Source organism: Schistocerca cancellata, chromosome 2 (assembly GCF_023864275.1).
Source record: "Schistocerca cancellata isolate TAMUIC-IGC-003103 chromosome 2, iqSchCanc2.1, whole genome shotgun sequence".
Lineage (NCBI taxonomy): Eukaryota > Metazoa > Arthropoda > Insecta > Orthoptera > Acrididae > Schistocerca > Schistocerca cancellata.
In genome coordinates, this window is record NC_064627.1 from 1,001,283,794 (window position 1) to 1,001,572,151 (window position 288,358).

Consider the following 288,358-nt stretch of genomic DNA (forward strand, 5'->3'; position numbering starts at 1 on the left):
TGCTATGGTATGCCACGATGATATTGTTACTTTTTCGCGTAATATAGAAGAGCATGTGGAACGACTGAACCAAGTATTTAGTAGGCTAAGAGCGGCAAATCTTACGCTTAACGTCGAGAAATGTCAGTTTGCTCAGACGCAAGTGACTTATCTTGGGCATATTATCGGTCAGGATGGGGTAAGAACGGATCATCGTCTAACGTCGGCTGTGCGTGGTTTTCCAGTACCACAGACCACTAAACAAAATCAGCAATATGTCGGTTTATGTAATTACTACAGACGATATGTAAAGGGGTTCGCGGAAATTGCACATCCATTAACGAGATTGTTAAAAGGTGCTAAGTTTGAATGGACAGCACAGTGTTAGGAGGCATTCGAGAAGCTCATACAGATACTAACTTCAGACCCAGTATTGATACTTCCTGATTTCGAACAAGAGTTCATACTATCTTGTGATGCTAGTAATATTGCTGTAGGCTGTATTCTTTCTCAGAGGGTTAATGGGCAGGCACATCCAGTGGCTTATGCTTCCAGGCAACTGAATAAGGCAGAGAAGAATTATTCAACTACAGAGAAAGAAATGTTAGCAGTGATTTACGGTATCTCGTATTTTCGCTGTTATTTATATGGGCGTAAGTTCAAAGTAAATATAGATCACGCAGCATTGAAGAGGTTGTTGGAGTTGAAAGATCCTTCGAGTCGTTTAACGAGATGGGCACTGAAACCAAGTGAATTTGACTACGAAGTAATTCACAAACCAGGGGTAAAACATACGAATGCAGATGCGCTTAGTAGAAAAATAGCAGCTGTACAAGTTGTGGGCATAAGTGAGAAGGAGTGAATAAAGGCGCAAGCCACTGACAGAGTGTGTCAATTGTTCTGAACGCAACCGCAGTTTGAAATGCAGGATGGGTTGCTTTGCAGGAAGATGAAGTGCGGACTACGCATCGTAGTACCGGAGTCGCTGAGGGAAGAAGTGTTGAAACAAGCGCACGACCATGTATTGTCGGGTCATGGTGGTAAAAGAACGACTGATAGACGGGTAGCTGAAAGGTTTTGGTGGAAGACATGACGCAATGATGTAGAGCAGCACGTGCAAAATTGTGTACTGTGTGCACAGAGAGCAGATTTAAGTCATCAGAAAATTCAGTTTCAGAGACTACCTGATTCGGATCGTCCGTTCGCATTCATAGGATTAGACGTAATCTGGGCATTTAACAAGACCCAAGCGGGTAATCGATATGTATTAACAATATTAGATCATTTTTCCTGATACCTGGTAATGGTAGCTATTCCAGATCAGAAGGCAAGCACTGTTGCGCAAGCCTTAGTAAATAACTGGTTGCTGAAGTATGGTGTGCCAGATACTATAATTACAGATCAGAATAGTACCTTTATGTCGGAGCTGATGAAGCAGTTATGCCGTTTATTGAAAGTTAAGAAATTGCAGACAAGCCCATTTCATCCTCAGTTGAATGGACGAATAGAACGGGTATATAGGATGTTAGTTGAGACGATTAGTCATTACTTAAATTCAGAACACATGGAATGGAACATGTATTTAAATCTGTTGACAAGTCCATATAACGCAAAAGTTCATACAGGAATGGGGCTTTCTCCATATGAGGTAATTTATGGTCAGAAAATGCCATCATCATTTGATGTGCTCAAACCTCAGTCAACTGGTATTGCTTTTCAACAAGATTACAGGTCCACGTAAGTGGTATGAAGCAGCCTCTGCTGCTGCTTGCAGATTTGAAATAATGGTGCAAGTCAGTTTTGTTCTACACACTTTCACAAATATTTTCCTTCACATTGACAGCTTATTTGAGATAGGCCTACTGTAATTTAATTCACGATGAAAACTAATGAATTCCAAGAAATACTGAAAACAGAATGTGGTGGATTTGAAAGAATATGTAAAGAGTCATTCATGACGTGGGTGAACAAGTAATTAAGCATTCTATGCATTAAGCTGCAGTAAATTTGAAAATAAACCATGTAAGAATCTACTGCAAAATTTTGGACACAGTGATGGGCAGATGTAAAATAGATTCAGTAATCTAGACTCTTATTTTTTGAGCTTTTAAATATACCCAGTCAGTATAAATAGTGTTACCCACATCTTGCACACAATCACTAACACATGACAATGGATCATTTTTTACTTTTATTTTTTCTGTTTAAGATCACAGCTGGTGGTTGTGTATATTTTTGGAGAAATGCATCACAAAAGTGTTGACAATTTATTGAGTTTTGTTGTAAAATGGACACCAGACTGTATTCCCTGAAATTGTACATTTGAAATAAATTATAATTGTTTAAGAAGACCTTAAACATACCTTAATTTTTAAATATAACTTTTCTCGAGTGCACAGTTAAATAATAGGTGTACCAACTGAATTGTTATAATTCCATCCATATTTGTTTAATATTTTCTTAACACTTACCATGATAAGCCCTTAACTGCATGCCACTCCCCGTGTGTGCTGGCTGATTTTTTTTCTGTTTTCAACAGACTTTAAATAGCTGTAAAGGACGTTTAGTTAGAGATACATAAAAACTACAGGTATGGTTTAAAACTTTAAGGTTTCAACTTTACATGGGTTAACAGTCATGTGTATGGGGCATATACTGTTTCCAAAAAGTGATGTGGATATCTCCTCGATTTCGCGAAAATAAATTTTTGTCAAAAATTTATTTTTACTGCTTTATTCAATTTAAAGAAGAAATAAATTTTGGAAAGTGATCATTTGACACTGAAAAGACATTTGTTATACCATTTGCACATAAAGCATAGCTACATACACATAAGCTATTTTGCATGTGAACCACAGTGTGATAAAGCTTGAAGCACGGGTGACACACAAACCTACATTACACTCACTGTACTCATAAGAAGTATCTTTCCTCTCAGCTTTCCCAGTAATGTTCTTTTGTTTTCCACTACACACTACACAACGTCTTTGTGCTTTCTTCTTCCCTTCTGCCATTTGCACACGGTTCAGAAGATGTTTCTGCGACAATCGAGCAATTGTTGCAGATCCATGAGAATCCTCAATTCTCTCTCCTCTCTGTAACACTAACACAGTTCAGACCTCCTGTATAAACTTAGGAGTGCTGAGTTTCTTCTCATTGGTGCAATTGTGCAAAATACAACCATTGGAAACTGCCATAATTATACAATGGAAGGCAAGCTTTTTCCACCACTTCACTGTTTTGTGATCAAGTGCTCCATATGAAAGATGCTGATCAAAAAGGTCTACACCAGCTTTATGTTTGTTGTAATCCAGCACTGCCACTGGTTTCAACTTCTCATTGCCTTCTCTTGTAGCAACAGGCAACATTGAGGATGTGTGCCTGGTACTTATCATCCACAGATCCCTCTTGTCTTTCCATTGCAATGCTAGCACATCGTTCTTGTGGCGAAATATTTGTTCACCCTTTTTGAGTTTACCCTCTTTGAGAGCCTTGGGCAATCCTTTTCTGTTTGGCATTACAGCCCCTACAAGTCCAGTGTTGGCTCTAGCCAGTTCTTCGGCTAGCTGAACACTGGTGTAAAATCTGTCAACACATACAGTGTGGCCCTTACCTTGGAGTGAGCCAAACAATCGCTTTACCACCCTCAGAAGCACTGTTGTCCAGTTTATCGTCCCTTCCATGGTAAACTTCAAAGTTGTATATGTACCCAGTTTCGGATTCTGCAAGAATGTATAGCTTCATACCATATTTGTTTGGCTTATTAGCCATATAAACTTTGAAACCTACATGCCCTCTGAAAGGACACATACCTTCATCAATGGTTAGTGCTTCACCTGGCTGATAACTTTCTTTGAAATTCCTTACCAAATCATCCAGAAGAGGCCTGACCTTATGAAGGACATCAAAGCCTACTTCACCTTTCTTTTTTTGCTTTGAATTGTCATTTATGTGGAACATAGGCAAAATATTCAGAAATCTGTCCCTTGGCATAATATTGGGGCAAAAATTTCAGCTAACCACTGGATCACTACACCAGTGACTGGCCATACTTGGCCTCTCACTGATCGACATGTGGAGGATAATAGCCAGAAACGTCTTTGTTTCAGCAATTGTTAGCGTCCTCCACTGCTTGAATCTAGAATTGGGCCCTAATTTGTTTTGTGTTCTCAGTGTGGCCAGCTTCTGTCTAGCATATAGGTTTGTTTGTTCCTTCATAATTGAAATAACCCTATCATTTATAAAATGAGAAAAAAAAATCTAAATATTCAGTAGACTGACCGAGTCCTACATTATTTAGCACAGCATGAGACCCTGTAAATAACAAAATGTTTGGTGTTTGATCCACTATAGTCCAGTCATCCTGTGAAATGTCACTCAGTCTTGGCCTCTTTCGATGATGAGTGGGGGGGAACACAGGCGGTGGCTCACCTTCATCTGACGACAAATCTGTGTCTGAAATAATACAGAATGTAACAGAACAAATCGCAACATGAACTGTCTTGTTCTGCATCGATTTAGTAAGTTGTTAGACTTACCTGGACTATCATTATTTTCCGGCATTTCGTAATCACTGTCACTATCGAAATCTGAAAAATCATCATCAGTAGGTTCAGCAAGTACTTCAATGATTTTTCAAAGTTTTGCATCCTCATCACTCGCCATTGTGAGTAAAAAGAAGATAAACAAGCTAAAACCAAAATACTAGCGCCAAAATCAGTGGTAAACAAATGACAGGACACCACAGAACACGTAACATATGCGTGAAAAACACACGTGAATTCGTTCGGAAATCTATATGGATATATCGCATTACCTCACTAGGTGCTGCGATCTAGCGCTGATATGATGAACTACAAGCATTACAGGACATACAGGTTGTAGCGGGAAAGCTAATAATGCATTTGAAACACTAAAACAATGTGGAATGGGGCGGGACGTAATACTACGGCAGCCACATTTTCTTCGTTTCTGCCTGCGACGTAATATTACTGCAGCCGCATGGTAAGTGTTAAAGTTCCAGCTTTACCTTTGGAAGGAAGATACTGATACATGATATTAACGAATAAAAGACTAAGTTTTACACTTGACTTTTGTTGAGTGGTACTTAAGATAGGTAAATAAATTAGTGAAATCAATGTGAAGTGAAAAAATTAGTTTAGTTTAGAAGAGTTACACACTGGCAAACAGTGGGCAGAGTAGAAGAGGCAATGACTGGAGAAGCCATCACTCTCCCCACATAAGCGGACACTGTCGATTCAGCCGTCAAGGCATCGCCCAACGGCTCATGCGTCTCTCAATTGTCACATGTGATCAAAGGCCCTCACCTACACCCCAAGAGGCAATGACCGACGTTAAGAAGATTCTTCGAGAAGCTTTTCAACATGACAGAAGAGGCAATGACAGTGAAGTCTTTCACCTCCAGTGAACTGAAGTAAATAAATACGCGAGACACAGTGGGCCCAACAGAGTAGTTTTCAGTTCAGTTTCGGTGCTGAAGACCATCATGCAGGAAGAGACTACATCGTACACAGAATCAGCATGTCTGCCGCTGTAATGTAATAGCAAGCAGCAGCCTTGCCACCAGAAGACAGAAGTTAGAAGGTAGAAGGTATTTGAAGACTAATTTTTATGTACCCGGATGACTCATGAGGACAGGTAGGAGACGGCCTCACATCAGCAGTCACCCGTGAGCTGGTGATGAAGATCTGACAGCCGAAGACTGGCAAGCTGGAGTCTGTTGTTTGAGTCCAGGACACTGGCCTTCCCCCGCTGCACCGCTCCACTGGCCGACGCACAACAATGACACAAGCGGCCGCTTAGAGAAGAGAAACACTGGGATGCCACATTCAAGGTATCACCATCTGATTCACGACTTCGTTCTCAATAATTAAACAGGCCACCTCGCGATACGCATCTCCATTCAACTGGGCGAAACAGCGACACGAGATACACACCGCCAGGCTTAATCAGACGCTGCCGCTGCTGCAGCAGAAGGCTTCGCAAACGACACAGCTGCCTCTCTCCCAGCCAGAACAATCCAGTAAGGAAACCATTGTACAAATCTTCAATAAAAGTTATCTTAAGTAAAAATGCTGTTTCATTCTACCTCATACCCGAGCCAAGGAAGAACCCACCCTGCCCACATGTTGTTAAGAGAGAAAAAGTATTTATTTAGTGTTTTTAACCCTGACATAATCCGTTAGAATCAAATGCCCTTTGCAGTAATGCTCATCCTGACAACTGACTAGCATCAAAAAAGGTTAACCAGTTACGCCTTATTAATAACATGTCCACAAATCTACAAAATGCACTACAAACTAATAGGTCACTTTGAAGGAGATTGTAATCCCCATCTTCAAAATTTTATTTCTCATCTAAGAAATGTGATCACAGAAATCTTTTTAGTTATGTGTAAAATCACAATGTCAGTCACTTCTGGGCTGAACAGATCAAATATTGTATCCATGGCTGGGTTCTGTAGCTTCTAAAGCCAGCCAGTCCTGCCATTTAATTAAAATATTGCTGAACAAATGTCATATTAAAAGAATAATCCCAATTCTCTCTGCTAGAACAAGACATAGAATTTATTTAAAGAAATTGCTGGACACAGGTGCTAAATCTATTGTATTAAAACTGTCCATTTGGAAAAATCAATAGTGAAAAATAATGCTCATCCTAAGTTTTTTGCTGCAATAGTAAATGTTGCTCATTGTCCTGAAAATAAATGGGGTATGATTTCATTGAGAGGATGCCTGTTTCTTGAAGTTCTTCAAGAGCAATGTATTAATTTACTTCTTGGTCTCAGAATTCTGGTGTAGTTCATTTGTCCAATAAAATGGTCAATAATGCAGTCCTTTCATGTTCTCAAAATAGTGTAATCAGTTAGAAAATGAAATTTCTTCAAATGAAACAACGGAAATCACCAGCATATATATTCCCTCACTCCTGAGTAATCACAGATAAATTTCTCACATCTCTTCATTCTAATGGGTGCAATGGAAACAAGGTACTGTGTTGCCTCCCCACATCTGGTCATCAACACAGTTACAAAATTACTTCTCTGTTCCACAGCTCAGTACAAACACTCTTCAGCAACAGTAACATAAACCCAAGTTACAAGTCTTATGTCAACAGATCATAGAATGTCATTCATATCGAAGTCTGTTCACAGGTGATATATGTGTACAATAGTTTCACACACACACACACACACACACACACACACACACACACACACACAGGCTTTCAGAAACAAAGGAAGACAAGTAAACATGACAAGAAATATGGGCCCTCAAATAAAACAATAAACACTAAAAACAGACAAGATGGCTAATGTATTAGACATGCCATAATGTGGCTCCTAATTAAGCTTTGATTTGTAGTGAATAAGACAGTGTTCAATAAAAACTGTAGTGCATACAGCTATCTAATCTAAGCGCCAGTGGCTCATAGTTAGTGATAACAACATTGTCTTTAAGTTTAAATAATAGCTTAAATATCATGTCACGTAGAGGTGCACACTGTACAGGCTCCCATCCTAAGAACAAAAACATAGGTGTGTCTTGCCATGTATGTGGTGAACTGTGATAAAAGGTTTCTGAATTTGTGCTGAAACCCATCTATGGATTCGTTCTTTCTGCATCCAGTGGTTCAATACAAAAAATTCATGTTACTATGAAAGTGAACAGTGCATGCACATAGCGAAGTTGTTAAAACCATATGGTTTAAATACTGAACAATTCATCATGGAAATGCTAGAAAACCATACCTTGTGACTAAAAGATGAGCTAAAACTATTAACAATAAATACACTTAGTAACAACAGAAGTGTGTGTGTTGAACAAGAAAAAGAAAATGTAAACACAATTGAAGAAAAGCATAAAGCTTAATAGGCCCGCAAAAAAAATTAGTGGTAAGCAAACTAATTTAACACAGACAATATATCATCAACAGTTGTGGGAGGAAAAATTTACAGTGTATTATATGAAGAAGAAACTGGCAGCCAAAGAATAAACTTTCCAAAAAAACAACCAAACCTCACCTGCACAATTCGCAAACACAGCTACCTCAGTGCACATAGCCGAGATAATGTCGGCAAGTAGTAAACAAGTGAAGTAAAAACAGTGTTGTGATGCTTGGTGACAACCACACCAGGAGAATTGAAAAAAAAAAAAAAAAACTTATGGCTACAGGAATAACAAAACCGAATGCACCTTTGACTGAGATAATAAAATCTGGTAACTCACTAAACGAGTTATCTAAGAATGATACCACCACAATCATGGGAGTAGCAATTATGTTTGCCAGAATGAGGGTAAACATGCTACACAGTACTTAAAACCTACACTACATGCTCATGCTCTCGAAATGCCCAACATTGTAGTTACTAGCATGCCACACAGATACAACCTGCAGGATAACTCTGCCATAAATTTGGTGCTTGAAAAAATAAACAGACAGTTCAAAAAAAATATGATAGGCCTACCATAGTGTGACATTCTTTGAACTTCCCATATAAAGAGAACTGTTTATGAAACATGGACACCATTATAACAATGTTGGGAGATCACTCATTGGTAAAATGCTAGAAAAATAATTACATAATGTTGACCTCACTGTAAGAAAACCAGTCGTTATAGAACCAGTCTCTACAAAAACCATATTAAGCAACTGTTTGAGCAAACCTGAAAAATGTAATTTAGGAATTGTTTTTGATGAAACTTGTGCAGCTATGAAGAAACACAGAAAAGAGACACCTACAGGTAACAAAACAAAAATGTCAAAAAATACAACCACAGCTACAGGAAAAAAGACATCCAGTGTCAGAAAACAAAACAGCCCTAAAAGATTGCCACCAACAAGGATCGAGGATTTTTTATGGCCTCCGCCCCAAAAAGAAGACCAAGCAGACACCAGTGGTGAAAGCGCACGAGTGAAAAAGAAGGTAAGTGGTCAATTACATATGCCTGAACTTAACAGAAGTACAAAATGCATGCTCTTTTATCAGAATGTTCAATATTTTCTGAATAAAATCAACAAATTCGAAATATTCTTGTCAGATGATCTCAAGGAAGCTTCTGTTATTTGTTTAAGTGAACATTGGTTGAGTAGTAATATGTTAGCAGTCACAAAATTACCAGGATTAACATTATTCTTGTCATTCTGTAGGACACACTCTGCAGATGGTGGGATATGCATTTTTGTTAGAAGTAACACTGAACATCACCGCTTAAAATCCTTAGAGATATTGGGAAAAGAGAAAGACTTTGAAATTTCAGCTGTAGAAATAACATCACTAAAAATAACAATTTGCTTGTACAGAAGCCCAGATGAGGACTCACATTTTCCTATAGAAACTAGACAGTGCACCCAGCAAACTAAAAGCTAACAAGAAAAATCTAATATTACATGGTGACTTCAACATAAATTTCCAGAAAAACTCAAATGTAAAACAAAATCTCATAACCATTCTTTCAATGTATAATTTATAGGCCACTATAAACTCTCCCATTAGAATTACGAATACTTGTATATCACTATTGACCAAATGTTCATAAACGCAGAAAAAGAAGAACGAATCCTAAGCGAACAGAATAGACACCTTCAGACAACTGTTAGCTTAGGAAACATGGAATGCAATATATGAGCATGGAAGCACTTGCGGAAAGTCCAACAGATTTATGGAAATATTTAGCAAGTACTATGAAACTGCATTCCCAATAAAGAAACTTAGACTGAGCTCTAATAATAGAAACAGATGTCGGGTAACAACTGGAATAAGGATCTCAAGAAAGACAAAGAGAAAATTATATGATGATATAAAGATACAGCAGGTAGGCGATGAATTTCATGCTTACTACAGAAAATACAAGACAATACTTAAAGTTGTCAAGGAAGCAAAAATGAAGGCAAATGACCTATACATTCAGTCGGGTGGAAACAAGATCAAAGCCACATGGAAAGTTCTAAAACAACAGACAGGTAGTCACTACCAGAAATGCCAATATCATACTATGTCAAGAGGGTGAGAAAATAACAGACAAGGAAAGTAGCAAATACCTTCAAGAGCCATTTTACAAACATAGGTGGGCAACTAATCAGTAAGATTGCTCCAAGTAACCAAACCACAACAGCATCACCACTTAAGATCAACAGCTCTGCTGCCTCATTCTATCTATACCCAATGAATGAAGAAGAAATGCTGACCATCATAAAAACCTTAAAAACGAAACAGTCCTCAGGAGTAGATGGTATACCTGATAAAAAATAATAAAAAGATGTACTGAACGCTTTGTAACACCACTACCATGTTTATGCAATAGTATACTGGTATCAGGGACTTTCCCTTATTGTCCAAAAATAGCAAAATTGAAACCAATCTACAAAAAAAAAAAAGGAAACACAGAAGAAGTTAGCAATTACAGGCCAATTGCCCCATTGTCTGGCTTCTCATAAATTCCACAAAAGACAGACAGACAGACAGGTATGGAAGAATATCAAATCCTATGCACAGCACAATGTGGGTTTAGGAAGAACTGCTCAACCAACAGAGCTGTCTACTAATTACCTAACTAAATTTACCAGAAAGTGGACAATGGCAATTATATCACTGGTGTAAGCCTTGACTTCTCAAAAGCATTCAATATTATAGATCATGAAACACTCCTATAGAAATTAAATCAACTAGGCATCAGAAGCACACCTAATGACTGGGTCAGGACAAGAAAAGGAAATACAACATATTGACTGCAACAAAATCACAGACCATTACTCAGATTACCAAGACATGAAATTGTGTTCCCCAAGAATCAGTACTAGGACCAGTGCTGTTCCTCCTATATGTAAATGACCTACATACAAAATACAGTGTCAAAATGCTTATCAGTTTGCTGACAACATAAGCTTTCTTGTCTCTGAAAAATCAGAAAACCTACCAAATGAAAACATAACAAAGACAATGGATAGCAGAATGGTTCACATACAATAGTTAATAATAAATGAAGGAAATCTGTGCAATCAACTTCCATAATGTTAAAGAAAAGGTTCCAGAAACTAAAAATATCCAGTTGTCAAACAAAGCTGTAAATAGAGTTGACCTGACAAAGTTTCTTGGGCTGTGGATCCAGAATAATGTCAGGTGGGGAACTCATATTGACAATATCAGCAAAAAATTGAACACATCCTGCTATGTGATGTGGAACCTTGAAAGCTACTGTAGTAAAGACTGCCTAAAAAGTGTGTACTATGCAAGTGTCCAATCAATGCTGAAGTATGGAGTCATTTTCTGGGGAGCTTCTCTAAACACCACAAGCTATTTAGAATCCAAAAAAGAATCAGAAGAATCATAGAAAGTGCCAAACACAGAAAATCTCGCATGTCATGCTTCAGAAAACTGCAAATCCTCCCACTTCCATGCCTTACATTTAAATGAAACCATAGTATTCACACAGCAGTATGCGACTGAATATTCGTACTCTTCCTCAAAAATGAGGTTTCAAAGCTGCAGTGAAGACATACCTAGTTGATAACTGCTTCTGCAGTCTGAAAGAGTTTTTTGATAAATAACAATGTGCCAGTATGAATAATAGTGTACCCACTGAAACTATATTAACACTGTAACCACTGAACAAATACAAATAATGTGCAAGTAATAAGTAGTGTAACCATAAGAGATTAACGATATTAAAATGATAGAAACAATACTGTATTAAATGATGTCCAACATCTTATGTACATTATGTGGACCAACAAGGTCTCATGGATAAATAAATAAATAAACAAATAAATAAATATACATACACTGAGAAAGTACACTTAGCCAATGTTACAAAATATTATAGGAACAAAAAGTGTCTTGTGTTGTACATTAGCTACAGCGATATCGTCATCCCCTGAAGAGGATTCACCATCCAAATCCAATGAAATAAGAAGGAAGAGGATGAAAGAAGCCACCTAACACCAGCAATGATAAAAATTCCACCACTGTAGCCCTGAGAAATCAACAGTGCTGAAGGGAGGTCAGAAATTCAAGAACAACAGTATGGAATACCTTTTGTAATTAATGCCCTTATATCAAAAGCCACGTCATCAAAAATAGTGTCACTTGAAGTTCCATAAGTTTCTCTGAACCTTCAATACCTCTCTCTCAACTAATCATCAATTTGAACATTACATTTTACATTTTCAAAATTATAGCTGTGTCATGTTTATTCTAAGTACACTTTTTACACATATTCACAAAAGAAATTTAGGAAAAAGGAATATGCCTAATTTGTGCAACATCAAATATGGTAGCAAAATAATTATAGCAGTTTTAACTAAAACCTTGGAAAAATTGCTAGAGTCCCTTCCATAGTGGAATAAGAGGGTATTGTAACACTTTTCACATGGTATTGAGCCCTGTATTTTATAATCAAATCAGTAACTGAGCTGCAAAACCTATCAAATTTGGTACTGGTAACCACAGTTGACAAGTTTTCACTAAGAGTTAAAGATTAACATTCGTAACTGGAATAACAACATTCTCAATACTATCTGAGATGATGACAAGTACTTACTGGTGTAACAGATGAACTGATCTTTTCCAATTAGTGATGTATAATGACAAGCCAAAATTCTTACCATGATTGAAACTATGTGATAAAACAACATGAACAGCAAGCACAATGATACTCATTCTAGTCTATTACAAACCACAACTCATAATTAACCTTCAAAACCACCAATATATAAGAGCAACAACCGCTTTCAAGCAACCTATAAAAATAAAAGTTGGGGGGGGGGGGGGGGGGGGGGGGTTTGTGGGCGCTCAACATCGAGGTCATCAGCAAAAAAAAAAAAAAAAAAAAAAAAAAAAAAAAAAAAAAAAAAAAAAAAGTATTTACTATAACACAAATTATTTACCATCTCTAAAATTTGTATCTCTCTAGAAGGCTAGGGTGTTGAGAATCCAGTAAAACTTTCACTTTTCATCAAATTTATTAGACTGAGGAGTATTTGACATAAGTAAGACTTATGATGCATCATAAATAAGATATTCAAAGCAACTGTTGCCTCAATGTCAATTCAAAACTCCACTTTTAATTAGATATGGTCAAATTAAATTAATTAAATAAAATGAGAAACACCACAGGTTTGAGAAATGTATAATAAAAATGTAATGTTGATGAGCTCACAAAAAACCTCATATGTTAGTCTAAATACATGTACTACTGACAAAAGAGCTCATAAAATCGTATTTCCATATTTAAGCACGCATACTACAACATTTGATTTATCTAGAAGAAACATCAATATTTATACTAATTTTCACACCTACACTGAATTTTTCTACACACCTATATCTGAAATTAATATTGTAATTGATCATTTGATACTGGATGTGTTCCAAAGATCTCAAGCACTTCTGAGGCAAAAGACACTTAAAATGTTTATGACTAGTGACTACACACAAGTGGAACTCGCTCTGTAAAATCTACTGTTCGCCAACTCTACTGAAAGTAACACAATGTATAAGTGTAGTTTCACCTCTCTGAGACTGCGGATGTGTGTGCAAGTTGCACTTGTGTGTGTGTGTGTGTGTGTGTGTGTGTGTGTGTGTGTCTGTCTGTCTACTGCTAACAAAGGCCTTAATGGCCGAAAGCTATGATTGTATGAATCTTTTTATTGTGCCTATCACTTCTCAGCATCTCCGCTGTATGGTGAGTAGCAACTTTCCTTCTCTCGTATTGTTACATTCCATCCTGGATTTTCCATTGTTTCATTAATGTATAAGCTTGTTAGCTATCTGCCAGTCAGCTAATAAATATTTATGTCTACCAGCACAAAATCATTTTTACTTAAGAGACAACAGAGAAAATTAACATATGAAATCTATGTGAAAAACTTAACTTGGGAAACAGTGCAAACTTGACCAAAACGATACAACAAAAGGTGAGTTTCAACTTTATATATACATGGTTGTGCCATTTTCTTCAAGTGTGATTTTGTTTTTGTGTGTGTGTGTGGGGAGGGAGGGGGGCGCATGTGTGCATGAACGTGCACATCCACACACAACTCATGACCTATGAGAGCATTTTTGATTTCTGACCAAGAACACTCAGTGCACAGTACACATGGAAATTTGTTCTGAATTATATGTTAATCATCAATATGCACAGTTCATTAAAAATAAAGTATACCAGCTCAAAGTTGAACTATAGTCTTTGAACAGCATGAGATTATGCTTTACAGTGTACTGTTTGTAACAAAGCAGGTGCATTATTTGCCCTGTTATGTTTTCCTACCCCCCCCCCCCCCCCCCCCCCCAATTTTTATTTCTTTTTCAAATATCATCAAGGTCTTCACTTACGTGACATGTGCACCAGACATTTTTAATATTAATTCAGGGCTTAGCTAACTTTATTATCCATTGCATTCTTTTGGATGACTGGATTTAAAAGTATGATTAGTTTACTCAAAAACTGTGCTATTTACAAAAACCAGTAACAGCATACTTCATTATCATTGTTCATATGTGAAAATATACCCAATTACTAACTTTCAGCTGAAGTAGATCAAAAGTATATATAAATAACTGAAGTATCTAGATAGTGACTGCTGGAAATCTGTTACCAACTTTTCCACTCCTTTACTTTCAGAGTAATAGGCATTATTATCCAACGTTGTTACTGAAATAGTTAACTATTTTTTGGCAAACTAGACAGCATAATTCAATAGCAGATGCTACTGAATGTTGCATGTTGTGCCACAGGGTGGCCTATTACTGCCCAACTATGGCAAAGACCCGGGTGGTCTACTGATACCAAGAGCAAAATAGACCACCATGCAGCTGAGTGTAGTATGCTTGATTTCAATGGCTGCCTCACTACTGAGCCACCTGTATCCTCCCCTACACAACCAGCTTTTCTGAACTGTTCAGATCGGAGCTATCCCCATAACACATTTTCCATTCCCATAATTAACCTACCCTCAGCTCTCTCTCTCTCTCTCTCTCTCTCTCTCTCTCTCTCTCTCTCTCTCTCTCTCACACACACACACACACACACACACACACACACACACACACACACACACACACACACACACACACACACACACACACACAGGTAAGAGGTATATTCATGCAAGTACAACTCACACACATGAGCACTGTGTCTAGTCACTGAGGCCACACCAGTCAATGCCTTGTGGTGATGTATTACACCTATACCTGGGCCGCTGAAACATTGCACTTGACGTTTGCGTATGAAGTTGGCAGCGTAACAGAGTAACAAGTGAAGAACCATAGGTGCTAGGCGTTCAGCGTGGGGCGCCAGCCAATCACAGCGCAGTGAGCACTGCTGTTACTCACGTGCTGTGATGTCAAAGTTCCCATGTTGCCAGCTTTGTTTAGTGAATGTGTATACAACATGAATTGTATGTTGTTTACCGCGTATTTTCGTTGTACTGTGTGTTATATCGTTGTGACTTTTGTTATGTTGTGAGTGTACATACTTGGAAAATGCCACCGAAAAGACTTCGTTCACCTAGTGACAATCCTTTGCATCAAGGGGTGCCGCTAAACAGCCAGGCACTGGAGTTACTACGCAGAACTCATGAGTTTTACGAGCAGGAGAAAAACTACGTAAGCATTCATGGACAGCCATCAATTCCTGCCGACAAAGTGGTGGAACGTACGTCGAAAACGCTTGGTATTAGTGCAAGAACTGTAGTAACTAAGGGAGTATTACTACAAAACTTGGAAGATACTGAAGTGAGCCATAATGATTCCGAGCTGTCTGGATCAAATAATACATTTTTATCAATCCCGGGAAAGAAGAAAAAGCGGCCTAGTCCTATCACAGATTCAGATTCTTTCCAGACTGATGCAATTCGTAGGCATGTTTATGCTTACTACAGCAGAAAAGAGTATCCGACTGTATCTAAGTTATTAATCTCTTTAAAAGAAAGTGAACTCTTCAGGGGTGGTGAAACATCACTAAAAATTGTGCTAAAAAATATGGGTTTCCATTACAAAACGCTAGATGGACACAAAGTACTGTTAGAGAGGGCACATATTGTTACCGCTCATAGCATTTTCTTGCACAAAATTGTGGGCAGAGACATTCATTCCATAATTTGGCTAGATGAAATGTGGGTTAATACCGGGGAAGCTGTCAGTAAATGTTGGACGGATAACACACCCAGCAGTAGCGGCCATCAGCCGACTGGAAGAGGAGCTAGATTAATTGTGGTCCATGCAGGCTCCTCCAGTGGTTTTGTCCCTGACGCACTTTTAATTTTTAGATCAAAAAAGACTGGTGATTACCATGAAGATATGGATCACACACGATTTGTTGAGTGGTTCAGGAACCTTTTAAAACAATTTCCTGTCCCTACAACAATTGTAATGGACAATGCTCCATATCATTCAGTGATACAGAACAAAGCCCCAACCACAAATGATCAGAAGGAAGTTATGGTGCAGTGGTTACAGGCTGGAAATATTGCAGCAGATATGAGTATGACAAAGGTTCTGTTATATTCTCTTGTTAAAGAAAATAAGCCTACGACACCTACATATGTAGTAGACGAAATTGCTAAGGAGCAGGGTCATACTGTAATAAGGCTGCCACCATATCACTGCCATTTCAACCCTATTGAGTTAATACAGAGTGATGTAAAAATGTATGTAAGGAACAACAACAACAAGTCCTTTACAATAACAAAGGTGGAAAAGCTGTTGCGTGAAGCTCTTGTGACTGTGGATGCAGCCTCATGGAGAAAAAAAGTAGAGCACGTCGAGAAGCTTATACGAGCAGCACAGACAATAGAAGGCATTATCAGTGGCCATGAACAATTAATGATTTGTCTTGCTGATGACGACGAAGACGGTTTTGGCAATGAATCGGACAACAGTGACGATGGCGAGCTGGATGGAATTGCGCCATTATCGCTGTAAATTGGTGAGTGAAAAATTACCAATATTGGTTATTTATTGCAATCTTGGTTATTATTTATTTTGTAAACTACGTACATTATTGATTTTAAAGTACCAGTTGTCAGATGCTTGTTTTTTGTATTTCTTTGCTCCGTTATCAAAAGGGTGCGCATTGTTATGCTTTTACATGCATTATTATATGGTTGTTTACTTCCTGTCATTGTAGTACAACTAAAAACGAGTTTTTATATACACTGTAATTGCTCAATCGCTTGCATTTACGCTGGCGGGGGTATATGCACACTCAATTACTACCTTATGAGATTCTTTTATGGGGATCGAAGGCTTGAAAAAGGACACAGTTCTTAAACTGCAGAAAAGGGTCATAAGAAAAAGAACTTGAAGTAATAGTAAGAAGGCTCATTGTTAAAGGAAAGGGGGGGGGGGGGCGCCGGGGGATGGCATCATTACTATGCCAAGTGAGTACTGAGTATGTCTATCAATCTATGGAAACATTAATAAATACTTCACTAACAGTTCTACACACAATCATGAAACAAGTGCCAGTTTGGAATTATGTTTTCCCAAATTAAAAACTCATAACAACATTTTATGTCAGGGGACAAGACTGTATGATAAACTGCCTACAGAAATGAAAAAGATTACTAAAATACATAGACAGCCAATACATTCTTCATAAGAAATGCATACTACACAGTTAAAGGTTACTTAGTGAACAGAGCAGTGGGTACTAATGGAATGAGATAACTACAACACCTTGTCACATTTCACTATGTGATCATGGTTTCTTGCTGTCACAGGGAAATCGTGTATCAAGATGTAAACTGCATGACAGCAATATCTGCTGACTCCACTTTTCAGATGAACTAAGGAGCATAGTTGAATATGGCAGGAATGGAGTCTGAAGTTTGTGCAACGTGGACAGCAGTGTCTTCCCAACCCAGGAACCATCAGTACGTGTTCTCAATTTGTGAGACAATGAAGAATGGAGCTATGTCTTATTTTGCAAGTTACCAGAAATAAATTCTTTGTAAATCAAGGAACATTATACAATAGGGTCTAACTTCAAGTGGCAGTGCTGCTGTTAGGACACTGAGCTCATGCTCCCAAGGATGGAGATGCTGTGTCTGGCCATCCTGATTTGGGTTTTCCTAGATCACTAAGGCAAATGATGGAAGACTACCTGTCCTATCTTCGTAAAGTGGGTTATATATTATGTGAGTTGTATGTTTTGACCTATTGATTTATACTGTATTACCTTGACAAACCCTATTTCATTTTGAGGTGATCCTTGGATGAATAAGAAGATAAATAAAAGTAAATGCTTTAGAGTCACTTTCAGCTTTCATAAATGTGTATTGTGTTTATGCTTCCAAATACATAATAATAGAGTGTTTATTAATTTTGTAGCATTTTTCTTTCACCTTGTGATAAAATATGTCAATTGATGTTCAATGATGATACAATAGTCCTACGACAGCTTCAGTATCTTTGTTTTAACAGACATCTTTACACTTTCCCTGCCTTATACTGATAAATCTCTCAACTGACATTTTACACACAACTCTTTCTTTACAAAATGTCATGTAGTATGTTTATTATTATGTAAGCACAAATGTCTGTTGGAAGTATTACAGCAATGTATTATGTAAGCTTGCAGTACATTTAATTGGACATTTGGATATTTAGTAATAGGAAGGAAGAAAAATCTTGGTAAGGAATATAAAAATTTATTTGTAAAACATTGACTCAGATCACCAGACCTTTGTAAATGAACAGCATGTGTTTGTAAAACCAATATTTTACAGGCTAAATCTATGTTCCAGCTATCAATATTCAACAGATAATATTTGAAACAATGGCATCCTATAATTCAGTGTGCAATAACCAGATACACAGTTCATGGAAATTTCTGTTTTAGAAATCTGATTATCATTTCTACAACAAAATAGGTAACTGTATCTTAATAAACAGCAATAAAATTACATAATAAAATAAATATATTGCATATGTAATGCCCATTACAACTTTTTACAATTGGTTTTTAACACACTGACAATATACAAACATTCTTGGTCATATAAACATCCAATGTGTGAATGTCATCTCTGTGGGAAAGAGTTTACTGACCTCAATATCAAACTACTTCATGTATAAATATAAATATTATTTTATGCATGAAGTATTCATGTACTGTACAAAAATCTAGAAAAAGGATTGTCAATAACAATCCTCATATTAGGAACTTGCCACACTTGACTCTGTGGATGAAACTTGAAGCTCATCAGGACAGCACACACCAGCATACCTGTTGAAGATATTTCATTACTAAGAAATACAGTGAGCAAAATTATTCCTGCTTCAACTTCCTACATCAACAACCAATAACAAAGTATGAAAAATGTTCAGTGCCACAGACATAATGTTAGGTATCTTTACAAGTGACTAAACAAGAGTAAATTGCAACCAAGCACATGGCACTCAAGTTACATATTCATTAGAAGGGTTATTAAAGCAGAGGAACTAAATGAAGTGAAAGCAGCACTGTCTGGAGTAAACTGGCAGCAGAAACTTGCAGGAATGACAGCCAGTGACCCATATGAAAAACTGTTTCAAACCTTAAGAATGAAATTTGATAGCTTGTTCCCATAAATTCCCAAGAAGAGTCCATGAGGCAAATCACAAGGGAGAGAAAAACCTAGCAAAGGGAAGATGTGTTATACACCAGAGCTAGATACGTTAAAATACTTCATCATAATCTTCAGGGACTGCATGAGGATAGCTTCAGACCTTCCAGCTAAAGACCTGCTTCATGGTAACTACTTAAGAGCCAAAACTGAAGCTTGACATACCCCAGGGATCCATCACAGGACCTCTCCTGTTTCTTAATTATGGCTGTAACAACATTTTACAGTTTGCTGATGACACCACCCTTTTTGTTAGAGAAAATACTGCTGCACAAGTTCTACTAGCAAAAGAAGTATTCTTTGAAAACATCAAGAAGTGGTTTAGCAAAAACAGTATGAAAAAGAGTAAAGAATAAATACATCATCTGATATGTAGCCTCAGCAGTGTTGGATGCCAGGATGACAGCAAACTATCAATGAAAGAGCACACCATATGTGTGTGTGCTCCAACCTCTCCCATGTGATACACCTTCTGATGAGACCAATGGGTGTATTAACATGACCAGTTCCTTATAGCAGTGAGCTATGCACTATTTCATAGCAGCATTAATTGTGGGCTCCTATTATAGGGACACACTGCAGATTGTAAGGATATATTAAACTCAGTGTGAGGCAAGAAATACTTAACTATGATGCCAGCAACATGAGAAGCAAAGAAATACCAGACTGTCGAGTGTCTGGAACAGGAGATAGTTTTGCAATGGTCGCTGTAAAATGTCCAACGCACTGCTTGAAGAAGTGCAATGTGCACAGGACTTTACACAGCACCCATAACACTCAATTGGAGAATTTTTAAATAATGACTGCAGCGACTAGACAAAATAATTTATTTTCATCTATATATGCACACATCCTTGTTGTGAACGATTTTCTTTATATGTTATATGAAAAACTGTAAACAGCTTGTAGGTAATACATGATACATAACTCTGGTGCAGTCTGTCCAGCCATGACTAGTAAACAATGCAGATCTAGTAATAAAATTATATGTGAGGCACATTCCATTTTAGTAAGTAATGTTCTCAAATATGGTCGCTGTAGTGCTGTAGTCATGATCCAGGACAGCAAGCTGAGCACCTGTATCTACTTACTACACACAGACACCATAATGGAAGCAAGGGTGCCCATATATAGTTCTTTACCATGGGGCCTAGACCTGGGGGTATAGAGGATTTTTAATATCCTGGAAGACTGGCGACTTTTAAGTAGCCATAAGAGAGTTCGAGTTCTGATCCTGTTAAAAACCTACATAATACAAACTTTTAAATCATTTTCTTGAAAGAAAAGCACCTGACAACACTATAATTATCTTTTTCTTTCCTTGGGAGCTGGGGGAGGGAGGAGAAGCAGCCCCCCCCCCTCACCTCCAGGCATGGGTGCCCTTGAATGGAAGCATTCATCTGTGTCTGTGTTTGCAAGTGCTTGTGTAAAATGCATGTTAATTGAAAATTTCAGTTGGTGTGAAATATTCACGTTTATTTATTTATATAAAGGTATTTAAAATTCTGTGGCAGATTAGTGAATTTTATGGAAAAACCATGGACCTCACTATTGGTGGGGAGGTTTGCGTGCCTCAGCAATACAGATAGCCGTACCATAGCTGCAACCACAATGGAGGGGTATCTGTTGAGAGGCCAGACAAACATATGGTTTCTGAAGACGGACAGCAGCCTTTCCAGTAGTTGCAGGGGCAACAGTCTGGATGACTGACTGATCTGGCCTTGTAACATCAATTAAAACTGCCTTGCTGTGCTGGTATTGCAAACAGCTGAAAGCAAGGTGAAACTACAACTGTAGTTTTTCCCAAGGGCATTCAGCTTTACCATATGGTTAAATGATGATGGCATGCTCTTTGGTAAAATATTCTGGAGTTAGAATAGTCCCCCTTTCAGATCTCTGGGCTGGGACTAGTCAGGAGAGCATCATTATCAGGAGAAACAAAACTGGCATTCTAAGGATCGGAGCATGGAATGTCCGATCCTTTAATTGGGTATAATAATAAATAAAAAAGAAAAACAGAAGCACAGATAAGCTACTATGAACACCATAGTGAATGCATTATTGTAGACAAAATAGACAAAAAGTCAACACCTAACACAGTAGTACAAGTTTATATGCCAACTAGCTCCACAGATAACAAAGAGATTGAAGAAATGTATGATGTGATAAAAGAAATTATTCAGATAGTTAAGGGAGATGAAAATTTAATAGCCATGGGCAACTGGAATTCGATAGTAGGAGAAGGAAGAGAGGGAGAAGTAGTAGGTGAATAGGGACTGGAAGTAAGGAATGAAGGAGGAAGCTGTCTGGTAGAATTTTGCACAGAGCATAACTTAATCATAGCTAACACTTGGTTCAAGAATCATGAAAGGAGGTTGTATACATTGAAGAGGGTTGGAGACACTGGAAGGATTCAGATAGATAATATAGTGATAATATAGAGATTTAGGAACCAGGTTTTAAATTGTAAGACATTTTCAGGAGCAGGTGCGGACTCTGACCACAATTTATTGGTTATGAACTGTAGATTAAAACTGAAGAAATTGCAAAAAGGTAGGAATTTAAGGAGAAGGGACCTGGATAAACTGAATGAACCAGAGGTTGTAGAGAGTTTCAGAGAGAGCATTAGGGAATGGTTGACAAGAACACAGGAAAGAAATACAGTAGAAGAAGAATGGATAGCTTTGGGAGACGAAACAGCGAAGGCAGCAGAGGATGAAGTAGATAAAAAGACGAGGGTTAGTTGAAATCCTTGGGTAACAGAAGAGATATTTAATTTAATTGACAAAAGGAGAAAATATAAAAACATAGTAAATGAAGCAGGGGAAAAGGAACACAAATGCCTCAAAAATGCGATCAACAGGAAGTGCAAAATGGCTAAACAGAGATGGCTAGAGAACAGATGTAAGGACGTAGAAGCATATATCACTAGGGGGTAAGATAGATACTGCCCACAGGAAAATTACAGAGACCTTTGGAGAAAATAGAACCACCTGTATGAATATCAAGAGCTCAGATGGAAAACCAGTCTTAAGCAAAGAAGAGGAAGTGAAAGGTGGAAGGAGTATATAGAGGGTCCATACAAGGGCCATGTACTTGAGGACAGTAGTATGGAAATGGAAGAGGACGTAGATGAAGATGAAATGGGAGATATGATACTGCGTGAAGAATTTGACAGAGCACTGAAAGACTTAAGTCAAAACAAGGTCCCGGGAGTAGATAACAATCCATTAGATCTACTGATAGCCTTGAGAGAGCCAGCCATAACAAAACTCTTCCATCTGGTGAGCAAGATGTATGAGACAGGTGAAATACCTTCAGACTTCCAGAAGAATATAGTAATTTGGTTCCCAAAGAAAGCAGGTGTTGATGGGTGTGAAAATTACTAATCAGTTTAATAAGTCACTGCTGTAAAATACTAAGATGAGTTCTTCACACGCAAACGGAAAAACTGATAGAAGCTAACCTTGGGGAAGATCAGTTTGGATTCTGTAGAGATGATGGAATACACAAGGCAATACTAAGTCTATGACTTACCTTAGAGGGTGGGTTAAGGAAAGGCCAACCTATGTTTCTGTCATTTGTAGACTTAGAGAAAGGTTTTGACAATGTTGACTGGAATACTCTCTTTCAAATTCTGAAGGTGGCAGGTGTAAAATACAGGGAGCAAAATGCTATTTACAATTTGTACAGAAACCAGATGGCAGTTATAAGAGTCGAGGGGCATGAAAGGGAAGTAGGGTTGTAGCTTATCCCCGATGTTATTCAATCTATATATTGAGCAAGCAGTAAAGGAAACAAAAGAAAATATTGGAATAGGAATTAAAATCCATGGAGAAGAAATAAAAACTCTGATATTTGCCAATTACATTGTAATTCTGTCAGAGACAGCAAAGGATTTGGAAGGGCAACTGAACGGAATGAACAGTGTCTTGAAAGGAGGATATAAGATGAATATCGAAAAAAGCAAAATGAGGATAATGGACTGCTGTCGAATTAAATCATGTGATGCTGAGGGAATTAGACTATAAAATGAGACACTTAAAGTAGTAAATGAGTTTTTCTATTTGGAGAGCAAAATAACTGATGATGGTCAAAGTAGAGGGGACATAAAATGTAGACTGGCTATGACAATGGAAGTGTTTCTGAAGAAGAGAAACTTGTTAACATCATATACAGATTTAAATGTTATGAAGTCTTTACTGGAAGCGTTTGTATGGGATGTGGCCATGTATGGAAGTGAAACATGGATGATAAACAGTGAGGGCAGGAAGAGAATAGAAGTTTTCAAAATGCGGTGCTATAGAAGAATGCTGAAGATTAGATGGGTAGATCACATAACTAGTGAGGAGGTACTGAATAGAATTGGGGAGAAGAGGAATTTGTGGCACAACTTGACTAGAAGAAGGGACCAGTTGGTAGGACACATTCTGAGGCATTAAGGGATCACCAATTTAGTATTGGAGGGATGCAAGGAGGATAAAAATAATACAGGTAGACCAAGAGATGGATACACTAAGCACATTCAGAAGGATGTAGGTTGTAGTAGTTATTCAGTGATGAAGAGGCTTGCACCACAACAACAACATGGAAAACACAGTATGGGCCATAAGAAAGTAAGTTAGATGGTTATATTAACATCCATTAACATATGTGAAGACTAGTTCAGAAAGTTAATGTATAAATTAAAAATAAAGTTTTGCAATTTGATGCTAATTAAGGAGTCTTCAAATTTCAAGAATGATTATTTATGAAACTGTTACAGAATGCGTAAACTATTTTGAGCTCTGCTCACATTGTGTGCTGAAAATGATCACTGGCATCAAGAAAAAAAAAGCATCCTTGAATGATGAAGTTTCATGCTAAATTATCACTGGAGACAAAGCTCAGTTAAGGCATGGTACTTCAGAAAAGGTTTTTTTTTTTTTGGGGGGGGGGGGGGGGGGGGCTTTCTAATAATGCCCATTCACACATGGCTCAAAGACAGATGTCTTATATGGCTGGGAACAACTTCATGACCATCCATATAGCCCCAATCTAGCACCCAGTGATTGTCAACTGTTCTTGCATTTTAACAGAAGAAAAACCATTTAGGTAGTCAGCATCATGTCAATGATGTTAAAATGGCCATGCAGCCATGGGTGAAACATCAAACAGCACATTTTTTTGTGAACAGAGTTCAGAAGTTGGTTGAGTTGGTTGATTGTTATGTTAAGTGCCTCCACATTGCTGGAATCTTTAATGTAGATTAAGGCGTAGTAATATTATTGTTTTGATATGACATTTTGTTTAATGTGAAACTGGTCACACTTAACAAAAACATTCCTCTTATGAACCATTCTACATTGAAATAAAATATTTACACTGGTGATTTTTACTATGCATATTATATCCAAGGGTATCTTAGCAGCTCATTTACATTTTACAGAGTAAAAGCAACTACTTTAATCTATTTTATTTGGCATTTTCATGTTACTTTTCTAGATGATATACTGTATTCTATTATACTTATGTAAATCTGTGGGAGTTAATGCTTTTGAAAACGAAAAGAGGTAGAAAATGAGTGGAAAGGAAATGGTTGCATCAGCTCTGACCCAGCCCAGTCAGAAAGAGTCATGTTTCAGACATATTAATGTCGAAAGAAAAAAAAATAAATGAAGATAAATGTGTAGAAAACAAGAGAACTATAAAGCGAACATACACTGAGGTAGCAGAAGTCATGGGAACCTCCTAATACTGTATCAGACCTTCTTTTTGCCCAGTGTAGTGCAGTGTCAACGACTCAACAAGTTGTTGGAAGTCCCCTGCAGAAATACTGAGCCATGCTGCCTCTATAGCCATCCATAATCCAGTTTGTGCACAAACTGACCTCTCAATTATGTCCCATAAATGTATGATGAGATTCATGCCAGGCAGTCTGGGTGGCCAAATCATTTTCTTGAATTGTCCAGAATGTTCTTCAAATCAGTCACGAAAAATTTTGGACCAGTGACATGGTGCACTGTCATATCTAAAAGTTCCATCATTGTTTGGGAATATGAAGTCCGTGAATGGCTGCAAATGGTCTCCAAGTAACTGAACATCCATTTCCAGTCAATCTTTGGTTCAGCTTGACCAGAGGACCCAGTCCATTCCATGTAACACTCCACACCATTATGAAGCCACCACCAGCTTGCACACTGCCTTCTTGTTGATGACTTGGGTTCATGGTTTCGTGGAGTCCGTGCCACACTTGAACCCTACCACCAGCTCTTACTAACTGAACTGGTGTTCCAGTAATCTAGGGCCCAACTGATATGGTCACAAGCCAAGGAGAGGTGCTGCAGGTGATATTGTGCTGTTGACAAAGGCATTATCTGTGGCTTTACCCTATTAACACCAAATTTTGCCACACTGTCCTAATGGATGTGTTTGTCGTACATCCCACATTGATTTCTGTAGCTATTTCATGCAGTGTTGCTTGTCCATTAGCACTGTGAAAATGCTGCTACTCTCCGTTGTCCATGGTGAGAGGTAACGCCTGAAATTTGGTATTCTTGGCACACTCCTGAGACTGCGGATCTCAGAGTACTGAATTCTCTAGTGGTTTCCAAAATGATCTGTCTGATACATCTAACTCCTACAATTATTCCATGTTCCAAGTCTGTTGATTCCCATTGTGTGGCCATAATCATGTAAGCAGATTTTTCATATGAATCACAGTTAATATGAATGACAGTTCCACCAATGCACTGCTCTTATATACCTTGTGCATATGTACTACCACATCTGTAGATGTGCATATCATTACAATGTAGGAAATTTATAAAAACAGCTGTCATGTTCCCTAGCCAAAAAGGATAAAATTATGTACATATCACTATACCATGACTTGTCACCCCAGTGCATACTAAGAGAAAACTGACATTTCCACTTAAACAGGAACAGGAATAAAAAGAGCAACAGAGACATCTTCCAGTTATTTAGGATTGAAATGAAGCAGTGTAACTTCTGCAGAAGATGTGCAAATGAAAGAAATAGCAAAATTATAACAAGCAGATGATGGGAGAAAGAATGAGCACAGGGGTATATCGGAGAAAGTGAGTGGACTTGGACTTTAAGTAACCCGCAGAAATGGGAAGAAGAACACATATGTAAGTAGGTGAGATTTGAGGAATGGATTACAATGAGAGAAAAAAGAAATTGACATATGAAAAAGCGAAGTCACCACATATTAAGATTATTTAGTAGTGAAACAGTTACAAAAGTAAGTAAATTACTGTTTCAATGTTGCACATCATATACTTGTGCTTCCCCCAGTTGCTCCAGATAAGCTTATTCCATCACACTTTTGAATTAGTAAAGATGTTTTCAATAATGCAATAATGATGTTTTTACTAATACTTACCCATTAATAGAGCAGAAGTATGGAGTGTTATAATATAATGTCAAATTGGATGCAAATACATCAAGTGCACAGTATTTCAAATAACGGCAGTGGCTAGATATCTCAGGATCATGTCCAACACATACTTCATGTTCCAAGTTTGCCTGTAAAAAAGTTGATAGAAACTTGATATAGATGTTTAACAAGATAGCTTTTAAAGAATGTATAATTACGTTTAGAAATTGCAATAATGACACATTGTTTCTGAGGTTATTTATGCTCACCTCTGTGGCTGCAAGCTTGTATGTCTCCATGCTGCCTGAAATGTTTGGTAGATTGATAGTGTCATTGCCAACTTTGACACTTTTGAGCCACATCAAGTCTTCCTGTGGGATGATGTGTGGTGCAACTGCAACATTTGTGGAATTCAGAAATGAACCAAACTAAACTTTTGGAAGAGAGATTTAAATTTAGATATTAAATGATGTTAGCCCTCAGCAAAGCATTTCAAGGAGTATTTCATAATGGTACCACAAATGATCTCTAACAAAGGCTTAAATGCTGCTTTCATCTTCATTTTCACAACATATTTTATTTACTGGATTTTATATAAACCCCATGTTGCTTCCAGTTTTCTTAGCAGTAGTTTCAGTGATTTGGTTGCCACTACCACTACTACCACAACCACCATCACCGCTCTTTTGAGTGTGTTCATGACAAACTTCCTCATCTTTGATTTGCTCACTGTCTGCAAATTCTAAGTGATCATGTTTTCAAATATTGTCCAGTTCTAACAGTCCATTTCCCCCCTTAGCATCGTGCGTGACTTTTCCTATATCCTTAGGTACTTGTATTCTTTTTCCAATCCTTTCTGTTCTTTTGCTAGAAGAATCTCCTGACATGGAAGTTAACAAATTTACTACTTTCTGGATATCATTTATTCCTACTTGGCATAAACATTTTCAGTATCACTCAATATTGTCTGTCAATCCAGCAGCCATGGTCAAAACTTCATAGATAAACATCCAACATACTGGCAAGTAATTAATTTATTTTTAAGAGCTGTCCAGTAATTCAGTAATGCACATTTTCACTGCAAAAAAGATATTTCAGTAAATACATCTACAACTACATAAATACTCCACAAGCCACCACACACTGCATGACAGAAGGTACACTGTACTTCTGCTATTCGTTTTCTTTCCCATTCCACGAGCAAATATAGTGAGGGAAAACTGACTGTCTATATGCCTCATACAAGCCCTAATTTTTCTTATCTTATGTTCATGGTGCACTAAACATATGTTGGCAGTAGTCAGCCTCAAATCTGGTCCCGTAAATTTTCTCAATAGTGTTCCCTGAAAAGAACGCAACCTTTTCTTTCCACATTACTCTATCCTATGAAAACCTCTTCACCTATATATAATTGTAGAAGCTTACACCCATTTGAATCTGTTTCCTGTATTCGAGCCTTGGTCTCCCTCTACAATTTTCAACCCCTTCCTCCTCCTTGCTGTTAGCAAACTGATGATCCTCAAATGCATCAGGATGTATCCTGTCAACTGATTCCATCAAGTTATATCTCTTTCCTTTTCTTTTTAATTCAGTTAAGTAGCTCCTTACCAGTTATTTGATCTAACCATTTAATTTTCAAGATTCTTCTGTAGCACAACATTTCAAAATCTTCTATTCTCTTCCTGCCTGAACTGTTTATCATCCATGTTTCACTCTGTACAAGGCTACACTCTAAACACCTTCAGAAAAAGCTTCCTAACATGTAGATTTACTTAAGTATTAAAAACTTTCTCTTTTCCAAAAAATGCTTTTCTTGCTAATGCTGGTCTGCATTTTACATCCTTTCTACTTAAACTGTCAGTTGTTTTAATACTCAAATAGCAAACTTATCAAGTAGGTTTAGTGTGCCTTTTTCTAACCTACACTACTATACAAACACAAGATATTCTGTGTTACCAAAAATCTAGGAAAGTTCTTGACCTATTTACTTTAGATTTTAACATGTTACTCTAGTAAACATAAGCTACATTTTTTGTGCAGCAGTGTACAAGTTTTCTGTTAAATATGACTGAGAAAGAAAATGCTGTGCAGTGAAAATGTACAGTTTTCTTTTCTTTCTCACAGTCAGTTTTAACTTCAATAGCAGGGCATTTAAACCATTAGAGAAGTTTTATATTTCATATATATTCTTTTTCCATATATAAAATTTAAACAAAAATTGTATACACAGCAATATGCTGTTTTGTTATGTTCTTAGCAGTCTGTTCTAACAGACTACAGGAATTTGTGTTCACAGATTAAACTTTTGTAAATACTGTCACTGAAGTTACTACTCACACAGATCCAGCAGCTGGAGGTGTCTCTCTTGCACTCCACATACCCATGATCCCAACGGATTTACCCACTCATTTTAAGTGAACTCAATTCTCAATCAAGGTTTTGTTTGGAATAACAATAAACAAGACTGATGGTCAGGGGGGGGGGGGGGTGGAAGGGGAGGAGAGGAAGATTGACAGAGAGTGGATTGGGGGGGGGGGGGAAGGAGATGGACAGAGAAGGGGGAGGAGGAGGAGGAGGAGGAGGAGGAGGAGGAGGAGGAGGAGGAGGTGATGTACAGAAAGAGTGGACAGGAGGAGGTGATGTACAAAGAGAAGAGAGGGAGCACAAAGATATGGGCTGGGAGAAGGAGGGGGGGGGGGGGGGAAGGAGATTAGGACATATATCCAATTCCCATACACATTTAGCATACATATTAAGCAATGGTGAAGCATTGTTGGGTTAATCAACCTAATTATATCAACATCACCCGATTTAATTAAGTTATAGTCTATTACGCTCATTTTACTTTCGTTGAAGTTCATCTTATAACCTCTTTTCATAACATCAACCAATGCATTCAACTGTTCTTCCAAGCCCTTTGCAATCTCTGCAAATTACATGTCATTGGCAAACAGCATAGTTTTTATTACTTCTCTCAGAGTTTTAATTTTTTTCCATGTTTTGCCTAGCTTTCCTTTATTGCTTGCTCAATACATTCTTGTAGCTATAAATTGAATATAATAAATTAAACTACATGGAAAATCAGAAAGCAGCAACATAAGTAAAGGTAATGCATTATTTTTCTGTTCTTAGTTTAGAAAAGGTAACAATTAATTTCATTCATGGTGTGCTTGCAACCAGTGGTTTTTGAATGAGCTGTTACACAAAAAGTGTGAAGATAATCAATAATAACATGAACACAAAATTGAATGCCTATATATTGCACAGATTAGTAGGAAAATCTGTTACCTGTACTTTTATGAGTAGTAGTCGACATTGCTGCCTTTGTTGTTGATGGTTGTGGTGGAGGTGGGGGTCCATAAACTGCTGTAGAATAGTGTGGTCTGTAAACTTGCGTTGGCCGGATACCTAATGTGGGAGCCCCAGCAAATGCATATGATGGAGGCCCTGCAAGTCCTGCACCACCAGGAGCCCCTGCTTGACCAAAACGATCGGGTGCTGTTGGAAAATTAAGACAGAACCTTACAGTTCTTAGAATCATCTACATGCTTCTTCCTAAGTAAGGAACTTGCTATTATACAATTATATTTGAGCTTTAGTAATATGCATCACCTCTTTAAGTGTACAAGCTTCCATAATAAGTATTAATCTACAAAATTTATTTATATATCTGTCTCAAAGAAGATCTCCATTTTATAGAGAAAACTAGTGTGTGTCTGTTGCTGATTAAAAACACTGCTGAAACCATATTTCAGCACAACTGGTAATAAATAAGTGTTATTCATAAGAAACATTGATCAACACTTTTTTTGTAAGGATCGAATTTTCTGTAATGCAGCTGACTGTTACTGAAGCTTTGCTGTATAGTAGTTCAGTTTCAAGATGAAGACTCTAAACACAAGACAACAATCTTACTAATTAATAGACATTTTTTGAAGAACATAAAAACTACTGCTCATTGCAAGGTAGCTTACTAGAAAAGTTGAAATATGCATTACAGTAAGCATTTATTTCTTTCTTTTACTGCCCCAGTTCATCTTCCAAAGTTTTTAGCAAATTTCCTGTGCAACAGTTTTAATGGCCTCATTTTCTCAAACAATTTCTCCTCTTTCGCTGAATGACTATTCTGAAAGCTAATAGCATAGTAATCTTTCATTTGTGCTTTATTCTATGTTTCATCAATTAAAATTCATATTGCTTGCAACAGAAGTTTGTTTATAATTGCTTCAATCATCATCATCCCATTTACATGGGCAATCAAAGAAATTTATCCCAGAGGGTGCAACATTCTAAAATTGCCATTTTTTATATAAGTGAACTGGTGAGTTTGAAAATGTGTCCCTCACCAAGAAATAATACCGATGGCATGTATACAAAATTTATGTTATCTCTAACAATTTACAGTTGTTTCCCTGGAACTTTTAAGGTAGATTACTTTGATAATGCAAGTGGCAAGAATATTTCAGTAGCATATGGAAATTCCATTTTAAAAACCAACAAGTTAAGAAATATAGCTAGAAAATATTGCACAAAAATTAATTCACAATCCAATAATGTTTGGCTGGCAATGAAATTTAAAAATCTGAAATTTAAAAAAGAATGACTGAGAAAATTCTCTTGAATGCCAACAAAAATAAAGAACAAATAATCTCTCTTTAATGTTCCTCAAAGTGGAGGAACAGGGATAAACTTTTAAAAAACACTCATCTGACTCTGATGACATTGTTTGCACACAGAATTTCACAGCTGATCATGTTCATGGATTTACTGCATTACTTTCATATTTACATACTTTAATTTATACTAGAATAACTATGAATGGAAAAAACATGCTTTTCTTAGCTAAATTTTTTGAGCTGATTGGGTAAAGTGTAACTCAGGGCCATTATACTAGATGAATCTTTTCAACCTCGAAATTTCTCATTTCTTCTTTTACCCTAGCCCATGAAATGTTTTTTTTGACTGATGTATTTGGCTCCATAGATTACAGCATGACTGTGTTCTACAGTAATTTTATTGCCTAATACCAAATGTATAATCAGAAAGCTGATGTAGATCTATGTCCACAGACAAAGGGTAAACTACTACTGTGTATCCACTGCACTTGATGGGGAGGTAGCATCCATATGGAAGTTGGGGATGAATGATAAATATCTACTGCAACCATGTTTATGTTACACTAGGAACTGAAATCTGAATACACATGCCAATGCAGGTTGTAGGGGCTGGTCCCTTTCTGCACTTCAATAGTTTTTTTTGACACTATTACAACACAGTTCTGTAATGGTTTCCACCCATCTTGACCACAGAACAGTACCAAAACTGTCGCTGCAATAAGCAATGGACATAATTTCTGATCAACAGAGTGAAAAAATGTTATAGTCCTTAAAGTCACAATATTTCACTTCACATTCAGGAATGTTAGATACACAGTTGACTCGAGTCACACACAATCATTGCTGAAATTTGACAGAACACTATTATGAGTAAAAAAACTTTGCTCCAGATTCTGGGGTGGGATTTGGGAGGGGGAGGGGGAGGGGGAGGGGGGCAGCAACCCTTGCAGATGCCTATATCTCACTCACTACATATTGTATGTACTACTTATGTGGAGCATATGCATGGCAGTTTTTTCACACTGTGTTAGGTGTCACATCTCCCCACATACAATATGGGATCAAAAAGTAACGGGAATTTTTGTTTTTCTTCTGATTTATTCAACAACATCAACTTCGTCCCTTTCACAGTAATCCCCCTTCGATATAACACACTTGTGCCAGGCCTTTTTCCAGCCTTGGAAGCACTTCTGGAACTCATTTTTGTTATGGCGTTCAGCTCCTCCAGCGAATCTGTTTTTATCTCATCAATGCTGGCAAAATTATATCACGGGGGTGTGGTGCATGTTCAGCAAATACAGTGGGCTGACGCAACATAATGGTTTTGTTTTTTGCCAAAAAATCATGAACAAGCATTGAGGTGTGAGCAGGAGCATCATTGTGACGCAATTTCCATGAGTGCCTTGCCACAATTCTGGTTGGTTTCTTTGGATTACTTCACGCAAATGGTGCACAACTTCCATGTCATATTCCTTATTGACCATATGACTAACAAACTCCTGATGCACAACCCAATTGTAATCTAGGAGAACAGTGAGAAGAACCTTCACATGTGATTGAACTTGTCCAATTTGTGTTGGCCTTGGCTCTTCAGGAAATCCCCACCCATGTTTTGTCACCTTCTTTAGGACATATGGATTGTTGTTGACTTCATTCAGCAATTCCTGAGTGATATCTGTATGACATTGTATTTGGTCAAAATTCAACAATTTTGGAAAGAACATTGCTGCTACACATTTCATGCCCAAAACATCCAAAGTAGCAGCTTGACATGAGCCAAAAGACATCATCTGCAACCCCTCTGAAGGTGATTCGATGATTTTTCAGAACCCCTTTCTTTACTTCTTCCACACTGTCATCAGTGAAAATAGTCAGTTTTTGAAAATATATCCAATTACATTACACTGTCATCAGTAATTGATATGTTATCCAGAATGGTCATTGCCTTAAGCATCATCTCAATCCTCTTTGACTCAAACAAAAAGCCTCAATCAACATTTAAAATTTTGTGCTTCACTTTATTCCATTTTTCCACGAGAAATTTAACCAAATTCTTTGATCCAGCTTTTCCACAGTTAAAAATTCACTGAACACATGAAAACAGATATAACCTGTCAACAATAAATTAAATATTAAAAACAGATGAAAATGCAAACATACATCAGGAACATGTGTACCGGTACCAACATGATTAAAAAAACTGTAGAAATCAGATTAATAAAGGCCACAAAATTTAAAAAATTCCCATTACCTTTTGATCACACCTCATACATCATAGTACAATACGGTCACGGACTGCAATATGCAGCAGTGATTAACAAAAATACATGGTGGAATAGATTGCTATAGCTACACTCAATATGTTTTGCTAGACACGGTTAAACATAATACTCTCGGTGCTAATTTTTTGTAGAATACTTTTATTATTACCAAATGCTGCAACATCCCTGAAGCTTATTTGATATGATAAGTGGCACCTTGTCTTAAATATGGATTAAATGTAAAAGGGTGTACTCAAAATGAAGGAAAAATACCATAGGTCCCAATTCTAGCCATTAGTGACAATGCTCTGGACTGCAACATATCTATTGAACACCTAGAAGTATCATATTAACAGAATCTTCCATCGGTTCTTGGTAGAACAACATTATAATAATAAATGAAAAGCACAAGTTTGCTTTTGTTCTACAATATTGTTTTTATTGCTAACCAGTTTTCGGCTTACAAGGCCATCTTCAGACATTTACTGAGTATTATCACCAAAGAAGTTAAATGTTAGCAGACAACATTGGAAGAGAAGTAACACATCTAGAGTGAAGTAGAAAAATACAGTGAGTAACATCTTTGCAATGAAATAGTAAAAATTGAACAGTACATAAATAACAATGGAGTTGACAGGAAAACCTTCAGCACAAAATAGGAATAGCATGCCTACATAACAGTTTCTATTAATAAACAAAACTAATGAAATAAGATAAAATTAGTACTATACAAGGCTGCATCAAGAGGTATGAAACATGGAGAGTGATACACAACCAATTAAAAAAGAACAGACAGTTGTCAATGTAAATACAGAATACACGAGTAACTTAAGTAATATCAAAGAGATAAACAGAAATTAGTAAATGCAGGAAAATTGAGGTGTTTGAGGGAACCTACAGTTTGAGAGTGTGGTGGTACTGCATTTTAACATTAACATTATAATCAAAGCAGTGGCTGTATACCAGTTTACATTAAATAAATGAGCAAAGTAAAATATGAACAGTATTTGATTAGACAACTACAAGGGGAGTTACACATGGACAGTAATACAAGTACAAGTTAAAAGCAAACCCTTAACTATTGAAACTACAGCATATGTGGAATACAAAGACAACTGCAACAAATAAAACAACTTAATGACTACAGGAAAATGGGAATATGTAGGAAGAGAGAGTGTGGGAAGTAATGAACAACAAAGATGATTATATGAAGTTTAGGAGAGGGGAAGTGTTGAGTTGTGTCTGGTCATTTAGGATGAGATCTGGACTGTGAGCAAGATGTTTGTTAATTTCCAGGGCTTCCAGCAGGTTGAGTTTATGGCCTTTGTTTGCTAAGTGAAGTACAGGGGACACCGGCTGGTAGTTGTGACCCTCACTCAGTACATGCTCAGCAAATGCAGAGTCTGAATTCTGCAACCTCCAGCTGCGTTCATGTTCAGCCAGCCTAGTTGATATGTTTCTGCCTGACTGACCAATGTAAAATTTGTCACAATCAGAACAGGTGATTTTGTATACCCCACTGTTGGCTAATAACTGGATCTTATCTTTGCTATTAAAAACACACTGGGCTGTAGTGTTCCTGGCATAGTAGGAAACCCTATACTTGCAGGATTTTAGTGCTTTGGCTACAGTCTGTGATACCTGACCTAGAAATGGTAGAGTACACCATTTCTTGCAGACAGTGGATGGGGAAGCAGGTGGGGCAGAGAGGAGGGGTATAATTTTCCATTTTTGATTCCTGTGCAAGATGTGGTCAATAAGAACTGGATTGTAGCCATTGGCTGAGGCAATAAATTTTATTGTATCTAACTCTGCTTTAATATCATCTCTGAACATGCAGATAGATATGAGACGGTGTACCATTGAGTGGAAAGCTGCATGTTTGTGAGCTATGGGGTGTTGTGAGCAAGAAAGTATTACTGTGTCTGTAGTTGTTGTTTTTCTGTAAATTTTGAAACAATGTCTGTGTGTGTGTACTGATGTCAATGGTGAGATCTAAGAAGTTTATGGATTTGTTGCCAATTTCCATAGCGAACTGGATATTTTTATGTTGACTGTTTAGGTTTTTTAAGAATGTGTTGAGTTGTCTTGTAGTACCAGTCCACATACAAAGGACATCATCTACATATCTAAACCAGTATTTGATGTTTGCACTCAAAGGTTCTGTTTTTAGAAAATTTTGTTCAAAATGGTCCATAAATATTTCAGCCAACAGTGGACTAAGAGGGGAACCCATAGCTAAGCCATCTAATTGTTTATAAAGAGTGCCTTGGAACTGGAAATAGTTCTGTGCAAGACAGGTCTGTGTGGCCAGTCTCAGTTCATTCAATTCCACAGGATTGACATTAGACTTGTGCATCAGCTCTGTCAGAATGTCAATACATTCTACTACTGGTATGTTAGAAAACAAACTGCTGACATCAAAGGATACTAATTTATCACTGTGTGAGACAGATATACCTTTTAACTTGTTTACTAGGTCCACAGAGTTTGAAATACCATGCTTTGGTTTGAATTTAGTCTTGCTCTTAATTAGGACATCAAGTTTACTGGCTAGTTTGTAAGACGGAGCAGTGAATGATGATACAACTGGATGAATAGGAACATCTTGTTTATGCAGTTTAGGAAGCCCGTACATTCTAGGAGGCACTGGTTTCATATTAGTTAACAGTTTTACTTCCACATAATCACATTTGTTCAAAAGCACAATACTGTTGCCTTTATCAGATTTTGTGGCAATGATACCTTGGTGTTGTAATTTCTGTTTTAAGGACTTGAGGGTGTGAAAGTCAATAGACCGTGGGATGTTACACATGAATTTGGTTTCGTTCTTTAGTGCATTGGCAACTATATATTTTGCAGTGGTGTCTTTCGTTAAGGCATATTCAATATCAACTTTCATAACATCCAGTTGTTTTTCTGATGGAGGGTGGGGAGGAGCATATTTAAAACCTTTTTCAAGCACTTTTTGTTCCTTTGGGGACAGAACCAAGTTCGATAAGTTAATTACACGTTGCGAAAAATTTTGTTTACAGTTTGAGGTTAGAGGTTCACTCACCTTCCTAATCATAGATAATTTCTTGTTCTGACGCAAAAATACGTTGTGAATAAGATCACTTACACTTTGACGAACTTCTCGATCGAAAACATTGAACTCACATGGGTGTAACTTAGATGTAATTGCCATATGTACCACTTTTAGATGTGTACACACGTTGTCATGAACGCGATACCATTTCTTCATTTCTTCCTTTATCCACGTGTATCTTGCAATGTCAACGGCTTTGTTTGCTGCGGCGGATGTGGCTCTTGACTTTATGGAGACGTATTTTCGCGTAATTTTGCGTTGCAAACACTGTTTGTTAAACCAAATGTGTTGTGTTGATTTAGCTTTTTGTCTCAGTAATCTACTATATAAAGGGATTAGGGATAAGATCCATGTACCACTGCAAAAAATATGATAAATATTCTTGTTAAATACTGTCAGGATATTCTAGGGAATAAGTCCACAAGAATTAAGGGCCACTGCCAAACTGTGGACAAGAGCAGAGATGACCATCCAGTGATGGAATGCACAGCTGGGCACAATGTGCTCAAGTCAACAGCTGCTTTACAGCCCACACCCTCTGGATCCTTACAACAACCAGCACCAGTTTTTGTGAACTATGGAGGTGGGAGTTTCCCTTACAACACATCTTTTGCTCCTGTAATCCTCTTGGCCTCAGTTTCCACCAACTCACTGCACCCAGACCCTCTACCTAACAGTCTTCCCTTCCTTTGTCCTGTCACCCCCTCACAATCCATGCCTCCATGTCACCACCTTGCACTGTCCGAAATTACCGGCTCCAGATCTTTTATGTTTCATTCCTATCCCACATATCTGCTGCCTCCCTCCCCAGTACTAAGTACCGCCTTTCCAACCCTTCCTCCCACTTCCCACCCTTTTCTCTCTCTACCAATCCTCAGTGATTCTATTGTTAATCAGTAAGTGATCTGCTTTGCTCAAACTATTTACATCCTGCTGCAATTTTCCTTACCACCAAATAAGTATATTTAGGAATGGAAAACTGAGGATGTGTTAGATGGTGATAAGTTTGGCTTTAGGAAAGATACAGGAACCAGAGACAAATTTCTGACATTGCAGCTGATAACAGAAGCAAGACTAGAGAAGAATAAAGACACATTTGTGGTGTCTGTTGACCTGAAAAAAAGCATTTGAAAATGTGCAAGATATTCAAAATTCTGAGAAAAATACTGATCTGCTATAGGGAAAGATGGGAAATATACAAGAGCCAAGATGGTACAATAAGAGTGGAAAACCAAGAATGAAGTGCTTGGATTAAAAGGGGTGTAAAACAGGGATGTAGTCTTTCACCACTATTGCTAACTATATACATCAAAGAGGCAATGACAGAAATAAAAGAAAGGTTTAAGAGTGAATTAAAATTCAAGGTAAGAGGATATCAATGATGAGATTTGCTGATGACTTTGCTACCCTCAGTGAAAGTAAAGAAGAATTACAAAATTTGTTGAAGAGAAAGAACAGTCTAATGAGTACAGAATATGGATTGATAGTAAATCAATGAAAGACAAAAGTGATGAGAAGTAGCAGAAATGAGAACAGTGGGAAACTTAACATCAGGATTGCTGAGCACAATGTAGATGTTGTTGTTGTTGTTGTGGTCTTCAGTCCTGAGACTGGTTTGATGCAGCTCTCTATGCTACTCTATCCTGTGCAAGCTTCTTCATCTCCCAGTACCTACTGAAACCTACATCCTTCTGAATCTGCTTAGTGTATTCATCTCTTGGTCTCCTCCTACGATTTTTACCCTCCACGCTGCCCTCCAATACTAAATTGGTGATCCCTTGATGCCTCAGAACATGTCCTACCAACCGATCCCTTCTTCTGGTCAAGTTGTGCCACAAACTTCTCTTCTCCCCAATCCTATTCAATACTTCCTCATTAGTTATGTGATCTACCCATCTAATCTTCAGCATTCTTCTGTAGCACCATATTTCAAAAGCTTCTATTCTCTTCTTGTCCAAACTATTTACCGTCCATGTTTCACTTCCATTCATGGCTACACTCCATACAAGTACTATCAGAAATGACTTCCTGACACTTAAATCTATACTCGATGTTAACAAATTTCTCTTCTTCAGAAACGCTTTCCTTGCCATTGCCAGTCTCGGCGAACCTCAAAGTTTTTATTTCTTCTCCATGGATTTTAATACCTACTCCGAATTTTTCTTTTGTTTCCTTTACTGCTTGCTCAATATACAGATTGAATAACATCGGGGAGAGGCTACAACCCTGTCTTACTCCCTTCGCAACCACTGCTTCCCTTTCATGTCCCTCGACTCTTATAACTGCCATCTGGTTTCTGTACAAATTGTAAATAGCCTTTCGCTCCCTGTATTTTACCCCTGCCACCTTTAGAATTTGAAAGAGAGTATTCCAATCAACATTGTCATTAAGTCTACAAATGCTAGAAACGTAGGTTTGCCTTTCCTTAATTTTTCTTCTAAGATAAGTCGTAAGGTCAGTATTGCCTCACGTGTTCCAGTATTTCTATGGAAACCAAACTGATCTTCCCCGAGGTCGGCTTCTACTAGTTTTTCCATTCGTCTGTAAAGAATTCGTGTTAGTATTTTGCAGCTGTGGCTTATTAAACTGATTGCTCGGTAATTTTCGCATCTGTCAACACCTGCTTTCTTTGGGATTGGAATTATTATATTCTTCTTGAAGTCTGAGGGTATTTCGCCTGTTTCATACATCTTGCTCACCAGATGGTAGAGTTTTGTCAGGACTGGCTCTCCCAAGGCCGTCAGTAGTTCCAATGGAATGTTGTCTACTCCGGGGGCCTTGTTTCGACTCGGGACTTTCAGTGGTCTGTCAAACTCTTCACGCAGTATCGTATCTCCCATTTCATCTTCATCTACATCCTCTTCCATTTCCATAATATTGTCCTCGAGTACATCGCCCTTGTATAGACCCTCTATATACTCCTTCCACCTTCCTGCTTTCCCTTCTTTGCTTAGAACTGGGTTTCCATCTGAACTCTTGATGTTCTCTTATCTCCAAAGGTCTCTTTAATTTTCCTGTAGGCAGTATCTATCTTTACCCCTAGTGAGATAAGCCTCTACATCCTTACATTTGTCCTCTAGCCATCCCTGCTTAGCCATTTTACACTTCCTGTCGATCTCATTTTTGAGACGTTTGTATTCCTTTTTGCCTGCTTCATTTACTGCATTTTTATATTTTCTCCTTTCATCAATTAAATTCAATATTTTTTCTGTTACCCAAGGATTTCTACTAGCCCTCGTCTTTTTACCTACTTGATCCTCTGCTGCCTTCACTACTTCATCCCTCAAAGCTACCCATTCTTCTTCTACTGTATTTCTTTCCCCCGTTCCTGTCAATTATTCACTTATGCTCTCCCTGAAACTCTGTACAACCTCTGGTTCTTTCAGTTTATCCTTGAATTCCCAACTTTTTGCAGTTTCTTCAGTTTTAATCTACAGTCCATAACCAATAGATTGTGGTCAGAGTCCACATCTGCCCCTGGAAATGTCTTACAATTTAAAACCTGGTTCCTAAATCTCTGTCTTACCATTATATCATCTATCTGATACCTTTTAGTATCTCCAGGGTTCTTCCATGTATACAACCTTCTATCATGATTCTTAAACCAAGTGTTAGCTATAATTAAGTTGTGCTCTGTGCAAAATTCTACCAGGCGGCTTCCTCTTTCATTTCTTAGCCCCAATCCATATTCACCTACTATGTTTCCTTCGCTCCCTTTTCCTACACTCGAATTCCAGTCACCCATGACTATTAAATTTTCATCTCCCTCCACTATCTGAATAATTTCTTTTATTTCATCATACATTTCTTCAATTTCGTCATCTGCAGAGCCAGTTGGCATATAAACTTGTACTACTGTAGTAGGTGTGGGCTTCGTATCTACCTTGGCCACAATAATGCGTTCACTATGCTGTTTGTAGTAGCTTACCCGCATTCCTATTTTCCTATTCATTATTAAACCTACTCCTGCATTACCACTATTTGACTTTGTGTTTATAACCCTGTAGTCACCTGACCAGAAGTCTTGTTCCTCCTGCCACCGAACTTCACTAATTCCCACTATATCTAACTTTAACCTATCCATTTCCCTTTTTAAATTTTCTAACCTACCTGCCTGATTAAGGGATCTGACATTCCACGCTCCGATCCGTAGAACGCCAGTTTTATTTCTCCTGATAACGACATCCTCTTGAGTAGTCCCCGCCCGGAGATCCAAATGGGGGACTATTTTACCTCCGGAATATTTTACCCAAGAGGACGCCATCATCATTTAATCATACAGTAAAGCTGCATGCCCTCAGGAAAAATTACGGCCATAGTTTCCCCTTGGTTTCAGCCGTTCGCAGTACCAGCACAGCAAGGCCGTTTTGGTTATTGTTACAAGGCCAGATCAGCCAATCATCCAGACTGTTGCCCTTGCAACTACTGAAAAGGCTGCTGCCCCTCTTCAGGAACCACATGTTTGTCTGGCCTCTCAATAGATACCCCTCCGTTGTGATTGTACCTATGGTACGGCTATCTGTATCGCTGAGGCATGCAAGCCTCCCCACCAACGGCAAGGTCCATGGTTCATGGGGGGAGGGGGGGAGGGGGTAGATGAAGATAAGGAATTCTGCTACCTAGGCAGAAAAATAACAAATGATGTATGAAGCAAAGACGACGTAAAATGCAGACTAGCACTGGCAAAAACAGAATTCCTAACCAAGAGAAGTCTACTAGTATCAATTATAGGCCTTAATTTGAGGAAGAAAATTCTGAGACCTTAGGTTTGGAGCACAACATTACATAGAGTGAAACATGGACTGTGAGAAAACTGGAACAGGAGAGAATCAAAGGAATTGAGATGTGGTGCTAAAGAAGAACGTTGAAAATTAGGTTGACTGATACGGTAAGGAATGAGAAAGTTCTCTGAAGTATCAGTGAGGAAAGGAAAACATTGACAAGAAGAAGAGACAGGATAGTAGGACATCTGTTAAGACATCATGGAAGAGGGATGGAAGAATAATAGACCATAGCACATTAAGAACCATATTGTATACTGACTTCCTTCCCTTGACCAAGTCCCTCCAAATTAAATATGTGGATGTAATAAAAAATCACTCTGTCTTCAGGCCACGAGTGGCCTACCGGGACCATCCAACCGCCGTGTCATCCTCCATGGAGGATGTGGATAGGAGGGAATAGCAATACTATTATTAATAATTGTATAACATACCTTCTGATGTGCACTATGAAGTATAGTGGGATCTAATTAGTACATTTTTGAATGGATAAGTGGGAAAACATACCCCAGAAAAATACTGAATTTGTTAATGTCACACACACACACACACACACACACACACACACACACACACACACCTATTTATGACGAAGGCCTTGGTGGCCAAAAGCTCACTTTCTGACAGTGTTTTTGTTGCGCCTACCTGTAACTCAGCATCTTCACCATACAGTGAGTAGCAATATCATTGTCATAATATTGCTACATTCCATACTGGATTTTCCATTGTTTGAATCTGGTAATGATTTTTTTTTTTGTGAAAATGCAGAATTAAGGGTACCAAATTTAAGGATTTGGGGTAATAAGTGATCACACTTCCTGACATGCTATCACAATAAATTATAATTCAAAATGTGCCTTTTCAGGAACGTATTTGGAATATCACACCCAGAAGTTCTAAAAATTATGCTTCAGTATATAAGAAGCAAAAATGTGTCAAAATTGGCTAAATCCAATACGAAATCTGTGAATCCAACTTTCTGTGCCAAATATTTTGCTTTATCAAGAATAATAAAACCATCAATCAAAATATTCAAAGCTTGAGCGTCTTTGATCCACTTTAGTGCCACGTTTTCCAGTTCTGGAAACTGACTGTCATACACTTGTGTTCATTTGCTGTGTCCTCCTTCCAAACATGCCACTTCAGTTGTTTTTATTTGATAACTATTGCATTCAACATTGATGGAGGAATGTTCAGTTTTTGTGCAATATCCACATGCCTCATCGGTGAATTTTTGCCCACCATTCAACCAAAAACGATCACAGACAGAGTCAATCAATTTCTAAACATGGACTAAGAATGCCATCAACTGAGTTACATGCTAATAAATGTTTAGTTTATTGTTTATCCACAACTTCACACCTGCCTTTCCTTAGTACTCGCCTTCAGAATTCTGAAGTTTTGACAGCTACTGCCAACCTATATAAACTATTCCCATGCATCATTTCTACAACAGAAAATGATCTGTTTGATGCACAAAGCTGCCAGCCCTAAACAGAACTGCCTCCCCACATGTTCCCTCACCCCATGGCTGCAAACGTCCTACTCCCACCTTTCCCAGAACTCTCGGTGGCAAAGTTGCAGCAACCAACTGCCAAATTCGAAATGGTAAGCTGGGAGGGAGAATATATAAGCAAGTCATTTTAAACAAGTAATTAATGCAATTGGGACTGGGACTTCCATAATGGATGTACTACAAGTGAAAATGTTGCAATAATGGACATACTAATGAGATGCCACTATATACAAATACGTAACTGTAGGTAAGTAATCCAAATATGAAAAAAAAAAAAAATCACAGAAATAAAATGTCTTTATATTTCTATAGATGTATTTTTTGTTCTAAGAATGGCTAAGTGTCATTGTTGAAATGGGCCATTTGGTTGATGCCACCTGGCTGAATATCCAACAACTTTTCAGACTAATCATATACTTAAAATCACATTCCCCAGATATACTTTCTGTGTAAAACAGGGTGAATGTAGCTACAATGATCAATAATACCACACAAAGCTATGACAAAAGGTGTGAAAGATCATTCATGTCAAATACCTACTTCTTAATCTAACAAAAAGTGAGGTTTGTAGTTTCCAAGAACTACCAATAACATGCAAGTATCAGAAACAGATGTCATACTCACACATTAAATGAAACCAATGGTTTTTGTAAATCAGTTCTTTCATACTCACCAAAAGCACTTAACATAAGAGCTGGGGTAGCAAAGTTTGAGCTTCCACTGGATGATGAAACTGGAAACAAAATGAGACATTGATGACATAACAGACAAGAAAGAAAATGCTTTTTTTCCCCCTAACCGAGCACAAAATGATTCCCTTATATCTTATGATTCACAGTTTTATTTTAATATAATTTAATGTAAAATTAATAGGAGGCAGAATGAATGGCCAATGCTTAGTGTCAGGGAAGAAAGTGTGGTAGGTTGGGGAAGGTAGGAAAGGAGCAGCCAGTTACTCAAGACGAGTTCCCACCTGTTGGGAGGGTGAGGATAAGAGTGAGGGGAGGCAAAAGATGTGAATGCATGAAAACCTTGGGTCTGAATGACCTCCCCATGCTCTCCAGCCCTCCCCAGTCTATCCTCCTTTTGTCACCAAGGAAAGAACATAACTATTTTTCATACTGAAGGTGAGCAATGGTTTGGCCTCATTGTAATTTTACATTTTTTGGAAATGAATGTCCCTAATCTACAGTTGATGAGAACAGAGTTATCACATGCAACAGGGTAAGAGATATTCATTATTCACATTTACTGATAGTTTCATGATAAAGTGAGAAATGAAAGCTTCAGCTCTAACTTTAGATTCTCACTAATGGGCACTGCCAGGATGTGTGCATATAAATACTGGAAACACAGCTGTCAATAGTAGTAACTAGTAGTAACGTGTGGAATCTTCGTGCAGGAAATGCATTTCAGGGATGATTTTTTATGACTATGGGGATGGTATGGATGAATAATAAAGAACCTGAATATGTTCCTGAATACAATGCACTTGAAAAGTTGTTTCTAATCAGGTAAATGTGAATATATATTTAGTTGAGTAAGTGAACAAATTTATTGTGTGTTCCTTACCATAGTTTGCGTGAATTTACATAACAGGGTGATGGCAGAAATGTTAAGGGCCATCCTTAATATTGTTTACATGCTTTAGTAAGGTGCTTGTTAAAATTATTTTTATGCTGTGCTGAATCACAGATTAATTAATCACTGAGGTTGTTATACTTTATTATTGCAAATATTGATAACACAAGGCTTAATATCAAAAAGTAAAACAAGTCAGAACTTTTAAATTTTTATCTGTGAGAGGTTTCACAGAAATGATTCATTCATTTGCCCAGCAAGTAAATAGTAAATAATAAATGCTAAAACCCATGTTCAGTGCACTCAATTTGCAAACATACATCTTGACAGGTCAGGTAACACAGGGAAAACCTATTTTAAAGGATTTGTTTTACGAGTGTAGCAGATTTTAAACATTAGAGGGCAATACCATCCCTTTTGAATAATTGCTGCCTGAATGGAAGAATGGCTACAAAACTTGACACTTATGTTAGGGGATTAGTGTTTAAATGCTTGACTGTGAACTCATTTTAGATCTTCGAAAAATCCCTAAATTACTTAAGGCAAATGGTACAATAGTTCCTCTGAAACAGCCATGGCCAATTTCTTATCCCAACCATTCTTGCATTTGTGCTCTGTCTTTAATGTCTTTGTTGTCAATGGGATGATGATGATCTCAGTTTTAAAAATTTAAGAAAATTCCTGGATGCTGCACACTTACATTGATGTTTAGCATTCTATTTGGGAGCTAAAATGACTAAAGTAAATTATGTTCAGTTAAACAATATGTAACATATTTTATTGGAAGGTAGAGCTAGATTTCCATGTACGAGAAACTGGCAGGTGGAAATACTTTGAAAGAGTAGCTTAGTACCATTTCAATGTAAATCCTTTACAGAATAAATAAATGAAAACTAAATACTATAATTCAAAAAGTTAACAATAGTTTGAAAAAGAACTGAGAAAATTAGAAGGGATTTTGTGGTTTAGCGAAAAAGAATCATCAAAATGGCTCAAAAAAGTAAATAAAAGTTGAGAAACAACCTGCCGAGAGATGTAACTGACCTACATTGCAATTGTAAAGATCAAGAAAACTCTTTAAATGAGTAGTAGTACAGCAAACTGATGAGATCTAAAAGTCTTTCTGTAAATTAAAACAAGGTGGAGGTTATGATTACAGTTCTTTATAATGAAAAGGTAGCCTAATAAATTAATAAATGGTAAATGAACAATGAGAGAGAGAGAGAGAGAGAGAGAGAGAGAGAGAGAGAGAGAGAGAGAGAGAGAGAGAGAGAGAAAGAGAGAGAGGTACCATTACTTGTCAGCTCTAAAAGAAACTATATTTATTATGTCCTCAACTTGTTCAAACATTACTTACCAGGCTGCACACTTTCCGACACATTGGATGTTTGATTTGGTTTCACTACTACCAGAGACGTCAGTTTAGTGACGAATGAATACTGCAAGAAACAAAACAAACAAATTTTTAACTTGGTGCTAAAATTTTAAGGAACACAATTGCACATCCTCTTTCAGTTTACCTATTTACTCAGTCAGGTTTATGAATGAAAATTGTGATAGGGGCTGACAGAAACTTCACTGGTAGTTATGAGATGAATGAAAGTAGCAGTAACGAAATATTTATTTGTCATTGAAATTTGAATTTTCAGTAAAATATAATTTATCTTTGGAAAAACTAAGTTTTGCCATATATTTTGTGTATGTGAAAACAGGCTGTCAGAGTTTCAAATTAGTGTATGTAACTCAAATTTCTATAACCATGAAAATGTTGTCAGATTTTCTACATTTCATCCATTTTTAAACTGATGAAGAAGCTAAAACTTAGCTTATAAAAATGAAAATTGGACAGTGTCTTCCTTCAAAGAATGCTTGGAATGTATGGTATTAATTAGTTTATGATTTTAATACATCAGAACAAAGATGTAGTTATGAAGAAGCATGACAGCAGATTGAATAGTCAGGTAGGTCACAGGTTCATTGTTACTTACTCCAAAAGAATGGCGCAAATGGCTCTGAGCACTATGGGACTTAACATCTATGGTCATCAGTCCCCTAGAACTTAGAACTACTTAAACCTAACTAACCTAAGGACGTCACACAACACCCAGTCATCACGAGGCAGAGAAAATCCCTGACCCTGCCGGGAATCGAACCCGAGAACCCGGGTGTGGGAAGCAAGAATGCTACCGCACGACCACGAGCTGCGGACACTCCAAAAGAAAAGTGAAGGGAAAGTAGGTATGAGTTACTGGAGTGAGTCATTCAGATGTTCCCAAGAGAATATACATTTGTATCACCTATTGCTTTATCTGATTTCTTATTTTCCTAAGGTTCTACATCTACATCTACATCTACGTGACCACTCTGCAATTCACATTTAAGTGCTTGGCAGAGGATTCATCGAACCACAATCATACTATCTCTCTACCATTCCACTCCCGAACGGCGCGCAGGAAAAATGAACACCTAAACCTTTCTGTTCGAGCTCTGATTTCTCTTATTTTATTTTGATGATCATCCCTTCCTACGTAGGTTGGGCTCAACAAAATATTTTCGCATTCGGAAGAGAAAGTTGGTGACTGAAATTTCGTAAATAGATCTCGCCGCGACGCAAAACGTCTTTGCTTTAATGACTTCAATCCGAACTCACGTATCATATCTGCCACACTCTCTCCCCTATTACGTGATAATACAAAATGAGCTCCCCTTTTTTGCACCCTTTCGATGTCCTCCGTCAATCCCACCTGGTAAGGATCCCACACCGCGCAGCAATATTCTAACAGAGGACGAACGAGTGTCTCTTTAGTGGGCTTGTTGCATCTTCTAAGTGTCCTGCCAATGAAACACAACCTTTGGCTCGCCTTCCCCACAATATTATCTATGTGGTCTCTCCAACTGAAGTTGTTTGTAATTATAACACCCAGGTACTTAGTTGAATTGACAGCCTTGAGAATTGTACTATTTATCGAGTGATCGAATTCCAATGGATTTTTTTTTGGAACTCATGTGGATCACCTCACACTTTTCGTTATTTAGCGTCAAGTGCCACCTGCCACACCATAGAGCAATCTATTCTAAATCGCTTTGCAACTGATACTGGTCTTCGAATGACCTTACTAGACGGTAAATTACAGCATCATCTGCGAACAACCTAAGAGAACTGTTCAGATTGTCACCCAGGTCATTTATACTGGGTGTTACAAAAAGGTACGGCCAAACTTTCAGGAAACATTCCTCACACACAAATAAAGAAAAGATGTTATGTGAACATGTGTCCAGAAATGCTTAATTTCCATGTTAGAGCTCAGTTTCATCAGTATGTACTTTACTTCCTCAATTCACTGCCAGTTGGCCCAATTGAAGGAAGGTAATGTTGACTTCGGTGCTTGTGTTGACATGCGACTCATTGCTCTACAGTACTAGCATCAAGCACATCAGTACGTAGCATCAACATTCATCATGAATGTGGTTTAGCAGTCAGTGCAATGTTTATACAAATGTGGAGTTGGCAGATGCCCATTTATTTGATGTATGGATTATCATGGGGCAATAGCCGTGGCACGGTACGTTTGTGTTGAGACAGATTTCAAGAACGAAGGTGTCCCGACAGGAAGACGTTCGAAGCAATTGATCAGCGGCTTAGGGAGCACGGAACATTCCAGCCTTGACTCGCGACTGGGGAAGACCTAGAACGACGACGACACCTGCAATGGACGAGGCAATTCTTCGTGCAGTTGACGATAACCCTAATTTCAGCGTCAGAGAAGTTGCTGCTGTACAAGGTAACGTTGACCACGTCACTATATGAAGAGTGCTATGGGAGAACCAGTTGTTTCTGTACCATGTACAGCGTGTGCAGGTACTATCAGCAGCTGATTGGCCTCCACGGGTACGCTTCTGCGAATGGTTCATCCAACAATGTGTCAATCCTCATTTCAGTGCAAATGTTCTCTTTACGAATGAGGCTTCATTTCAACATGATCAGATTGTAAATTTTCACAATCAACATGTGTGGGCTGACGAGAATCCGCACGCAATTGTGCAATCACATCATCAACACAGATTTTCTGTGAACGTTTGGGCAGGAATTGTTGGTGATGTCTTGATTGGGCCCCATGTTCTTCCACCTACACTCAATGGAGCACGTTATCAGGATTTCATACGGGATACTCTACCTGTGCTGCTACAACATGTGCCTTTACAAGTACGACACAACATGTGGTTCATGCACGATGGAGCTCCTGCACATTTCAGTCGAAGTGTTCATACGCTTCTCAACAACAGATTTGGTGACCGATGGGTTGGTAGAGGCAGCCCAATTCCATGGCCTCCACGCTCTCCTGACCTCAACCCTCTTGACTTTCATTTATGGGGGCATTTGAAAGCTCTTGTCTACGCAACCCCAGTACCAAATGTAGAGACTCTTCGTGCTCGTATTGTGGATGGCTGTGATGCAATACGCCATTATCCAGGGCTGCATCAGCACATCAGGGATTCCATGCGACAGAGGGTGGATGCATGTATTCTCGCTAACGGAGGACATTTTGAACATTTCCTGTAACAAAGTGTTTGAAGTCACACTGGTACGTTCTGTTGCTGTGTGTTTCCATTCCATGATTAATGTGATTTGAAGAGAAGTAATAAAATGAGCTCTAACATGGAAAGTAAGTGTTTCCGGACACATGTCCACATAACATATTTTCTTTCTTTGTGTGTGAGGAATATTTCCTGAAAGTTTGGCCATACCTTTTTGTAACACCCTGTATAGATCAGGAACAGCAGAGGTCCCAGGACACTTCCCTGGGGAACACCTGATATCACTTCAGTTTTATTCGATGATTTTCCGTCTATTACTACAATCTGCGACCTTCCTGACAGGAAATCACGAATCCAGTCGCACAACTGAGAGGATACCCCATAGGCCCACAGCTTGATTAGAAGTTGCTTGTGAGGAACGGTGTCAAAAGCTTTCTGGAAGTCTAGAAATACGGAATCAACTTGAGATCCCCTGTCGATAGCGGCTGTGTTGCACAAGAACGATGTTTTCTGAAACCATGCTGATTACGTATCAATAGATCATTCCCTTCGAGGTGATTCATAATGTTTGAGTACAGTATATGCTCCAAAACCCTACTGCAAACCGACGTCAATGATATAGGTCTGTAGTTCGATGGATTACTCCTACTACCCTTCTTAAACACTGGTGCGACCTGGGCAATTTTCCAGTCTGTAGGTACAGATCTGTCGATGAGCGAGCAGTTGTATACGATTGCTAAGTAGGGAACTATTGTATCAGCGTAATCTGAAAGGAACCTAATCGGTATACAATCTGGACCTGAAGACTTGCCCGTATCAAGCGAATTGAGTTGCTTCGCAACCCCTAAGGTATCTACTTCTAAGAAACTCATGCTAGCAGCTGTTCGTGTTTCAAATTCTGGAATATTCCATTCATCTTCCCTGGTGAAGGAATTTCGGATAACTGCATTCAATAACTCCGCTTTAGCGGCACAGTCGTCGGTAACAGTACCATCGGCACTGCGCAGCGAAGGTATTGACTGCATCTTGCCGCTTGTGTACTTTACATACGACCAGAATTTCTTCTGATTTTCTACCAAATTTCGAGACAATGTTTCGTTGTGGAACCTATTAAAGGCATCTCGCATTGAAGTCCATGCCAAATTTCGTGTGTCTGTAAATGTTAGCCAATCTTCGGAATATCGTGTTCTGGCAGAAGATTTCCTGCATTTTGTCACCTCAGCTACACCTTTCCCCTCTCTTCCATATAATTACATGCTGTTTCCTCAGAAACTTCCTTCTGTGTCATAAGCCTTCAACTTCCATTTACAACTAAAATATTTTCCTTTTGCACCAGATATTAGTTCCATAAAGCCCCCTGCAAGGACCTACAAAATCTGGCCATGAATAATAATGATTTTTAGTCTTTAACAACAATCAGCAGCATTGAGAAATGAGGGAAATAACAAAGAACCTTTCCTTACTCTGGCAGTGATGAAAAGGTCAAAAAGAGTGAGAAGGGCTGGGAAGGGGGGGGGGGGGGGGGGGGGGGTGACAAGATGCAAACAAGCAAGGTTCGTCATAGTTACAGTCTGTTGTTCAGGTCTTCAGTCAAAAGACTGGTTTTGGTGCAACTCTCTGTGCTACTCTATTCTGTGCAAGCCTCTCCATCTCCTAGTAACTACTGCAACCTACGTCCTTATGAATCTGCTTACCTTATTTATCTCTTGGTCTCCCTCTACGATTTTTACACTCCATGCTTCCCTCCAGTACTAGTGATCCCTTGATGTCTCAGAATGCATTCTACCAACAGGTCCCTTCTTCTAGTTAGGTTGTACCACAAATTTCTTTTTTCTCCAATTCTGTTCAGTACGTCCTCATTAGTTATTTGATCTAACTGTCTAATCTTCAGCGGCACCACATATCGAAAGCTTCTATTCTCTTTTTGTCTAAAACTGTTTGTCATGTATGTTTCACTTCAATACATGGCTACAGTCACAAATACTTTCAGAAAGGGCTTCCTCACACTTAAATTATACTCAATGTTAACAAATTTCTCTTCTTCAGAAACGCTTTTCTTGCCATTGCCAGTCTACACTTCATATCCTCCCTACTTTGGCCATCATCAGTTATTTTGCTTCCCTAATAGCAAAACTCGTCTACTATTCTGTCTCATTTCTTAATCTAATTTTCTCAGCATCACCGATTTAATGTGACTACATTCCATTATCCTTGTTTTGCTCTGCTGATGCTCATCTTACATTTTCCTTTCCACACTCCGTCCATTCCATTCAACTGCTCTTCCAAGCTCTTTGCTGCCTCTAATAGAATTAAAATGTCATCGGCAAACCTCAAAGTTTTTATTTCTTCCCCCTGGACTCCTACTCACCAACCATAAAACAAAACTGCTGTACTATCCATAACACACACCTGTAGAGACAGTTTGAGTGCCTCGGCCTTGGCTGCTGCTGTGGCATTGTCCAACTTCTTGTCATCATGGTCTGGTGCCTGCCATGGGTATACAGGTGTCTCATCCAGGGCCCCAGCCACAGCAACCTTCTCAAGCAGCTGTTGCACTGTTAGGAAAGCCCATAGACGTTCCAGAGAAGGGGCATGCCTGTAAAGGAGCATTTATTGCCGTATGTCACATTTCACCATAGTTGAACACAATTGAGAAAATATTTAAAATATCTAATGCAACAAAGTTCCTAGGAATTTAATCTTTAGTCAGAATATGGGAAAAAAGCCAGTTAGCAGCACCTGACTGTACCTAAAATCTATTAGTTTAACCCATGAGACTCATACCGTTTCCTGCTCTCTGTAACAGCTACATATTCCTAAAGCAAAATATGAATATGAAGAATCTAGTGAAATAATAGGCTATATGTTGAAATCCCATCTGTTTCATTAACAGCAAACTACAAAGTTTGGCATGAGTCTGCTGAAAGCACTGACATCAAACTGACAATGAAATCATATAGTATACACTCAAATAACATGTGTTGGGTTTAGAGCAAACAATAAGGTGGAGCAACAGTCTTCTAGGGATGCTACAATCAAATGGGTTTCATATTAAAACATAAATTTTACAGATGTGACACTCCGCTGCAGTCAAAGGAGCATCAATTCGGTCATTTGAAAATCCCATTCCTCATATTTCTGATAACTCACTATGTCATGGAACTTATCTATAGCCTTCACTGTACAATCATTTAAAAAGGGCTATGACTGCCTGTGTCCTAATGCTTGCCTCACAAAGTGCAAAGCATAATCGTATTTTCCTGTGCCAAGATGCCATCAGTAGTTGCACTTCCATCCAATCTGGCTGAAAAGTGACTGTCTAAAGGAGGCTGTTTCACATGATATGGTCCACACAAAGTTTACAATTAAAACCCTTCAATAGCACTTCGATGTTGAATCACCTACAGTTTATGGCCAGATTTATTATGATTATTAGAGTGAGAAAACATAACAGCTGTTTGAAATCCACCTACTTTGTCCAAGTCCTTTGACAGCAGTCAGTATCAGTAGCATCTCTAATGTTAAAAATTGCAGGAATTAAAAGACCTATAGGCAGTTTATCAAAATTGTGTCAAATGATGCAGGCAAAAAGCAGAATTTGTAGCTATAATTATAAATAAAAATGTTCCAAAGGCGAATACTCAAGGGGAAGATGAAATTTTAAGCTTCAGTGGGCTTAAGTAACAATAGAATGCTTTTAATTCTTCATGCTTTCCTGGCGATCTGTTGACATCTTGGATATTCAAGAATCCAGCCTGATGTTCCCGTCGTTCTCGCACAATATTTCAACAGCATGCCTCGCTATCTTCTTCAGGTGCTACCTGGGACTGACAGCGAGGCACGCTGTTTTAATATCGTGCGAGAACAACGCGAATATCCGGCTGGATCCCTGAATATCCAAGATGTCAATAGAATGCTTGCCTAATAAATATTTTGACTGATAATGACTGGAGGTATTCTTGCTGTCCAGAAAGCTAGTGAGATGAAAATTAAATCTGGCATTGTCTTGATCTGGAATCACTTCTCTCACAGTAACAACAGACTGTGGGAATGTGCAACATGAAAATTTGATTCATTGTAAAACTATGTTAACATCTTATTTGTATGTGATATTGTCATCTGTTACTTGTGCTGCCTTAACAGCATTCACAAATGAGTGAATAAACCAGGGAAAAAAATCTTTGTAGTGAGACTTACAAGTAGACTGGAACTGCCTGATTCAGTCCCAGCCATGAGCATTTTCAACTTTTCACAGTGTAATGAATAGTCTATTAAACTGATATACATGTAGCCATTTTCACTTCAGAATCAGAAGTTGCTATGATCATTAACAGTTAGAGTAGTGGATTACCTCATTACATAAATAATCAGTGGTAAAGCATATAAATAAAGCTCAAAGCAATATGATTAAAACCAGTTAAACAGCCATACAGACTATCAGTTATGACAGCATCTGTACAGTATCGTGACTGAATAGAAGGATAAACTGAATGATGAAACGTTTGGGAATTTAATTACTATCTTACAGAGCTGTTCAGATACTTAGTTTTAGGTTACATGGATCATTTGCATGATAAATTGTAGTGATATCGACAACACAGCCACTCTATTAGCAATCAATATCTGGAGTGTTCTGCTCCGAAACTGGTTGTGCTTATAAATAAAGCACTTACAGTGAAGCGGACTTATCTTCATAATGACATATCCAGGTTGTGGCTGCCCTGACTACCAAGTCTGTTACATACTCTGATGAAGTTTCCAAACAGCACTAAATTTTATATGGACTTGAAATGTGTGACAATTTGGTATGTTGCAGCATTTTACATGTTAGTTTCATTACTCTCTTTTCTTTTTGGTGTTTCATCCACATTTTGCAATATTACTCTCTTAATTAGCAAATTATTTTGTCTGCGCTTTTCTTCGTGACAGAACCTTACTTCTGAAACTACTCTAATACTGAAATTAATCTGTTACATGTGAAACCAAACCCATTTTAATTAAATAATGAATCATGGAACTTCATGTCGTATAATGGTAGTGAAAAACTATTTTTTTTTCCTAAATGATGGTCATAATATTGAAACAAAAGGTTTCTAAACATCATTCTGCTTGTTTACTTATAATATGGTTGTCAGGAACTTACAAATTATGTAGTCAGTACCTCTTTGATCCTGGTGAATCATCAGGGTGAGGCTCAGGAACTAGCCACAGAGGACGCAGCTTGTGAAAGTGTGCCTCTCCTGCAGCTCCATCTCCTGAGACAGATACTTCAGTCAACTGTTTTTCATCATTTGCGGAAGCCAGGCGCCCTGCTACCACCAATTCTGACCCTCTAAATAATGCAGGGAAGTGATCACGAGTTGTTGAGTTCTCCTCTATCTGTAAGGAAGTACAAAATAAAGTAATTACAAGCAAATAAAAACCAAGATAGGTAATAAAAATAGTTTCACAGCATTAATCCATACTAAAAGTATGCTGGATAGTTTTAGCATGCATAATTTTAATGGCTGGCAATTTATCCTGAGAGTTACTGGACCCTAAATAAGAGACATCTTTCCATTTCATCTCATGCTGTAACTCTCCCTTGACCCAGGGTCCTGGATGCCTTTTCCAAACTTTACCCCTTTTCATAAACCTTCCCTGTCCTTTTCCTTCATCTCTCTTCCTTTCCCTTCACCCCTTCTGACAGAAGGAGCCACTGACTGAAAGCTTGCACATTTTAATACCTTTTATATATGTGTTCTCCTGTCACTGCCTGGTGAGTAGATCCAATTGCATTATGTTTTCAAAAATTTGATTATTTTCATAAATATTAATGATGATAGCTAAAATACAAGATAAATCAGAGTTCAATGTATTTATTACATGTTCTGCATCCTAATTTTAACAGTGATTCCAGCACGATTCATTTGTTCATTAATTGTAGAATCCTGATTGTTAGAAACACATACAAATACTGCACTTTCATTCTTCTTTTACTGCTATAGCACATTTATGTCCCATTAACTGAAAAAGAAATTGAGGTACGCAGGACAGGTAAGAAAGTGAGCTGATTCTAGGTTGTCAAGGGATGTTCTTTGTTAGTGCCCATAAAATTATAATGGAAGAAGGGTAGATGACATTAGAAAACTTGCAGCAGCAACGTGGTTGCAAGTAGTTGAAGAGTGTAATCCCTGGAAAGATCTAAAGAAGTCTTCATAGAGTATTGCATCTAAAATGGCTTACAATTTTAGTTTAATGTTATCACTGATAATGTTTAACCTCCACTGTTACACATATTTGTCTGTTGGTATACAATGGAATTTTCTTAAACGCTATGAAAATGAAACAACATACATGTTGGAAGCTCCAACCAGCTATACCACACACAATGCTAAACATTTATTTTTACAAATACTGATATTCTTGTAACCCCATAAAATGTATTAATGGACTATGTGGAACAGTTGACAAATTTCATTACATCTGTGTCTGGCGAGGGCTGGCTGATCATGTGAGATCATATAGTTGGCCGATTTATGCCTAAGTGGCCATGAGCAATTGTGGCCACGAGCACACTTATTCTCTGTGAGTCAGCTCATGTTGTATTCTGATCTAATTGATGCTTCCCTGGATGCAACCACTTTATTTATGAACTCTGCCTGATAATGAAGCAGACTATTCTTACTGCTGTGCAAGCTGTTGATGCCTGTGTATAAGCTTGCTACAGTGAAGTAAAGCTTTGGTGCCAGCAGCCTGATACACTTATTCAGCCAACTAACTACAGTGGTTCCCACCATCTTCTTTCCATATTATCATACTTGTCTTATCCTAGACTGACCTGCATCTTGTTTAACCTGCATGCACAGTGATTAATTGTGCAAATTCTTTAATTTTCCTATATCCCAGAGCAATTATTGTATTTCATTATGAACTTATTGATTTTTGTTTCATACTGCAGCGTGCTTTCACAAGTGTTGTAAATAACTGATGGGACAAAAGAGTGAATCACAAAAAATACTGTTTTATAGTCCAAAATGTTGCATTATGCATTACCGTACTTAAAATCGTTGTGTGAAATTACCAGTCATGGAGACTCACTCAGTTGGGACTGGTATGATTAAATATGCAGATAGCTAAACAGAACTGGCAGACTTTGAGAAAAAATATGATTTATGTTAGGGAGGGTTATAAACATGTACGAAGAGAATGACCCAAACACAAATATATTATAAAACATGAAGGTTTGACAAAGCATCACTAAGACTGGAATGGAGAAAGAAATTGATAGTGTCCTTTCAAAATGAATCATCCCAATATTTACCTTACGTGATTTGTGAAAATCACAGGAAATCTATGTTTGCATGTCCTGAAAGCTTATCATGAACAGCCATCACCCAAATAGACGTATAGTTTCTTCACCCTTGCAACGTCACTTGGTATCAATACTAGAGTATGGATGGTACAGTGCATGAATTTTTGGGGACACAAGCAGACTAGAAAAAGAAATAAAACACAGTGGTTGTTAATGGTAGATGGTCACCCCACGTACTACACTGGAACAGGGCAGAAGCAGAGCCAAGAGGCCAAATTAAAGTACTGTATAGAAACAAATACATATGACAGGAGACACTTATGGAATTTGGGTATCACTCTTGGCACTTACACACACAATTTGCCTGGATTATTCCTAGTGCAGCATTTTAGTCACAGCTGTCCTCAGATCAAAATAAAAACAGAAGCATAGATATAATGTGTTGCATCAACAACAGAACTGAACTTTAAAGCTATTTAAATGTATATACAATCTATATTTTGGTCTGATGATAGCTATGGCCAAAACGCACCATATGGAATAAGCATACTGTGATCTAGACAAAACCTGTTAGTAAGTGCTCAGGATTTACTTCTTGCAGTATCAGACACTGAAAGGAAGTTAGGTATTTCACATTTGTCTAGCATCAACACACACAGCTTTTTCTTATTTGTTTTTGTACATTGCCAAATCATTAGTTGCTAATAATGTCTTTATATTAGCCGGAAACCATTCTCCGCACTTTCCTAGACTCTGCAGCAAACAAACTATGGACGAGACGATTAATATCATCTGTCCCACAATTGCATGTGTATGATTTAGTCAGTTCTAAATAAGGATGTGTTGTTTAAGCCACTGAATCAGTAAAGACCACCAAAAGAATAAATAAAAAGTAATTGTTCATAGGCTAAGTAATGTACAGCTGGTACTCTCTAAGAAAGCTCTTAGTGAGATGGCCCATTAGAGTGCCTGAATTGACAGAAATATTAATATCTTGACCAGTATTTAATACTTTTAACTGCAAGGATAAGTGTTTATGTTAAAGCACTACTCCTGGATGGGAGGTGTGCTGGTCGAAGATCTAATCTGCCTGATGGATTAACAATGAGGGTCACTGTGCTGGCCAGCCTGAGTGTCACTTTTAGGTGGTTTCCCCACATCTCACTAATTGAATGCCAATCTAGTACCAAATTGCTATCTCAGTCACACAATTTCCAAACACTTAGAAAACTTTTGTCCACCTTCACATTAATAACATTGCATGCAGGCATCTGGGGTACACATATTCTCCCCCACGTGAAAGGGGGGGGGGGGGGGGGGTAATAGAGCGGTGACAGGGAGGGTATTTGGCCACCCCTGAAACTAACATAATCATGCTGACTGTGCCAATGCAGAACAAAGGCATAATAAAAAGAAGAAGGAATATTAAACGTTTCTCAGGTGCTAAGAGACGACACAGTGTTTTAAGTATCTAACATGTCCATAAATAAAATGATTTGTGTTGCGAAAGAACCAGAGCTCCAATCCGTTATAGAAAGCACTTAAGCTCAAATAGTTATAGGTACAGAAAGCTGGCTAAAGTCGGAAATAAGTTCAGCCGAAATTTTTTCAAACGATCTAATAGTTTTCAGAAAGGATAGATTAAATACAGTTGGTGATGGAGTATTTATTGCTAGCAGAAGTAGTTTACCTTGTAGTGAAATTGAAGTAGATAGTTCCTGCGAAATAGTATGGGTGGAGGTTATACTTGACAATCGGACTAAACTATTAATTGGATCGTTTTACCGGCCTCCAGACACAGAAGATATAGTTGCTGAACAGTTCAAAGAAAACCTGAGTCTCATTTCAAATACAACTACAGTTGGTGGTGACTTCAATCTGCCCTCGATATGCTGGAAAAAATATACGTTTAAAGCCGGCGGCAGACATGAAAACTCATTCGAAATTTTACTGAATGCTTTCTCAGAAAAGCATTTTGAACAATTAGTTCATGAGCCCAGTCGAAGCGTAAATGGTTGCGACAGCATACTTGACCTCTTAGCAACAAATAATCCTGGATAAACAGGGAGTATCGTGACGAATACAGGTATTAGCGACCACAAGGCAGTTGCTGCTAGGCTGAACACCATAACACAACCATCAAAATGAAACGCAAAGTATATCTATTTAAAAAGCTGATAAAATGCTCTTAATGCCTTTTTAAGAGATAGTCTTCACTCCCTCCGATCTGATCACGTAAGCGTAGAAAAGGTGTGGCATGATTGACGGCAATTAAGAAGCAATGGTACTGATCCCCGAAGGTACACAAAACGAGTCAGATCGCTGTTGCAGAAGCAACGAAAAAATTCACACCACATTCAAAAGAACACAAAATCGACAAGATTGGCGAAGTTTAGTGGATGTTCGAAATAGCGTGTACTTCATTGCGAGATGCTTTTGATAATTTCCACAACGAGACTGCCTCGGAATCCGGTAGAAAACCCAAAGAGATTCTGGTCATACATAAAGCACACCAGTGGCAAGATGCAATCAATACTTTCATTGCGCGATAACAACAGTGAAGTAATTGATGACAGTGCCACTAACGCAGACTTATTAAACACGGTTTTCCGAAACTCATTCGGCAAAGAATATTAAGTAAATATTCCTGAATTCCAATCAAGAACAACTGCCAAAATGAGAAACATAGAAGTAGATATCCTCGGGGTGGCGATGCAGCTTAAATCACTTAATAAAGGCAAGGCCTCTGGTCCAGATTGTATATCAGTCAAGTTCTTTCAGAATATGCTGATACAATAGCTCCACATTTAGCACTTATATACAACCACTCGCTCACAGAAAGATCCATACGTAAAGACTGGAAAACTTCTCAAGTCACACCAATACCCGAAAAGGGAAGTAGGAGTAATCCTCTGAATTATAGGCCCGTAACACTAATGTCTATTTGCAGCAGGGTTTGGGGACATTTACTGCGTTCGAACATTATGAAGTACCGTGAAGAAAACGGTCTATTGACAGTCAGTATGCAATCAGAAAATATCATTCTTGTGAAACACAATTAGCTCTTTATACTCATGAAGTAATGATTGCTGTCGACAGGGGATGTCAAATTGATTCCATATTTTTAGATTTCCAGAAGGCTTTCGACACCGTTCCTCCCAAGCGTCTTCTAACCAAACTGTGTGCCTATGGAATATTGCCTCAGTTGTGAGACTGGATTCGTAATTTCCAGTCAGAAACGTCACAGTTCGTAGTTGTTGTTGTGGTCTCCAGTCCTGAGACTGGTTTGATGCAGCTCTCCATGCTACTCTATCCTGTGCAAGCTGCTTCATCTCCCAGTACTCACTGCAACCTATGTCCTTCTGAATCTGCTTAGTGTATTCACCTCTTTGTCTCCCTCTATGATTTTTACCCTCCACACTGCCCTCCAATGCTAAATTTGTGATCCCTTGATACCTCAGAACATGTCCTACCAACAGATCCCTTCTTCTTGTCAAGTTGTGCCACAAACTCCTCCCCAATTCTATTCAATACCTCCTCATTAGTTATGTGATCTACCCATCTAATCTTCAGCATTCTTCTGTAGCACCACATTTCGAAAGCTTCTATTCTCTTCTTGTCCAAACTATTTATCGTCCATGTTTCACTTCCATACATGGCTACACTCCATACAAATACTTTCAGGAACAACTTCCTGACACTTAAATCTAACCTCGATGTTAACAAATTTCTCTTCTTCAGAAACGCTTTTCTTGCCATTGCCAGTCTACATTTTATATCCTCTCTACTTCGACCATCATCAGTTATTTTGCTCCCCAAATAGCAAAACTCATTTACTACTTTAAGCCTCTCATTTCCTATTCTAATTCCCTCAGCATCACTAGACTTAATTCGACTACATTCCATTATCCTCGTTTTGCTTTTTTTGATGTTCATCTCATATCCTCATTTCAAGACACTGTCCATTCCGTTCAACTGCTCTTCCAAGTCCTTCGCTGTCTCTGACAGAATTACAATGTCATCGGCGAACCTCAAAGTTTTTATTTCTTCTCCATGGATTTTAATACCTACTCCGAATTTTTCTTTTGTTTCCTTCAGTGCTTGCTCAATATACAGATTGAATAACATCGGGGAGAGGCTACAATCCTGTTTCACTCTCTTCCCAACCACTGCTTCCCTTTCATGTCTCTTATAACTGTCATCTGGTTTCTGTACAAATTGTAAATAGCCTTTCGCTCCCTGTATTTTACCCCTGCCACCTTGAGAATTTGAAAGAGAGTATTCCAGTCAACATTGTCAAACGCTTTCTCTAAGTCTACAAATGCTAGAAACGTAGGTTTGCCTTTCCTTAATCTAGCTTCTACTATAAGTCGTAAGGTCAGTTTTGCCTTACGTGTTCCAATATTTCTACGGAATCCAAACTGATCTTCCCCAAGGTTGGCTTCTACTAGTTTTTCCATTCGTCTGTAAAGAATTCGCGTTAGTAGTCACAGAAAGTCATCGAGTAAAACGGAACTAATATCCGGCGTTTTCCAAGGAAGTGTTATAGGCCCTCTGTTGTTCCTGATCTATATTAAAGACATAGGTGACAATCTGAGTAGCCGTCCGAGATTGTCTGCAGAAACTGCTGTCATTTACCATCTTCAAAAGTCATCAGGTGACCAAGACGAATTGCAAAATAATTTAGATATCGGTATGGTGAGAAAAGTGGCAATTGACCTTGAATAAAGTAAAGTGTGAAGTTATTCACATGAGTACTAAAAGAAATTCGCTAAATTTTGATAATGTGATAATTCACACAAATCTGAAGGCTGTAAATTCAACTAAATACTTAGGGTTTACAATTGCAAATAACATAAACTGGAACGATCACATAGATTATATTCTGGGTAGAGCAAACAAACCAAAGACTACGATTCGCCGGCAGGACACTTAGAAGGCGCAACAGGTCTATTACAGAGACTGCTTACACCACGTTTGTCCGCCCTGTTCTGGAGCATTGCTGTGCGGTGTGGAATCCGCATCAGGTGGGACTGACGGATGACATCGAAAAGCATCAAAGAAGGGCAGGTCGTTTTGTATTATCGTGAAATAGAGGAGATAGTGCCACAGACACGATGCGTGAATTTGAGTGGTAATAATTAAGACAAAAGCGTTTTTCGTTGCGACGGGATCTTCTCATGAAATTTCAATCCCACTTAATTCGTGCGTATAGTAGTTTGTACGTATAATATTATATACTTTACCTTCTCATGGTTAATTTCAAACGTACGCAAAGCAAGCAGGATCACTTGAGAACACGTTCCGTAGTTTGCGGCAGCTACAAACGCACATTTTAACAAAAATATTTCCTGTTAAGATACTAGATATTGAGTTCTGATCAAGCCTGCGAACACACAGCGGCCTGAAGTGTCAGTAGTTTCGTTGCAGACTCCTATTTCCCTTCTGAAGACTGTTTTATACTTTCTACTCTTTCGTTTGCACAATGTGGGACATATCGTTTCCTTAGTTGGTTGGTTGTGGGAAGGTCTCTTGATCCTAACCAACAGCAAAAAGAGAAATAAACATCAGAAAGCGTTCTTAGAAACCCTCATTTTACTATCAGTGAGGTTTTATTGACAGACAGTTTATACCTGGTGCATCTGAAGCCATTTCTGGACTACACGGTCGCCTAACTTGTCCAGTGGGATGTTGGCTTTGAGTAACATCGCAGTTGTTCCATGAAGATATTCTGTCTTTTCTTTTTGCTATCCGTCCCCGGTAGCTGAGTGAATGCATGTTCGGTCAGAGAGCCGGTTGGCCTCTATAATAAAATACTGAGTGGAAGGATCAACAAACGAACTTGAATGGAAGTCATGTGACGTGACACAACGATAAAAAAAAAAAGTCAGCGCGACAGACTGTCAATCCTAAGCGCCCGGGTTCGATTCCCGGTTGGGTCGGAGATTTTCTCCGCTCAGGGACTGGGTGTTGTGTTGTCGTAATCATCATCATTTCATCCCCATCGACGCGCAAGTCGCCGAAGTGGCGTCAAATCGAAAGACTTGCACCAGGCGAGCGGTCTATCCGACGGGAGGCCCTCGTCACACGCCATTTCATTTCATTTTCTTTTGCTTATCTGACAAGAGTTCTGTTGTTGCCTATCATTTCACTGTTGAAGTGCTTGCTTTATGTTCTAAATGTCTCTTATTTTTAAGGCAATGTTTTGAAACAGTATCGGTTTTGTCCAGTTCAAAATTTGCACTTTAAAATATTGCTTTCCGAAGCGTATAAATCTTCGTTCTCAAAATGTTTAGCACTGCAGTGCCCTTTAGTTCTCCTGCGCACCGCAGTTGAATGATTTAGCTTCGCTATTACTGAGGAACTATAATCTGTTCATCATTAGAATAAACCTGCTGTAAACAAACACAAACGCGATGATTGGTCAGAAGCCGTAGCACACGTACTCTCTTGGAAGTAGGTCCTATTTATGTATTAGATATCTTATTACCAAGTTGCGTTAAACCAAACTTTAAGATATTCGAATATATTAACAACCATCAACGTATCTCTTAATCACGCTTTAGCTGTGTAGTTTGTATTTCAAAAATCGTGTACAGTTACAGCCTCTGCAGCGTTGTGCTCTGATTGTCGCGCTGTTAAGGCGCAGTATGTAAATGGCTGAGGTTGCTTTCTGTTCCGTAGTCAAACATGTGCGTGGAAGCGGTTAAGTAGTGCCGAGAAATAGCTGTTCTTAATGTTTTCCATAAATTTGCGGAGATAATCAGCTGTGAAGTTTTCCCAGCACTGTATATACTGCAGTTATTCAATGGAACTACTTAGGTCGTGTAGCGTATCCGGTAGTCGGTAGCGTAATAAAACGTGAGTCAAATGTGCATATTAGTGCATTGGTTCAAATGTCTCCAGTACCATTCTTTCCCTCGTTCAATTTGAAATACCTACATCTCGTAATTATAATATTCATCATAATTTTTTATGAATAATGCACGTCTTCTTGTTTCTAATTACATATTGGACGCAAAATTCCTGTTTCAATTTCAAATACAATTTCTTGATTATCGATGTTTTATGAAAAACTGTTCATAAAACTTGTTTAAATTAAGAAAACATAACAATTTAATTTTTAAAGCAAAAATGAAAACTAATCCTCTTTATTTGGACTACGTCCGTCGTTTTATAGCACAGAGGTAGCTAAGGATCGTAGAAAAATGAAAAAAAAAACAATCATTTTCACAGCATCGAGCACATCATACAAATGCTGCATTTTTACATTTGCTGGTGTACCATTACAATATGAAGCCAACAGAAATGATCTGGAGTCAAGCTGAGATATTTGGCCCTATAAGTAACAACACTGTTAAAACTGCCAGACGTACTGGAACTAACGCATGCAGCTTTTTCAAACGTCTCTGCCGAAAGCTGGCGGGATATAGAACGGCTCGTCATAAAAGAAGAGAAAATGCTGCGCCTGGGTGGCTTCGTGGATTTTGTTGTTGATAGGCTCGTTATCAACATAGCCGGTGACACTTCCAGAACTAATATGTATTTCTAGGATTCAGATAAGGAAGGAGCTAAGAGATTGCCAGACGACTAACTGTAAGTAATACCTTCAGTGGCTTCAATATTTAACTATACAGTAAAATCCTTCAATACTCTTACGGTACAAACAGCTTATGCAGAAAAATTACCCTGTGGTTAAGTCGGGAATTTTCGTCATTCTTGTTTTTAATTACAACAGTACATTAGCTAGAAACGATAACGCGTTGCGGTTTTCGTCTAGTCGTCAGAGGAGATTTGCAGTGGTAGATATGCAGTGTGTTATTTCATGCTGCCAAAAAATTAAATGACATTCGAAGCTGTATTGCTCCTCTGCTCGCTGCTTTTACGGTACTACTTAACAGCGGCAGCTCACATCACAGCAGGGTAGCTGTACCAGCTGACCGGCCAGTGCAGTCCAGTTAAATGCGCCGGTAAAGCTGTTGTCCTGTATTGTTTCTAAGTCGATATGCGCGTAACGCACAGTGCAAAACTTACCCTTATTATCATACTTGACGTTACTAGAGACAGCTTGGCTGCAGTCCCACGTGAAACGGAAATCCAATGAGGTTCCAGCAAACGCGGAAGAATACATAGTGCAATGTTTACTTCAGGTTTATTCTTACAATGAACGGATTATATAACTTGGTATTCGGCGAGCGATAGTTGCGTTTACGTTACGGGGAGACTGCATAGGGTACACTGCGGGGGACGTAAGATGCGGTGGAAAACGAACTCCACCATCATGTATTGTAAGTATGCTGTTCAGGCAACAGAAACTTTTATTTTGAGCTTCCACGAGCTCCTGATAATCTGCTTCCTTTCCTGAACTGGAGTAGAAGTTAACACTGCAATGTGCCAGCAACCACATGAGCACTCTTTTAAGAAAAAACATCTCAATTAAAAAAGCGCAACGTAACACAAACAGTAACATAACAGCTCAGTAACAAAGCAGATGACAATGCAGTTAAAAATGGCTTATGGTATGTTGCACAGTTGGCAACAAACATCTACGGATCACTACAGTACGAAGTCTTCCGACTGTTGCCGACTGCTACCGATCAGAACTAAACAGTCGACGTGCCAAGTTTTAGTTCCCACACAGTACCAAGACGCAGAAATACACCAACGCTTTGTACAGTCAGCTGTGCAGCCACTAGATGTCATTAGCGATTTCCAAGAACAATAACACTGAAAAATAAGGAGACAGCCTGAGGTGGGATTCCCAGCCATTCTTAAGAACAATATTACAAACATTTCGTTTTGCAAGAATTACTGATTACTCAGAAAACACCTCGTCCTGGCTAAACCATTTCACTCATTGGCATCAAGTTTTAAAGAGATTTTGCGGAATATTAAAGATAAGAAGTATTTCTGTCCTGTTGAGGAATCTGTTCTCTCTCTTCCCTTTCTCTTCATACATGTAATCTTGGAACAAAATTTTAAGCTCATTATTCTTTAAAAATTTCGTTTTACATCTTTCTCATCATGAAATGAGCAAATTTCGCTTTAAAACGACGTTATCACTTTAATTCGAGGAAATAGGATCATTATTTTCTTAACCATAAACATAAGCTTCGTAAAGACATCACAAAATCACTTCAGAATGTCTTCTGTCATTATTTACGCAAAAAATCATGAGAAAACATCATTAAAAAATCATGCATCTAGCTAAAGCCAACACGGAACAGGGGACAATTATCGAACTATACGAAATAGAATTGTCATAATTTCTGAGCGATTTGCGTTAAGACGTTCAAACTGCACGATTCGCCAGGGCACCATGAGAATTAGTTTGCGCTGCGCACGTGCTTTGGCGACAAAGCCCACTTTCATTTGGATGGCTTCATTAATAAGCAAAATTGGCGCATTTGGGGGACTGAGAACCCGCATTTCACGATCAAGAAGTCACTTCACCCTCAACAGGAGACTGTGATATTTCTTGATGGCACGGTGACTTCCGAACGGTACGTGAAGGTGTCGGAAGATGATTTCATCCCCATTATCCAGAGTGGCCCTGATATCGACAAGATGCGGTTTATGTAAGACGGAGCTTGACCCCATCGAAGCAGGAGAGTGTTCGATGTCCTGGAGGAGCACTCTGGGGACAGCATTCTGGCTTTGGGGTACCTAGAGGCCACTGGCATGGGCCTCGATTGGCCGCCATATTCTCCGGATCTCAACACATGCGACTCCTTTTTGTGGGGCTATGTTAAAGACAAGACATACAGCAATAACCTCAAAACCATTGCTTAGCTGAAAACAGCCATTCAAGAGGTCACCGACAGCATCGATGTTTTGACACTTCAGCGGGTCAGGCAGAATTTTGTTATTCGAGTGCGCCACATCATCGCCAATGACGGCAGACATATCGAATATGTCATAACCTAAATCCGAATATCTGAAGTGACGTTTACACGTTGAATAAACTGTGTGCACTCCTTAGTTTGTAACTAATTCACTTTTTTTGTATGCTTCAATACTTGCACCCTGTAAAAACTTCCTTTGACAGTTTGCCAAAACATCAACATCTAGCAGAACGTGAGTGAACACTGTTGTTGTTGTGGTCTTCAGTCCTGAGACTGGTTTGATGCAGCTCTCCATGCTACTCTATCCTGTGCAAGCTTCTTCATTTCTCAGTACTTACCTTCTGAATCTGCTTAGAGTATTCTTGTGCCACAAACTCCTCTTCCCCCCAATTCTATTCAATACCTCCTCATTAGTTATGTGATCTACCCATCTAATCTTCAGCATTCTTCTGTAGCACCACATTTCGAAAGCTTCTATTCTCTTCTTGTCCAAACTATTTATCGCCCATGTTTCACCTCCATACATGGCTACACTTCATACAAATACTTTCAGGAACGACTTCCTGACACTTAAATCTATACTCGATGTTAACAAATTTCTCTTCTTGAGAAACGCTTTTCTTGCCATTGCCAGTCTACATTTTATATCCTCTCTATTTCGACCATCATCAGTTATTTTGCTCCCCAAATAGCAAAACTCATTTAGTACTTTAAGCCTCTCATTTCCTAATCTAATTCCCTCAGCATCACTAGACTTAATTCGACTACATTCCATTATCCTCGTTTTGCTTTTGTTGATGTTCGTCTTATATCCTCCTTTCAAGACACTGTCCATTCTGTTCAACTGCTCTTCCAAGTCCTTTGCTGTCTCTGACAGAATTACAATGTCATCGGCGAACCTCAAAGTTTTTATTTCTTCTCCATGAATTTTAATACTGAATGCAAATTAAAGATGAACGATGCTGTATGCTCGTGCTTGCCCAGTGTTTACACTAGAGAGAATTCTTATTCCCTTGTGTTCCCTCTTGTGTACACAAGGCTTCACATGCCACGAAATTGTTTGAGCAGCACTCGATGTTATATTGTAATCTGTGGTGTAACAGGTTATCTCTGACCATTCAAACTCCAGTAGTACCATTTGTGCAGCCCTAATATTTCTTACCTGTCCCTTGGGGTAGGTGAAGGTGACGTTGGCTAGCAGCGGCGAGGCGATCTGCTTGTAGAAGTGCTTGAGCTGCAGTGCAGCATCGGCTGCCTCGTAGATCTTCCTGGCAAAGCCAGCGTTGCGCAGCGAGAGCCTCCTGAGGAAGGGCAGGTCGGCGTCGTCGCCGAAAGCTAGAGAAAAGATGGCGGCAGACGGGTGTTCGTTGCGCTCACTGACCGCCGCGAAGATCTTGCTGGGCCGCGACTCTCCCACTGTGGGCTCTCCGTCTGTCAGGAAGACTACCAGTGGCTCGGGCCGCACGCCTTCCAGCGTCACATTCTCCAGACCGTCGTGCGTCACTTCTAGAGCTGTCTTCAGCGCGCCATCGATGTTGGTACCTGTACAAGAAGATGGTGTTCAAAACTTGACACAACCTTATGAAATAACCATTCTTTTTTGTTGCTGATATATTCTCAGGGCCATTGCTAGGTGTTTTGCCATGCTAGGTGAGAACTTAAAAATGATGTCCCATCTTTTTTACTACAGTCGGTCTTCCCAATATCCTCCCTCTCCACCACCACCAACATACAGCAGCACAACAATCTGCAGCTCCTATTATACTCTTAATCATCAAACTAAGAGACTAGATGTCCTCATTTTCTGGGGACAGTCCTCAATTCAACTGACTCAGAACAAACGATCTGTAGGGGCAAAAACGAAGAGAGGGACAGAGGGATGTATGGTATCAACTTAAAACACGACTGCAAGCCAGTGCCTGAGCCCCAATCTAGTGCTCAACATAGATGACTCAGGGTCTGTTTTTTGCGTTTTGTACTCAGCAGTAGCTGCTTTAGTTTTGAGGCGCGTAGAGGCAACGTGTTTACTTTCATCAAATTAGGTAAAGACTTACTAAAAAACTGTTCCATACAGTTTTGAAAACAATTTGGTGTTTTAATTTTTCCTCATTTTCATTTTTATCCTCATATACTCAGTTTTTTTCACTGTTTTATTTGAAATTAATTTTTCCACCCTTTGCCGTGCCTAAAATTTTGCCATCCTAGGCCCGGCAGAAATAGCCCTGTATGTTTCTTGTTTACTTGAGGAAGATGTGAGTTACACACTATTATAAAGGGTAGTCACAAAGTTGTAATTATTACCGAAGGTACACCCGACTCTTACAGGCCAATAAATTCAAATGGTTCAAATGGCTCTGAGCACTATAGGACTTAACTACTGTGGTCATCAGTCCCCTAGAACTTAGAACTACTTGAACGTAACTAACCTAAGGACATCACACACATCCATGCCCGAGGCAGGATTCGAACCTGCGACCGTAGCGGTCACGCGGTTCCAGACTGTAGCGCCTATAACCGCACGGTCACTCCGGCCGGCGCCAATAAATTGACTGAGGGAGAGCACTCCATTGACAATGGTCACTCTATGCTGTATGAAAATGTCGAAATTCTAGCGCTGAGTTTGTCATTCTGGGACTTTGTGAGGAAGGAAGAAGTGGGAATTGCTTTGGCGAAGGATTTAAGTAGTAGAGACGGTGGTTTCAGTCGATACAAAGTATGGACGACTGTGATTTCTTTAAGAAGCTTTCAAAAATGTCGCTACAGGTGCAGACCCTATTGACACATTGATACCCCAACATGGACTGAATGTATGACCACAGATTCAGTTCATAGAGAATTCTTTGCCACTGAACAACATCCCTGACCTTTGTATATCCCGTGCCAGAAGCGCATGGATATGGTCTCGTGTTTAAAACGAAGAATGGGAGAGCTGTAGCTGCAGTCTCTCAGCTCGTTCAAGAGATAGCCAAAAGGTGTTCGGCCAAAATATTAGTTGAAGAAAGAGTTTTTGCAGCTGGGCAACCTAAATTAAATCGAGCAATTCTTTGTTCGGAGGTATACATCTGGAATCCTGTTGAGCGTTGAACTCCCAATGCCACAGTTCCACCGCATGCTGCTGGAGGAACTAAAACAAACAAACTGGAGTACTGTGTGGTAATCATTCCCGCATTTGAAGGGGAGCAACGCTGCAACAATCCATGCCTTATTGACGGACATGTACGACAACAATGCACCATTATCTGATGCACTGGTTAGGTTGTGCAGACGCTTTAATATGCTCAAAGAAGTCTAAATGATAAACAACAGAAGCAGACCATCTCTCTGAAGAACAGATAATTGCAAGAGAACTGGAAGCTCTGATGCTCAAAGACCAACGTATCGTAATTGAGGCGGAAATGGAAAAAGTGATGTCAGTTATGGATTAGTTTTCAACATTCTGCACATAATTTTGAATGTGACAAAGTGGTACACCAATATCGATTTCTCCTCAGGTCAATCTCACCACTATAAGGGGTCGTAGGTCCTCGTGGAGAGAGGGTGTGCGCCTCGATTTGGGGAGAGATTTTAAACAGCATGCAAGTGCCAAATGGGGCCTTGCCATTGGAGAGCGGGACCAACGACGTATATGGGTCCTGCAACGGACATGTGACATCACACTAGCTGGCTTGTCCACCATACTTTACTGAAGCTCTGATCCGTGCAGGGCCAATGGGAAATAAATTTTTAACTAAAAAGGTACCCACTAAAGGTCTTAATTTGGTCGTATGCTATCGAGAACTTGCATGCATTTAAACACGAGGTCAAGAATTATTAATCTCGTCTGAAATAGTTACTTGCTCCCCACTGGATACCGCTGTTGGCACGCGTAAGACCTCCAGCGTCACAGGCTGTGATGTTCGCTCCATGGCCTGTCTTTCCCAAGGGCCTCGGTGGACAGCGAGCAGAGCATATGCTGGACAAGAAAGCGCTGGTGCTGTGGGTCACATGATGATGTCCATTCGCGAGAACTACAGACGGCCAGACCGGCAGTCTTAGGTCGGTCGCTCTCCAGAGAAAGAATACACGAAGGAGAGAGAGAAGCTGAAGTTTCACTCTCTTTTTCAATGTATGATCAATGGAAGGAGTTTGCTGAACATTACAATCAACTTAAGTTTCTTCATGTTACTGATCTCTCAAACTCCCTACTTGGTTACTCCGGTGGATATCAGCGACGAACGAGAGGCCAAGATTTTGAAACTTTGAGTGAAGCTCTGTCTTGCTTGTTGCATTCGGCAGATATTTAGGTTCCATCGTGTGCTGTGTCAGCATTAAACTGTAATTACTAATTCTATTTTCTTTGTTGAGCTGTTGACCAATGCGATCGTGATTTGTTTAATTCTCAGTCTTTCATACTGTAATTGCAGTCACTTGTTCGGCTGGGTGGGGCGACAGTGCTAATACTTGTAGAATTAACTTGCTCTATTATATTTAGATTAATTGTACCCCTCTCCCCCTCCTCTTTAGAAGGCCTCTAGTGACAATTAATTGTTTTAAACGTTGTGTAACTTCTTAACTGCTTTTAGACCTAAGGGCGTTACTCTGCTGCAGATTTTGTTTGAATTTATTAGCATCCAATGGGACGATTGTTCTGGCACCAATGTACGCAAAGAAAAGTTTTCCATTGTGTATTTGCCAAAATAAATGTTTAATAAAAGGCCCAGTGCCTTACAGCTCAAGAACCACTGTATCCAAGCCAACATGTTCCATCGTTAACCAAAGCCTATCCCTAACCTATGGTATCCATTTTTACTAAAGTCGGCATCCGCCGGGTTCCGCGATTACTCGTGTACTTTTTAAAAGCCCACGATACCGAGCCAGCAACGGAAATGTTGCAACAGTTTCACTACGAATGAGTGCTGCAAGATTATGAGCCCGAGATAAAAGCAAAAGCAAGAAGCAAACGTGGAAACATGCGGATTCATCACCACAAAAAAAGGTGACGATCTGACCACAACTCAGTGAGATAATACCAAGTTTTTTGTGTTGCGTTAACAGATCTCATAAGGAGCAACTCATCACAGGAGCATACTACTGAAATCACCCAACGATGTTACGGAGGCTGTGGGCTGTGAAGACAAAGCGTCGCTGTACATGGGGACGTTTTGCTCCATGTTAATGCCCCAACTCATTCTGACAGGGACATAGGCTGCTTCTTTGGGCTGTAAAATTTTGCCTCGTCCCAAATTTTCCGGACACAGAAATCTGTGACTTTTGTCTGTCTGATTTTAAAATTTTTCCTCTGTTCTAACCATCCAGTTTGTGATACTTCCCTTGTGGGTGCTAAAAAAATTACCCAGCAGAGTTTACGAACCTATTGTAAACTCTGGAAGGTACCTTAAGGTGCGCGCACTTGAGGCTACACCACATGCACTGTCATTTCCCTTTTTCCTTTTCCCACTCATGAATGGTGTGTGGAACTTTCATATAAATGGGCATTTGTTTTATTTTTTCTTCATTGACCATTTCTGTAGATGTATGTGGGAAGAAGTAACACATTGCTCGGCTCCTCTTGGACAGTACATTCACGGAATTTCAATAGTAAACCTCTTTGTTCTGTACAACACCTCTCTTGCTGCGTTTACCACTGGAGTTTGAAGGAAGGAAGGAGAAGGAAGATCCTGATGATACCAGCGTCGGACTGGGGGAAAAAAATGGAAGGATGTCAGCTGTGTGCGTTGAAAGGAATCATCCCTGTGTTTACCTTATGTGATACAGAGAAACAACTGAAAATTTAAACTTAGATGACGGGACTGGAACTCTGAAGAGCGTCTCCTGAATTTTCTCATGCTTCTATATGTTTCTCATGGTGTCCTCTACAACCCCTCAAAATCCGCTGGTACATTCGTCTCACTCTGTATAGGGAACAGGAATAGCCCTATAACGTATGTCATTTCAGGCTTTCTTAGCGAATTCCAATGATAAAATCTTCTCTGGTGATCAGCCGAGTAGGGGAGTCGTCTTGTCACAGTGTTTCCACGAGTTTCGTACCCATCATCTTTAGGCAAACGTTGCAACAAGAAGATCTCAACTTTCGGCTAATCACCTCAGAAGAATTTTAACATCAGCCCTATCACAGTCCCTTGTTGTAGTAGAGGTGAATCGTTCTTCAAGGAATGGGCCCAAAGAAAAAGCGACTTCTAAGGAATGATTGTTCATCATTCCTTTCAGCTCGTCTTGTTCCCGTCCTTATCTCATTCGATTGGGAATGTTCTTTTTCATGTGGTTGCTCTTTCCTCGTTCACGCTACGATCTCTTTTGGTGTGTTTCTTTCATTTTTGGGTGGTTACTCATTCCAGTTCCGCCATTCCTCATTCACTACCGATTTGTAGTTTCATTCGTTGAGCTTGCCCATTATTGTTCAGTTTCAAATAATTATTAAAATATCGACTTCTAGCTCCTTGTCCTCCTTTCATCGTCAATGACCGTTAATTTCTAGTAACTTCATTATAATTAGATATTAAAACTTAAATAAGAAGTCCCAATTGCCTGGAACTTGCGATTCGGCATCCTAGTCCGTGTTTTTGAAAACAATTTCCACTTCAGATTTCACAAACAATATTTATCAACGAAAATGAATGTCTGTACGTGTAGAGCTTTCATAATTCCTATTACAGGCTACTCGAATTGTAAAGAGGATATAGTAAATAAAGCTTTGATAAGAAACCCATGTCCAGAGTATACCGTTTGGATATAAAATTAACTTGAAGATCTGAACTTTTCAAATCTCCCACTTCACAGTACAGTACGGAATGGTTGAGCTGCGCAACACATGTATCAAAAACATTTTCTGGATTGCATCAGTCTATCACATATCATGTATGTCTGGCTACAAAAACAGCTACAAGAAACTGGTATATTCGTAAATTGGAGTGTTGACTATGGTGCTCCATGGATGCACATCAGGGATTGCGGGCCATGCGCAAGAAAGCAAACGAACAATAGCGTCGCCAGGTGAAGCAGCTCCTGTAAAGCACACAGGGTGGATCTCCTTGTCTCCCTCGTGTGTATACTGTAGATTGGGAAGGTATTTTACATGATCTGACCTTCAAACTTAATTATCATCCAAATGGTACATTTCCAGACATGTTCCTTATCAAAACTTTGCCGTGTCTGCTCTAAACCACTAGAAATCTAGTAGGATTTGTGAAGCCCCCGATGTACTTTCAAAGAAGGAATGTTGGCAGGAGAAGCGCTTACCTCCTCCAGCGATCATCTTTGAGACAATGTCTTTGGCCTTGGCGATGTACTCCTTGGTCGCTGGGAAGGCAGGCGTAGGTCCAGCATTGGGCTGCTTGCCGCTGTCGTCGTACATGATGTACGGCGAGTAGACTGCACTGTCGTTGGTCGAGTCCAGGTTCCACACCTGAAATGAAACACATCCGTACCTGGTTACTGCAGTGAGTCGCTGCAGCTCGGAATATTTCATACGATATTAATGTCTCAGAGATACCTGCAGAGAGCAGAACTGTACAACTGGTTGGTTACACCCCTCCATATCTAAAGTCGCTAGTGTATGTGTGATGACACTCGATTCAGAGGCAGATGGCTCGAACCCTGGTGGTGGAAATATTTTCATCGCCAGTAAAAGGCAACAGGGCATGGGACAATGGTGTCACATAGCTCCTGTTCGTCAGGCCGTACATGAAAATTGTTGATTAAAATCCCAAACTCTCTGCAGTCACTGTTTTTAAATTTGGACAAATGCCCAAACAAATTTTCTCAAAGACACAAGTCAGCGTATTCCACCTTCACGCAAAACAACGAAAACAAGATACGTCAAAACAATTCGTGGGTGAACTGCCAGAGTCAGTGTTCAATGGGCATAGTATTTTGGGAAACAACCACGTTGCCATCATTAGATGCACTGATGGGGGGCCAGCATGAAGTATGCCAGATGAAGCTTAAGAATCAAAAGATGTATGTAATGTGGAATGGCATCACTTTGGTACTCACAAATGATCCAGCGTACGTGGGTGTCATAATGGACTGCTAATGTACGTATAAACATCACTGTGAGAAGACCCATCATAAAGTCGCAGCTAGAAAAAACTTACTGAGAAAACAGGCTAACAGCAAATGAGGAGCTACAACAAAGGTACAGGGAACTACAGACCAGGCATTGTACTTCTCCGCAGTAGAATATGTTTGTCCAATGTAGACCAGATTTGTGTATTTCTAAAAGGCCACGTAAGCTTAAATGACACTTGCCAATTAATAACTGCTTGCATGAAACCAATGCCACTCTATAAACTATATAAAGCAGCCGGACTTTACGGATCACAGTTCCTGAAGAGGTTGTCACAAAAACACTGAAAGTTTAAGGATAACTTCAATGGATGCTGCACCTTATTTGCAGATTCCTGTGGACTTTGAAGACTTCAATCTGGTGAGATAAGTCTGAACAAAAGCTTCCAAACGATTACGCCCCACAGCGGGAGATACCCAGCGGCGCGAACTAGAGATGGAAGACTGGGAGGAGCCTGAACTGAACTGTATCAGAATGGATATAGCATCAGTAAAGGTAAACTTGACCATTTGGGGTCCTGATGGGAGATATCACTACAAGGAATCTCATAATGTGCAATATCTTTTACCTATTCTGAGTTCCAGGGTGTGCATCTTTGATGAATTACAGCAGGGAAGCAAGGTAGCATTGGATTTAGCACAATTTGGGGTGAAAAACCTAGACCTCTAGGCCTCATAAATGGAAGTAAAGTATGGCCGATAGTAGCCAATGGACATAACAAAGAGGAAGACCTCTATAGTTTTTAATGCAAAGCTTTTTTTCATAAATCGTTTAATGGCTTCACCAGTTTCGACTGACTTGACATTATCAATAGTACTTGGTTGAATTTTCTCATGTTGAGAAATCATGTTGTGCCATACCTTCTAGGCTGTCTAAGGTGGATCTACAACGATTAGAACATGTCCAATTAACGTGAACACATGAGCTACTGTGTATTTATTGTGTTCTGTGATTTTTATGACGTAATAGTCATCTGTGAGCACTACATAATGGACATTTTCATGTGCATAAAATGCTCACTACATAATGGACATTATCATGTGCATAAGATGCTTTTTGGATTTAAATGTTTTATTTATGACATATCTTTGTATAATGTGCTACATTTTATACACCAACATGACAACTTGGCATGAGGTTCCAACTCAAAATGAAGACGTTTTATAACAAAAATATTTGAAGACCTGAAGACTACACCAAAGACTGTCGAAACCAGTTGGTGTAAATAAGGAAATACTTAAGCGAACTTGACTTTAGAAAGCTTTTGTCAATAGTGTTGTTTTGTGGTCTTCAGTCTTGAGACTGGTTTGATGCAGCTCTCCATGCTACTCTATCCTGAGCAAGCTTCCTCATCTCCCAGTACCTACTGCATCCTACATCCTTCTGAATCTGCTTAGTGTATTCATCTCTTGGTCTCCCCCTACGATTTTTACCCTCCACGCTGCCCTCCAATATTAAATTGGTGATCCCTTGATGCCTCAGAACATGTCCTATCAACCGATCCCTTCTTCTGGTCAAGTTGTGCCACAAACTTCTCTTCTACCCAATCCTATTCAATACTTCCTCATTAGTTATGTGATCTACCCATCTAATCTTCAGCATTCTTCTGTAGCACCACATTTCGAAAGCTTCTATTCTCTTCTTGTCCAAACTATTTACCGTCCAGGTTTCACTTCCATACATGGCTACACTCCATACAAATACTTTCAGAAATGACTTCCTGACACTTAAATCTGTACTCGATGTTAGCAAATTTCTCTTCTTCAGAAACGCTTTCCTTGCCATTGTCAGTCTACATTTTATATCCTCTCTACTTCGACCATCATCAGTTATTTTGCTCCCCAAATAGCGAAACTCCTTTACTACTTTAAGTCTCTCATTTCCTAATCTAATATCCTCAACATCGACCGACTTAATTCGACTACATTCCATTATCCTCGTTTTGCTTTTGTTGATGTTCATCTTATATCCTCCCTTCAAGACACCATCCATTCCGTTCAACTGCTCTTCCAAGTCCTTTGCTGTCTCTGACAGAATTACAATGTCATTGTCAATAGTATTTCTGTAGCTGCTTCAATACAACGTCAAATTTAAATCACAATAAATTAGCATTCCTATTTGTACATCCCATTAATCAACATTAGCTTAGACAAAGGCATCGTATGAAAAATGTTTATGAAAAATGTTTGTCAATAGTATATAAACATTTTTCATACGATGCCTTTGTCTAAGCACCCTAGGAATCTCCTACTAAGTCCTTTAGCAGGAGCCTTATGGAAACATCGACTCCTAGTATGTTTCGACGAAGACATCGCCTAACAACTGGAGATATAGTCACATTAAGAGCACTTCATTTAATATCGAACCCAGTCAAGACTAATTATGTGATGCATTGATGTGACAGGACAAAGCCCAGTGGGCGGACGTACCGTGACGGAGTAGGAGAACTCTATGATGTTGAAGTAGTCTCCCGGCTGCAGCTCGTCCAGGATGGTGGTCATGGCTTCCTTCAGCTGCTCGATCTTGCGGCCCTCCATGGAGCCGGACACATCCAGCACGAAAATGGCGTGCTTCCGCAGTGGAGGCAGGTCTTCTGGGGCGAAGAAATGCACGAAGTATCCCTCGTACACCTGCAAGCACTCTTAAGCTTACTACAGGTTAAGTGAAGTATATCTACACAAAAATTTTCTCGTCAATTACGACAACAGTACAAAATTTATGATGACTTCAATATTCAATATAGTTGCAATTGGTCCATTGCTGAATAAACATCCCTATATCCTCATTAAAAAAAACGCAAAAACAAAGCGGCAGCAAGCCAACTCTACATCAGAAGTGAATCAACGATCTCTTAAATCACCTTTAAGTGGACCAAACGAAGGGAAAGCCGACAGGGCGAGATCAGAACTGCATGAAGGATGCTCCAATACTTCGAAATACATATTCTGAAGCGTTTTGATTGTTTGTGTGGAAGAGAGTTTTCATACAAAAAAGAACCCCATTTGACAGTACACGTCAGCGTTTATTTCGAATTCCTTGCTTCAACTTGTCGCAAAGCATATCACTGTTATGTTGCCGTCTACCCCACGTAATGTTGGAGAATTCACCACTGTGCTTCCTAAAAAACTAATGAGCATCATTTTTCCTGTAGAGGATTGACGCTTTAAGCTCTGTCGCTTGCTCTCCGGTTCAAAGTGATGCACCCTTATGCCAACTCCAGAGATAATTGGTTTCAAAAATATTAACTCTTCATTATTGTGTTAGACCAGTAACTACTGACAGGTTCTCATACAACTGTGATTGAGCTCTTTGGGGCACATGATTCTCACCACCTTATTTAACTCTGACTCCAACTTCATTCTCAGTATTGTGTTTGACAAAAAGTGCAGGGGTTGTCTGTCTGAACTCATGTAGTTTCGTCTAATCGAATTCGTGGGAACGTTGCAGGTCGTTTCCCCAAGAGTTGGGGAACGGCCGAGGTGCACAACATCAAGAGTTACATAACAGAACAGCCCGCTCGCCACTCAGTGGCTGAAGTCCCTGGCTTACGCGAGTGGTAGAGACACTCCAATGAGGCTTGACGTACCCGCCTTGCATTCAAAGAAGGACGGGATTTTCGGTGTTCTGGCGTACGGCACTGTCCAGTGCCCGGCTAGTGGGTTTGCGTCTTAAGGACTGGTTGGCAACATCTGGAGAGAACAGACGATTCTTGAAGATGTCAGAACTGCTGCTGTGTAACGGGACCTTGTGGAGTTACCTCGGGTTTGCTTGGGCTGTTGTAAATTCTGAGCTCTATAAACAACACTGGCGGAAGTAAAGCTGTGAGGACGGGGCGTGAGTCGTGCTTGGGTAGCTCAGATGATAGAGCACTTGCCCGCGAAAGGCAAAGGTCCCGATTTCGAGTCTCGGTCAGCCACACAGTTTTAATCTGCCAGGAAGTTTCATTCATTCAACACTCCGATTCGCCTATCATGACATCAGCCAGGAGTTCCCGCAACAAACTTTGATAGGAGAGTGTGCCCTGATTGGCCCTCTACTTGAAATATTCCGTAATGGGAAATTATTTAGCATTGCAGTTTCGCACCATAGGACATAAGCAAATAAGATTTGGCTGACTGGCGTTTGCTGCTGTGCCAGCGCAAATGGTGAGTCGAGTGCAGGGACGCATGATCACAGAGACTCCGGGACTGGTACTCGGAGAGGCGACTTCGCATGGGGGGGGGGGGGGGGGGGGCGATCATTCTGGTGTTCTGCACTTGGGCATCGTGCCGACGACTTAGCGTGGTCCAGAGATTCCTGGTTGTTGCATAACTCATACTGGACCACGTCGAGAAGACAAGAGATGGGTGAGCGTATAGTGCACCTCCAGCTCGTTAGGTGGGAGTTTATAATTTTATAAGGGTGCTCTGAAGCCACAGCGCCGTTAGATCCCAGATACAAAGAGAGGTTCTTCTCTTTTGAGTTAGGACACCAACCGCTGTATAGTATAAACCAGATTCGTCGAGTCTGTTTACGTTATCGAGAGAACGCGCAGCTTAAAATCGATTAATAGTCTATCATGGCAGATTAGTATTTTCGATCTGTTGGTTTTCTTGTTCTCGAAGTCAAACTTTTGTAATAAACCACCAATTTATTTTGATTCGAATTTCACTTAAAGCAGGTAGTGTTCCCTTCATCTCATTTTCACAACCGATAGTTTTTAAAATATAGTTATTAATTGATTTTGTGCAATTCACCTCCTTAAGGTCTCACGTTAGGGGAAATTTCAGATAGCGTATTTCCATTGTGTTAAGTGTATCAACATTGAGTCTTCAGCGGTGTGTCAGTGTCTACATATAAACTGTTACTAAAGTCAGACACTAAGTTCACACACGCACGGTACTTCAGTATTGCTCGGGCATTACAAAGTTGACCCTGTTATGGATGATGCCAAATGCAGAATTATGACTGATGTAGGTACATTTGGTGTGTCACTTCATCAACAATCATTCGGCAGTTATTCATATTCAGACCACAGACTTGCACCATATTGGTATCAGCAGTGGATGTGACTAGACGTCCTGCTTTTCTCGTCCTTAAAACCTATTCGCCCGATTTTGAATTGTTCAGTCCACTATCAAAAACTCCACCATGCTGAAACATCATCCCCGAACTGTTCAGAACATCTTTTATGAATTTCAGCTCTTTGTAAACCTTCAGATAAAAAAACCTCTTAACGCACAGCGTGTGGTTCTTCTTTAGTGCACAAATGGTAGTACAGCCACTTTTATTTAATAAGATCGCGAAGCTAATTGATGTGATAAGTGATGAAACCTGTTACAAGTGATCAGTGCTGTCTAGTGGCTGGTGACCGCACTAAGCCGCACTGCCATTCTAATGACGATTAGAAAATTGCAGAAACTTATTGACGTATTAAGACAGAAGCAGCCTTGGAATTGTCATGTGTGTGGAAGCTGACGCCATTCATTGATGATTGGAACCCATAAAGCTACCAAACTGCATGGACGTTGATTACTGCTTCCATCCGCAGTTCAAACTAGTCCCAGACATTTTCCATGGGATTAAGATCTGATGTTTTAGCAGGCTAGTCGAGGTACTGCAGAGTGCCGAAGTGTTCATCAAAGTAGGAGTGTCCGCAACATAGTCATCACGAAGATGTAGAAGAAATGACAACACTTGACCACCCATAATTATGAGATAAACGTCCTGGTTCATGTTTAGAACAATTTGAGTGAGTAGCCCCAAAGTCTTGGTGCGAAAATCAACCCCAAAACATCACAAAACCACTTCCCGCCTCAACTACACATTACACGCACTGCAAGTTAAATAAGAGTAATTCATTGGACGAGTAATTCATTGGACCATGTTCATTTAGTAACTGGTTCAGGCGTTCAATGAAAGCAACAAAACCACTTGTGTATTAAACCGGTACTTACTGCCAAGGCATGACACTCTCCTACTGTCCCTGCCAGTTACATCTATTTTTACGATTACTTTTCTTACATGGCAGCGAATGGTACCTGTTCTTCATAGACATGTTGGACAGTCCACTATAATACACCAATTATCAGGCAGCTTCGTTCACAATATGGGCACGGGCGTGTCCAAACACGATGGATCATGCCATTCTGTCACATTTCCGCATCGACTCATGTTACTGCACTAGTTCCGTACAAACGACGGCCACACACACGCCATTTCACTAACACGGCTGACGCCAGTGATGGAGGATCCCGTGAGCGCCTGATACTTCTAATCCAGGGGTGGCCAAGAATCCGGCTCACGTGCCATGCCTGGCACGAGCGCCATAGCACTCATCTTCACTGCACATTTCCCTCACCGCCACGCCACACTCTCTGTGAACGAGGGTGCGAAGTAGGGGCAATTGCAAACGTACTGCATTTAAATGGCAGTACAGTCGCACTGTATACGACCTGGTTTTGGATTTCACTTTCCTCGACAACAGATCACAAACAAACAAAATATTTCTGTATTATTTGTTTTTAGTGAGCTGAAGAGATAATATTTATCTGATATAAAGTGTCAGCATATGGGCAGATGCAGAGAATTACACGGATTTTCGCTCTCAGATTGCCGCGTAATCGTAATTTATTTATTTTCATAATTTATAATAAAGTCTTTCAAACAAATAAATCGATCGAAATACTGTAGCACTTTTGCCACCTCATTATGGAGACATGGAACTACCTGAGGAAAACACTGTATCAATGTTACATCGGCACATGCAAAGGGGCGCTTTCAATTTTAAAGGCAAACAGTCTCGAAAACGGATATAAGATTGACAGTGCTCAATAATTGTTTAGGAAACTGTCTTTGTAATTCTTTCTCAAGGCTACAGAGAATTCTTCAACCCTCTCGTTTTCTTTAACAACAGTGATCTTAGGGAACCAAACTGTGTTTGTCAAAATGTGTTCCTTCTACAACTCGATTTTATTTTTATATGCACCCCCATCAAACCAGAAAGAAGTTGTTCCTCGCCTTGCAGTATCTTACTGTGGGCACGGAACAGTCAGGTCCACTCACAATGCGAGGTCTGCAATTCATTCCGGATTCAACTTTTGTTCCTGAACATTTTTTCCCTTCATAAATTCAACAATAGCGAGTTTTAAAGCTAAAAATCATTCCAGGCTTACTACTTGATTTATCCAACATACTTCGCAGTAATGTATGAAGTCTCCATACTCTTCGTTCAATTCCATCAAAAACAGTTGCAACTGACAGTAGCATATGTGCGACTTCAGAAATTTTACTATTCGTCCCAACAATATCTTCAGGTGCAGCCTGAGTCGTGCGCGGCTCGTGTTCATTCCGTTTATTGTTTGTCATCTTCTCTTACGGTACTGCCGCCTCCTTTTCTTATTCCATTTACTGGCGTCACTAACTACCTGCCTTATCTTTCCGTGAGTGGCAGCAGCAGCAGTGTTTATCAATAAGTGCACTGTCGTACCATCTCTGGAGCGACCAATAGTATTTCCGGGTCGTCGTGTGTCTGGCAGTCAGTTGGAGACGGGCCAGCAGCAGTCGAGGACGGAGTCCCGATGAGGTGCGGAAAAAAAAAAAAAAAAAGTTTCTTGTTTGGTATGTGGCCTTCAGCCGAGTTTCAGCCTTTCAAAACTAAAACTGAAAATTCCTTAAGCCGTAAATTTGTACCAAGTTGGTATGCGGCCTTTAGCCGAGTTTTCAACCGATTTAGATTAAACATTGAAAAATCTTTGTCTCGGCCTTAAGCAGTAATACTGTTCTTGATCAATATGTGGCGTTCACACGAGTTCTATGGGAAAAATTTAAACTAAGGCTTTCATACTATTTATATTGAAGATAATTCTTTTTTTTACTCCAGAAGAACTCCTGCACCTCAATTCATTGCCTAGGCCTTGTGCCTTGGATTTTTGATGTGGCCTTCAGCCGATTTAAATTAAATCAAAGGAGGTCTTTCGTTAAAAACTCGAGAGCTTTTGATTCTTGGTTGTGTGATTGTGTGTTTTAACATATAAACTTTATATGTTGAGTGCAACTGACATTAGCTTATTTTGGCCCCTTTCCACAAATATAACCTCATTCGCTCTGTCCTGCTAGCCCAGGGATTTCACAGCCTGCCTGCAATTTTAGCACAAAGTGCTTCTCAGTTTTCTGAACAATGAATTCCATCTGTGGATCGTTGTAATTCTTTGCTCTATCATTGTCAACTAACTCTTCAAATTCTTTCTGCATGGTATTGCAATATCGTTTGCTAGTTTGTAGTACCCATCGCTTATGCGACTGAATAATATGCACCTGCCTCGAGATGACTGGGTGTTTGTGTTGTCCTCATCATTTCATCATCATCCAGGAAAGTGGCGAAATTGGACTGCGCAAAGGTTGGGAAATTGTACGGGCGCTGATAACCGCGCTGTTGAGCGCCCCACAAACCAAACATCATCATCATCACTGAATAATATGTATTTAGAGTCCTCATCCCTCTCTTCTGTCTTTCCCATTCATGTTTAACGGCTTGTAACGATAGATCTCTAGACTGTTTCCTTTTGTGCAAACATCCACTGGACCTGTGAACGTGCTTCATACCACGATCAAGCAGCGAAGGGTAAACGGCGCTGACACTACAGTTCTGCCGACCTGAAGATGTGCCGACCGAAAAATGCTACATCGATACTAAATGAAATGTAGCTCTGTGCCGAATACTTCCGGGAAGGAACGAGCATTGCCGATACAGGCGGAACCTTGGCTCACCCGCAGCCCGCCCGTGGCCTGCACACTCGGCCTGCGTTAAGTTTGGCACGCCGTCGCTGGCTCTGTTCTAAACCACGTGTACAGGGCTACAAAGCGATCAGTGCGCTCATTTAAGAGGGTTACCTCATTTAAGAGGTGAGGGGGAGCTTACTAACGGTCTCCTTATCTCAAGTCATCATTTCAACAGTCCTGGTGGTACTGCTGTGGTATGAACCAGCACCTTTGGTATCAGGTACCAGATGGTGATGCGGTACTCTCCAGCACATGGCGATACTACACTCCTGGAAATTGAAATAAGAACACCGTGAATTCATTGTCCCAGGAAGGGGAAACTTTATTGACACATTCCTGGGGTCAGATACATCACATGATCACACTGACAGAACCACAGGCACATAGACACAGGCAACAGAGCATGCACAATGTCGGCACTAGTACAGTGTATATCCACCTTTCGCAGCAATGCAGGCTGCTATTCTCCCATGGAGACGATCATAGAGATGCTGGATGTAGTCCTGTGGAACAGCTTGCCATGCCATTTCCACCTGGCGCCTCAGTTGGACCAGCGTTCGTGCTGGACGTGCAGACCACGTGAGACGACGCTTCATCCAGTCCCAAACACGCTCAATGGGGGACAGATCCGGAGGTCTTGCTGGCCAGGGTAGTTGACTTACACCTTCTAGAGCACGTTGGGTGGCACGGGATACATGCGGACGTGCATTGTCCTGTTGGAACAGCAAGTTCCCTTGCCGGTCTAGGAATGGTAGAACGATGGGTTCGATGACGGTTTGGATGTACCGTGCACTATTCAGTGTCCCCTCGACGATCACCAGTGGTGTACGGCCAGTGTAGGAGATCGCTCCCCACACCATGATGCCAGGTGTTGGCCCTGTGTGCCTCGGTCGTATGCAGTCCTGATTGTGGTGCTCACCTGCACGGCGCCAAACACGCATACGACCATCATTGGCACCAAGGCAGAAGCGACTCACATCGCTGAAGACAACACGTCTTCATTCGTCCCTCCATTCACGCCTGTCGCGACACCACTGGAGGCGGGCTGCACGATGTTGGGGCGTGAGCGGAAGACGGCCTAACGGTGTGCGGGACCGTAGCCCAGCTTGGTGGAGACGGTTGCGAATGGTCCTCGCCGATACCCCAGGAGCAACAGTGTCCCTAATTTGCTGGGAAGTGGCGGTGCGGTCCCCTACGGCACTGCGTAGGATCCTACGGTCTTGGCGTGCATCCGTGCATCGCTGCGGTCCGGTCCCAGGTCGACGGGCACGTGCACCTTCCGCCGACCACTGGCGACAACATCGATGTACTGTGGAGACCTCACGCCCCACGTGTTGAGCAATTCGGCGGTACGTCCACCCGGCCTCCCGCATGCCCACTATACGCCCTCGCTCAAAGTCCGTCAACTGCACATACGGTTCACGTCCACGCTGTCGCGGCATGCTACCAGTGTTAAAGACTGCGATGGAGCTCCGTATGCCACGGCAAACTGGCTGACACTGACGGCGGCGGTGCACAAATGCTGCGCAGCTAGCGCCATTCGACGGCCAACACCGCGGTTCCTGGTGTGTCTGCTGTGCCGTGCGTGTGATCATTGCTTGTACAGCCCTCTCGCAGTGTCTGGAGCAAGTATGGTGGGTCTGACACACCGGTGTCAATGTGTTCTTTTTTCCATTTCCAGGAGTGTATGTATGAAGCGGTGATGTGCCTCCAGCGCCAGGTATGTCAGTTATTAGGCGGTGGTGTGGTGCTCGTCAGCATCTGTTCGGCATCAGCTGCCACCTGGCGAGGATGTACTGAGGAGGACCTGAGCTTATGAGGTACGAGACCGTGGTGTGATACTCACCAGCACCTCGCCGGCCTGTGGGTCGCGGTCTACGTCGTACTGGACGACCAGCTGCCCGCTGAGCCCATCTTTCCCCGACTGCAGCTGCTGCTCCGGTGTCGGTGCGTAGTGGATGTGAGCGGACTTTGCTGTTGGTCTCTCTACCGTCACCAACGCGTTAGCTGGAACGGAAGAAGCAAACTGTTATCACCATGCTGCAAGGTAAGATGCTTCGCAGCAGCAGTGAGATCATGATTATGTCGTGGTCTTACGTCTTCTTTTATATGAGCCACGAACTCTCCACTGCCCTTGAGCTTCACTAGTTCTGAACTGGCGGCTAGAAGCTTTGAACAAAGTGGTACGCATCTGAAAATCTCTCTCTCTCTCTCTCTCTCTCTCTCTCATACACACACACACACACACACACACACACACACACACACACAGACGCGCGCGCGCGCCGCGCAAACACAAACGCACACGCACCCACCCACACATGCACAAAAGCACAAAACAAACGCACACAAACACAAAAGCACACAAACACAAACGCACACAAACACAAACGCACACAAACACAAACGCACACAAACACAAACGCACACAAACACAAAAGCAAACGTACACCGCATATGCACACAAACACGAAAACACATGATTCTATTTGAGACACTAACGTAAAGTAGCAGAAACATTAAGTCGAGATCTTAGGTATAATTAGGCTAATCAGAACACTAATCCACCGTCGAAAATTCGAGACTTTTTTTCCTGGCATGAGCCAACAAACGACCACGTGCCACTTTTAATTTCTTGCTCGTCCTTCTTTTATCTCAGTATTCATCTGTTCAGTGTGTTTTTCCTTCCTGTATTCTGATCATTTCAGTCGCGTATTCTCACTTTCGTACCTTGCAATTCTTCCATATTCAATTATTTTCCCCTAAACACTTCTCTCAGTTCACTTTTGAGCCAGCAAATATTTGAAGTTATTTTCAGTTAACTAGTGACTTGCATTCGATACCAATGTCTACAATATATCATTCTTTTTCTCATTACTTCTGATGTGTTTTAGCTACATTTTGTTAAATTAATTGTTATTTCGTAATTTCCATCCTCCAGTAGCTTTCCGTGAGCCTAATAATTTCCCAATGATTCGTCTTTCTCGAATTTCTAATTTATCTAAATTGTAGCTTAGTGGTAGACATTCGCTTTCTTGTAGACATTGTGGCTTCAAAAATGGTTCAAATGGCTCTGAGCACTATGGGACTTAACATCTATGGTCATCAATCCCCTAGAACTTAGAACTACTTAAACCTAGCTAACCTAAGTACAGCACACAACACCCAGTCATCACGAGGCAGAGAAAATCCCTGACCCCGCCGGGAATCGAACCCGGGAACCCGGGCGTGGGAAGCGAGAACGCTACCGCACGACCACGAGCTGCGGACATGGCTTCACTAGTGCATTGTAATGGCTTATTTCTGGATGTTTAGAAGGTCTTTCAGTTGTACCCTAAGCTATTCCCATTTTATATATCATTTCTGCGATACTACCTTTTTCGAAACCGTTTTCTTGGACTACCTCGTCAAGACGTGTAAATTTTTTAACCTTTATCTGCCCAATGCGTGCTTTCAGAAATTTCGACACATTTCTAATGTTTGTTAAAAAATATATTTTTTTCTACAGTGAATGTTAAGCCGGTCCTATTGGCTATTTCTCCTAAAAGATTAATTTGTATTACAACAAAAGTGACGCTTTTTAGTAAGGATAGCAAAATCCCCTGCAAATGCAAGACAGTTTACTCCAATATTAAACTGTCTCGCGTTTGTAGAGGACTTGCTGTACTTTATGGAAGTGTGAAATCTGCTGTATTTTTTAAATTTTTTTATCAGCGATAAAAAATCAATAAGTCATACACCACACTTCGCAGTGGTTGCTTAAAAGAAATCGTATGACGCACCTTACATCGAGGAAAGGTATGTTGCTAATTACACTCCTGGAAATTGAAATAAGAACACCGTGAATTCATTGTCCCAGGAAGGGGAAACTTTATTGACACATTCCTGGGGTCACATACATCACATGATCACACTGACAGAACCACAGGCACATAGACACAGGCAACAGAGCATGCACAATGTCGGCACTAGTACAGTGTATATCCACCTTTCGCAGCAATGCAGGCTGCTATTCTCCCATGGAGACGATCGTAGAGATGCTGGATGTAGTCCTGTGGAACGGCTTGCCATGCCATTTCCACCTGGCGCCTCAGTTGGACCAGCGTTCGTGCTGGACGTGCAGACCGCGTGAGACGACGCTTCATCCAGTCCCAAACATGCTCAATGGGGGACAGATCCGGAGATCTTGCTGGCCAGGGTAGTTGACTTACACCTTCTAGAGCACGTTGGGTGGCACGGGATACATGCGGACGTGCATTGTCCTGTTGGAACAGCAAGTTCCCTTGCCGGTCTAGGAATGGTAGAACGATGGGTTCGATGACGGTTTGGATGTACCGTGCACTATTCAGTGTCCCCTCGACGATCACCAGTGGTGTACGGCCAGTGTAGGAGATCGCTCCCCACACCATGATGCCGGGTGTTGGCCCTGTGTGCCTCGGTCGTATGCAGTCCTGATTGTGGCGCTCACCTGCACGGCGCCAAACACGCATACGACCATCATTGGCACCAAGGCAGAAGCGACTCTCATCGCTGAAGACGACACGTCTCCATTCGTCCCTCCATTCACGCCTGTCGCGACACCACTGGAGGCGGGCTGCACGATGTTGGGGCGTGAGCGGAAGATGGCCTAACGGTGTGCGGGACTGTAGCCCAGCTTCATGGAGACGGTTGCGAATGGTCCTCGCCGATACCCCAGGAGCAACAGTGCCCCTAATTTGCTGGGAAGTGGCGGTGCGGTCCCCTACGGCACTGCGTAGGATCCTACGGTCTTGGCGTGCATCCGTGCGTCGCTGCGGTCCGGTCCCAGGTCGACGGCCACGTGCACCTTCCGCCGACCACTGGCGACAACATCGATGTACTGTGGAGACCTCACGCCCCACGTGTTGAGCAATTCGGCGGTACGTCCACCCGGCCTCCCGCATGCCCACTATACGCCCTCGCTCAAAGTCCGTCAACTGCACATACGGTTCACGTCCACGCTGTCGCGGCATGCTACCAGTGTTAAAGACTGCGATGGAGCTCCGTATGCCACGGCAAACTGGCTGACACTGACGGCGGCGGTGCACAAATGCTGCGCAGCTAGCGCCATTCGACGGCCAACACCGCGGTTCCTGGTGTGTCCGCTGTGCCGTGCGTGTGATCATTGCTTGTACAGCCCTCTCGCAGTGTCCGGAGCAAGTATGGTGGGTCTGACACACCGGTCTCAATGTGTTCTTTTTTCCATTTCCAGGAGTGTACTTAGTGGAATACAATACCTATGCTAACAGATCAGAGAACATGCGACCCAAATGCTAACATCTCTAATTTCTTTAGAAAAGTAAACTATTGGAGAAACTTAAGTTCAAACAAGCTCCCCTATTTTCTGATACGTAACGTGTGATCGCAATAGGGTGTCCTAGAGCCGCTCGGGAACCTCAGTAGTCTCAGCATTTGCATCGCCTAAGAAGCTGTTGCTTGCCCTTACCACGATACTGCGTTTGTAAGAGGAGTTAGAATACATGCAGAACGTTAGACGTGGATGCTGAGAAGTTCGAAAACTTAACTCCTGCATATATGCACACGCAGCAATCGTTGAAACATTGTTGGGAATGGTACCTAAACAGAAACGTGTCGACATTACTCTACACTTGAAAACTGCTGTCTCTGTTAGCTACTGAACTGAACTATAGAATGTCATTTTAATTTCACAGTACAACTGAGGATCCGTTTGCGCTAACGAGATACGTACCTGTACGTACGTATTTACACTCTAAATTTTTCAAAAATGGCTCTAGGCACTATGGGACTTAACATCGGAGGTCATCAGTCCCCTAGACTTCGAACTACTTAAACCTAACTAACCTAAGGACATCACACACATCCATGTCCGAGGCAGGATTCGAACCTGCGACTGTAGCAGCCGCGTGGTTCCGGACTGAAGCGCCTAGAACCGCTCGGTCACAGCGGCCGTCTCTAAATTTTTCAAGAGATACTGTAGCACAACGAATATTAATGGATGCTTAGCAAAGCCTAGAAAAATGTTCCTGTACTCACGTTTAGCGTCCTCGTCGGGTTCAACTTCGTTGCCGGAGCGCAGTTCTGGTACCCGGAGCGTCGTCACGTTGCTGCTCTCCTGTATGTACACGTCCACCTGCAGGTCCCGCACCACCTGCACAGAACATACCACTTGGCTCCTCACCGTCTCCACAATCGTTTCTCTACATCACACAGTACTTGTGTTCATTGCAGGGATGATGGTGTGTATAAAGTAAATCCACAATAATGCGCAAATTGACTTGATGAAAGGGAGACGGTTTTTCACTTTGTACACTCTTGACAGCTGATGCGGATGAGGGGGCATCGTTTCAAAACGTATCAAATGTAGCCGAGGCCAAAATACAGTTTAATGCGTTTTCACCCCGACTTTGGTATGCTCTTTAACACTTGAGTGAGATCGGGTCAGCTCGTTATTCTTTTCTGCAGTAATTTAGTACTGAAAAACATGAATCGGGTCAGATCGTACTGTGTACACCACAGCCGACGTTTCAAAAGGTATCATGCTTATGACATATTTCCCAGCGTACGTTATCAGCCCGCTCGTTTGTTGGCTGTTCGCACTATTTTCATCTTGCTGCTCACAGTGTGGTGTTGATTGCACGACTCTGCACTTTCGACCACAGTGGAGTGCAATTTCCACGTGAGAAAGGGATCAAATGAGAATAAGAGCTGGGAAAACTGAAAGACAGCGTGAAAAGGAAAATTTGGAAATTTGTAGTAAGTTGTTATAGGACCAAACTGCAGAGGTCATCAGTCCCTAAGCCTACACACTACTTAATCTAACGTAAACTAACTTACACTATGGACAACACAAACGCCAATGCCTGAGGGAGGACTCGAACCTCCGATGGCGTGAAATGGTAGCTCAGTAAGTAATAACACCTGACATACTTTACGAAAGTTCATTTTCAGTGAAATTCGTAATGTCGGTGCACTGATGTGTTATTCGCGGGGGAAAGGTTTCATAAACGCATGATTTATACTTTGATTGAGCTTTACTCACTGTAACTGTTCCATGAGGAGACGCATTTCGCTTTAGGTACTTCAACCGAGATCCACATTTAAGTAATTTTGAGCCAGTTGTAATCACAAACAAAGCAAATTCAAGTGTGAAAGCATCCCAGTATTTTACATGACGAAATCGAAAAAATTGACGTTTGCAGCATACGGTACAAGATCGCACTCTGCTGTCTTCAGTGATGAGATTAGGTTCTGTGTATGTATGTGTGTGTGTGTGTGTGTGTGTGTGTGTGTGTGTGTGTGTGTGTGCGGGTGCGCGTGCGCAAGTAATGGACATTCACGTGTACGTGTACGGCGTAGACCAGATCTGCCTATTCCAGAGAGTATTCGCCAATGACACAGGTCCAATCACAGGCTTCAGGGTGTGGGAAGCGATCAATTACAACGATTCATTGGCTATTATTCCCGTGGAACTGCCATTTATTCGACAAGAAGGTGATGCGCTTTTGCAGCGTATGGTTCTCATGCTGTAGAACAATGCCCTGGCCAACAAGATCGCCAGACCACTGGCCAACTGAACACGTACGAACATGATGAATTGGGAACTTACTTTTTCCCCAGGGCCTGCAAAGGCCATCGCCAAATTGCAACGAAAGTACAAATTCTTGGGACAATCTATTGCAAAATGCCGTTCGGCACCTTTATGATCATTTGCATGCGAGAATACGCGCTTGTGTTGTTGTCCGAGGAGAGTACGCTGTTTTGATGAGACTGTTTGAGCATCCTTTACTGTGACGTGTGTGTTTCATTTGGTCTGAATTTGTTATCATACACTCCTAAAATGATGAACTGCTACCTGTCACCTCACTTGTCAATAAAATAACCTTATCATGCAGGGTGCTGCATTTTTTTTTTCACGGCAGTTTATATCTGGAACTGCGATAAAGGTGGAGGGAAATCAGTGTGTGTGTGTGTGTGTGTGTGTGTGTGTGTGTGTGTGTGTATTTATTTGTTTATTGTTCCGTGGGACCAAATTAAGGAGAAGTCTCCACGGTCATGGAACGAGTCAATAGATGAAATTATAACACGATAGTAGAAACAGATAAAATGAAATATAAGAAACATATTCAGGCGACAAGTCGTAAGTTTAAATAAAGAAAATCAACAATGTAACACTGGAATTTGCTTAATTTTTCAGCTCTTCCAGGAGCTCCTCGACAGAATAGAAGGAGTGAGCCGTGAGGAAACTCTTCAGTTTAGATTTAAAAGTGTTTGGGCTACTGCTAAGATTTTTGAGTTCTTGTGGTACCTTATTGAAAATGGATGCAGCAGAATACTGCACTCCTTGCTGCACAAGAGTCAAGAAAGTGCATTCCACATGCAGATTTGATTTCTGCCTAGTATTAACTGAGTGAAAGTTGCTAATTCTTGGGAATAAGCTAATATTGCCAACAACAAACATTAAAGAAAATATGTACTGTGAGGACAATGTCAGAATTCCCAGACTATTGTATAGGAGTCGACAAGAGGTTCTCGAACTTACACCACATATAGCTCGAACAGCCCGTTTTTGAGCCAAAAACACCCTTTTTTTAATGAGAAGAATTACCCCAAAACATAATACCATATGACACAAACGTATGAAAATATACGAAGTAGACTACTTTTCGTGTTGAACTGTCACTTATTTCAGATACTGTTCTAATGGTAAATAAAGCAGCATTTAGTTTCTGAACAAGATCCTGAACATGGGCTTTCCACAAGCCACATGTGGGTGTCAGCTATAGCAAATTCTAAAGTCAGGAATTGAGCTTTCATTCCGATGGTGACACCTTATCACTGATCACATGTGAAGTCGTTCAGAGGTGTTACGCAGCGATAAGGCCTGACACAGTGGCTTCTGAAGCGTAATGCCACCATCAGTGCTGGCGATACCTCGGCCATCAACTCTGCACATGCCTCCGCCTTGGTCTCATGCGATGGAAGCATATTAGTAGAAACTGTATCCAAGTGCTTGTGGGAGTCACATACATATTCATACATACATGCTTTTTCCCTCCCACTAGAGGCTGCAGATTGTCCTCAGATCATTTAAAACAATGTTGTTTTTCCGATATGTTTTTGTTTTTCGATTATCTCCCACTTCAGGTTGTTCAATATGTAGCTTAAACCTTTTCCCCGTTCTATATACTTGCTTGGTGCAACTCCTTATTCGTGCAGTTGGGTATATTTTCTCCACATGGATCAATTGCCTGGAACAAACAGTGTAAGCATTTTAAAACCCATCCAGTAGGTGAGCGAAGGGCTACAACTTTCCTGATGTTCGATCCTTTCATTTCAAGCTTACACGCATTGTTACTGCTAGGTACTTGTATGAATCAATTTAAGGTTAAAACTATGGATCCACCGCGGCCGTAAACCTATAGCAACATTAAACATCATTAATATCCACGCAGGAGTGTTTTGGATTTTAAGCCATTATCAAGTCTTACTTGCAAAAAGACGAGTGATAACAACATTTCTGCGCTGACCACGTTTTCATTTTGGTATGCGTACATCTTGAACACATGCTTCTGCATTCATTTGTCGATCTGCTTATAATACCTGCTATATATTGTCAATGTAGACATTACTTCGTGACGTACAAGTCTACCAGCGCACGTCTGCTCAAGTTTCTATTGATGCCTCTGTACGCCAAATGGACTTGCTGTCAGCAGAAATGATGTTGACATGAATCTGTGCTAGCCCCCACATGACAGTTACATAAAGGACAGACAATTAAAGTTGTGTATGTTAATAAACTTTTAATTTTGCTACAAGTTTAAAGCCCCAGTGACGCCATGGTTTTTAATCTTCACTGAAATCTTAACAATGGATCAAGAAACCTACAGATGATTCTTCAACCTAGAAAAAATAGATGTTTTAAATCGTTTTTAAAATAGGTATACAGTGTAAGGAAAGACAGGTAATATACAAAATGTGCCAGAACCAAGATGGACAGTAGGAATAAAATAGTAAGACATAAGTTTTCGAATTGAAAAAGAGTGTAATGCAAAGATGTAATCTGCATCTCCTACTCCTCAACCTGTACAACGAAGAAACAATAATGGAAATTTAAAAAAGCGATATAAGAGCTGGATTAAAACTCAGGCTGAAATCATATCATTGGAAAGAGTCGCTGACGACACTGGTATTATCAGGAAAAATGGTTCCCAAGTGTCTTGATGAAACTTGGATGGTGGGTAGAAAGGGAAAATTCATTTGTTTTTGCCCAGTTTCACTTTTAATGGGGTAAAACAAACACCGAAATGTAATCTGAATTTTAGGTTTAGAGGGAATATCTTCGAAATGCTGATACATAAAAAATGTTTTACATAAAAAGGTGACAAGTAATTATTGTTCTTGAAAAATGCATAACAAACTTTTGTAATAAATTGAAATTTTCAGAACACTACACGACCATTAATTAATTTTGAAAAATGAAAACTTTTGTCACAACATAAATTAAAGATGTTTGCAAGCCACAAACATCCCTACGTAATAAAGTTGATTTCTGAAACACCATTTTTGGAAAATAAGCTGTACACAGTGTGCTGTCTGAGTATTTTCAACATACCTAATTAAAATATCTAATCATTCATTACTAGTCTCCTTACTCATTTTACTTATATGTGATTCATGTTTAAAATGGTTATTATAGGTTTTACATTCATTTCTGTTGTTTTTTTTAGTTTACCGTTTCACATGCGTGTATTTTTTTTAACTGAAAGTAATAAGTATCTGTTATCAGATTTTCACTCTGCAGCGGAGTGTGCGCTGATATGAAACTTCCTGGCAGATTAAAACTGTGTGCCTGACCGATACTCGAACTCAGGACTTTTGCCTTTCGCGGGGCAAGTGCTCTACCATCTTAGCTACCCAAGCACGACTCACGACCCGTCCTCACAGCTTCATTTGTGCCAGTACCTCGTCTCGTACCTTCCAAACTTCACAGAAGCTTTTCTGCGAACCTGCATAACTAGCACTCCTGAAAGAAACGATATTGCGGAGACATGGCTTAGCCACAGCCGGGAGGATGTTTCCAGAATGAGATTTTTACTCTGCAGCGGAGTGGGCGCTGATGTTCGCAGAAGAGCTTCTGTGAAGTTTGAAAGGTTGGAGAAGAGGTACTGGCACTATTGAAGCTGTGAGGGCGGGTCATGAGTCGTGCTTGGGTAGCTCAGATGGTAGAGGACTTGCCCGTAAAAGGCAAAGATCCCGAGTTCGAGTCTCGGTCCGGTCGGTGCCGTCGAGCCCTCCGGGATCACCAGACGGACAGGTTTCTTGTCCTCATGTACGATGCCTCATACGTATCTTTCACACTGACCTCAGCAAGAATCTAACAATAATAGAGATATTTTTCCCTCACTGGGAAAGAAAACATCTTTCAAATATCTTTTGACCTCATCAGATGCTTGTTTACCAGATTTCGAAATTGTCAAGGACATTTGGGGCTTCAAAAAGAGACTCTCGAATTCTCGGCTCAAACTCAACGATAGTTTCTTTTAAAAAGCGCAGGAAAAAAATTAGAAAGAAGAAAACGTTTTGAGTGTCATACCGAAAGACAAGAAACATTTGGTGATCCCAAAGGGCTCGACAGCACAAATACAGCCGTGGAACGTTTACAGCTTTCGATGTTGGAAGAACTTCGTGAGAAGATTTTCAGCTGTTGAATGTTTATGACGTCAATCTCCACCCGAGAAACAGTACAACCAAGCTGCAGTCTCTAGCACATAACCAACTCTCTTGGCTTGTCAGTGTTTTTGAAATATGCCTGACACCAATCAGGGTATTTAGAGGATCACCCGTGAAAATTTGGAAGCTTGCTGAATTTTGTTTCGTATTGTCTTCTCCGTCGTGTATATAATATATGAAGCAATTTCGTTTATTTGAAGTGCGTGGTGTAAAAAACCGTTATGTTTTAGGCATTTCCTCACAGATTATCAATATCGTAATGTTTTCCTGTCATAATAATGAGTTACTTATTATTTTCATTTAATGAAATACAGATCGTGAGACGGTAAACTAAAAAACAAAAACAAAAAAACGTAAAACAGCAGTTTAAAACAAAACAAATTATGTAAAATAAACAATATGAATAATAATGAATGTTTAGATATTTTAATAAAGTATGTTGAAAATAGTCAGACAGCACATTGTGTATAGCTTATTCTTCAAAAATGGTAGTTCAGGAATCAGCTTTATTACACAGCGATGTATGTGGTTTGAAAACTTCCTTAATTTACGATGGAACAAAAGTTTTCTTTTTTCAAAATTAATAGTGGTGGGGTATTTTGTAAACTTTCAAATTACTACAGAAGTTGATTACGGAGTTTTCAAGAACATTAATTACGTATCAAATTTATATGAAAAACATCTCTTATGTATCATCGTTTCGAAGACAGTCCTTCTATAACTAAAATGTTAAATTACTTTTCGGGTTGTGTTTTATCCCTTAAAAGTGAAATTGGGCACAAAAAAATACGTATTGCGCTATTCCTCCCCCTCTAAACAACCGCCAAATTTCATCAACATCGTTTATTGACACTTGGGAATGTTCCCTTAGCAGTGAACTTGACGAATAATTACAAAACCTGTTGAATGTAATGAACAGTCTGATGATCACAGAACAAAGACAGAGTAAATCAAAGAAAGGAGGATACAGCTGTGTGTACAGCGATGAGATCAGGGACAAACGTAAGGGTACTGGGCCCATGTAGCAGAGAAGCTGAGGGATAGTCGTTACTGTGAGAGGCGAAATAACGCATAACGGACGTAACAAGGAGGATATAAGCAGCAGATTATCACAGCCAAAGAGGGGCCTTTCCTGGCCAAAAGAAGTCTACTGGCATTAAACACCGCCCTTAACTTGAGAAAGAAACTGTTGAGCAAGTACGTTTGGAGACCAGTATTGTATGGAAGTGAACCGCGGATGTGGAAAAACCGGAAAAGAATTGAATTAAAGAGTCTGAAGTATAGCGTTACAGAAGGATACTGAAAATTAAGTGGACTCATAACGAAAAAAGTAGGTGGTACTTTTCAGAATCGGCAAGAAAACGAATTTTTTTTTTAAAAAGACTGGTTAGAAGGAGGGACAGGGAAAAGGACGTGTTAAGTAATCAGGGCATAGCTTCCATTGTACTAGCGAAAGCTGTAGAGAATAAACACTGTAGGACAAGACAGAGATTAGAAGATATCTTACAAATAACCGAGGACTTTAGGGGTAAGTCCTACTTTGAGATGAAGATACAGGCACAGGCCACATCAATCGAATCAGAAGTCCAGTGAGAAGATCTTACTGGCTGAGGTACCTAACCTAAAGAAAATGATGTGTGTGAACTAGTTGCGACTCAGCCAAGCATTAATTTTACTATTCCTGGAGTACAGAAATTTACACTTTCCTGTTCTGTAGTCAGGTATGAAGCTTTGTTGCGGTTGGACATGCTGTGAAGATGTGTTTATTAAAGACTCTGTCACAGCTAACATCGTAGTAAAGTGAGAGACTGCAAGTGTCATTACCCGCCAAGTTGTTTACGTGTCGTAAGACGCTGCGGCGTTGTCCCACGTATGCATTATCTTCCCAGATTTATCGTTCGTTCTCCGTCGTTCTCGGAACTATGACCCAACTCCGTTTGCATAATGGTATTCCGGAAAGTTGGTGCAAGCACCTTTTTATGCGCAGATTTGCAAATACACAACCTGTAGGATCCTGTTGAGCGTGCAATAACAAGCAATTTATGATAATGATCGCTTGCTCCGCAAAGAAAACACTACGTTTTTATCTAGTCGGCAGGTCTGTTAAGGAAAGTGTCTTCCATTATTTTGAAACATAAAGCTTCACTTCGGCAAACGAAAGAAATAGACTCAAGGATATTTGTCATAGTTTATGTTACAGAGTAAAAAGTACAGAATGTTTTAAAACAAAGTGTCACTTACTCCCACAGAACGTAGTAATGAGCAAAACTAGAAGCTCATATAACTACATATGTCCTAAAACCAATACCTATAGAGATATGGACCCTTTTACATGTGACATGTAATGTGTAGAGTCATAAGAGATGACATAGCAAATTTCGACTGTACTCACGTATGGGCAGGTGCAAACATTCTAACAGTCATGTAGGCGAGGAATGTGGATCGTTTCAGTATCACTGTATCAGCAAAAATTGTTAGTGAGACTAATAGGACAAATTTTACCAAACGAAGTAATAGGTACTGTGCATCAGCGAGTTTTGATTGATGAGTTACCAGCGTTATTGGTCAACATTATGTCGGTATTGTTGTTGTTGTGGTCTTCAGTCCGAAGACTGGGTTGATGCAGTTCTCTTTCTCAATCTATCCTGTGCAAGCATCTTCATCGAATAACTGCTGCAACTGACATCTTGCTGAATCTACTTACTTATTCATCTCTTGTCTCCCTCTGCGATTTTTACCTCCCACACTTCCCTCCAACACTAAACTGGTGATCCCTTGATGTCTCCGAATGTGTCTTGTGAATGTGTCTTGTATCCTCAGTTCTATTCAGGACTTCCTCATTAGTTACGTGATCGATCCATCTGATCTTCAGCATTCTTCTGTAGCACAGTATTCCGAAAGCTTCTATTCTCTTTTAATATGAACTTTTTATATGAACTTTTTATCGTCCATGTTTCACTTCCATAAATGGCCACACTCCAGACAAATACCTTCGGGAAAGACTTCCTAACATTTAAAGCTATATTCGATGTTAGCAATTTTTTTCTCTTGTTCAGAAATGCTTTCCTCGCCATTTCTGTACAAGTTGTAAATAGCCCTTCGCTCTCTGTATTTTACCCCCACTACCTTCAGAATTTTAAAGAGAGTGTTCCAGTCAATATTGTCGAAAGCTTTCTCTAGGTCTATCAAAAACTTTCTCTAAGTCTACAAATGCTGTAAATGTAGGCTTGCCTTTCCTTAATCTATCTTCTAAGACAAGTCCCTTCTAAGATAAGTTCCTTCATTTCTCCGGAATCCAAAGTGGTGGCAATTACCCTTGCAGGAAGTTAGCTACTGTGGTTTATGTACTACGCGGCACCACCCCATTTTCTACGGATCGTTAGACAGTAGTAAACTGCAATGGTTCGTGGGCGATGGATTGGTCGAGGAGGTCCAGTAGCATGGCCACCTGTCTGTTCACCAGATATGAATCCGTTAGAGTTGTGGCTACCGGGACATTTGAAGTCAATAGTTTATGCCCAACACGTCAACAATGTGCAGGCGATACAGGAGCGTTTGACCAATGCATATGACGCAATCCGAATGGAGTCAGGTGTATTTGAAAGATTGCATAGTTGACTAGAGAAAGCGCTGAAAAATGTTTCTGGCTGCGTGATGAACACATGCAGCACTGCCCGTAGTATTTACTTCTAAGTAACAGACAGGTTGGAGTGAGAGGACAGATTGAGCGATATCTCAACAGGTAACGGTTTCCGTACATATTATAGCAACTTTTTTTCTAGTTTTGACCATTTTTATTTAAAACGCTGTGTAGCTAGCATTGCAGGTTTCGTCTGACAGGCTTGTCTTTGAGTATTTCGTAGATATTAACTTTTACTTTGCATAATGTAAAAATAAAACGGAAACTTCGTCTGGCGACACCTTAGAATTTTTCTGATACAATGGTCTTCATATTTAAATTACGTTGTCTCCAGGGAGGTTGAACCTTGACACCTGGACCAAAATACAGGAAGAACGCGTTTGTTTTTTGTTTCATTATGGTCTGAATGAGGTGTCACTCGAGGTAGGGACTAATTGGCAAACTTGCTCTAGAAACTTATGGCTTTCAAACACAGTTACGTACCTTCAAATAGTTATCTTCTGGAAGCTTACATACGATGGTCATGACAAGGCTAAACAATGAATACAACGAATAGTCGAAATAATCATTATATTAAGAGGCGACGAAATTATAACATGCCGCGATGTTCGAGAGGACCAGTAAATCCCCCCGAATTACTAAGAGAATCTAATCGATCGGTTATAAGAAAAGGTAGTATTTCACGCGCCTCAATTTTTGTGATGTCTTATGTCCTGAACTATGTGTCTTACAATGGTACATTTTGTAGTTACTTTCAGTGGCATACAAGTTGATCCCGTTACGATGTTAAAAACTTTCTGGGATGATGGAGAAATGTAAAAGTATCAATTTGAGGTAGGGGACCCTGGTCCGAAAACGACAGAGTACGTAAATTTCGAGAAGAAAATTGTGTATAAAGATATATAACTGTGTTTGGAAAGTCAACGGTACAAGGAAACATGGCATGTGGATACTTCTGCAAGATGTGTTGCAAATAGGGTAAGGAGTAAAGAAGTCATAATTTGAAACCACATGCCTGATGCTGAAGATTTACTGCACGGACAACGAAAATGCAGTAATGACCAACTTTTCTCCTTTCATATTTTTGTGGGGGATGTAAGTGAGGAAAAGTTTCAAAAAGGTTTGAAATCACCTGTAAGGCCTGTTGAAAATCGCCGAGTGTTCTCATTCTCATATATCGGACGAATATAGTCTGCATAATTTGGGCGCTCTGAGTTAGTTTGCCTCAAGATATATTTACACTTTGTGACTTGTGTTAACCTTTGCGAACCTTTGTTTTATCTTAACGTAAGGTTACGCCTCTTAATGAGTATATTAAGACAACTTTTTAAATTTTTGAATTCAGTCAATAATTAAACGACATATTGAAAATAAAATTTAGCGCCTTCTGTCCAAATAACTGGCTACGAGTACTACCAGAGGTTGGTCTTGTTGTATAGCCATCACGACAGTGCTGTAACTCATCAGGATGACACACAGAATCTGGTATGTTTCTTCTCCTCTGTGCTTCCATACGCAGATATGTCTGTTATGATATGACGCTGTATGCTGATCAGGGAGTCGTTTGATACACTACGTGGTGCCCCTCCTGTGTCAGTATCTTCGTTGTACCCCATAGTCGGAGCGCCTTTTTTTTTTGCAACAAGTCAAGGGAAGCCACAACAGCTGGCAGTCCGTGGTGCTCCAGACGTCTCACTGTCCGTGCGAATACTTATCTTGCTGCAAACAATTACATTTTCCGATTCAACGTATTTGACAGCTGAGCAAACAATATGTCTATCCTTTCGAGCGCTGAGGTACGGCATGGTCTACCTGAACACATCAATACCATATTCGCAGAACAGTCGTAGGATTCTGATCAAATTTTGCAACAAATCACGGAACGACAGCATGTATAGTTCAGTACATTGTTTGACTCTTCTAGGAACGTAAGCTCTCGGAATTTTAATAGTGGACCATACCATAATGCAGAACGCCTCTCTTGCAGCTTTTGCCACTGTAGTTGACCGAGCATTTCCCTGACGCTCTCACGCTTACTAAATGAACCTGTAACGAAATATGCTGCTCTTCTTTCGACTTTCTCTATCTCCTGAGATAGGCTGAGGAGCAACGTTCAAGCATTGGTCGAACGAGTGATTTGTAAGCTACTCCCTTTGTTAATGGACTACATTTCCTTTCAAAAGGGGCACAGCACGATATTCTCAAACAACCAACATTCAAATGTGATTTCTAGATGACAAATCCATGGAGAGATCTACCATGGTTTAATAGCCGTGTTAGAAAAGCGCTATGTAATTAAAGAGGACTTCATCTCAGATTAAAGAGAAGTAAAAACCTAGGTGACAAACAAAAACCGAACGAAGCTAAAATGAGTAAGGAGAGCAATGAGAGAAGCGTTCAATGATTTTGAAAGTAAGACGTTGTCAACCGACCTGAGTAAAAACTCTAAGAGATTTTGAAATAGTTAAATCAACACCCTAAGCTGTCTACAGGCGTTGATATACATCAACGGGACAGTTGAAAAATCTGTGCCCCGACCGGGACTCGAACCCAGGATCTCCTTCTTACATGGCAGACGCTCTATCCACAAAGGATAGTGCGACTGCATGGATTTATCCCTTGCACGCTCCTCGTGAGACCCACATTCCCAACTTAATGTCCACACACAACATTCGCAGTGCCCCTGCCCATTAGACTCATTACTCACGCCAGACAATCTTACCGAGTCCCGTAAGAGTTCGGACAATGCGTTTGCATCCAGCACAGAAGGAGGTCAATGGCCGGTTAGCCTTAACTATACGAAGTTGGTATCTGTTCTCTCACATATACTAAGAGAGTTTCATCGTATGAAAATCGGTAAGTGGGTTACCATCATCTATTCATTCTCGCAGCGACCACACCGGCACCGAAACAGGAGATAACAGTAAGAAGGCCGAAATACTGAATTCGGTCTTACGAAATTGTTTCACCGTGGAAGATCGTAACACTGTCTCTCCTTTCAACCGTCGTACGAATGTCGAAATGGCAGATATTGAGATAACCGATCGCGGAACTGAAAAGCAGCTACAATCCCTTAGTAGTGGAAAGGCGTCAGGACCACATCCAGATGGGATACCTATAAGATTCTATAAAGATTATGCGAAAGAACTTGCTCCCCTTCTAGCTGCAATTTATAGTAGATCACTTGAGCAACGAAAGGTACCTAACCACTGGAAAAAAGCGTAGGTCATTCCCGCTTTTAAACAAGGGCCGTAAGACAGATCCACACAGTTATAGACCTATATCGTTGACTTCAATCTGTTGTTGAATTATGGAACATGTTTTATGCTCAAGAATTATGATCGTTTTGGTAAATAAACATCTCCTCCATAAAAATCAACATGGATTCCGCAAACAGAGATCCTGCGAAACTCGGCTCGCGTCTGTTCCTCCATGAGATCCACAGCGCAGTGGACAACGGCGCTCAGGCTGATGCCGTGTTCCTTGATTTCAGTAAGGCATTTGACTCCGTCCCGAATTGCCGTTAAATGAAAAAAATACGAGCAGACTTGCGATTGGATTCAAGACTTTCTTGCAGATAGAACTCAACACGTCGCTCTTAACGGAATAAAATCGACAGATTAAAGTTAATACCCGGAGTACCACAGGGAAGTGTGATAGGACCGATGCTGTTTACAATATTTAAAAATGATCTAGCAGAAAGCCTCGGATGCTCTTTAAGGAAATTCGCAGATGATGCAGTTGTGTACCAAAGTAGCAACGCCAGAAGACAGTAAGAATTTGCAGAACGACCTGCAGAGTGTTGATGATTGGTGAAATGAAATGAAATGTCGTGTGGCTAGCTAGGGCCTCCCGTCTGGCAGACCGTTCGCCTGGTGCAGGTCTTTCGATTTGACGCCACTTCGGCGACCTGCGCGTCGATGGTGATGAAATGATGATGATTAGGACAACACAACACCCAGTCCCTGAGCCGAGAAAATCTCCGACCCAGCCGGGAATCGAACCCGGGCCCTGAGGATTGACATTCCGTCACGCTGACCACTCAGCTACCGGGGGCCGACTGATGATTGATGCAGGCTCTGGCAGTTGACCATGAACGTAAATAAATGTAATATATTGCGCATACATAGGAAAAGGAATCCACTACTATACAGCTACACTATTGATGACTAACAGCTGGAGACAGCATCCGCCGTAAAATATGTAGCAGTAACTATCCAGACCGACCTTAAGTGGAATGACCACATAAAACAGATAATGGGAAAAGCCGATACCAGGCTCAGATTCATCGGAAGAATCTTAAGGAAATTTAACTGATCCACGAAAGAAGTGGCTTATAAGGCGCTTGTTGGCCCGATTCTTGAGTATTGTCTATCTGTCTGGGATCCCTATCAGATAGGACTGATAGAGGAGATAAAGAAGATCCAACGAAGAGCGGCGCGTTGCTTCACGGGATCGTTTAGCTGGTGAGAGAGGGTTTTGGAGATGCTAAACAAACTCCACTGGCAGACGTTATAAGAGAGGCGTTGTCCATCACGGAGATATTTACTACTGAAATTTCGGGACAGCACTTTTGAGGAGGAGTTGGACAACACATTACTTTGTAAATAATAGATTTCAGCTATCAGTCGTCCTTTGGAAGTTTTATTGGTAGATCTAGATTTCAGTTAGAAACTAGCCATTCTGAATGCACTATCCTTTTTTGGTCAATGCATGTAATGCCTGTTGGTCTGGCTTTGTACACAGTTCATTGAATACTCAAAGAGGATAGTGCATTGAGAATGGCTGGTTTCTAGCTGAAATCTAGATCTGCCAATAAAAATTCCAAAGGACTATTATTTACAAATCAAAAAAACGGCCGCTGCGTGCAAAAGCCTCTGAATGGATGGTAGCCTGATCAACACATTACTTCCCTCCACATACACCTCGCGTATTGACCACGAGGAGAAAATTCGAGAAATTAGAGCCAATACAGAGGCTTGCCGATAATCATTCTTCCTACGCACTATTCGCGAGTGTAACAGCGTTGGAGGTATCAGATAGTGGTACCGAAAGTACGCTCTGCCACACATCAGGTGACTTCCGGATTATGATGTAGATGTAGATCCAATGTGTAATCTTCCCTTGCGCCCAAGAATGTAAATGGCGTTACTCGTATCTGGTTTGTGCGATTGCGCTGACATGCCATCCAAGCATCTATTGCACTTCACCTCAATTTGACATTTACTGCGCGCCGCATTTGTGGTGTTCTAACGGCCAGCAATGAGGATAAGGTGAGGGGTCAGCCTTCAGCGGAGCGCCTTCACACGAGGAGAGCTGCAGAAGTGCGGCGCGCGGCCGTCAGTTGGGTTGCCTACCTGCCCAGGCTGTAGGTTCATGACGTGGTTGTAGGTGCCGAGGCGGCGCGTCAGCAGCTCCTCGTACGTCAGGTTGTACGTGACCTTGCTGCCCGCCTCCACGTTTACGGATACGGTGAATGTGTTGGAGTCTCGCGCGCTAAAAAGTATGAAGGTGCGACATGATTCGTCAAGTACTACGAATTACGAGGCTTCTGTGCTCGCTCTAGCTAGTTACTCACCTGACAGCAACGTGAGCCGCTGTCTGTCCGCTGGCCACTGCCTGCTGGTATTCCTTCTTCGCTTCCTCCTTCTCCTTCACGTAAGCTTCGTACACCTTGCCGTCAGACTCACTGAAACATTCGAAACGAGAAGGTATTACAAAAATATCGCGTGCTCTGCTACTACTACTGCTACCATCTTCACAATCATGGTAAGAGAGTGAGTGAGAGAGAGAGAGAGAGAGAGAGAGAGAGAGAGAGAGCGAGAGCGATTGGGAGACGCGCTCGCTTCACTATCATAATTTTCTCTACTGATCAGCAAAAATAATAAAATTGAGGGAAAGAACAGAGTTGCATAGCATCAGAAGAGCTTTCGTGTTACGTTTGTCTGAAGAAGCAATATTTGGAATGAAGCGCATAAATTTCGAATGGAGCAGTTGCCAAGCACCAGTGCTAAATTAGAAAGATGAAGTCTCCCCAATCAACATAAACTTCAGACGGGAATATCTCTCTGTTCTAGGATAAAGTATCTAAAGAATCTAGAAATCTATGAAACTACTACTACTGCGCAAAATCGTGTAGAATAGAGAAACTTACATCACACCGTGAGCTGTACTTCAGGTGTTCCCATTTGCCAGACCAGTATTCGGACATACAGTCCATCATCTGTTACAGATGATAAACAGCAAATATTTATGTGCAGTATATTATGTTAAGACAGTGTAATCTCTGCACTATAGAAAGTTTTGGAAATTTGTGGTAAGGTTTTATGGGACCAAGGTCTTATGAGATCATCGGTCCCTAAGCTTACACACTACATAATCTAACTCAAACTAACTTACGCTAAGGGCGACACACACACCCATTCCCGAGGGAGGACTCTGACCTCCGACGGGGGGAGCCGCGCGGACCGTGACAAGACGCCCTAGAGAGAGCGGCTACCCCGCGCGGGTCTGCACTATAGAATTAGTGGTTTCAGCAAATGACATTTTGTAAGCATTTTCATGGTGCATACAACTAGAGTTTATATATCATGATGAAAATGACTGGATTAATTATCACATCTGAAGATGGCAGTTATTTGTTGAATCCGATAATGTGAATACTGCAGTGATTAGGCGATCTTGGCATGACAATTATACGAACATTTATAGGGCCGCATGCTTCCAGTCGACAATAAATCAATTTTTAACAAATGTTTGCATACGCATATCAATAACACAAAAAAACATTTTATACACCAAAGTGGAAGAAATATTATTTACATATTATGAATGTCTACACTAAATGATGTGCCTCTTAGGTGTAAAACATCTACGATGTTTACAAATGATATCGCTCTAGAAACAAAAGAACCTCTTCAATAGAATTTGTAAATAATCATGCATACATAACTATGGTAGGTTCATTATCTCATGGTAAAAAAAAAAAAAATGTCTTATCGATACGACCCGGAAGTGTGGTTCAGATAAATGATATTGCAGTTCACACGCAACTGATAGAAGAAATAGTCTGATGGTCTTGTTTACATGTATTGTAACAAAATGCTCGTTCTCATTCCATTTAGCGTTTTATAGTTTTATAAGATGTACGTGCAATGATCTGTGTACCCGCAGAGATGAGACATTTTGTTTTTACCACGAGATAATTGAAGCCACCGTAGTGATGTATGCCTGTTTATGTACTGGGTTACGATTATACTTTTAAACGTTCACGGGCTTTCTACGTTTCTAAACTGACGTAATTTGTAATCCAAGATTTTACAATAAACAGGCACGTGGTTTTCATGTATATGCAAGTAATCTTATTTTTTTATTTTAATACCTACGAAGCTTTTTGTACTATCGACATAGGCATGTATACAAATGTCAGATGCTACTGATGATGAGCTGCGTGCCCAAGTGCGTATCTGGCAATTCGTGTGGAAGTGCTGCACATGGTGTACAACAAGATGACATTTATCAAGAACACACAAAATGCAGAGCACCTAGCACCTAGGTTTTCACATAAACATTAAAGCGTTACGAAGGTATTTCTCAGCTGAAAGGACAGAACTGCGTTGTACTAGAAGTTCTACTGTGTAAATATGGAAATTTTTAAGCAACTGGTCAATTTGTGAGCTATGAAACTCAGGTCTATTATAACCACTGGACCCAGATACGACAGATACGACAGAAACCAGTTTTTGTTTTTAGTCCAACGTTGCTTTGCATTTGAAGGATTGACAACAATGTTTTCCTGAAGTATCAACAATACAGGCATTAAAGCGTATTCCTTGCAGATTCATTGCATAAACTGACAGTATATGATCAAGACGTATTGTGTGGCTAAGTGTATAGTTGTCACATCACGCACCAAAGACTCATAAATCAATCCTCAGCCATTCTTGCTATTTGTCGCCCCTTCATATAGATCACAGCTTTTCTTTTTACCCTAACATACTGTGCTAGAAATTTGTCTAGTTACCCGTGACCTAATTGCTACTAAATGTTGTGTATGACAGACTAAGGGAAAATCTGTGTCAATGAAAGTTCACCAGTCGTTTAAAAAACGTATTTCAGTATGAAAAACTAAAATTACTGTCAATTTCAATTTTCGAGGCTCGCCCAGACTGTGGTGTCTCCACAGTTTTTTCTCAGCAGGCGAATATGAAACTACATCGACATGACATACCTACCTTGCAAGCCACTGTATGGTGCACGACAGAGGGTACCGTGAATTACTACTAGTCATTCTCTTTCCTGTTCCACTCGCAAAGGGAGCGAGGGAAAATCGACTGTCTATACATCTCGGTACGAGCTCTAATTTCTCTCGTCTTCACAGTCCTTAAGCCAACTGTATGTTGGCAGCGGCAGAATCGCTCTACAGTCGGCTCCAACTACCAGTTCGCTGAATTTTCTCGTTAGTATTTCCGCAAAGAACGTTGCCTTCCCTTTGAGGATTCCGATTTCAGTTTACGAACAATCTTCATAATACTCGCGTGTTGATCACGTCTACCGGTAAGATACCTAGTAATACTTTTGCGAATTTCTTCGACGTCTTCCTTTAATCCGACCTGTGGGGATCCCAAACACTCGAGCAGGATGTGTTGCACAAGTATTGTATACGCGGTCTCCTTTGTAGATGACCTACATTTCCTAAAATTTCTCCCAGTAAACCGAAGTCGTCCATACAGCTTCCCTACTATGGTACTCGTACTTACACGCTGGTTCAATTTCACATCGCTTTACAACGTTACGTCTAGGTATTTAATTGACGTGGGTGTCAAGCAGCACACCTTCAGTATTGTATTCCATGATTACATGATTGTTTTTCATACTCATGTGCATTAAGTTTGTTTCCAACATTTTAGCAAGCTGCCACTAGCACTGAGAAAGAGAGGTCTGCTAGTATCCAGCGTAGCTCTTAATTTGAGGAAGAAATTTATGAGACTGTACGTTTGGAGCACAGCATTGTATGGTACTGAAAAATGAACGGTGGGAAAACCAGAAAAGAACAGAATAAAAGCATTTGGTATGCGGTATTACAAAAGAATCTTGAAAATTCCGTGCACTGATAAGATAAGGGATGAGGTTCTCCGAAGAATCGGTGAGGAAAGGAATATACGGAAAACACTGACAAGGAGAATGGACAGGGTGGTCTGTTAAGACATCACGGAATAACTTCTACGGTACTAGAGGAACTGTAGAGGATACGTGGAGGGCCGCATCAAACCAGTCAGAAGCCTGACGAGTCCCCCTCTCCCCCTCCGGCCCCCTCCCTAAAAAATACAATCTACCATTCATCACATCAAATAGAAATTCTGTCTAATTCATTCTATATCGTTCTAGAACCGCTCAATGACCATAAGTTCTCTAACACTACAGTCATCAATAAACAGCCGCAGATTGGTGTTCACCTTATATATCAGATCATTTATGTATTAGAGAACGCTTCCCTGGGGCACTCTTGACGATACGATACTCACAGTCCAGGACAACGTTCTGGGTCCTAATACACAAGAAGTCTTCAAGCAACTGACCTATCTGAGAAACTATTCTGCAAGCTTGATCCTTCGTTAACATTATGCAGAAGGACACTGTGTCAAAACACTGCTCGTAAATCTAGGAATAAGGAATCTGCTTCTTGCCCTTCATCCATGGCTCCCAGGAGATCGTACGAGAAAAGTGCACCTCGAGTTTCGCACGAGTGATGCTTTCTAAATCCGCGTTTATTTGTGGCCGAAGCTTTTATGCCTGAAGGGAAGCTATTATACTCAAACTTAGAATATGTTCAAGAATTCTGTAGGATACCGTTATTAAATACACGGGTCTTCTTATATAGAGGTTTCATCTGTGCTGGTATCCACTCGTTTGGGACTATGCGCTGGGCGAGAGATTCGCGGTAAATGCAAGCTAAGTAAGGGGCCAATGCTATTGAGTACCCTCTGTTAACCAAATCTGATTTCCATCCACACCTGGCGAATTGTTGGTTTTCAACTCTGAGTTGCTTCTCAACACCAGAGATGACTATTTCTAAATCTCCTTACGGAATATGTGCGGCAATTTCATGAGAGCGAACGCAAAATTTCCGTTTCCTCCGATAGATAATGTAGATATAGCAATGTCTAAAAATGACGTCTGTAAGTGACGTACGTTGCAAGCAGCGCCTCATTGAATTCCTCTCTGAGGGGAAAGCAACTGTGGGGAATATTCAGAAGTGTGTGTGTCAAGTCTATGGATCATCTGCAGTCGACAGCAGTACAATTGGTCGCTGGACGAAGAAGATGAGGCCGTCAGAAGGCGGTTCGGCGGAAATCGATAATTTGCAGTGAGCGTTGAGACCTTCTGCGACCATCACACTTGACATTCTGTAGCTAGGTGATGTTATCATGCCCTAGAGTACACTCATTACTACTCGGCAGTTGTCATAGCTGCTGTCAATTAGTAAGGCAAGTGTGGATGCAATAGTTCGCGCTCTTGGATACTCGAAAGAGTGTGCAAGATGGGTTACGAGCTATCGTTTCGTGGAACACAAATCTCTCACAAAAAAAAAAAAGAAAAAGTTCTGAGTTTTTGCAACATTTTTAAGCTAAGGGGACGGTCTTGTCCCAAAATGTGACAGGTGATGAAATCTGGATTGAGCTCGAAGCAGAGACAATCGATGGAATGACGTCATCATTCTCCCCACTACGTCCTTGTGTCTCGCTACAGGAATGCCATTGGAGTGGAAGGAGATTATGTGGGAAAAAAAATAGGGTGCGTAAGTAAAAGACCATCTTTCATGTGTGTAATTTTCATTATATGGAATAATTAATTGTTGCAGAAAAAAATGTGGTGCACTGCTTCTTTTGAGCTCGAAGCAGAGACAATCGATGGAATGACGTCATCATTCTCCCCACTACGTCCTTGTGTCTCGCTACAGGAATGCCATTGGAGTGGAAGGAGATTATGTGGGAAAAAAATAGGGTGCGTAAGTAAAAGACCATCTTTCATGTGTGTAATTTTCATTATATGGAATAATTAATTGTTGCAGAAAAAAATGTGGTGCACTGCTTCTTTTGAGCTCGAAGCAGAGACAATCGATGGAATGACGTCATCATTCTCCCCACTACGTCCTTGTGTCTCGCTACAGGAATGCCATTGGAGTGGAAGGAGATTATGTGGGAAAAAAAATAGGGTGCGTAAGTAAAAGACCATCTTTCATGTGTGTAATTTTCATTATATGGAATAATTAATTGTTGCAGAAAAAAATGTGGTGCACTGCTTCTTTTGAGCTCGAAGCAGAGACAATCGATGGAATGACGTCATCATTCTCCCCACTACGTCCTTGTGTCTCGCTACAGGAATGCCATTGGAGTGGAAGGATATTATGTGGGGAAAAAAATAGGGTGTGTAAGTAAAAGACCATCTTTCATGTGTGTAATTTTCATTATATGGAATAATTAATTGTTGCAGAAAAAAATGTGTTGCACTGCTTCTTTTGAGCTCGAAGCAGAGACAATCGATGGAATGACGTCATCATTCTCCCCACTACGTCCTTGTGTCTCGCTACAGGAATGCCATTGGAGTGGAAGGAGATTATGTGGGAAAAAAATGGGGTGTGTAAGTAAAAGACCATCTTTCATGTGTGTAATTTTCATTATATGGAATAATTAATTGTTGCAGAAAAAAATGTGGTGCACTGCTTCTTGAAGGGAGAAGGAAGATTTGAGTTGTACGTCCGGTCGACAGTGACAGGACATCAGTCATCAGAGACAGAGCACAAGCTCGGTTACGAAACAAACCATTCTGGCATTTGCTTGGGAGCTATTTAGGGAAACCACTGGAAATTCAAATCTCGATGGCCAGACGGAGTTTTGAACCGTCGTCCTCCGGAATGCGAATCCATTGTGTTAACTACTGCACCTCCTGGCTTGGTCATTATTTTCTGGGCGACCGTCGTAATACGGCTCAGTCTAAATTCCCGATTGTTTCGTGTGATTTTAGATTCCTTCATCGGCATCCTGTTCTGAACGACAGATTAACCGATTTCACATGCATGTAATATAATAGGACACGCAAAGACACGCAAAGGCGATAGGGTCTTATAGCCTAATAGAGCTCTATCTTGCATAAGATGGCTCATCGAAGAAATATACGCAGATGTTTCATAAAATGTATAACAAGTTCGCCGCCATGACTTTGAACAACACTGAATTATTGGTTCTCCTGAAAATATGTTCTAAAGTTACAAATACATTCACTGCTATTAAAATTCAGGAATTTGTTCCATAGTATGGTGCAGTCTTACAACTGATCAAGATCGCATACGGTATCATCAGCTGTGTATCTATCAATTGATTCTGGTAGCCAATATTTTTACACAGTGGTGTGCAAAACTGAAGGACGAAAGTAGCTTCTGCGTTACGTGGCACTCCGTAGTCACACAACTCGATGAATCTTGAGCTAAAAAAAGAAAGAACTGCTACAGTATTGCATAGCACAGCATAACGCAGAAGGTAACTGAAACAAATACGCAATTGGAAAGACATAAATGACACTTACTTAAAGCAACCAATACAATGAAGTCACCGCGATTTCTGATGGTCTCCTGTGCATTACAAGCGGCGAGACAAGATTCTTAATAGGCTCTTTGATCACCGCTGACAGCAATGCATGCCTCCAAAGTGCTCCCATGCTGTGCACAAGGTTGGTAAGGTGTTCTTGGTGTAGGGCGTTCCGGTTTCCCAGCAGTGAACTTGTGACAACTGGTGAATAGTCGTTGGTGTTTGTGGCGTGCTGCTATAGGACTCCCCAAAGCACCCCATACCTGCTCGATAGGATTTGTATTAGCGGAATCGGTAGGCAAGTTCATTCGCCTAATATCCTCCCGTTCCAAGAGCTTCTCCACCTACGCTATTCCATGTGGTCGCGCGCTGTCATCCATAAATCCAATGAAAATGCACACCTTAGAAGACGCACGTGGAGGAAGAGTACAATGTCACAATAACGCTGCCAGATATGTGTACTGTGTTCAAAGATTTGTGGATCAGTACACCCGTAAAAGATTATACCTCCTGAGGCCATGAAACTTGGACCACCAAAACGATCAAGTTCGACGATATTCCTGGATGCATTACGTGTTCACACCTCTCGCCATATGAGGATACATCCAGCATTGTCCATCTGATGCGTTTGGTGTTCCAGGTGTCACGACATGGGAGCATGATGTTGCATGGACGTACTGACCTCGAAATCTTTGAACATGGCGCACTCGCTGGTCAACGTTACACCATACTCCTTCCCCATGTGCCTCTTTTCCGTGGCGATTTCGGTCATCGCTTCACTTTTGTGGATGATAGCGCGTGACCGCATCGAACTGAGTAGGTTGTGGACCTCTTGGAAAGAGGGGATATTCGGCGAATGGGTTGGTCTGCCCTTTTATCCGGCTCAATCCCCATGGAGCAGATGTATGACTCGCTGCGGAGACGTGTTGCAACCCATCCACACGCACCAATGAATCCATTAGTTGTCAACAGCGGTCGAGGAGAAATGGAGCGTCCTTCCATAAGAACTTATAAGTCTCATGACCAGCACAGGAGAACGTTGGAGGCACGCACTGCCGTCAGTAACGGTCACACACACTATTAAGAACCATGTCCAGCAGCTTGTAATGTCCAGGGAAATATCATGAATCGCGGTGACTTAAGAGTAATTATTGTCTTTAAATAAGAAGGCTCTAAGTGTCCGTCTCAATCCGTATTTCTTTTAGTTACCTTCTCTACTATACCGTAGCAGTTGTTTTTATGCATGATCCAAGTTTCATCAAGCTACAAGGGGTGTTTGAAAAGTCTGTACAAAGTCCGAGAGATGGCACCTCCGGCGCGTATCGAGGTAATGTTTAGTTAGTAACATCTTTGGAAAGAACGCACACCAAGTTTCAGCCGTATTGGTCTCTTTATTTGTGTCTGGCATTCGTGTGAATAAAGGAAGTCGAGTGATTGTCAAAAAAATGGACGAAAAATAATTTTGTGTATTGATTAAACATTACTTTATGAAAGGTAAAACGCCTCAGGAGACTAAACAGAAGCTTGATAAACATTACGTGACTCTGCACCTTCGATTAGAAGAGTTTATAAGTGGTTTCAAAATTTTCGGAGTGGCCATATGGGCACAAGCGATTCTGAACTTTCTGGACGCCCTGTGGAGGTTACGACTCCAGAAATCATTGATAAAATCCATGATATGGTGATGGATAACAGAAGAATTAAGGTGCATGAGATTGCTAGTGCTGTGGGCATCTCTAATGAATGGGTACATAATATTTTGCATAAACATTTGGACATGAGAGAGCTATCCGCAAGATGGGTTCCGCGACTGCTCACGCTTGACCAAAAACGGAATCCTGTGAAGTGTTTCAAGGATTGTTTGCAGCTGTTCAGGAAGAATCCGCAGGACTTTAAGCGTCGTTTCGTCACTGTGGATGAAACATGGATACGTTACTGTACTCCTGAGACCAAACAACAATCTAAACAATGGGTTACCAAGGGAGAATCTGCACTAAAAAGGCGAAGACCATTCCTTCGTCCGGAAAGGTTATGGCGACTGTCTTTTGGGATTCTCGAGGGATAAGCCTTATCGACTATCTGGACACGGGTCAAACGTTTACAGGTGTATATTATTCATCGTTATTGAACCGTCTGAAAACCGAACTGCAAGAAAAACGCCGGGGATTGGACCGCAAAAAAGCCCTTTTCGATCACGACAATGCACCAGCACACATATCAGCAGTTGTGGTCGCAAAATTAATGGAAATAGGGTTCCAACTCGTTTCACATCCCCCGTATTCTCCAGAATTGGCTCCCTGGGACTACTATTTGTTCCCCAATTTGAAGAAATGGCTGGCGGGACAAAGATCTTATTCAAACGTGGAGGTGATTGCAGCAACTAATAGCTATTTTGCAGACTCTACTGCTCGAGCGTTTGGGATCCCTATCAGGTCGGATTGAGGGAGGCAATTCAGAGGCGGGCTGCTAGATTTGTTACTGGTAGGTTTGATCATCACGCGAGTGTTACGGAAATGCTTCAGGAAATCGGGTGGGAGTCTCTGGAGGCGTTCTTTTCGTGAATCGCCACTGAGGAAATTTAGACAACCAGCATTTGAGGCTGACTGCAGTGCAATTTTACTGCCACCAACTTATATTTCGCGGAAAGACCACAGAGATAAGATAAAAGAGATTAGGGCTCGTACAGAGGTATATAGGCAGTCATTTTTCCCTCGTTCTGTTTGGGAGTGAAACAGGGAGAGAAGATGCTAGTTGTGGTACGAGGTGCCCTCCGCCACGCTCCGTATGGTGGATTGCGGAGTATGTATGTAGATGTAGATGTAGACTTGGACAATTCCTATTATTTGGAAGGGATCAACAAATTAGAACAGCTTTGGACGAAGTGTATAAGTCTAAAAGGAGACTATGTCGAAAAATAAAAAAAAGGTTTACCCCAAACATGTAAGTAGTTTTTATTTTTGCACGGACTTTTCAAACGTGCCTCGTATATTACTGGGCAGTGACACATAATGCGGAAGTTACTTTCCTCCTTAAATTTTCCACACCAGTGTATAGCAAAAAATACCATAAATGGTGATATTTATGTCTTACTTATAAACAGATCCCTGTGCAATGGTACCAGTCATTTACGAGAGCAACCCTGTGCAAACTGTAGAGCAAAAAGAATTAGCTGTCGTGTTCGTTAGTGCTCAATGTGGAATCGTTAATATTAAACGCTCTAACGGTGTCAGAATGGTATGGCACTGCCTATTCTAAACTCTGGGGTTCAAGTCTGGATACAACAGAAAGATTCAGCTTTGGTATCTACTGCGGATGGAGATGTTATTCCGAAAGTAACTCTAAGCTATTCCTTTTAGTACTTTATCCATCATCAGTAACTGTATTTCTGTTTGTTAAAACAGCAACCAGCTGCACAAAAGGAATTTTATCTCTTTCCTGGTTTCAAGCATCTAGTGCCTCTTCTTCAGAAGGCTGTACAGAAAAATATGACACAAATAAGTAGAAGTTAGGTAAAAATATTAAAACTTGAGAACTAAAAGTTTGAAAGTTTGAAGATAAAAAAGTACATACTGCTAAGTATCGTATTACTTGCGATCGTCGAAAATAAGATGATTGCAGCATATTGCTGTTGTCTTAGAAAATACACGAGCGATATGTAATACAACAATGAATCCATTAATGCAAAGGGAGCTCGTAAATGCTTCCGTGTGGTTCATAATGCCTATACAGAAAAAAGTGCAATATCGTCCTAGAATAGAGCCAATTAGTTAATGACATGCATGACTTGAAGTTGGTCTCACGGTGAGGATAAAAGTACGATAACACAACAAACAAAAACTTACGCAACTTCAGTTGCCATAAGGCATCATTGAAAATGTAAGTGCGCAGAAGCAGTGTAATAAGTAATGCATAAAAATACTTAATAATGCATAACTTAAGTTTACAGAAAGGGCAAGCGGTACTATGGGTGGAAAATTTGGGAACTAATCTGCGAAACAGCTGTAGTGAGGTCAGTCGCAAGTCAGCAGGGAACCAGTCGGTAAAAACAAAGTGCAAAGTGTGAAGCGAATCATTGGGCTGGAACCGGCAACTGGGTAAGTGGAGGGGCAATTCTCAATCGATGGCTAACATTAAGTGTAAGAAAGTAACTATAGTGCACAGGAACAGTGGGCACAATTGTATACTTGTATTATACGGAAACAACTAGTAAAGGAATACATGCAAGTTGCAAGTATAATTCGTGAAAGAACTGTAACTAGCGGCATTCATACCAACTGTAAGGTACCGTAAATTTTAGAATGCACCGCTGGACTGGTGTAGTGAGGTCAACACCTTGCTAGCAGAAATTAAACGGTAGGAGAGAAAGGCTGCTCCCTTTCAGGCCGTTTATGACGCTTTTGCGTGTAAAAAGCTAATCACATTTGACGTAATGTTTTATATATCATACTCAATTTCCCATTGCTCGAGTGAATAGAACAACAACACAACAACGGCATCTTCTAGTCATGTGCTTCTAACATTCACTGCAGTGCATGTCTATTAGGGTTGTGACACTACTGACAACTAATTTAACGGGAAGGTGTACCAAACGGAAATCCGAGAAAAACGTTTAAGGTACAATATAATTCCGAAATTCCAGACACACTCCTGCTTAAACTAACGTTACAGCGATCCGTGTGACTGCTTCAAGCGTATTTCATTAGCATCTTGCTGCAGCTGATATTCGAAGACATTCTGATGGAACCGAAGTCAGTGAACTTATTTTGGAACGTCAGTTAAAGTAGAAAGGTCACTAGCTCAAAAAAAAAAAAAAAAGAACAGATTACAGTCTAAAACAAAGACCAAACGACGGACCACGAAGGAATAATGCAAATGAGATGGGTATCGGTAGATATGATTTACACGTACAGACAAATAATTAAAATTTCAGAAAAAAAAGTATTAAAGGGAAAAAACTTCACAAACTAATCAAGTCAATAAAGTTTTGGTATAAAAATGTTCAAATGTGTGTGAAATCTTATGGGACTTAACTGCTAAGATCATCAGTCCCTAAACTTAACGTAAATTATCGTAAGGACAAACACACACACCCATGCCGGGACCAGCCGCACAGTCCATAACTGCAGAGCCTCAGACTGCTCGGCTAATCCCGCGCGGCAGAGTGTTAGTATATCTCTGGCCCTTATACAAGCAGATATCTGTTTGATAAGAGTCGTTGGATGTCCTCCAGAGGGCTATCGTGCCAAATTCTGTCCAATTGGCACGTTAGATCGTCAAAACTCAGATGATTGGAGGGCTCTGTCCATAAAGCTCGAAACTTTCTCGATTGGGGAGGGATTCTGTGACCTCGCTGGGTAAGGTAGGAACTGGCAAACACAACCAAAGTGGTCCAGCCATGTCACCCTAGACTATCACTTCTCGTTGTTGGGCCGTATGCCGTCGACAGTCAGGCTGGTACCCCTCCGCTGTCCGAGGCGTCTCCAGACATGTCTTCGGCCCGGAATCTCATTGACCAGAAAAGAATCGTCTTGAATGAAGAGTCTCGCTTTGATCTGAGTCTCGATGACCAGCGAAGACGTGTCTGGAAACGCCCTGGGCAGCGGTGGGATATCAATCCATCCCGTCATACGGCCCGACAACCATGAGATGTCGACGATATTCTACGCCCCGTTTTGTTGCCCTCCATAGCAAGCCATATTGGACTTATATTTCAGCAAGATAATACCCGTCCGCACACAGCGAGAGTTTTTACTGCTTGTTGGGCAGCAAGTTCGCCGGATCTCTCCACAACTGAGAACGCCTGCAGCATTATGGACTCTGGATTTTGAAGATCGAACGCGCCAATTGGACAGAATTTCGCACGATATCCTTCAGGAGGACATCCAACAATCAGTCAATTCCAACTCGAGTAACTGCCTGCAAAAGGGCCAGAAGTGGACAAACTCATTATTTACTTGCTCAGTTTGTGAAGCCCTTTCTCTTGAATAAATCGTCCAGTTTTTTTGAAATTGTAATAATTTGTAAACGTAGGCTTCCGCGGCCGTTGTCACAATGAATAAAATTCTTCTGGGTTTGAGGCCGTACTGTCATCTGCAAAATTCCGACGTTTTGGCTACTGTTGCAAGGCGCCTTCCTCAGGGTGTATTGTAACAGTCGCCGAAACGTCGGAATTTTACAGATGACAATGTGGCCTCAAACCCAGGAAAATTTTATTCATTGTAATAATTTGTCTGTACATGTGTATCACATCTACCGATTTCCGTCCGATTCGGATAATTTCTTCGCGGTGCATTGTTTTTCTTGTCTAAAAGTGCATTTTGACTGGATTTACAATTGTGATTCCGTAGATTTTCCCCGGCGTCTTATATGTTTATGCTCTTCACGGGTATGCTGCCGGATATGATCGTCTTCACTACCTATATTTCGGCGATCCATCGGGCTGCCATCTTCAGGTGCGATCGCCCCCCTTCACAGAGGGCAGCTCTTCAACTTCTTGCGCAGACGCATTGGCCTTGACCGTGGGTATAAACGAGCTGCTGTTTCTAATGTACATTCAGTTCCGGCGTGATTGTGTAAACAGCGATCGCACATGAAGATGGCGGCCAAATGGATCGCCGAAATGTCGTGTAGTGAAGTCGATCATATCCGGCGGCATACCCGAGAAAAGCATAAAAATGAATTTACAGTTATTAGGCAGGTTTGATACAATACATGTCTATGTTGGTATGAGGTCTCAGCGAATGTAGAAGCACGCAGGTTACTGTACACAACGCTCAAATAAGCTGTTTTCACTACAGAGAGTTCTAACATATGACGTGTCAAACAAGCGCAACTAGCTTTTCTGACGTGAAAGTTGGACGCGGGAAGACGAAAACAGAATGTATAACGGCGCACATATTTCTGGTGTCAGCGCCTACGGCATGACGTCCAGGAAGGAGAAACCGAGACATCCGAAGCTTAACAGGACCAGACGCTTACGAAACTTTTGTCAGAAAACTACCCGAGTGTTCTCCATCCACGCGTTACCCATCATGTTGCTGCATAGTGGGACTACGGGCGTAAATGATTTTGTTTTGGACCAAAAGCGTTGTTTTTATGGTAATTTTCATTTCATCTGTGTTTACCGTGTTTATCTGCAGTCAATTATTTCATCTTCAGACAATTAGACACAATCACCGAAATGAAATAAACCCACAAGTATAGCGCCTTGTTTGTAGGGAAACACTGCTTTGCGAAGCTAAGTTTCGAAACTGAACCACCAGTCACTGCACGTATGCAGTGAGCAGTGGCTAAAGTCGTTAGGCATTCCATCTTTTAAGATAAGAAGTTGTCACTTCAGTGCGCTTTCATGTTAAACGGCATGTCGATAAATATGATATGAGGTGGAGAAATCGTTGGCTTACGGGCAATTACACTATGCATAGGTTCTTGAGAGCTGAGAGGCCGGTACCGCAGATGAGACAGTTCTTCGTAATATGCACATCGAAGCATTGACCATGTAGGCGATACTGATCAAAATACAGCCTGGAAGAAATACTGAGATTAATAAAGATCCCTTTCTGTAATAGGAATACGTTGTAGATGCTGTGAAGTCAATATAAAGCCATCCTGAAGATGCCGAAGAAACAGCCAGCTTCGATAAAAGCACAGCTGCGTAAAAACGAAAATTACACGAAGAATGAAATGTGGAGTTAACTACGAAAATACAAAAAACAGAGTACAAAATTTAACCCGTATGGAAGTTTTTTTGACTTCGTATCGCCTCCATGACGTAATCCGGCCAATTAGCCAAATGAGTAAAGTATCCAGTGGCCTACTGAAATCTCCTGATGATGATATTGATGAGAGAAGTCGTCGGAATCTCGAGGCTGAATATAAATCTGACGCAGCAAGAACTCCGTCAAGCATTTGTTCTGGAATGTCGCCGCAAAAAAACTGCGTTGTCGAACTCCACAGTTTGGCGGTATTGTTTTCTTGTGCTCTGTATAGTATTCTCTAGAAAAACATATGGAACTCGAGGACCCAGATGCAATTGGCATGACAACATCCAAGGTCAAATAGCAATCACAGATTACTTTACTCAAACCTGAAAACAACATATGAACGTGAAGATGTAAATCTCGTCTTTCTAGATTTCAGTTTCATTTTCTGTTGGGCTACCTGTCCTATGCTGGTGTCAGAACTCCAAACATTGGAACAATATTCTAGAACTGGTAGCACTAGCGTTTTGTATGTTATTTTGTTTACAGATGCCGTACATTTTCCTAGAACTCTTACGACAAATAAAACTCTTCCATCCGCCTTTTATAATACGGATTAAATGTGAGCCTTCCATTTCCTTCCATTTGCGTTACTTATTAGTGTTATTCTAACAGAGTTGATAGTGTACCGCTTTTTAGTCCATTAATCAAGATGCGAGGTATTGCAGAGGGATTTGGAATTTAACCCAGGACATGGGGCCAAGACAGGTGATGAGGAACTCCCCCCCCCCCTCCTTCTTGCCGGTCAAATACTAAGCAGAGAAAATTACGTCCAGCACCAGGATTCGAACCTGATCACCTATGAGTCGAGCGCCACCACACAGAGATGTACTAGCAACCACGGCTACGGACGCGGGTATTTTTCCCGCGTTTAGAGCCTTCATCGAGCAAGATGACGACGAACATTGAAAGGGGCTAGGATAACAAGAGCTGGTTATATCGCATGTAAAAATGAAACAAATAGACGTTCTTTTCTCGTTCGATACAAGAAAGGAATAGGACAGAAGATCTCTAATAACGGTACGATCTGTCCTCTGCCACGCACTGTACAGTGGTTTGCCAAATATACAAGGGGTGTAGAAAGTAATGCCTCCAAATTTTTTTGCGTGAAAACTCTCAAAGCTTTTTAAATAAAACAAACGCTTTTTTCGTTCTACACCTTTATTCTTCACGTCTGAACGTTGATTTCTCATCATAATCTCACTGGCAAGGATCACATTTTTCCCAATAACAAACGACTTTGTTGATGCCGTCACTGTAAATGTTTGACTTTGTTGACGGAACAACAACCTCACCTCTTCCTTGCACCGCTTCATCGCTATCGAAGTAAAGTCCTCGAAGCGGTTCTTTAAATTTTGAAAACAGATGGAAATCGGAAGGGGCCAATCGGAACTAAATGGATGATGACTGATGACAGTGATCCCAAGGCGTCTGATCGTTGTAGTTGTCGCAGAGACCGTGTGCATTGTCTGACATTGTGATCCTGAAGGAGAGGTTGTTCCACTTGAGGATGAACTCTTTGAATTCGTAACTCGATTACACCACGCTGTTTCTCATGCACCGACGTAGTTACGTTAGACACCACCAGGTTACACGATACAATTCGGAGCCCTCTAGCGGTAGCCCTCGTGTATGTGTGTATGTATGTACACTCCTGGAAATGGAAAAAAGGACACATTGACACCGGTGTGTCAGACCCACCATACTTGCTCCGGACACTGCGAGAGGGCTGTACAAGCAATGATCACACGCACGGCACAGCGGACACACCAGGAACCGCGGTGTTGGCCGTCGAATGGCGCTAGCTGCGCAGCATTTGTGCACCGCCGCCGTCAGTGTCAGCCAGTTTGCCGTGGCATACGGAGCTCCATCGCAGTCTTTAACACTGGTAGCATGCCGCGACAGCGTGGACGTGAACCGTATGTGCAGTTGACGGACTTTGAGCGAGGGCGTATAGTGGGCATGCGGGAGGCCGGGTGGACGTACCGCCGAATTGCTCAACACGTGGGGCGTGAGGTCTCCACAGTACATCGATGTTGTCGCCAGTGGTCGGCGGAAGGTGCACGTGCCCGTCGACCTGGGACCGGACCGCAGCGACGCACGGATGCACGCCAAGACCGTAGGATCCTACGCAGTGCCGTAGGGGACCGCAACGCCACTTCCCAGCAAATTAGGGACACTGTTGCTCCTGGGGTATCGGCGAGGACCATTCGCAACCGTCTCCATGAAGCTGGGCTACGGTCCCGCACACCGTTAGGCCGTCTTCCGCTCACGCCCCAACATCGTGCAGCCCGCCTCCAGTGGTGTCGCGACAGGCGTGAATGGAGGGACGAATGGAGACGTGTCGTCTTCAGCGATGAGAGTCGCTTCTGCCTTGGTGCCAATGATGGTCGTATGCGTGTTTGGCGCCGTGCAGGTGAGCGCCACAATCAGGACTGCATACGACCGAGGCACACAGGGCCAACACCCGGCATCATGGTGTGGGGAGCGATCTCCTACACTGGCCGTACACCACTGGTGATCGTCGAGGGGACACTGAATAGTGCACGGTACATCCAAACCGTCATCGAACCCATCGTTCTACCATTCCTAGACCGGCAAGGGAACTTGCTGTTCCAACAGGACAATGCACGTCCGCATGTATCCCGTGCCACCCAACGTGCTCTAGAAGGTGTAAGTCAACTACCCTGGCCAGCAAGATCTCCGGATCTGTCCCCCATTGAGCATGTTTGGGACTGGATGAAGCGTCGTCTCACGCGGTCTGCACGTCCAGCACGAACGCTGGTCCAACTGAGGCGCCACGTGGAAATGGCATGGCAAGCCGTTCCACAGGACTACATCCAGCATCTCTACGATCGTCTCCATGGGAGAATAGCAGCCTGCATTGCTGCGAAAGGTGGATATACACTGTACTATTGCCGATATTGTGCATGCTCTGTTGCCTGTGTCTATGTGCCTGTGGTTCTGTCAGTGTGATCATGTGATTTATCTGACCCCAGGAATGTGTCAATAAAGTTTCCCCTTCCTGGGACAATGAATTCACGGTGTTCTTATTTCAATTTCCAGGAGTGTAGATTTAGATGTAGATGTAGTTGTAGAATGGATATGAACACCGAATGGAAACTGAATGCATTACACAGAAAGAAATGGAAGAGGCTTGTGGAGCAAACGTGTGGTCATCAAGGTAGTTGCCAAGAAAGGAAATTGCCTTTGATACTCACATGAGGAATCCAGAAATGAAAGCTGTCTCTGGGAGCACGACGCTGAAGAAGACCTCCTGAGCTTTGCTGGCGGGGTTGGCCAGCCTGCTGCTGAATACCGTCCGGGCGTACCGGTAGTCGATGCGCGACTCCACATGCAGGCTGTACATCTCCGGTTTGGGCAGCGGATCCTCCTGGAAACAAGACAGAAACCAATAACTCACCTCTTCACTTCCTACAGTGACATTACAAAAGTATACTTTATCTGACGTTCATTTTATGTTGGGAACGGAGCATACAAAAGTTGGGAGAAGGGATAACGTTCCACAAAGGAGAACGCTCCGATTTTCGAACATGAATCCTTAATCATCGCGGAATCTGTTTTGTTTAATATATTGCTACTTCAAGGGACACACGCACTAGACAGCAACGTTAATTGTCAGCTGTAGTCTCGAATCGGGTTATTCTTTAGTGTTAGTAGTTGATACTGGTCTACTTCAGAGTTTCTGCAACAGTCCGGTGCAGCACCAGCGCAGCTAACGGCCGATAGGGCGTTCACAGGCACTGAGTGTGCAACGCCTTCCATGTTTGTTATTGACGTTACTAGTAACTGTTGCTACTGAATGTTGTATGTCCCATTAACAAAGACCAGCATTGATAATGAGATTTTAGGAGGAGAATAGTATATTCAAATCGTGAATTCCTAAGGGATCAAACTGCTCAGGTCACCGGTCCCTAGACTTACACACTACTTAAACTAAAACTATCTTATACTAAGAACACCACACACACCCATTCCCGAGGGAGGACTCGAACCCCCGGCATGAGGGGGCGCTGATCATCGCGTCTTAATTCTACTTCGGTCAATGATATTCTAGGCCGAAGACATTTCTGGAGAACCCTTCTTTCTTTTTTTTTTTTTTTTTTTTTTTTGCATCCACGGTACGTTTGCACCACAGCGGTACGTCGACGATATTCTACGTCCCGTTTTGTTGTCCTTTATGGCAAGCCATCCTGGGCTTACATTTCAGCAATATAATATCTGCCCGCACACGGTAAGAGTTTCTACTGCTTGTTTTCGTGGTTTCCGAACCCCATATTTGGCAGCAAAGTCGCCGTATCTCTCCCCAATTGAGAACGCTTGAAGCGTTAAGTTCAAAGCCCTCCAAACATCTTCGGATTTTGATGATCTAAAGTGCCAATTGGACAGAATCTGGCTTGATATCCGTCAGGAAGACATTCAACAACACTAAAAATCAATACCAAGCCGAATAACAGCTTGCATAAGGGCCAGAGTTGCACCAACGTATTATTGACTTGCTCAGTTTGTGCAAATCTTTCTCTTGAATAGATCGTTCAATTTTTCTGAAATTGTTATCATTTGTTTGTCTGTCCAAGTACATCACATCTTCTGATTTCCGTCCCATTCTGATTACTTCTTCGGGGTGCGTCTTTATTTCCTTTTTTGTTTTAAAGTGTACATTACGTAACACAATCAAGAATGAAACGTAAGAACCGGTTATAAAGGTTGTAAGACACGGATGTAGTCTTTTACTGATAACATTGCTAACCTGAGTGATAGTGAGGGAGAACTGTAGGACGTGTTGAGCTGAATAACAGTCTCCTGAGCGTAACAACAAAGAAAACCGAAGGAAGAAGAAAAAAATAAGGAGTGGCGGAAATGTGATTACCGAGGAACGACAACGGAATTTCGGACCTTGTAGTAGATAAAAGTGAAGCAATTGCGCTACCTTGGAAGAAAAATAGATTACTGAAAACTAAAAAGCAGCGCATGATGGATGGAACAAAACAGCACAGGCAAGAGGCTATTCCTGGCCAAAAGCATTAGTATCAAATGTTGGCCTTCATTTGGCGAAGACATTTCTGAGAAAGTACGTAAGGAGCTCAGCATCGTATGAAAGTGACGCATGGACTATGGGGAAACCGAGAAAGAAAAATATCTAAGCATTTCAGAGTTAGTACAATAGAAGGATGTTGAGAATTTGGTGAACCGCTAAGATAAGAAATGAAGTTCACACAGACTGTATGACGATAGAAATATTTGAAAAAGGTTTATAAAAAGAAGGAACAGGATGATAGGGCAGGTGTTAAGACGTTATCGAAAAAAAAAGAAGTATGTGGTGATATCTACTTTTAACGGTTGCTGCTCAATGCTTTCTGTTGTCACTGGCGTCTGCTGGTATGTAATGACCAAGAGCGTCGACAGATTTTCAATAACCCTAGAGGAAGCACGTTTTCAGCTTTATTTGGCTATATTATTTCTCCCCTATGAAGCCTTCTTGTAGTGTGGTATTGTTCGCAGCTGGAAACACTTATGTTTCAGTGTAAGGCGGTCTGGCACTCTGCAACCTTTCTTATCAACCCATTTGTGATGTCTGAAAACAGGAGTCTCTTATCGGCTGTTACAAAACCTCATTTGTACTGCTAACGGGGCCGTCAAGTCCGCGTAGAGCGCGTCAGTCCGTAGGAACATTTGTCGTTTGTGAGAGCCAGCTAACAGATCGGGTCTTCCCAGCAGCATTTTCCTCTGTAGATTACGGCTGCTGCTCTTGCATCATTCCCTTCTCAGATCAAAGAAACTGGTTAGTTTTGCAGTTACCGTTGCAGCAAGATGGAATACCGCCTACTTGTTACAATTTCGCTCCTAAAATAATAATTTTCTACTCTTCTTTACACACGTACCACATACAGTGTACCATGCATGTATGACCTTTCCGAATTCTTGTCGAAGCTGTGTTTTACTAAATCTCGTTACTTCGTGGAAAGGCTGTTGGTAATAAGAGTATAAATTGTTCATTCAGTAACATTTAATTTTAACAAATACTCGAAATTTACGATTTACTAATACCAGTAGCACTTCATAATTCGACCCAGCTTATAATAGTTTGATGAGTCGTGCTTGCAAAATGCTGAGAGGAAGTATTTACAATAGAATAGAAAAAAATGGTACAATCCCACCTCGTGCAGGAACACCTCGGATTCCGAAGGAAGGTAGGAACACGCGAGTCAATAGTTACCCTGGGACTTATAAGATAGACTGAGGAAATTAAAACTTATGTTTGTAGCTCTTGTCGGTTTAGAGATAGCTTTGAAGATTTTGGCTGCAATACGGTCTTTGAAATTCTGAAGGTAACAGGGATAAAGAACAGGGAAGCAGAGGTTGTACACAATTTGAACAGAAACCAAATGGTAGTAAGTCTGGAAGGACATGAAAGCGAAGCAGTGGTTGAGAAGGAAGTGAGACAGGGTTGTAACCTATCGCTGACTTTATTCAATCTGTACATTGAGCAAGCGATAAAAGAAAATAGGACAAATTTGAAGAGGGGATTAAAGTTCAGGAGGAAAAAAACAAAAACTTTGAGATATATGAAGTGTATTCGCAGTTGCGAATACGGACAACCACCAGCTGTGGAAGGGAACGTCGACAATGAAAAGTGTGCCAAACCGAGACTCGAACCCCGGATTTCCCTCTTTGCGCTAGCGTTCGGCTTAATCGTTTTGGCTATCCACGCACGACTCACAGCCAGAACAAACGTCCATATGTTGTCAGCTGTGCGTCTATAACCTGTACTAGTAAAGCATTATGTAATTCCCATACAGGAGAGGACATTTTAATTGAAAGTTGCGTCCTCGGCGGATAGTTACGATGTTGCTGTGCCTGTGCTGTTAAGAGGAACGGTGGAAACTTCCTTCGGACATGCCTTCTTAACAACAAAGGCACTGCAATATAGTAAAACGTTTGAGGTTTGCGTAACATACAATTCTGTCAGTCGTGGCCCAGGACCTGGAAGAACAGTTGAATGGTATGTATAATGTTTTGACGAGAAGTTGTAACATGAACATAAAAAGTAAAATAGTGGTAATGGAATGTAGTAGTCTTAAGTTAGGCGACGCTAAAGGAATTACGTTACAATATGAGACACTAACCACAGATAAGTTTTTTTTGGGCTGCAGTGTAACTGACTGCAGCTGTAGTAGGGAGGAAACAAAAAGCGAACTCGCTATAACACGAAAATTCTTTGAATAATAGTAATTATTTAACATCTAATAGAAGTTTAAATTGTAAGAAGTCTTTTATGCAGATATTTGTCTAGAGTCTAGCCTTGTACGTATGAGAAGCGCAAACTACAAGCAGATCATACAAGAAGTGAATGGAGGCTTTTGAAATGCGTTTCTACAAAAGAACGTTAACGATTACCTACTTAGATCGAGGAACTAATGAGGACATATTGACTCGAATTGTAGAATAAAGAAATTTATGGCTCAACTTGATTAAAAGAAAGGATCGACTGATAGAACATACACGTTCTGAGTCATCAAAGAGTAATCAATTTTGTTATAGAGGGAACTGTGTGGAGGAAAAAAATTGTATAACGAGACCAAGGAGTGATTATAGTTAGCAGCTTCCAGAGGATGTAGGTTGCAGTTGTTAGGATATGAAGAGGCTTGCGTAGGATGAAGTAGCGTGGAAAGCTGCTTAAAACCAATTTTCGGACTGAAGAACACAACAGCAACCATCAAAATTGTTTTAGATTGACGTACATTATTTGAAAGACCTTAGTCTCATCTTTCTGAAGGACCTCTTCTTTTTTCTGAAATCAGAAAGTTACTTTTATTCAAAATTGAAGGTTGCCATAATTTTCGAATCTTAAAATACAGTCCTTTCAAAATTTCAGCGTTATTTTGTTGTAGTCCTAGTTTTCCTGTTTCTGAAAATGTATAATTTTCTTAGAATACCATGCTAGTTCACGAAACATTTCCATTGGAAAACTTGAGCTTCTAGAAAAATCTTGACGGATTTCGGAAATCCCATTGTACTCTGAAACTCACCCCCCCCCCCCCCCTCCTCTATCTCTTCTGGCATAAAAGATTTTGTATCTCCAGAAATAAAGGCTCACTCTGAAACCATGTTCATGAACACAAACTTGGTGGTCGGGAGGCAAAAAGCGACTGAACATCGCGTGACGAACTACTCGTGCAGCCACTCACACTCCAGCAGTGTGTGACCACCATCACCTAGACCAGGGCTTCCCAACATGTGGTCCGCGGACCCCTTAGGGGTCCGCCGGCTCTTTCTAGGGGGTCCGCACCCACCTTTGACTAAATCGTGTAAAATAATGAGTAAAATTATTGAATAAAAATGTGCAAATCAAATTCATCATACACTCCTGGAAATGGAAAAAAGAACACATTGACACCGGTGTGTCAGACCCACCATACTTGCTCCGGACACTGCAAAAGGGCTGTACAAGCAACGATCACACGCACGGCACAGCGGACACACCAGGAACCGCGGTGTTGGCCGTCGAATGGCGCTAGCTGCGCAGCATTTGTGCACCGCCGCCGTCAGTGTCAGCCAGTTTGCCGTGGCATACGGAGCTCCATCGCAGTCTTTAACACTGGTAGCATGCCGCGACAGCGTGGACGTGAACCGTATGTGCAGTTGACGGACTTTGAGCGAGGGCGTATAGTGGGCATGCGGGAGGCCGGGTGGACGTACCGCCGAATTGCTCAACACGTGGGGCGTGAGGTCTCCACAGTACATCGATGTTGTCGCCAGTGGTCGGCGGAAGGTGCACGTGCCAGTCGACCTGGGACCGGACCGCAGCGACGCACGGATGCACGCCAAGACCGTAGGATCCTACGCAGTGCCGTAGGGGACCGCACCGCCACTTCCCAGCAAATTAGGGACACTGTTGCTCCTGGGGTATCGGCGAGGACCATTCGCAACCGTCTCCATGAAGCTGGGCTACGGTCCCGCACACTGTTAGGCCGTCTTCCGCTCACGCCCCAACATCGTGCAGCCCGCCTCCAGTGGTGTCGCGACAGGCGTGAATGGAGGGACGAATGGAGACGTGTCGTCTTCAGCGATGAGAGTCGCTTCTGCCTTGGTGCCAATGATGGTCGTATGCGTGTTTGGCGCCGTGCAGGTGCACGCCACAATCAGGACTGCATACGACCGAGGCACACAGGGCCAACACCCGGCATCATGGTGTGGGGAGCGATCTCCTACACTGGCCGTACACCACTGGTGATCGTCGAGGGGACACTGAATAGTGCACGGTACATCCAAACCGTCATTGAAACCCATCGTTCTACCATTCCTGGACCGGCAAGGGAACTTGCTGTTCCAACAGGACAATACACGTCCGCATGTATCCCGTGCCACCCAACGTGCTCTAGAAGGTGTAAGTCAACTACCCTGGCCAGCAAGATCTCCGGATCTGTCCCCCATTGAGCATGTTTGGGACTGGATGAAGCGTCGTCTCACGCGGTCTGCACGTCCAGCACGAACGTTGGTCCAACTGAGGCGCCAGGTGGAAATGGCATGGCAAGCCGTTCCACAGGACTACATCCAGCATCTCTACGATCGTCTCCATGGGAGAATAGCAGCCTGCATTGCTGCGAAAGGTGGATATACAGTGTACTAGTGCCGACATTGTGCATGCTCTGTTGCCTGTGTCTATGTGCCTGTGGTTCTGTCAGTGTGATCATGTGATGTATCTGACCCCAGGAATGTGTCAATAAAGTTTCACCTTCCTGGGACAATGAATTCACGGTGTTCTTATTTCAATTTCCAGGAGTGTATTTTTTTTTTTTTTTTTTTCGTGTGTGAAACATGTGTACTTTTACTTTAGGCCGTATTCCCAAGCAACGTTTGCGGTTCCTAAGTGAGAACGCATACACAGTTTAGTGTTGGAGAATGCGGCTTCTCTGATCGACTGTTTCGCAACAGTACGGGGGTCGTTTGTGCGCCGGCTCACGGCACTAGATGCGCTGAAACCTTCTACGCATGCGCGGAGCGAGCTTTGTCGACCAATCACAGCGCTCGGTGGCACGTATGCGGCTCCAGGCATCGTTAAAAAACTTGCTTTGTCAGTGCGCTACCTATTTCAAAAGTCGATTTTTGACCAGTTTATTACTTCTAACATGGATCCGTGGCTGAAGTCAGGATCATTGAAGAAGGGTGCGGTTTCTCCATCGCCTTCACAACAAGGGAAGTTTCCAGTTGAAATGAATGAGGAGGAAGGACGACCAAAGGAAGAACAATCACAAGAAGCTCCAAAGACTATTGATACTTCGGGGTGGGGGGGATGGGGGGTCATTGGGAATATGGCACTTGCATTAAGGGGCTCCGGAAAGGCTCAAAATCATGAAAAGTTCAATTTTTACTTTTTTGCGTTTTCTGAATCTGCAGACTATTACCTTTTAATAGATATATAATTTATTCAATTCCGAAGACTACAACTATTTTTAATTTTTTTTTGAAATGTGTTCTACATGGGCGTGACCCACTGTGGCGCTGTTAAACTGCTGTCAAATGGTGTTATTATTAACGTCCGTGTTCATCAGGTACATTTTAGTGATGTGAGATAAAGTATGTGTTCTGGCTAAACCTATTTTCAGAGACTTAGCAGCACCTGAACTGTTGAAAAAGTGTATTCACGGAAAAACTCAAAACCCCAATGAAAGTGTAAATAGTGTTATATGGTCGAGAATCCCCAAGACTGTATTTGTTGGAATAGAAACACTTCACTTTGGTGTGTACGATGCTGTTGCGACTTTCAATGATGGCAACATTGTAAGGTGCAAGGTATTTAGAAATATGGGAATGAAGATAGGTTCTAACATGGTACGAGCGATGCTTGCTTTAGACAAGGAACGCCTTTGGGCTGCAGACAGGGCTGTAAAGAGTCTAGAAATACAAGCAAGAGTAAACAGGAGGAGGAACAAGAGGAAGCTGGAGGAGGAGTTTGCAGAGGATGAAGATAATCCATCCTATGGACCTGGAATGGACTAAAAAGTTAATCCAATCTTTGTCGCTCGATTCCCAAAACTTTTATTTTCTCATACTAATTACATGTTTTCTAAGGATCTTCGAAACATATTTGTTTCAAACTTTCAGTAAATGTTACACAGTACCTTCTGCATAATTTAACACAGCCTTTTTCCAAAAAACTGTATATTTTTGAATATATAAATAAAAAATTGCAAAAAAATGTTGTGAATTTTCATTACAATTGAAAAAAATCATCTTTAATAACTGAACTAAAATTTTGTAAAATCTCTGTGTTAAGTTGTAGCCCATGTTCCAATAAATAATCTGTAAAAAGTTCAACTTCCTACCTCAAATACTTTGTGAGGAAAGATGTAATTTATAAGCGTTATTTTAACATTGCAAGTATAGGGCGTTCCGGAGCCCCTTAAGAAGCTGTCAGTTCCCATGGGTTTCGCTCTGAAATTTAAAGTTATTGTGCTCCTGATTGACTTGGGGTCCGCCAAGGATTTTCGTCTGTAGAAAGGGTCCGCCAAGGATTTTCGACTGTAGAAGGGGTCCGCCAGCTGAAAAGGTTGGGAAGCGCTGACCTAGACATTTAAGTAACATTTCTGCTACTTTTTTTTTTCAGCTCTAAACCCGCTGGAAAAATCACGCACGTTGACTCTGGTCGGGCCTACGACTGAAGCTACGAGAGCTCCGAGTCGACTGACGAGAAGGAGTGTTTGAAGCATACAGTGGCTCCAGGCGTGTAGCAGGCTGTGACGTGTGGATCGAACAGCGGCAGTGGCGCGCAGAGGCTGGAGGGCGCATCGCGAATCGCAGCTCTCGCGTCACCCCGCGGCCCTGACCCTGGGGACCCAGGCCGGCTGGCGCCGTCGGCCGCCAGGCCCGCGGCAATTAAATTAATTGCGAGAGACGTTCGGTTCCCACGCAGCCGGGAAGTTTCACTTGCGAGCAGCGCCGTCGCTGACACCAGCACCAGCAGGGGCCACCAGCTGACCGGCTGACGCAGTCGGAGGAGTGGCGACTTCTTCTGAGTTTAAACGCTTTGGCTCGCCACCAAACTTCCTGCACAAGAACATTATTGGTGATGTCTGAGATGACTTGCAGCGTGCTGCTCAGAAGAGATCTCCAGCCTCTCGTACTCTTACGGATTTATGGACAATCCTGCAGGACTCATGGTGTCAAATTCCCTCCAGCACTACTTCAGACATGAGACGTGTCCAGGCACGTCCTGTTTCGGCACGTCTCCGTGCCCTACACGATATTAGGCAGGTGTACCAGTTTCTTTGGCTCTTCGGTGCAGAAACAAGGAATTAAAGGAAGCATTTTGCTTAGTTCCTGAAGTGGAGGAAAAGAAGAAGAAGAAGAAAAGAAGAAGACGAAAAGCGCACATCAAATGTCGACCAACGTGCTATTAAGCAAGAGGTAATAAGCGTATGAATGCGTAACAGTGCCTTCCCCACTGATCATCTGTCTTGCTTTCTCGAAAACTGAAAGTGGATGGCAAGCGCCGAGGGGCTCACGAGCGAGCGTCGAGCTTGCGGGGGGGCACACGAGCGAGCGTAAACGCGCCCGCTGGAAGGTTCACGGACGGCCTTCAACACTCTAACGGGGGGCTTACATACGAGGGCAGTTCAATAAGTAATGCAACACATTTTTTTTCTCGGCCAATTTTGGTTGAAAAAACCGGAAATTTCTTGTGGAATATTTTCAAACATTGCCGCTTCGTCTCGTATAGTTTCATTGACTTCCGACGGGTGGCAGCGCTGTACGGAGCTGTTAAAATGGCGTCTGTAACGGATGTGCGTTGCAAACAACGGGCAGTGATCGAGTTTCTTTTGGCGGAAAACCAGGGCATCTCATATTCATAGGCGCTTGCAGAATGTCTACGGTGATCTGGCAGTGGACAAAAGCACGGTGAGTCGTTGGGCAAAGCGTGTGTCATCATCGCCGCAAGGTCAAGCAAGACTGTCTGATCTCCCGCGTGCGGGCCGGCCGTGCACAGCTGTGACTCCTGCAATGGCGGAGCGTGCGAACACACTCGTTCGAGATGATCGACGGATCACCATCAAACAACTCAGTGCTCAACTTGACATCTCTGTTGGTAGTGCTGTCACAATTGTTCACCAGTTGGGATATTCAAAGGTTTGTTCCCGCTGGGTCCCTCGTTGTCTAACCGAACACCATAAAGAGCAAAGGAGAACCATCTGTGTGGAATTGCTTGCTCGTCATGTGGCTGAGGGTGACAATTTCTTGTCAAAGATTGTTACAGGCGATGAAACATGGGTTCATCACTTCGAACCTGAAACAAAACGGCAATCAATGGAGTGGCGCCACACCCACTCCCCTACCAAGAAAAAGTTTAAAGCCATACCCTCAGCCGGTAAAGTCATGGATACAGTCTTCTGGGACGCTGAAGGGGTTATTCTGTTCGATGTCCTTCCCCATGGTCAAACGATCAACTCTGAAGTGTATTGTGCTACTCTTCAGAAATTGAAGAAACGACTTCAGCGTGTTCGTAGGCACAAAAATCTGAACGAACTTCTCCTTCTTCATGACAACGCAAGACCTCACACAAATCTTCGCACCCGAGAGGAGCTCACAAAACTTCAGTGGACTGTTCTTCCTCATGCACCCTACAGCCCCGATCTCGCACAGTCGGATTTCCATATGTTTGGCGCAATGAAGGACGCAATCCGTGGGAGGCACTACGCGGATGATGAAGAAGTTATTGATGCAGCACGACGTTGGCTCCGACATCGACCAGTGGAATGGTACCGTGCAGGCATACAGGCCCTCATTTCAAGGTGGCGTAAGGCCGTAGCATTGAATGGAGATTACGTTCAAAAATAGTGTTGTGTAGCTAAAAGATTGGGGAATAACCTGGCGTATTTCAATGCTGAATAAAATAACCCCTGTTTCAGAAAAAAATGTGTTGCATTACTTATTGAACTGCCCTCGTACATAAACACTGCCGAGCTCATGAGCCGCTCGAGAGCAGAACGATCGCACTGACCCACTCGCAAGCACAACGCTAGAGCGTGTGTCACTGCCTCCCCACACGTGCACATTGACGAGAGTTTTTAGCAAACAGAACACAGCATGTTGTTCTCAATGGAGAGACGTCTACAAACGTTAAAGTAACCTCTTGCGTGCCACAAGGGAGTGTTATGGGACCATTGCTTTTCACAATATATATAAATGACCTAGTAAATAGCGTCGGAAGTTCCATGCGGCTTTTCGCGGATGGTGCTGTAGTATACAGAGAAGTTGCAGCATTAGAAAATTGCAGCGAAATGCAGGAACATCTGCAGTGGATAGGCACTTGGTGCAGGGAGTGGCAACTGCCCCTTAACATAGATAAAAGTAATGTATTGCGAATAAATAGAAAAAAAATGGTTCAAATGTTTCTGAGCACTATGGGACTTAACTTCTGAGGTCATCAGCCCCCTAGAACTTAGAACTACTTAACCTTAACTAGCCTAAGCACATCACACACATTCATGCCCGAGGCAGGATTCGAACCTGCGACTGTAGCAGTCGCGCGGTTCCAGACTGTAGCGCCTAGAAACGCTCGGCCACTTCGGCCAGCGATTACATAGAAAGAAGGATCCTTTATTTTATGATTATATGATAGCAGAACAAACACTGGTAGCAGTTACTTCTGTATATCTGGGAGTATGCCCCATGAACCATGGACCTTGCCGTTGGTGGGGAGGCTTGCGTGCCTCAGTCATACAGATAGCCGTACCGTAGGTGCAACCACAACGGAGGGGTATCTGTTGAGAGGCGAGACAAACGTGTGGTTCCTGAAGAGGGGCAGCAGCCTTTTCAGTAGTTGCAGGGGCAACAGTCTGGATGATTGACTGATCTGGCCTTGTAACACTACCCATACAGCCCTGCTGTGCTGGTACTGCGAACGGCTGAAAGCAAGGGGAAACTACGGCCGTAATTTTTCCCGAGGGCATGCAGCTTTACTGTATGGTTAAATGATGATGGCGTCCTCTTGGCTAAAATATTCCGGAGGTAAAATAGTCCCCCATTCGGATCTCCGGGCGGGGACTACTCAAGAGGATGTCGTTATCAGAAGAAAGAAAACTGGCGTTCTACGGATCGGAGCGTGGAATGTCAGATCCCTTAATCTGGCAGGTAGGTTAGAAAATTTAAAAATGGAAATGGATAGGTTAAAGTTAGATATAGTGGGAATTAGTGAAGTTCGGTGGCAGGAGGAACAAGACTTCTGGTCAGGTGACTACAGGGTTATAAACACAAAATCAAATAGGGGTAATGCAGGAGTGGGTTTAATAATGAATAGGAAAATAGGAATGCGGGTAAGCTACCACAAACAGCATAGTGAACGCATTATTGTGGCAAAGATAGATACGAAGCCCACGCCTACTACAATACTACAAGTTTATATGCCAACTAGCTCTCCAGATGACGAAGAAATTGAAGAAATGTATGATGAAATAAAAGAAATTATTCAGATAGTGAAGGGAGACGAAAATTTAATAGTCATGGGTGACGAATTCGGTAGTGGGAAAAAGGAGAGAAGGAAACGTAGTAGGTGAATATGGATTGGGGCTAAGAAATTAAAGAGGAAGCAGCCTGGTAGAATTTTGCACAGAGCATAACTTAATCATAGCTAACACTTGGTTCAAGAATCATGAAAGAAGGTTGTATACATGGAAGAACCCTGGAGATACTAAAAGGTTTCAGATAGATTATATAATGGTAAGACAGAGATTTAGGAACCAGGTTTTAAATTGTAAGACATTTCCAGGGGCAGATGTGGACTCTGACCACAATCTATTGGTTATGATCTGTAGATTAAAACTGAAGAAACTGCAAAAAGGTGGGAATTTAAGGAGATAGGACCTGGATAAACTGAAAGAACCAGAGGTTGTACAGAGTTTCAGGGAGAGCGCAAGGGAACAATTGACAGGAATGGGGGAAAGAAATACAGTAGAAGAAGAAAGGGTAGCTCTGAGGGATGAAGTAGTGAAGGCAGCAGAGCATCAAGTAGGTAAAAAGGCGAGGGCTAGTAGAAATCATGGGTAACAGAAGAAATATTGAATTTAATTGATGAAAGGAGAAAATATAAAAATGCAGTAAATGAAGCAAGCAAAAAGGAATACAAACGTCTCAAAAATGAGATCGACAGGAAGTGCAAAATGGCTAAGCAGGGATGGCTAGAGGACAAATGTAAGGATGTAGAGGCTTATCTCACTAGGGATAGGATAGATACTGCCTACAGGAAAATTAAAGAGACATTTGGAGAAAGGAGGACCACTTGCATGAATATGAAGAGCTCAGATGGAAACCCAGTTCTAAGCAAAGAAGGGAAAGCAGAAAGGTGGAAGGAGTATATAGAGGGTCTATACAAGGGCGATGTACTTGAAGACAATATTATGGAAATGGAAGAGGATGTAGATGAAGATGAAATGGGAGATACGATACTGCGTGAAGAGTTTGACAGAGCACTGAAAGACCTGAGTCGAAACAAGGCCCCCAGAGTAGACAACATTCCATTAGAACTACTGACGGCCTTGGGAGAGCCAGTCCTGACAAAACTCTACCATCTGGTGAGCAAGATGTATGAGACAGGCGAAATACCCTCAGACTTCAAGAAGAATATAATAATTCCAATCCCAAAGAAAGAAGGTGTTGACAGATGTGAAAATTACCGAAATATCAGTTTAATGAGTCACAGCTGCAAAATACTAACGCGAATTCTTTACAGACGAATGGAAAAACTAGTAGAAGCCGACCTCGGGGAAGATCAGTTTGGATTCCGTAGAAATGTTGGAACACGTGAGGCAATACTGACCCTACGACTTATCTTAGAAGCTAGATTAAGGAACGGCAAACCTACTTTTCTAGCATTTGTAGACTTAGAGAAAGCTTTTGACAATGTTGACTGGAATACTCTCTTTCAAATTCTGAAGGTGGCAGGGGTAAAATACCGGGAGCGAAAGGCTATTTACAATTTGTACAGAAACCAGATGGCAGTTATAAGAGTAGAGGGACATGAAAGGGAAGCAGTGGTTGGGAAGGGAGTGAGACAGGGTTGTAGCCTATCCCCGATGTTATTCTATCTGTATATTGAGCAAGCAGTAAAGGGAACGAAAGAAAAGTTTGGAGTAGGCATTAAAATCCATGGAGAAGAAATAAAAACTTTGAGGTTCGCCGATGACATTGTAATTCTGTCAGAGACAGCAAAGGACTTGGAAGAGCAGTTGAATGGAATGGATAGTGTCTTGAAAGGAGGATATAAGATGAACATCAACAAAAGCAAAACAAGGATAATGGAATGTAGTCGAATTAAGTCGGGCTATGCTGAGGGAATTAGATTAGGAAATGGGACACTTAAAGTAGTAAAGGAGTTTTGCAATTTGGGGAGCAAAAAAACTGATGATTGTCGAAGTAGAGAGGACATAAAATGTAGACTGGCAATGGCAAGGAAAGCGTTTCTGAAGAAGAGAAATTTGTTAACATCGAGTATAGATTTAAGTGTCAGGAAATCATTTCTGAAAGTATTTGTATGGAGTGTAGCCATGTATGGAAGTGAAACATGGACGATAAATAGTGGACAAGAAGAGAATAGAAGCTTTCGTAATGTGGTGCTACAGAAGAATGCTGAAGATTAGATGGGTAGATCACATAACTAATGAGGAGGTATTGGCTCTGAGCTCTATGGGACTTAACATCTATGGTCATCAGTCCCCTAGAACTTAGAACTACTTAAACCTAACTAACCTAAGGACAGCACACAACACCCAGCCATCACGAGGCAGAGAAAATCCCTGACCCCGCCGGGAATCGAACCCGGGATCCCGGGCGTGGGGAGCGAGAACGCTACCGCACGACCACGAGATGCGGGCTGAGGAGGTATTGAATAGGATTGGGGAGAAGAGACGTTTGTGGCACAACTTGACTAGAAGAAGGGATCGGTTGGTAGGACATGTTCTGAGGCATCAAGTGATCATCAATTTAGTACTGGAGGGCAGCGTGGAGGGTAAAAATCGTAGAGGGAGACCAAGAGATGAATACACTAAGCAGATTCAGAAGGATGTAGGTTGCGGTAGGCACTGGGAGATGAAGAAGCTTGCCCAAGATAGAGTGGCGTGGAGGGCTGCATCAAACCAGTGTCTGGACTGAAGACCACAACAACAACAACAACAACAACATGCGTAAGGAACGATTTGAAGTGCAATGATCATATAAAATTAATTGTTGGTAAGGCGGGTGCCAGGTTGAGATTCATTGGGAGAGTCCTTAGAAAATGTAGTCCATCAACAAAGGAGGTGGCTTGCAAATCACTCGTTCGTCCTATACTTGAATATTGCTCATCAGTGTGGGATCTGTACCAGGTTGGGTTGACAGAGGAGATAGACAAGATCCAAAGAAGAGCGGCGCGTTTCGTCACAGGGGTATTTGGTAAGCGTGATAGCGTTACGGAGATGTTTAGCAAAATCAAGTGGCAGACTCTGCAAGAGAGGCGCTCTGCATCGCGGTGTAGCTTGCTGTCCAGGTTTCGAGAGCGTGCTTTTCTGGATGAGGTATCGAATATATTGCTTCCCCCTACTTATACCTCCCGAGGAGATCACGAGTGTAAAATTAGAGAGATTCGAGCGCGCACGGAGGCTTTCCGGCACTCGTTCTTCTCGCGAACCATACGCGACTGGAACAGGAAAGGGAGGTAATGACAGTGGCACGTAAAGTGCCCTCCACCACACACCGTTGGGTGGCTTGCGGAGTATAAATGTAGATGTAGATATAGATTCGTAAGCCTCCCACGAGAGCGCTGACACTCGCTCGTAAGCCCCCCGTAGGAGCGTTGAAGCCCGCTCATGAAACTTGCTGCGGCGTTGATGCTCGTTCGTGATCCCCCCCCCCCCCCCCGTGAGAGCGTTGACTCTTGCTCGTGAGCCCCCCGCAAATAAGACGCTAGCACGTGAGTGCCTCGGCGCTTGCCACCCACTTTCAGATTTTGAGAAAGCCAGACAGATGATCAGTGGGGAAGGCACTGTTGCACATTCATAAGCTGATTACCTCTTGCTTAATAGTGCGTTGGTCGGCATTTGCTGTGCACTTTTCTTCTTCTTCTTTTCCTCCACTTCAGGAACTAAGCAAAATGCTTCCTTTAATTCCTTGTTTCTGCACTGAAGAGCCAAAGAAACTGGTACACCTGCCTAATATCGTGTAGAGCACGGAGACGTGCCGAAACACGACGTGCCTGGACTCTACTTATGTCTGAAGTAGTGCTGGAAGGAATTGACACCACGAGTCCTACAGGACTGTCCATAAATCGTAAGAGTACAAGGGGATAGAGATCTCTTCTGAGCAGCACGCTGCAAGTCATCTCAGATATGCCCAATAATATTCATGTGAAGGGAGTTTGGTGGCCAGCGAAAGTGTTTAAACTCAGAAAAGTGTTCCTGGAGCCACTCTGTAGCAATTCTCGACATGTGGGGTGTCGAATTGTCCTGCTGGATTTACCCAAGTCCATCGGAACGCACAATGGACATGAATGGATGCAGTTGATTAGACAAGGAAGCTTACGTACGTGTCACGTTTCAGGGGTGCCATATCACTCCATCTGCACACGGCCCACACCATTACAGAGCCTCCAACAACTTGAACAGTCCTCAGCTGACATGCAGGGTCCATGGATTCATCAGGCTGTTTCCATCCGCTCGATAAAATTTGAAACGAGACTCGACCGACCAGGCAACATATATCCAGTCATTAACAGTCCAATGTTGGTGTTGACGGGACCAGAAGAGGCGTAAAGCTTTCTGTCATGCAGTCATCAAGGGTACGGCAGTGGACCTTTGATAGCCAATTACGATGATGTTTCGTTAATGCTTGTTGATGGCCCAGCATTGAAATCTGCAGCAATTTGCGAAAGGGTTGCACTTCTGTCACTTTGAACGATTCTCTTCAGTCATTGTTGGCCACGTTCTTGCAGGATCTTTTTCCGGCCGCAGCGATGTGGGAGATTTTCTCTTTTACCGGATTCCTGATATTCACGGTACCCTCACGAAATAGTCGTACAGGAAAATTCCCACTTCATTGCTACCTCGGAGCTGCTGTGTCCTGTCGCTCGCGCGCCGACTATAACACCATGTTCAGATTCACTTAAATCTTGATAAACTCCCTTATTAGCAGCAGTAACCGATCTAACACCTGAGCCAGATACTTTTTGCCTTATATAGGCGTTGCCGACCGCAGCGCCGAATTCTGCCTATTTACACATACCTGTAATTGAATACACATGCCTATATCAGTTTCTTTGGCGCTTCAGTGTATATCTCTAGCTTTATTGCAATTTAGATCTGCTCCTAGTCTGTGGATGTTATACATCTGTTCTGTGAGTTTTCTGTTGATAATTGTCTTTGAAAGGACTGAGTATTTTTCCGAAAAGCCCTCAATCTAGGTACAACTACCAAAATTTCCAAGGTATATTGCTTGAAAGTTTTTCCAAGTTTATGATCGTTATCTCTTATTTTGTATGACTTGAAACATCCACAAAGAGTAAAACATATGTTGGTATTGATTTATCTTTATTCCAGGGCTTTCCGCGTTTTGCGTTATTTAACGGTATGGTCAATGCGTAAGTTAAACGATATGGTTGAAATGCTACATCCTTGTCTTACGCTTTGACCAGTATTTAATATCATTTAACTTTTTGGTATTAATACATCCTCTTTAGTATTTGAATTGAAGACTGGGGATATTCTCTAAGGTTCAACATTTCCTATAGTTTAGATCTGTTTTCTTTATTGAAGGCTTCTTTGAAATCGATAAATCCAATATGAGTTTCCATTCTTAGACTGAGGATTTTATCTGTCCGTGACTGACCTTTTCTAAATCCTGCTTGTTCTCCCTTTATTGTTTCATCAACTATTATCTTAAGTCGATTATTTATTGTCCTGGAGTACACTTTAGAGGTGGAATTGAGTAGGCTTCTCATTCTTTAATTTCCACGGTTGTCTCTTTCATCTTTCTTGAATGTAGATACTACTTCAGCTGTATGCCATGCAAATGATATCTCACACTTAATTCAATAGTCGTTTATCAAGTGTAAGAAACGCAGTCACATTTCACCAATTTTTGACAAATGCGATATTTTTAAATTTGGACACCAGCTGAAAGAATTAATTCCTCTCGAAAGTGAAGCGTAAATGTTTTAGTGTCAACGAGTAATTCGTTATTCTTCTTTCCGAACGCTACATCATACAGTGTCCATGTAAGTAAGTACATGTAAGTGGTGAAAAACATATCTCATTAACTTATCCCTGGAGTGACCTGCAGGGACGAACTTTCATGTAACACTATCAGTAAGTTACAATAAGACAAACCTGTCACTTGGTGGTCAACTCCTGAATCGATGGCGGTCAGTTCAAAAACTCTGAGCGAGTTTTCATCCCACTCGGGGCTTTATCCCCAACTACCCTACTGGATAATGTATCTTCCTTAGGTATTCAAACTGCAAGCTGAACTAGGCCTCCAACATGTATTATTTCTACCTTTTTAGGCTAATCGTGTGACCCTTGACACGATTTTGCAGCTCGTTGCTTAATTCTGCAGTTATCTCGCTCACACTCCTGGGAATAAGAGATGAACTGAATGCTTCTCCCCCCCCCCCCCCTTGTTGCTTGTTGATACTATTAATGGTCCAATTTTCTTGTGTGCAGTCACCTCCCACCCCTCAACCCCTCCCACTTTTTTATAGCATATCTCTGTAGATCTAATGTTCAATGGAGGAAACAAAATATTTGTATCACCTGCAGTGCTGAAACTTAGATCACACAGATGCTTTAGAAAAGCTGAATCTTTCATAGAACCCTGAGGGGTTACCTCACCTTTTAGCATGCCAAATCAGCTCTTAACAGTATAGCTACACAACTGGCCATTAAAATTGCTACACCACGAAGATGAAGTGCTACAGACGCGAAATTTAACCGACAGGAAGAAGATTCTGTGATATGCAAATAATTAGCTTTTCAGAGCATTCACACAAGGTTGGCGCCGGTGGCGACACCTACAACGTGCTGACATGAGGAAAGTTTCCAACCGATATCTCATACACAAACAGCAGTTGACCGGCGTTGCCTGGTGAAACGTTGTTGTGATGCCTCGTGTAAGAAGGAGAAATGCGTACCATCACGTTTCCGACTTTGATAAAGGTCGGATTGTAACCTATCGCGATTACGGTTAATCGTATCGCGACATTGCTGCTCGCGCTGGTCGAGATCCAATGACTGTTAGCAGAATATGGAATCGGTGGTTTGAGGAGGGTAATACGGAACGCCGTGATGGATCCCAACAGCCTCGTATCACTTGCAGTCTAGATGACAGGCATCTTCTTCGCATGGCTGTAACGGATCTTGCAGCCACGTCTCGATCACTGAGTCAACAGATGGGGACATTTTCAAGACGACAACCATCTGCACGAACAGTTCGATGACGCTGGCAGCAGCATGGACTATCAGCTCGGAGACCATGGCTTTGGTAACCCTTGATGCTGCATCACAGACAGGAAGCGCCTGCGATGGTGTACTCAATGACGAAACTGGGTGCACGAATGGCAAAACGTCATTTTTCCGAATGAATCCAGGTTCTGTTTACAGCATCATGATGGTTGCATCCGTGTTTGGTGACATGGCGGTGACCGCACATTGGAAGGGTGTATTCGTCATCGGCATACTGGCGTATCATCCGGCGTGATGGTATGGGGTGCCACTGGTTACACGTCTCGGTCACCTCTTGTTCGCATTGACGGCACTTTGAACAGTGGACGTTACATTTTAGATGTATTACGACCCGTGGCTCTACCCTTCAATCGATCCCTGCGAAACCCTACATTTCAGCAAGATAATGCACGGGTCTTGCTGGATACAGAAAATGTGCGACTGCTGCCCTGGCCAGCACATTCTCCAGATCTCTCCTCAATTGGAAACGTCTGGTCAATGGTGGCCGAGCAACTGGCTCGCCACAATACGCCAGTCACTACTCTTGATGAACTGTGGTATCGTGTTGAAGCTGCTTGGACACCTGTACCTGTACACGCCATCCAAGCTCAGTTCGACTCAATGCCGAGGCGTATCAAGGCCGTTACTACGGCCAGAGGTGGTTGTTCTGGGTACTGATTTCTCCGGAACCGTGCACCCAAATTGCGTGAAAATGTAATCACGTATCAGTTCTAGTATAATATATTTGTCCAATGAATACCCGTTTATTATCTGCATTTCTTCTTGGTATAGCAATTTTAATGGCCAGCAGTGTATTTTGTTGTGCAGAAAGACTGTTTTCTTGTTGCTGTTAACAAGCAGTGTGCGGTTTCTCCACTGTTCTCTGTTACGGCAGAACTACATCACTACATGACGTATTCTCCTGTTGCAACACCGTTTGCTATCTGCGCTTGCAACAAGGTTTTTGAAAGTACGCTTTGCTGCTCAGTATGCTTCGGTGCAAACTTGGAAACAAAAGTGCGCGTGACTGATTAAGGCTAATGAGATCTGCATACCCGAGCCCGGAGAGCACCTCTTAGCAGGTCGGTCACGCGCCTCCTGCAACGAAACCACCGCACTCCTGCGCATGCGGCCGCAAATTCTTTCCCCACACGTAGTCCGCACCGGAGCACTTCTTCGAAGGTAACACGACAACTGTTGATTTGTAAGCCAAAATACAGAACCGCCTGAATAAACATGATACGCGAGGGCAAATGTCTGGCATTCCTGACACCTCGTCATCCACCAGGGCAACTGCCTAGTCGTACACGACTGGTGTTACGGTCACCGAATTGGAACGTAAGGTCCAAAATTCTTAACAAATCGTTTCTATGTATTTTTGCAAGAGTGTACTTTTTTCCGGAGATTTATACCGGGTGACCACATAAAAAAAATTCAGAAATTTGTAGTAAGGTATTACGGGACTAAACTGCTGAGGTCATCGGTCCCTAACCTTACGCACTACTTAATCTAACTTAAAATAACCTCAGGGAGGACTCGAACCTTCGACGGGGGGCGGGGGGGGGGGGGGGGGGGGGAGCCGCGCGGTCCGTGACAAGGCGCCCCAGACCGCGCGCGGCTGACCACAGTAAAATTTGTCTGAAAATTGCGCACGAAACACCAGACTTAACTGTTTAATCATCTGTAGCAGGACAGCCTAAACCAGGCAACTGAAGAAATGGGAAAACTGGAAATCGAAATGTTTCAGTTACAAGTCATTCCACACTACAGACGGAGCTGAACACGCAACGCTATGCTGTCAGTTTGACCTCAGGCACAACAGAGAATTTGCAACTATAAAGAAGTCGCTCGTTTTCCACAACGTTTTGACGAAATAAATTTGTTGTTTGCCGTTTAGTCGAACTTTTGTGCACGCACGTTCGGCCTTATTTCAGCTAGTTTTAAAATGAAGGGCTTATTTAAATAGTGTTGCAAGTCCATTTTTGTTCATTCTGAGATACAGAGTCCTAAAGTTAAAAGAGCGCTGAAAAAATCTGTATTTGAGATACCAGAAATATTCAAGTATATATAACTGAATATTTCTGGTATCTCAACTGCAGATTTTTCAGCGCTCTTTTAACATTAGGACTCTGTATCTCAGAATGAACAAAAATGGACTTGTACCACTATTGAATAAGCCCTTCAAATGTTCTCTCTACTTCTTAGAAGACCAAAAAATGCAGGAAACACAAGAACAATCAGAAAATTTAATCTTTCACGGCCTCAAATGTCGCATTATTAAAATATTCCGGACTATAATGTCTTGGTCGGATGCGTTTCCTATTGAAATCCATTGTTTCGTCTTCAACTGCGGAAAATTTTTTTAAAGAAAGTTTTACCATGGTGACTGAAGTGAAATTCTGTGCTCCTGCTCAGAGGCTTTCCGTCACATGTTTTGAACACTCAAGTGCGACTGGCTGTTGTCGTGGTTGTTCGCTGTTGCTATCATCACGTGGGGATGAGAGCTAAATCCATATATAATTCAGTTTCACATTCTCCTCCTTCCGTTTAAAAGTACTGTATTAGAGTGTTTAGTAATCTCTATGACGTCTCTGTATAGCCTTTTAATATGCAATTGTGTCTGCCAGTACCCAAGTCTTGCCAAATCGAATCCAGTGGTTTCATAGTGGCTAATCTATTTCTCAACTTCTACTGTTACCTTTGTCTTCGTCTAACCGTTTTTCTACCTTTCTTTTAGTAGTGCCCAAGTGCAAGTCTCTACAGTTACATGGGATCGTATAAATTCTGGCTTTTCCCAGAAGTACCTGTGTCTTATGTTTGGAGATTGCAGCGTTATACCGTTCGCCAAGACCTTTCCTACGCGGCCAGTAACGTCCTAAATGGCTGTACAGATGCCTGTACATCGCTATGATCTTTTCGTCGCTGTCTTAATGCTGTTTTTATCCCAGTGGACGAATATCCATTCTTGAGCAATGCACTACTGACGTATTTGAATTGCGCGTCGAGCAGCTTCCATTCACAGACTTCCTTGTTCTTTCCGCTAACGTTTCTACAGCACTTCGCTTTCGTCGTGAATGGTAGGTACACTGAAAAGCCACACGCACGTGTTGTTATGTACACGAGGATTCAAACATATTCTGGAAACAATAGTTCAGTTACCATCGTAATTGACATTATAAGAGAGGTAAACACTCCACCCTGATGTTCTCTCGCAACAGAGATCAGAACGTTGGGTTATACCAGGGTTTTTAACCTCCGATAGCTAACGAAAAGAAACCACAGTGAAAATTAAAATTTTATTTACAACATTTAGCTACACTTTCCAACTATTTCTGTACATAGTCGCCGCGCTGACTTTGACATTAGTCGTAGTGTGCTACCAGCGTTCCAGTACCCTCGTCACAGTGATTTCCATCCATTCCCTATGTCGGTCCGCAGCTCGTCGTCTATGTCAAAATGCTGTTTTCGTAGCCAGCGGTTCATGTGAGGGAAGAGATGAAAATAAGAGAGAGCTAAGTTCGGGCTGTATGGTGGATAATCAAACGCTACATATCGAAAATGCTACAGGAGTGTCTTCATTTCCCCTGCAGTATGTGGACCTGAATATTGTCATGAAGAAGGGAACGCATGACAATTACGTTATGTGGGCTGCAAGCAGTCAGGCGAAAGACCTTAACCGGACCTCACATTTGTAGGAAGACACTATTTTTCTAGGCATCTTTACGTGCTCTCTGTGGGTTCAGAAATATAATTAAAACAATAAAAAGAGCCCTCGTTTAACATGAAGCGGTTGCAGACCCGGTTCTTTCTTTGTTTTTTATCTTACACTCCGCCTTAAGGCATGAGATAATGTAGTTTCAGCACAGCCTCATACAAAGAGACACACGGAGATATTTTAGTCAGTAGGAGGATCGAATGCAAGCCTATACAGATTCAAATTGGTCCTGCTTAGATTACAACCACCATTAAACGAATTGAACATGTTTGTTACGTACATTAATTTGCAGTGCCATGTTCTGGTGGAGCGCAAGAAGGCGCGTGTAGTAAAATATTTGTTCACTGCATATGAGGTGACCAGTTGTGGATACAGTTCGTGGTCGAAATAAAATCTTTCAGTATAATTTACCACGACAAACGCTTTTTCAGTAATTTTAGAAGTCTCATACTTCTGCGTCAACGTAGCACGTTTCAGGAGTAAGATTACGTTGTGCTGACGATGTATTTTTGACAAACACTTTATGTGCTATTGCGTCGAAACGGCATATTTTGTCAGTATGAAAGTTTACATCAAAGATGGCGTTTTATTCACAAAGCTGTAGTGCAATATGGCGTCCATTCTATATGTTTTTATCAGCCAATAATAGAACACGGAACGTAGGTCTCGCAGATGTAACTCTCATCTAATCTAGTAGTATATCGGGACGTCGTAACAATGGAAAATTGTACCGAAATGCAGGACGATCTGCAACGAATTGACGCATGGTGCAGGGAATGGCAGTTAAATCTCAATGTAGACAAGAGTAATGTGCTGTGAATACATAGAAAGAAAGATCCTTTATCATTTAGCTACAATATAGCAAATCAGGAACTAGAAGCAGTTAATTCCATAAATTATCTGGGAGTAGGCATTAGGAGTGATTTAAAATGGAATGCCCATATAAAATTAATCGTCGGTAAAGTAGATGCCAGACAGATTCATTGGAAGAATGCTAAGGAAATGTAGTCCGAAAACAAAGGAAGTAGGTTACAGTACACTTGTTCGCCCACTGCTTGGATACTGCTCACCAGTGTGGGTTCCGTACCAGATAGGGTTGATAGAAGAGATAGAGAAGATCCAACGGAAAGCAGCACGCTTCGTTACAGGATCATCTAGTAATCTCGAAAGCGTTACGTAGATGATAAACTCCAGTGGAAGACTCTGCAAGAGAGACGCTCAGTAGCTCGGTATGGGCTTTTGTTGAAGTTTCGAGACCATACCTTCACCGAGGAGTCGAGCAGTATATTGCCCCCTCCTACGTATATCTCGCGAAGAGACCATGAGGATAAAATCAGAGAGATTAGAGCCCACACAGAGGCATACCGACAATCTTTCTTTCCACGAACGATTGGAGACTGGAATAGAAGGGAGAACCGATGGAGGTACCCTCCGCCACACACCATCAGGTGGCTTGCGGAGTATGGATGGAGATGTAGATATAAAACGAAGTCTATTACTAGCCTTCCCTACAACCGACCTTGCGTGCTCGTTCCATTTCATGTCGCTTTGCAACGTTACGCTTACACGACAGTGGTAGAGGTTCAGATGGCCGATCCGCACCATTTGTTTATCGTCTATTGCACTCCAAAGAGTCATGTGCGCTGTTCTAACGAGATGACTAACACACTGCCGGAAAAACGTGGTACACCCTATTAGAGGTTTACAATTCGCTCAAGCTTTATTGTTGCAACAATACAGTGCTGAAACACCCGAATTATTACGTGGTGTAGCCGCCTAAGGCGGCATTGCAGGCGCTGACTTCGGCATTCAGTCCATCGTAAAGGTGGCGAATACTGTCGTGGGATACGTTGTGCTTGACCTGTTCACGTAGCTCTGTAAGAGTCGCACGAGTCACTTCCCGTCCCACCATATAGCATAAGCGCTCGATTGGAGACAAGTTCGAGATAGTGCTGACCAGACAAGCTGCTGCTTATCTTACAGAGCACGTAGAGTTTCACGGGAAGTGCTGGGCGAGCTTTACCCTTCGTGTTACAAGAACGGCCAAAGAACAGCTCTAACAACATTCGGCATGTACGGAGCACTGGTTAGCGTCGCCTACAGAAACACCGAAGGTGAACGAGAGTTGTTGGTTACCACACCCCAGATCATAACGCCTAAGATGGGGCCCGTGTTTCTTGTACGAATGCACTCTTCGCGACAGCAGTCGCGAAGTCTACATTGTATGCGCGGACAACCATCTCTTGCTTTCGGACAGAATCTGCCTTCATTATGAAGATCATGTCGCACCACTCCATCCTCAAAGTGATCATCTCACGGCACCAGTCGAGCAGTCCACGTCGATGTGAGTGGAAGATGGGCTAGAGGCGTGCGTGCCCATAGTCCCACTGCTAATAACCGGGTCACAGCAGGTCGTGTTGACACATCTGGGCTGACAAGCCCTCATATCTGTGCTGTGGTAGCTGTACGATCTGCCTCTGCTGCCCTTACAATACGATGAATCCGGTGGGCATCTGTACTGCATAGACGTCCAGAACCTCAGAATGAGATTTTCACTCTGCAGCGGAGTTTGCGCTGATATGAAACTTCCTGGTAGATTAAAACTGTGTGCCGGACCGAGACTCGGAACTCGAGACCTTTACCTTTCGCGGGCAAGTGCTCTACCATCTGAGCCACCCAAGCACGACCCGTCGATACAGCTATACTTCTTCCAGTACCTCGTCCCCTACCTTCCAAACTTTACAGAAGCTCTCCTGCGAACCTTGCAGAACTAGCACTTGCCCGCGAAAGGCAAAGGTACCGAGTTCGAGTCTCGGTCCGGCACACAGTTTTAATCTGCCAGGAACTTTCGTCCAGAACCTCATCTTCGGGTGTGAGAATGTTCATGTTACCGCTGATATCAGTATCGTCGCACAGCTGACGCAGCGCGTCCAACTTGTGTGGCAGTTTTCCGAAAGTATCATCCCACCACTCGGAAGGCCACAGTTTGACCCCTCTGAAACTCGCTCAGTTGGCTGTAGGAAGCACAGGTGGCATGGTTGTCTTCTTGCTTCACACGTTTTCATCGCACTGAGCGTTCATGAGTCCGCCGCCGGTAGCTGAGTGGTCAGCGCGACAGACTGTCAATCCAAAGGGCCGGGGTTCGATTCCCGGCTCGCACGGAGATTTTCTCCGCTCAGGGACTAGGTGTTGTGTTATCCTAATCATCATAATTTCATCCCCATCGACGCGTAAGTCGCCGAAGTGGCGTCAAATCGAAAGACTTGCACCAGACGAACGGTCTACCCGACGGGAGGCCCTCGTCACACGACATTTCTTCATTTCTTCTTCTGGCTACGAGCATTCGCTATTGAAGGGTAGACAGTGGCACTCTGGTAGCTATGCCATTACGCCACCTGTTGGCGGTCGACGACGGAACCATTATCAGTACATCTACTGTCCCCAATGTGGTATATGCAGTTACTGGGACGTCGTCTTTTCAGGTGTACTAATTTTTTTCCGGCATTGTATCTTATCCCCTCAGCTTTGTTGCATACTAACGTGAGTAGCCTCATTGCTGTTCCGTCAAAGTGGTCCAATTCCAGATGTTCGGCGAACGGTCGACCACAGAGAGGAAATTTGGTTCTCGTACGTGTCACTCGAGTGGCGTCCCGAATGGACGCATATAAGGAAAGCGCGCCGAGTGCTTCGCGGCTGCAGTTCCGCCGCGTGGCCGCCTGGGAAAAGCGCGGCCTTTGGCGAGCCACTCGCGATTGGCGCGTAACGGCGCTTACGCAAGCGGCGGCGGTGCGTGAGGCAGCGAGGCAATGCGAGCCGAGCCGAGGCGAGGTGAATCTGCCGGTGAAACCCCGCGCTGCGCTGTGAGTGGCAGAGTCGTGCAGCAGATGCGCCCGCCAGCTTTCTAGGCGCCTCGACCCGGATGCGGCCGCAGGGTCGCTCCGAGGTGCGCACCGCCTTCCGCCGCCCGCACATCACTGAGGCGCCACGGTACTTAGGCCGTCCTCACACGGGACGCGTTTCGCACCGTGGTCGGTGCACGGCTCACAAACGAAATGGTTCATCACACGAAAGGTGCTGCCCTACGTGGCTCAAAATGGTTCAAATGGCTCTGAGCACTATGGGACTTAACTTATGTGGTCATCAGTCCCCTAGAACTTAGAACTACTTAAACCTAACTAACCTAAGGACATCACACACTTCCATGCCCGAGGCAGGATTCGAACTTGCGACCGTAGCGGTCACGCGGTTCCAAACTGAAGCGCTTAGAACCGCACGGCCACACCGGCCGGCTGCCCTACGTGGTTTGCGATCACAACGGACTACACTGAGGCGACAAAAGTCATGGGGTAACTCTCGATATCGTGTCTGACCTCCTTTTGCCCAGCCTAGCGCCTTCACAAAAGAAGACGAAGTAAATATTCCAGAATTCGAATCGAGAACAGCTGCCAACATGAGTAACGTAAAGTAAATATCCTCGGAGTAGTGGAGCAACTCAAATCACTTAATCAAAGCAAGTCTTCTGGTCCAGACTGTATACCAATTAGGTTCCTTTCGGCGTATGCTGATGCATTAGCTCCATACTTAACAATCATATACAACCGTTCACTCGACGAAAGATCCGTACCCGAAGACTGGAAAGTTGCACAGGTCACAACAATATTCAAGAAAGGTAGCAGGAGTAATCCACTAAATTACAGGCCCATATCGTTAAGGTTGATGTGCAGCAGGATTTTAGAACATATATTGTGTTCGAACATAATGAATTCCCTCGAAGAAAACGGTCTATTGACACACAGTCAACATGGGTTTAGAAAACATCGTTCCTGTGAAACACAACTAGCTCTTTATTCACATGAAGTGCTGAGTGCTATTGATAAGGGATTTCAGATCATTCCGTATTTCTGGATTTCCAGAAGGCTTTTGACACTGTACCACACAACTATGTGACTGGATCTGTGATTTCCTGTCAGAGAGGTCACAGTTCGTTGTAATTGACGGAAAGTTATCGAGTAAAACAGAAGTGATTTCTGGCGTTCCCCAATGTAATTTTATAGGCCCTTTGCTGTTCCTTATCTATATTAACGATTTGGGAGACAATCTGAGCAGCCGTCTTCGGTTGTTTGCAGATGACGCTGTCAGTTATCGACTAATAAAGTAATCAGAAGATCAAAACAAACTGTAAAACGATTTAGAAGAAATATCGGAATGGTGCGAAAAGTGGCAGCTGGCCTTAAAGAACGAAAAGTGTGAGGACATCCACATGAGTACTAAAAGGAACGCGTTAAACTTCGGTTACTCGATAAATCAGTCTAATCTAAAAGCCGTAAATTCAACTAAATACCTAGGTATTACAATTACGAACAATTTAAATTGGAAAGGAACACACAGAAAATGTTGTGGGGAAGGCTAACCAAACACTGCGTTTTATTGGCAGGACACTGAGAAAATGTAACAAACCTTCTAAGGAGACTGCCTACACTACGCTCGTCCGTCCACTTTTAGAATACTGTTGCGCGGTGTGGGATCCTTACCAGATATCGCGAAATATGGTAGAGAGTGTCACAGAAATGATACAGCATTTGAGATGGACATCATAAAAAGAAAGGTTTTTTCGTTGAGACGGAATCTTCTCACGAAATTCCAATCACCAACTTTGTCCTCCGAATGCGAAAATATTTTGTTGACACCGACTTACATAGGTAGGAACGATCACCAAGATAAAATAAGGGAAATCAGAGCTCGTACGGAAAGATATAGGTGTTCATTCTTCGCACGCGCTATACGAGATTGGAATAATAGAGAATTGTGAAGGTGGTTCGATGAACCCTCTGCCAGGCACTTAAATGTGATTTGCTGAGTATCCATGGAGATGTAGATGTAGATGCAGCGCAGCAACTCGACGTGGCGTGCACTCAACAAATCGTTGGTAGTACCCTGCAGAAATATGGGGCCGTGATGCCTCCACATCAGTCCATAAGTGCAGAAATGTTGTTGGTGCAGAATTTTTGTGCACGAACTGACCTCTCGATTATGTCTTACAAATATACCATCAGGTTCATGAAGGGAGATCTAGCTGCTCGAATTGTCCAGAATGTTCTTTAAACCAGTCGCCAACAACTGAGGCCCATTGAGATGAAGTACCGTCATCCACAAAAATTGCATCGCTCTTCGGCAACGAAGTCCGTGAATGGCTACAAGTGGTCACCAAGTAGCCGAACATAACCATTCTCAGTCAATGATCTGTTCAGTTGGACCGGAAGATCCAGCCCATTCACGAAAACACAGCTCACACCTTTATGGAGCCACCACCAGCTTGCGCAGTGCCTTGTTGACAACTTGGGGGCCATGCTTTCGTGGGGTCTGCGCCACAAATGGTTCACATGGCTCTGAGCACTATGGGACTTAATTTCTGAGGTCATCAGTCCCCTAGAACTTAGAACTATTTAAACCTAACTAACCTAAGGACATCACACACACCCATGCCCGAGGCAGGATTCGAACCTGCGACCGTAGCGGTCGCGCCTAGAACCGCTCGGCCACTCCGGCCGGCTGTGTCAATCAGCGAGCAGTTACGTTGCGCTTTTGTGGTTATCTTCCTTACAACATGGCCCAGAGACGACATCTGGATGACTCCACTAGGGGAGGAATCATCTGGAAGGTGGAAGAAGGACAAAGTGTGACTGTTGCAGCCCAGGAATTTGGAATTGCTCACAGTATTGTTTCACGCGTATGGGGAGCGTTCCGAATCACAGGCACTTTTATCCGAACGAGAAGAGCTGATCTACGAAGGGACCCATGTCAAACAGTGGGTGCAATTGCAATCACATTTAACAGGACTGAAAGTCACCCAATCTAACGCTCCATAGCGTCACGGCGACTGCGTGGGGGTAGTCTCTTTGCCCGATAACCAGTACGTTGTGTTCCGTTAACCTCGGCGACACAGTGTGCGACAGTGCCAAGAGCATAGGGACTGGATCAACGAGGTGTGGTGTTGAGTGCTCTTCTCGGATGAGAGCTGATTCAGTCTGGGTATTGATTCCGAACGTACTTCATATGACGAGAAGTAGGAAAATGTAATAATCCAACGGCCTTGCCGTTGTGGTAACACCGGTTCCCGTCAGATCACCGAAGTTAAGCGCTGTCGGGCTGGGCTAGCACTTGGTTGGGTGACCATCCGGTCTACCGAGCGCTATTGGCAAGCTGGATGCACTCAGCTCTTGTGACGCAAACTGAGGAGAAACTTGATGAAGAAGTAGCGGCTCCGGTCTCGTAAACTGAGATACGGACGCGAGAGCGGTGTGCTGATCACATACCCCTCCGTAACCGCATCTAGTGACGTCTATGGGCTCACGATGACACGGCGGTCGGTCGGAACCATTGGGCCTTTATGGCCTCCTAGAGTGGAGTTAGCTTTCTTTTGCTCTTTTATGTTAAGGAAAACGTAATGCACCAGGAACATGATCGTTTTGGTGGTTCAGGTGTTAACGGTATGAGAAGGCACAATGTTGTATGAGCGTACCGACCTTCAGATTTTCGAAAACGGTACACTCACCGGTCAGTGTTTTCGTGGCACTTACTCCTTCACCCGGTGTGTCTCTTCAGGGCTGTATTAGGACCTGACTTCAGTTTTGCGGATGACAATGTGCGACTGCATGGAACAGCACAGATGGAGCAGCTGTGGGAAGAATAGCATATTGAGCGAATGTATCGGCCTTCGTGATCCCCCGGGCTTAAATCCCATCTAGCACTTGCGGGGTACGTTGGGGAGACGTATCGCAGCATGTCCACATGCACCAACGACCAACTACCAGAAGTCAACTGCATTACTGGAAGAATGGCGTGCCCTACCACAAGAAAGTCTTACTAAAGTCGCGGCCATCACGACAGCAAGTTGCAGACCGTACACTGCCTTCCGTGATCACACACCCTGTTGTCAATCATGTCCCGCCGTCTGCAGTGAAAATGGGGCCATCACGAATCGCGATCACATCAGTGCAATTATTGCCTTTCAATGAACGCGTCATTTCTATTCGGGACTTCACAAATCGAGTCACATAACTAAGACGATATGTAATTTCCTGTCAGGGGGGTCACAATTCGTAGTAATTTACGGAAAGTCATAGAGGAAAACGTTATTTCTGGCGTTCCCCAACGTAGTGTTATAGGCCCTTTGCTGTTCCTTATCTGTATAAACGAGTTGGGAGGCAATATGAGCAGCCGTCTCAGGTTGTTTGCAGATGACGCTGTCGTTTATCGGCTAATAAAGTCATCAGAAGATCAAAACAAATTGCAAAACGATTTAGAAAAGATATCTGAATGGTGCGAGACTTGGCAGTTGACCCTAAATAACGAAAACTGTGAGGTCATCCACATGAGTGCTAAAAGGAATTCGTTAAACTTCGGTCACACGGTAAATCAGTCTAATCTAAAAGCCATAAATTCAACTAAATAACCAGGTATTACAATTACGAACAACTAAAAGCCATAAATTCAACTAAATACCCAGGTATTACAATTACAAACAACTTAAATTGGAAGGAAGACATAGAAAATGTTGTGCGGAAGGCTACCAAAAAACTGCGTTTTAATGGCAGGACACTTAGAAAATGAAACAGATCAACTAAGGAGACTGCCTACACTACGATTGTCCGTCCTCTTTTAGAATACTGCTGCGCGGTGTGGGTTCCTTGCAAGATAGGAGTGACGGAGTACATCGAAAAAGTTCAAAGAAGGGCAGCACGTTTTGTATTACCGCGAAATATGGGAGAGAGTGTCACAGAAATGATACGGGACTTGGGGTGGACATCATTACACGACTGGCCGTTAAAATTGCCACACCACGAATATGACGTGCTACAGACGCGAAATTTAACTGACAGGAAGAAGATGCTATGATGCGCAAATGATTAGCTTTTCAGAGCATTCACACAAGGTTGGCGCAAGTGGCGACACCTACAACGTGCTGACATGAGGAAAGATTCCAACCGATTTCTCATACACAAACAGCAGTTGACCGGCGTTGCCTGGTGACACGTTGTTGTGATTCCTCGTGTAAGGAGGAGAAATGCGTACCATCACGTGTCTGGCTTTGATAAAGGTCGGATTGTAGCCTATCGCGATTGCAGTTTATCGTATCGCGACATTGCTGCTCGCGTTGGTCCAGATCCAATGACTGTTAGCAGAATATGGAATTGGTGGTTTGAGGAGGGTAGTACGGAACGCCGTGATGGATCCCAACGGCCTCGTATCACTATCAGTCGAGATGATAGGCATCTTATCCGCATGGCTATAACGGATCGTGCAGCCGCGTCTCGATCCATGAGTCAACAGATGAGGGCATTTGCAAGACACCAACCATCGGCACGAACATTCCGACGACGTTTGCAGCAGCATGGACTATCAGTTCGGAGACCATGGCTGCGGTTACCCTTGACGCTGCATCACAGACAGGAGCGCCTGCGATGGTGTACTCAACGGCGAACCTGGGTGCACGAATGGCAAACCGTCATTTTTTTCGGATGAATCCAGGTTCTGTTTAAAGCATCATGATGGTCGCATCCGTGCTCATTCCTGCGAAACCGTACATTTCAGCAGGACAATGCACGACCGCAGGTTGCAGGTCCTGTACGGGCCTTTCTGGGTACAGGAAGCGTTCGACTGCTGCCCTGGACAGCACATTATACGGATCTCTCACCAATTGAAAACGTCTGGTCAATGGCGGCCGAGCAACTGGCTCATCACAATACGCCAGTCACTAGTCTTGATAAGTTGTGGTATCGTGTTGAAGCTGCATGGGCAGCTGTACCTGTACACGCCATCCAAGCTCTGTTTGACTCAATGCCCAGGCGTATCAAGGCCGTTATTACGGCCAGAGGTGGTTGTTCTGGGTACTGATTTCTCAGGTTCTGTGGACCCAAACTGCATGAATATGTAATCACATTTCAGTTATAGTATAATATATTTGTCCAATGAATACCCGTTTATCATCTGAATTTCTTCTTGGTGTAGCAATTTTAATGGCCAGTAGTGTAAAAGAAAGGCGTTTTCCATTGCGTCGGAATCCTCTCACGAAATTCCAATCACCAACTTTCTCCTTCGAATGCGAAAATATTTTGTTGACACCGACCTACATAGGGAGAAAGGATCACCACGATAAAATAAGGGAAATCAGAGCTCGTACGGAAAGATATTACCCGATATCCGCGTGCTATACAAGATTGGAATAATAGAGAACTGTGAAGGTGGTTCGATGAACCCTCTGCCAGGCACTTAAATGTTATTTGCGGAGTACCCGGGTGGATGTAGATGTATTTCTTTCAGTTACCTTCTGTATTATACTGTCAACTCAGATTTATAAATCAGAACTGAAACCTAGACATCTGGATGAAGAAAGTGGCGCCAAATCTACTGAAAGAGTAGCAGTTCATGGGAGGCGACTTCTTTAAGAGAGTGTTTTCTGGCATATTTTAATGCTTTAAAGTGGTTTCCAAACGATAGAAACGAAACGGGGATCGTAAAATTTTCGAGAAAGTGGACCACGCAGGTGATTGTGGTTATAATAGCTCCGATTAGCAGGTTGTAGCTGGATGAATCTGCGCTGTAACTGTGAAGAGCGTTTATTTAGCGAGGATGGGCCTTGCATGAATTAGGAGGGAAATCGGTGCACGTAAAAAGATAACGAGAGCAGCAGCTGGCCTATAAAGAGAACCTCTCTTTCTTAACGAGGAAATTGAGCAACGCTTTCTTTTTTCGTGTGGACGAGCAGCTAATATTCGTAAGAGATGGGGATTAAGCTGGTTGTATGCGAAGTGCCTTGGCGCTCGACTGAAAGTAAACTGCTTTGCATTCACTGTGTGAAGGCTAGCCAATACGTCTGGAGCAATGGCGAGGGGAAGAGCGAACATCTTACGAAACTGGGTCAGCGTAATATTCACACCATCTTTGCCAGACGAGCAGTGTGAAATCTGGTTCTACTTTTCCTCTTCGGCGCTTTCGCATTTATTAGTTCAGATGTTTACTACCACCAACAGAGTAAGTACTACACGCATTCCAGTCAAATTATTGGGATTTGAGGTCCGCCAGTTACGCAAAACACCGTTTTGCTCAGTACCAAAACATGTTTCGGCACCACTGTACCATCATCAGCGGGTTTTCGTTTTTATTTATTCTGCAATGCGAACATTTTTGTTACATGATTATAAAATTATCTGCATTTTTAGTTCAAACAGCAGATCGTTTCCTTTTGTAAATACCTTTAGATTTGGTGAACATCAATTTTCTGGACCTCTTTTGTGTTAATTATTACAGGGAGCTTGTCATCTGCAACCAAACGATGTTGATGAGAAAGTTTTTTTTTTTTTTTTTTTTTTGCTGGGAGTTAACCTTTCTTATAGACTGTAATTCAGTTTTTCCACGATGTTTCCACGTCTATTTTCGTACTTACTTACGTTTTCGTGTGGCAAGCACTCCATTCTCCGCATCATGCTGAGATGTTGTGATGCATACTTAGCTATGACAAGTATTTTCCACAAATAAAGTAGTAAAACGCTTTTCACTACACCAGAACAAACACACACACACACACACACACACACACACACACACACACATATATATATATATATATATATATATATATATATATATATATATATATATATATATATATATATATATATATATATATATATATATATATATATTATACAAAGATTAAATGCAAATAAAATTCAAATTTGGCGCCGAACTCTCTGGTGAACGAATGAACAATGACTGGGCTGGGACACACAACAGACCACAATCACACTGTGTTCTGGTGTAGTGAAAAGTGTTTTACTACGCTCTGTACCCGTGGCCTAGGGGTAGCGTCTTTGATTCGTAATCAAAACGTCTTCGGTCCCGGGTTGGATCCCCGCCACTGCCTAAAGTTTGATAAATGATCAGCATTGGCGGCCGAAGACTTCCGGTATAAGAAGTCAGCCTCATTCTGCCAACGGCCTTGTCAAAGAGAGCGGAGGAGCGGATAGAGGTTCAGGGAATTCTCTTGTCCTAGGGGTGGGAAATTGCCCCTAAAGGCGGAAGAATCAGCAATGATCAACGACATGAGGATGCAGAAGACAATGGAAACCACTATATTAAAGACACGTAACGTGTATCCACAGGACATGTGGCCTGTAATTGAAGAAGTGTCATGATGATCTTTCCATTGGCAAAAGATTCCGGAATAGTCCCCCATTCGGATCTCCGGGAGGGGACTGCCAAGGGGGAGGTTACCATGAGAAAAAGATTGAATAATCTACGAAAGGATAACGTTCTACGAGTCGGGGCATGGAATGTCAGAAGCTTGAACGTGGTAAGGAAACTAGAAAATCTGAAAAGGGAAATGCAAAGGCTCAATCTAGATATAGTAGGGGTCAGTGAAGTGAAGTGGAAGGAAGACAAGGCTTTCTGGTCAGATGAGTATCGGGTAATATCAACAGCAGCAGAAAATGGTATAACAGATGTAGGATTCGTTATGAATAGGAAGGTAGGGCAGAGGATGTGTTACTGTGAACAGTTCAGTGACTGGGTTGTTCTAATCAGAATCGACAGCAGACCAACACCGACAACGATAGTTCAGGTATACATGCCGACGTCACAAGCTGAAGATGAACAGATAGAGAAAGTGTATGAGGATATTGAAAGGGTAATGCAGTATGTAAAGGGGGACGAAAATCTAATAGTCATGGGCGACTGGAATGCAGTTATAGGGGAAGGAGTAGAAGAAAAGGTTACAGGAGAATATGGGCTTGGGACAAAGAATGAAAGAGGAGAAAGACTAATTGAGTTCTGTAACAAGTTTCAGCTAGTAATAGCGAATAACCTGTTCAAGAATCACAAGAGGAACAGGTATACTTGGAAAAGGCCGGGAGATACGGGAAGATTTCAATTAGATTACATCATGGTCAGACAGAGATTCCGAAATCAGATACTGGATTGTAAGGCGAACCCAGGAGCAGATATAGACTCAGATCACAATATAGTAGTGATGAAGACTAGGCTGAAGTTCAAGACATTAGTCAGGAAGAATCAATACGCAAAGAAGTGGGATACGGAAGTACTAAAGAGTGACGAGATACGTTTGAAGTTCTCTAACGCTACAGATACAGCAATAAGGAATAGCGCAGTAGGCAGTACAGTTGAAGAGGAATGGACCTCTCTAAAAAGGGCCATCACAGAAGTTGGGAAGGAAAACATAGGTACAAAGAAGGTAGCTGCGAAGAAACCATGGGTAACAGAAGAAATACTTCAGTTGATTGATGAAAGGAGGAAGTACAAACATGTTCCGGGAAAATCAGGAATACAGAAATACAAGTCGCTGAGGAATGAAATAAATAGGAAGTGCAGGGAAGCTAAGACGAAATGGCTGCAGGGAAAATGTGAAGACATCGAAAAAGATATGATTGTCGGAAGGACAGACTCAGCATACAGGAAAGTCAAAACAACCTTTGGTGACATTAAAAGCAACGGTGGTAACATTAAGAGTGCAACGGGAATTCCACTGTTAAATGCAGAGGAGAGAGCAGATGGGTGGAAAGAATACATTTAAAGCCTCTATGATGGTGAAGATTTGTCTGATGAGATAGAAGAAGAAACAGGAGTCGATTTAGAAGAGATAGGGGATCCAGTATTAGAATCGGAATTTAAAAGAGCTTTGGAGGACTTACGGTCAAATAAGGCAGAAGTGATAGATAACATTCCTTCAGAATTTCTAAAATCATTGGGAGAAGTGGCAACAAAACGATTATTCACGTTGGTGTGTAGAATATATGAGTCTGGCGATGTACCATCTGACTTTCGGAAAAGCATCATCCACACAATTCCGAAGACGGCAAGAGCTGACAAGTGTGAGAATTATCGCACAATCAGCTTAACAGCTCATGCATCGAAGCTGCTTACAAGAATAATATACAGAAGAATGGAAAAGAAAATTGAGAATGCGCTAGGTGACGATCAGTTTGGCTTTAGGAAAAGTAAAGGGACGAGAGAGGCAATTCTGACGTTACGGCTAATAATGGAAACAAGGCTAAAGAAAAATCAAGACACTTTCGTAGGATTTGTCGACCTGGAAAAAGCGATCGACAATATAAAATGGTGCATGCTGTTCGAGATTCTGAAAAAAGTAGGGGTAAGCTATAGGGAGAGACGGGTCATATACAATATGTACGACAACCAAGAGGGAATAATAAGAGTCGACGATCAAGAACGAAGTGCTCGTATTAAGATGGGTGTAAGACAAGGCTGTAGCATTTCGTCCCTACTCTTCAATCTGTACGTCGAGGAAGCAATGATGGAAATAAAAGCAAGGTTCAGGAGTGGAACTAAAATACAAGTTGAAAGGATATCAATGATACGATTCGCTGATGACATTGCTATCCTGAGTGAAAGTGAAGAAGAATTAAATGATCTGCTGAACGGAATGAACAGTCTACTGAGTACACAGTATGGTTTGAGAGTAAATCGGAGAAAGACGAAGGTAACGAGAAGTAGTAGAAATGAGAACAGCGAGAAACTTAACATCAGGATTGATGGTCACGAAGTCAATGAAGTTAAGGAATTCTGCTACCTAGGCAGTAAAATAACCAATGACGGACGGAGCAAGGAGGACATCAAAAGCAGACTCGCTATGGCAAAAAAGGCATTTCTGACCAAGAGAAGTCTACTCATATCAAATATCGGCCTTAATTTGAGGAAGAAATTTCTGAGGATGTACGTCTGGAGTACAGCATTGTATGGTAGTGAAACATGGACTGTGGGAAAACCGGAATAGAAGAGAATCGAAGCATTTGAGATGTGGTGCTATAGACGAATGTTGAAAATTAGGTGGACTGATAAGGTAAGGAATGAGGAGGTTCTACGCAGAATCGGAGAGGAAAGGAATATGTGGAAAACACTGATAAGGAGAAGGGACAGCATGATAGGACATCTGCTAAGACATGAGGGAATGACTTCCATGGTACTAGAGGGAGCTGTAGAGGGCAAAAACTGTGAGGAAGACAGAGATTGGAATACGTCAAGCAAATAATTGAGGACGTAGGTTGCAAGTGCTACTCTGAGATGAAGAGGTTAGCACAGGAAAGGAATTCGTGGCGGGCCGCATCAAACCAGTCAGTAGACTGATGACAAAAAAAAAAAAAAAAAAAAAAGTGGAAAATACTTGTTATAGCTACGTATGCATCACAACATCTCAGCATGATGCGGAGAATGGAGATGCTTGCCAGACGAAAACGTAAGTAAATACGAAAATAGGCGCGAAAACATGGTGAAAAACTAAATTACACTCTAGAAGATAGGTTAACTCTCAGAAAAAAAAAAAACTCATCAACATCGTTTGGTTGCAGATGACAAGTTACGTGTAATAATTAACACAAAAGTGGTCCAGAAAATTTGTGTTCATCAAATGTAAAGGTATTTACAAAAAGAAACGATCTGTTGGTTGAACTAAAAATGCAGATAATTTTATAATCATGTAACAAAAATGTTCACATAGCAGAATAAATAAAAACGAAAACCCACTGATGATGGCTCAGTGGTGCCGATACATGTTTTGGTACTGAGAAAAACGCAGTTTAGCATAACTGGCGGACCTCAAATCCCAAAAATTTTCACTGCAAACACGGCCAATACAAGGAGCTGCAAATCAAAAGATGGATATTCTAGTCAAAATCTATCTCTGACATTGTTTGTCGCTTCAGGAATCACGCCTCAGATAGACACTTAGTGGCTTAAGAACACGACAAGGCACCAGATGCGATGTCGGTCCTCAGTTTATGAAGCCAGAGCGAATGTTTATTTCTGTACTGTGCTGGCTGAATTGCAGAAGTTGTGTATTGTGTCTCTCTTCTTCAAAAATACTCATAAAACCTAGTTCCACTTTTAATAAACAAAAATCAGTGGCTATCTGGATACGTAAAGTGAAATGTTAAAATAATCTCCCTTACTCGTTTGGTAAGTGATTATTATTGGTTAACTGTGAACAGTTGTGATAAGAAATTATTATAATTAATTGTCAAGGAATTATTTCGGCTTCATGGGGTCAAAGCCGGCCGCTATGGCCGAGCGGTTCTAGGCGCTTCAGTCCGGAACCGCGCTGCTGCTACGGTCGCAGGTTCCGATCCTACCTCGGGCATGGATGTGTGTGATGTCCTTAGGTTAGTTAGATTTAAGTAGTTCTAAGTCTAGGGGACTGATGACCTCAGAAGTTAAGTCCCATAGTGCTTAGAGCCACGGAGTCAAACAGGGAAGACAGTTACCTTAGAGAGACAATGTTGTGAGGAACTCCCGCAATCGTACCAACATATAACTGTAGTGTTTACTTCAACTCTCTTCCTACATTTCTCTTAATTTGTAAAATAGTAGTTGCATGTTCCCATTCATTCAGTGCATTTTGTGTGTTCCCCAGCTTCTGATTTGTCGCGAAATAAGTAATTTGAATTGTGAAGTGGAAGTGTAAACCGCCATTATGCGGCGTACTCGCGAGCCCATCATAAATATGCTTTGTTCTAATTGGGGCTTCAAATGGCTCTGAGCTCTATGCGACTTAACTTCTGAGGTCATCAGTCGCCTAGAACTTAGAACTGATTAAACCTAACTAACCTAAGGACATCACATACAGCTATGCCCGAGGCAGGATTCGAACCTGCGACCGTAGCGGTCGCTCGGCTCCAGAGTGTAGCGCCCAGAACCGCATGGCCACTCCGGCCGACTTGTTCTAATTGGTCGAGAACCGCAGCAAGCGTTGCATTCATATCTGACAGCTGCTGTTCACATTTTTGGGGCCGCTTCGTTTAAGGTATTAAGCGAGCTGCTTACGCTAGGTCCGACATCGAATTTTGAATGTTGGGTCCATTTCCAGGGGTATGCACGTTTATTGTTCAACGACGTTGATACTGTACTGTACATTAATGTGACCATCCCGTCAAAAGCCTGACTAACCACCTTTTGCAGCGCTAACTACTGCGAGTCTTGTAAAAATAGTCAGTGAGAATCTGCAACTTACCGACAGTTGTGCTAGATTTCACGGTTGAAGTTCCATGGCGCGAGCATCCTGGTCGAGGTGGTCCCACAGATTCTCGGTTGACTTCAAATCCGGGAAGTTCGGTGGTCAGGAGGGTACGATAAACGCTTCCTGGTGGTCGTCGAACCACACTCGTAGACTGCGAGGTGTGTGACACATTGCATTGTCCTCCTGGCAGATGCCATCGTGCCGAACTGCATGTAGAGAGTGGACATGGTCCCCAAGGATAGATGCACACTTGCGTTGATCCAGTGTGCCTTTCAGGATGATGTGATCACTCAAGGAATAACAAGAAAACAATCGATCACTTCTCCGACCTGGACCCTTCTGACAATTGTTTCAGGGTTTTTGCCATCTCTCCGATGCAGTATAAAAACTCGATTCATCTGAAATGGACACTTGTCGTCACCCAGTGGACATCCAGTTGGGTATTAACGTGCAAACTCCAGCCCTCTTCAGCATGGATGCGTGAACCAAACGCCTGCTGCTGAGGCCCATATACAGCAACGTACGCTGAACTTTCGTTGAGGTCCGCAGCTCGTGGTAGTGCGGTAGCGTTGTCGCTTCCCACGCCCGGGTTCCCGGGTTCGGTTCCCGGCGGGGTCAGGGATTTTCTCTGCCTCGTGATGACTGGGTGTTGTGTGATGTCCTTAGGTTAGTTAGGTTTAATTAGTTCTAAGTCCCATAGTGCTCAGAGCCATTTGAACCATTTTGAACCTTTGGTTGAGGAGATGCTGTTGATAGCCTCTTGGTTCATCTGGACGGTTAGCTGCTCAACAGTTGCATCTCTGCAACCGTCGCTGATCCCGTGGTGCACCGCAGTTGTCTCTGCGCCGGGCTTCGATAGCGCCATTTGGCCGTGCACGGTATATTTTAACCACGGCTGCACGCTAAAAGTTTACAAACTCAGCAGTTTCTGAAACGCTTCTTCTCTTGGCCCAAATGCAAATAATCATTCCCATCTGGACGTCAGATAATTCTCCCGCATAACGACAACGACTTCATTGTATTCCACGTCACCCCGACACCCACTGTATACCCATCAAGGCTAGTATTGCCATCTGCTGGTAGTGAGTGATTACTGAACGTTGAAGTCGAACATAGGCGATTGTCAGATTAACGTGACTGGACTGTCTGTGTATATACTTGTTGAACCTTTATTTAGTATGAAGGAATGACGTTTGTTTGGCGGCCGCTGTGGACGATTGGTTCTAGGCGCTTCTGTCCGAAACCGCGCTGCTGCTACGGTCGCAAGTTCGAATCTTGCCTCGGACATGGATGTGTGTGACGTCCTTAGATAAGTTAGGTTTAAGCAGTTCTAAGTCTAGGTGACTGATGACCTCAGAATGATGTTAAGTCCCATAGTGCCTAGGGCCATTGAAAGTAGGCTGTTTACGTTTTTATATTGGTAATGCCACGTAGCGCTCTGTATGAAAATGACTCGCTGTGCTGTGTGCAGTCTGTGGCTGGTTGGCGTTGTTGAAATATTCTCTATTGTAGTGGGCAGTTGGATGTGAACAGTGCATAGCTTTGCTCAGTTGGAGGTGAGCCGCCAGCATAGGTGGATGTGGGGAGAGAGATGGCACAGGTTTGAGAGCGGACGATCTGGACTTCTGTCAGTCAGAAAAAGGAAATTTGTAAGACTGGATGTCACGAACTGATTATATATATATATACAGGGTGAGTCACCTAACGTTACCGCTGGATATATTTCGTAAACCACATCAAATACTAACGAACCGATTCCACAGACCGAACGTGAGGAGAGGGGCTAGTGTAATTGTTTAATACAAACCATACGAAAATGCACGGAAGAATATTTTTTAACACAAACCTACGTTTTTTTTAATGGAACCACGTTAGTTTTGTTAGCACATCTGAACATATAAACAAATACGTCATCAGTGCCGTTTGTTGCATTGTAAAATGTTAATTACATCCGGAGATATTATAACCTAAAGTTGACGCTTGAGTACCACTCCTCCGCTGTTCGATCGTGTGTATCGGAGAGCAATGCAACATACATCGCGTTTCTACGGAATGATCTGCCAACGTTGCTCGAAAATGTCCCACTGGAAACGCGTCGACGTATGTGGTAGCAGAATGATGGTGCACCTGCACATTCCGCAATTAACACTAGGCTGACCCTTGACAGGATGTTCGACGGGCGTTTCATAGGACGTGGAGGACGCATAAATTGGCCAGCCCGTTCTCCTGATCTTACACCTCTGGACTTCTTTCTGTGGGGTACGTTAAAGGAGAATGTGTACCGTGATGTGCCTACAACCCCAGAGGATATGAAACAACGTATTGTGGCAGCCTGCGGCGACATTACACCAGATGTACTGCGGCGTGTACGACATTCCTTACGCCAGAGATTGCAATTGTGTGCAGCAAATGATGGCCACCACATTGAACATATATTGGCCTGACATGTCGGGACACACTCTATTCCACTCCGTAATTGAAAACGGAAACCACGTGTGTACGTGTACCACACCCCTCATGGTAATGTACATGTGCGTCAGTGAAGAAGACCAATAAAAAGGTGTTAGCATGTGGACGTAATGTGCTGTTCCAGTCTCTTCTGTACCTAAGGTCCATCACCGTTCAATTTGGATTCCAACGTAATTCGGTGCTCTCCGATACACACGATCGAACAGCGGAGGAGTGGTACTCACGCGTCAACTTTAGGTTACAATATCTCCGGATGTAATTAACATATTACAATGCAACAAACGGCACTGACTACGTACTTGTTTATATGTTCAGATGTGCTAACAAAACTAACGTGGTTCCATTTAAAAAAACCTAGGTTTGTGTTAAACATACTTCCGTGCATTTTCGTATGGTTTGTGATAAACAATTACACTAGCCCCTCTCCTCACGTTCGGTCTGTGGAATCGGTTCGTCAGTACTTGATGTTGTTTACGAAATATATCCAGCGGTAACGTTGGGTGACTCACCCTGTATATATATATATATATATATATATATATATATATATATATATATATATACACTCCTGGAAATTGAAATAAGAACACCGTGAATTCATTGTCCCAGGAAGGGGAAACTTTATTGACACATTCCTGGGGTCAGATACATCACATGATCACACTGACAGAACCACAGGCACATAGACACAGGCAACAGAGCATGCACAATGTCGGCACTAGTACAGTGTATATCCACCTTTCGCAGCAATGCAGGCTGCTATTCTCCCATGGAGACGATCGTAGAGATGCTGGATGTAGTCCTGTGGAACGGCTTGCCATGCCATTTCCACCTGGCGCCTCAGTTGGACCAGCGTTCGTGCTGGACGTGCAGACCACGTGAGACGACGCTTCATCCAGTCCCAAACATGCTCAATGGGGGACAGATCCGGAGATCTTGCTGGCCAGGGTAGTTGACTTACACCTTCTAGAGCACGTTGGGTGGCACGGGGTACATGCGGACGTGCATTGTCCTGTTGGAACAGCAAGTTCCCTTGCCGGTCTAGGAATGGTAGAACGATGGGTTCGATGACGGTTTGGATGTACCGTACACTATTCAGTGTCCCCTCGACGATCACCAGTGGTGTACGGCCAGTGTAGGAGATCGCTCCCCACACCATGATGCCGGGTGTTGGCCCTGTGAGCCTCGGTCGTATGCAGTCCTGATTGTGGCGCTCACCTGCACGGCGCCAAACATGCATACGACCATCATTGGCACCAAGGCAGAAGCGACTCTCATCGCTGAAGAAGACACGTCTCCATTCGTCCCTCCATTCACGCCTGTGGCGACACCACTGGAGGCGGGCTGCACGATGTTGGGGCGTGAGCGGAAGACGGCCTAACGGTGTGCGGGACCGTAGCCCAGCTTCATGGAGACGGTTGCGAATGGTCCTCGCCGATACCCCAGGAGCAACAGTGTCCCTAATTTGCTGGGAAGTGGCGGTGCGGTCCCCTACGGCACTGCGTAGGATCCTACGGTCTTGGCGTGCATCCGTGCGTCGCTGCGGGCACGTGCACCTTCCGCCGACCATTGGCGACAACATCGATGTACTGTGGAGACCTCACGCCCCACGTGTTGAGCAATTCGGCGGTACGTCCACCCGGCCTCCCGCATGCCCACTATACGCCTTCGCTCAAAGTCCGTCAACTGCACATACGGTTCACGTCCACGCTGTCGCGGCATGCTACCAGTGTTAAAGACTACGATGGAGCTTCGTATGCCACGGCAAACTGGCTGACATTGACGGCGGCGGTGCACAAATGCTGCGCAGCTAGCGCCATTCGTCGGCCAACACCGCGGTTCCTGGTGTGTCCGCTGTGCCGTGCGTGTGATCATTGCTTGTACAGCCCTCTCGCAGTGTCCGGAGCAAGTATGGTGGGTCTGACACAGCGGTGTCAATGTGTTCTTTTTTCCATTTCCAGGAGTAATATATATATATATATATATATATATATATATATATAGACTTTTGAACTCTAGTAAGGTAAATACATTGTTTATTCTCTATCAAAATCTTTCATTTGCTAAGTATGCCTACCAGTAGTTAGTGCCCTCAGTAGTTAGAATCTTTTATTTAACTGGCAGTATTGGCGCTCGCTGTATTGCAGTAGTTTGAGTAACGAAGATTTTTGTGAGGTAAGTGATTCATGGAAGGAATAGGTTATTGTTAGTCAGGACCATTCTTTTTTAGAGATTATTGAAAGTCAGATTGCGTTGCGCTAAAAATATTGTGTGTCAGTTTAGTGATGATAAGAATAAGTAAAGAGAGAAATGTCTGAGTAGGTTCACTTTTGCTCAGCTGTTTGAAAATCAAATAACGTAAGTGGGTTATCAGCACAGTAATTCACTAAGTTGTCTAAGGGGAAGTTTCACCATTTGAACCAATTTTTTTTACGTTTGTTTAATTTTGCTTTTGTGTGCACGGATAACAGTACAGGTCGAGTAAATGAATACCGCTTTACTGAATGAGCTGCACAGTAATTTCTTTCCTATTACGTCAGAATCCCACACGTGGAATTGATCACTCTTGATTATTACACTCAAGTTCACTCACTACTTCCATATTACTAGTAACCCCCGCCCCCTCCAATTTTTTAAAGAATTTGAGTCCCATATAAGGAAGATTACGCCAGCACTGTATTACATGGTCATTTACACCATTTTAATTAAAAGGCTGACCTTCTCTTTGTGTAAGATATGTTTAGTACAGTCTGACAGAAGATTATGTAGACAGTTCAAGCCAGCTATACCAACAGAGTTATTTAATTACGTAAATTGAAACTGGAGGGTTGAGATAGGAAAGGAAAGGGGAGGGACAGGAGTATTGATGCCAGTTGCATCGGGATTTTATGCGGAATGGGAGAGGACGAGTGAAAGTGTGTGGCAGGCTGGGATTCGAACCCAGGGTCTCCTGCTGAGTAGGAAGTTGCGTTAACCACTGCGCCACTGGGACTCAATGTTTATCGCACTTTTGCGGATCATCTCCGCACACCTCTCGGCCGACCCGCACTGCCACCTAGCGACACCTATCTTAAAAACCAGTAGTATAAAACTTATTTAAGTTGCTTCTATACTAAATTACACTAGGCCAGTCTGAACTCTTTTCTTTTTGGCTAACAAATTTACCCTGACGTTAATAGGCCATCCAATCTCATTCTCGAAAAATTTATAACGCGAAGTTATATTCTCACGAAAAAGTGCGATCTCGCATATAAATATGTATTTAGCGCTACTATGCAACCCGATAAGGTATTTTAAGCAGGTGACAGTTACAACAGCGTCTATAATAGGCGTAGAAAACAGTTAACATATCAGGAGTCATTTCGTTACAGGCTGGATCCCTACTTTTCTGCCGGCCGGAGTAGCCGTGCGGTTCTAGGCGCTACAGTCTGGAGCCGCGTGACCGCTACGGTCGCAGGTTCGAATCCTACCTCGGGCATGGATGTGTGTGATGTCCTTAGGTTAGTTAGGTTTAAGTAGTTCTAAGTTCTAGGTGACTGATCATCACTGATGACCACAGCAGTTAAGTCCCATAGTGCTCAGAGCCATTTGAACGCACTTTTCTTCTGTTTTTCGTTTAAGATGTGGTACTCCTCTTTGCTATCTTGTCTTGAAGATGGGAATCCGTGATCGTCATATAGTACAAAATTAGATCGTGCAAGTCTTTTCACGCCACGAGTAAACGGTCGGACGTCGAAGCGCTAGCGAGACCAGCCGATCTGATTACGGACAGTGCCGGCGGTGATTTTGCCACTTTTCGGAGCAGTAGCGCCGAGGACCGGACTGCAAGGTCACATTTCGCGGAGCCCAGCTGAGCTCTTCCTGGAATTCCCGAGATGCGATCTGGCGCGGCACGCTCCTTTGTTTTTGCCGGTGGGGGCAGCGCGGGCGCGACAGGGGGTCAGAATTCCGGGCGCCCCCTCCCCCCCCCCCCCCCCCGATCCCACCAGCGACCGGCAGCCGTGCCACAGGAATGCGCGCCGGGTTCCCACGTCCTTGAGCCCTCTCTCTCTCTCTCTCTCTCTCTCTCTCTCTCCGCGCCTGCAAAGCCAGCCGGCTACCGCGATGCGCGCTTCTCGCTACCTGCCCGCCCGACCTCTCGAGCGCCGAGTTAGCGCATCGTTTTATTTAGCCTGTGATGATCTGCGCGCCGTCGCGGACTCGGCACTTCGTCTCTTCCGCAGTCTTGCTGGCGCTCGGCTGTTGCGTGCGGGACGAAACACGCGAAACGCCGGCTCTTAGCCGAGCCGGACCTTTCCTGTCAGGTTGAAAACATCGAGGAATATTTACCTTTTACAGTATCGTCATCTTTATTTTTCCTGTCGTTCCAAAGACAGTAACCCTTGCCCTCTCCAATTTTATAAAGAATGTTATACGGAAGAGTTTTCTGCATATAGGATAGTGAACCCAGGAACACACGATATTTTTTGCCGGTTCTTCAGTCTATTGACTTATTTTAGAATCAGATAAAGGAATGCGCACTAGAAACAGCCATAAGCGCTTTCCATCGTTTCCTGCAATTTGTATTATTGCTGGAGATTAGGTTCCGTCTTGCTCAGCGTGTGCAAGTAGTTCGCATACTACACATTTATGTGGTGTATAATACCTTCAAGCTAATTGTATTGTATTGTTAAACAGCGAATCTGGCAATGCTTCGCAATTGCTAAACATGTATGGGAATTAGATATACGTTCTAATCTCCTTTTTCCCCCTCTCTTTAACCATCTCCTACTCCCCCCTCCCTTTGCTTTAACCTATCCTCTTCCTCCATCTCTGATGGTTCATATGGCTCTGAGCACTATGGTCCCAACAACTTAGAACTACTTAAACCTAACTAATCTAAGGACATCACACACTTCCATGCCCCAGGCAGGATTCGAACCTGCGACGTAGCGGTCGCGCGGTTCCAAACTGAAGCGCCTAGAACTGCTCGGCTCCCCCATCTCTCTGACCTCATTTAATGTCATTGCAAACGGAATAGAAGTAAAAATTAATGGGTAAATCGGTTGGGTTCATCAGTACACAGGTATGAGAGAGACCTTTCCACTTGCTGGATAGGTAAGGACTGTGACTTTAATGGCAGTATTTCATATGGTTGTAACCTACGAACAGGTAGGATTATAAAGTTAGCCACAAAATTTCCTGTTTCTATTAAAAATGACTACGAAAAAGAACAAAACTGAACATTTTCATAACACAGCTAAACATATTCTTTCCCTCAGCCAGTTTAATAGAAAGTGTTTATTGTATAAAATGTCTGTATTACCAGATATTCTGGGCTTCGTCTGTCTGCCTTTCAGTTGTTCGTGAAACGATTCATCCAGTCGAATCTTTCTTTGAATTTGTGTGAATTGGGTCAAAACAATTTAGACACTTAAATGTGTAGTGTAACAGCTGGTTTTGGTAATGCTCCTGGTTAATTTGATTTCATTTACTGGTTACTGCTGCGTAGGTGAGCAATAATGTAATGAAGACTATTAAATATAGTCAATAAAATGTTTCTGAGTTTGTGACCGCATTGTCCATATGTAAAACTAACGACGTTCCGGTCACTATTGCAAATGACCTTCTTCAGGGTGTTTTTGTTTTACTGTGACAATGACCATGGAACCCTATGTTTATAATAATATATTAGATATAGTATTGGCAAGATTTAACTACAATGTTTTTAAATTTCCATTGAATATTTGTTCCTGGGTACATTTTATTTGATTTCAAAACGGAGGTAAAGACAACAAGGTCCACAATGAAACAGAGCATAATGTGCGGTTTCACTTCCTGTGGTTCTAGCAAAGCCAGGCCATACTCTTAAAGAATAATAGGAAATCCTTTACTAGTTCTTTATTATATACTGCTAACTGGTGCCAGGTGTTACCCAGATATGTATTTATTCCAGTATTCTATTAGTCTGTCTCCTCCCCCCTCTCTCTGTCCGTCTACTCCTCACCCCTCTCTTAATCTCCTCCTCCACTGTCTACTACTATCATTCTACTCCTCCCTGTCTAATTCCATCTCCTCCTTCATCTCTCTTTGCTTATCTTCTGCTCTTTCCTTTCTCTGTCCACTCCTCCTCTCCTCTCTCTCTTCTCTCTCTCACTCACTCACTCACTCACTCTCTCATTCCACCTCTTCCTCTTCACTTTCTCTGTCTGTTCGTCTCCTCCCCTCTCTGCCTATATCTTCCGATCCCTGTCTCTGTCCATCTCCTATTTCCTTTCTCCGTCAATCTTCTCCTCTCTGCTCTCTCTATCCATCCCTCCCTCTCCTCTTGTGCCAAATTTGGCTGAAATCGTTCCAGGGGTTCAGGATGAGCTTTTTGGTTACGGATTTGTCCAAGTACACACATGTCAATATATTACACATCCATTTAATGTATTTCACATGTATTTGTACACATGATTCAATTGTATCTGTAAATTTCGCCCTGGTGTTTCATTTTCACGCACCTCAACGTTTATGACATTGTATCTCCTGAACAATGTGCTGTGCAGTGACATAATTTTGCAGGCACATTTAGTGGTACACTTAGATACTGCCTGCGAAATGTTCTGCGAATAGAATTATTAGTAAAGAAATAATTTAAAACGTCTCACCTGTAGATACTTCGCTGCGTGAACATTGAAAATACAGTAAGTGATAAACTTTTCCTTTCATTAATTCGTAAGAGGTGTCAGCGAGAAAAAGTTTCTAAAAGGTTCGAAATTGTGTGTAAATTATGTTGGAAGTCGGTAACTACTCTCGTTCTGAAATAGTGGATCAATATGATCCGGATAATTAGCGCACAGTGGCTTACACCTGCCTCAAGACACATAAACCATCCGTCCAAAATCTTCGGAAACTTGTTTTATGCCTGGCGTATAGGCGACATCAGCGCTGTAGCTACGATAGCAGCATGAACTAACAACTGTAAACAGATGTACATGGTTCAAATGGCTCTGAGCACTATGCGACTTAACTTCTGAGGTCATCAGTCGCCTAGAACTTAGAACTAATTAAACCTAACTAACCTAAGGACATCACACACATCCATGCCCGACGCAGGATTCGAACCTGCGACCGTAGCGGCCGCTCGGCTCCAGACTGTAGCGCCTAGAACCTCACGGCCACACAGATGTACATTCTGCCACTCAGTTGTGAGAAGGCAGTGTTAAGTAGTGGGCGTACTGCTGCAGCATGTCAACGTTCTTGTGCCACAAGTCGCAATGGAGCAGTATCTCCACATCAAGATCACAAGACGTTTGCCAGAACATTTGGAAGAAGAGAAAAGCGTGTTCAAAGTTTGCCCCGCTCACTTTGAGTCCCGAACAAAAACGGCGACACGTGGACGTCTGCTGCGATTTAAGTTAAATGCAAAATGTGGGAAATTCTTTTCTGGACTCGGAATTATCAAGACATACCTACAACGAAACGACAAAGTGCAGAAACTCCCGTAAATGGTTTACACTTCGACATAACTGACATTCAAACCAGTGTGACAAGATCCCAAAGAAAAGCTGTTATGAGAGTTTCACGTGGCTGAATGGACATTCTGTGCGTTGTAGTCAAATGAGGCGGGAGTATTCTAACCTCAATACTTGACTTACTCTAATGAATGTACAAATACCGTCTGGATTACTATTGTGATCCAGGCAGTGCATTGTTCATTCATTATAACAACTGAAATTACCTTTGCTTATGTAATTGACTTAATGCGGTAAAAGTTTATACCTTCTGAGTAATTATGAGAGCGTTTTAAATTCGTTCAGTAATTATATGAAATATTGAAAATCAAATTTTTGTGCCCCTTGAAGTCGTTAGATAGGCAACCAGTAACTGGGACTGGGTGACTATTATTATTATTAGTAGTAGTAGTATTAATAACTTCATGGAGATGTAGCTCGTTTTACAACTAAATAGAAGGCTGTGCTTAAACTCAGAAGAGTGTTCCTGGAGCCAAGCTGTAGCAATTCTGGACGTGTGGGGTGTCGTATTGTCCTGCTGGAATTGCCCAAGTCCGTGTGAATGCACAATGGACATGAAAGGATGCAAGTGATCAGACAGGATGATTACATATGTGTCACCTGTCAGAGTCGTATGCAGACGTATCAATCGCACACGCCTCCACCAGCCTGAGCAGATCCTTTTTGACATGCAGGGTCCAGGGATTCACGAGATTGTCTCAATACCTGTACACATCCATCCGCTCGATATAATTTGAAACGAGACTCGTCGGACCAGGCAACATGTTTCCAGTCATTAACAGTCCCTGGTCCCGGCGGAGGTTCGAGTCCTCCCTCGGCCATGGGTGTGTGTGTTTGTCCTTAGGATAATTTAGGTTAAGTAGTGTGTAAGCTTAGGGACTAATGACCTTATCAGTTAAGACCCATAAGGTTTCACACACATTTGAACATTAACAGTCCAAGGTCGGTGTTGACGGGCCCAGACGAGACGTAAAGCTTTGTGTTGTGCTGTCACCAAGGGTACACGAGTGGGCCTTCGGCTCCGAAAGCCCATGTCGATGATGTTTCATTGAATGGTTCCCAGCCTGACACTTCTTGATGGCCCAGCATTGAAATCTGCATCAATTTGCCGATGTGTTGAACTTCTGACACGTTGATCGATTCTCTTCAGTCGTCGTTGGTCCCGTTCTTGCAGGATCTTCTTCCGGCCACAACATGTCGGAGTTTTGATATTTTACCGGATTCTTGATATTCACGATACACGCGTGAAATGGTCGTACCCGAAAATCCCCATTTCGTCGATGCTTCGGAGATGCTGTGTGCCATCGCTCGTGCGCCGACTATAACATCACGTTCAAACTCACATAAATGTTGATAACATGCCACTGTAGCAGTAGAAACCGATCTAACAACTACGCCAGACACTTGTCTTATATAGGCGTTGCGTACCGCAGCATTGTATTCTGCCTGATTACATGTCTGTATTTGGAAACGCATTCGTAATCCAGTTTCTTTGGCTCTTCAGAGTATTACCCAACTGTAATTCATTCTAGCAGCTAGGAATTAGTGGTTTGAAGTATTAAAACTGAAGTGAAGTAAAAGCATAACTCGATACTTAGTTTAATGGAAATCCGTAGGTATATGTTGTCTATGGCGAGGTCAGTTTAATCATTTTATAGGCATGAGAATTCCCATGTGGAGACAACATTAGGGAGCTACACGTACACATGCATGTTGTACACACCGGGGGTTTACCCAAGGAGCGGATTTCTGTCATTGAGGAATTGGACGATTGCCAGCCGGGGTGGACGAGCGGTTCTAAACCTTACAGTCTGGAACCGCGCGACCGCTACGGTCGCAGGTACGAATCCTTCCTCAGGCATGGATGGGTGTGATGTCCTAAGGTTAGTTAGGTTTAAGTACACTACTGGCCATTAAAACTGCTACACCAAGAAGAAATGTAGATGATAAACGGGTATTCATTGGACAAATATAACTAGAACTGACATGTGATTACATTTACATGCAATTTGGGTGCAAAGATCCTGAGAAATCAGTACCCAGAACAACCACCTCTGGCCGTAATAACTGCTTCGATGCGCCTAGTCATTGAGTCAAACAGAGCTTGGATGGCGTGTACTGGTACAGCTGCCCATGCACCTTCAACACGATACCACAGTTCATCAAGAGTAGTGACTGGCGTATTGTGACGAGCCAGCTGCTCGGCCACCATTGACCAGACGTTTTCAATTGGTGAGAGATCTGCAGAATGTGCTAGCCAGGGCAGCAGTCGAACATTTTCTGTATCCAGAAAGGCTCGTACAGGACCTGCAACATGCGGTCGTGCCTTATCCTGCTGAAATGTAGGGTTTCGCAGGGATCGAATGAAGGGTAGAGCCACGGGTTGTAACACATCTTAAATGTAACGTCCACTGTTCAAAGTGCCGTCAGTGCGAACAAGAGGTGACCGAGACGTGTAATCAATGGCACCCCATACCATCACGCCGGGTGATACGCCAGTATGGCGATGGCGAATACACGTTTCCATTGTGCGTTCACCGCGATGACGCCAAACACGGATGCAACCATCATGATGCTGTAAACAGAACCTGGATTCATCCGGAAAAATGACGTTTTGCCATTCGTGCACCCAGGTTCGTCGTTGAGTATACCATCACATGCGCTCCTGTCTGTGATGCAGCGTCAAGGGTAACCGCAGCCATGGTCACCGAGCTGATAGTCCATGCTGGTGCAAACGTCGAACTGTTCGTGCAGATGGTTGTCGTCTTGCAAACGTCCCCATCTGTTGACTCAGGGATCGAGACGTGGCTGCAAGATCCGTTACAGCCATGCGAATAAGATGCCTGTCATCTAGACTGCTAGTGATACGAGGCTGTTGGGATCCAGCACGGCGTTCCGTATTACCCTCCTGAGCCACCGATTCCATATTCTGCTAACAGTCATTGGATCTCGACCAACGCGAGGAGCAATGTCGCGGTACGATTAACCGTAATCGCGATAGGCTACAATCCGACCTTTATCAAAGTCGGAAACGTGACGGTACGCATTTCTCCTCCTTACACGAGGCATCACAACAACGCTTTACCAGGTAGCGCCGGTCAACTGCTGTTTGTGTATGAGAAATCGGTCGGAAACTGTCCTAATGTCAGGATGTTGTAGTGTCGCCACCGGCGCCAATTTTGTGTGAATGCTCTGAAAAGCTAATCATGTGCGTATCACAGCATCTTCTTCCTGTCGGTTAAATTTCGCGCCTGTAGCACGTCATCTTTGTGGTGTAGCAATTTTAATGGCGAGTAGTGTAGTTCTAAGTGACTGATGACTTCAGAAGTTAAGTCCCATAGTGCTCAGAGCGAATTGGACGATTGGTAGTATCTTCCGGGGTTGTTCACAGGACTTACTGGAGACTTACGGGAGACTCCTTGTCATTTTCTGTTCTCTTGCTTCTTTTTTCGTCACATTCTATTTCGTTTTTCCCCTTCGTCGACCTACTGTACAACACGTTACAAATTCTAGACTTTCGTTCCCTTTTCCGCTCAGTATTCATGTTCTGTTTCCACACTGGACAATACCGCAAGGAAAAACATACGACTCCCGGTTAGGGATGGAGAGCGCCACTTGCCAGTGACGGATAATGTGTTACATTTCAGCGGGGACTGCCAGCGGGAAGAGGCGGCAGTAGTTGGCAGGAGACCAGGCGGTGAATACCTGCGGCTGTAGTTTGTGGGACCGCCGCAGCGGGCGCGGGCGTCGGCCGGCATGCCGATGAGCGCGCAGCCTCAGATGGAACGGCTGTCGGCTGTCGGAGGCCCGGTCCAGATGCGCCGCTGGCGCACGTCTCGCTGCTAGCTGAGCTGCAGCCACAAGCCGCGTGTGCCAGTATGTATGTATGTGCGGCCGGCCGCGTGTAGCTCGCGGCTCCGCCCAGGGCAGGCGCGGGCCGACCGGCGCGGGTGTTAAATATTAAAAGCGGCGGCGGGCAGCGCACGTACACGGCCGCCGTACGTGGCGGAGCGCCTGGGTCCGGGCCCCGGATTGGCTCGAGGCGCTGCGGCGCTGTCGGGCGACGCACGAGGGCAAGTCGGAAAGTGTAGGCTGTAGACTACACTAATTCCGGCCACTTGGAAGAGGGCAAATTTAGTAACAATAAAGAATGATCCTGAAAAGGATCCGACACTGGAAAAACCGTACAGGCCTAACTGCCTTTTTTGAAGAGCTGTTGGCTGATAGACTGGCTGCACACAGAGTGCTGTGCGGGATGAGCGACAGGGTTGGGTTGTTTGGGGGAGGAGACAAAACAGGAAGGCCATCGGTCTTATCGGATTAGGGAAGGATGGGGAAGGCGGTCGGCCGTGCATTTCAAAGTAACCATCCCGGTACTTGCCCCGAGCGATTTAGGGAAATCACGGAAAACCTAAATCAGGATACGAAGACGGCATCTGTTCTTTCGGACATGTCCGAAAGAACAGATGCCATCTTCATATCGTTTAAGGGGCTCCGGAAAGGCTCAAAATCATGAAAAGTTCAATTTTTACTTTTTTGCGTTTTCTGAATCTGCAGACTATTACCTTTTAATAGATATATAATTTATTCAATTCCGAAGACTACAACTATTTTTAAATTTTTTTATGAAATGTGTTCTACATGGGCGTGACCCACTGTGGCGCTGTTAAACTGCTGTCAAATGGTGTTATTATTAACGTCCGTGTTCATCAGGTCTGCCTCATGCAATAATGGAGGTGATAAAACCTATTTTCAGAGACTTAGCAGCACCTGAATTGTTGAAAAAGTGTATTCACGGAAAAACTCAAAACCCCAATGAATGTGTAAATAGCGTTATATGGTCGAGAATCCCCAAGACTGTATTTGCTGGAATAGAAACACTTCACTTTGGTGTGTATGATGCTGTTGCGACTGTCAATGATGGCAACATTGTAAGGTGCAAGGTATTTAGAAATATGGGAATGAAGATAGGTTCTAACATGGTACGAGCGAAGCTTGCTTTAGACAAGGAACGGCTTCGGGCTGCAGACAGGGCTGTAAAGAGAGTAGAAATACAAGCAAGAGTAAACAGGAGGAGGAACAAGAGGAAGCTGGAGGAGGAGTTTGCAGAGGATGAAGATAATCCATCCTATGGACCTGGCATGCACTAAAAAGTTAATCCAATCTTTGTCGCTCGATTCCCAAAACTTTTATTTTCTCATACTAATTACATGTTTTCTAAGGATCTTCCAAACATATTTGTTTCAAACTTTCAGTAATGTTACGCAGTACCTTCTGCATAATTTAACACAGCCTTTTTCCAAAAAACTGTATATTTTTGAATATATAAATAAAAAATTGCAAAAAAATGTTGTGAATTTTCATTACAATTGAAAAAAATCATCTTTAATAACCGAACTAAAATTTTGTAAAATCCCTGTGTTAAGTTGTAGCCCATATTCCGATAAATAATCTGTAAAAAGTTCAACTTCCGACCTCAAATACTTTGTGAGGAAAGATGTAATTTATAAGCGTTATTTTAACATTGCAAGTATAGGGCGTTCCGGAGCCCCTTAAGGCTAACCGGCTGATGACCTTCTTCAGTGCGGATGCACACGATTTGCCTGAACTCTTACGGGACTCGGTGGATTGTCTGCCGCGAGTAATGGGTATAATGGCAGGGCCACTACGAATATAGCGTGTGGACTAGAAGTTGAGAATGTGGGTCCCACGGGGAGCATGCCGGCGATAAATACCCGCAGTCTCTGTGGCCTCGGTGGCTCAGATGGATAGAGCGTATGCCATGTAAGCAGCAGATCTCGGGTTCGATTCCCTGTTGGGGCACACATTTTTAACTGTCCCTGTTGATGTATATCACCGCCCGTCAGTAGCTAATGGACCGGACTGTTTGGGGAAGGAGACCAGACAGCGAGGTCATCGGTCTCATTTGATTAGGGAAGGATGGGGAGGGAAGTCGGCCGTGCCCTTTCAAAGGAACAATCCCGGCATTTGGCTGGAGCGATTTAGGGAAACTGACGGAAAACCGAAGTCAGGATGGCCCGACGCGGGACTGAACCGTCGTCCTCCCGAATGCGACTCCAGTGTGCTAACTACTGCGCCACCTCGCTCTGTGAGCGACAGGCAGTTCGGCTTTCGGCCGGGGCGACCAGCGCCTGACGCTACTCCCCTGGCGGCCCAGGTCTGCGGCTCATCTCCGCATGAGTATACTGTCGGCATCATGTTGGACATCGGTAGTGCCTTTGACCACCTCTGGTGCCCTTCGCTTTTCTCCTGCTTGCCAGAAAAAGGAGTGCCCAGGGCTGCTACAGGGTGTTTCAAAAATGACCGGTATATTTGAAACGGCAATAAAAACTAAACGAGCAGCGATAGAAATACACCGTTTGTTGCAATATGCTTGGGACAACAGTACATTTTCAGGCGGACAAACTTTCGAAATTACAGTAGTTACAATTTTCAACAACAGATGGCGCTGCAAGTGATGTGAACGATATAGAAGACAACGCAGTCTGTGGGAGCGCCATTCTGTACGTCGTCTTTCTGCTGTAAGCGTGTGCTGTTCACAACGTGCAAGTGTGCTGTAGACAACATGGTTTATTCCTTAGAACAGAGGATTTTTCTGGTGTTGGAATTCCACCGCCTAGAACACAGTGTTGTTGCAACAAGACGAAGTTTTCAACGGAGGTTTAATGTAACCAAAGGACCGAAAAGCGATACAATAAAGGATCTGTTTGAAAAATTTCAACGGACTGGGAACGTGACGGATGAACGTGCTGGAAAGGAAGGGCGACCATGTACGGCAACCACTGAGGGCAACGCGCAGCTAGTGCAGCAGGTGATCCGACAGCGGCCTCGGGTTTCCGTTCGCCGTGTTGCAGCTGCGGTCCAAATGACGCCAACGTCCACGTATCGTCTCATGCGCCAGAGTTTACACCTCTATCCATACAAAATTCAAACGCGGCAACCCCTCAGCGCCGCTACCATTGCTGCACGAGAGACATTCGCTAACGATATAGTGCACAGGATTGATGACGGCGATATGCATGTGGGCAGCATTTGGTTTACTGACGAAGCTTATTTTTACCTGGACGGCTTCGTCAGTAAACAGAACTGGCGCATATGGGGAACCGAAAAGCCCCATGTTGCAGTCCCATCATCCCTGCATCCTCAAAAAGTACTGGTCTGGGCCGCCATTTCTTCCAAAGGAATCATTGGCCCATTTTTCAGATCCGAAACGATTACTGCATCACGCTATCTGGACATTCTTCGTGAATTTGTGGCGGTACAAAGTGCCTTAGACGACACTGCGAACACCTTGTGGTTTATGCAAGATGGTGCCCGGCCACATCGCACGGCCGACGTCTTTAATTTCCTGAATGAATATTTCGATGATCGTGTGATTGCTTTGGGCTATCCGAAACATACAGGAGGCGGCGTGGATTGGCCTCCCTATTCGCCAGACATGAACCCCTGTGACTTCTTTCTGTGGGGACACTTGAAAGACCAGGTGTACCGCCAGAATCCAGAAACAATTGAACAGCTGAAGCAGTACATCTCATCTGCATGTGAAGCCATTCCGCCAGACACGTTGTCAAAGGTTTCGGGTAATTTCATTCAGAGACTACGCCATATTATTGCTACGCATGGTGGATATGTGGAAAATATCGTACTATAGAGTTTCCCAGACCGCAGCGCCATCTGTTGTTGAAAATTGTAACTACTGTAATTTCGAAAATTTGTCTGCCTGAAAATGTACTGTTGTCCCAAGCATATTGCAACAAACGGTGTATTTCTATCGCTGCTCGTTTAGTTTTTATTGCCGTTTCAAATATACCGGTCATTTTTGAAACACCCTGTATATTGGTGTCTGAGAACCTATTGCGAATGAAGGAAGGTCTGGCTGTGGTCCCCTACTGGGCGGGTTAGTACAAGAATAACCAAGGGGTATCCGCAGAGCTCTGTCTTGAGGCCGCTCTTCTGGGATATGAATATGGAGCCTCTATTGAACGAATTAAACCGCAGCGAAGAGGAGCTAAATTAAAACGCAGCGAAGAGACTCTAGAAGCCATAGCCTACGCAGACGCCCTCTCCCTGTTGGTAGGCAGCCGCAGCCGCGAAAATCTGGAACCGAAGATAGAACGCGCAATATCTTTGGTATATGAGTGGTACCGGAAAACCAAGATGAAGACTGCTTCGAATAAATCCACATAGTTACTGTTAAAAGGCCAGCTAGACAGAAACCCGACTGTCAGAATCGAATTGTATCCCAACAGTATATTCACCTCGATTGTCGGTTACGGCAGCGGAGTCTGTGCGCACAGGCTCACGAGGGTTGTGCCCGCCATATCTGTGCGGAGAGCGCAGCGGAATATGCTGATGAGGTCGACTGGGGCGTACAGAACAAGTCCAGGTGGGGACCTGCCAGAGATTGACATTAAAATACGAGAGCAGGCGGCCTAGTACTGGGTAAAAAGAGGGAAAATTGAAAGGACGACAGAAATTATGGGGGTTCAGCTAGCGAATAAAATGTTGATCATACGACAAGGGAGGGAATTATGGCAAGAGACTTGAGCGACTGACGGGACGCGGCGCAGGACATTTCAAATTTTTACCAAGTGTCTAGGTGCGATTCAAAATCACGTACTTTCAACCAGGCAGGGGTCTGTTGCACTTCATCACAAGGCACGGGCCCTATCCGGCAAACCTGTGTTGGTTTGGGAAGAGGGCGGTGCCTTCGTGCGACAGTGGAGCCCTGTAGCGCACATCAGACCAGACTTCGCATATGATGACGTGGCAGCCGACTTTTGACGACATTTACCGAATAATGACACTTATCACTTATTGAGACAGCAAAATACCTTTGAGATCCTTGACAGCTTGGCGAACGAGGTTCCCATCAAGATATTAAGGGAATATCTGGGCGACAATCCATGAAAGTAAAAGATTACCAAATTACGTAACTACGCACCCACCCCACCCTATACCGCAGCGGTGGACTGGCCGACCGCCGTTATGGTCGGAATCGCTGCGTCCGGACTAGGAGGGAGGTGGGCCTTACACTAGGTTTAAGATAGATAGTCATAGATCTAACTTAGTAGAAAAAGATTTTTATTTCAGGATCCTGCAGCGATAGTACAGTTTCTAGGGCCAGCCCAATACCAGGGACATGCCCACTGGGGTTAGCTCGGTGGGTACGGCCATGTAAGTAGATTTATACCTATGCTGGCCCATCTGTAACGCTGCAGTAGTGTAGTAGAATAGTAGTATAACTCGTAATTCCCGGTGAGCCAATAACGTAGTCAGCTGGCCAACTAGAATTAAGAAATGTCAAATTGTAGGACCTACTAATTAGTTAGGTGGTGGGTTTTGTTGTACGATGAAGCCGGCCGTTGTGGCCGAGCGGCTCTAGGCACTTCTGTCCGGAACTGCGCTGCTGGCCGGCCGCAGTGGTCTAGCGGTTCTAGGCGCTCAGTCTGGAACCGCGCGACTGCTACGGTCGTATCGGACAATATCTGTAATTTCTTACAGTACTTCCATGCACATAGAACTCAACGCGTTGTTTTTAATGAGCAGCACGTTTTGTATTACCGCGACATAGGGGAGAGAGTGCCACCGATACGATCCGGGCTTGGGGTGGACATCATTAAAACAAAGACGATTTTCATTTCGGCAGAATCTTCACACGAAATTTCTATCACCAACTTTCTCCTCCGAATGTGAAAATACTTTTTTGGCGCCGACTTACATAAGGAGAAACGATCATCACGATAAAATAAGGGAAATTAGAGTTCGCACAGAAAGATGTAGGTGTTCGTTTTTCCAGGCGCTGTTCGAGAATGGAACAACAGAGAACCCTCTGTCAAATATATAATTGTGATTCGCAGTGCATCAATGTATATGTAGATGCAAATGAATAAAATTGACATGTGACGGTAATCTCAGCAGCACCCCATGCGTATGCAGTAAGGGCACTATTGTTTACAATTTACTGTAATGAAGTAGTGTATAATGTTGCAGGCTCCGTGAGCCCATTGGTGAATGATGCTGTTGCATGTAGGATGGCTGCAGCGCCAGAAGACTAACGAAATGTAGGAAGACTTGAAGAAGATTGGTGGAGGGACTGGCTACAGACTGTCAACGCAAATAAATGCAACGAACTGTGCATAAATAAGCGAAGAGATCCTCTACTGTTCGATTACACTTCGGGCGACAAATCACTGGAAGAAGTAACTGCCGTAAAGTAAGTATGTGTAACCGTCCGGAGCGACGTGAAGCGAAATGAGCACATAAAATCAGAGGCCGACCTGATATTCACCAGAAGTATGTACTGGTGAGGCAAACCTTTATGACCACCTGCTTAATGAGCACATAAAATCAAAGGCCGGCCTGATATTCACCGGAAGTATACACTGGTGAGCCAAACCCTTGTGACCACCTGCTGAACAGCTTGTTTGTCCGCCTTTCGAACTAAATTCATCAGTCATTCTGATTATCAGGGGTCCAACAGCTTGTTGGCACCTGAGTTTCTCCTGGCGTATACAACTTTCAAATAACTTCCGGGAATTCAGCCAGGTAACACTTTCAGCGACCGCCGATATTTCGGCGGGAGAACAACCCGCCATTTTCAAGGCAAACTGCAACGGACAGGCGGCGTACATGCAAATTTAATACCTCGGTTCTCGGACCGAAGCAGGAAAGATAACACACACACACACACTGAACACTAGTGCCACCAAAGATGATCAAAGTCAGAGCTATCGATAGTGAGACTATGAATTCGCAGGTGAGACAGCATTGACTCTGTTCCTCTGTTTTTTGACAAGGGAGAGAGCCGGATTCCAAACAGAGTTTAAACAGAAACCTCCATCCCTGTTAACGAGGTTGCTGTCCCATCTTGAAGTTACATTTCGTCAAAATGCTTACGGTGATAGACAGATTGAACGTGCGTTGCGCTATCGACCAACTGTACATCGGATGATTGATGATAATTCTGACTCAACACCTAAGTCTACTGCCTTCTTGCCTTACGTAGGAAACACGTCCAATAAGATCGGTCGTATTTTACGGAAATACGATGTGAAATGTGTTTTCCGACCTCCATCTAAAATTAGAGCACTTTTGAGTTCCGTTAAGGATGATCTTGGACTGCGTAAGGCGGGTGTATATCGTATTCCTTGTAGCTGCTGCATGGCATATATTGGTCAAACTATCAGGACCGTGGAGGAGAGATGTACTGAGCATAAACGGCACACACGATTACAGCAGCCAAATAGATCTGCTATTGCCGAACATTGCTTGGATACTGGTCACCCCATGTTATATAATAACACCGAGATATTGGCATGCACGTCCAGCTATTGGGACAGTGTCATTAGAGAGGCAGTTGAGATTAAATTAGCGAGCAACCTCGTCAACAGGGATGGAGGTTTCTGTTTAAACTCTGTTTGGAATCCGGCTCTCTCCCTTGTCAAAAAACAGAGGAACAGAGTCAATGCTGTCTCACCTGCGAATTCATAGTCTCACTATCGATAGCTCTGACTTTGGTCATCTTTGGTGGCACTAGTGTTCAGTGTATGTGTGTGTGTGTGTTATCTTTCCTGCTTCGGTCCAAGAACCGAGGTATTAAATTTGAATGTACGCCGCCTGTCCGTTGCAGTTTGCCTTGAAAACGGCGGGGTGTTCTCCCGCCGAAATATCGGCGGTCGCTGAAAGTGTTACCTGGCTGAATTCCCGGAAGTTATTTGAAAGCTTGTTGGCAGATTTGTGGAGGTATATGGCATTAGATGTCTGCGCACAGGTCATTTATTCGCGTAAATAATAGATCGCCGAGTTGCGTATACGGTGATGGTGCGCGATAGCGTTCCAGTTAGGTTCTATAGGATTTGCATCAGGCGAATTTGGTCGCCGAGACATCAACGTAGTTTCACTATAATGCTCCTTAAACCACAGTAACACGGCAAGGCTCCGAGATACGAAAGTTGTACTGCTGAAAGATATCGGCGTCGGGAAAGTTATCAAGCATGAAGGGATGTAGGTGGTTCGCAGCTGTCATCGTGTCTTCGATTGCTACCACAGGAGCGCAGGAGACTGTCTCCCACCAGCCTGCGTCCGTGGCGCGCTGCACTCTTCGAGCCGCCATTCACCTCGATGACAACGTTTGTGGAGACGACCTAGTGTAACAAAAACGTGATTGCCGAAGAGCTGGCGGGTTTCCATTGACCGACGGTCGAATCCCGATGGTGCCTTGCCCACTGCAGTCGTAACTGACGATGTCGCTTGTCTGCGTGTGAACACGTAGGGGTGGTCTGCTGCGGAACTCCACGTCCAACAAAGTACGATGAACTGTGAGCTCCGAAACACTTTTCAGTGCACCAGCATTTTGGTCTTTCGCCAGAGATACCACACATCACAATCTGTCTTGCATTACAGAGGAGACAAGCCTCAGAATCCCACGTTCTGTGAAGAGTCGTGGACGTCCAACCATTTAGCGCCTAGTGATAGCTTCACTCTCTTACCTCTTTCCGTAGATGCTCACGGCAGTAGCACGTGAACATTCAACCATATTCGCCGTTTCCAAGTTAGTCGTTCATAGGCTATGCGTGATAATAATCTGCTCTTTGTCAGAGCCTCTTACCTCCGTGGATTCCCAGTTTGCAGTCCGCCTGCTTAGCTGAGTAGTAACGTGCTTGCCTACCCTGCAACGGGACCGGGTTCGATTCTCGCCGGGTTGGAGATTTTCTCCGTCCGTGGACTGGGTGTTGTGTTTCCCTCATCATCACACAGACGCAAATCGCCCAGTGTGGCGCCACCTGCAATAAGATTTGCACATGGCGGCCGAACGTCCCTAGACGGGGCCTCCCGGCCAACAATGCCATACGTTGATTTCATTTCCACATTCGCAGCTCATATCTTCACTGGGGTGATCCCCCGTCCCTGTATGCTCCGCTTACATACTTTTGTTGCCGCGTCACGTTCTCGGAACGCAACCAGGTGACATCTGACGTAGCAGTGGAAAGTCGTCATAATGTTTTGGCCGATCAGTGTATGTAGTAATTCATCCACGAATGAACTAGCTCACAAAAAAATTTTTGCGGCCGATTTATCATCAGTCTAGACCCATACCAAGTAGGGTTAACACAAGAGCGAATGTCCAAAGAAGAACGGCTCCTTTCGTCACGGGATGGTTTAGAAACCACGAGAATCTTCTGGAGATGCTCAACAAACTCCTGTGGTAGACGCAACAAGACAGGCTAATCACGGAGAAGGTTTCTGTTACAATTCCGAGAGCGTACTTACTCCTCCCACATATGACTCGCGAAAAATATCAGTGAAAAATGGTTCAAATGGTTCTGAGCACTATGCGACTTAACTTCTGAGGTCATCAGTCGCCTAGAACTTAGAACTAATTAAACCTAACTAACCTAAGGACATCACACACGTCCATGCCCGAGGCAGGATTCGAACCTGCGACCGTAGCGGTTACGCGGTTCCAGACTGAAGCGTCTAAACGGCACGGCCACACGGGCCGGCCTATCAGTGAAATCAGAGCTCATATGGAAACTTATCGACAGTCGCTCTACCAATGTATCATTCGCGAACTGAACAGAGGAGGTGGACGATGAGCAGTAGAAGGAGGGAAGGAAGAGGAGGAGGACAGATATCCTCCGTCAGACACTGTAAGGTGGGATCCGGAGTATCTACGACAATTGCAGGTTGGCTAACGCCTTCCAGGGACAACAAAAATTTGATTTTTAATATTTCACGTAACTATTGGCGGAATTTAAAAATTTTAAATGCTGTCATCATCTTCTCATTAAGAGGTAAAATTTTATGTTAAAAGTTTAACACAATAACACAAGTACTACATTTAGAAACTGTATTTCTCTTGAGGCAGCATAACTAAAGGCAAAGACCCGGACTTAATTCATCCAGTATTTGAGAATAACAGCACTTCGCAAACGTCCAATAAACTTCAGACTTTTTATCATTTACATGCTTAACGTCAAATATTTAACACATTGACTCATTTGTGGAGTAATCAGACGTTTGAAGGTCCTTCATATATGAGTTACCGATTTTTTAAAGAATAAAGCTTTACCAGACGAAGGCTACTGCAAGTAACATTTCTTTACATCATCTCCCTCAGCCCCTACGCAGTTGATCTATCTCTTGACAAACTACCTCATTCCGTTGTGTAACATGCTTTATGCCACTGAGGGCATCCACTCCTGCGCAGCCTCCACAACCGCGTCATTCAGGTAGATGCTTTTTCACCAGCTGAGACATAGTCGCGTATATGAACAGTGATCCAATACTGTCAAATGTTTTTTATTCCAGTCTTTGATCACAATATCAATTCTTTTGACGATGAACGGTTTCAGTCAGTAATTACCATTCTCAGATCTTTTTCTACACCATGTCCTAAAGTGATAAGGCCGTAATGAAACCGGTCATCGTCAAAATAATTGACATTGTGGTCAAAGACCGGAATAAAAAAACATTTGAGGTGCTTTCTCATCCTATCAGAAAGACGAATTACCTGGAGCGACATCAGGACTGTTCTGTACGTTCCAGCAGATCAAAGATTTTGGATGCTGGTTTGATTTTGGGTTTCAGATCTTACAGTAGCTGTCACTGTTTGTAACACAAAACTTCATAGCCTGTGCATCAGCTACTGGCGGGCGCTATTATGAAAGCCGGTGCTGCTTCTCCGGTCGTAATTTATCGAACTACAACATTTTCGCTGCAACAGTACCAACGTACAAATGTAGTGTTTGCTTCACGATCGCTTCCTACAGTTTTCTACTCGTAATTATTGTGAAAGAATACTTGCACATGCTCTCGTGTATTCAGTGCATTAACCAGTTTCGCAGATGCTGATTTCTCACGGCGTAAACAAATATTTTTCCGAAGTGAACAGATTAGCAAACAACCATTATTTTTTTAAGAAATTTTCGGCGTTTGACTATAAGTTACTAATCATTTATTTCACATAATCTTGATTTCGGTTTTATAAACGCTTTATGGTGTAAATAGAAATGATACAAAATGTCCATCTTGAATTTGACAATTGCTATGAAGCCAAAATAATGATTGCTTGACATAAGTGAATAGCAGTTTACGGTCAAATGGAGAAAACCTCTTTCAAAAAGCTCTACATGACATAACTATTAAAGAAACAGTTCAAACTGTCGATTGCTAATTGGCAGTCCCATTAGTTTTTATTACTCTCGCATATCTAGATTTTGGCTAAAACAGCCATCTTCAATGTATTTTACTTACAATGAAACGAACTCTCGTCCCAGAGTGAACCAATTACGGCACTCCAACTACGTTTCTATACGCTACAGCGATGTGGTTTGCTTCTGCGTCGTATCTCGAATCGCATCACGTTTCGTATCAGGGGCCTTCAATAAGTAACGCAACACGTTTATTTTACCGGCCAATTTCGGTTGGAAAAATGCGGAATTTGTCGTGGGACATCGTTGAATATTTTAAGAAAATTTAACACCTATAGCCGTCCTTATATTGTCATTTACTGTGCAGCTACCAGCTTCGGTATCAAGTAACACCAAAGATGGGGCGCTGAAGGGTCGAAAATGGTAGCTACACCATAAATGACAACATAAGGACGGTTGTAGGTGTTCCGTTTTCTTACAACAGCGAACGGCCGTAGTGCCCCAGACCTCCTGGCACAAGGATGGACATACAAATAGCGTGGAATATTTCCGCTCGAGCCCCCACAGCTTCCACGTCTCTATACGTGGCGTTCAAAATTGTGCCTGTAACACAGGTGCGTTCCAGGCCCTGACCTGTCACTGAATTTCTTTTGGCGGAAAACCAGAGCATCACAGATAATTGTAGGCGCTTACTGAACGTCTGCAGAGACTTGACAGTGAACAAAAGCACGGTGAGTCGTTGGCTGGGTGGTCCGTCAGCGTGTCGGCGGTCCAACACACAGCTGTGACCCTTGCAATATTAGAACGCACGGACACTCTCATTCGAGGTGATCGACGGGTCACAATCAAACACCTTGTCGCACAACTGAACGTCTCTTATGGTCGTACTGGCGCACTCATCCACCAGCTGGCGTACTAATCCCCGATAGAGCCTGGACCTCGCACCTTCCAGATTACTGATGCGGCAAAACGTTGGCTCCGACCTCTACCAGAAGTACCGTGCAGGCATATAGGCCCTCCCAGTAAGGTGGCGAAAGTCCGTCGCATTAAACGGAGATTTTGTGAAGTTTAGAAGATAGGAAACGAGGTACTGGCAGCATTGAAGCAGTGAGGACGGGCTGTGAGTCCTTCTGGGTAGCTCAGTCGGTGGAGCACTTGACCGCGAAAGACAAAGGTCACGAGTTCGAGTCTCGTTCCGGCACATACACTCCTGGAAATTGAAATAAGAACACCGTGAATTCATTGTCCCAGGAAGGGGAAACTTTATTGACACATTCCTGGGGTCAGATACATCACATGATCACACTGACAGAACCACAGGCACATGGACACAGGCAACAGAGCATGCACAATGTCGGCACTAGTACAGTGTATATCCACCTTTCGCAGCAATGCAGGCTGCTACTCTCCCATGGAGACGATCGTAGAGATGCTGGATGTAGTCCTGTGGAACGGCTTGCCATGCCATTTCCACCTGGCGCCTCAGTTGTGCTGGACGTGCAGACCGCGTGAGACGACGCTTCATCCAGTCCCAAACATGCTCAATGGGGGACAGATCCGGAGATCTTGCTGGCCAGGGTAGTTGACTTACACCTTCTAGAGCACGTTGGGTGGCACGGGATACATGCGGACGTGCATTGTCCTGTTGGAACAGCAAGTTCCCTTGCCGGTCTAGGAATGGTAGAACGATGGGTTCGATGACGGTTTGGATGTACCGTGCACTATTCAGTGTCCCCTCGACGATCACCAGTGGTGTACGGCCAGTGTAGGAGATCGCTCCCCACACCATGATGCCGGGTGTTGGCCCTGTGTGCCTCGGTCGTATGCTGTCCTGATTGTGGCGCTCACCTGCACGGCGCCAAACACGCATACGACCATCATTGGCACCAAGGCAGAAGCGACTCTCATCGCTGAAGACGACACGTCTCCATTCGTCCCTCCATTCACGCCTGTCGCGACACCACTGGAGGCGGGCTGCACGATGTTGGGGCGTGAGCGGAAGACGGCCTAACGGTGTGCGGGACCGTAGCCCAGCTTCATGGAGACGGTTGCGAATGGTCCTCGCCGATACCCCAGGAGCAACAGTGTCCCTAATTTGCTGGGAAGTGGCGGTGCGGTCCCCTACGGCACTGCGTAGGATCCTACGGTCTTGGCGTGCATCCGTGCGTCGCTGCGGTCCGGTCCCAGGTCGACGGGCACGTGCACCTTCCGCCGACCACTGGCGACAACATCGATGTACTGTGGAGACCTCACGCCCCACGTGTTGAGCAATTCGGCGGTACGTCCACCCGGCCTCCCGCATGCCCGCTATACGCCCTCGCTCAAAGTCCGTCAACTGCACATACGGTTCACGTCCACGCTGTCGCGGCATGCTACCAGTGTTAAAGACTGCGATGGAGCTCCGTATGCCACGGCAATCTGGCTGACACTGACGGCGGCGGTGCACAAATGCTGCGCAGCTAGCGCCATTCGACGGCCAACACCGCGGTTCCTGGTGTGTCCGCTGTGCCGTGCGTGTGATCATTGCTTGTACAGCCCTCTCGCAGTGTCCGGAGCAAGTATGGTGGGTCTGACACACCGGTGTCAATGTGTTCTTTTTTCCATTTCCAGGAGTGTAGTTTTAATCTGCCAGGAAGTTTCGCATCAGCGCACACGCCGCTGCAGAGTGAAAGTTCCATTCTGGGACGGAGATTTTGTTGGAAAGTAGGGTTTTGTTTCCAAAAGAGTGGAGATAATATCGTGTATCGGAATCCTGAACCAGCCAACTTACTTTCAGCAAAGCGCCCCTCGTATCGTATCGCATCGCATACCACGTCGCCTCAGTGAGAACCGCGCTGAGAAATTAGCCTACTTGGCCTTCGATGAGAAGCCCTGGCCCATGCTAAACGCCACGCTCTCCTTTGCAGTAATGGGATGGCGCGAAGAGTGTCAAGGGCTGGGAAGTGTCGCCCGGACAGACGGACAGGTCGGAGCAGCGGCGGAGACAGCGCGGTCAGATAGGCGCGACGCGCGGACGTGGCCCGCCTGCCCGAAGACGGCGGCGCCGCCCATTACCATTGCTGACGACGGGCCCCTGCCGGGATTTGCATCGCCTTTACATAATTGCCGCGCAGCCGGCCGGCATAGCAAGGGGGCGGCGGGCCGTGGCCCGCGGGCGCGCGTCCATTCAGCCGGGCCGATTCATTTGCCGGCCGCGAGCTGTATTAGGCGCCTCCCACGGCCGTAACGGGCGGCGCCCACCCGCATACCTGAAAACCCGCTGCCCGCAACTTCGGGCAACTCCGCCGCTCTGCTGGCTGCCACTCTGGGGCCAACTATGAGGTGAGGTGGTTGTACACTACTGGCCATTACAATTGCTACACCAAGAAGAAATGCAGATGATAAACGGCTTTTCATTGGACAAATATACTAGAACTAATATGTGATTACATTTTGACGCAATTTGGGTGCATAGATCCTGTGAAATCAGTACCCAGAACAACCTCCTCTGGCCGTAATAACGGCCTTGATACGACTGGGCATTGAGTCAAACAAAGCTTGGATGGTGTGTACAGGTACAGCTGAACATGCAGCTTCAACACGATACCACAGTTCATCAAGGGTAGTGACTGGCGTATTGTGACGAGCCAGTTGCTCGGCCACCATTGACCAGACGTTTTCAGTTGGTGAGAGATCTGGAGAATGTGCTGGCCAGGGCAGCAGTCGAACATTTTCTGTATCCAGAAAGGCCCGTACAGGACCTGCAACATGCGGTCGTGCGTTATCATGCTGAAATGTAGGGTTTCGCAGGGATCGAATGAAGGGTAGAGCCACGGGTCGTAACTCATCTGAAACGTAACGTCCACTGTTCAAAGTGCCGTCAATGCGAGATGTGTAACCAATGGCACCCCATACCATCACGCCGGGTGATACGCCAGTATGGCGATGACGAATACACGCTTCCAATGTGCGTTCACCGCCATGTCGCCAAACACGGATGCGAACCGTCATGATGCTGTAAACAGAACCTGGATTCATCCGAAAAAATGACGTTTTGCCATTCGTGCACCCAGGTTTGACGTCGAGTACACCATCGCAGGCGCTCCTGTCTGTGATGCAGCATCAAGGGTAACCGCAGCAATGGTATCCGAGCTGACAGTCCATGCTGGTGCAAACGTCGTCGAACTGTTCGTGCAGATGGTTGTTGTCTTGCAAACGTCCCTATCTGTTGACTCAGGGATCGAGACGTGGCTGCCTATATCGGGCAAGGAGGCATGTCTCACTCACCTACCAGTCGCACAAATTCGGTGCGTCGGTAAGAGATTCCTGCCACACGACACACGTACTGTCACTAATGCAGTATATGACACACCAGACGTGTTTTCCGTTGGAGGATTCGGGTGCCTTGCCACTTCGTCATCAAACACTTGCTGTTCCCATACGAAAGCCACTTCCTTTCGGCTGCCAATTGAGTAGGTGTGCAGAATCAACTGTCATTATAGGTCCATACATTACACCTCGTTGTTGCAAACGGACGTTACACCAAGTCAAAAATGTAAATTTGAATAAAGCGAACAGCGGAAAAAATTGGCACTAAGGAGGTTTGAATACGGCTCGCCCGCTTGGCAATCTAACACCGTAACCACCGACTCCTCTAACTTTCCGGTTTCTCTTGTTTTTGGATCATTCACTGTTTCCAGTACACCACCTTCCTGTTTCCATGCTTGATCTGCTTTCAGATTTTGACCGGCTGTCCACTAGGTCCTCTTACCACTAAATCCGATGCGGGTGCGATAGTGAGTTTCCCTCACCAAATAAACTTCCAGTACTCGGCTGCGTGCGCGCCGGCTGTGAGCGTCAGCCAGCCGCGGTGGCCGAGCGGTTCTAGGCGCTTCAAAAAAATGGCTCTGAACACTATGCGACTTAACTTCTTAGATCATCAGTCGCCTAGAACTTAGAACTAATTAAACCTAACTAACCTAAGGACATCACACACATCCATGCCCGAGGCAGGATTCGAACCTGCGACCGTAGCGGTCACGCGGTTCCAGACTGAAGCGCCTTTAACCGCACGGCCACACCGGCCGGCTAGGTGCTTCAGTCCGGAACCGCGCGACTACTGCGGTCGCAGGTTCGAATCCTGCCTCGGGCATGGATGTGTGTGATGTCCTTAGGATGGTTAGGTTTAAGTAGTTCTAAGTTCTAGGGGACTGATGACCTTAGATGTTAAGTCCCGTAGTGCTCAGAGCCATTTGAACTATTTTTGTGAGCGTCAGTTAATAACGTACTGGTCCCATCTTTGCGTGTGCGGCCCGCGAGGCTGTCAGCAATGTCGTCGTTTGTGGAGGCAGAAGGGAGAGTGCTTTGGAACAGAAATTCTAAATTCTCCCTCCAGTTTTGGAAAAGCTTACGAGTCATACACCAGTGACGTAATGATTGCGAGTGCCATCCAATTTCTGGCCAAGTTTTGCCGAGTCTGCGACCACCACAGCAATGAAATTTCAAGATTTCGACAGAGCGCCAGAAAGAGTGAGATTCCTTGTTTATTTTGTGATCGGAGGCACGGGCAGAAGCTTACAGTCTTTCTAACCGTGTTTCAGAGCAGCCGTTGCGACGCTGCAATTTGCAGTTCCCACGAAAAATTTCGAGTCACCGCTTTCTTTAAGTGAGGTAGAGGCTCCTCTACGTAGGCGTCGCGTCTTTGCACGAGGGGTGTCAAGCCGATCGACACGTTACCTCCCGTTACAAGTCCAGCCCCGAGTTGTGGGAACCAGCGAGGGTGGTGGCTGCATCATCCCTGAGGACCACTTGAAGTTGCACATTTGTGACCGTGGCGAAGGTCGAATGCTTGCGTCGCGCCGCCCTCTCTCTCTCTGCTAAGCTGGGAAACTGTAGCTTCTCACAAATTCAGAAGACCGGCTAATTGAATTCCTATCCTGACCTTATGCGATATGTGGCATTACCTGTGCATTTTGCAAGTAGTAATATGAATTGCGAAAACAACATCTCAGTTATCCATTCGTTAACTTAATAGACCTATGGAGTACTGTTAGAGAATAAAAATTTGAATAAAATATGTTGGCTCGCGCTACATGAATAGTAAGGCCTCCTTACAGAAGGTATGCACAGCGAGGAAAGGAGGAACGAAGAAACGAAAGATGTAGAGTAACGTCCAACCGGTAACCAGGCCGTGTAGATACACTTCACAACTGTGACATAGTCAGGGAAATCGGCGTCCCCTTTACAAAACAACCACCCCGCCATTTAGTTGGAGCGATTTATGGAATCACCGAAGAGGCCAGACTTTGAAGAAGGAAAAAAGAAGAAAAAAAAACACCGATCACAGAACAAGCCAGGACATGACTTCGCTTATTGCCGCCCCTCTTTCACTGAACAAAGTTTCTACGAAATCGGGTCATGGCACTTTCCGTGTTCACCTCTTAAGTCATTAGACTAAAAAAGAGAGGGATGCGAAAAATCCAGATGACGACTTAGAAAGAGTCGTTTTCTGGTGAAAGTATCATGATGTTCTTAATTGACACATAGGAGCCTTAATTTGGAGGAAAAATTTCTGAGAATGTACGTTTTCAGCACAGCGTTGCATGGGAGTGAAACATGGACTGTGGGAATTTCGGAAAGGAAGATAAGCGAAACGTTTGAACTATGCTGAAAATTAGGTGGACAGGTGAGGTAAGGAATTAGGAGGTTCTCTGCTTAACTGTCGAACAAAGGAACATAAGGAAAGCACTGACAAGAACAAGGGCCAGTATGATAGGATATGTGCTTAAGACATCTGGGAACAACTTTCATGGTACTAGAGAGGGCTGGGAGGTTTAAAATTTAGGGAAAGATACACATCGGAATGCGCCCAACAAGTAACTGAGGACGTAGGTTGCAAATGCTACTCTGAGGCCGCATCAAAACTGTCAGATGACTAATGAAAATGAAAAACCTGAGCGATATTAGTGGGTGCGTGAAACTACACTGAGCTGACGGAGTCATGGGATAAGGATATGTACATATACAGATAGCGGTAGTATCGCGCACACAAAGTATAAAAGGCACTGCACTGGTGCAGCTATCATATGTACTCAGGTGGTTCATGAGAAAAGGCTTCCGCCTTGATTACGGCCGCACAAAGGGAATAACAAACTTTGAACCCTTATTGGTAGTTGGAGCTAGACGTATGGGACATTCCAATTGGAAAATCGTTAGAAAAGTCAGTATTCTGGGATTCACTGTGTCAAGAGTGTGTCGAAACTACAGTATTTCAGGCATGACCTCTCAGCACGGACAACACAGTGGCCGCCGGCCTTCACTTAACGACCGAGATCAGCGGCGTTTGCGTAGAGTTGTCAGTGCTAACAGACAAGCAACAATGCCCGAAATAACCACATAAATCAATGTGGGACATACGACGAGCGTATCCGTTAGGACAGGGCGACGAAATCTGGCGTTAATAGGCTATAGCAGCCGACGATCGACTAGAGTGCCTTTGCTTGCAGCACGACATGGAATGCAGCAAATCTCCTGGCCTTGTGACCATATTGGGTGGACCCTTGACGATTGGAAAACCATGGCCTGGTCAGATGAGTCCCGATTTCAGTTGGCGCCGGCCCCACAAAGCCACGGACCCAGGTCGTCAACAGGGCACTGTGCAACATGGTGGTTGCTCCGTAATGATGTGGGCTGTGTTTACATGGAATGGAATGGGTCCTCTGGTCCAAGTGAACCGATTATTGACTGGAATGATTATGTTCGGCTACTTGAAGACCTTATACAGCCATTCATGTACTTCGCGTTCCCAAACAGCGATGGAATATTTTTGGATGACAGTGTGCCAATTCACCGGGCCACAATTGTTCGCAACTAGTTTGAACATTATGGACAGTTCGACTGAATGATTTGGCGACCCAGGTCGCCCGACATGAATTTCATCGACTGTTCGTGGGACTTAATCGAGAGGTCAGCTCTTGGACGTAATCCTGCACTGGTACCACTTTCGCGGTTGTGGACGGGTATAGAGGGAGTAGGGCTCAAATTTCTGCTGGGGACTTCCAACGAATTGGTGAGCCCATGCTATGTCGAGTTGCTGCACTAAACCGATCAGGAGGAGGTCCGAGACGACGTTAGGAGACATCCCATGACTTGTCACTTCTGCTTAAAGTGAATAGCGATAGTGAACTTAAAGAACAAAATAGAACGGTAAAAGGAACATCTGAAACTAAAGTGGTGCGCCTTCAATGGTTCGTTACATTGAAAGCAAAGTGGTGCGGGATCGACGCTTATAAACAGATGACAATGGCTGAGAAGGCAGGTCCATTATATAGTCTAGTTAAAATTATCTACTCACAACGACAGAAATTCGTCCGACAGTAGGAAGGGGTTACATCTTCAGTCATTAGAAACCCTGGCTCCTGGTTTTGAAAAAAATTGGTGAAATTGAAGTGAGTGTTTATCGGAGGTTAGTTAAAATTATCTACTCACAACGACAGAAATTCGTCCGACAGTAGGAAGGGGTTACATCTTCAGTCATTAGAAACCCTGGCTCCTGGTTTTGAAAAAAATTGGTGAAATTGAAGTGAGTGTTTATCGGAGGTGAGGGTATCATCAGGAGTGCCCCAGGGAAGTGTGGTAGGTCCGCTGTTGTTTTCTATCTACATGTCCGGCTGTTTGCTGACGATGCTATGGTGTACGGGAAGGTATCGTCGTTGAGTGACTGTAGGAGGATACAAGATGACTTGGACAGGATTTGTGATTGGTGTAAAGAATGGCAGCTAACTCTAAATATAGATAAATGTAAATTAATGCAGATGAATAGGAAAAAGAGTCCCGTAATGTTTGAATACTCCATTAGTAGTGTAGCGCTTGACACATTCACGTCGATTAAATATTTGGGCGTAACATTGGAGAGCGATATGAATTGGGACAAGCATGTAATGGCAGTTGTGGGGAAGGTGGATAGTCGTCTTCCGTTCATTCGTAGAATTTTGGGAAGATGTGGTTCATCTGTAAAGGAGACCGCTTATGAAACACTAATACGACCTATTCTTGACTACTGCTCGAGCGTTTGGGATCCCTATCAGGACGGATTGAGGAAGGACATGGAAGCAATTCAGAGGCGGGCTGCTAGATTTGTTACTGGTAGGTTTGATCATCACGCGAGTGTTACGGAAATGCTTCAGGAACTCGGATGGGAGTTTCTGGAGGAAAGGAGGCGTTCTTTTCGTGAATCGCTACTGAGGAAATTTAGAGAACCAGCACTTGAGGCTGACTGCAGTACAATTTTACTGCCGCCAACTTACATTTCGCGGAAAGACCACAAAGATAAGATAAGAGAGATTAGGGCTCGTACAGAGACATATACGCAGTCATTTTTCCCTCGTTCTGTTTTGGAGTGGAACAGGGAGAGAAGATGCTAGTTATGGTACGAGGTATCCACCGCCACGCACCGTATGGTGGACTGCGGAGTATGTATGTAGATGTAAATCATGCTTGAGCTTTAGTGGATAAATCAGTCCAGGAAGCTCGGTTGGCCTAATTTGGATTCGAATCCAGGTGTCGCATGAGTTTTGCATCCAGCAGTCATCCCTCCAGCTCCACACCTCCACCTATGTTCACCCACAATACGTAAACTAAATGTAAAGTCCATCGGAGGAAAAATGAAAACTATGACCAATCGAGGATGCTTTTTGCATAACTAATCTAAAAGCAAGCTGACAGTCCGACCTGTGACATTAAAAAGGAGAGATTTCCGTTGTGGGTCCCTTCTACTCAGAGAACACGCGAAACTGACCAGCAGGAACAACGACAGCGATGCATAGTTCCCGGAGAGATATTACGTGTCTGAGTGTATTTGTATTCCCGCGAACGACAGCTCCGACGCGCGTGAGCGTTTTCAAAAATCCTTTCTTGTGAATCTCGTTAAATCGCTGTCCAGGTGCGCTTTACGGCCACCTGGCCGACGTAAACTCCGAGCGCCATATATAATCCCTTCGCTGGAGATGCGGCAGCACGGGTCTCACTCTGAAGAATGGCGCCTCGAGCCGTTTTGGTGGTCTGCTGAATATTTCATGGTACTCTTTCGCGAGGATGTAGACCCCTTGTTTCCGAAATCGATGTTTGCACAATGGGAATGTTCCAGCTGGCTGTAGCAATATCAAACCCGACACGCGACCAGGAAGGCAAATGTTCCAGGCATGCCGCTCTATCTTGGCACACAACGAACAATTTTTTTTTCTACGTTCCTTCTAGCTATTCCAAACAGGCATCCATATTGTCACGAAAACAACAATAAGTACGACTCGTGCTCCATAGCTACTTGGGTCGGTGAGAAAGTGACAAATAACATATCTATAGGTCTGGAGCTCGTTCATTTGTGTGGACATTTGCTATCAGTTAGTATTATATTATATTATTCATGAATTTTTAAACTTAGTGAACTGGAAAAAAATGTAGCACATAAACATCATAGCAAAACAAGCGCTAGTTTCAACATAAATAGATTTGCATAATTTGTCGCCACTCGTGATGAAATGTCGTTTTTTCAACAAAGAGCATTTATGAAGCGTGCTAAAAAAATAGCGGAAATTTGTTTTAAATAATGTATTTCGTACTCCTCTGACCAAACGGAATCGTTTGATATATATTGCATTAATATTCGTTCGACTTTTATTCTGACTTTTTCTAACGTTTTCTGCTTTTGTATATTTTTAGTCCTTCCACCCCTCTTTTCTTCCCCTCCCATTTCAACGCCGCTCAACCTGTATAGCATGCGAACAGAACCGACAGTTTGTGATAGACTTCAATGTCCTTCAGATGCAGTGAGGTATCCATATAATTGGCCATCGTCATAATTGAAAATTATATGAAACTCAATTTCATTCATTGTTCTTATGTAGGGCTTGTTTGACGCTATGGCAATGACTTTACAAGCCACCAGAATAAAAAAAAGGAGCCTCGGCAGAACATGAGAACATGGAAACATTTTAGAGAGTTTTGAGCTGGTTAGGTCACTGATTCTGATTTTTCTCTGTTATTGCGTAATACGGTGGCAACACTGACTAAGCAAGGTGCAAGATGCCTGTTTTTGAGCCAAACAAAAATCAACATTATGGAAAGCTTCTGTTTGTTGTTTATGAATCTAATATCACCTCAGTGAATGGATCCGTAAACTTGCAATCCTGCCAACCAGAGACCACAAAATAAGCATATCCACGGGAATTGTGGAGTCGAAAATCTGCTTTCTGTAAACCAAACAATAAAATACAGGCAACGCACAAGGTCAATATTAGGTTGGAAGGTGTCGATTTGGTTGAGTGTAGGCAAAGTCAACGAATGTATCATAACTATTTTCTTTATATACATTGTGCATCCTGTAGTTAACACGTACGACAATTATTAATGTGCACTGATATAGGACGTGTCCGCCATTTGCCTTTGTGGCGGCTTGAACTGAGGACACTTTCAATGAAGTGGTAAGTAGCCTGTTGGTATGTTGGCAGCGCTATAGACTGCATTAATATCGCTGACATCGCTTTGCTCCCTCAGTAAGAGACTCTGTGGTTGGACGGACTAGCGGTTAGCAGATAGCGAGCGGACGGCTTGGGCGTGTGTCCTTCGTGGAGAATCAGTGTTAGTAGGACATGCATTGTAAAACAAGGATGGATGTAGTTGGTAATGTTTGGGGTAGTGGAATTATTGACAACTATATAATTTTTGGAACTGAATGTCACATCAATAAAGTAAAATCTGCTAAATACATTGTTTGCTCTTCAACAAAATCTTTCTTTTAATAACCGTATGCCTCCTAGAGGCGTATAGTGGTTAGAATCCCTTTATTTAGCTGGCTGCAGTTGCTGCTTGCTGTAATTTCTGTAGTTCGTGTTATGAAGATTTTCTGTGAGGTACATGACTTATGAAAAGTATGGGTTATTGTTAGGATTTCTTCCAATTCAGGACCGTTCTTTTGTGTTAATTATTTGAAGCCATGTTGTCATTGTATAGCAGTCAGATTGCGTTGGGCTTGTATATTGTGGGTAATAAATGAATAGGTTAAGTTTGAGTTGTCTTTCTCAGGGAAAATTCTGTAGGTAAGTGTTTGAAATGATAAAAATAAGTAAACATTAAGAAATTTCGAAGTGTCCGAATCTCCGTGGAGGGACGGCTGTCCATTCTTCCTGAGGAGCCGAAACGAGAGAAGGTAGTGAGCATGGACGCTGGGATCTGGAGCGAAATCCACCTTCCAATTAATCCAAAAGGAAGCCATTCGGGACTCTGGTCAGGCCAGTCCATTTCTAAAGTGTAACACTCCATAAAGCTTGCTGACAAAATGCATTGTCGTGCTGATGCAAACCATCACCGTATACGAATTATTCCCTCCCTGTGCATGGTCAGCATTGCTGTAAAAGTTGTTCATATCCTTCTACATTTAGCACATTCTTCTTTAGCGTAATAATAGGGCCACTCCCTAATCAGGAAAAGCAGCGCCGTATCCTACCACCACCACCTCCGTACTTTACTCATGGCAGGCAACGTTCAATATTCCAAAATTACTTGTTTCCAGTCATCCATCCTCTTTCCAGTGGCGTCGCTCTTTACACCAGTCGAGCACCACTTAGCAATGACTACAGAAGGCTGCCCAGGTAGCAGCGCGGTCTAACGCGCTGCTTCCCGAGCGGAAAGGCGTGCTGGTCGGCCTGGCGCATTAAGAGGTGCATTCAACTTCTAAGGCCTCCGATTTTTTTTCTCCCGACTGGAAAGAGATAGAAACATGCGCATTGTTTCGAAATGAGGCCGCGTTCATTGTCAATACGTCCCAGAGATGGCAGCACTGTACGGCAGATGGAATTTTACCGCCAGCGGCGAGAATGAGAACTGTTTTAAATACTTAAAATGGCGACGTTTTCCTTACTTGAACAGCGTGCAATCATTCGTTTTCTGAATTTGCGTGGTGTGAAACCAATTGAAATACATCGACAGTTGAAGGAGACATGTGCTGATGGAGTTATGGATGTGTCGACAGTGTGTTCATGGGTGCAACAGTTTAACGAAGGCAGAACATCGTGTGACAACAAACCGAAACAACCTCGGGCTCGCACAAGCTGGTCTGACGACATGATCGAGAAAGTGGAGAGAATTGTTTTGGGGGATCGCCGAATGACTGTTGAACAGATCGCCTCCAGAGTTGGCATTTCTGTGGGTTGTGTGCGCACAATCCTGCATGACGACCTGAAAATGCGAAAAGTGTCATCCAGGTGGGTGCCACGAATGGTGACGGACGACCACATGGCTGCCCGTGTGGCATGTTGCCAAGCAATGTTGACGCACAACGACAGCATAAATGGGACATTCTTTTCGTCGGTTGTGACAATGGATGAGACGTGGATGCCATTTTTCAATCGAGAAACAAAGCGCCAGTCAGCTCAATGGAAGCAAACAGATTCACCGTCACCAAAAAAATTTCGGGTAACCGCCAGTGCTGAAAAAATGATGGTGTCCATGTTCTGGGACAGCGAGGGCGTAATCCTTACCCATTGCATTCCAAAGGGCACTACGGTAACAGGTGCATCCTACGAAAATGTTTTGAAGAACAAATTCCTTCCTGCACTGCAACAAAAACGTCCGGGAAGGGCTGCGCGTGTGCTGTTTCACCAAGACAACGCACCCGCACATCGAGCTAACGTTACGCAACAGTTTCTTTGTGATAACTTTGAAGTGATTCCTCATGCTCCTTCCTCACCTGACCTGGCTCCTAGTGACTTTTGGCTTTTTCCAACAGTGAAAGACACTCTCTGTGGCCGCACATTCACCAGCCATGCTGCTATTGCCTCAGCGATTTTCCAGTGGTCAAAACAGACTCCTAAAGAAGCCTTCGCCGCTGCCATGGAATCATGGCGTCAGCGTTGTGAAAAATGTGAACGTCTGCAGGGCGATTACGTCGAGAAGTAACGCCAGTTTCATCGATTTCGGCTGAGCAGTTAATTAGAAAAAAATCGGAGGCCTTAGAACTTGAATGCACCTCGTATCCAGGTCCGCTATGCCGACCAGCCTGTGTATGGTTTTCAAGGCAGTTTTCCTTCTACCTAGGCGAATGCGGGCTGGTTTTCCCTTATTCCGTCTCAGTTACACTGTGCCCGCGATTGTTGCGCAAACAAACACTGTCTCCACGTATGCGTACACTATAATTACTCTACCATGCAAGGGGGTACGCTCGTCTGGTATGACACGTTCCCGGGGTGAGGGGAGGGGGGGGTGTCCACTATAACCCTGGGTTCGGTGTGGGGCGGCGGTGGGGTGGATGGACTGCTGTAGCCTGTTGTGGGGGTTGTGAACCACTGAGGGCTACGGCGGGACGAAGCCTCTCCATCGTTTCTAGTCCATGGTTCAATACACAACGACTGCAGAAATGGGTGGCTGATGGGGATCTGCCCAGCCACTGTATCCCATTCTCCCTAACTCCCTAGGTGCAGCCACTGTGCTAGTTGCTGTTAACACTTTAGAACTCACGTGTGATTCCTTCTGTTGACGTCATCCTTCCTCTCTCCGAAGTTCCGCGATTCCTGTTCTTCAGTACGTTAGGACTGCCTGATCGTTTTTCAGCAGTGGTTTCTTAGCGTTCCCACTTCACAACGATATTACCAGCAGGGGACTTGGGGAGTTCTAGAAGGGTTGAAATGCCCCTAATCGGTATGTTGCTCAAGTGGCTTCTCATGATCAGTTCACGTTCGAACTCACTGACCTCTCCTGACCGATCCATTCTGATGTTACTGCCTCTGTACTGACAACACAATACTCCCCACCTACTCCTACACATACTCCTACACTAGCAGGTCACCACTCGTGACATCTAGTGGTCAGTTCTTTATGGAATTTGGGTATCCAGATACTTTTGATTTGTTAGTGTATGTCTGAAGGTATTAATAACAAATACACCATCGCCCAGAGTTATATTCCCGCTGGTGCCTCAGTAGTATGGTTTTTGGAATACGTGTGACGGTATGACGTCATGTCGCTATACTGGTAATGTAGTCTGCACAATTACTACATTGATGGCGTCACTGGTCAAATCTGATGGACTGTTTCGAACTCTACATCTACATGGCTGTTCTATATACCACAATTCCTTGTCAGAGGGTTCGTAGAACAGCTTTCGGACTGTTTCTCGATCGCTCCACACTCTATGGATAAACGGAAACACAAATCTTTCCGTGCGAGCTACGATTTCTCTTAGTTCTTTAAGATAGTCATTTCTTTCTATACAGCTGGAGACAAAAAGTATTTTGACTTTCGGAGGAGAAAGGTACAGATTGAAATTTCGTGAAAAGATCTCGCCTCAAAGTAATATGCCTTTGTTTTAATGACTGCCAACTCAACGCGCTTATCCTACTCGTACACACTCATTATGTCGCAAAAATATAAAACAATCTGTCCTTCCTTGAAATTTTCCGATGTCCTTTGTAAATTCTATCTGGGAAGGAACCCACAGCGCGCAGCAGAACTCCAGAAGAGGGCGAACAAGCTTAGGGTATGCACTCTCTTTAGTAGACCTGTTACTAAGTGTTTGCCAATAAATCGCAGTCTTTGGTTCGCCTTACCCACACCATTTTTTATGTGATGGTTCAAATTCAAGATGTACGTAATAGTACTACCTAGGCATTTAGCTGAGTCGACAACCTTTAAACTTGTGTGATTTGTCATGTAAGCGGAATTATATGATTTTTTTTTTTTTTTTTTTGTATACATGTGGAGCATCTCAAGTTTTATTGTTCAAGGTCAATTCTCACGTTTCACATCATGCATGTACCTTGTATAAAACATTTCGCAATTGCTTTTGATCTTCTGATGAGTTTCGTAGGCGACGAACGACAGCATAATTTGCTGAGATTGTCTCTTAAATCGTCTAATTGGTTGAAGAATGGCAGTGAGGTTATAACGCTCCTTTGAAAAAACTAGATATCACTTCCGTTTCACGACTTCCCGTCATTTATTACGAAATGATACCTTTCTGACAGGAAATGACGAATCCAGTCGCACAACTGAGACGCTATTCCATTGACACCAAGTTTCGTTAGAAACCGCTTTTGAGGATCTATATCGAAAGTCTTCTGGAGATTGTGAAGACATCGTTATTTTGCGATAGATATATATATTTATCTTGTTTTTTTTCCCCCCGTCTGTTCATATATCTTTGATGTTGTAGCGCATTTTTTTTCTTTTGTCCTGTAATATAGAGATAAAAGTTGTTTTCTAGATGTAATACGTAACTGGAAATTATTTCTTTTTTGTAAGCAGATAAATATTTTTAGAGTTTATTGATTGTGGAAAGCTTTAATTTTTTTGTGTTTATCGTTTACTGTAATAAGTTTGGTAGAAAATAGTTGTGTGAAGATATATGTAATTTACTTTGATGTTGTATGAACTGTGGGCGAGAGTATAAAGAGAGCAATATCGATAGTCGATCCAACAAAGCGCGGTGTGTGTTGTTGGGTAGCTAGAGAGGCGGACACATGTTTTACTGTGGGAGTTGTGACTTTTACGAACTGGTGAAGATTGAGTTTAGTGGCAAGCGATGTACGTTTTGAATGACTGTTTTATACCAGTACGTGAAATGATAATAGTGAGTGTAGAAACCGGGCGAAGTAAATACTGAGCCTGTGCCGTGAGACGAAGTAACTATGACAATGCAACCGAGAATGGGCGGTATTGTAGCCCTGTATCTGTGAGTTGAACAGCACTTGTATTTTGACTGTGTTTTCGTACACTCAAGTACTGTGAACTTACATATTTATTCGCGTTCGATGAACTGTCGGACGTCTATAATCAGTAACAGTCGTTATGAACTTATGCGAACTGTCTATTGCGTGTGAGTACATTCCCGCCCAGGACGGTTTTTCGCGATCGCGGCAGTCATAATACGAATTGACTTTCTATAGAACTAGCCGTCGGCAAGTTCTATAAACTGTGTGTGGCATAAGTAAACTTAATTTGTCTGTGCCAGAAACATTAATACTGTGCACATACGGACGTCTGTAACAACAATTACATCGACCAACCTGTAATCAGATTTGCAGCTTAATGCAGATCTCAGCGTTTCACCAGTACCAGCCAACTGCCGTCGATATCGCGACCATCGTCACAACACACAAGATAAGATTTAAAAGCAGCGCTCTTCTCTCAAAGACTCAAAATTATTGCAAACAATTTTAATTTCCTTTTGGCTGACATACACGTAACATTTGTCTTCTTTAGAATAAAAGTGTTCCCCACGACGTGGTGTGTTCTATGTAGACATTGTTGACTTTCATTAGCAGTAGCCATTTCCCTTATAATTATTTCCTTTTTTTTTTTTTTTTTTACATTTTAAATCCGCTGCCGCTGAATGTGTATTTTTTTATAACTTTTGGAGGGTATGTGTCTAAATTCGTGTGCTGTAGCATTTACCAGAAGTATTGTAACGCTTTGCTACTTGGACAAGGGCGCCTGCCATTAATTTCTTAAACGTCGACCAATGACAGTGAAGCTCGCTTGCTATTGGTGCTAACATTCTATAGTGGGTAATTCAAAGGTGGGTAGCTGTCAAACCGCACGGGTTGTGATTACTTTGAATGAGACTCGTGTAAAATTGTGGGTTCATCACTCAACTTTGGTGTTCTTTTGTTTATTGATGTTAGAAACATTATTTTTTGTCAATGTCCTTAAATCTTATTTAATATGGTTATTCTATGATAAACTGGGATAAATGCACGGTCAGATATTGCGTTGGGAAGTAAAATTTGGAGAAACGTCTATTTAGATACGGCTTGATTTGGACTGCATTAGTTAACACGGTATTTTTCAGGTATTTTGGCGATACTTAGTGACAGGGTAGAACCGCAGTTGTCACAAGATGTAGAAATTTGTAACAGCTTGACATACCTTGTAAATAGCATTCATTACTTCAAGTGAATAAAGAGCCAGTCGTCTTTCAAAAGAAAATTAGTTTCTGAATCCATGCTCCTTTGTATCAATATATCATTTTCTTCGAGGAATTTTATAATGTCAGAACAATCTGCGTGTTCCGAAGCTCCGTAACAATTCGAGGCAACTGATATGGGTCTGTAATTCAGTGGAATAACTTCATTTCCTTCCTTTCGTATTGTCGTAGGCTGTTCAACTTTCTAGTGTTTAGCTATGGATCTTTCATCGAGCAAGCGGTTGCATGTGATTATTTAAAATGGAGCTATTTCATCAGCGTTCTCTCAAAGGAATCGAATGTGTATACTTTCTGGGCCAGAGGATTTGTCTTTATGTAAGTTGCTCCGCTATGGTGATGGTATCTACTTCCAAATTACTGATGCTGGCAACTGTATGATTCTAATTCTTGAATATTTACTGTGGCTTCTTAGGTGAAGGAAATGTAGGAAACTGTGTTCAGTAATCTGCTTAACTGGCGCTGGCCTCGGTAACAATCACAAGGCTATCGCACCGTAAAGGTATTGAGTCTTGCCGCTGTATACTTTATATACGACAAGATTCTCTCTGGATTTTCTACCAGATTCTGAGACAGTTGTGGAAACTGTCGAAAACATCTCGCAATGATGTATGCGCTGTTTCGAAAACATGTAAACTGTAGCAAGTGTTGGCGAATTTGAGTTCTTTTAAATTTGGCCTTCTCATTACTGTCTTGCATGTTCCGCGCATCAGAGATTTTTTATTTTTGTGAGGTTTCCTTAATTTGCGGACATCAGTGTGAAATCTCGGGTTTCGAGGGAGAATAACCCACTTTAGGACGATGTTACCCTGTCGGTTCGTTCGAGGTACGGCTGCAACCCTGGAAAACAAGTGAATGCGTCCGATGCAAGGCATTCTCCCAGTTCCCGTGGTTTGTGACTTGGTGAAAGCTGTTCGAGTGACGGCCAATGGGCGGTTGCAACTAGTTTCGACTGATCACAGGAAATTCTACTGAGTGACTCCAAAGAGTTTAATAATCCTGCTCTTAAGATATCAGCGTGCGCATGTGCATAGTTTCGTGTGTTCCGTCGCGTAGCATTCTCGTTCAAGAAACTAGGTTCCTACAAGCCTTTTGAAGGAACGGTGCGTTTCAACCTTGTGAAAATTTAGTACATCTTATTGTAATTTTATTCCCTTCAGGGATTTTTCTGCAGAAATGTGTTGCATGTATAAAGCCTGAGATATCATAAGAAAAAGGAACTCACAATCCTCTGTAAACTTAAACTTTCAAAATGAATAAATTTTCCACCTTCCATACAAGGATCCGATCACAAAAGCCAACAATTGGCGATTACATACTATATTCCTTCCTATAAATGACATGCACACATTAACTTGCCTCAATGGCTGAGCTGCTACAGATATATTAGCGAAGTTAAGCTGGATACCAGATTCATAACCAGTGGAAACATTGCAGTCGCTCGCTCCCAAGTAAACAACAACACTTTTTCTTGGAATCAGATAATTTTGCAATACTTGCGCATTTACTACATTGTAGTTTATTAACGTCGATACTAATCATCTGCAATATACTGTCAATCAGCAACAAAATTTGTGTTACAAAAATCGATGAGACAAGCTTATCAAATGCGACATCATATCCATATACCATGATCAAAACATATGAAAGCAAACGGGATATTAATGAGGAAAGTGGTGTCAGGAATAATTAACTTCTTCGGTTAACATTTTGTTCAAATGGCTCGGAGCACTATGGGACTTAACATCTGAGGTCATCAGTCACCTAGAACTTAAAATTACCTAAACCTAACTAACCTAAGAACATCACACACAACCATGCCCGAGGCAGGATTCGAACCTGCAACCGTAGCGGTTGCGCGGTTCCAGACTAAAGCGCCTAGAACCGCTCGGGCACACCGGGCGGCCTAACATTTTGTATCATTGCTTCAGCAGAAGTTCCAATCAAAAGTGGCTCAAATTGACTCAATTTCATTCATCATAATCCATAATTGTGGAAAGCCTGCAACTATCATTCATTCTTTAAGTAATGAAACACTGCACCAATTATATATTCTTTCATGCGTATCATGACACATTTCGAGAATTTCTCATTCTCATGATAAAATATTTTCATTAGTATTCTGCGTGTTGTACTGACTGTTTTGCACTGTAGTCGTCTTTTTAAAGTTATAAGATATTGTGCCTCCTCCATTATGCAAAAAACCACACACACACACACACACACACACACACACACACACATACCATTACTCATGCTATTTTTGTATGTTCATCCTTCTGGCTGAAGGTTCGAGGGACTTCGACAGTTCGCTTATGTAATAAAATGGAACATCTACAGCCGTCCTTTCGATGTTATTTAATGTACGAATACCAGTATCGGTGATTTAGTACACCATCTTCAGGCCTTCAACTTCGGTTAAGGCCTGAAGATGATGTACTGAGTCACCGAAGCTGGTAACCGTATAGGAATGACGGCTGTAGATGTTCCACTTCATTACACTCATACTGTGACAGACTTGGGAGAGACAGTCCTAACAAAACTCTACCATCTGCTGAGTAAGATGTATGAGACAGGCGAAATGCCCTCACACTTCAAGAAGAATATAATAATTCCAATCCCAAAGAAAGCAGATGTGGACAGATGTGAAAATTACCAAACTATTAGTTTAATAAGTCACGGCTGCAAAATACTAACGCGAATTCTTCACAGACGAATGGAAAAACTGGTGAAGCCGACCTCGGGGAAGATCAGTTTGGATTCCGTAGAAATATTGGATCACATGAGGCAATACTGACCCTACGACTTACCTTAGAAGCTAGATTAAGGAAGGGCAAACCTATTGAGCAAGCAGTGAAGGAAACAAAAGAAAAATTCGGAGTAGTAATTAAAATCCATGGAAAAAAAAAACGTTAAGGTTCGCCGATGACATTGTAATTCTGTCAGAGACAGCAAAGGACTTGGAAGAGCAGTTGAACGGACAGTGTCTTGAAAGGAGGATATAAGATGAACATCAACAAAAGCAAAACGAGAATAATGGAATGTAGTCGAATTAAGTTGGGTGATGCTGAGGGAATTAGATTAGGAAATGAGAGACTTAAAGTACTAAATGAGTTTTGCTATTTGGGGAGCAAAATAACTGATGATGGTCGAAGTAGAGAGGATATAAAATGTAGACTGGCAATGGCAAGGAAAGCGTTTCTGAAGAAGAGAAAGTTGTTAACATCGAGTATAGATTTAAGTGTCAGGAAGTCGTTTCTGAAAGTATTTGTATGGAGCGTAGCAATGTATGGAAGTGAAACATGGACGATAAATAGTTTGGACAAGAAGAGAATAGAAGCTTTAGAAATGTGGTGCTACAGAAGAATGCTGAAGATTGGATGGGTAGATCACTGAGGAGGTATTGAATAGAATTGGTGAGAAGAGGTGTGTGGCATAACTTGACTAGAAGAAGGGATCGGTTGGTAGGACATGTTCTGAGGCGTCAAGGGATCACCAATTTAGTATTGGAGGGCACCGTGGAGGGTCAAACTCGTAGAGGGAGACCAAGAGATACACTAAGCAGATTCAGAAGGATGTAGGCTGCAGTACGTACTGGGAGATGAAGAGCTTGTTCAGGATAGAGTAGCAGGGAGAGCTGCATCAAACCAGTCTCAGGACTGAAGACCACAACAACAACAATTGTTTGTGGCATTTCATACTGTGTGTGTGTGTGTGTGTGTGTGTGTGTGTGTGCGTGCGTGTGGGCGCGTGCGGGCTTCTCTGCATAGTGTAGAGGGCACAGGACGGTATCTTTCAACCCCAAAAAGACGACACAGTACAGAGAGGCACAACACATATACAAACATAACACAAAACATTTATGTAAATATTTTCATTTGACAATGAACGCGTAGTAAGCATAAATCAGAAACATCTGAGCACCGCAAGGAGAGTGAAGATGTCAACCAGCGCTACAGGTTGTCAGACAATGAAACACGCGAAATATGCGTTCGATTAAACCCCAAGGGGTCTGGCGGTCGGAACTATCGCGTTGCTGCGCATCCGCACCAGTCAGTTTGAGAACGGTTTCAGTCGTTCGTAATACCTGTGCGAGCAGAGAGCGGAGTGTTGCCGGGAGATGCGGCTGAGTCAGCGAGCGGCGCGCCTGGCGAATGCTGGTCCGGCGTTGCCATGCGACCAGCAGGCAGCAGGAGGCTCGCCTGCCGCGGGTTCTCACGGAGTTTGGTCCGTCGCCAGCCAGGTTGGCGGCCCCGTGGGAAACCGCTCGCCACGGCCGTTCGCGAGTACCGCGTCCCTTACAACTGCCGCGGCCATGCGGCGGGCGGCGCAGCACCGGTGAACCGGCCGGGGCAAATTTCTGCTTTACTTCAAAAGGAGCCGGATACAAATCGCCTACCGGCCACGTAGGTTAAGATTTTTCCTCAGTACGAGTCGAACGAAAATCTCTTCCATGAAACTCATATGGATTCCACGAACTAAGACCTTACGAAACTCAGCTCCTCACCAGAATGAAATTTTCGCTGCGTGGCGGAATGTTGGCTGATATGAAACTTCGTGTTAGATTAAAACTGTGTGCCGGACTGAGACTCGAACTGGGGACCTTTGCTTAACGTGGGCTTGTGCTCTACCGACTGAGCTACCGAACCACGATTCACGACAGCACCTCACAGCTTTACTTCCGCCAGTACCTGTCTCCTACCTTCCAGACTTCACAGATGTTCTGTGAATCTTGCAGAACTAGTATCCGTGGAAGAAAGCATGTTGAGGAGACGTGGCTTAGCCACAGCTTGGGGGACGATTCGTATCAGCGGACACTCCGTTGCAGAGTGAAAACTTCATCTTGGAAACATCTCCAAGGCTGTGGCTAAGCCTTGTCTCCTCAATAACCTTTCTTACCGGAGTGCTGGACCTGCAAGTTTCGCAGGAGAGGTTTTGTGAAGTTTTGCTAGGTAGGAGACGAGATACTGATGGAAGTGAAGCCGTGAGACGGGTCGTGCGTCGTAGTTGGATAGCTCAGCCGGCAAGGTAGCTCAGCGTGTTCGGACAGAGGGTTGTGTGTCCTCTACAATAAAAAAAACTGAGTGACGTATTCAAAAATGAACTTGAAGGGGTGTCATAATGACGTCTGCCGAGACGAAATGCCGAGACCAGTGATGAACAAAATGGATTGAAGAAAAAAAGTCTCAATCTGTCATACAGTTTTAATCTGCCACGAAGTTTCAACTCCATCTGTTCGTTCATGAGATTCAGAGTGGATTAGACATCGGTGTCCAGGTAGATACCGAGTTCCTTTACTTCGGGAGGACGTTAACTTTGCTGTTTACTGTATATAAATAATCTAATCGATACTTACGACAAGCCGGCCGCGGTGGTCTTGCGGTTCTAGGCGCTGCAGTCCGGAACGGCGGGACTGCTACGGTCGCAGGTTCGAATCCTGCCTCGGGCATTGATGTGTGTGATGTCTTTAGGTTAATTAGGTTTAAGTAGTTCTAAGTTCTAGGGGACTGATGACCTAAGATGTTAAGTCCCATAGTGCTCAGGGCCATTTGAACTTACGACAAAGGAAGATAAAGCAGGTCCAGAGCGAACCCGCGTAAAACGACCCTCTGGCTGGAGCACCATCCAACAAGATTGAGGTTTTCAGGACGTTTTCTCTCCCTCGTTTAGCCAAATACTGGGCTTTTTGCCAAAGAAAAAGCACCAAACAGTCGTATGTTTTCAGAAGTTGTTATCTGATTTACACGAACAGTTTCGGCATCTCATGACTGCACCCTCCAGTCCCCTATGCACTCCACGTACAGAGAATCATATACATCGATCCATGCATAACCGGAGCAGTCAATAGCCGGATTCCGTGAATTGTTTGTAGGAAGTGTTTTTCGATGACTTGACTACAGTCAACAGTTGTTGAGTCTTCAAAGTACACACTCCACAAAAAATTCACGGAATCCAGGTTCTGATGGGTCCGATTATGCACGCAACGATGTATCTGATCCTCTACAGGGCGTTCCTCGTAATTCCTGTTACAAACTTCTAGGACTTGTGAGGCAGTGAGTAAATAATATTTTTAATAGGAAACCATGTCCGGAAACGTACCGTTTCCGTGCTAAACCTGTTTGAAAACATGTTTGCTAAGTTGGTTCAAAAATGGTTCAAATGGCTCTGAGCACTATGGGACTCAACTTCTGAGGTCATTAGTCCCCTAGAACTTAGAACTAGTTAAACCTAACTAACCTAAGGACATCACAAACATCCACGCCCGAGGCAGGATTCGAACCTGCGACCGTAGCGGCCTTGCGGTTCCAGACTGCGGCGCCTTTAACCGCACGGCCATTTCGGCCTGCTGCTAAGTAGGTTTGCAGCAGAGTAGTCATGGTGAAGGTTGCTTGCGTCGGATTGGCTGATATAATTCGACGTCCACCCTACCTCTTTGGTTCGGGCCTCATTCACGTGTCTGTGAGTGTTAGAGCAACATGGTTGCGTACACGTTTGCAGAATACGCCGACATGATCCTTCTGTATGGCAAAGCTCACGGTAATGGAAGAGCTGCTGGTCGCCTTTATCAAGATAGTTGTGGACAACGTCCGACTCCATCACATACCCTACTCGCCACAATTTCACAACGGCTTCACGGAGAAAAGGCGTAACTCCACCGACAGTAGGCGTGACTGTGTTGCTCCAAGGAGACGCCGCACATCCGCACTGGTAGAGGCCGTACTGCATCACTTTGAAGCAATTGCGCGTGCAATGGATGTTGCTTCCTGCACCGTCTGGTGTGTTATACATTACTAACAACTACATCCATACCATTTCCAACACTCCATACCACCTCCAACAGTTACAGATACGTGAACCAGGCTCGAACAAGGTCAGAGAAGGAGGACATCAGCCAATCCGACGTAAGCACCTCCCACCATGACTACCCTGCTGCAGGCTTACCTAGCAAACATGTTTTCAAATGGCTATAGCATGGAAACGGCACCTTTCTAGACAAGGATTCCTATTCAAAATATTATTTACTCACTCCACTCTACAAGCCCTAGAAACTTGTAAGGGGGATCTCTCCGACACACTGTATACATGAGGTTCACAAGGGTCTGAAGATGGCATTGATGGGATGCGGAAACTGGCCGTGTAAACAAAATAATAACTTCTGAAAACATACAGCTGTTTGATGATTTTACTGCGGTAAATATCTGACTGGCCGCTGTTCCGAGTCCACGATGGATCAACAGAAATACTGTTCTGGTTCACAAATTCAACCTTGTGGACTATGATAAACAACCAGTTGTTGCGTTTAAGTTCCTACTTTTTATTTGTGAATCACCGGTTTCGATCTACTGCAGAGATCATCATCAGATCTACATTCCTTGGCGGTAGTAGGAATCCCTGTCGTGGAGCAAGCTCGTCCGTACTGGTGCTGAGAACATAGTTCACATGGTTCATAGACAGATCCACACGACCTCCTGTTTAGGATACTTGGGCGATGGAGGCTAGGTGTCGGGAAGGGCATCCGACTCGAGAGTTAAATAGTAAATAAATTTTGGCAGATCATAAAAAGCGGCGTCCATACCAAACGGGATAAACGCTACGGAAAAGAAGAAGCATTATCTAGTGGACAGAGTCAGAAGCTCCATAAGGCTGTTATCACATCATCTACATCTACATTTATACTCCGCAAGCCACCCAACGGTGTGTGGCGGAGGGCACTTTACGTGCCACTGTCATTACCTCCCTTTCCTGTTCCAGTCGCGTATGGTTCGCGGGAAAAACGACTGTCTGAAAGCCTCCGTGCGCGCTCTGATCTCTCTAATTTTACATTCGTGATCTCCTCGGGAGGTATAAGTAGGGGGAAGCAATATATTCGATACCTCATCCAGAAACACACCCTCTCGAAACCTGGCGAGCAAGCTACACCGCGATGCAGAGCGCCTCTCTTGCAGAGTCTGCCACTTGAGTTTGTTAAACATCTCCGTAACGCTATCACGGTTACCAAATAACCCTGTGACGAAACACGCCGCTCTTCTTTGGATCTTCTCTATCTCCTCAGTCAACCCGACCTCGTACGGACCCCACACTGATGAGCAATACTCAAGTATAGGTCGAACGAGTGTTTTGTAAGCCACCTCCTTTGTTGATGGACTACATTTTCTAAGGACTCTCCCAATGAATCTCAACCTGGCACCCGCCTTACCAACAATTAATTTTATATGATCATTCCGCTTCAAATCGTTCCGCACGCATACTCCCAGATATTTTACAGAAGTAACTGCTACCAGTGTTTGTTCCGCTATCATATAATCATACAATAAAGGATCCTTCTTTCTATGAATTCGCAATACATTACATTTGTCTATGTTAAGGGTCCGTTGCCACTCCCTGCACCAAGTGTCTATCTGCTGCAGATGTTCCTGCATTTCGCTACAATTTTCTAATGCTGCAACTTCTCTGTATATTACAGCATCATCCGCGAAAAGCCGCATGAACTTCCGACACTATCTACTAGGTCATTTACATATATTGTGAAAAGCAATGGTCCCATAACACTCCCCTGTGGCACGCCAAAGGTTACTTTAACGTCTGTAGACGTCTCTCCATTGATAACAACATGCTGTGTTCTGTTTGCTAAAAACTCTTCAATCCAGCCACACAGCTGGTCTGATATTCCGTAGGCTCTTACTTTGTTTATCAGGCGACAGTGCGGAACTGTATCGAACACCTTCCGGAAGTCAAGAAAAATAGCATCTACCTGGGAGCCTGTATCTAATATTTTATGGGTCTCATGAACAAATAAAGCGATTGAAACTTCCTGGCAGGTTAATACTGTGTGGCCGACCGAGACTCGAACTCGGGACCTTTGCCTTTCGCGGGCAAGTGCTCTACCAACTGAGCTACCGAAGCACGACTCACGCCCGGTGAGCTGGCTAAGCCATGTCTCCGCAATATCCTTTCTTTCAGGAGTGCTAGTTCTGCAAGGTTCGCAGGAGAGCTTCTGTAAAGTTTGGAAGGTAGGAGACGAGGTACTGGCAGAAGTAAAGCTGTGAGTACCGGGCGTGAGTCGTGCTTCGGTAGCTCAGTTGGTAGAGCACTTGCCCGTGAAAGGCAAAGTTCCCGAGTTCGAGTCTCGGTCGGGCACACAGTTTTAACCTGCCAGGAAGTTTCATATCAGCGCACACTCCGCTGCAGAGTGAAAATCTCATTCTGGAAATAAAGCGATTGTTTGGAAGAAAGCAACAACGCCAGAAGACTAGCACAACGCATGAAAACCTGATGAAGTTCAACCATTTATGCAGAGACTGGCAGCTGACTCTGAACGTAAATAACTGTAACTCATTGCACATAAATAAGCGAAGATATCCCCTATTCTGCATCCACATCAGTACTTCGCAAACCACCTGACAATGCAGTGGAGGGTACTTGTAGTACCATTAACTAATTCCCTCCCCTCCCCCACCCCCCCCCCCCCTGTTCACGACTGGCACGTGTGAAGAACGATTGCCGAAAGCCTCTATAATTAGCTCCGATTTCTCGAATTTTCTCGTCGTTGTGATTTCGCGAGACGCACGTGGTAGGAGGCAATATGTCGTCTAACTCCTCGCGAAAAGTACTATTTAGAAATTTAAATACCTCTCCTTAACACACAACACCTCTCTTGCACCGTCTGCCACTGAAGTTTGTTAAGAGTCTCTGTAACGCTCTTGCGCCGACTAAACGATTCCATGATGAAACGCGCCACTGTTTATTCGATCTTCTCTCTCTCTCTCTCTCTCTCCCCTGTCAGTCCTAACTGGTAAGGGTCCCAGATTGATGAACAGTACTCAAGATTCACGCTCTGTAATCTAGTTCTTTAGTGGGTGAACTACGTTTCCTCAAGACTCTGTCTATGAATCTTAACCTGCCATCTGCTTTCCCTACTGTTTGTTAGATGTGGTCATTCTACTTATGGTAGCTCCGGATATATAGCCCTAGATATTCTATGTGGATTACTTTTTCCAGCAACAGTGTAGTTGTGCAGTAGTGGATTACGATTACCCTATTGCGGACAAAAAACTAGGATTTACCACCTGGTGCTGCCTAAAGTGGAATGGCCACAAAATTAAAAGCCGGAAAAGTAGATGCCGGGCTGATTTTTTATCGAAACAATCTAAGCCACTGTATTTCATTTAAAAATAAGTGACTTACAAAACACTTTATCTGTTACCGAGTATTGATCATCAATCTGGGAGCGTTAGTGATTTGGATGAATAGAAAACAGAGAGAACATCCATCGAAGAGCGGCATGTTTCGTTACAGGATCGTCTTAGTCGGCGTGGGAGAATTACGGAGACGTTCAATGCTAAGAGAGAGAGAGAGAGAGAGAGAGAGAGAGAGAGAGAGAGAGAGAGAGAGATTTGGCAGCGCGGAGGTTTGAAATTGATGTTCCGTGGGAATAGTCTACATTCCGGGAAGAGTCGGGAAACATACTACTTCCTTCTTCATACGTCTTGCGAAATGACCACAACCAGAATGTACAAGAAATAGAACTAATACTGAGGTTTACCGAGAGTCATTCTTCCCGCACGCCATTCACACATGGAATACGGATAGGGAAAGACGACCGTTCCAGAAATACCCTCCACCAGCCGTAAGGTGGCTTTCAGTATTTAGATGTAGGTGTTGATGCTAATACTGGAATAACTAACAAAAAATGGGGCACACTATCTCCAGTTGGCTCAGTAAAGTCACATATATCATCGGGATGTTTATTGCATGTGTGACCCTCCAACATGATGAAGAAAAAATTCTTTTATTTTTATTCTTTTACTTTTATTAAAATTATTTGTAATTCAGTCAAAGTTGCTGAGAGAGAATCCGTTATTTGCGATTACTACTCGTAGTTTCCGACATGACGTCCATTATAAAACCATCGCCTTCATCGCAAGTACTGACAAGTGATTCAACCAATACATTTGCAAATAGCCACAGCTGGTAATCCTGAGTAAGGAGTACGAACTTATCTGCAGTTAATGCTTATTGCCAAACAGCATTAGAAGTTGCCGACTGTGGGAAATTGCAAAATTCTGGTTGTGTCACGTGTCGGTAGGATGAAGGTGATGGTTTGGCAATGTATGTTATGTCCGACACCAGTGACAGCAAATGAAGGATTTTTTCTAAACGCAACTTAGAATAACAAATAACAATTTTAAAGTTTATTTAACATTTAATGCTGCAGCTGTCCCACATATACTGCGAAGAGCGCCGACATTCACCTCGTGTGACAGTAAGGGAAAATGAAGCAAAAGATGTTAGCTCAATATAGTAACCACGCAGTTGAGGCATCATCATAGTAAACACACAAGACAAAAGCGTAAGTCACCCTCGGAGGATCTCACGCTGATATCGCCTTTAGCCTTGAAAACGGCTACAGTTCGGAAAAATCGCCGTTATGAGTGCTCTCACCTCTGGGGAAAGTGCGCAAGCACACCGCGGTATGACGCACAGCGTATGCGAAATCATGACGTACGTGCGGTTAGCCGCAGGAAGTGCGCTGTATAGGTCGTGGCAAACTGCAACTAGGAACGACACAGGTATAAACGCGCAGGGCTCTTTCTGTGGCATCAGCGAAATCTCTTCAAGTGGAACTTGTGGTTGAGTCGTGGGTGAACCAAGAAACAATAACTAACGAAATACTTTCACAACGGCCACCAATATTTTACAACGAATATCCCCTTAGGTTGGGGGGCAGAGGGGACCTCGGGTATAGTTACCAACACTCTCCCCTCACTTTCTCTCACTGTTCCACTCGGAAAGTGCTAGAGGGTAAAACGATGCTACGTAACAAACTTTGTGAGCTCGCATTTTTATCGTCATTTCACGAGTCGCTTGTGAGAGGTAGTAATGTAAGATCCTTCAACATTGTTCTGAAGAAGGTGTAGTTATCTACGCCGAAACCTAGGTTAACACTAGGTGCTTTTTTCGCAATCGAGGCGGGTTTCTAGTTTTTTCATATAGGTAGTAATGTGTTTCCTGACTCTTCTGAATTCCAGTTATTGGAATTTTGACAGTGAGGCAGACTACCGACGGTGCAAGTGGACCAAATGGAACTGCAACGCGACCACAACTTAACTTTTTGGCTACATTTGGATAAGAGTCTCGTTGCACTTTGTCGTCCATTGAAACAACTCATTTCCGACAGGCAGTGGACTCAAAACTGTTCGTTTTCATTTATGTCTGCTCCCCAGTAGCAAGCCACACAGTACGTGTTCTCGTTTTGTGTTGACAGTTAACGAATCCTCAAAGAAAGCTAGAATATTGAATCAATTCTTTCATCCGCGATAGTGAAACTGCTTCAGCTTTCCAGTCAGTGCGAGAAATTGAAAAATACGAAGTAAATTTAAAAGAAATTTACAGGATGACGAAGAAACAGTTCGAGAATTTGCCTCAAAATTTTAGATCAGTCACTAGCAAAGGGGACAGAAACTGAAGGAAAAATATATCTTAGTCAGTTATTTTGCTTACTTCGAGGTAAGATGCATACTGTTAACCATTATAATGTATCGCAGAAATTTGTTACTCAACAATTCCTTATAGCTATAAATGTAAATCCATTGCATATCATAAAATTCTCTTGCATTTCTTTACTATAAAGAAACGAAAATTAGCGATTTGCGTTCTCAGACTTGAATATTTGGGCTTCATGCATCGCATTACTACCAATTAACTGATGGATGCTGGTAATCTTGGAGGGGAGGATGACTGTTGAGCTGTGACACCCGTAACTGACGCATACACGCGTGTTGTACTACAGAGATGATGGGCAGAATGTCACCTGTAGGCCGGTTGATGAGTATAAGAAGGCTAGGTTATCACCAGTCATTGGTAGCACTTAGCTTCCGAAGCGCCGAAATCGTACGTCTGTCATTCTTTCCAGATCTGGCAGTGGCCTTGGTAAGAAACGTTTTCTCGGACTATTTCATGCGACAATATTTTGCTGACTATAGAAATAGATTAAAGTTTTGTCGGCTACAGATATTCCCGATTGGCTTTTTACCTTCTTGGCAGTGTGTTTGGTTTTCAGAAGGCACAGGTGAAGGCTGGGACCTCTTGTCGTGTCGCGATGACTGGGGTGAAATTGTGTTATCTGAGCAAGCAACTTTCGTTTAATAACTTCTCCACCCACAAATTTCCTGGTATGTTGATTGCTATCCTAAGTCGTCCCAGCAATTAGCTGGCCAGTCATAGCGCCTGAGAGTTTGTGAAACCAGAAATGTAGCGTGAAGTCTGTTGTCACCTTGCACAGCGGGAGTACGTGCAGGTGTGACCCAGGAGGAATGCTCAGAATTCAAGGATATGACAGGGACGATGATTCGGAGCAAACAGGTCTACTATACATGAGCTCTAAAATGGATGCCTTAGGAGCTACGAGCACTTATTCATTTTCGCTACTGTCAAACGCATCTCTCTTACTAAAAAAGCGCTCATCGCTTTTAAGATAAGCATTTTACAGCTCTTGTTTACTTTCTTGTCAGCTAAACATGGAAAGCAATGATCTTGCAGTAGGAGAGATTTGTTTCACAGTACCGAAGACGAAGAAGTGCTCATTTTAGAGCCCATGTTTTCTAACTTTTTTGCTTCGAATAATCGTTCCTGCCATATACCTGAAAATTTACCACTCCTCCTCGAATACATTGCACAGGACACTCATTGTGAACAAATACCTGAAAGAGCAAGTCTTGGTCAAAGACAATGTTGAAATGAACACAATGTTATTCCTCACGGTAGCCTGAATGAATGGTACCAAGTCACAGAACCACCTCCGGACTAAACAACATCCTCCACGCACTGAGGGATGAAAGCCTCATTGGGCCGTGGGTGTACTCGAAGAATTGTGTCGTTTCGAAACAGGATAAAAAATGACGTATTCACGGCCCGTTCTAAACGCTCAACATAGATACTGTTCAATTTTATGTTGTTTGGAGCACTGGAGACGTAGAGCATGTGTCACCGTGACCAGTACCATTCACCGGCTTTAAATATCTATCGCATGCACTTCCATTTGCAACGTTCGCCTGACAGCTGGTTGTTATAATCTGGTATTGACCAACAGTAGCATTTTGTCAGGTTTGAAAAATGTTATCACTGACAAGGTCTGACATTCTCTCCGGTCGCTGTCAGCTTTTCTTTCCATTTCTTTAAAACTGATTTGACCTCCAGATTGTGTACTATATTTAGCCATCTGAAACACATTGTTCCAATATACGCTGAATTGTGTGAAGAGAATACGTAAATGAATATATACAGATACAAATGTCCAAGCTGTCAGAGTGTTGATACCATAAATCGTTAACAAACTGAATTAGAAGTAAATTAGACATTTGATTTATCAATTCACACTATATTTGAAATTTAATATCAAGTGAGACATAAAATGAGTGTTGCCATTAAAATCTACAGATTTTACCCTCTCCTCTTGAGGAAATTGACGATCGCTTTATAAAGGTGAATGTCTTTAGTAAACAAAAGAAGCTGATCGAGGGAAGTGATATCCCATACTCAGCAATATTTTCAGAATGTGAAGTTTTTTTTACAGTCAAATTTGGGAAACGAAAACAAGATGAGGTTTACATCAGTTTCCGATTCAGAATCGCATTCACATACAGGAGAACCATAAATGTTGATTCGATGTAGACGCAGGGGAAGAGACACGGGGTTGAAGTGGAGCCGAATGATAGTGGAAATCGTTGATCGGTCGACGTGTCCCCTTGTCGGAGTGCTAGGTTGTTATAAGGCATAATAACCACCTTTAGTTTGTTGACACACTGACATCTCTACCCAAACGCCGCTGCTATTGGTCGTTACGTCGTCGGCCAATGCATTGTTTGTTGGTGAGAGGTCATGCCCGAAGTTTTGTATTCTCGGCATACTCTTGAATCTGTGGATCACGAAATACTGAATTCTCTAACGGTTTCCGAAATGAAATGTCCCATGCATCTAGCTCCAACTACCATTTCGCGTTCAAAGTCTGTTAATTCCCGTCGTGTGGCCATAATCAAGTCGGAAACCTTTTCACATGAATCAGATGGGTACAAATGAGAGCTCCGCCGATGCACTATGCCTAATGACACGATACTACCGCCATCTGCAAATGCGTATATCGCCATTCAATATCTTTTGTCACCTCAGTGTAATGACAACGGACGTTCTGATCAGCGGTGTAATGGCCTGAAGTTACCAAGGACGCGGGGAAAGACTAGCGTGCTATCTGCGACGGTCCTTGAGGAAGAGTCAGCGGAGATGCGCACGCAGGCAATTCCGAGCTGCGCGCGGCACGCATCTTCAATTAGGCGTGCATCACGTCACGCGATATCACACCGCACTGAGGCCGTAGCTCTTCCGTGTTCCCAGCGGCGACGGCGTGGACGATGCGCAGTACTGCTGCAGACGAGGGAGAAAGTTGGTTTCACCCACTCTCGGCACGTCCGGGAATCATACCGTATTACATTACACAGGATGCATCTCGAAAGGTTTGAACAAAATTTGGGGGCTGTTTCCTTACAACTGGGCCACTACTGGCTTCAGTGGCGTACTCTATCTCTGTACTCCCCCAGCCACATTACGGTGTGGGGCGGAGGGTACTTTACGTAGTAGTGCCACTTCCCCTTTTCCTGCTCCACTCGCGAATGCTTCGCCGGAACGATTGTCGGTGGACTCAAATATATCTAGTTCTATTTTCAAGATCTTTTTCGCGAGATATACGTAGGCGGAGGCAATATATTGGCTGACTTGCAGGAATGCACGCTCTCAAAACTTAACAGTAAGCCATATCATGACTCAACGCCTCTCTAGCAGCGTTTACCACTTTAGTCGGCATAGCATGTTGTAATATTTCTGACTTAGTCAGCCACCATACTAGGCTCCAAGAAGCTGTTCCCAGAGCAGTGGAGATGCAAGAAGTATATAGATGACGAAATGTGGTGTGAGGTACCTGTGACATGTTACATTCGGTACCATTGCCGTATTAAGTATGTTGTTAAATTAACTTAATTATGTCATGTATTCGAAAATTTGACTCGTTCCACATCATTACGAAATATCGTATTCATGATCCATGGAACTAGTATTAATCTAATCTAATCTAATCTAATCTAGAAAGACCCCCTGCATAATGCTACTCTTCTGTGAATGGCTGCTGTGTTCGGAGCAATGGCGCCAAAACGTTAAAGTGTAGTTATTATTGGTAGTTAAGGCTAGGCTCTGAGCACTATGGGACTCAACTTCTGAGGTCATTAGTCCCCTAGAACTTAGAACTAGTTAAACCTAACTAACCTAAAGACATCACAAACATCCATGCCCGAGGCAGGATTCGAACCTGCGACCGTAGCGGTCTTGCGGTTCCAGACTGTAGCGCCTTTAACCGCACGGCCACTTCGGCCGGCTATTGGTAGTTAAACTACTCATTGGAATGACTTCACTTTTTAATATAAAAGTCTCTCAACAGCTGACTATCAGTCGGTCATTTTAGAATTATTAAAAACAATTTAAATCAAAAATGAAAGACTGACGAAATTGCAGAAGAAGCACTTCGGAAGCGTTCGGGTCACGCCTTTTCTGGTATGGCGCGAAGTGTTTCGGCTGTTCGTCACTCTGGATTAGGCAGTCGAGAAGAACAGACATGTTTTCTGCCGTAGGATGTGTTTGCCAGTATTCAGTATTAAAAGATTCACTCTGGTAGTCATGAGGCACAGACACGTGCCACAAATAGTATAAAGATACATTTTCGTAAACATTGTGTTTGATCATGTACTTTGCTGTATCAGAAGGTGTAGTAATAAGATCATGTAGTCTTCTCGGGTGGTTATATTAAAATACGCGAGTGGCATCCCAAAGAAGTGATACATTATTTCAGAACAGAACCTTGCTAAAAGTCAGTTTCAGCCTCAAGATACAGAACCTACGACCTGCGTGCTGTTTTCTGCGCTGGGGACATCAACTTGAAGACAGCAGGTTAGTGAACTATAACAGAACCTTCGTATTCCACACAGTGCAGTGGAAACAACTAGGCGCCTCAAGTGTTCTGCATGCACAGAACAAATGCGCTCAGTGACACGCCATCTGCAGTAATGCAGAGGAGGTAAAGAAGGATGATCGTTATTAACACCAACAATCAATTCAAGACTATTGTAGACTATGGCAGTTTTCCTACTATCCTTGTTCAGTTCAGATCGTACCCGCTTTACCTGTACGTTGGGTGTTTTGCGTACTTATCGGGAGTTACCTCATCTCGATCACTTTGTTTACGCATGCGATCAGAGTCTTATCAGATTTCCTTAGACACCGGAAGCGGTGAACCGTCTAGAAACTGGGTAAGAATATATAAAGGGTCGCGTAAACTACGGAACATTTTTGTCCTACTACTTAAAAAGAGATGCTGTTTATAGAAAAATTGAAATTGTGATCGTTTAATTCATGTTTTATTCGAATATTGTTCATTTGTAATGTGAAATGAAGCGATATTTCAGTAAAAACAAAAAAAAACAAAAAAGAAAGAAAAATAGATTTATCATGAAGCGCTCTAAAACGTAATTCCCTAAAAAAATAAATTTAAAAAAAGTATGACAAAAATATATCAAATTTCGCTTCAAACATGTTTCTGTTTTAATTAACAATTTCGCACGTATCGATAATAATACGAAACTCTTGCCTTTGATCTTGACGAAGAAAATTTTTTTGAACGCAAAATAACAATAATTGTTACATTTTTTTTTATGTTCGTGCTCTTAAACTGTACCTGAATCAAAAGTCACGGCTTTGGTTACATAAAAGTGCAGAAGTTACGCGATTAACTAATTTTTTAATACTTGTAAAATGTAAATGAACAAACAAAAAAAGAAAAGAAAACAAAGATGTCATCGCTCCCATTTCCTCTCTTACACATTCATCTATGTTTCTTTCCCCTATTAATGCTACCACAAGTGCCGGTAATTCTACCATTTACTATGTCATTCGTGTAGTGTACCAGAACTACGGAACTGGAGTTTTGGTAGAGCGCAACTCTTCCTCGTACCCATAATATTATAGATAAATCATCCGATTGTTTACAGAGGGTCTTTTTTTTGGCTCCGTAGACTTTTCCAGCGAAGCAATCGACGATATTCATATGGGGGTGCCAGCGTGAACATAACGTCATCTTGACGATATTTCTGCAGTCCACCTGGCCGCCAGCTTCAGGTGAGTAAGCCGTGCCACTAATAATTCCGGAGAGTTTGTGCGACAGCTTACTCAGCTGAAGATGGCGGGGCACGCGAACCGCCGAAATACTGTGCGAGGATGACGTTATGTTCCGGCTGGAGACCCGATATGAATATCAAAGGGCCTTTCTTGCTGCAATATGTGCTGTGGTTGAAGTTGCGTCGTAGCACCAGCGACGAGGGGTATCGGACTAGAGAGGAGCGTGGGTGATGACGTGTCTCTAGTAAGGCCATCGTGAGTCGTGCGGAACCACGAGGCGGCTGAGAGCGGAAGTCCGCTTGTGCGCTTCTGACCCATTTGCTTTCATCGTTAACGGCAGTTCGCATCACTCGGCCTCCTCATTGTGACGTCAGCCTGTGCATTCCACAGTATGCAAGTGCACGCTTCATATATGTACAAATCTATCACAGTGATTCAACATGCAGGACTGAGCGATTTCTAACGGGGCGTGGGTGCAGTAATCACACTAGCTCGTCAGTCCCGCTAGATTCACATGAGTGAACATGCCCACGTCCACAGACAACGAGTTACTTCTCAAGAGGGCACGCCAAGAACGAACCAAGGCTAATATCATCGCTAGTAACTTTGCTTCACGGCGCTGTTTGTTTCTGGCGTCAATAGTGCAGTTTACTTTTTTCCAGGGAGCATTCGATTCACAATAGCTCCAAACTTCTGATTCCGACAAAGCTTTACAGGAGACCTCCATTACAGGACGAACCCAGTAACTGAAAATCCCTACAAATTATTCCCAGTTGGAAATCCTTCTTGTCCACTCGCAGCCTGTCATATCCCTACAACCTCGGTGATGCCTTGAACCATTCACATCTTACGCGACTCACTCTACATGTAACGGGACGATAACCGCAACAATGTTCCGGTTACAAGCAAGGTGTTTGGGCGTTTTTATCTTCGCTGCCAGCCAAATCACTGAATCGCAAATACCTTTCAAAGAGTTCACTTCACTCATTCCGTGCTTGTTGTGATTTGGCTGAGCCCTTTAAGACCAGCCCTTTCCATAAGGGCCCATGAGCGCTTCGAATTCAGTGGGTTAATTTCCAAATTTATTTAAGTATGTGTTGCGCCATTAAGATTGAATACTACGAAATTACTACAAATAACCTTATAGGTCGGGCAACCACAGTTAAAGAATTTGTACATAATGTTAAGGACAATTAAAATAAAAGATGGTAAAATAGTCTATATTAAACTGAGTGCCGTCCAAATCCGCAGCTGCTGTTTATTGTGTTTTTCCCTGTATGATGACCGGTTTCTTACCCTGGAGGAATGTCTTCAGGTCACATAAAACTAATACTTCACATGCCACGACTTCCAAGGTGCAAGTGCGCATAAAAGCATGTCACTCCTCGGTAGAACCATGAATGAATTGGTAGATGAACATCCGATCCGAAACGTGCATGCTCAGTTAACATCTCCAAAACTCTGTCATAAGACGAACCCTGTCAGCAAATGTGACAATCCACGTCTGATGAGATGAAACCCTCGTCAAAATCCGTGGGGGGAACAAAGAATTAAAAGACACATCTCCGGAGGACTGGTTTTTGACCCACGTGTAATTCCACGATTGCCAGGATAGTTACCTTTAAGTTCCATACGAAAGGCAAACAGTGGTTAGTTGCTCTATTCCCTTACAAATGCGAAACATCTTTCATCTGTTCTCAGTCCTCAGTGTTAAAGATGCTTTGTGACTCAGCGTCGGTCAGTTCACCACAGTTCCGAAAGAGCTACTCCGAATCGCCTGCAGTCCGTTTACGTACCGCTGCCTATTCACAGCTACTTTAACGACTGTTCCCAAAGAGCGCACCACAAAGACCGCAATTTCCATGGGAAGCGTCGAGTCTGGAATTCTCCATTTATGGCTCTCTCTTTCCGTCAAGAAGAAGCGGCTCCATCCAGTTCATCTGCGACTGTGAATTTCTGAGAAATGCGAGCAGTGTCAGGTACACCTCAGTTTTTGTCATAGCGAGTTGAGACAGCCGGAAAAACAATTTTAGAGTTAAGGCGAAAAGTAGTCGTATTCTTTGTTCGCTGCACAGTCTTCTGCGAAGCCGAAGCGAATTGGAAGAGCTTTTCTGTAGACCCCTGGAGCGTATTCGTGGTTTTCTTTGTATATTGTAACATTTATTTGTTACACGCTTTACACTAAAGAGAATCGTCCATGAGTCAAAGCCTGACAGTTCTGAATGCTGGACAAAATGTTCGACAGTAAGTTTGTAATTCCGTTTATGTAGAGCGTGTAAGAACAGTCGTTAACACCCCAATTGTTTGAACTGTGGAAAAACTGAAGATGCCGTTTGCACATTTCGTTTTCCTGTATCATCGAAGAATGGAAACGGCACCTTAATAAACTGGCGGAAAAAAAAAATCGCAACACCAAAACATAATTCATGTAGAATAATGAAATTTCGGGAATACATCTGTCTAGGTAACATATTTAAGTGATTAACATTGCAAGGTCACAGGTTAATGCAAGAGCGAGATAAGTCACTGTAGTCGTGAAATGCAGGTACATTAATAACCGACGTAGGCGGCAGAATGCGGGATGCAAACGTGCATGCATTGTGTTGTACAGGTGCCGGATGTCAGTCTGTGGGATGAAGTTCCATATCTGTTGCACTTGGTCGGTCAGTACAGGAATGGTTCAAATGGTTCTGAGCACTATGGGACTTAACATCTGAGGTCATCAGTCCCCTAGACTTAGAACTACTTAAACTTAACTGACCTAAGGACATCACGCACATCCATGCCCGAGGCAGGATTGGAACCTGCGACCGTAGCAGCAGCGCGGTTCTGGACTGAAGTTCCTAGAACCGCTCAGCCACATCGGCTGGCAGTACATGGATGGAATGCTATTTTTGGATGACGCTGGAATTGTCATCTGATGATGTCCCACATGTGCTCGATTGGAGACGGATCTGGTGGTCCAGGAGGACAAGGCAACATGTCTACACTCTGCAGAGCATACTGGGTTACAACAGCTGTATGTGCGCGAGCGTTATCCAGTTGGAAGTCACCATCTGGAATGCTGGTCATGAATGGCAGCACAACTGGTCGAATCACCAGAATGACGAACAAATTTGCAGTCAGGGTGCGTAGAACAACCTTGAGAGAGCTCCTGCTGTCATACGAAATCGAACCCCAGACCATGACTCCAGGTGTAGGTCGAGTGTATCTAGCAAACCGGCACGTTGGCTGCAGGCCCTCAACAGACCTGCTTTTAACCAGAGCGCGACCATCACTGGCACCGAGGAAGAGCCAGCTTTCAGCAGGAAACACAACATGCCTCCACCCTGCCCTCCTGCGTGCTCGCGCTTGACACCACAAAAGTCGCAAATCGCGGTGGTTTTTGAGTCAGCGGAATGCACTCTACTGGGCGTCTGGCTCGGAGCTGTCATTGAAGTAGTCGATTTGTAACAGTTCGTTGTGTCATTGTGGTGCCAACTGCTGCTCAAATTGCTGCTGCAGATGTAGTACGAAGCGCCAGAACTATACAGGGTGAGTCACCTAACGTTACCGCTGGATATATTTCGTAAACCACATCAAATACTGACGAATCGATTCCACAGACCGAACGTGAGGAGAGGGGCTAGTGTAATTGTTTAATACAAACCATACGAAAATGCACGGAAGTATGTTTTTTAACACAAACCTATGTTTTTTTAAATGGAACCACGTTAGTTTTGTTAGCACATCTGAACATATAAACAAATACGTAATCAGTGCCGTTTGTTGCATTGTAAAATGTTAATTACATCTGGAGATATTGTCACCTAAAGTTGACGCGTGAGTACCACTCCTCCGCTGTTCGATCGTGTGTATCGGAGGGCACCGAATTACGTAGGGATCCAAAGGGAACGGTGATGGCCCTCAGGTACAGAAGAGACTGGAACAGCACTTTACGTCCACATGCTAACACCTTTTTATTGGTCTTTTTCACTGACGCACATGTACATTACCATGAGGGGTGAGGTACACGTACACACGTGGTTTCCATTTTCAATTACAGAGTGGAATAGAGTGTGTCCCGACATGTCAGGCCAATAGATGTTCAATGTGGTGGCCATCATTTGCTGCACACAATTGCAATCTCTGGCGTAATGAATGTCGTACACGCCGCAGTACATCTGGTGTAATGTCGCCGCAGGCTGCCACAATACGTTGTTCCATATCCTCTGGGGTTGTAGGCACATCACGGTACACATTTCCTTTAACGTACCCCACAGAAAGAAGTCCAGAGGGGTAAGATCAGGAGAACGGGCTGGCCAATGAATGCGTCCTCCACGTCCTATGAAACGCCCGTCGAACGTGTACCTCACCCCTCATTTCTCGTTTCTCCGGAAAAGCCATAACACGTTAGGACAGGGCGTGTTGTATATGCCTACAACAGGCTGAAGTCAGCGATACTGCCTACACTTATGTGTATCTTACGATTCTTCCAGTGAACACTCCATTCTTTTTAATTCCCTGAGCCAGTCACTATACCACCTGAATTATTGGTAGCACGTAGAACCCATGACTGATTCCTTCCGCTGATTTAACATGATTTTTTATAACCACTATTCTAGATATTCTACGGCTCTTAACCGTCAGCACGTGAGGTCTGCGTGTTCTTGGCTTAATGGTTGTTTCTTCCTGTTTCTACTTCACTGTCACATCAGACAGGGTCAACTTGGGAAGCGTTAGTAGGGTTGAAATGTCGCTGATGGATTTGTTACTTAGGGTACAACCAATGATTAGTCAACGTTGGAAGTCAGTGAGCTCTCCTAACCGAACCATTCTGCTGTTAATGCTCCTGTATAGACAACAGCATATTCCCCGCAGCATTTTATACTGATGGATTCGGCTGTCATGACAATCACCTGCTCAGTTCCGTATTACTACGGGTGTCCGGATTCTTTTGATTAGACAGCGTGTGATTCAAAGGTTTCTGCTTAAGTTTCATTTCTCTGTTACTATACGGTCATACGATTTAGCATTGTTATTCAAATTTTTCAAAAGTCTCAGAAGTACACTCTGACATTGTGGCCTACTAGGCAATTAAGCCCAAACTCTCAACTGATAAAATTTTTTAATGTTAGTTGAATATTTAAGAGGACGAACGGGAATCTGGCTTACAATCAGATTGTGTTTTGGATCAGAGTTAGCCACTTTTCAGTTTCTTGAAGATAAAGCATTAACATAAGACGTCCATTAAGTTTCCAAGAACAAATTTTTTGTTTGATTTTTTCAGGAATGAGGAAGTGTAGAAAGATTAGTGTTCGACGCCGTATATACCAAGCGGTAGAGATCGCAGAAGAACAGAAAGAGGATAGAAGAAGAAACTGATCGTGGCTTTGTTACAAGAAATCTTTTGGAGTTTCGTTGCAAATGATTCAGTGAAACTACACCATTTATTTGGAGCCTACTCTTCATTAGAACGAAACGCTTGCACTGTGCATACATTCATTCTTACAATGGCTGAATTAATTGTCTTTTTCGCCATATACTCGCGGCTATTTTAAGAATAATTAACCAGCTGCACTTTTCTTCATTTGCAGACTTAGAAATTTGAATAAAAGGCACCCGGCTACGAGATGGATGTGCATAAACGATAAGAGTGAGTATTAAACAACAGTTGTTCGTACTGTTTATTTCCGAATCGTCCCAACCTAGGAGTTGGTAAATTAATATATGAAAACAACAGAAATAGCAACTAAATGTGTTTGTTCAGAAGATGGGCTCCATCTGTCAAGGAACTAATTCTTTTTTTCTGAGAAGCGTGATGGTCCGCAGCAGGCTGACGAAATGCGTCCACCACGAGGCAAACAGCCACGGGGAACCACTGTGACGTCAACAGGGAAATCGAGGAAATTTGCTTCAGCTCCACAGTCGCCCGTGCTTCTGCTGTAGAGACGTGTAACGGTGTCCGGCCCTTACATAAATCAGTCACACAATGCTATTCCTGAACCTCTTTTGACTAATGGACGACATTACCATCTTCCGACGACACAACACACACACACACACACACACACACACACACACACACACTCCCTCATTCGATTTGAGCACATATGTGCGTGGAGGGGGGTGGAAGGGCAAGGAGTGGGGTGGATGATTATCAATACATCTCGGCGCAAGTATTAATTTCTTGCATAAGTTCGTAGCAATTTTCCTGTAAGTTTAGTAAACACAAGAGATACACGTAACAGAAACTTCAGCTGGAGCAACTTTTCGATTCCATGACAGTAGAAATCACGTAGTTGTGATGCGAAGAACTTACCGATCCATGTTGGAAGCGTACTTTCATCCGGGAAGGAAGTTCCTTGAAGGTTGTTAGATAGAAAGCGGAAAAGGTGAAAATCTGAGGGCGCAAGATCATGTGAGAATAACTTGGGAGCGGAATGACTTCCCAACTCAACTCTTGTGAAGTGTTTTTTGTCATTCTAGCAGAATGCGAGTGGGCGTCATCGTGGAGTAGCATAATTTAGCGTATTTTTCTTGGTCGTTGTTCTTGGGTTGCGTCTACAGTACGTATCAGTCATTGACAATAAATGTCAACAGTGATGCTTACACGTCGGTGAAGTAATTCGTGATACATCACACCGTCGCTATTCCACCAGATACATAATATAACTATTTGTGGATGCGAGCAGGTCTTTGTATGAAGAGTTGCTACTTTGTTTGGGCTCAACCATTCCCTTTTTTTCCTTACGCGAACATAAAGATACCGTCTCTCGTTATCAGTAACGATACAGCATAGGAATGGTCGTTATTGTTCGAACCAATTGATGACGAGGAAGCACTATGGTTACACGCCGATTTTCGTGATTTTGACTCAGAGCGTGAGATACCCATACACCTGATTTTTTAACCTTCCCCATCACATGCAAATGTTGCACGATGGTGGAATTATCATACTTTATCATATTTGCCAATTCTCGAGTCATTATTGATTAATGCGTTTAAACGATCGTCATGATACCCCGAAGGTCTTCCTGAATGTGGAGAGTCACTTATGTCAAAAGAGGCCTCCTTAACAAGAGAAAACCTTTTTTTTTTTTTTGGTGTGCTCTGTCCAGTGCGTTATCCCCACACACGGCGCAAATCTTTCTCTTTGCCTACATTGCTGTCGTCTCTACTGAACTCAATCAGAAGAATACGCCGGAAACGTTCCGATTTTTGCGCTTTTGTACTTCATTTTCTAGCGTCCACAGCTCCACTCACAATCTCCAATGACAAAATTACAATAAGTGAACTTAACTAGCAGTAGTGAACTACAAATAAATAATGGCAGTTGACAAATAAACCCACAGAAACTATAATACCAACATGCAAAACCGAAACGCTACGAACTTATGCACCAATCTAATAAATCCGATGCAAATACAGATCATAGTAGTGCGTTACCAGCATATTTCAGAAACTGCCTTCCACTCCTCTTTGTCTGATTTTACTTAACCTTGTGTATATTGATTTTTATCTAATAGGTAATCACTTGCTAACATGGAAGTGAAAGCTTCATGTTTAAGGAAACTACTCGAACAGTTGTAGACTGTAAAGAGCCTTTATCACATTCGTACGGCTCGTTACTTCTAACTTTGTTTAAAGCAATATTTGAGAATTAGGGAACTGTTTTGTAAAAATTTCATAGACATGGCCTCTGACAGATGATTCGCGTCTTTTCAAAAGACATGAATCTTGCCATTCGCCGGTTTCGTGTTCGTATTCACTTAGTGAGTCCTGGTAGTTTACTGTGACTACTGAAGACCAGTTCGTTAAGGTCACCGCGCAGTTCGCCTTGAATCTACGCACGTGATTAGCGTCTGTTGGTTTGGTACACCGACCATTGAGTGTGGTATCAGGGGGTTACCCACAATGGTGTAGGCAACTGGCAGGCTAGTTCTCCCATCTATGCCTCATACGCGTAGCCTACTGCCAATTAAAATACAACTTTTTCCCCTTAACTGACGATTGTGGCAGCAGAGCGCACAAGACCCCAGCATTAAAGCCACTACGAATCCATTAATTGACGATCACTTGCCATAAGTTTTGCCACAGTGGGGTTAACTCAGAAGAAAAGGAAGATACGAATGAAACAAAAGTGGCTCTAAGAAAGAAGAGATACTTGAAGCTTCCGAGGTGCGAAAAGGAGTTACACAAGGAGACGACCTTTAGCCTATTTTGTTCAGTTGTGTCCTTGAGGAGGAGATCTGAGAAAGGAAAGAATAATTCGAAAAGTCCTCAGTAAATGACCATGTGCGACTGGACTGTAAACACAAGAATCTTACAATTCAGTGTTTAGTTTTTGTCGTCAGTCTTGCAAAAAAGTCCGGAAACAGAGTAATGGTAACAATAAAAAAGATCATTTTTAGCAGAATCGTAGGAAAGAAAACTTGTCTTCAAATATTCAATATATTACACAAAAATAGAATATATGACAAATATAAAATATGCTCCGAAGTATATAAACAATAAATACGGAAAAATTTCAGCAGCCAATTAATTTAAATAGAAACGCAGAAGAACAGCCGTGATGGTGAGATTAATAAACTCAGCGTAAGGGTGATGGATAGGCCTTCCAGTTCAGTAAACATCTGTACAATGTGACATCTCTTCTCAAGAGAAGTTACAGAACTATACTGTAGAATCAAAATCAGAATATATATGCAGTCGTATGTCTGGGTTTGACTAAGACGGGAGGAATACAAAACACGGAAATGAAAGAGGTAAATCCAAAAAAAAATCTATTTGGACCAGTAAACATAAGTGAATATGGGAAGAAGTAATGAAAATCTGTAGAAAGAAACTTAACAAAATGCAATTATGAGGAAACGTCTTATGGTCATCTGGTTCGTGGGGATGGAAACAGAATACGTGAGACAGTTTTCGAATATGTCAACTGGAAAAAAAAGTTACTTGGTGCAAGTGGTTGTAAGAAATCACAAGTGATCTGAAAGAGATGAAGAACGTGAAATTCTTAACAGAGATACCTTTCGAAAGAATGTTTTAGAGTCCAATGAAAAATAAAAACAGAAAACAGGAGAAATGTGGTAAGAAGCTGTAAACAATGGCACTCTGACAGAATGAAATGTTATTTGAGAAACTGGATGTTAGAAATATTTGTGTGGTCCATAGAAGGCCCCAATCGACAAAAAAAAGGCGACTCCATTTATGACAGTGACTATCACTATGTCTATGAATGTACAGATGACCCCATTTATGGCAGCGCTAACAGCACTGGAATGTACAGATTATTCCACATGTCACGTGACGTCTATTTAGGTTTACGGCCAGCTACTGATCGCTGCTCCAGTAGCCAATGCTTTTCACGGCCTTGTGATGTTTATCAACAGCGTGCTGTCCCTCTGCATTTAATGCCACGATCTGCGAACAATTCGAAGCCGTCCGGCTCGTTCGTAAAACCTGTTTTACACGAGAGGCTTCCTGGTCAAAGTCTTATACTCGTTGAAGTACGCGTAATCAGCTGCCAACCATGTCGCGAGTCGTAAAATATTGAGTATGCTGAATACTGCGCATGCGCAGGTACAAGGGGCCGTTAGCTTTGTCTGCAAACGTCGGAAGTTAACTTGTACTCACTGAGCTCTCTGCTATTATAGCACTGGATTTTGTGCTTTTTTGTTTCCGTAACACAGTGGAAAGGTTGCACAAGGACTTGGTATTTTTCCTACTAGCGTTCAGCCACATGAGAACACAAAATTAGCTGCGTTTTACAATGCCTGGACAATTTCAATTATCAGGCATGTGGAGGGTGTACAATACGACCTTTGTCAGGAATACCGACTACTGATTTAACTTTTGTCATTAATCTATTATATTTGCTTGTTCCTACATTTCGATTTATTCATAAAACAAGTGGTTCTTCTTAATCCCAGTTTCACTATTCAGGTGCCAAACGGTACAACACACGCAATTTTGCCTCTGATTTCTACACGAAAACGACAGTTCGTGACAAGCGAGAAACAGTGCAGGAGTCTTCCGTGTTTCCCGGGAAGTTCCGCATTATAGCAATACCTTTTTAATCCTCCCGGCTCTCTTAGTGACCCCCTGTTTCTCCAGCATATTTCGTCAGAAATCACTGTTGTAAATATTAACTCCACGAAGTACTATCGATAGTACAAGTTTCATGACCGACACATCACGAAAAGTTTTCGTATAATAATCGACATTATTGTCGACATACAGTGTTTTGTGCTTTTGCTTCTATGGAAAGAAACCGCGGAGCGAAGGACGAATGACACGGCCTACACATCTAGAGGAGTCGTGAGAGGGCGAATGTTAATGTTTACTCGTTTCTCGATATGAACAACAGACGGAAGTAATAAAGACTCGCACAACAGTATCATAAAGACGTTCATATTTCAACACGCTCGTTACGTTGTTTCTCAGCTGACTCAAACTACACAGCGTTTCATAATGCTTCGAAAGAGGTTTTTTTTTTTCCTTTCATGACAAATAGATCGACTGATCAGAGAAGCAGCAGCAGCTTAGAACTTATTAAATGAGAGATTATGTTTAAAATTAATTTTGAAGATAATAGCAAAGAGGTTTTTAATTCTGCAGCTTCTCTAGGTAAGTACTTGTAGGGGGCACAGTTGTTAAATTTTATTGTGATTGTATTCGTTTGTTATTGTTTTGTTTGGATTAGATTAGATTAGATTAGATGTATTTTTCATTCCCCACACCCAAAAATGAGGAAACTCTTATAGGTGTGGAAGACCTCGAAAGACATAACACAGTCTAACAAACATATTTAGAGGGCTTGAGCGTAATACTCATTTCTGAATTTATGCCACAAATGAGTCTTATTACAAGCTTTCAGACTCTTGAAAACTGCGTCTCAGTTTGTGGAGTGACCTAAAAATATGGCACTGTACCATATAACAGAATAAATGTAAGCAAAACTGTTAATTTCCTTAATATATTTGTCTCCTAAGTTAACCATTCCAAGAAAATACCACGTAGTTGTTCAGCTGAAATATACTGCGAGCAAATATCTCTTAAACCTCCCCAAAATCGTGATCAGATGGTGGTCATCTCTCTTAATACCCTTTGGGCGCCCCCTCCCGCCGGAGGTTCGAGTCCTCCCTCGGGCATGGGTGTGTGTGTTGTTCTTAGCATAGGTTAGTTTAAGTTACTTTAAGTAGTGTGTAAGTCTAGGGACCGATGACCTAAGCAGTTTGGTCCCTTAGGAATTCACACACATTTGAACAACGTTTGGGCGCCCTAGTGAAGTACCGAGAGCGCTGTAGAAGAGCCATTTGGCATAAGTAGTCGATTGAGAAAGTCGATCGTGTAATTCAGGCTTAAGATAAAACTGAGACGACGTCGCAGACAAGGTGACTGTTACAATGCCGCGAAGGAGGGCGGAATTGCAGCGTAGTGGTACTCACGACATCCGTCGTCTCCGGAAGCGGGGGTGGCGTCGGGCCATCGGTAGCGGCGACGGCGACGAGGGTGGCGGGCGGCGGGGGCGTCGTGGTGGTGGAGGCGGTGGTGGCGGGCGGCGTCGTGGTCGACTCCTGGTCAGCGGCGGTCGAGGCCGCGAGCGCGACCAGCACGATCGAGAACAGCTGTGGCGCGCGACTGAGCATGACGGCGAGTGGTGGGCGCGCTGCCGCCGGCCAGCTTATATAGGCGAGGTCCTCTCTCCCTCCCTCCCCTCCACCCTCTCCCTCGCGCTCGCGAACGCCACCGCGGGAATCTTCCGAGAAAGCTCTGTTTACACGGCCGGACGCCACCTGTGCCCCGTGTCCGGATTTACGATCTCTGGCGGCAGCTTTGAAGTCGGCGCGGTCCTCCGCCTGTAATGGGTAACACATCGGCCCGAGGAGTGTTCCACCCTCTTCTATTTTTTCTGGTGATGTGATGTCAAATAATTCACGGTGCGAGGTTCTCGGTAAATTTTTGCAACTGAAAGAACGATTTCTTGATCGTACCTCGTTTTCCGTTTAGAGTGCATTGCACGTCTTCGCCAGTTCTTTAGAATATGTGTGGACCGACACAGTCTAGTCACGTTACTATGACAATCTGCTAGATGAATATGTACTGCGTGTACCGCGTACATAGGCAGGACCGGTTTATTTGTCCAGGGGACGCTCAGACGTTCCTTCTGCCAGTGGCTCGGAGCTTCCATACCGTCACTCCAAGTCCCCCTCTTCAGCAGATACTGGCCCTTCATCTTCGGGTGCCAAAGCACATAATCATCCCCAGTATGCTCCTGTGTCCCGACGAGACGTATTTTCCATCATCAGAGATGTATGTAGTAATGGTATGGCCGTCCTTTATCTTTTCGGAAATCGACATCAGAAAGTGATCGATTTCTGGACGTTTTTGCTAACACAAAACCTCATAATGAGACGACACGATAAATACCAGTCCACTTCTGCTAACTATTTAGGGAACCTTTTTTCCAACCCACCCGGGAGCTAGTCCCCAGTGAGCGGGGTTGACAGGTGAAGCTACAATCTCATGGCCACCAAAGACTCGGCATGTCTCCAACCGATGTCTTCAACACGAGCGGTTGCCGATTCGTTTCCGCACTCTAGGAGCACCTTTGATTTTTTTCCTGCTTTCTGTGCTTTCTATGCCGATGCAACCATACGTCACGCACTGCTAAGGTAGCTTACCTGTGAACGCCTGGAAAAATAATAAACATTTTCATAAAGTTTACACGGCTCTACCGAGCGGTTCTAGGCGCTACAGTCTGGAACCGCGCTACCGCTACGCTCGTAGGTTTGAATCCTGCCTCGGGCATGGATTTGTGTGATGTCCTTAGGTTAGTTAGGTTTAAGTAGTTCTAAGTTCTAGGGGACTGATGATCTTAGAAATTAAGTCCCATAGTGCTCAGAGTCATTTGAACCATTTGAACACGGCTGTAACCACAAAAGACGAAATCTTAGTAGGATGAAAACTGTAGATGTAGAACAACAGGGATATTTCTTCCTGAACCATTTGATATATGAAACTTCCTGGAAGATTAAAACTGTGTGCCCAACCGAGACTCGAACTCGGGACCTTTGCCTTTCGCGGGCAAGTGCTCTACCATCTGAGCTACCGAAGCACGACTCACGCCCTCTCCTCACAGCTTTACTTCTGCCAGTATCTCGTCTCCTACCTTCCAAACTTTACAGAAGCTCTCCTCCGAACCTTGCAGAACTAGCACTCCTGAAAGAAAGGATACTGCGGAGACATGGCTTAGCCACAGCCTGGGGGATCTTTCCAGAATGAGATTTTCACTCTGCAGCGGAGAGCCCACCTTGGAGCTAGCTGTAATCTCCCCAGTGAACGGGGTTGACAGGTGAAGCTACAATCTCATGACCACCAAAGAAAGGCTCGGCGACTGCTTTCCGAAGGCATGTCTCCAACCGACGTCTCCGACACGAGCAGTTGCCGATTCGCTTCCTCACACTAGGATCATCTATGATTTTTTTTTCTGCTTTCTGTGTTAAATAAATGAGGTGACTGGTTGGTTGATTTGGGGGGGGGGGGGGTGGGGAGGTTAGTGGGAAGGGACCAAACAGGGAGGTCATCGGTCCCATCTGATTAGGGAAGGATGGGGAAGAAAGTCAGCTGTGCCCTTTCAAAGGAACCGTCCCAGCATTTGCCTGAAGCGATTAAGGGAAATCACGGAAAACCTAAATCAGCATGGCCGGACACGTGTTTGAACCATCGTCCTGCCGAGTGCGAGTCCAGTGTGCTAAACACTGCAACACCTCGCTCGGTAAATAAAGGACTTTTCTATTATTCTTTTTACACTGTATAACTGAAAAAGACCCAGACAAAATTGTTTCCTTCGTCACCTGTATTCTGCAATTTCTAGTCAATGGATAAACTTTAGTTTTAGAGTAAGTGCTGTCTCATGAAAGAACTATGATTATGTTCATGTAGATAAATATATTTTGTTAACAGCATTCCTAACAGAGGAACTGCATTCTGAAATGCTGGGAAACCGTTCTTGTAAAATTAAAAAAAAATTTAAAAAAGGTAAGGCGGCCGCTCGCGATAAGCGGGAAATCCAGGTTCGAGCCCCGGTCTGGCATAAAACTTTTATCATCATCATTTCCTTATACAGCTGATGGTTGCGTGTATTCGCAACTGCGAATATGTTTCATGTATTAAGGCAACTTGCTCTTGTATTAGTTTCAAAATAACAGATTTCTTTGTTTCAAATGGCTCTGAGCACAATGGGACTTAACATCTGAGGTCATCAGTCCCCTAGAGCTTAGAACTACTTAAACCTAACTAACGTAAGAACATCACACGCATCCTTGCCCGAGGCAGGATTCGAACCTGCGACCGTAGCGGTCGCGCGGTTCCAGACTGTAGCACCTAGAACTGCTTGGCCACACCGGCCTGCTTCTTGTTTTCATCTTAAATCTATATTTAGGGTTTGTTTGAACAAAATTGTGGTTAAAAGAACTGAATTGGCCATCAGGAAGCTGTTTCAAAATCAACTTGAAGATCTCTCGGTGTACGTCCACATTCATGTTCCTGCTGCTTTCACCTGTGGTCATCAGACCCGGGAAACATGTAGTACACAACTGTTTTTCAAGTTGACAGCCGTGTTACAGGATACGCTTCGCAATGCTGTTCTGTTTCCGTCGTATATCTTTGGTTCTAGAGCGTTGTTTTCCTCATAAACTTTTATGTAGTTTGAGTTGCTGCTCTTTTGTCATTCTCTATTTTATTAGGCCTGTGATTTGTTTTAACCAGAGGTGTGAAGTTCTAGAGTTGCTAGAAATGTATTCTGGGTTTAATGTGAGAGAATCACTGTTGACCACTGACCTCATGAGAGTGGCCAAAGTAAAAAGTGGGTCCTTGGTGCAACTAAAGACGCTAGAATAACAAGAAAAAAAAGAAAAAGGAGAGAGAAGATGAGGAACATGTAAACCAAGAAGATTACGCAACTGGATTGTATTAGAAACAACAGAACTGTGTCGGAGATCAAATATACACTCCTGGAAATGGAAAAAAGAACACATTGACACCGGTGTGTCAGACCCACCATACTTGCTCCGGACACTGCGAGAGGGCTGTACAAGCAATGATCACACGCACGGCACAGCGGACACACCAGGAACCGCGGTGTTGGCCGTCGAATGGTGCTAGCTGCGCAGCATTTGTGCACCGCCGCCGTCAGTGTCAGCCAGTTTGCCGTGGCATACGGAGCTCCATCGCAGTCTTTAACACTGGTAGCATGCCGCGACAGCGTGGACGTGAACCGTATGTGCAGTTGACGGACTTTGAGCGAGGGCGTATAGTGGGCATGCTGGAGGCCGGGTGGACGTACCGCCGAATTGCTCAACACGTGGGGCGTGAGGTCTCCACAGTACATCGATGTTGTCGCCAGTGGTCGGCGGAAGTGCACGTGCCCGTCTACCTGGGACCGGACCGCAGCGACGCACGGATGCACGCCAAGACCGTAGGATCCTACGCAGTGCCGTAGGGGACCGCACCGCCACTTCCCAGCAAATTAGGGACACTGTTGCTCCTGGGGTATCGGCGAGGACCATTCGCAACCGTCTCCATGAAGCTGGGCTAAGGTCCCGCACACCGTTAGGCCGTCTTCCGCTTACGCCCCAACATCGTGCAGCCCGCCTCCAGTGGTGTCGCGACAGGCGTGAATGGAGGGACGAATGGAGACGTGTCGTCTTCAGCGATGAGAGTCGCTTCTGCCTTGGTGCCAATGATGGTCGTATGCGTGTTTGGCGCCGTGCAGGTGAGCGCCACAATCAGGACTGCATACGACCGAGGCACACAGGGCCAACACCCGGCATCATGGTGTGGGGAGCGATCTCCTACACTGGCCGTACACCACTGGTGATCGTCGAGGGGACACTGAATAGTGCACGGTACATCCAAACCGTCATCGAACCCATCGTTCTACCATTCCTAGACCGGCAAGGGAACTTGCTGTTCCAACAGGACAATGCACGTCCGCATGTATCCCGTGCCACCCAACGTGCTCTAGAAGGTGTAAGTCAACTACCCTGGCCAGCAAGATCTCCGGATCTGTCCCCCATTGAGCATGTTTGGGACTGGATGAAGCGTCGTCTCACGCGGTCTGCACGTCCAGCACGAACGCTGGTCCAACTGAGGCGCCAGGTGGAAATGGCATGGCAAGCCGTTCCACAGGACTACATCCAGCATCTCTACGATCGTCTCCATGGGAGAATAGCAGCCTGCATTGCTGCGAAAGGTGGATATACACTGTACTAGTGCCGACATTGTGCATGCTCTGTTGCCTGTGTCTATGTGCCTGTGGTTCTGTCAGTGTGATCATGTGATGTATCTGACCCCAGGAATGTGTCAATAAAGTTTCACCTTCCTGGGACAATGAATTCACGGTGTTCTTATTTCAATTTCCAGGAGTGTAGCTTTGAACTGAATTTACCGAGAATTAAATTTTCTGATATGTTTATTTTATGGGATAGGTTCCATCAGACTGGACAAAAGCAGTAATCACACCAGTCTTTAAATATGGAAACAGAAAAGATTGTAACAACTACAGAGGTATCTCTTTAATCAGCGTTGTGGGTAAAATCTTCTCAGGTATTGTTGAAAGGAAAGTGCGAGTATTAGTTGAGGACCAATTGGATGAAAATCAGTGTGGGTTTAGGCCTCTTAGAGGTTGTTAGGACCAGATCTTTAGCTTACGGCAAATAATGGAGAAGTGTTATGAGTGGAACAGGGAATTGTATCTATGCTTTATACATCTAGAAAAGGCATATGACCGGGTTCCTAGGAGGAAGTTATTGTCTGTTCTACAAGATTATGGAATAGGAGGCAAACTTTTGCAAGCAATTAAAGGTCTTTACATGGATAGTCAGGCAGCAGTTAGAGTTGACGGTAAATTGAGTTCATGGTTCAGAGTAGTTTCAGGGGTAAGACAAGGCTGCAACCTGTCTCCACTGTTGTTCATATTATTTATGGATCATATGTTGAAAACAATAGACTGGCTGGGTGATATTAAGATATGTAAACACAAAATAAGCAGTCTTGCATATGCGGATGACTTAGTTGTGATGACAGATTCTATTGAAAGTTTGTAAAGTAATATTTCAGAGCTAGATCAGAAATGTAAAGACTATGGTATGAAGATTAGCATCTCCAAAACGAAAGTAATGTCAGTGGGAAAGAAATATAAACGGATTGAGTGCCAAATAGGAGGATCAAAGTTAGAACAGGTGGACGGTTTCAAGTACTTAGGATGCATATTCTCACAGGATGGCAACATAGTGAAAGAACTGTAAGCGAGGTGTAGCAAAGCTAATGCAGTGAGCGCTCAACTACGATCTACTCTCGTCTGCAAGAAGGAAGTCAGTACCAAGACTAAGTTATCTGTGCACCGTTCAATCTTTCGACCAACTTTGTTGTATGGGAGCGAAAACTGGGTGGATTCAGGTTACCTTATCAACAAGGTTGAGGTTACGGATATGAAAGTAGCTAGGATGATTGCAGGTACTAGTAGATAGGAACAATGGCAGGAGGGTGTCCACAATGAGGAAATCAAAGAAAAACTGGGAATGAACTCTATAGATGTAGCAGTCAGGGCGAACAGGCTTAGATGGTGGGGTCATGTTACACGCATGGGAGAAGCAAGGTTATCCAAGAGACTCATGGATTCAGCAGTAGAGAGTAGGAGGAGTCGGGGCAGACCGAGGAGAAGGTACCTGGATTCGGTTAAGAATGATTTTGAAGTAATAGGTTTAACATCAGAAGAGGCACCAATGTTAGCACTGAATAGGGGATCATGGAGGAACTGTATAAGGGGGGTTATGCTCCAGACTGAACGCTGAAAGGCATAATCAGTCTTAAATGACGATGATGATGATGATGATGATGTTTATTTTATGCTCAAAAAATATTTGAATTAGAGGTTTGAAATTGTTTGGGATGTTTCGGGGTAATATTTGGCAAGAAGTAGACTGCAAACACTAACGTATTATCAACAGGAAAGAAAATACATATTTATTAATTATAAAAAGTAAGTTAGCAAGACAGACCGTCAGTGCATAGATTTTAATTATGGACCGGTGTATAAAAATGAAATTTACTTATCTTCAAAAAAAAAATTGTAATAAAGTCAGTGTGAGAACTAATGTGATTATATATCAAATGCAGAATGAGATTTTCACTCTGCAGCGGAGGTGATAAATATCTCGCGTAGTGGAAGTCCTAGAGCGAGGAAAGTCCGCATGGACATAACTATACTCCGTAAGGAAAAGTTTGATATACAATAGCGCTGGTTCAATGTGGGCCAGGGCGATCGGCGGTTGACATGAGGTAGGTGAGAGTTCAACGACCAAAAGCCCAGTGATACTGTTGACGCTGTGATTGCGTAACTTCAACATCGTACATACATAAGGAGCTGTATCGCACGCGTGGACACTGACCAGGGCGAGATCCCCTCTTCGCTTGTGGAGTATGACGCTGTCATACGTGACCCTGAATATTTATTTATTCACAGTATTTACACGTCAAGTTCCGTAGGACCAAATTGAGGAGCAAATCTCCAAGGTCATGGAAAGTGTCAGTACATGAAATTACAAAATAAAAGTAATAACAGATAAAAATAAAATGTTTATGTACCCTAAAAAAGTCAAGCCATAAGTTTAAGTAAGCAAAATCAACAATACAACAAGAATGAGCTTACCTTACTCGACAGAATAGAAGGAGTGACCCATGAGGAAACTCTTCAGTTTCGATTTGAAAGCGCGTGGATTAGTGGTAAGATTTTTGAATTCTTGTGGGAGCTTATTGAAAATGGATGTAACAGTATACTGCACACCTTTCTGCACAAGAATTAAGGAAGTCCGATCCAAATTCAGGTCTGATTTCTGCCGAGAACTAACTGAGTGAAAGCTGCTTATTCTTGGAAATAAGCTAATGTTGTTAACAAGAAATGACAGTAGCGAATATACACTCCTGGAAATTGAAATAAGAACACCGTGAATTCATTGTCCCAGGAAGGGGAAACTTTATTGACACATTCCTGGGGTCAGATACATCACATGATCACACTGACAGAACCACAGGCACATAGACACAGGCAACAGAGCATGCACAATGTCGGCACTAGTACAGTGTATATCCACCTTTCACAGCAATGCAGGCTGCTATTCTCCCATGGAGACGATCGTAGAGATGCTGGATGTAGTCCTGTGGAACGGCTTGCCATGCCATTTCCACCTGGCGCCTCAGCTGGACCAGCGTTCGTGCTGGACGTGCAGACCGCGTGAGACGACGCTTCATCCAGTCCCAAACATGCTCAATGGGGGACAGATCCGGAGATCTTGCTGGCCAGGGTAGTTGACTTACACCTTCTAGAGCACGTTGGGTGGCACGGGATACATGCGGACGTGCATTGTCCTATTGGAACAGCAAGTTCCCTTGCCGGTCTAGGAATGGTAGAACGATGGGTTCGATGACGGTTTGGATGTACCGTGCACTATTCAGTGTCCCCTCGACGATCACCAGTGGTGTACGGCCAGTGTAGGAGATCGCTCCCCACACCATGATGCCGGGTGTTGGCCCTGTGTGCCTCGGTCGTATGCAGTCCTGATTGTGGCGCTCACCTGCACGGCGCCAAACACGCATACGACCATCATTGGCACCAAGGCAGAAGCGACTCTCATCGCTGAAGACGACACGTCTCCATTCGTCCCTCCATTCACGCCTGTCGCGACACCACTGGAGGCGGGCTGCACGATGTTGGGGCGTGAGCGGAAGACGGCCTAACGGTGTGCGGGACCGTAGCCCAGCTTCATGGAGACGGTTGCGAATGGTCCTCGCCGATACCCCAGGAGCAACAGTGTCCCTAATTTGCTGGGAAGTGGCGGTGCGGTCCCCTACGGCACTGCGTAGGATCCTATGGTCTTGGCGTGCATCCGTGCGTCGCTGCGGTCGGTCCCAGGTCGACGGGCACGTGCACCTTCCGCCGACCACTGGCGACAACATCGATGTACTGTGGAGACCTCACGCCCCACGTGTTGAGCAATTCGGCGGTACGTCCACCCGGCCTCCCGCATGCCCACTATACGCCCTCGCTCAAAGTCCGTCAACTGCACATACGGTTCACGTCCACGCTGTCGCGGCATGCTACCAGTGTTGAAGACTGCGATGGAGCTCCGTATGCCACGGCAAACTGGCTGACACTGACGGCGGCGGTGCACAAATGCTGCGCAGCTAGCGCCATTCGACGGCCAACACCGCGGTTTCTGGTGTGTCCGCTGTGCCGTGCGTGTGATCATTGCTTGTACAGCCCTCTCGCAGTGTCCGGAGCAAGTATGGTGGGTCTGACACACCGGTGTCAATGTGTTCTTTTTTCCATTTCCAGGAGTGTATATACTAAGAGGCCAGTTGTCAAAATACACAGACTCGTGAACAGGGATCGGCAAGAGGTTCGTGAACTATTATCACTTATTGCCAGAACCGCTCGTTTCTGAGCCAAAAATATCCTTTTAGAATGGGAAGAGTTACCCCAAAATGTAATACCATACGGCATAAGCGAATGAAAATAAGCAAAGTAGACTAATTTTCGTTTCGAATGATCACTTACTTCAGATACCGCTCGAATAGTAATAATGGCAGCATTATGTCTTTGAACAGGATCCTGAACGTGGGCTTTCCATGAAAATTTCCATCTATCTGAACAACCAAAAATCTGAACTGTTCAGTTTCATCAATCATATTCCCCTCCTGTGAAATTAAAACGTCAGGTTTTGTTGAATTGTGTGTCTTAAAGTGTAAAAACTAAGTTTTACTGTGATTTAGCGTTAGTTTATTTTCTACAAGCCACGAACATACGTCACGAACTGCTCTATTTGAAACCGAGCCAATGTTGCACACAACATCCTTTACTACTAAGCTAGTATCATCAGGAAACAGAAATATTTTAGAGTTACCCGTAATACTAGAGGGCATACCAGTACTGACAAAACAACGGAAGGGCGCTTGGATCCGACGCGCTGTCACCCATATAGGTAAAATTTGTGAGATGTGAGTTATGCGGGATGCCATGTAAATGTTAATAAACTGCACCTGTTTTAACATGTCCATTGCTAGCAATAACTGAACGCTCGACCTCATGTTCTGAAGAAGACGCCAGAAGCTAATCGCCGTGGTGCGACCGTGTCTCGAGTAAAAACGATTCCAAGACAGCGTAGAGTCTCCATAGTTCGGAACGGAGCCGTACTGTCATCAAGGTCATTGCGCAGGATTTGATGACGTGCGTATGGCTGCCCGCACCGCCCCCGTATTGTTCGGTCCACCGTATTGACTCTTGAACATACTCGTGGGTGAGTACATAAAGACGAGGTTGTCTGCATAGGTGCGTCATTTGAATGAGTGTCCTCGCCAGGTGATCCCTGATAAAGTTAGAGAAACGATTGTAGTGCGATCGTGTACACGATCGATGAAAGGGACCAACCCTGTCGGACTGATCGTGCAATCGACACTGGTGTCGTCATCCGTCCATTGACTATCACCCTCGACAAAGCGTCACGAAATAGGCGCATGATTAAGAGGACGAAGGCAGGTGGGAAAGCCATCCGTTCCCTCATCTTCGCGAGGTAGGTGCGGTTCACACGATAGAATGCTTGATCGAAATTGACGGACATCATGACTCCCTGCAGTCGACAGACTGTTTCAATGGCGGTGACGTCTCTACAAAAAAAAAAAAAAAAAAAAGGTTCAAGTGGCTCTGAGCACTATGGGACTTAACATCTATGGTCATCAGTCCCCTAGAACTACTTAAACCTAACTAACCTAAGGACAGCACACAACACCCAGCCATCACGAGGCAGAGAAAATCCCTGACCCCGCCGGGAATCGAACCCGGGAACCCGGGCGTGGGAAGCGAGAACGCTACCGCACGACCACGAGATGCGGGCTGACGTCTCTACAATCACATAGCATTGAGTATATTAGTATCTCCGCCCATGGACGTCTGTGCGGGAGACAGGACCTGCACCAGGTAGATCACGTGCCTCCAGAGGGTTAGTGTATCGGAATAATTCGACCTTCCAGAAAAGCCGTTGGTGGCGGCGTCTTAAGGGACAGTAGATCTTGGTAGATTTCTCTTCATCGCGGCAACATTAAGTCCTTGAAGGTCATATAAAGTTCTAATGGCAGGCCGTCTGGTCCTGGCGATCGATTGAAGGCCCCCTCGGCAAGCGGATCGGTGATGTCTTCTGTGGAGATGTTTGATAAAAGGGAATGCGCCGCCTGGCCACCAAGGGTACGATGGACCGTCTGTAATATATCTGTAAGTGCCTCAACGTGGGTCTTCTTCGCAATGGAAGTGACGATAGTCAGCTTTGAAAGCTATTGCGACGTCCGCCTGTGATACCAACAGTCGGTCGCACCGCAAATCTAAAGACCAGATCAGCGCATGTCCATCGCGTCTGAGATCCGCGACGACATGATGCACTGGCGGCGTTTCTCTGGTGTCTCTGTCTTGCACCGCTCTCGGACAGCTACACATTCCAAGCGGCGCTGAGTGAGAGCCATTATCGTGGCAGTGACGTGTTGAACCTGGACGTGACGTTTCGGGGATGGTGAGTGTTCCATAAGATCCCGGAGGATCACGTAGCAAAATAGTATGTAGAAGTATTGCGTGATGCGTCTTTCACAGGATTCCCCTGTGATCGCGACCATTCGTCGACATTGTGGTTCTCGTAAGTAGGCAACGTTAAGTTTCCATGGATCCCGACTGCGTAATATTGTTTGTCGTCGGAGGTTGATTACGCACACATACAGGGCGACAATTATTGAACTGTATGAAATAAAGTCGTCATAACCTCTCAACGGTTTGCGTTAGGATGTTCAAACTGCACGGTTGGTCGAGGGGCATCTTGGGAATTAGTGTGTGCATAGTTTAGCGACGAAGCCCGCTTTCATTTGGATTGGTTTGTCAATAAGCAAAACTGGCGCATTTGGGGGACTGAGCAATCCGCATTTCGCGATCGAAAAGTCTCTTCACCCTCAACGGGTGACTATGTGGTGGGCAGTGTCTAGTCACGGAATAATCGGCGTGATATTCCTTGATGGCACGGTGACTACCGAACGGCACTTCAGGGTGGAAGATGATTTTATCCCCATTATCCAAAGCGACCCTGATTTCGACACGATGTGGTTCTTGCAAGACAGAGCTCGACTCTATGTAAGTGGGAGATATTTGATGTTATGGAGGAGCACTTTGGGAATTGCATTCTGCCTCTGCGGTACCGAGAGGCCTGTGGCATGGCCCTCAATTCGTCGTCATATTATCCGCATCTGAACACATGCGACTCCTCTTTGTGAGGCTATAATAAAGAAAAGGTGTACAGGAATAACCCCAAAACCATTGCTGAGCCGAAAACAGCCATTCAGGAGGTCATCGATTGCATCGATGTTCCGACACTTCAGCTGATCACGCAGAATTTCGCTATTTGTCTGCGCCACATCAACGCCGAGGATGGCAGGCATATCGAATATGTCATAACCTAAATCCGAATATCTGTAGTGACTTTACATGTTGTATAAAGTGTGTACACGCCGTAGTTTGTAATTAATCTACGTTTTTTCGCATACAGTTTAATAATTTTCACCCTTTAAATACTATGGTACGAGAGAGTAGAAGACCATCTTTCCGCGTTCAGGACGTCCGAAGGGAGAGGGGAAGTCACGTAGACGCGATCCAATCGACTGGTTACATGGCTCGTGATGTCTGCAAAGGGCATGTGTCTACGATACTGCGTCGACATTCTAAGTAACGGAGTTCGGGGCAGGCAGTAAAATTTGGATGTTGGTCCTTCCTCGCGAGAACGCAGCTAAAATCTCCGACGATATTATGTGCTCATATCGTGGAATACTCTCTTTCAAATTCTAAAGGTGGCAGGGGTAAAATACAGGGAGCGAAAGGCTATTTACAATTTGTACAGAAACCAGATGGCAGTTATAAGAGTCGAGGGACATGAAAGGGAAGCAGCGGTGGGGAAGGGAGTAAGACAGGGTTGTAGCCTCTCCCCGATGTTATTCAATCTGTATATTGAGCAAGCAGTAAAGGAAACAAAAGAAAAATTCGGAGTAGGTATTAAAATCCATGGAGAAGAAATAAAAACTTTGAGGTTCGCCGATGACATTGTAATTCTGTCAGAGACAGCAAAGGACTTAGAAGAGCAGTTGAACGGAATGGATGGTATCTTGAAGGGGGGATATAAGATGAACATCAACAAAAGCAAAACGAGGATAATGGAATGTAGTCTAATTAAGTCGGGTGATGCTGAGGGAATTAGATTAGGAAATGAGACACTTGAAGTAGTAAAGGAGTTTTGCTATTTGGGGAGCAAAATAACTGATGATGGTCGAAGTAGAGAGGATATAAAATGTAGACTGGCAATGGCAAGGAAAGCATTTCTGAAGAAGAAAAATTTGTTAACATCGAGTATGGATTTAAGTATCAGGAAGTCATTTCTGAAAGTATTTGTATGGAGTGTAGCCATGTATGGAAGTGAAACATGGACGGTAAATAGTTTGGACAAGAAGAGAATAGAAGCTTTCGAAATGTGGTGCTACAGAAGAATGCTGAAGATTAGATGGGTAGATCACATAACTAATGAGGAAGTATTGAATAGGATTGGGGAGAAGAGAAGTTTGTGGCACACCTTGACCAGAAGAAGGGATCGGTTGGTAGGACATGTTCTGAGGCATCAAGGGATCACCAATTTAGTATTGGAGGGCAGCGTGGAGGGTAAAAATCGTAGGGGGAGACCAAGAGATGAATACACTAAGCAGATTCTGAAGGATGTAGGTTGCAGTAGGTACTGGGAGATGAAGAAGCTTGCACAGGATAGAGTAGCATGGAGAGCTGCATCAAACCAGTCTCAGGACTGAAGACCACAACAACAACAACAACAATCGTCCCAGGAAAAGCGGCGTGATTGTTTCACAACAGAAATGTGAGCGCTCTCGTCTTTGATGTGTGCCAGATGGCTCATAAACATTCACTACTCGGATCCCACGTACTGTTAGCGCTAGGCCTCGTGCTGGCTGTATGTAAGAAAGGTCTTCTACTGTAATCGCTGCTCCTCTTTATTCATTGGTGGCGGGGGTGACGTAAGCAGTATAACAATAAAGTCGGGCCAAGTCTCTTGGCACAGGGAAATGTCAACTTCCGCTGCTCGTACCGCGTCACTTAACAACTGAAATTAACATGGGAACCCATCAAATTTAGTGGCAATTCTGTGCGCCAGTGTTGGCAGCACGTTACCGTGCACTGTAGTATCGGGGCTAACGAACGTAGTAGGGTCTTAAGCATTGTTTGTCTCCTGATCATGCCCGATTCACTGGGGCGGCTTGTGACTTTTCTTCGTCCGGTGGAGGTTCAGGAACAACGTCGTCCACCCATGAAACGGGGCAGTGTGGTCCGATCAGCGCTGATGTTGGAAGTGCCGTTGGCATCAGCGTGTCCGTGATGGCAGCGTGGAAACCCGTTGGGGTCGTCCTTCCCGTGATGAGATGGGTATCGGAAACTACGCATGTGATCGTGTGATCTCATGCTGGGAATCATCTGGTTGGCACGTGACGATTTCATCTTGGAAACATGATTCCGACTCTGCCATCGTTGCCAGCTTCCTCTTCTTGCGTAATTTTGGTGACCTATGTTTGCTCGGCTATGGTTTTTAGACGGACAATGGGATGGAGTCGCCAAGTTGAGGAACGAAGGCGGCAGTAGGCACACCCATGGCATCGAGAACCATGTCACCTTCACGTCTGTCAAGATCTCATCCGGCACTAGCATCGCCGGTCGTTGTTGTAAACGGTCGGACTCGTCTCGTCCTGTCTGTAAGCTGTGAAGGATCGTGTGGAAGTTGCCCTGCAGGTGTTTGAAGGGCATTGGGTCTCAGTGCTGCCACGTAGATGTGTGGAAGGGATGTCATAGTCGTAAAGGGAGAAACTTCGTAGATCCGCAGCTATGTAATTATGTAATTCTGCGTCGCACATGTCCTGTACCTTTTCTTTTGTTTTGTTTTTTGTTTTGAGTCACCAGTTCTGACTGATTTGATGCGACCCGGCACTTGCAACCTACGTCCTCAATTATTTTCCTCTACAGATTTTTCCTTCTACAGCTCCCTCTAGTATCATGAAAGTCTTTCCCTGATGTCTTAACAGATGTCCTATCATCCTGTCTTCCTTTCCTCTCCGATTCTGCGCATAAACTCATTCCTTACCTTATCAGTTCACCAAATTTTCTACATTCGTCTGTAGCACCACATCTCAAATGCTTCGCTTCTCTTCTGCTCCGGTTTTTCCACTGTCCATGTTTCACTACCATACGACGCTGTGCTCCAACGGAACATTCTCAGAAATTTCTTCCTAAAATTAAGGCCTATATTTGATACTAGTGGCTTCTCTGGCCAGGAATGTCCATTTTTCCAGCTTTAGTCTGTTTTTGATGTCCTCTTTGTTCCGTCCGTCATTTGTTATTTTGCTGTCTAGGTTCGTGAATTCTATAACTTCATCTAATTCGTGCTCACTAATACTGATGTTAAGTTTCTCACTGTTCTTATTGCTTTCGCCTTTCTTCGATTTACTCTCAATCTGTATTCTGTACTCATTAGACAGTTCTTCAGTTTCACTGCAGATAGCAATATCGTCAGCGAATCGTATCAGTGAGATCCGTTTGCCTTGAATTTTAATTCCACTCCTGAACCTTTCTTTTATTTCCATCGTTGCTTCTCTGATATGCAAATTGAACAGTACGAGCGGAAGACTACATCCTTTTTAATCCGAGCACTTCGTTTGTAACCTCCCCCTCACTTATCGACCTTAATGACAGTGAAAAATTAAACCGCGTGTACCTAATGGAAATTTGGGAAAAGCAATCGTCACCGAAGTTAATCTGTCGGTAAAGAGGGAGGAAAGGGTTACATCTAAATGAAAGGGAAAATGCAAATGAAACTGGTGGAAATTAATTTTGAAAAGGGGTAAAGTTAATAAAGAAAGTAAATGTGCGGCCGTTACGTTAACAATCAACTAGCGGTAATTGTCCTAAGGACAATTACTATAGTAACTGAAAAAGAAAGGTTATTACACATATAATTAGCACTAGAAGCGTGGCAACTGAAGGTTGACACGTGTAGTGTGAAAACTGAAAGTTTGTCAGAAGTAATAAATTTCGCTACACTCTGGCTTAATTTAGCAAAAGAATTAATAAAACCGGAAAATCGAAAGTTAATTTAGTGACTGAAGTTAATAGTGAGCTTTCTTTCTGAAGCACATCGAAATTTAGTAAAATATGGTTAGTCTTGGACTACCTCAACAATCATTTCAAAAGCTACTTGAATCTACGCAATTTAGAAATAAGAGATTTAACTTTGAACTTGAATTAAATGATTCTGAACAATTAACAATAGCAAAATTTAGGACGTACCAAGCTGAGCTGCAGTCACAGGTAAGCTAAAATACAGTAACAAAACTCGCACTCTTAATTTGTGCTTGTGTAATCTAAATATGGTAGCCAGCTATGAATACCTTAACTGAACTTTGAAATTAAAGCAGTGAAATCGAATGATGCTGGCGTTTGAATTTCAATGACACTCGGGTTTATTCCAGAAAAGGAAGGGACCCTGCTTGGTAATGCAATTGGGACAATGAGCAAAAAAGGTTCATGATACGTTGCTGTAATTTAGTTATGAAAATGGAACAGTTTGAAAAGCTGAGGTCTGCTATACAGTTCTTAAACTTTACATGATTCCAGTCTTCCTTGTTGGTTGATTGAAGGTTTGAAGCCGTCAATCGAGGAGGTGGTGACAGTCACTCATTGTCGGCCGTCGATGTTGCAGAAGCTGGATGTTGGCGCGCCTTCTTCTCGACACGGTCACCAGGCAAAACGGGCTCTTGATGTGCGCCAGCTAATGCTTCCCGTTCGCGACACCGTGTCAGAGACTATCATAGCAAGTCGAGCGCAATTACATGCTGCCCAACCCCGAAAGCGCGGCAACTCGCGGGAGTGTCACACAACACACCTGCTCCACTGCACCACCCCAGCCAGACTCTCCTCTGCCCGCGCTCCACGCGACCAAGTTAACACTACCAAAGATCCTAAACGCTTTGGTTCTCCACACGACCTATCGATGTATTCGTTCGATAGCATAGTTTTCCCTAGGCCAGACCCAGCGTATAAATACAAATAATATTCACAAAACAAACCAATTATACATCGACATAAATGCATATATATACAAATAGTGAAACAATTACAATATACAAAGTCACAGAAATGTTATATCTTCAGGTAACAAAATAAGGAAAAAAATTTGCAGTGCAATAGATGGAAATAGGAGGATATGCATTTCCAGCGTTACACGTGCCCCACATTGTCTGAGGATGTTCGTGTAACTTAAACACTCAGAAAATGTCCCAAAAAGGAAAAAAAAACAGCAGAAATGCATATTCTCAAAACATCAAGAAAATTTAGCATTCGTCTAATTAACCATAAACCAATTTTTAGACCATAATAATTGAGTGGAGACACTCCTAATCTTATTCCACTCTGTCATCTTACACAAAAGAAAACAGGTTGACAACATATTAAAATTAATAGAAAACATAGGAAATGGTTTAGCTATTAAAAAAATCAAAATTCTTAACAGTATCAAGAAATGTACTACTATTTACAAAGTTAATTAGAGTACATGGTCATAAAAAACAGGTATATCAAAATACGCAAATTAATAATTAATTACATAGAATACACATTTTATATAACCTTTTCATAATTAATATTCTCGTCATGAGAGTCCACTTAACGCTAAACAAGAAAATAATATACAGCAGATCGGCAAAACTTAAATATTGACAGCAGAATTCTTTTACATCAGCTGTCCGGGAAGAAAAACAACTCCGCCCTCTGTACTCGCAAGTACAAAGAATGCCGACAGTGGCACAAGAGCCGACAGCGGCTCCGCCTCGCCAGTATTGTTGCGCCCGCCTGTGCGGCACGCTTGATCTCACTCGCCTGTGTAACAGCATTTCCAGAACGTCCGTTTCACTGAATTCTTTCGGAAAAACTCACTCCCGAGTAATCTCAAAGAGTCCATTAACACTATCACAGTGGATAACTCAACACTTTCCATCATCATACGCATGTACTAGCCTGAAACTTAAAATAGCGTCTAAGTACATCGGCAATGACTAGTAAAACACATATTCATGAAATCTTAGAGCTAGTTACAAAATCATATTTACATTGCTTAATCTACTGTGACTCAGCTGGAAACTTAAACTAGCAGCTTGGATTTTTCAATTGATAAATAATCACTCTCTCTTAAATCGTTTAGTAAAAATTAATTACTTATTAATTACAACTTCTTTAATGTCCTCTTGGTCAGGCAAAAGCATGGCAATCTAGCAAATCGTTTAAATCTTACACTCTATATTTACATACTGTACAAATTACCCATTCTGTGGTATTAATCAATGATAGGTTGGTACAATTTCAAGTCTACAATGTTCTGTATACCTAATAGTTTTCCAGAGCTTGGATACTCTAAGCAATAAGCATTTGTGTGAGGTATACCAATGACTTTATATGGTCCATTATAAACAAACTTAAATTTAGAGATTTCATTGTCTATCTCGCTCGATTTCTCATGAGCTTTTACAAGTCTAAGTCTCCGATTGCAAACTTAGCAAAACGCGCTTTAGCGTCATGACGATGTATGCGAGCATCGGCTTTTAGCTTCATTACTTCTCGCAAACGATCTTTTTTCACACCAATACTAATGTCAATCCGTGGAAGGAATTTGATTATCTCTTCCACTAAACTTTTACTTCGGTCATCCAACAGGATTTCCTCTGGAGAATATCCCGTCGATTCATGTCTCAAGGTGTTCATAATTCTCTCAAATACTGCCACATATTTGCCCCATCTCTTATGGTTGTGATGGCAATGGGTACGGCAAAGTCGGCCTAGCTCGCGCATATACCTCTCAGCGGGATTCCCAGCCGGACAATAAGCTGAAATATGGATCACCTCGACCCCATTACTTTCCATGCCTTCATTCCACAACTTAGAAGTAAATTGTGCCCCATTGTCTGATAGAATCGCCTTGGGCTTACCAATATGAACAAAATAATCGTTCACAAGCTTGCTATAGACCGCTTTGGCTGTAGCTTTCCTAATCGGGTATAGCTTGACGAATTTGGAAAAAGCTTCTAGCACTACTAAAATGTAGGCAAAGCTTCCTGATGACTTGGGCAAAGGTCCGTACAAGTCCATGCACAGTAATTCAAAGGTGTCGTTAGGCCTTATACTTTGCATAGGACCACGACTCGTACAGTTGGTAACCTTCACCTTTTGACATAAATCGCAAGTTTTCACTCTGTCAGTAACGCGTTTTAACATGTTGTTAAAATGCGCTACTTCACTCAGCTTTTCCGTACATTTCTTTGGTTCACAGTGACCATACGCCAAATGGTAGTAGTCTGTTATTTCCGTGATGTATTTAGTGGGCCAGCATACCCGCCAAATATTACTATCTTCATCCTCACGTGTGTACAAGATATGATCGTATATCTTGTAATACTTCCTTAATTTCTCTCCTTCTGGACTCCTTTCGTCATATCGGGTTTTCACCATATTTAAACAACCGTCCTCGTTCTGATGACGACGTAGATTCTTGCAGATGTTCATTATTAATTTACGTCCCTCAACTTCTTTAAAATAGTATAATTTGACCACTCCATCTGCCTCATCTTTCAATAGATCTTGATTAGACTCGGGCAACAGCGACAGCGCATACGCTACGCAATTGTCGGTCCCTTTTACGTCACAGATGTCATAGTTGAATTGCTGTAAATACAGCGACCACCTAGTCAGTCTTTCGTGAAGTAGTTTACAATCCCTCAGATAAGTGAGCGCCTTATGTTCCGTATGAATAATCACCTTACGGTCCTGTAGGTAACCCTTGAACTTCTTGAATCCCCACACGATAGCGAGACAGTCTTTCTCAGAAATCGTATAGTTTCGCTCACTTTTTGATAAAGTTCGACTCGCGAACGCTATCATCCAGTGTTCCTTATCCTCTCCTTTACCAACTTCTTGGAACAGTTCTACCCCCACCCCGTAATTCGACGAATCCGTTCCCAGATGGAAGGGTAGCGATAAATCAGGATGAAATAGTATGTTAGATCTTAACAACTCGTCTTTTAATCTCTCGAAAGCGGCCTGACATCCGTCAGTCCACACAAAGGGAACATTTTTGCGTAAGAGGTTATTCAAATTTTCATCATTAAACATTTGTCCTTTTACAAATTTACGGTAAAACCCTGTGAGCCCTAGAAAACTTTTTAACTGTTTCCTAGACTTGGGTGTAGGACAATTCCTTATTGCCTCTACTTTCTCTGGGTCTTTCGTAATACCAGCAGTGGTAATTACATGCCCTAAAAATTTCAGTTCCTGCTTCACAAATTCGCATTTCTTTAGCTTTAGAGTCATTCCGCCACGGCGCAATGCTCTAAAAACTTCATCTAACAGGTCACAATGGTCATGCCAAGTGGCATTGGCCAACAATAGGTCGTCAACATATACAGTTAATCTTGAACTCAAAGCCGGTCCTAGCACTTTATCTAGGGCCCTGATGAATACGGACACAGATATATTAAGTCCAAACGGCAGTACTCTATACTGATAACACCTGCCCACAAACAAGAAGGCGGTGTATGGCCTAGATTCTTCTTCGAGTTCTATTTGGCAGTAACTAGCCGTCAGATCGAGGCTAGTCATGAACGTAACGTCATGAAAACGTTGCGAAATCTCCTCCATACTCTCTGGTCTGTCTGTTTCGCGTTGAACGATCCTATTCAACTTGCGTGCGTCAATCACAATACGCACACTACCATCCCGTTTTGCTACAATGACCAAACCGTTACTGTATGGACTAGTACTTCTTTCAATCACTCTCCATTCTATCATCTTATCTATCTCCCGTTGCACTGCTTCCTTTTTGGACAGCGGTATAGCATACGGTCTCACGAAGAATGGTTCGTGCGGAATTACATGCAACTTGCATTTATATCCTTCCACAAGTCCCGGTTTGTCTGAAAACATACTCTTATTCCTCATTATCACTTCATACAGGCCTCGTCTTTGTTCGTGTGTTACGTTTGACACACCGTCTACAATAAATTCACTTTCTACACTATCATCAATGCCGAGATTCCTCACATTATAGTAGTTCAAATTCATACCAGCGTCAGTACCATCCGGCAAGTTAACAATGTGTATAGGCTGGTATTGCCTATGGACACCGTCTCCTGCCTCGTCAAAACTAACTACTATTGTTTTATCTTGTGACGTACATGTCAAAGTTTTGCTTTCGCAATTAATCACTACACGGTACGTTAATAACCAATCTAACCCGATAATTACTACCGTAATTAAGTCTGGCACGACGACAAACTCTTGTTCAAATCGTGCCCCACATACCTCGAAGTTGACAAAAATCTGTTTTGTGACTGGTTTACTGGCCTTCCCAGTAGCACCAATAATTTTCACTCCTGTTACTGGCATAACTACGATGCCAGGTCTGTCTTTCAGTAACTCAAATATTTTCCCAGATACAACACTCAATTCGGCACCGGTGTCAATCAACACGTTTAGTTGTAGGTCGTGCATATTAACAGACACTACTATCTGTCTACACTTGTCCTCGACTGTTTCTTTATTTTCCCACAGTAAATCCTCGCCTATATCCAGGTCATTCCTGAAAAAACCATCCGGCTTTGATCCTAAATCCGGCTTATCTGGCGGCCTTTTCAGCCTCTGTTCACATAAAGTTTTAATTTCAGCACGTTTGTCCTGAGGCTTAGTCTGTAGCTTCGCCTCCAATACCGAAACCTTTTCCTGTAACTCGTCAACTAGTGAGTGTTGCTTTGCTATCAATTCACTAATTGTCACCTTCGTTGATTCCTCTTTGGTCAGATTGAACTCATCCGCCAATCTACCTGGAGGAATGTGCCCAGTAGTATCTGCAATAACTTCCTCTAGATCGGCGCAACCCACACTGCTACCGTCTGACCGTATAATGTCAGCTCTAACCTCATACACGCTGTAATCTATGTGCTTTTCTACCAATCGTGTCCGGCTATCACTAAAATTTTCGTAAACTTTCTCCTTAATACTCTCGCAATGTTTAAACTGGCGGTTGGCGTCGGATGGGTCGGCTACTTCTACCACTATAACTTCTGGTAAAGTCTGCCGGTTAGGGCCAGAACTTTCCGTTACTACTTCAACATCCAAGTCCTGCGGGACGAAACACGACGAATCTTGCTCGTGCTCCCCATTAACATCAACTATTTCTGGTAAAGTCTGCCGGTTAGGGCCAGAACTTTCTATCACTTCACAAACACTATCTTCCGGCGGGACGAGACGCGGCAAATCCTGCCCGCGCTCCCCATAAACACTTCTCCCGTACAGGCCCCTATAATCTCTTAGTTCGTCGTATAAGCGACCGAACTGCCTTAACCAGACCTCATCCCTCTCTGCATCCCCTCGCTCAATGACGGACGTGATATCCGACATCTGATCTTCTCTCAACAATTGCGAATCATTCTTAAACTCAATCTCCATTTCCCCTGTAGGTGTTACAGCTGCCACTTTATAGTCGTTTTCCGGAACACTACTTCAATTGTTCTCACTGACAGAGAACGTATTTTCTGCTGCCGTATCTACAGCTGATCTACTACTTGTGGGCGCACTCCTTTCTCCTAACACTGGCACACTCTCCCGCTGTTGATTATTCCATACGGAATTTTCGTAACGACGACACCTGGGTTTTCCCCTGTTATTGGGCCTCCAAAATTTCTCCACGCCCGGTCGGCCCCTCACAGGCGCGGCTAATGGTTTCCCTGTCTCGTCCCAGTAGGTACGCTCCCCGGATGCTGCTGAGGCGGCTGATCACACCCTCTGGCGTTATTACTATTCTGCGAAACCCGTATCACGCTAGTATGATACTGGTTTCCGTCATTCCTGTTATTATTTGCATTGTACCGATTGTCATTACGGCCCGAACCACTATTGTTATTGCTGCCAAGATTGCGGTATGAATTATTCCCATAGTTATCATTGTTGTGGTTGCTGTGGTACCCGTTGTTGTTACCACGGCGTCTACCACTATCGCGATTATTGCGCCAATTGTCCTCGTCCTCATCTATTTCCAGGAAATCATTGATTGTCCTGTAATTGCTTCCTATGTAGCGTTTTGTATCATCTGAAAGCTTCTTGTAGAGTTCCCAGACTATTTCGGGTTCCGTGCGGCGATCACGCAAATATTCCAACTTGCGGATCCAGCCCTCACAAAACTCCTTCATCGAGCCGCGCGAATTCGCATCGAAAGGCCTCGATACGACAAATTCGCGCCAGACACTTTGTTGTTTTTGCTCTGACCAGTATTCAGCCAGAAACAAATTTTTAAACTCGTCAAAAGTCAGGTTCGTAATGTTGAGGTTTAAGCCGCAACGCTTGGCATCACCAGCCAACACATCAATAACCACATTAACTTTTCTCTCATTAGCCCATGATCTGGGTAAAACTCTTTCACAATTTTTAATGAAATCCGTCGGGTGTATACCGCCTTTTTTCAAGGGGTCGAACCGCTCCTCTTTCGTCAACAATTCCGAACTAGGTGCACAGATTGGCACATAGCTTTGTTTTTCGTGAAGTTTTGTTTTATAATTCCGACACTCTCGTAATTACTTGGCAAGTGGTTGTCGCAAGCGTTTCTACTTCCCTTTTTTTTTTCGCAGGTATTAGCCTGCTTCGTCACTTTGGTATCTACTTCGGATACTAAAGCCTTTAAAGTTTCCACCTTCTTTTGATCCTCTTTTTTCACTAATTGAATTTGTTCCGTCACCTTATTCTCGATGATCGGAGCAACTGCTTCTCCTACACTTTTCTCGATTCTGCTAATTTCGGAATAAAAACGAGTATTTATGCTCGCAATTTCCGCCTGAACGCCTATCATTTCCTGTTTAAGATTACCGATTTCGGTATTAATTACAACAATATCTTCTTTGATTTTATCAACTTTTGTGTTAACAACTCCAACATTGTTCTTAACAACATTAATAGCTTTGTTCTGATTGTCTAGCTTCCGTTCAATTTTTTCAGACTGAGCTTCTTGCTTGGCAGCCTGAGCTTCTTGCTTGGCAGCCTGAGCTTTAATTTCTGCCGATTGACTCTTGATTTCGTTAATCAAAACATTCAATAAATCAGTTAAATTCCCGGAAACTACCGGTTTTACTTCCGTAGCGGCTTCCTCTTTAATTGTCCCCCCGTATTCGTCATCAAGGGATTCAGATTTGATTTTCACTTCCGATTCCGAAACATTTTCTAAAGTTTGGAATTCCATTTCTGTTCTTTGTTGCGTTTTGGCGGTCGCATCTTTCATGCTAGCCGCCTGCCCCTGAACAATGGGTAAAGCGGTGCGCGTTTCCCACTGTTCGCCCGATTGTTCCGTATCCAAGTCTACCAAATTTTGGTAATTGATGCCTTCACTCATTTTAACAATTTTCAATATAAATGCTAAATCTCAAATCTAATTAGGATTCCTCACACTAATATTCTCGCTGACGTATCGACCATTTCGTAACCAGTACTTTGTTACGAGATTTGCACAATGCAAAATTCGTGTCCAGAACAATCTCAAATCCGAAGACTGTCCTGTCACCAGGTCGCCACGTGTAACGTCCCCCTCGCTTATCGACCTTAATGACAGTGAAAAATTAAACCGCGTGTACCTAATGGAAATTTGGGAAAAGCAATCGTCACCGATGTTAATCTGTCGGTAAAGAGGGAGGAAAGGGTTACATCTAAATGAAAGGAAAAATGCAAATGAAACTGATGGAAATTAATTTTGAAAAGGGGTAAAGTTAATAAAGAAAGTAAATGTGCGGCCGTTACGTTAACAATCAACTAGCGGTAATTAGATATTTGAGATTTGGGGGAAATTACGGTCGCCAGTCCTAAGGACAATTACTATAGTAACTGAAAAAGAAAGGTTATTACACATGTAATTAGCACTAGAAGCGTGGCAACTGAAGGTTGACACGTGTAGTGTGAAAACTGAAAGTTTGTCAGAAGTAATAAATTTCGCTACACTCTGGCTTAATTTAGCAAAAGAATTAATAAAACCGGAAAATCGAAAGTTAATTTAGTGACTGAAGTTAATAGTGAGCTTTCTTTCTGAAGCACATCGAAATTCAGTAAAATAGGTTAGTCTTGGACTACCTCAACAATCATTTCAAAAGCTACTTGAATCTATGCAATTTAGAAATAAGAGATTTAACTTTGAACTTGATTTAAATGATTCTGAACAATAGTAAAATTTAGGACGTACCAAGCTGAGCTGCAGTCACAGGTAAGCTAAAATACAGTAACAAAACTCGCACTCTTAATTTGTGCTTGTGTAATCTAAATATTGTAGCCAGCTATGAATACCTTAACTGAACTTTGAAATTAAAGCAGTGAAATCGAATGATGCTGGCGTTTGAATTTCAACGACACTCGGGTTCATTCCGGAAAAGGAAGGACCCTGCTTGGTAATGCAATTGGTACAATGAGCAACAAAGGTTCATGCTACGTTGTTGTAATTTAGTTATGAAAATGGAACAGTTTGAAAAGCTGAGTTCTGCCATACAGTTCTTAAACTTTACGTGCTTCCAGTCTTCCTTGTTGGTTGATTGAAGGTTTGAAGCCGTCGATCGAGGAGGTGGTGACAGTCACTCATTGTCGGCTGTCACTGTTGCAGAAGCTGGATGTTGACGCGCCTTCTTCTCGACACGGTCACCAGGCGAAACGGGCTCTTGATGTGCGCCAGCTATTGCTTCCCGTCCGCGACACCGTGTCAGAAACTATCATAGCAAGTCGAGCGCAATTACATGCTGCCAAACCCCGAAAGCGTGGCAACTCTCGGGAGCGTCGCACAACACACCTGCTCAACCGCACTATACCAGCCAGACTCTCCTTCTGCCCGCGCTCCACGCGACCGAGTTAACACTACCGAAGATCCTAAACACTTTGGTTCTCCACACGACCTATCGATGCATTCGTTCGATAGCATAGTTTTCCCTAGGCCAGATCCAGCGTATAAATACAAATAATATTCACAAAACAAACCAACATAAATGCATATATATATATATATATATATATATATATATATATATATATATATATATATATATATACAAACAGTAAAACAATTGCAATATATAAGGACACAGAAATGTCATATCTTCAGGTAACAAAATAAGGAAAAAAATTTTGCAGTGCAATTGATGGAAATAGGAGGATATGCATTTCCGGCATTACACGTTCTTGGTCATCCACTCTTATTATTCCCTCTTGCGTCTTGTACGTTTTATGTATAACTCGTCTCTCCCTATAGCTTACCCCCTATCTTTCTCAGAATTTCGAATGGCTTGCACTATATTACATTTACGAACGACAAATCCTATGACCGTATCTTGATTTTCCTTTAGTCTTGTTTCCATTATCAACATCAGCGACATTATTGTCTCTCTGGTGCCTTTACTTGTCATAAAGGAAAACTGATCGTCATCTAGCACTTCCCCAGTTTTCTGTTCCATTCTTCAGTATATTATTCTTTTTTACCACATGAAGAAAAGGTCTTTGGCTGCCCATCGTATATGACTGAATGACTATGACCCAGCAACCGCCAGTGAAGAGGTAGAACGGGACATATGTCTTTAGCTCAATGCGTACTTGCCGCACTCCGTTCAAAACTGGATATTAGTGAAATGTGCTCATTTCTCTGCTACATGTCCGAGTTGTGTTCCATAAGGGTGCAGTGCCGCCATCACGTCTTATGTCAGCATTTCGAGTTCGGTGATACGGACCGTTCATAGTCCCGGGCCGGTATGTTCAACAATTACTGGGCCGATGTAGCCGTCCGAATGCCGAAATTTGATTCCATGATTCGTCCATTCTAAACCACGCAACTAACGATGAAAAGGTGTATTCCGAGGATGTCTTCTTGGGGGATCTTTACTTCATCACACGGATATTGTTGGACGGTGAGTGCTTTTGGTCGCGCAGCCATTCTATCGTTGACGGTAACACGCGCGAGGCACAGGCCACAACAAGGAAGTAAACAGCTGCGTCCGCACCGGTTGGGCTCGGACGGTGGACTTCGCCATTAGGCTATCAGGGCAGGACTGACGGCCAGACCCAAGCTTCCTTATGTCGTCAGTCATGTGTCGACAACCTGCACTCGTGCATTTGTTAAGCATATCACTGTGCAGGGGAGATAATTTAATTGAAAGTCGCTTACCCATTGTCAGCGGATAAAAATGATACTGCAGTGCCTGTGTTGTTCATAAGTACGAATCAATACTCCTTCAGGAATGCATGTCTGAAGGAATATTGCATCATATTTCTGAACAACACAGGCGCGGCAATACTGAAGTTAACTTACACCGTCGTCACACGGGACGAGGCAGCTAACGTTGACGTGAACGCTAACGGGAAATCCAACGTCACGATGCACAGCACCGGTGGAAAATGGGACGAGTTGGTTAACGTGATTTTGCGCTCTCAACGCTCCCGAGTGGCAGTTGTCTGCTTTATTTGGCTCGCAAACTACACAGTTTCTTTGCGAAACTGGACGCGTGTAAAATTCTTACGTTAGCACCATTAAAACGCACATTTCCTCCCTTGTCGATATGCTACACTTGTTGTTCTGTCTGCAGTATGTTGTTGTTGTTGTGGTCTTCAGTCCTGAGACTGGTTTTATGCAGCTCTCCATTCTACTCTATCCTGTGCAAGCTTCTTCATCTCCCAATACGCACTGTAGCCTACATCCTTCTGAATCTGTTTAGTGTATCCATCTCTTGGTCTCCCTCTACGATTTTTACCCTCCACGCTGCCCTCCCATACTAAATTGGTGATCCCTTGATGCCTCAGAACATGTCCTACCAACCGATCCCTTCTTCTTGTCAAGTAGTGCCACAAACTCCTCTTCTCCCCAATCCTATTCAATACTTCCTCATTAGTTACGTGATCTACTCATCTAATCTTCAGCATTCTTCCGTAGCACCACATTTCAAAGGCTTCTATTCTCTTCTTGTCCAAACTATTCATCGTCCATGTTTCACTTCCATACATGGCTACACTCCATACAAATACTTTCAGAAACGACTTCCTGGCATTTAAATCTATACACGATGTTAACAAATTTCTCTTCTTCAGAAACGATTTCCTCGCCATTGCCAGTCTACATTTTATATCCTCTCTACTTCGACCATCATCAGTTACTTTGCTCCCCAAATAGCAAAACTCCTTCACTACTATAAGTGTCTCATTTCCTAATCTAATTCCCTCAGCATCGCCTGACTTAATTCGACTACATTCCATTACCCTCGTTTTGCTTTTGTTGATGTTCATTTTATATCCTCCCTTCAAGACACTGTCCATTCCGTTCAACTGCTCTTCCAAGTCCTTTGCTGTCTCTGACAGAATTACAATGTCATCGGCGAACCTTAAAGATTTTATTTCTTCTCCACGGATTTTAATACCTACTACGAATTTTTCTTTTGTTTCCTTTACTGCTTGCTCAATATACCGACTGAATAACAACGGGGAGGGGTTACAACCCTGTCTCACTTCCTTCCCAACAACTGCTTCCCTTTCATGTCCCTCGACTCTTTTAACTGCCATCTGGTTTCTGTACAAATTGTAAATAGCCTTTCGCTCCCTGTATTTTACCCCTGCCACCTTCAGAATTTGAAAGAGATTATTCCAGTCAACATCGTCAAAAGCTTTCTCCAAGTCTACAAATGCTAGGAACGTAGGTTTGCCTTTTGTTAATCTAGCTTCTAAGATAAGTCGTAGGGTCAGTATTGCCTCACGTGTTCCCATATTTCTATGGAATCCAAACTGATCTTTCCCGAGGTCGGCTTCTACCAGTTTTTCCATTCGTCTGTACAGAATTCGCGTTAGTATTTTGCAGCCGTGACTTATTAAACTGACAGTTCGGTAATTTTCACATCTGTCAACGCCTGCTTTCTTTGGGATTGGAATTATTATATTCTTCTTGAAGTCTGAGGGTATTTCGCCTGTCTCATACATTTTGCTCACCAGATGGTAGAGTTTTGTCAGGACTGGCTCTCCCAAGGCTGTTTGTAGTTCTAATGGAATGTTGTCTACTCCCGGGGCCTTGTTTCGTCTTAGGTCTTTCAGTGCTCTATCAAATTCTTCACGCAGTATCATATCTCCCATTTCATCTTCATCTACATCCTCCTCCATTTCCATAATATTGTCCTCAAGAACATCGCCCTTGTATAGTCCCTCTATATACTCCTTCCACCTTTCTGCTTTCCCTTCTTTGCTTAGAACTGGGTTTCCATCTGAGCCCTTGATATTCATACAAGTGGTTCTCTTTTCTCCAAAGGTCTCTTTAATTTTCCTGTAGGCAGTATCTATCTTACCCCTAGTGAGGTAAGCCTCTACATCCTTACATTTGTCCTCTAGCCATGCCTACTTAGCCATTTTGCACTTCCTGTCGATCTCATTTTTGAGACGTTTGTATTCCTTTTTGCCTGCTTCATTTACTGCATTTCTATATTTTCTACTTTCATCAATTAAATTCAGTATTTCTTCTGTCACCCAAAGATTTCTCCTAGCGTACATACATACATACATACATACATAAGTAAAAACTTCAGTATCCTTGAACAGGTAATAAGACAAAAAGGAAAGATACATGCCCAGTCAATGAGGACATCAGCTTATAAAAGTTCGCAAAATCGAACAAACACAGCCGCGCAGGTTTAGCCGAGCGGTCTAAGGCGCTGCAGTCGTGGACTGTACGGCTGATCCCGGCGGAGGTTCGAATCCTCCCTCGGGCATGTGTGTGTTTGTCCTTAGGATAATTTAGGTTAAGTAGTGTGTAAGCCTAGGGACTGATGACCTTAGCAGTTAAGTCCCGTAAGATTTCACATACTTTTTTTTTTTTTTTTTTTTTTTTTTTGAACAAACTCACTCCTGGCGAAGAGCGCACTTATATTTACAAAAGCGACCCCTGCAATGCTTCGAAGGTGCTAAATATGTAAGGGAATTGTATATATATATATATATATATCATAAATTCCTCCCCCATTTCCACTTTTGTTCCCCTTTCCTCCTCCTCCCCCATTTTCTGTCCTCTTATCCGTCTGTCTGACCTTGAGCCGTGTTTATTGTTCAAGACACAAGGCAATTAAACGCATTAGCTTCCAGTGGGCATTGATTTACATCAACAGGGCAAGTTGAAAATTTGTGCCAGTCAGGAAGTCGAACCTAGGGCTCCTGCTAACTAAGCAAATGCGGTGGCCACTACGCCATCCGGACACAGTGGTCACCACAACCACGAGGGCTGCCCTAGCACGCATCCCATCACACCCAAGTCTGAAAGAACAGAGACCATATATGTTCAAGGTCTGTTCAAAAAATTCCGGAACTTTGTCCACAAACATTTTTCTGAGGTTACCTTTTACTTATTGCGCATCGTCTTCTTCGAAGTACTCGCCTCCACAATTGATAACTCCGGTCCCAATGGCGTTTCCACTTCCGCAACCATCCTGGATCGCGCTAAGCGCCGTCTACGAATTTTCTTTCGTATCGTCCATCGTAGTAAATCTTGGTCCTCTCAAAGAGGTTTTCAACTTCGGAAAAAAAGTCCGCAGGGGCCAGGTCTGGAGAGTACGGAGGATGAGGCAGCACGGTGATTTCGTTTTTTGTCCGTAGTACGCACCAACAGAGATGAGTGTGCGGATGCGTTATCGTGATGCAAAAGCCATTTATTGTCTCGCCCCATTTCAGGCTGCTCTCAAATTTTCTCTCAGGAGTCGCAACATGTTTCGATAGTATCATCGACTAACAGTTTGTCTCTGTGGCACGAATTCGTGATGAACTAACCTTCAAAATCAAAGAAAGGTATCAGTATGGGTCTGACATTTGACCTGACTTGCCGCGCGGGGTAGCCGCGTGGTCTCAGGCGTCTTGTCACGGTTCACGCTGCTCCCCCCGTCGGAGGTTCGAGTCCTCCTCGGGCATGGGTGTGTGTGTTGTCCTTAGCGTAAGTTAGTTTAAGTTAAGTAGTGTGTAAGCTAAGGGACCGATGACCTCTGCAATTTGGTCCCATAATATCTAACCACAAATTTCCAAAAAAATGATCTGACTTGAGGAGCTTGTTTTGGTCATGGAGAACCTTTCCCGGCCCATTGTGGAGACTGAAACTTCGTATCAACGCCATAAGCGTAGACCAACGTCTCATAAACAGCTACCAATGATTCTCTTAAGTAACATCTCTCAACTGCGCGATCCAAAAGTTGTTCACAGATTGCGAGGCGAAGATTTTTCTGGTCTTGACTTATGAGCCGTGGGACGAACACGATCCATTCCAAGATACTGTATCAGGATTCCATGACATGATACAACTCGAATCTTACGTTCTTGTGCAGTCTCTCGGACAGTCAGTCTTCGACCGCACAATTTCGTTGACGTTCCTGAAATGAGCGTGGTCGGTAGACGTCGAAGGGCGTTCTGAACGGAGGTCATCCTTAACCTCCGTCCGGCCATTTTTAAATAGTGTGAATCATTCGTAACACCGAGTACGGCTTAAACAGTCATCATCGTAGGCTTCTTGCATCCTTTGGTGTTTCTCTGTAAACGTTTCTTGAGTTTCACGCAAAATTTAATGCAGGCGCGTTACTCCTCTAACTCTGCCATCTCGAAATTCGCAAACTGTGCGACACGACGTTCTATTCTATACAGCACTTAACAATAACTAACGGACATACAACAATAAACCTTCCGGCAGTTGCACATTAAACACAGGCGTGTGCAGAGATGCCATCCGCTTTTCGCTTCAACACACTGTTGGCGCGAAATTACGAATGTTCTGGAATTTTTTGAACAGACTTTGTATATTCTTTATTTTTAATATGAACGGAACCTTGATTGGGAATTGAAATCGCTTAAAATGAATGGTTCAATCGGCTGGGGTCATAGGTATACGGGGTATGAGAGAGAGAGAGAGAGAGAGAGAGAGAGAGATTTCCGGCTGCTGGATCTGTGAGGATAGTAGCTTCAGTGAGTTACTTTCTTATAGTTTCAATCTTCGAACCAGTCGGATTACAAAGTTCCGGTCGCTTAGATTCCGTAGTGGTATTCTGACCACAAGCCGATAAACCGTAAGTACAACTTTCCTATTTTATGCAGAACTGACGGTAGGAAGGAAACGAATCAGCACATTGTTGTGTATACAATTTGTGTCTGAAAAATCTATATTAGGAAACAGAATAATATCGAAGAATCATTTTGTGTAAAGACTTACGTGCCCTCCTATCATAGTTGAAACTGACTGCGAGAAAGAAATCGAAATCACACATTTTCACCGCACAACACAGAATTTTCTTCCTCGTAGTCGGTTTTAAAAGAAGATCTGTACGTCTACGTCCTTCCGAATGGTATTGGAGTATTGTGTAAGAATTTGAGGCAAATCAGTCAAGAACTTTTCGAGATTTTTGATGACACCGTTATTCATTTTTTATATTACACGCACACACACACACACACACACACACACATATATTCTCTGTCAAATGTATACAGAGTATTATGCAATAATTTCAAGTAAATCCATCAAGGACTTTTCGAAATTTTTTGGTAATAAAGTTTCCCCTTTATACTGTTTATTATTGTACACTGAAGTGACAAAATCATACCTCCTAATATCATGTCAGACCTCCTTTTGCCCGACGCATTGCAGCAATTCGACGTGGCACGGACTTTTGCAAGTCGTTGGAAGTCCCCTGCAGAAATATTGAGCCACGCTGCCGCTTAGCTTCGATCACGTACCAAAAATGTACGGGCGATGTGGGTGGCCAAATCATTGTAAGGTGATCTCTCGCAATAAGTGGAAAATCCACTTCCAGTCCCGGTCTAGCACAAATTATCATATGTCACCAACAGGTATAACATCTGTACCTAACGCAGATGGGGCCAAGTTATTCGCATTCAGCTAATTTATTTCTGTCTAATTTCGAACGGCTGTCAGTCATCATCGTGTAAACTTTCTTAAGATTCCTTACAGAAGTTATCCGAAATGAGAGCAGGAAATGTTCGAAGAAATGCAGGATGAAGTTCATCAGGAAGATAAAGGAATGCAGGGCGAACAGAAAAGCTCAAGGTACTGACAAGGAAACAGCTACTAAACTTCACTAATAAAATAACAAGTGCCTGACGACAAAAGTACAGCAGAAACACAGGATGCCCAAATGAGTTAAAAAAAATTAAAACTGTTGTTTAAAATTTCCATTGTTGACAACACATTTATTTTATACTAGCTATTAGCCGCAGCTGTGCTATCATTAACTTTGTGATAATGATACGTGCAATAACGTCAGCTGCCCATCACGTGTCTACCTGTTCGGGTAAGTGTAGCTTGTGATGTACGAGGTGCATTCAAGTTCTAAGGCCTCCGATTTTTTTTCTAATTAACTACTCACCTGAAATCGATGAAACTGGCATTACTTCTCGACGTAATCGCCCGGCAGACGTTCCCCTTTTTTACAACGCTGACGCCATGATTCCATGGCAGCGGCGAAGGCTCCTTTAGGAGTCTGTTTTGACCACTGGAAAATCGCTGAGGCAATAGCAGCACGGCTGGTGAATGTGCGGCCACGGAGAGTGTCTTTCATTGTTGAAAAAAGCCAAAAGTCACTAGGAGCCAGGTCACGTGAGTAGGGAGCATGAGGAATCACTTCAAAGTTGTTATCACGAAGAAATTGTTGCGTAACGTTAGCTCGATGTGCGGTGCGTTGTCTTGGTGAAACAGCACACGCGCAGCCCTTCCCGGACGTTTTTGTTGCAGTGCAGCAAGGAATTCGTTCTTCAAAACATTTTCGTAGGATGCACCTGTTACCGTAGTACCCTTTGGAACGCAATGGGTAAGGATTACGCCCTCGCTGTCCCAGAACATGGACACCATCATTTTTTCAGCACTGGCGGTTACCCAAAATTTTTTTGGGGGTGGTGAATCTGTGTGATTCCATTGAGCTGACTGGCGCTTTGTTCCTGGATTGAAAAATGGCATCCACGTCTCATCCATTGTCACAACCGACGAAAAGAAAGCCCCATTCATGCTGTCGTTGCGCGTCAACATTGCCAACTCTGGAGGCGATCTGTTCAACAGTCATTCGGCGATCCCCCAAAACAATTCTCTCCACTTTCTCGATCATGTCGTCAGACCGGCTTGTGCGAGCTCGAGGTTGTTTCGGTTTGTTGTCACACGATGTTCTGCTTTCATTAAACTGTCGCACCCATGAACGCACTTTCGACACATCCATAACTCCATCACCACATGTCTCCTTCAACTGTCGATGAATTTCAGTTGGTTTCACACCACACAAATTCGGAAAACGAATGATTGCACGCTGTTCAAGTAAGGAAAACGTCGCCATTTTAAGTACTTAAAACAGTTCTCATTCTCGCCGCTGGCGGTAAAATTCCATCTGCCGTACGGTGCTGCCATCTCTGGGGCGTATTGACAATGAATGCGGCCTCATTTTAAAACAATGCGCATGTTTCTATCCCTTTCCAGTCTGGAGAAAAAAAATCGGAGGCCTTAGAACTTGAATGCACCTCGTACATCCCACTCTCCCCACTCCCACGATGTCCCGACGTCTGATGCATCACCACGTACAATGTCGCTGTCGAGCAGTGCATACAGAGGGCCATAGGCAGGAAAGCGTCTATCCTTTGTGCTATTGAAGTAGCTATACATTCTACAACGAGTAGGCCTACATTATACGACGAATAATGAGGAAGTATGGATTAAACATATTGAAGACTGTATAAGCATTGTGTTCATTATGTTGAATCGTATCATGTATCATACATCAATCAGTAAAAGTATTTTCACATATATGATAAAGATCAAACGTGAAAGAGTAAGTAGCTTTTTCAAAAGTACATATTTTTCCCTAATTCACTTATAGTTCTTCAAATCAATAAGTATCTTGTACTGCAAACTTTCTAAACTAGCTTGTGCTCTTCTTCAGGGTTCAAAATGCTCCATGTAAAATTTCATCGAAATCGGTTCAGTTCGTAGTCTTGAAAACGTAACCGGCAGTTACTTTCGCATTTGTAATATTAATATGGCAGAATGAAATTTTTCACTTTGCAGCGGAGTGTGCGCTGGTATGTAGCTCCCTGGTAGATTAAAACCGTATGCTGGACTGAGATTCGAACTCGTAGAGCACTCGCCCGCGAAGGGAAAGGTCCCGAGTTCGAGTCTCGCTCCGGCACACAGTTTTAATCTGCCATCAAGTTTAATATTAATATGAATAACACTCTCATTCACGATTTTTTTTCGTGGCCCGATTTTGATGAAATGAAGCCTGTTTGGAGTCCCAATCTATGCTTAAGTTACTGTGTAAACACCATGAAAGTTGGTCTAGTAGTTTCGGAGATTAGCGTGTTCAAACAGACAAACAGACAGGCTCAATAGTTACACAGATTTGTTATTAGTATAGATGTTCTTTACACTTAAAATATCATCTTTAAACGTGTACGTCTCGTAAACGTTAAAGAAGACGACTCCGTGGCCTCAGTAGATATTTACTGTATATTTCTGTTCACGTTTGCAACCAAAGGCATCCATATTACGTTGAGACTTAATACAAAATAGTGTTTTGTTTTTGTCACTCCTGCTGTTCTGAGCACTTACTAGAGTTTAGTCGTCATATTTGGTGGCTTCTATGTTCACGGAGTTGATGTGATATAAAAAGGACAGGAAACGGTGCCAGTGATTACTGGAGATATTTTTACATTTTACCTAAATAAAAATCTGTCATTATTACCCCTTTTTTTATTCGCTTTACCGGTTTCGACAGATTAAACTGTCAACTTATTTATGCCTGCATCAAACTTCTGAAGATGACTTGTGCGTCTTTTGAGGGATGCATTTGTCCCCAACTTTTATGGATGACAGTTGTAACCGCATCGAAAAGTGCATATGGGAGAGCTATCGGAATGAAAGAATATTCGCCGAATGAATGGCCTGCCCGTTCCCCTGACTTAAATCCTATCAAAGGAGTCGCACTGAAGCGCATCCATATGCACAAACCATCATCCAGCAGTTATCAGCCGCACTAATGGAGTAGTGGGATGTCTTACCACAACAACCCATTACCATTTTTGTGGCTAACACTGGTGCACATTGCGCAACAAGCAATGCCGTCTGCATTGATCACACAACCTATTAAGAACCATGTACACCTTTTCTAATATCCCTGGCATAATAATGATGTTAAGAAGGGGTACTCAATGATTCCTAAGATTACGCATGTTCGGCAATATGTTGCCACTGCATTGTTTGAGAGAAAGAGAGCGTAAATAAACTAGGGCCAGAGAGCGGCTTGCGTGGTGTGGCATTACATCAGCCCCATAAGAAGACGGCCATTGGTCGATACCTGAAGGCAACATATATGTAGACAACAAAACGGAGGGCTCTGATTGGCCAAAACACAAGGAAGAACCTTTCTACCCTATTCGAAGTAACACAGCGGCAGTCGGAACGGACAACGGAGGTGAGCGGCGGTGTTTTGGGCGTGGATCCCACTGATCGTGGTAGAATGTGCCTTATCAGTGAAATTGTGGCAGTGTTTGGGGGGGGGGGGGGGGCAGAGGGGACATCATCATTTGAAAGGCGCAGGTAAATATATTTCACATTACTACAGCAACCTCGCCGAATCCAGACAATCTTACAGCAATAGGTTCTGTGAACGGTCTCGCTAACGGAAGTGGAGTGTTAAAGGAGCATTCTGAATTGCGGTGACTTCAGTGTAATCATCGTCTTGGAATAAAAGTGTCATCTCTGTTCATCACATTGCGTATTTCTTTGAGTTACCTTTGTAATATACTGTATCACTTCTTTCTAATTATGGTCCAAGTTTCATCGAGCCATCGTACTAACATGCGAAAGTTACTTTCGTCTGTAAGTTATATATATATATATATATATATATATATATATATATATATATATATATATATATATATATATATATATATATATATATATGGTGTTTCAAAAAGGTACGGCCAAACTTTCAGGAAACATTCCTCACACAAAAAGAAAGAAAATATGTTATGTGGACATGTGTCCGGAAACGCTTACTTTCCATGTTAGAGCTCATTTTATTACTTCTCTTCAAATCACATTAATCATGGAATGGAAACACACAGCAACAGAACGTACCAGCGTGACGTCAAACACTTTGTTACAGGAAATGTTCAAAATGTCCTCCGTTAGCGAGGATACATGCATCCACCCTCCGTCGCATGGAGTCCCTGATGCGCTGACGCAGCCCTGGAGAATGACTTACTGTATCACAGCCGTCCACAATACGAGCACGGAGAGTCTCTACATTTGGTACCGGGGTTGCGTAGACAAGAGCTTTCAAATGTCCCCATAAATTAAAGTCAAGAGGTTTGAGGTCAGGAGAGCGTGGAAGCTATGGAATTGGTCCGCCTCTACCAATCCATCGGTCATCGAATCTGTTGTTGAGAAGCGTACGAACACTTCGACTGAAATGTGCAGGAGCTCCATCGTGCATGAGCCACAAGTTGTGTCGTACTTGTAAAGGCACATGTTGTAGCAGCACAGGTAGAGTATCCCGTATGTAATCATGATAACGTGCTCCGTTGAGCGTAGGTGGAACAACATGGGGCCCAATCAAGATATCACCAACAATGCCTGCCCAAACGTTCACAGAAAATCTGTGTTGATGACGTGATTGCACAATTGCGTGCGGATTCTCGTCAGCCCACACATGTTGATTGTGAAAATTTACAATTTGATCACGTTGGAATGAAGCCTCATCCGTAAAGAGAACATTTTCACTGAAATGAGGATTGACACATTGTTGGATGAACCATTCGCAGAAGTGTACCCGTGGAGGCCAATCAGCTGCTGATAGTGCCTGCACACGCTGTACATGGTACGGAAACAACTGGTTCTCCCGTAGCACTCTCCATACAGTGACGTGGTCAACGTTACCTTGTACAGCAGCAACTTCTCTGACGCTGACATTAGGGTTATCGTCAACTTCACGAAGAATTGCCTCGTCCATTGCAGGTGTCCTCGTCGTTCTAGGTCTTCCCCAGTCGCGAGTCATAGGCTGGAATGTTCCGTGCTCCCTAAGACGCCGATCAATTGCTTCGAACGTCTTCCTGTCGGGAAACCTGCGTTCTGGAAATCTGTCTCGATACAAACGTACCGCGCCACGGCTATTGCCCCGTGCTAATCCATACATCAAATGGGCATCTGCTAACTCCGCATTTGTAAACATTGCAGTGACTGCAAAACCACGTTCGTGATGAACACTAACCTGTTGATGCTACGCATTGATATGCTTGATGCTAGTACTGTAGAGCAATGAGTCGCATGTCAACACAAGCACCGAAGTCAACATTACCTTCCTTCAATTGGGCCAACTGGCGGTGAATCGAGGAAGTACAGTACATACTGGCTAAACTAAAATGAGCTCTAACATGGAAATTAAGCGTTTCCGGACACATAACATCTTTTCTTTATTTGTGTGTGAGGAATGTTTTCTGAAAGTTTGGCCGTAACATTTTGTAACACCATATATATATATATATATATATATATATATATATATATATATATATATATATACACACTCCTGGAAATGGAAAAAAGAACACATTGACACCGGTGTGTCAGACCCACCATACTTGCTCCGGACACTGCGAGAGGGCTGTACAAGCAATGATCACACGCACGGCACAGCGGACACACCAGCAACCGCGGTGTTGGCCGTCGAATGGCGCTAGCTGCGCAGCATTTGTGCACCGCCGCCGTCAGTGTCAGCCAGTTCACCGTGGCATACGGAGCTCCATCGCAGTCTTTAACACTAGTAGCATGCCGCGACAGCGTGGACGTGAACCGTATGTGCAGTTGACGGACTTTGAGCGAGGGCGTATAGTGGGCATGCGGGAGGTCGGGTGGACGTACCGCCGAATTGCTCAACACGTGGGGCGTGAGGTCTCCACAGTACATCGATGTTGTCGCCAGTGGTCGGCGGAAGGTGCACGTGCCCGTCGACCTGGGACCGGACCGCAGCGACGCACGGATGCACGCCAAGACCGTAGGATCCTACGCAGTGCCGTAGGGGACCGCACCGCCACTTCCCAGCAAATTAGGGACACTGTTGCTCCTGGGGTATCGGCGAGGACCATTCGCAGCCGTCTCCATGAAGCTGGGCTACGGTCCCGCACACCGTTAGGCCGTCTTCCGCTCACGCCCCAACATCGTGCAGCCCGCCTCCAGTGGTGTCGCGACAGGCGTGAATGGAGGGACGAATGGAGACGTGTCGTCTTCAGCGATGAGAGTCGCTTCTGCCTTGGTGCCAATGATGGTCGTATGCGTGTTTGGCGCCGTGCAGGTGAGCGCCACAATCAGGACTGCACACGACCGAGGCACACAGGGCCAACACCCGGCATCATGGTGTGGGGAGCGATCTCCTACACTGGCCGTACACCACTGGTGATCGTCGAGGGGACACTGAATAGTGCACGGTACATCCAAACCGTCATCGAACCCATCGTTCTACCATTCCTAGACCGGCAAGGGAACTTGCTGTTCCAACAGGACAATGCACGTCCGCATGTATCCCGTGCCACCCAACGTGCTCTAGAAGGTGTAAGTCAACTACCCTGGCCAGCAAGATCTCCGGATCTGTCCCCCATTGAGCATGTTTGGGACTGGATGAAGCGTCGTCTCACGCGGTCTGCACGTCCAGCACGAACGCTGGTCCAACTGAGGCGCCAGGTGGAAATGGCATGGCAAGCCGTTCCACAGGACTACATCCAGCATCTCTACGATCGTCTCCATGGGAGAATAGCAGCCTGCATTGCTGCGAAAGGTGGATATACACTGTACTAGTGCCGACATTGTGCATGCTCTGTTGCCTGTGTCTATGTGCCTGTGGTTCTGTCAGTGTGATCATGTGATGTATCTGACCCCAGGAATGTGTCAATAAAGTTTCCCCTTCCTGGGACAATGAATTCACGGTGTTCTTATTTCAATTTCCAGGAGTGTATATATATATATATATATATTAGTAAAGAATTAATTGAAGAAAGTATTGCACAGATGTTCAATTTTTATTGTTTACACAAACACAGCTGTTAGGATGTAAATCAGACAAACACTCAGGGAATGTTTTGATGTTCATAAATTCCATCTCCTGCTTCAATGTACTTTCGCATTTTCTTGACAAACCTCACGTATAGGTCTTGTGAAGCAGTCTAGGCCTTTTTTATGACGGCAGCATTACTCGCAATCAAATGATCAAATCCTATTTTGTGTTTAACTCTTCTTTGTCAGTCCCACAGGCAAAATTCTATAGGTGATAAGGTCCTGGAACCTCGTTGGCCAAGAAACTTGACTATTTCTACTGATACATCACCTGAGGAATACTCGTTTCAGATGATTTATCATCTGACGTTCAGACGATTTATCATCTGACGACTAGGATGTGTACGGGCACCTTCTTGCTATAAGAACAGACTCGTCGTTGTAGCCAAAGGAACATCTGCAAATAATGGTGGAAGCTCGTTTTTAAGGAAGTGTAGATAACGGGGCCACTGAACTTATTATCTATGATACCACACCATACATTTACATAGCAGTCTTCTTGGAAAAGTGTCTCCTCAAAGCCATGTGAGTTTTCGGCAGGCTAATCATGTGACTTCCGAGAGTTAATGAGATTGTCACAAAGGAAAGTAGTTTCATCAGCAAACAGTATTAATGGTATTACTCGGTGATATACAGTGAAGGTAACACCAAAATTCCAACCATCTACTTTCAGCTCATTCTCGAATGTGTTGAATCCACTGTAAATGATAGAGGCCAAGCATACGTAACGTCTGCCATTACTTAGAGAGGAGAGGACAGATGCTTTTCTAGTAAAATTTTGTTTGGGGGAGAGGGGGCTCACGAAATCCATCAGACGTCCTTGGATAGTGGCAACTATTTATTCACAGCCTATACTAAAGATTTACATGTTTGCACCTGTTACTGCCCTTCAAAGTAGTCAACATCGTTGTGTAGAACCCGTTGCCAGCGATGTGGAAGGCGTAGTATACTGTTAGCAGAGCCTATTCTGTTGATGGTGCGAATGGAACGGTCTACTGCCTGTCGAATCTCTGGAACAGTTCTGTATCGAATGCCACGAAGCCAAAACTGAAACGCCAATCCAACGAATGGCGTCATTATGGGCTGCCGCGAAAGTCGGAAGTGCGTCAGAGCCCAAGTATGGTGAAAGTTATGTTGATTCTCGTGTACGACTGTGATGTTTTTATCCTTACGCTTTACGTTCCTCCACGGCAGACCGTCAATACACAGTATTACTGTCCGTTTTAGCAGTATCACCTGCGACCAGCTTTGAGAAGGAAACGGCGACACTTTCTGCGCAAACCCCCATCACTCTGCACGACAATGCTTGGGCGCATACTGCGCAAGCGTGGCTGCTCTGTTCGGTCAATGGGTTTGGGAAGTACTGTACCATCCAACATATTCCCCGGACTTAAATCCCTGTGACCTTGATTTGATTCCGAAGATGAAGGAACCACTTCGTGGCATTCGCCTTAGAACTGTTCCAGAGATTCGGCAGGCAGTAGACCGCTCCATCCGCACCATCAACAGAACAGGCTCTGCTAACGGTATACTACAGCTTCCACATCGCTGGCAACGGGTTCTACACAAAGCTGGTGGTTGCTTTGAAGGACAGTAACAGGTGCAAACATGTAACTCTTTTGTATCGGTTGTGAACAAATAGTTGCCACTATTTAAGTTCCAACCCTCGTACTTTGACTTTTATAGTCATCTGTAGACGAATGGTAAATTTTTTTTCTGGAGTGTGCATATAACTGTCGTTTCGGGACTCAGTTTGATACAATAAATTTCCCATTTAAGGAGCTGTGTTGTACTGTAAAATAACTGCTAATACATTGATAAGTGCGACATTTAGGCCACAATTGCAGTGGGTTTTCTGTGTTTCTACTAATGAGTAATAGAGCGAGATAATCCAGAAGAAGGCCAATGCAACTACGGCCGAGACGTCGCTTTTTTAGATTTAGTCACAGTTCTACATCTACAAGTACATGATTACTCTATAGTTCACACTTCAGTGTTTGGCAGAGGTTTTAGAGACTTTCAGATTTATTCTCTAGAGTTTGGGATAGCACCTAAATCCTCCTGTAAGATCTGTGATTCCTGTTATTTTAGCACCACAGTCATTCGAACTTACATAGTTGGTAGTCAACAAAATATTTCGACATTCGGAACACGAAGCTAGAGATAGTAAGCGAAGAACGCCTTTGTTTCACTAAATGCCAAACCATTTCGCTGAAGATATCAGTGGTATTCTCCCCTATTTCGCGATAGTACAAAGCGAGTCCCCTTCTTCGAGCGTTTCGCTGTTCTACATCAATCCTTTCTGGTAAGGATCTCATACCGTATAGCAATACATTATCTGATCAAAAGCATCCGGACATCGCTATTAAATGTGGAATCGATCACTAGATTTTACGAGAAGCGGACAGCCCAGTATAAAACGAAGCACGGATTATTATGTTTCCAGTAGAGAAACAAGAACAGCAGAATGGGTAAGTCGGGAGCCCTCAGTGACTTTGAACGTCGACTAGTCGCTGGATGTCATCAGAGTGACAAATCCATCAGGAGCATTTCAGCCCTTCCAAAGCTGCCCAAGTCGACGCTGACGTCGTTGTGGAGTGGGAAGGCGAAGGAAAAGTCACAGCTAAACGAAGATCAGGCAGACCTTACGTGCTTACGGACAGGAACACTCGAGCATTGCGGAGGGAGGTTGTAAAAAATCGAATGAAATCATGGCAAGGGACCACTGTGAGTTCTAAAGTGTTACCAGCAGTTCAGGCAGCACAATGACTGTGCGCAGAGAGTTAAAAAGAATGGGTTGCAATGGTCGAACAGCTCATCATAAACCACCCATTTCTGTAGTCAGCGCTAAGCGACGCTTTAGCTGGTGTAGGGAGGAACGCTATTGGACAGTGGAAGAATGGAAACGAGTGATTTGCAGTGATGAACATTACCTGTCATTAGTGAAGTACAGAGATGTCTATGTTACTGTCGGGGTGTTTATTGTGGTTAGGGTGCCGTCTTCTTATTGGGCTTAAGGAAACGCTAAATGCGGAAGGGTATCAACACATTTCACAGCTTGGTGTACAGAGTGCAGAAGAGGGACATTTCGGATACAATGGGACAGGGATAGACGTTTCATTGTTTACAACTGAAGTGGATTTCTTAATCTTACCAATTTTGAGCCATGCTGCGGCTCGCATTGGTGCTATTTGTAGGTTTCCGCCCTCTGTTGGAGGCCAGACCGTATCCTTTAGTTGGCGTGGCTGCGGTTGTTTGTCTTCTTCTCGTCTTGACTGGCGCCACTCGATTCACAAGCGTTGCCTGTCCGCTAGTGGCAGCAGCGGCGGTTATCGATATGTAGTAACTATCTTTGGGCCGACGTCGTTGTTTTGCCAGGTTGTGTGACTGTGCCAGTTCGATTGGGAACTCAGGAGGAGTCAGGTCAGCGCCGTGCCAGAACACGCCGGGACCGCTGGTGGCGCAGGGACTGCCGGATGGAAGGGCTGTGGCCACCACTGTGATATCTCGCGATTCTCCAGTGACTTCGTTTCGTGTTGCTGCTCGTAGTGTCGCCGAGGCAAGGAGCAGCGAGTGGAGTGGTTGGGGAAGGCGGATCCGATTAGCTTTCCCCGACTTCTTATTACTATTTACTGCGTTCAGCTTGCTACAATTTGTTAAGTTCAACCAGCGGTATTTTTCCTGCCTGGGGGCCGCTAACGCCCCAGTTACCTGCCCTGGGGGTTAGTGTATGTAACGACAGTGTTTGTCTCCTCGCCTTGCCGCTGCTGTCCGGTAAGGCGTGTAGTTTTGACAGCTTTCTTGATTATAGGCCGTTTGTGATTCTTCTACTCCGATGGTAGTGATTCCTTTCTCGTTCCGGGCGCTCTAAGCACAGTATTCTGGGGGCGTAGTGCGGTCCGCCAGTTCCGGCTTTGGTGTAGTGTTCCATTCTTGCATTTGGTTTGTTGGACGTCAGGTAGCTTCAGCAAGATTGTCATTAGCCATTCGTTAGACTGTCACTAGTCTGAGTTACCACCTTGTGAAGTGAATGCAACTCTTGGCTGCCTATCTCATCGCTCGCGAAAGTATGTGTTGCCAGCACCGTCTGTGACTGGTCCTTGTGTTTTACTATTGTATTATTTATTACCATACCATGTAACGCTTTCATTAAAGGTTATGTATGTCTGGTTAATAGTTCCAGTCGCCTTCTGCAATAAATCTAGCAGTGTAAGGGTTGTGTTACAAGGTTACCATCATCTTATTTCAACCGTTTGGTGGTCAGTTGCTGTTTTACAGCAGATTTCTAAATTTTTATATAATTGCCGTCCCTGGCGTGTAAGGCCTTCAGCTGTGATTGTAGTCATTTGCTTTGAAAAAAAAATTCGATATCTGTATTTTTAGCAGTAAGCCTTAAAACCTTATTTACTGCCATTCCTGGCGTTTGATGCCTTCTGCTGTGTTTGTGGCCACTTACTTTTTAATATTTCAGTACCTGTAAGTTGTAATTGCAGCGAGTTCTTAAACATTATTAATTTATTGCCATTCTTGGCGTGTAAGGCCTTCATCCTTGATCACAGAGTTCAAGCTATCATAATGGCGAAAGATGGACACACGCCATACCTAACGTCCACTAATAACATCGACACTTTTGTCAGATAGAGTACTCCTGAAGAGGACGAAAAATCGTTGTTTAGGAAGTCACTTCAGAATACTGATTAAAATGTGTATATGACGTGTAATGAAAAATATAGATCTTATTTTAAGTTTGTTGTGGATTTTCAGTGATAAAGTCATCAGTAGTTTACAGCCATAATCTCTTATGTCAGCTGACACCTGGCACTTAGGCCTGCATACTTATATCCAACTGGTACAATTTATCCTTGTTGATAACCCCTGAATGCTGTAACAGTACGGAAACACGCTGCATATGTCAACTTACCGATTGGCTGCACGGAGTTACTGAAACTATTAACACGCTGAAAAGTCAATTAAATCCTTCCACCGTTATTGATGCCTGTGTGGAGGTGCAACTTGGGTAGCTTAAAATAAATGCGTCACTTAAAGCGAAGCTTCAGCTCTGATTAACATGTCTACCAGAAAGCTGAATGAATAGTTAAAAGGAACTCGCAACATGGTGTTATATACATTGTAGTCATCGACTTTTCACTTAAAGTGTAAAAGGCGGTCGATTAATCTTTCGAAAATGTTTGGCTGGATGATAACTTTATTTCGCGTGACGAAAAGCTTCCGGATTCCTGACAGATGGCTGCAGTGAAAAACGGAGACGTTCCGAGGATCATCTGATCCATTATGTTTCAAAAAATGGTTCAAATGGCTCTGAGCACTATGGGACTCAACATCTTAGGTCATAAGTCCCCTAGAACTTAGAACTACTTAAACCTAACTAACCTAAGGACATCACACACACCCATGGCCGAGGCAGGATTCGAACCTGCGACCGTAGCAGTCCCGCGGTTCCGGACTGCAGCGCCAGAACCGCTAGACCACCGCGGCCGGCAATCCATCATGTTTACTTTGCACATTTCGTAGTTAATCCTGTGTGATCGAGAAATAACAGCGTTTCATCTCTTAAAAATTCTTGGCGTGTTTCAGTTGGAGACTCTGATTTTGTGCTAATGGTCGCGACGCTGAAATTATTTTATTATTACATCAACTAACAAAAGTCTCGTCTAGGCTTCAATGAGTGCGCTATTAATAAGAAAATATAAATACTGTGATTGCTTACACGCTATTTTTCTAAATTAGGTTGTAAAAATATTTCAAGACTTTTACTATCTCAAATTTTCCGATTTCAGTAAAACAATAAAAAGACGACTGCATGACAAGAGAAGCAGAGCAACACACACGTAGACATCAGGTACAAGGCCAGTGTAACCAGTTGTACTTGAAAATGGGGATAAATTCCTGAAACGCGTCGTCTAATGCACTGGTGTTGTGTTTTACTGTATAAATCGTATTATGGTGTCATCTTGCGTCGACTTAGACGCAGCAGAGAAACGAGACGTTAAGTCCTAGTTTCTTAAGTTACTGTTTACGTATTGTCTGTGCAGCACTGTTCACAAAAAGTATTTTATACTATATATTTTTATAATGTTTAGATGTTATCGTGTTTGTGCGAGGTATCATGAACCAGTGTTGTTCAAGTACGTCATGGGAATCCCGCCACGGGAATTTCTGAGTGGTATTATGCGTATGAGATGAATACATGGTTGTGTGAATAAATAAGGGTATTAATTGTCATATATTGGTGATTGTGGTATGTAAATACAAAAACCAATAAAAAATTAAAAGAAGTTTTTTTTTCATTTTCACATCCTCGCTGATTCTACGAAGGACCTAATTTCTTATTTCAGCAGCCCACATAATTTTCAGTGCCCTTCTATAAGTCCATGTTTTAATCGCTTTGATTCTCTTATTTTTCGGATTTTACACGGTCAATGATTCACTCCCATTGTTTTGCTCGAGACATACATTTTTGTTAATTTATTTTTCATATGAAGGCCTATGTATGACACTGGTTGACGTCTTTTAATGAGGAATGTTCTCTTCGTCTGTTTCTTACATCCTTCTTGTTTCGTTCCTCATGGTTTGTTTTGCTTGCAAGCTGGCAGCGTTCATTCACTTCATCTACTGCGTTCTTGCCAATTTTAGTGGTTCTTCAGCGTTATCATCACATTAAGTTTTAGTTAACGCATCATTGCCTGTCCCTAAGTCAAGTAGAATACAACTGATCTTTTCATGTCTTCTCAGGACGCCCAACATTTCTTTCCCCTTGAGGTGTATATTTGTGTTGCAATTTAGGTATTCGTCCGTCTGCCATATTTTGAATGTGTTCATGCCGTTTCTTTCTGAAGTATGCTTTTAACGCCCATTTCATTTGTGATTTCGCTGTTCTCTACCCGATCAATGAGTTTGCAACTGTTAGTGGTCTTAGGAACCTAGTTTCCGCTGCTTCAGTCCTCCTCCGTAGAGTGATGGTTAGAGTCCCGGTCTCTGAACCATGCTTTAGGACCGGTACTGACACCACACTAGAGAATATTAATACTTTCTCTTAGCTAACTTATTTATTGCGAGTGTGACTTACAGTACGTAACAAGTGTTGAAAATTTTTGCAGTGTGTAATCAAATGGTTCAAATGGCTCTAAGCACTATGGGACTTAACATCTATGGTCATCCGAGCCCTAGAACTTAGAACTACTTAAACCTAACTAACCTAAGGACATCACACAACACCCAGTCATCACGAGGCAGAGAAAATCCCTGACCCCGCCGGGAATCGAACCCGGGAACCCGGGCGCGGGCAGCGAGAACGCTAGCGCATGACCACGAGCTGCGGACGCAGTGTGTATTCTTGATCACAGGATGTAATATATGAATTCTCACATCCAAAGTTCAATAGGTAATCTAACAAATATTTTCTGAAAGCAAGATGGTTTTGTTCAGGATTCCAATATGCCATACTATTCCCCATTCTTTTTGCTACAAAACCATAGACTTCAACATAATCTCACAAGATCCAGGGCCAATCAAAAGATCGAACAGAGCCTGAGATTTCCCGAACTATCACGTAAACTGTTAGAACAGTTTGGGACGTGCTCAAACATAGTCCTATTTGGAACACTGAAAACCGAACTGAAACAATTAAGACGAATTCTCCAAAAATACAATGAGATACATATCGCAAAATGTAACAACACATGGTGCAACAAATCATCTTTTCACACAGGTGAAGACGTATTCTGTCGTCGCACTGCATTGATACCTAGTGCCTCAAACATGCACTTCAAATTAAAGCGATTGCTGTTTCCCACGTAGCTTGCATTCACCATGAGTACCAGTAAGGCACAGCGCCAATCACTTTGTATGGCAGATATTAAACATGTCGGGCAACGCCGGGCACTGCAGCTAGTACTTTATATTATTGACATCAATGAACCTTCCTCTAACCTGATGTAATGATTTCGTGACCTGAAGATGGTCGTTTGAGGGAGACTGGTTGTCGATAAACGGATACACGTTACATTTGTGCAGCAGTGTTTAGAGAATATTTTTAAATTGTTAATTGGGGTGGTGCTGGTTCACGTAGAGCAATCGATTAACAAGAGTGACAGAATAGGCAAGAAAAAGATGAAGTCCTTGCATAATACGTAATCAGAAGAGTACGAAAGAAATGATGGGTTGCACCAGGGAACAGGGCGAGGCAATCCAGTACATTCGAAGAGTCGTAAAGTGATCACCAAGCTGTGAGCGCCTTTTGGCAAAGCGCCAACAGCGCCACCACAGGCGCTAACAGTTGTGAAGAACGCCTCGGGTAAGTAATGCTGCAAAGTTAAGCGCCTTGTATACGACAAATATCGAGAACAGCCACGTGTGAGCTCTTTAGGTACTGGTATTATGCACGTAGTACGGCTGACGACGACGACGAGCCATCTCTTCACTTCATCGTTTCCAGGCAGAGCACTGATTCAGTGTTGTAAACTCCCTTTTGGATTCAATAAGCAGTGTTATGTTAAATCTTTTGTGTACAGTGCATTACCTAGGCTAAGTTACTTGTCCGAAACTTCACTGAACTTTGGGGTCAAATTATAGAGTATTAGCTATGAGTTCTGTCCATTTCAATGATTTCAAGATTCCACTTGAATAGTGAAAGCAGCTGTTGCATAATTATCTGTTATTATTGGGTGGTGATTCAATAAATTCCTTTTCATTCATGAAACAACGACGAATACTTGAAGAGTATGGCAAGATAATTTATAATTAGAAAGTGTTTATTAGAAGCGAAAATTAAACGTAAACACCATTTGGGGATTAAGCCTTATTCCTGTTCCAACTTGTCAACGCTGCCTACGAGGAAATGCGAGGAGCGATCTACGACCTTGAGACATGTAATCAACAAGCCGCCAATCCCCCAGGCGTTTCGGGCATGGGTGTGTGTGATGTTCTTAGGTTAGTTAGGTTTAAGTAGTTCTAAGTTCTAGGGGACTTATGACCTAAGATGTTGAGTCCCATAGTGCTCAGAGCCATTTTTTGAACCCCCAGGCGTTCTTGCCAGTAGAGGAATCCTGATGACACCTCTGCTACTACATTCAAGCACCTCGTCCTTTGTCTTCACGAGGACCCCGTCATAGATCTCCGTATCTGAGGAAGTACCGGTAATCGAACCCGAGTCCTTCCGCCATGAAGGCAGCAATCCTAATCTTCCGGCTACGGAGTCGTTGAAACGTATACAGACTATTTTCATTTACATAATACTGTATTTGCCAAAACAGGACCGGTCAGTCTTAGAATGGAGAAATACTTTAATTGTCGTAATTTGTTACACTCCTCAACTTACATATTTCAAATTCGCACTCGTTTGTAATTTTTGCTATTTTGTCGATCGATTTCAAAATCCAGGTTACACCATCACGGCAAAATTCGTGTTTTCTGCGACAAATCTTTAAAAATAGTCATAACATTCAGAAGAATTTTACAGTTAGTTCCTCTTATTAGCTTAGCTACAGAATATATGAAAACAGTTACAGAGGAGTGTTACACTTCCAGATGGAATTCTAGTCCAACCACCTAACCCTAGCCCCATTATAAGTACAGTGAAACTTAACTAGTTCGGCATAATTGGGACGAGTTCCACTCGGAATTGTTGAAAGTGCGAATTTAGAGAAATATTTTCGAAAACAATTACCTGAACCTGTAATTATGAATGTAGCGTATGTAGTGATTAAATAATAATTAGATGAACTTTAATATTATATGAAATAATGCACAGTCTATTTAATTAAGTCTATGTAATTAATAACAACTAACGAAATAAAATCGCAATAATGAACAAGAGGATTAAACAAAGTAAAGTTACATTACATATTTAAAACTTACTTTAAACATGTTTGATACACACACTACTGCTCATATACATTACGGTATGCACTAAAAAATGAAAGTCTCCACTGTACTGGAAATTTAAAAACTACATAAGCTGTAGAATGGTATGTGCTCTCTCAGTTATTTCCTGCCTTCATCTGGCTCTACAACGACATTGTGCCCAGCAGACAAAGAGCCATAACTATCTGATGGTGATGCTAGGGAGCCGGCCGAAGTGGCCGTGCGGTTCTAGGCGCTGCAGTCTCGAACCGCAAGGCCGCTGCGTTCGCAGGTTCGAATCCTGCCTCGGGCATGGATGTGTGTGATTTCCTTAGGTTAGTTAGGTTTAAGTAGTTCTAAGTTCTAGGGGACTAATGACCTCAGAAGTTGAGTCCCATAGGGCTCAGAGCCATTTGAACCATTTTGATGCTAGGGCAATACTTTAACCCCACTATGGGGAGAAAACAGATTATTGACTCTTGAGTTTAAATATTACCATCAATCTCTACTTGCGTTACTGAAAATGCCCCCAATACATTTTGCCCTCATCGTTATAATGAATCGTGTTGTGTAAGAAAAAGGAAATTGAAAGCATTAACCAATGTTACGACTCGAAAAATAAAAAAAAAAATTAAAAAATTAACCGACTGGGAGATCGTATAATATCTTTGAGTGTTTTATTTCTCTGTGGAAAACTGGGTGCAAGTGATTGCAGCGATGATCCAAGGACCCTTGCTGGTCTAGGCATTGACTATTACGGATATTTTAGGAATGTGAAGGGAGAGAGAGCCATTCTTGGCCACCATTAAGGACAGTTTTTGTTTAAAGCATTTCAGTTGAATATAAAGAGATCGGATTGTCAGAAATCTTTCAAGAAAGCAGTTGCGTAATTTGCTAAATACATTTCAAATGATTTAAAGGTAAAAATGGATTTTATTTCCTTTTCCACATTTTAGCTTATGTGGCTGTGAATTTGTTTTTGAAGTGATTCCTGTACGAAATCTGCTTACTCGGTTAGGTCATTGAAAGTTTAATTTCATCTATGATATGCACTGCATCTATGTTTACAGTTAGGCCATTTCAGCAGTACTTTACGGCCCTGTCTTAGCAATGTCGACGTGATTCGCTGTTTTTCTCCCGCGGAATAAGTTTGCTTACAGGTGACCATGAACTTTAAGAGCTGTGGCGGACAGTCAGGAGATTTCTTTAAAATAATCTTACCAACTATAATAATTAAATGAATCAGACTCTTTCCATACGAGGACATTGTAATCCTAATTCTAAATAAATTAATTAGCTCTTTGATGTTTTACAGTCACGGATAATAATAAATTAAATAAATGAATAAATAAATAACTAAATAAATAAAAATAATGATTATCATAATAATTATCCGCTAGTTGACTGCTGTCTTTTCACATGACTTTATAAATATATATACACAGATATATTAAAACGTTCTCTTCCAAATCATCTACGTAATTCTCATTTTTAGAAGTAGTCTCTTTAATTTCTTTCACTTCTGCCTCATTATTCCTGTTACATTCCTGGAAAAGCTCATCATGATCACTCTTCACTTCTGCCTCCTCTTGTTTATCATCAACAGCTTGCGCTTCAGTGTTTTCAACCTCTACGTTCACAGTAGTTTCTGAGTCTTCCTGTTTTGTAGATGTACTTTTAAGTTTTGCAAATGTTTATTCTACTTTTTCATCTAGCTTTCTTAATGTTAGACACATTTCCTTTTGCCAATTCACTACATTTTTGCTAACAGTTTCTATCTGTCCATTCAGTTCTTTCTTCATTTCTTTCTGCCCTTCTTCCGTTTTCTCCACCAAATTCTTATGGCATCGATCCACATTCTTCTGCTCTTGCTCTATTTTCACCAGCAGCAATGCAAATATACTTTCTGCTACTCCCTTCCCACCTACTTCTCTTCTGTCGTTTAGTTCCAGTGTAATGGCTAACCCTCTTTCTACATTTACAGGTTTTGTACTCTTATCTCCCACCTATTCACTTCCCCATATCTACCCGTTCATCCTCTTTTAATTGTCTTGTTGTAGACTTAATGAAAACAAAACAAACCAGAGCAAATTACACCACCCACTAAATTTCGCGCCGTATGTGAAGAATGTACAGGGTTATTACAAATGATTGAAGCGATTTCACAGCTCTACAATAACTTTATTATTTGAGATATTTTCAAAATGCTTTGCACACACATACAAAAACTCAAAAAGTTTTTTTAGGCATTCACAAATGTTCGATATGTGCCCCTTTAGTGATTCGGCAGACATCAAGCCGATAATCAAGTTTCTCCCACACTCGGCGCAGCATGTCCCCATCAATGAGTTCGAAAGCATCGTTGATGCGAGCTCGCAGCTCTGGCATGTTTCTTGGTAGAGGAGGTTTAAACACTGAATCTTTCACATAACCCCACAGAAAGAAATCGCATGGGGTTCAGTCGGGAGAGCGTGGAGGCCATGACATGAATTGCTGATCATGATCTCCACCACGACCGATCCATCGGTTTTCCAATCTCCTGTTTAAGAAATGCCGAACATCCTGATGGAAGTGCGGTGGAGCACCATCCTGTTGAAAGATGAAGTCGGCGCTGTCGGTCTCCAGTTGTGGCATGAGCCAATTTTCCGCGGGCTACGCGTGAAACTTGCCCGCACGCGTTCAACCGTTTCTTCGCTCACTGCAGGCCGACCCGTTGATTTCCCCTTACAGAGGCATCCAGAAGCTTTAAACTGCGCATACCATCGCCGAATGGAGTTAGCAGTTGGTAGATCTTTGTTGAACTTCGTCCTGAAGTGTCGTTGCACTGTTATGACTGACTGATGTGAGTGCATTTCAAGCACGACATACGCTTTCTCGGCCCCTGTCGCCATTTTGTCTCACTGCGCTGTCGAGCGCTCTGACGGCAGAAACCTGAAGTGCGGCTTCAGCCGAATAGAACTTTATGAGTTTTTCTACGTATCTGTAGTGTGTCGTGACCATATGTCAATGAATGGAGCTACAGTGAATTTATGAAATCGCTTCAATCATTTGTAATAGCCTTGTATGTGGTTGCCATTGGTCATCCGTGGTTTAGTCTTCCGATCAAAGACGCTGGCGTGAAGGTCTTTGACTGGAAGACTGTTTAAGCGCTCGCGGCGTGTCGGTTGCTCTGGAGTCCTTCAGGTTTGGGTCCGCGGTGGCGCGAGGAAACTCTGAGACGTGGCGGGTCACGCTGTTGCTGGCAGAGTGAGAGAGCGAGCGGGTGGTGCAGTGAGAGGCGTCTTGTCCACTGCGATCGAGTGGAGCCGGCGTGGTTAGGTTGGTTGGTTTGGTGGTTGAACGGCTGTTTAAAGCATTAGTGTGTCCGACAGCCTGGTTACAGCAGAAGTGCGAGTACAGTTACGCTATTATATGCTATTCCGTTATGAAACAGCTGGCTGGTTTAAGTGATCTGATACTAGTAATTTGGCCACGTTTTACTGCTCAACTTTCGTTCGTCCGTTAAGAAATGTCTTGACTTCAGTTGGATTTAATTTAGTACGGTGTTGCACTGCTGCTGATCTGGAATCGTTTCATAAAGT

The 288,358-nt window shown here is 42.9% G+C and overlaps 2 protein-coding genes and 1 pseudogene across 2 annotated transcripts; 2 read left to right on the forward strand and 1 right to left on the reverse strand.

Moving 5' to 3' along the window:
• The first annotated feature begins 8,713 nt into the window (after nucleotides 1–8,713).
• Nucleotides 8,714–18,771, forward strand: LOC126160473 (uncharacterized). Its single transcript, XM_049916910.1, has 4 exons — nucleotides 8,714–8,744; nucleotides 15,528–15,676; nucleotides 15,845–16,018; nucleotides 18,733–18,771. Exons 1-4 carry the CDS (start codon nucleotides 8,714–8,716, stop codon nucleotides 18,769–18,771), a joined length of 393 nt encoding a protein of 130 aa, XP_049772867.1.
• Nucleotides 18,635–235,457, reverse strand: LOC126160490 (inter-alpha-trypsin inhibitor heavy chain H4-like). The gene is made up of 17 exons (XM_049916911.1): nucleotides 235,029–235,457; nucleotides 122,271–122,443; nucleotides 104,284–104,394; nucleotides 104,063–104,201; nucleotides 89,369–89,483; nucleotides 85,182–85,342; nucleotides 77,005–77,205; nucleotides 73,747–73,912; nucleotides 67,673–68,052; nucleotides 54,533–54,750; nucleotides 51,781–51,967; nucleotides 46,193–46,274; nucleotides 43,928–43,987; nucleotides 30,281–30,490; nucleotides 27,262–27,386; nucleotides 26,999–27,141; nucleotides 18,635–19,232 (listed from the first exon to the last, which is right to left on the reverse strand). The coding sequence occupies exons 1-17, from the start codon at nucleotides 235,455–235,457 to the stop codon at nucleotides 19,163–19,165; spliced, it is 2,970 nt and encodes a 989-aa protein (XP_049772868.1). The 3' UTR covers nucleotides 18,635–19,162.
• Nucleotides 152,329–152,446, forward strand: LOC126163574 (5S ribosomal RNA; annotated as a pseudogene).
• Nucleotides 235,458–288,358: the final 52,901 nt, after the last annotated feature.

Excerpts from the sequence above, each read along its gene's own strand:
- LOC126160473 (XM_049916910.1), top strand. The coding sequence starts at position 8,714 with ATGAAGAAACACAGAAAAGAGACACCTACAG. Across the intron at positions 8,745-15,527 it reads CAGAAAAGAGACACCTACAG|ATCAAGGGGTGCCGCTAAAC; the intron begins GTAACAAAACAA and ends ACAATCCTTTGC. Across the intron at positions 15,677-15,844 it reads GTACGTCGAAAACGCTTGGT|ACTGATGCAATTCGTAGGCA; the intron begins ATTAGTGCAAGA and ends GATTCTTTCCAG.
- LOC126160490 (XM_049916911.1), bottom strand. The coding sequence starts at position 235,457 with ATGTGTTACCCATTACAGGCGGAGGACCGCGCCGACTTCAAAGCTGCC. Across the intron at positions 122,444-235,028 it reads TTCCGGAGACGACGGATGTC|GAGGATCCGCTGCCCAAACC; the intron begins GTGAGTACCACT and ends TCTTGTTTCCAG. Across the intron at positions 68,053-73,746 it reads AAAGATGATCGCTGGAGGAG|GTACCAACATCGATGGCGCG; the intron begins GTAAGCGCTTCT and ends CTTCTTGTACAG.